This window comes from Halichoerus grypus, chromosome 5, assembly GCF_964656455.1.
Source record: "Halichoerus grypus chromosome 5, mHalGry1.hap1.1, whole genome shotgun sequence".
NCBI lineage: Eukaryota > Metazoa > Chordata > Mammalia > Carnivora > Phocidae > Halichoerus > Halichoerus grypus.
In genome coordinates this window covers 89,729,153-89,966,513 of record NC_135716.1, presented here as the reverse complement: position 1 = coordinate 89,966,513, position 237,361 = coordinate 89,729,153, and the positions used below count along the sequence as shown (strand labels likewise).

General features: G+C 39.0%; 1 protein-coding gene, 1 long non-coding RNA gene, 2 other non-coding genes and 1 pseudogene across 4 annotated transcripts; 1 reads left to right on the top strand and 4 right to left on the bottom strand.

Moving 5' to 3' along the window:
- Positions 1–3,557: 3,557 nt before the first annotated feature.
- On the bottom strand, positions 3,558–4,656 carry LOC118522172 (V-type proton ATPase subunit D pseudogene; annotated as a pseudogene).
- Positions 4,657–12,957: 8,301 nt separating this feature from the next.
- Positions 12,958–232,431, bottom strand: SPAG17 (sperm associated antigen 17). The gene is made up of 48 exons (XM_078072554.1): positions 232,285–232,431; positions 191,559–191,699; positions 190,857–190,940; positions 160,735–160,866; positions 148,342–148,528; positions 146,617–146,811; positions 144,008–144,189; positions 140,456–140,617; positions 139,262–139,334; positions 138,944–139,056; positions 135,032–135,169; positions 134,830–134,943; positions 134,093–134,243; positions 130,602–130,829; positions 130,288–130,506; positions 124,257–124,318; positions 123,565–123,678; positions 115,859–116,013; positions 111,514–111,692; positions 109,620–109,714; positions 97,354–97,593; positions 96,246–96,357; positions 94,234–94,392; positions 92,914–93,027; positions 79,672–79,847; positions 77,190–77,313; positions 74,176–74,354; positions 72,137–72,296; positions 64,145–64,362; positions 58,495–58,639; positions 56,736–56,890; positions 46,423–46,611; positions 44,570–44,715; positions 44,133–44,263; positions 41,721–41,848; positions 39,107–39,289; positions 38,030–38,143; positions 37,450–37,495; positions 35,465–35,564; positions 35,198–35,245; positions 32,497–32,596; positions 31,650–31,752; positions 29,277–29,405; positions 22,011–22,147; positions 20,601–20,785; positions 18,548–18,608; positions 15,696–15,840; positions 12,958–13,097 (listed from the first exon to the last, which is right to left on the bottom strand). Exons 1-48 carry the CDS (start codon positions 232,369–232,371, stop codon positions 12,958–12,960), a joined length of 6,678 nt encoding a protein of 2,225 aa, XP_077928680.1. The 5' UTR covers positions 232,372–232,431.
- On the bottom strand, positions 52,369–52,438 carry LOC118522184 (small nucleolar RNA U2-30). The gene has a single exon (XR_004910518.1). It is a non-coding gene; the product is annotated as a small nucleolar RNA U2-30 (small nucleolar RNA).
- On the bottom strand, positions 52,607–52,686 carry LOC118522185 (small nucleolar RNA U2-19). The gene has a single exon (XR_004910519.1). It is a non-coding gene; the product is annotated as a small nucleolar RNA U2-19 (small nucleolar RNA).
- LOC118522174 (uncharacterized) lies at positions 150,938–157,571 on the top strand. The gene is made up of 3 exons (XR_004910512.2): positions 150,938–151,046; positions 155,545–155,606; positions 157,182–157,571. It is a non-coding gene; the product is annotated as an uncharacterized LOC118522174 (long non-coding RNA).
- Positions 232,432–237,361: the final 4,930 nt, after the last annotated feature.

Genomic DNA, 237,361 nt, shown 5'->3' with positions numbered 1-237,361 from the left:
GTTTCTTGGTTTGTCTCTTTTTTTTCCCCCTTTTGCTCTTTTGTTTTGTTTCTTAAATTTCACATATGAATAAAATCATATGGTATTTGTCTTTCCCTAACTGACTTTTGCTTAACATAATACTGTCTAAATCCATCCATGTTGTTGCAAATGGCACGATTTCATTCTTTTTTATGGCTGAGTAATATTCCATTGTGTGTGTATATACCATGTCTTTATTCATTCATCAGTCAATGGACACTTGGTCTGTTTCCAGATTTGGCATGTATCCCTTTGAATTAGTATTTTTGTATCCTTTGGGTAAATACCCAGTAGTGCAATTGCTGGATCATAGGGTAGTTCTATTTTTAATTTTTTGAGGAAGCTCCATACTGTTTTGCAGAGTGGCTGCAGCAGTTTGCATTCCCACCAACAGTGCAAGAGGGTTCTTCTTTCTCCTCATTCCTGTCAACACTTCTTGTTTCTTGTGTTGTTATTTTAGCCATTCTGACAGGTGTGAGGTAATATCTCATTGTGGTTTTGATTCACATTTCTCTGATAGTAAGTGATGTTGAGCATCTTTTCATGTGTCGGCCATTTGTATGTCTTTGGAAAACTATTCATGTCTTCTGCACATTTTTAAATTGGATTATTTGTTTTGGGGTGTTGAATTTGATAAGTTCTTTATATATTTTGGATACTAACCCTTTATCTGATAAGGCATTTGCAAATATCTTCTCCCATTCTGTTGGTTGCCCTTTAGTTTTGTCAGCTTTTTCCTTCACTGTGCAGAAGCTTTTTATTTTGAAGTAGTCCCAGTAGTTTATTTTTGCTTTTATTTCCCTTGCCTCAGGAGACATATCTAGAAAGAAGTTGCTGTGGCCGATGTCAAAGAGGTTACTGCCTGTGTTTTCCTCCAGGATTTTGATGGTTTCCTTTCTCACATTTAGGTCTTTAATCCATTTTGAATTGATTTTTATGTTTGGTGTTAGAAAGTGGTCCAGTTTCTTTCTTTTGCGTGTTTCTGTCTGGTTTTCCCAACACCACTCGTTAAAGAGACCATCTTTTGCCATCGGATGTTCTTACCTGCTTTGTCAAAGATTAATTGACCATATAGTTGTGGGTTCATTTCTGGGTTTTCTCTTCTGTTCTATTGCTCTATGTGTCTATTTTTGTGCCAGTACCATACCTAGGTATCTTGTTTTTGGTGCAGTTGTAAATGGGATTGATTCCTTGATTTCTCTTTCTGCTGCATCATTATTGGTGTATAGAAATGCAACAGGTTTCTGACATTGATTTTGTATCCTGCAACTCTACTGAATTTGTTTATCAGTCCTAGCAGTTTTTTATTGGAGTCTTTCAGGTTTTCTGATAGAGTATCATGTCATCTGCAAATAGTGAAAGTTTTACTTCTTCCTTGTTAATTTGGATGACTTTTATTTCTTTCTGTTGTCTGATTGCTGTGGCTAGAACTTCAGTACTATGTTGAATAAAAGTGGTGAGAGTAGACATCCCTGTCATGTTCCTGACCATAGAGAAAAAGCTCTTAGTTTTTCCCATTGAGGATGATATTAACTGTGGGTTTTTCATATATGGTCTTTATTATGTTGAAATATATTCCCTCTAAACTTACTTTGTTGAGGGTTTTTATCATGAATTGATGTTGTACTTTGTCAAATGCTTTTTCTGCATCTCTTGAAAGGCTCATATGGTTCTTATCCTTTCTTTTATTAATGTGATGTATCACGTTGATTGATTTGTGAATATGTTGAACCACCCTTGCAGCCCAGGAATAAATCCTACTTGATCGTGGTGAATGATTCTTTTAATGTACTGTTGGATTCAGTTTGCTAGTATTTTTTTTTTTTTTTTTTGAGAATTTTTGCATCCATGTTCATCAGGGATATTGGCCTATAGTTCTCTTTTTTAGTGGAGTCTTTATCTGGTTTTGGTATCAGGGTAATGCTGGCCTCATAGAATGGATTTGGAAGTTTTCCTTCCTCTTCCATTTTTTGGAACAGCTTGAGAAGAATAGGTATTAATTCTTTAAATGTTTGGTAGAATTCCCCTGTGAAGCCATCTGGCCCTGGACTTTTATCAGTCTGTTCAAGTTTTCTATTCTTGTTTCAGTTTTGGTAGTTTATGTTTCTAGAAATTTATCCATTTCTTCCAGGTTGTCCAGTTTGTTGGCATATAATTTTTCATAATATTCTCTTATAATTGTTATTTCTCCTCTCTCATTTGTGATTTTGAGTCCTTTCTCTTTTTTTCTTGATGTGTCTGGCTAGAGGTTTATCAATTTTATTGATTTTTTTCAGAGAACCAGCTCCTACTTTTATCAATCTATTTTTTTTTTAGTTTCTTTTTTGTTATTGTTGTTAAGATTTTATTTATTTATTTGACAGAGAGAGACATGGTGAGAGAGGGGAACACAAGCAGGGGGAGTGGGAGAGGGAGAAGCAGGCTTCCCGCGGAGCAGGGAGCTCAGTGCAGGGCTCGATCCCAGGACCCTGGGATCATGACCTGAGCCGAAGACAGACGCTTAACTGAGCCACCCAGGCGCCCCTGTTTTTTTTTTTTTTTAGTTTATATATCACTTATTTCTGCTTTAATTTTATTATTTCCCTTATGCTGGTTAGGCTTCATTTGTTGTTCTTTTTCCAGCTCCTTTAGGTGTAAGGTTAGGTTGTTTATTTGAAATTTTTCTTGCTTCTTGAGGTAGGCCTGTATTGCTATGTGCTTCCCTCTTAGGACCACTTTTGCTGCATCCCAAAGGTTTCGGACTGTTACAGTTTTGTTTTCATTTGTTTCCATGTATTTTTGATTTCCTGGTTAACCCATTTATTGTTTAGTAGCATGTTTTTTAACCTCCATGTATTTGTGGTCTTTCCAGATTCTTTCCTGTGGTTGACTTCTAGTTTCATAGTATTGTGGTCAGAAAAGGTGGGTATGATCTCAATCTTTTTGTTTTTGTTGAAGCCTATTTTGTGACCTAATATGTGATCTGTTCTGGAGAAGGTTCCATGTGCACTTGAAACGAATGTGTATTCTGCTTTAGGATGGAATGTTCTGAATATATCTGTTAGGTCCATCTGGTGCAGTGCATCACTCAAAGCCATTGTTTCCTTGTTGGTTTTCTGTTTAGGTGATCTGTCCATTAATGTAAGTGGGGTATTAAAGTCGCCTACTATTATGTATTATTATCCATATAGTTCTTTTATGTTTGTTATTAATTGTTTTATATATTGGGCTTCTCCCAATTTGGGGGCATAAATATTTACAATTGTTATATCTTCTTTTTTTTTTCATTTTTAAATCATTTTACTCTTTATACCATAATCACATTAAAATTGGCAGAACTCCCATGACAGACAGGACAGAGACCTGTCAGGCAAGGCAAATAGTGAAGGTTTCATAAAGCTGGAGAGAAGTACCAGGGTTCCACAAGATGGCTGCAGCGATCTCAGACAACAGTGCCACGGTGTTGGTGTCTGAGCAGGTGGGAACACAGGCGGCCTCAGCCATAGCTGGCCTGAGGCCACTGCTGTTTCCTAAGGGGGATTTCCTAACATGCTTGGAAAGCAGATCACTTGAACAGAAGTGCATGGAGCAGGGTACTGCTTCTGCTGAATAAATTCTACAGGTTCCTGGGCAGGGTCTACAAATCTCATGTGATAAATGGTTGCTGAATTAGGATTTTGCAAAGGTAGTCCCATAACCAACATCCAGGGAAATTTTACCACCAGTGAAATTCTTAGGCCAAAAAATAAATAGCCACACATACCAAACCTACACACCGTGAATTAAAATGGTGCCATGTTAGGGCTTATGAAAGAACCAGAGCAGGAAAGATTATTCAAACAGAAGATCCTCATCCTTCTCTTCAGCCAAAAGATTAGCAGGCTCCATCACCTCACCAGCTGCCCTCCATTGCTCCAAGTCTTTCTCTGATTTTTCCTTGAGAATCTTTTTCTTCTCCTGTATTTTCTTTAATCTATAGAACTCTTCTCGCTCTCTCTCATCCAGCTCTGTGATGATGTAAGCAAGGGTATGTTCAATATGGGGAGTGATGACGCGTTCAATGGCATTGACACACTTTTCGCTTATCTTAATGCTTCATCCAAAGTAACGAAGTCTGAAGCGAAGCTAGTTCCGTCGGTAACTCCACTGCTTTGGCATAGTTCCTCTTTAATTTCGCCAGCTGCTCCCCACCTCTGGCTAAACCAGTCAGTTCATAACTGTCAGTTCCTTCATGGTAATGTTCAAACACTGGCAAAGTAACACCTGCTACGTTATCTTTCTTAGCTCGGATCTTCACTTGGGCTTTATTTACATTTTGGACAACTGTGGTGCTGAAATCCCCTGCTGTGAACTTGGCCTCAGCAAGTGAAAAGGCAGCCTCTCTCATCACTTCACCCATCAACATTTTAGTCTCTATCATCTTCTTTAGGATCTGTCGAAATCGAAGAGTTAAGGCATCAGATTTTTTCTTCAGGAGGTTTCGACTTGTCTGTGCTCCTTTTAATCGAGCCTTCATGATGGTCTGTGCCATGCGTGAGGGAAAGATTTCAATTCGGTCTTTGCCCGACATTCTGACAATGATAGTTTGGCTCGGATCCCTCGCCGGGCAATCGAGGCTGCAACAGTCCCAGCCACAGGGTCGTCCTCTCTTGTTATATCTTCTTATTGGGTTGTCCCCTTTGTCTGTTTTTATAGCCTTTGTGTTTTTATAGTCTTTGTAAGTCTGGTTTGTTCAATAGATGCATTGGTACTCTGGCTTTCTTTTGACATCCATTTGCGTGATAAATACTTCTCTGCCTCCTCACTTTCAATCTGCAGGTGTCTTTAGGTCTAAAATGAGTCTCTTGTAGGCAGCATATAAAGGAGTCTTTTTTTATCTGTTTTGACACCCTGTGTCTTTTGATTGGAGTGTTTAGTCCATTTACATTCAAAGTAATTATTGATAGACATGTATTTATTGCCATTTTATTACTTATTTTCTCGTTTCTGGAGATTTTCTCTGATCCTTTCTCGCCTTTGTCACTTTTGGTCTCTCCTTTGCACTCACAGACCCCTTTAATATTTCTTACAGAGCTGTTTTAGTGGCCACAGATTCCTTTCATTTTTGTTAGGGAAGCTTTTTCTCTCCTTCTATTCTGAACGATAGCTTTGCTGGATGGAGTATTTTTGGCTGCAGATTTTCCCCATTCAGCACTTTTGAATATATCATGCCACTCTCTTCTGGCTTGCCATATTTCTGTTGAGAAATCACCAGCTAGCCTTATGGGTTTTCCCTTGTAAGTTAGGGACTTTTGTCTTGTTGCTTTTAAGATTTTTTTTCTTTATTACTATATTTTGCAAATTTAGTTACAACATGTCTTAGTGTTGACCTGCTTTTATTGATTTGTTGGGAGTTCTCTGTGCCTCCTGAATCTGGATATCTGTTTCCTTCCCCAGATTAGGGAAGTTTTCTTCTATTATTTCTTGAAATAAATTTTCTGCTCCCTTTTCTCCCTCTTCTGGAACACCTATGGATACAAATATTATTATGTTTGATGGAGTCACTAAGTTCCCTAAGTCTACTCTCATGTTCCATAATTCTTTTTATCTTTTTTCAGCTTCTTTATTTTCCCTTATTTTGTCTTCTCGCTCAGTAATTCATTCCTCTGTTTCTTCCAGCCTGCTTGTCATCACATCAAGCCTGTTTCCAATCTCATTTATTGCATTTTTCATTTCTGATTCTTTTTCAGCTCCTTTATCTCTGTAGTAAGGGTCTCACTGATGTCTTCTATTCTTTTCTCAAGCCCAGTGAGTATTCTTATGATTGTTGTTTAAATTCTCCATCAGTTATGTTACTTATATCTCTTTCGCTTTGATCTCTGGCCGTGGCCTTATCTTGTTCTTTCATTTGGGATAAATTACCCCGTCTTGGCATTTTGTCTAGTCTCTGCCTTTTCCTGTGTGTTAGAAAAGCCAGTTAGGTTTCCTGCCCCTGGTAATGGCCTTTATGAAAAAGAGGTCATGTAGTACCCAGAGCCTGGTGCTTCAGGGAGTGTCTCCAGTGTGTGCTGCCTGCACTCTGCTGTTGTGTTTTGGCTGTTCTGTCTTTTAGGCCAATTGTCTGCAGAGGCTCTCCTTGCCTGCTGTGGACAGTGTTTGGTTCCTGGCCTGAATGTGGTGAGTTTTAACTAGGTGTGCTCTGGTCTGCTTATGAAATGAATCCTGACACCACTTCCACAGAGGCCCTGCAGAACTCTCTGGTGGGGAGATGTGGTGTGGGCAGGGGTTTGTGCTGGTCTTCTGGGGTAGTGGCCCACCATGCTTGGACTGAGGCAAGCTTGACTAAGAAGGCAGTCCTAAGAGCTCAGGAGTGTGGGGTTTCATGTAAGCAAGTTGGACAGCCAGTGTCAGTGCTGAGCTGCTTCCTTCTGGTGGCTCTGTGTTTATGCTGAGGGATGGTGGAGGGAAATGGCACCAGCCAGCTCCTTTGTTCCCAGAGAGGTGTCTCTGAATGTTGATAATCCCCCCCCCCCCCAACCTCCCATGTCCCAGGCATTTTTTCAGATGGCTCTTTCCATGCTGTCTGCCCCCAGGCTGTTTTCCTGCCTTCTCTTCTGGAGCAGCACAGTGCCCTCTGGGCTCTATCCCAGCCAAGCCTGCTGACCTTTAAAACTCCAGGCTTTAAGCTCCACTGGTTGCAAGAACTCACAAAATTAACCCCTTGTCATTTTCCAGGCCAATGGCTTCCAGGAAATACCCCTGGTGTGTTCCACTGGCTGCTCCTCTCTCTTGCCCTTCTCCATGACCACGGCTCCCTCCCTGCCAGAGCAACCATGATTCATTTCTCCCCTAAAACACAGCTCCACACTTCCTGCTTCTTTGATGTGGCCTCTTCTATCCCTTTGGTTGTGGAGCTTGTTCTGTCAGTCTTAAGGTCGATTTCTGGGGTATTTATGCTGATTTTATCATTATCTAGTTGTTTTTGTTGGACAAGATAAGCCTAGGGTCCTCCTACTCCACCGCCATCTTCTTTTCTCTCTCTGTGTCTTCTTGAGTCAGTTTCAGTGGTTGGTGTCCTGTGAATTTGTCCATTTCATTTAAGGCGCTGTGTTGTGGTGCCACCATTTTTTTTTTGCCAGTCTCAGAGCTGCAGTTCTTGTGGTGTGGTTATCCGAGGGTCCCTAGCCACAAGTCTAGTACTATTCCTGACCATAACAACACAGTCACTGAAGTAAGGTAAGGAACATGGTGGTATTATTCGTTGCGCAGAATATAAGTAAAGATTATTTTAGCATATAGTTCCTGAAGCTTAAGTAAGAAAAGGTAAGAGAAGAGATAGTATGGTGGATTCTAGGTGCTTCTAGTCTGAAGAAGCAGCCTTTTCTTTAAGCGTCTGTTCCTGCCACTAGGGAGAGGAGTTAGTTACCTATTGAAAGATATCCTAATTCCTGAATGAACAAAGGCTGAATCCATATCATGTCTGTGCTTCTTGGAAGTGTTCATCAGAAAATAGGAAACTGCAGCATTTCCCATTAATGTTTTTGATGTTTTCCAAACCAAAACAAGATCAGGAGGGTACTCTACTTGTATTTAAAAGTGTTGCTTTCCCATAGCTTTGCCATCAGTTAACATGGATTGTAGCAGGGAATTTAAAGGTGTTTCTGTCTGGTAGGTATTACACAAATCAAAGAGAAGGAGAGCTTATGACAGATGAAATGATGTATATAGGAAGTGACTGAGCTCTAACTTCTGGTTAAAATACTTGAAACTCCTTAACCCTAAAGGTTTAAGGTTAACCGGTCAGTTAAAAAGTTAATTTTAGGGGTACCTGGGTAGCTCAGTTGTGGGATCAAGCCCCTCGTCAGGCTCCATGCTCTGCAGAGTTTGCTTTAGATTCTTTCTCCCTCTCCCTCTGCCCCTCCCCGCTTGTGCTCTCTCTCTCTAAAAATAATACATAAAATCTTAAAAAAACCAGTAAACTTTAAAATTTTAAGCCAAGCCAGTTTCTGGTCATTAAGTCAGCATTTATTGGCTTAGCCAGCCATTGGCTAGATATAATCCTTAGTACAGGAACCATGTAAGGAGTAATACATCTTGCAAATCATGCAGTGTTACCTGTAGAAGCTGGTGATGCCGTAAAGAAAAGCCTCATGATGGTTTATTGGGAATATAACATCTAAGCTTTTAAATATTTATATATGTCTCTATGTAAAGAAGATATGCTTAACCATTTTGAGATTCCCTGGCTGGAAGTTAGGTGCTTGGTATACTTGGTTATTAAATTGTTTCTCAGTTCAAGTGTCCTAAGTCCTAGCTCCCCCAAAGAAATCTCTAAATCTGGGAGGTGACATAGGACAGTGACCAAGGAGGCAGTGGTGTCTGTCATTGGGCCCAAAACTGTTTCTAGGGTTCCCCTTCTTATCAGCACAATTGATGAGCCTGCTCAATGTAGCCTTTCCAGGCCAGCCATGAACTCAGGAAGAAGCTACCTGGCCTACATACACTCTCCACAATCTGCCCCCTTTCCTCACAATTTAAGATCCTAAGTTTTGAGATGAGACTGAGGTTCTTAGTAATATCACCTTATATTCTAAGTCCTGTCACTATTTCTGAAATGTTGTGGGCTCCAAGCAGCTCTCATGTGATTTTAGGATTGAGCACACATGGTCCAACAGTCACTGGCCCCAACCTTTGTTAGGTCAAGTTCAAGTTGCCCTTGTGTAATTCCTTCCCTGTGAGTGTGGGCAGGACCTAGTGACTGGCTTCTAAAGAACAGAATACAGCAAATGTAATGGGATGTCTGTTCCAAGAGTGGGCTGTAAAACACCGCATTCTGCCTTGCTCACACTCTCAGGCTCTTCTTGTTCTGATAAACCAAGCTGCCCTGCTCTGAGAATCCCTAAGGAGAGGCCCACGTGACAAGGAACTTCATCCTGCCAACGACTGCCTGAGTGGGCTGAAAGCACATTCATTCCTAGTTAAGCCAGAGTATCCAACTGCACTCTGTCTAGATTCTGGAACCGTGGAAGCTCTGAGATCTTAAGTGACTGCTGCTTTAAGCCACAAAGTTTTGGGTTAATTTGTATGTAGCAATTGATAACTAATAGAGCTTCTATAGAGCGAATTACCTAACATGGTGATGTTTCAGATTCCTCATCTATAAATTAGGTGAAATAGTGTCTACCTTCATAAAGTTATTGTGAAGTGCTTACTGCCTCAAACACGAGATATGGTACTGCTGTTACTGTGTGAGCTACACAAGATCTAAAACTACAGAACGATTCCAGTACGTACACACATAGAAGGGATGGGAAAGAAATATACTAAAATGTTATCTGTTAGCTCTGGGTGATATTATGGAGAATGTTTACACTAGATGTTTGTCTTTAAAATAAAAGAATAAGTACAGTAGGCATCTTTCAATCTCATTAACTCTGTGATAATATGAACAGAGGCATAAAGACAACATCACTTTAGACATTTCTTCTATTAGGTAGATGTACAAAGTTACTTATGATAGATTGGTGCCAACAGGAATTATGTATCTATTCGAAAGCTGTTTTAAGAGTTGTCTAGCTAGTGATGAAGATTTCACCACTTCTCAGTTTAGAGTAACTTCTGAAAGTCATAGAGTGGAACTGACATAAACCATCATTTCAGTGGTTCCCAAAGTATATTTTCAGACCCTTGGGGGTCTATAAGACCCTTTCAAGGAGTTTGCAAAGTCAAAAATATTCTCAAAAAATACTAAAATCTGTAGTAGTTTGAAGAGTGGTCTCCAAAAATTCACGTCTACTCAGAGCCTGTGAACATGACCTTATTTGGAAATAGGGTCTTTTTTTTTTTTTTTAAAGATTTTATTTATTTGACAGAGAGAGAGAGACAGCGAGAGAGGGAACACAAGCAGGGGGAGTGGGAGAGGGAGAAGCAGGCTTCCCACCGAGCAGGGAGCTGGATGTGGGGCTCGATCCCAGGACCCTGGGATCATGACCTGAGCTGAAGGCAGAAGCCCAACGACTGAGCCACCCAGGCGCCCCTGGAAATAGGGTCTTTATAAACGTAATTAGTTAAGATGAGGTCATGCTAGATTGGAGCAGACCCTAAATCCAGTGACTGTGGCCATATAAGAATGTAACGTGAGGAGACACAGAGAAGGAGGCCACGTGACCACAGAGGCAGAGACTGGAATTGGTGTGATGTAGCTATTAGTTAAGGCACACCAAGGACTCTGGCTACTGCAAGAAGCTAGGAGAGAGGCAGGAACAAAATCTCCTTCAGCCTCTAGAAGGAACCAGCCCTCGAACACCTTGGTTTCAGACCTTTGGCTTCCTGAACTGCAAGAAAATAACTAACTTGTCTTAAACCACCCAGTTTGTGGTAATTTGTTATGGAGGCCTCAGGAAACTAATAGTGATACCAGGAAGTGGGGTGCTACTGGAACAAATGCCTAAAAATGTGGAAGTGGCTTTGGAATCAGGTAATGGGTAAAGGCTGGGAGAATTTTGAGCAGTGCAATAAAAAGTCTAGGTTATCTTGAAATGACCTTTGGTAGAAATAAGGACTTAAAAACAATTTTGGTGAGGGCTCAGAAGGAAGCGATGGGGAAAGTAGAGAAAGCTTCTGTCATCTCGGAGAATTTCTACATCATCATGAACAAAATGTTGATAGAAGTATGAACATTAAAGGTGCTTCTGGTGCGACCTCAGACAGAAATGAGCATGTTGTTGGACACTGGAGGAGAAGTTAGAAGGTGGCAGAGACCTTGGCTGAATTGTGTTCTGCTTTTGGGTTTAAAGTAGAACTTGTGAACAATGACATTGATTTAGCTGAGGTTTCCAAACAAAATATGGAAGATGTGGCCTGGGTTCTTACTGCTTATCATAAAATGCAAGAGAAAAGAAATAATTTGAGGAAGGAAGTGGTTAGCAAAAAGGAACCAAAACATGATGAGTTTGAAAATTCACATTCTATCCATACTGCAAAACAATGCTAAGGCATACTCTGGAGCGGTCACCACGGGTGTGTGGTGTAGAGATTAGCTTTATGACCAAGGAAACAATCAGGCATCTCAGCAGAAGGCAAGAATAGAGGTCCGGTTATCCAGGAAGGATCTCTGGAGAAGCCTCATGTCTAATGATGTGGATCTCCTTGACATCCATGAAGACTGACAGATTTTTGAGAATGTTAAATCAGCAGAAATGCTGCTGGTTTGGCCTGACAGGGACAGAGATGGGACAAGATGAAGGAAGACTGCCAGACTTCTGGGATTCTAAAAGCAGGCAATGGGCTTTTTTTTAAGATTGTGTCCCAGGCTGAGGACAAAGGAGGGTGGGGACAACGGGGCCTCTGAAGGTCTAGAGGTTGGGGCTGGTGAAGCCTCTGTGGGCCCAGAGGGCAGATCAAGCCACAAATGATTATTCTAAGGCCTTGAAACTTAATGAAATTTGCCTTGCTGTGTCGCACACTTGCTTTAGCCTAGTGACTCTATTCCTTCCACTTTCTTCCTTTTGGGTATATCTATCCTATGCTTTTTCCACCATTGTGTTCACACATCCACCAATGGAAGGGAGACCAAGGCAGGTCATACCAGCATCTTACCCATACTTGATTTCAACGGATGAGATGTGAGTTGATGCTTATTTTGATGAGAATTTAGGTTTGGAGTTAATGCTGGAACGGGTGAAGAATTTGGGGAATGTTGGGATGGGATGATATATCTTGCACATGGGATGGATGTGAATATTGGGGGACCAGAAGCAGATTACACTGGGTTTGTCTCCACAAAATTCATGTCTACCAGAAACTGTGAAGATGACCTTAAGATGACATTCAGGATTAGGGTAGCCCCTAAATCTAATGAGTGGCATTCTTATAAGGAGAGAGACAGAAATATATACCCAGGGAAGAATGCCATTTGAGACAGAGGCAGAGATTAAAGTGATGCAATAATAAGCCAAGGAACACCCAAGAATTGCTGGCAACCACCAGACGTTAGGTGAGAGGCGTAGAACAAATTCTCCCTCAGTCTCCAGAAGGAGCCCCGACCCCACCCCCGACACCTTGATTTTGGACCTCGGGCCTCCTGAACTACAAGAGAATATCTGTTGTTTTAAGCCACCTGGTTTGTGCTACTTTGTCATGGCCAGCCCTAAGAAACTAATAAAGATTTGTTAGAGTAGCATCCAAGATACTATTTTGCTTTTTCTCTCATGAGCATACAGTAGAGTTTTCCAGAGGCTGTGTGATGTCTGATATCGTGACAGACTGAATATAGAGCAGGCGGGATAATCCAACTGTGCTCTATTAAGCCAGACATTGAAGAAATTTGTAAAAATGTAAACAATGTCCCATGAATAATAAATATTTGTTTTGGAAAATAGTTATTTTTCATTAAAAAATATCTATGTTAATATATTGGCTTTATTATGGTTTTTACATTGTAAATTTTTCCCAGTTTTCATTCCAATTTGGTAAATGTGATAGATATGACCCACATGAATGAAAGCTCTTTGGGATCCTTAATAATTTTTAAGAATATATAAAGAATCTCATGTCCAAAATGTTTGACAACCACGGGCTTAATTGTAAATTTTCAAGTCCAGAAAGACATCCTGGTGTTGGTGCTCCTGCTTTTTGGAAGGTCAGCTTAACATTGAAAACAGTGCTTAAAAGAACAGACTTCAGAATCACATTGAAGTAGGTTAGATTTTTACATCATCTACTTAAGATTCTCTGAACTTCACTTTCCTTATTTATAAAGTGGGAAAGATAATATCTATCTTATCGGTAGTATGAGGATTAGATATGATCATGTATAGAGGGGAGTAGCCATTATAGTTATTTAAAACAAGTATTTCCATCCCACCAGCTTAAGTGGCTTATTGGTTTCTGGCTGTAAGGAGAGGGGAGCAAACATGAGGTCTAAGGCCTCACATTTGAATGGTTAATGATCAAGTTCCCATTTGTTACTTACTGGACCTAATGTTGAGAAATTTTACGGGACATGAAGATTCCAAGTGTAGAGGAAGAAATCGTAGAAGTCCTGTGGACCGTGGGATTTTCTTTTCCCTGAGGAAAATCTTTTGGTCTGTTATCATAATTGCTACTTGTTAAAACTGGTAAAATACTTGTTAAGGCATATGACTTTCATGATCAAATGATTTGTATATACAAACTCCTAACATTTTAGAATCAGAACCTCTTCTCTAGCATCATCAGCTCCATTTTGGGTACTTTTCTATGCAATGTGAATTCTACAGACTCAGGCTTATGGAATGAAGGATGGATATTGACTTCCTGGATTTCTCCTGTTCACTCGGTGTATGCTTCTCTGCTGACTGTGGCTAGTCTTCCTATAGGAGCCATCCATTACCATAACCAGGTCCCAAATCACATCAACATCCAGATGTCATGCTTTTTTTATGGGGAAGGGATAGATCTCGGGAAATGGGCTATGAATTCTCACTATTGATTTTAGAAGTAGATAAAAGATCTAAAAAAACTCTCTTCCCCCTCTATCTGTGCCTAACTGATAGGTGGCTTTTAATCTATGAGCACGGAAATAGACACTTTATTAAGCATAAATGCAAAATGACTTAATTGCTGCGACCGGCAGCAGGGATCAGGTACTCTGGATCAGTATCCAATAACCTGTGTGAAGAGGATATGAAGACTTGACTTAATTCCTAGAGGAAAAAAACTGGTTCTTTGGTTAGGTTCCTTCTATCACTACAGAAGAACCCTGCCATCACATCCCCAGTGAGGTCTTTCTGAGCACCCCACTTCAAGTTGGAATCCTCCTTAACACTCCCTGTACCCCGTTTCCTACTTTTCATTTTTCTCCATTGTACTATTAGCACCATTATAGTCCATATTTTACTTATTTTTTGTACAGGCTCCTCCCACTGGAATGTAAGCTACATGAAGGCAGGGATTTTTGTCTTTTGTTCACTTTGCCTAGAACAGTTCCTAGCACATTAGAGACACTTATCTTTGAAATAAGTGGACAAATGAATTGAGCAGCTCCATTTCTACTGAAATCAAGGTCATTTGACAAAGTTCCCCTAAATTTCCCCTTCACCTCAGAATGTCTGGATCCTTAGCCATCTTTGCCCACTCCCTCGCCAAGACCAACCCTTCGGCTCTGTTCTTGATTATTCTCTTGCTCTCCTTTGGATATTGCTGCTTCAATTACTTCCTCTCATTCATATTTTTTAATATTTCTCTTCTGATCCATTCCCTTCAGCCAAATCTAGCAATCTACTTAAATCTGAATTTTCCTTGACATCGCTATAGTATCTGTCAACTATGTCCATGTTTTCCTTGAAACTCTTTCTGTGGCTTCTGAGATATTTCCTGGCTTTCTAATTGCTTGCCCTGTCTCCACCGGTTCCTCTTCTTCCTCCTACTCCCTGAACAGACCCCAGATGTCTGCTCCTTTCCCATACCTTCAATCGTCACCTCTGTGTAGATGATGCTTAAAATGATTACATCTCCAGCTCTAACTCCTCGATTGAGATCCAGTCCCACACATCCATGATTCATTACTTGAGCCCGAAACCTTGGAGTTGAACTCTTATGTCCCCTACTTCCTTCTATCAATGGGTTCCACCTCAGATTTTACAGCACACCCCCATCCCCTGCCAAATGTCTTTCCATCCATGTCTCTCTCCCACTTTTGCCACATGATAGTTCCTGTCCTTACACTTGGCTTACTGAAGTGGCCTTCCAGTGCCTCTTTGCTTCTATTTGCGTCCAGTTGCTCTTCTTCAACATATCCAGCACAGTAACACTGGATTCACTTTTATGAAAATATGCTGATTATATCATCCACTGGATCAGAAATCTTCAGTGATTCACTCTTGCTTTATAATGAAGTTTAAGCAAGGATTCAAAGTCTTCCACAACTTGATTCCAACCAACTTCCCACTGTGTTTCCTAATACTCCCTAAGTTCTCAACAAATTGAACTCCCTACCCTTCCCGACACCTGGAGCTCTCTTATTGCTGTGGATTTGTTCATTCTTTCTACTTTAAGTCTCCTTTCATCAAAAGTTTTTGCATTTATAAGACCCAGCTCAAATACCAAATAGATGAATAACTACAACACGAAGTACTATATGCTTCATGTCACTGGAGTACAAAATAATATAGGAATCAGGTGGGAAGAGTTTATTTCTACTTCTAGATTATATAAGTCTTTTAAGAAAGTGTCCAATTGTCATTTTTATGTATGAAAACATAATACTTTGCATATAATAGTTTACTTGATCTCTGTATGGTATCCACATGCAAGAGACACCAATATGAAGGTGTGTGTGGGTAATCCTGTGAGTATCCATTTATCCTTTATCATAAGAAGGTATCTCCTACTCCCTAACAAGATTACAAGTTTGTTTTGATGACAAAGACTTGCTTTTCAAAACCATTCTGATTGTCTGACACCCCGTAGACAGCCATTAACATTGGCATTTGTTCAACTCACAGTTACTACTGTGCACGTACTCTGTAACAGGCATCTTGCTAGATGCTTCCAAAGATGAATGAAGACTCAGCTTCCTCCTAAGAAATTAAATTCTATGGTCTTAAAAAATTAATGAAGCTATGGAGTATGCGTGTGAGGGGGTTAGGGAATAGCATTTTGACTTCTGTTTTCCCCTTGTTCAAATGTAATTTTTGCTCCACTTATGACCACTTAAATTGAGCTTTAAAGGATATTTGCTTCCACAGGTAAGAACAGGACGTCATGCTCAGTCATAATCTCAATATTGTGCGAGATGTGTGTTGATCCCTTGGCACCATCCCCTCCAATGGCCATGGCAAATAACTCCACCTTCAGTTCAGTCTGCAAACCAGCTGCCACCTATAGGACACAATGTAGCTTTAGAATCAGACATATTTGAGTTCAGATCTTGGTTTTAACCTGAATTTGAGCTAGTTACACTCTCTAATCTTATTTTCTCATCTATATGTTTGGCACTCATGAATGAGTGCCGTTATGGCATCTAGAAGGGTTACTGTGTAGATTAGTTATAGGTAGAGTTCCGTTGAGCAAATTGGGCCCAGGACAAACTGTTGAAGGAGAAAACCAGATGCTATTTAGGAAGAAAATGTCAGTGTACTGGTGGTGAAATGCAGGCAAACTTTTACAATGCCCATAGTTGTGCTATTTCTTGAATGTCAGCAGTGAGTTTCTATGGGCATCCTTGCAGATAAAGGTAAATTTAAACCAAGAGAGTACCTGAGCCCCCAACTTCCCTGCCCTGCCCCTTGGTTTATAGTGTTCCTAATGGAGGACCTCTGATGTGACAAAGCCAGCAGAGGGAGACAGAATGAGTTTAAGTGCCAAACTGCTTAGGTCTGAAAGCTATGTGGAAGAGGTCTGGACAGACAAAGAAGAAACCCAATATCTAATGAAGAAACACAGCAAGGAATGGGCTTCTTGCCTTGTTCCTTGAAGAGACCACTGGCCAGGAAAGAAAGAGCTGTTTGTGTTCCTAAGCTGCCTCTCCAGGAGGTAGGTTAAAAAGCAGACTTGAGAACAATTATCTGGAAAAAATACATCAGAAACCACCACATGGAAAGCAATTAAGATACAAATATGTTTTTTTTCTTCAGTATATTCTATAAAAATAATAGTACTGAAAAATGTTTCAACTTCTTCAACAATGTGCTTGTGAAGGTCTGCTTACTGGAGGGTATCCAATGCTCTGCGTCTGAGGACCAGGCCCTTTGCCCTGGAGCCCAACAATGAGGGCAGGGCTGGGATGACGTCACTCTGCCCGAGGCAGCTGGCATCCTGCCAACGACTCAGGTCTACCTGGACTCTGGGCATATTCATTCAGTGTTGGCAACTAAGCAAGCTGAATAGTGGTTAGACTTACATATGGAGAAGTCTGTAGATTATATTTTTGCAGAGCCAAAACTGACTGGCAAAAAGGAAAAAAGTAATAAAAAAAAAACCTAACAGTAGACAGTGAGCTTCAAAGAATACACGCTGGGTTTTTAATACCTACAAAGGTTGATCCAACAGTCATTTTTGGCTTTTGGCATCGCCCCCACTTTAAATGAAAAAAATTTGCTAACTTCTCAGAACAGTGGAAGAAGAGCTCGCTTTGATTTTTGCTTTTGCTTTATGTTGCGAAGTTTCTGGAATCTTGACACAGTACAATGATGAAATGTGACAGAGAGGTACTCATGAATTGGTGGATCTAACCCCAACGTATATTTCTGTTTGGAACTGCAGCCCGCAAACTACTGTTCTATAGACCATAAGATATAAGGGCTGGAAATGGACTAAGAAATTATCGGGTCCAAGCAACTTCTTGTGCAGATGAGGAAAGCAAGGTGCAGAGGGTTAATTAACCAACATCACCGAGCTACTGGTGGCACAGTCGTAACAAGAGGCCAACTGATTCTGCACCCTATCAAACGGACCCTTCTGGGTCAACATACAATTGTGAATGTTTTAAGGTCTTGGGACTTTGTTTTAAGGTCTTGGGACTCAGTGAACACCACGTGCTGGTTCTGGAAGTGGACGCCCTTGCTTGGTATTCCCATGAGACTGTGTGTTCCTGTCTGTGATGAACAAGCATGTGTCTACCAGATGTCCTCACTTCATTCTGTCACTTAGTCATACATCGCAAGTCCCCACTATGTGTGCAGCTCTGGGAGCAACTTATATATGTCTACCCATTTTTAACACCCCCTGTCCCCTGTCCCTATCAGTGGTATTCAAAGTTTGTTGAATAAAATGGAAGGAATGTTAAGATGATGCACTGACCAAGAAATAAATGTTGAGATTTACAAGTGTGATTTTATTATGTTTTATATGTTATTTTATATATTATATTTTGTCTATTTATATATTTGTAAACTTTTGTTTACTTGATACTACATTTCTGAAATTGTAATTTAAAGCAAGTGGCAATATACAGCTTTTTTTATTAAACACCCCATTTTGGGGAATGTAGCAAATAAAATTAGAATAGGTTGACATTTTAAAATTGGTATTTTCAGAGCTCTTTGGAGAAATGAGGCAGCTGATGACTTTAATATACTACTATTTCTTAGAATGTCATTAAATAATATTCTCTGGCAAATAGCAAAAGAACAAACCAAATTTATATAAAATACAAAAAATAGAATATTTATTTTTCCAAGAGATTTTTTTCATTTTGCAGAAGAATTTATTACAGGATACCTTTAGGTAATCAGCTTTCCAAGTGCATGTCAAATCATATTTAATTTTTAAAAAGGTATTTTTCATGCAACTGTGCATAACTGTAGTATTGGGACAAATGAGTGAACTTCAGAAAAGTTTCCATAGCTGGAAGTTTAACTATTTATGCAAAGGATCTGTCTCACAGCTATAACATGCAATACGCAATGTCAAGCCACACGGCGTACCCAAAAGGCACCTTTTGCTTATGATACTAGAAAAGTTAGACTTACACATGATTTAAACTGAATGTGTAGAATGACTTAAAAAGCCCACTTCCCTGGAAACACACACACATTCACATGCGCACACACACGGACACACACAACAGGTAGCGCATAGGACTTACGGGCCCGGGCTTGTAAGTCACTTTCAGTCCTGTGCTGGGTGGGGGCTGCTTCACCCTAAACCTACCAGGCAAAAAGATGGGAATAAATGTATGCCATAAGGAACAAGCAATGAATAAACCGGGATGTTATAAAATCAGGAAGGTGTTAATATTTGCTACAAAGGAGCAGGGGGTCCATACCATTAGGAGAGATACTCTGGTTTCTCTTCAGATCACATAAATCTTTCGCCTTTTACCATACCATTAGGAGAACAACCTAATCATCACTTGGGAGAAGAATCTGGGGCCCATTTCACAACTGCCTTTCCAACAACAGTTTTCATCAGCGTCAAACAGACTCCAACCCCAGTTTCAACCCTCGGTTATTGGATGCTGCCGAGCCGCTCGGGCTCGGGCAGACTGTCATGAATGTTTGGCTTCTGTGTGTGTTGCAGCGTGGCCACCAGCATGAACACCGAGGCTGACTGCCAGCTCATTAAGCTGAAGAATAAAGGCTCTTTTGGAAAGCTCTGGAGCATGGGAGCCAGGCTTGCTCTGTCGTGGTATGGCGCTTGCATGTTTGGGCAGAAGAGAAACAGAAAAGGCTCAGAGAATGTTGGAGAACTTGAAAAGCCCTGTGCTCACACGTGGGGCTTTATTGATCTCTTTCCCTTCCTGTGGTTTGTGGGTTCTGCCTGAAGGTTAAAGACCTGGAGTAAATTAAAATGCCAGGGAAAGCCTACCTCCACGTTGACCTCAATCCCGCTCCTTCTACCAGTAACTTTGCTGTGTGTGCTGTAGCAGCTGAATTTAACAAGCCGAGGAGTGAAATCTCGAAAGCTAAAATTCTATACTGAGTAGACAGGATCTGCACGGATGAGTTTTATTAGTTTGAAGTTGATTCTCTATTTTTCCCCACCCACTCTGTTGGCAGCAATCTAAAAAAACCAATAATGTCTGATCTGGTGGCCTGGTTGTGTCTGAGGAACAAACATAATTCCTGAAGCTGGGTATTTGCCTCAACTAAAATGGGATGTGGATCTTTTCAACTGGATGCCTCTGCAGCTTTGTTCCATCTGATTTCCAATCTTGAGCCCAGAATCATAAACTGGAAGCACTTGCCACTTACACTGAGCATAACTCTGCAATTGAAATAAACATTTATTCCACTTTTTAGGGGGGGGACCCACATTACACCCAAGTTTAATGCAAAATAGAATGGGGAGCTTTTGTAATTGGGAGTTGTCCTGTATAACATAGAATATATTGACCCAATGGGAAGGACTGAACTCCCTCAGGAAGCAGTGACCACAGCTTTGCTGATAAAGCTCCGTGCCACAAACAGGTCCATAGAAGACTTGAGATCCAGCCTTGCTCTAGCCTACAAGACCTTAAAACATATTACTCTGACCCTTTATAATAGTCTCTAAGGTCTGTCTCTATAAGTTCCACAATTCTATTGATCTGGAAACAAAGGACCCTTTTTCTTGTCACTGAATGCCAGATACAGAGTATTTTCAACTGGGAGGACAGGTTGTGAGTTACGGTCAAGTCAGATCTTCAGAGGCAAAAGGGCCCTAATGACTCAGGTGATTTTTTTTCCCTTTTTGCCCCAATTATGCAGAAATAAGGTAATGAAAATCACTTTTGGATCAGACCTGAATGCCTTCATGGGGAGAGGGCAAACAGATGTCAGCCGGTATTACAGTTGGTGGCGGATTTGAGAAAGAGACTTTCAGGTTTTGTGCATTAGTTCCCATAACACTTGCACAACTCCCCCTTCACTCTTTGCTACTGCAGATCAGTCCTGAGTTGCTTCTGCCAAAGTATGAATAATGATTAATGGGAGGGCCAAGAAGTGCCCACCACATAGTTGAGGCTTGATAAACACTGAGCTGATGAAGAATGAATGAATGAGTGAATGAGTAAATGATGAATGAATGATGTGAAGATTCAGGAGTCAAGGTATAATTAGAGTTCAGTTCAAATAAACATTCATTGATGGAGGCAGCTGAAGACAAGTCCCAGCACAGGAGAAGGGGACCTGAGCAGACCTTTGGTGCCTTGTCCTCACCTGCAGAAGTCCACTCCCATGTTCTTGAGCTTTACGGTGGTGGCATAGGTGTGTCCCTCTTCAAGCACTCCAAACTTCACTGATGGTGGGAGAAGGTGAAATCCAAAAGGGGATGAATTCACATTGTTAATGGCAGCGGATGCAACAGAGGATGTTTTCACTCTTCCTCCAACCGAATCTCGCACCTTTGCATTAAAGGAACAGTAATCAAATAAAAGAAAATCGATTTCTACGTTGTGTTCCCAAGATAAGAAAAGGGCTCAACTGCCAGAGGAAAATAACCGCTTGGCCGTGGGAGGAAATGAGCTTAACAGTCTTATGTAATCCTTACAAGAGCGCTGTAAGGAGGTATTTTAGGTTTTGCTGTAAGGATAAAGAAGCTCAGGTTCAGAGAATTTGAAAGACATCATTTGCTCAAGTGGTAAGTGGCGGAGTAAAGTTTCAAACTCGAGTTTGCCCGATTCTAAACTTTACGCTCTTGGTGCCAGTGATTATCAAACTTCAGCTTCCATCAGAATCACCCGGGAGGCTGGTTAAGACCCAAATTGCTGACTCCACCCCGAGAGTTTTTCAATCAGTAAATCTGGGATGGGGCCCATGAATTTGCATTTGTAATAAGTTTCCAGGCACTTCCAATGCTGCTGGTCGGGAAATCACACTTTGAGAACCACTGCCCTATGCCCTTGTTATTCCCCAGATCAGCAGCACAGAGCCCACCTGGGAGCTTGTTGGAACTGCAGGCTCTCAGGCCCCAGTCACTCAGAATCTGCATGCTAACAAGATCCCCAGGTACTCCTATCACATTATCAGTTACAGACATTGCAGTAAGTTCTGTGGTGACCATGAACACGGAGTGCCATGCAAGCATCGAAGGCTGACTCTCAAAACTGGATTGGTTGGCTCAAGGCAGGGTTCCCAGCAGAGAGGCGAGGGAATCTTAATCTTAGAGGCCCTGAGGAAGGAAGGAGCTTGGTGCTTTTGGAGAACTAAGAGAAACCCACAATGGCTGAAGTGAGTATGGGGTATAATGAGGGTAGAGAAGCAAACAGGGCTTGTCACGATGCTGTCATTTGGATTTTACCCTACGAGTCATGAGAAGGGTGGCCAGTGATCCCCTTAGCCAGTAGTGTGCTGGTAACCTGGCTCTTTGCAAAGAACAGTTGATCGGTAACATTTGCTGATTTCCATGGTGCAAGAATCCCTAGCAGGCTGATTTCAAGCTACCAATGGCTTAAGAGCTGGCTCAGCCTTAGCTCATCTCTGTGTGACCTGAATGCCTTCATGGGGAGGTGATCTCGCACATACAGTGAATAGCAGTTACCCAACCGCTGGAAATCAGCAACTTCAATGAGTCAGGATTACATAAAATGCCGGCTGGCTCTGGGAACTTGGTTCCCATGTCAGGTTTACCTTGGTGAGAGGTTGAGACTTGGGCTTGGAACTCAGCAAGTAGTGCGGCAACCTCACTTTCTCTTTCCTTGCTTGTCCTGCGACATCCTGCAGCAGTGACTGGGTTGGAATTTTCACGGGCGCACAGGATTCTGGGTCTGTTAGAAAGTTTAAATTACGCCACATGGACATTTTATTCAAAGACATCTGAGGTCCTACCAGAGTTTATGAGAACATAAACCAACTTGGGAAACGTTTCTCCTTTCCTTTTTAGGTGAATTCACATTGTTAATAAGTTAAAGAACTTATTCAAAGGAATAAAGGTGTTTTTTTTTTTTTTTTTATCAATTCTAGTGTTGCATCTTTACATTTTACAAGGAGATTTTACCTAACGTCAATTCTCACAACACCCCTGTGAGATGGGCAGGGCAGACGCTTATTAGCATCATCTTTTTAAATAGAGAAAAGTCAAATTCTGAGAAGCTGAGTGACCAGATCTCCTCAGGGTTCATTCCATTAAATCAACAAGGTACAACACAATAAACACTGACTCTAAAGATCTCTTAAAACCAATGGGAGAGAAATCATAAGTTTTTTTGGTTCGACTCCTACATTTATACTTCTAAAAAGTGGCTTAGTAATTACAGATAAATTAAGCCAGGGAGTTAAATCCTCAGATCACTGAACCTGGCAAAGGAGTGAGCAAAAGTAGGTAATTTACATAGCTGCAGCTGTATGCATTTCTCCAAATATCCAGGAGGTTGAAACAAAAACAGTATTTTAAATCATCATATTTAAATATCTTTTCACACATTCAAATCATCAAGAGAGGGAAGGCAAGGAAACAAATATTCTAGTGTCCACCATCTGCAGGCACCACAGGTATGTTTTTACATACAGCATCTTACTTAATCCTCATAAAATCCTACGAGCTGAGGGCGATGGTAATTATGATTATTGTACGTTCAGCACTCTCGCCATTGCCCACCTGTACCCCCAACTCCTACCACACATACTTCCGGTGCCACCACATCTCTGGCCCCAGCCTTCAAGATGGCACATAACTCATGTACAGCCAAAGCCGGCCCTTCACCAGGATATTCCCACAGAAGGCGATGGGGATAATCCCAACTTGCCTACTGAGTTATGGATCTGGAAGAATCAAAATCTTGGACCTCTATTGTCATGGTCCTTGCCACATGGACATAGTCTGTTCTTTGCAGGAGAGGATAAACCGAACAGGGACAAGTAGGGACGGGGCAAGATGGAGGCAGGGGGATACCCAGAGAGAGGGGCAATCAGACAAAAAGACACCCCGGAAAAGCTAGAGCACCTGGATCCAGTCATCCCTGGGCTGGCACCATGTCCACTACTCTGTGGTTTGCTTTTGAGCACCAAGAAATGTCCCCCACTTTTCTGTTCAGTGAGTTTGAGTTTGAATTCAGTTACAAATCAAAGCGTCCTAACAAATAATAGTATCTCTCTCTCTCTCTTTTTAACAAATGAGGAAACTGAAGTTAAATAACTTGTCCAAGAAACTAAAAGAAGTGGCAGGGCTGGAATGTGTGCCTAAGAGAGTCAGCCTCCACCAGGAATGTGCTCCTACTAGTGTGAGATAACAGAAAACCTATATATTGGTTTCCACCCCTGGTTCCTGGCACAGAACTCCTAAAACCCTGGGAATTTCCTAGATGATAAGAGTGCTAGGAACATCTTTTGTTCTAAGATTTGGTCTTTGACCCAGGTTCCTGACACGGAACTCTTAAATGTGTTGGACTTTCCTGGGTGATTGCAGTGTCTTTTGATCTGATGAGGCTACTCTTGGTGGGCTCCTGGATGGTTTCAAGATGGGGGCCGTTCCCCAGAAAGACCAAACCATGATTAGAAGCTTGGAACTTCCAGCCCCACCTCCATCCTCTGGGAAGGGGAGAGGAGATGGAGATTGAGTTAGTGATTGATCATGCCTGTGTGGTGAATCCTCCATAAAAATCCCCACAGTGCGGGGTTCAGAGAGCTTCTGGGTTGGTGAACACATCCATGTGCCTTGAGGGTTTGCACCCCAACTCTACAGGGAGAGAAGCTCCTGTGCTGGACCCTTCCAGACCTTACCCTATGTACCTCTTCATCTGGCTGTTCATCTGTGCCCTTTATCACATCCCTTATATAATAATATATGAGTTCTACCAAATTGTAAAACCCTAGAAGGGGGTCCTGGGAACTCCAATTTATAGCTGGCTGGTCAGAAGCACAGGTGATAGCCTGGACTTGTGACTGGCATCTGAAGTTGGGGGACAGGCTTATGGGACTGAGCCCTTAACCTGTAAGGTCTGCACTAACTGTGGTTAGTGTCAAAATTGAAGTAAATTGTAGGACACCCAGTTGGTGTCGTGGAATTCCTTGGTGTGGGAAACCCCTCCCTCCCACATCTGGTCACAGAAGCGTTCTGTATGAATAGTGAGTTTTTCCTAGACAACTACCCCAGTGTATCCCAAACTCATCCGTGCATCATAAAGCTCCTGGGCTAATTCTAGAAAAATAGAGATTCCCAGGACACTTGCCAGACAAGCCCTATTATAGACCAAAATAGAATCAAAATCTCTGGTGAGGGAACTCAGTGAGCAGTTTTTTAACGTATTTTATTCTCTTTGGTCACCATTTCCGACATATGCAACCATGCTAATGGCTTGACGTGGCTTTTTGTTTGTATTCCTACCATATGCATATTACTGTTTTATGTGAATGCATTTTACCAGTCTAATGGGTTCTAATTAATCGCTCATACTGTTGTTATTAATAGTAAATACTGATACCGCGTTTATCACATGCCAGGCACTACTCTAAAAAAGCATCTTACAGATACTCATTTAATCCTGACAATGCCGTGATGTATATACCATCATTTCCCCCTTTACAGAAGAGGAAACGGGAAGAGACAGAGGGGTTAGACAGTGTGCCCAAGGTTACACATCTCTTCTCGAAGGAGCCAGGTAGAGCCTGGATTCTTAGCTCTGCTCCATACCATGCTGCCTCCCATAATACAGATGCATGATCACCCCACTGAGCTGCCCCTGGGCTTCAGCAGGGATTGAAAGAGGGGAGAGGAGTACTAGAGGGTCTTAAAGCAGCTGATACAGAGGTACTTTAATATTTGAATTGGGATGGTCCTCTAGTGGTATAATCTGAATATGACGTCAGGGCCTGACCCCCCTGAAGAAGCTGTCATGGCTCCCCATTTCTACACTGATTCAGACTATAGTATCTATTCACAATAATTTTTTTCCCCTTCCTCTCGGGGCATGGCTTTATTTGCTTCCTCTCTGAGCATGTCTTCCCTGCAGGTGGAGCCTATTTCTCTGCCCCACTGACATTGAGCTCCGCTACAGGACTTGAGCTGAGCAGTGAGAGTATGGGTAAGGGGCAGGGGGCCAGCTCCAAGCAGAGGCTGTGAGGGGCAGTGCGCATTTCCACTCACCTCTCTTGAGCTTCGCCCCTCTGCCCTGGGAGCAGCTAGTCCCAGGGGGTGGCAGCTCCTTTCATTTGGGAGCTCGGACACCCCCACATTTCACCTGCAGCCCTTGGAGTGCTGGTAAAAGTTTAACAACTGCCTCTCTGGAGAAAAACTGCCCTGGTTTGGACACTTTGCACATTTGCAGTATTTGCTGATTACTCGCCTGGCCAACTCAAGCTCTCGGTGTGGTGTCACCGAGTGTGGATTTGGGAAGGGAGGTGCACACTCAGATCTCAGGGGCCTCGTGGGGCCCCTAGTGTGTCCACTTGAAGCCTGGAACAGAGGCTCCCACAGCCCACCCCCAAACCCCAAACCCTTAAAATGCTTGTTTTAAACCGCTATCGGGTTTATACAATTTTATTGCAGCAAATGCCAAGTACATTTTTATTTTACAAAATCCAGTCCTCCTCTACCTGACTCTATTGATGACCAAATAAGAACCACTGAACTATTTATGCTAGTTTCCAGTTCATTTCTGCCTTCAGGGTTTGGAACACATTACCCGCCCCCCCTTTTTTTTTGGTATAAATATTCTTTCCTTCTTCCTACATCCGGAGGGCAGCATAATAAAATATGGAAAATGAGGAGTCCAAAACCTCATTTTCTTGCCCTCCCAGATTCGCTGTATGATTTTAGATGTTGCTTGACTTCCTCTAGGCTTCAGTTTCCTCAAGCAAAATGAGGGTTTTTCTCAGTGATCCAATTTTAAATCTTAAAACCTCTGAAATCCAATCTCTTCTAGGCTAGCTCTCCCAGAGAGCTTTCCCCCACTCTCTTCCTATTCTGAACTTCCTTAAACTGTATTGTTTAAATCAAAATGTAATCTACTACTTTCAGCAAGTCACATTATTTTCTCTCATTTCAGAATCTCCAAGCCTAGGGGTGTGATAGGTGTCCTTGTTTCAAAGACTTTTTTTCCTTCTTCAAAAACTCCTGTTTCTTAGAAGCTCGTGCTATCAGACTGTATTCCCTATGCCGTCCCCATGTACCTGTCTTCTACTGACCTCTCAATTGTTCCCTGGATTCCCTGGAGATCTTGACACCCTGGATGGACTTCCAGGTCACCTCTCGGTGACATCACCTGGACAACCCACCCAGCACCCTGCACTTCTCCCCCCAGAAACTCCCATGGTCGAATCTTGACCTCGCCAACACCAATAATGTTCCCATTTTCAGAATCTGTTCCTGCTTTCCTCTCTAGGTCACGACCTCTTAATCTTCTAGCTCATTACTCCATGGTATCTGGCACACAACATTTGACCTCACTGACACCTCTAATCAACTGACACTGTCACCTGAAACAATCGGTCACCCCCTTCCTGCTTTGCTTCCTTGTTTCTCTGGAATGGACTTTCTATTCTATCATTATACCCACTCCTCTGCCATCAGACTTGCTCATCTGCCTCATACCAAACATGCAAACCCACCTGCCAGTGTACCCATATTCCTTCTCCTCTCTCCTGTCACTATGGATGAGGTGGCCCTACTTACATCCAAGGTCATCCCACTCAGGGATTACCCCAAATGTCATGTCCTCTCACCTTCTATAGAACTTTGCTCTCCTACAAGTAGGCTTCCTCCTCCTGCATTGTAAGTTCTCTCTCGCTATTGGATTATTGCTTGCAAATCAACATCCTCCCGTACATCTAATTTTTTTACATCTCTCCCTTGGTCACGCATCTGCCCCCATCTGCAATGCCATTTCTCTCTTCAGCAAATCTCTTGTGGGAAGCTGTGCATTCCTGCTGCTGGTTCTTCTTCAGCTGTTCCATACATAGCCCACAGCCCACTTCAGTTGGCTTCAGGCTCCTCCATGTCCTGAGAGCGCTCTTGCCAAAATCACCAGCCATCTCCATTTTACCCAGTCCTGTGGGTATTCCACATCTCACTGGACCTCCTGGGGCCCTTTGAGCCACTGGAAACACTGATTTTCATGCTCCTGTTTTTCTCCTACCTCACTGGCTTCTTCTCAGTAGCCTTTTGTGGTCCCTCTTCTGCCTGATTTTTACATTCTACAGTTTGCCTTAGGGCCATGGTTCTCAAAGTGTGATCCTATACCAGCAACACTGATCACCTGAAACTTGTTACAACGACACATTCTCAGTCTGATGACTGGTCACGCGGTACATACCCTGGGAACCACCCTTGGTTTCTCTTATTCCTCAGCCACACATCCAGTGGACCAGCAAGTCCCGTTGGCTCTACCTCCAGAATATATGGTTCCAGTTAATTTGCTTCCCATCTTCTCTGCCTCCACTGCCCTTGTCAGGTCTCGGCCGGGGCTCACGTGTCCTGCCTTGGTGGCTTCCTCCCCCACCACCGTTTCTACTTGTCTGCTCCCCCTTTCCTCACCATGAGCTATTATCCACACAGCTACTGGGATGATCTTGTAAAAATAGAAATTAGTCATGTACCTTCCCTATTCAAAACCTTCCAGCAGTGCTTGACTACAAACTACACTTAGACTAAAACCCAAAGCTCCTTATGCAGCATCACACAGTCTTATCTCTACCCCTCCCTCTGACCTCACCTTCCTTTGCTTCTTCCTTTGTTCATTTTCTTCTAGCTCTATGCCCATTTTTCTGCTTCTTTTCCCCTAAGGGTCTTCATACTTGCTGTTCCCACTACTTGCACCATTCCCCTCCCCCACTGGTTGCATGGCTGGCTCCTTCTTGTCATTCTGTCTAAGCTCAGATGTCCTTTCCCAGAGGGGCCTTCTCACCCCCTAATGAAATGCCGTCCCTCTCTCCAAGACACTCTCTATACATTATATATGGTTTTACTCTGTGCTAAGCAATCTGAATTTATCTATTTCATTTGCCTACTTACTTATTGTCTAAGTCTGCCCATAGTAGGCACAGCTCTATAAGACTTTAGCCTCTTAACTGTTGCATTTCTGGTGCCTAGAACATGCCTGGTGCACAACAGGTATTGAGCAAATTATCCACTAAATGAATAAACGTTATACAAGAGATAACTTTAAAATTAGGAAGGCAAAAGGGAAATCCCTTAAGTTACCCAAAAATGTGGCAAGATGTTCCCTCTGTAAGAGGTAATTAAGACCTACTGGCAGACTCCCAGCTCACTTCCACTATGGACCATGTCCACAGGCATCAAGAAGTGCAAATTCACCTACACAATTTAAATTACTCTGTTTTTCTTTTTTCTTACCAACCATAAAGTTGAATTAACTTCAGTGAAATCAGTGTAATGTGATTCCCCGGTACTACAATTGCTTTGTATTATTCCATACTTTAATTTCTGCTACCTCGATGAGATGATGTGCTGCACAAACTAGTTTATGTTTCTCTTCTAGCACCTGCAGACCAAGAAAGCACTGAAATGGTAGGTAAATCTGAGTCCAACTACCAAATTACTGACTGCTTCATAAAAGCTACCAGGTTCCTGATCTTTAGTAAATAAGGCAAGCTCTCAGATCTGTGAGGGATAAAATCAAATAAGGCAATAAATTAATTAAAATAAAATAAATAAAATAATAATATAAAATAAAGAAATAGAATACAATAACAATCTAGAAAAACATATTTCCCATCTTTTCCTTTCAATCTTGGACTTGTAGTCATTCTCAAAATATTTTTTGAGATACTTCGATGTGCTAATAAACCTTACAAAGTTCTTTAGCTCCAGGATCTGTGACCCTTTAGAGTTTATTCTGTAACCACAAACCACACACTCAGCTACCAGTGCCATCTTCCCTAGTCCCAAAAGACAATGTTCAGTTTTGAGAAAGAATAGGATAAAACAAATGACTACCATACCTTCAGTAGGTTTTTCTAAATTTTCAGTTTGGTTCTGGCCAGCATTCTCCTTGATATTCACAAAATTCTTCAGTTTTGGAAGACCCAGTGGGGATTGTGGGGATTCCTCTTCTGAGTCTGGCTGGCCATCTAGAAAATCCCAAACAAATACTATAATAAGTGATACTCTGGACAATGATACAGGGACTACTGATGTTTTTATTCTTCTTTACAATAAACAAGGTGCTCCCTCATCCCCGCCTTTAGAAAGATGAAATGGAAGAAGGCCATTCAGAGGGAGAGATTCTTCATTATATGATGCAATGTCTGCCATTAAAGAACAGGACAGTATCTGCAAAGAACACAGTCCCCGGGAGTTAGCTGGTTCTATAAGATAATGCAGTAGTTATCTTGGTTGGACTATGAAGCAGAGACCAAGTAATTTAGCTTACTTTTACCTAGCAAGAGAAACTGAGATGTGATTTTTTAAAAAAGTTTCCAATCTTAAATCCATTCATTATTATGACGATGTAGCTCTTTATTAAACTATATCTAAGTACAACATGAAACAAATTTAAAATAAATCTATCAAGGGGTGCCTGGATGGCTCAGTTGGTTGAATGTCCCACTCTTTTTATTTTTTTTAAGATTTTATTTATTTATTTGACAGAGAGAGACACAGCGAGAGAGGGAACACAAGCAGTGGGAGTGGGAGAGGAAGAATCAGGCTTCCTGTGGAGCAGGGAGCCCAATGTGGGGCCGGAGGCAGACGCTTAACAACTGAGCCACCCAGGCGCCCTGAATGTCCCCCTCTTGATTTCGGCTCAGGTCATCATCTCAGGGTCCTGGGATCAAGCCCAGAGTCCGGGATCAGAGAGGAGTCTACATCAGGATTCTCTCTCTCCCTCTGCCCCTCCCCCTGCTCTCTCTCTCAAATAAATAAATTTTAAAAAACAAATCTATCAAGGACTGGGGATGCAAATACATTTCAACTTGTATGTGGGCCACCCTGGCTGAATGCTGGTGGCTGCCTGGAGGATTGTTGAGGAACGTGTGGCATTGCCCCCTTTCAAGGGGACAGTAGGCTTCATTGATTAGAGTTGTCTGCCTGGGAGCAGATGGGCACCAGCACCATCAGCCTTCATCTCTGATTTCTCCCATCTTGTGTCTAAGTCATTGTTCCAGCCTTACTCTTTGCAAACTCTGTGGTAATCAGATATTTTCTTTGGCTGTGCTCATTCCAGGCAGTTGAGCCTCTGTATTGTGCTGTGCACTAGAAAATTCCTCTATCTGAGTAGTTTAACTACCCAGTTTATTAAAGAGAAAGACTAAATTCCATTTCATCCCTAAATTCTCCAACATGCATCTCTTGAAATGGAGACATTGTTCTACATATCCATAACACCATCATCACACCCAAGAAAACTCAAAGATATTCCACAATGCCCTCAACTATATAGTCCTCTATTCAAACTTGTGTAGTTGCTCCAAAATATCTTTTATAGCTCTTTATTTTCTCAATACAGCATCCAAATTTATGTGTAGCATGTAGTTTATATGCCTCTTAAGTCTCTCTATCTCTTTTTTTAAGATTTATCTATCCATTTGAGAGAGAGAGAGTTGGGGGGCAGAGGGAGAGGGAGAGAAATCCTCAAGCAGACTCCCTGCTGAGTGGGGAGCCCAATGTGGTGATTGAACCTGGAGATCATGACCTGAGCCAAAATCAAGAGTCAGCCGCTTAACCAACTGAGCCACCGGGTGCCCCTAGTCTTTTTTAATATAGAAAAATTATCCTATTTTTTTCTTTTAATGCCATCAACTTTTTTAAAGAGCTCAGGACAGTTATTTCACAGAATATCTACATTCTGGATTTGTCTGATTGTTTTCTCTTGGTTAAATTCAGGTTAAGGATTTGGGGCAAGAATTCTACATAGGTCCTAGGCACTTCATATTGCATTACATGAGAAAACACCTAATGCTAGGCTGTCAAAATTGGTAGAAATTTGATCACTTGGTCAAGCTGGAAAATGCTACAGCTCTCCATTGTAAAGACACATTTTCCTCCTTATAATTAGGTATTATGTGAGGTGATAACTCGAGCCTGCATTTTTGCCTTGTTCTCCACCAACCTTTCATTACTCCCCTGGTTTGTACATTAGTCAGGTCTTCTAAATGTTTTTAGGTAAATTTTAAGCATACAGGATGAAAACTATTTATATCTTGGTTTCCTCAAATAACTCAGCCAAATTTGTAATCTACAAGTCACAATAGGTTATGCCATTAGCTAGTCCTGGCACAAAAGCTGGTAGGAACTGGTTATGTCTTAAGAGGCCATTGTTGGGCATTCTTCTTTTAAGCACATTAACAGGAATAACAGCGCCATGAACACATTACCTGGATGAAGATCGGATGTATTCTGAGGAGTTGCTTTGTTTGTATCTTCCTCTCTCTTTGTAAAAGGAGGCAAGTTTTTAGAAATGGTGTCCAGATAATTAAACTGAAAGGAAAAACCAAAAGACTTACTTTAGACTTATGCAAGCCTGGAAGGCAATCGCCGCAAGCACATTAAATTGACAAGCAACGATGAAAGCAATTTTTTTTTAAGGCTCTGAAAAGAAAGTTTGCAAACTAAAAGTTTTCCAAGAGACTGTTTAACTCAGTTCTAGATTTCGTCAATCTGTCATAACTTCCTATAACTTCTTCTCAGGCAGCTTTTGGTTAATAATAGAATCTGGAGAATCCATAGCAATATAGGGAGCTCAAAACACATGAAAATATTCACTTTGCTTGAGAGTGTCAAGGTTTCATAGAAGAGGAGTGCTCTGTCTCCATGGGCTTCCAAGAACTCGTAATAATTTAGTGCTATTTCAGCAGCAGACGGGTGCAGACATTTTAACGGAATAAAAACTTCAAAATGGAATCTATAAGAGGATAAAAATAGGGAGAATTTGACCCAAAAAAGGGCTTAAGAGGGAGGGGAGAGGGTAATTAATAGTGACAATGCAAGGCAGAGAGGTGGAGTGGTAGTAATACACTGGCAGCGAACTTCTCCTTAGGTGTAAGACCTGAAATTAGTTTTCCCTCTCATATCCTTGTGAGGACATGGATTTGATGAAAGGTAAAGTCAGTTGGGCTGATGCAGGAAAGAAACGTCAGGAAAGGTTGATTACATAATGACATATGCATTGCATCAACTTTTGTAAAGACTCTTATTCAATTGTTGTTAATTACATTCAATTACCTGAGACTGACAGAACTTGCTCAATTCAGACTTGAAGTAGGGTGATACTACTTTGTTTCTAATTTCCATTAGGTAGTTTTGTGTGTTTTCAATTTCCTTCCTGGTTGATATTTCCATAATGATAAAAAGAAGACACAGAATTTTAGCTTTAATTCCCACAGAAAATGGAATCACCAACGCTAAAACTGGTAAGAATTAACTCATCAGAAATTTTTTTTTGTCAGTTTGTTTTGGTTCATTTTCTGCTCCTTCTAGAATCAGTCACATTTCCTACTTCAGAAATCAGACTTTCCTTTAAGATAGGAAATAATGATGCCAGGTGGTAGTGTGTTTTTACAGTTGATCTCAAAAGACTAAAATCCACACGGTTGACCTTTTTTGCATGTCTTTCAATTCTCTGAGGTTTAAATGCCAGTTTAATTCTACTGTTTTCCATAATTTCAGTAGGAGGGGGTAACAAAAGCTAAAACCCAAACCTAAGGAATGGTTTATGACTAGTGTGATCAGTGATTAAGAAGTAAAATAAAAGCAATCATGATAACCCTGCTAGTTGTCTTTCCAATATCAGAACCCTATATTGGGGAGGTGATACACCAGCTAAAAACTTCACTTCCCAGCCTTTCCTATATACAGGGAAGGCCAATGAAAAGAAACTGAAGCCACTGGGTAAGACTCCAGATAGCCTTTAAAGAGGGCTGACACAGCAGAGAGGCTTTCCCTTTGTCCTTGTCTCATCTCTTTTCCTACTTCCTGAAATATGGATGAAATGGCCGCAGCTGCAGCAGTGATTTTGCAACCCTGAGGCAAACTTGAAGATGGAAATCATGTGCTAGGATTAATGAACAGATAAAAAGAAGAAATCTGAGTTCCTGACAATGTTGTGGTGCTGCTTACCATGGACTGCCCACTTCTGACTTCTTTTACATCAGGAAAGGTAAGCTTCTTTCTTGTAAAAGCACTGACTAGGGGGGTTGTCTGTTAAATGTAGCTGAACCTAATCTTATCTGAGATAGTTCTCATTTTTAGGTCCTTATTACATGCCAGAAATTTTACCAAGTGCTTTACACATCTAATCTTACACTAACTCTATGAGTTACTTTTATTATCCCCATTTTACTGGTCAAAACATCAAGGTGTAGAAAAGGTAAGTAACTTACCTTAAATCACATAACTAGTAAGAGGTGAAGTCTGAATTAAAACCCAGGTTGCCTGCCTCCAAGCCCATGATCTTGATAAGTGCATATGTTAGTCAGCTATTAACCACCTAATGTGTGAGCTGAAAGATACTTCAGGTATTAAATGGCCCAATCATCCTCATTTTACAGATAAACACACTGAATTCCTGAGGTAAATTTTACTGAACTTAAACAACCAAATTTTACTGAACTAAAACAACCAATCATTCAGCTGTAAGTAATCAAACTGGAACTGACTCTAGGTCCACTGGCTCTGAGACTAGCCCCTTTCTCTTATACTAGCTGGCCTGTCAGAAAATACTGACCAAATCAAAATATCATCTTACTTAAGCAACTTTAATTTCCTATTAAAATATCTTCTCTCTACTGCCTCACCTGATTCATTCCTCAGTCTATGGCAGTGTGGCCTATTGCCTACAGTCTCTTAGAGCTGGTCTCACAAAATAAATCTCCCAGGTGATAAACCCAAATTCCTCTTTCCATTCTCCTTTCTGATTCCTCCACAGAATCTGACACTTGTTGATCACCCTCCATTTCCCGGAAACTCTCTCATTTCTTAACCCTCCTCCCCAGATCCATTTCCATGCTGCCAACACTTCTCTTTCTATGACACATATCTAATTATGCGTTTTACTGTCTTCTTCAAAAACTTTCGTTGGCTTGCCATTATCTTCCTGTAGGTTAAAATCTGAAATTGTTAATGTTTCAAAAATTTTTTAAATGTGAACGGATAACACATGCACATAATTCAGAAAGTATTAAAGAGTATGTAATAAAAAGGAGGTCTGCATCCCACACTGTCCTCTAACCTCTCCATCTCCTTCCCCATAGGCAATCATTGTCACCAATCTCTTAGAACTCCTTTCAGGGATACTCTATGAGACAATACATACCTTCTAGTTTGACCTTGAATATAGGGGTGGCCCATAGACGGAGGGTCCTATCTCACCACTTCTCCCACACATTCTACAAGGTAACCCAGACATTTTTATGAAGAAGAATCTTCATCCTTCCTCCAGTCATTGTGGAGAGGAGCCATGCAAATGTGTGCGACAGTACCATATGAACCACTATATACTCAGTAAATATATCTGGCTTCCTTTCCTGATGGGTGGTATCCTCAGCTAGGAATAAAAGGAAACCAAAGCACATAATGCTTAGAGCACACTCCTCATCTGAATTATAAGAACCTTGAAGGCTTATGACTAGGCTCTGCATTAAGTTCTAGGATATTTATTAGTATATTAGAATTAACAGAGCACAGAGAGTACCTGAGAACTTTCTTGCTTATGAAAAGAAGTGGATCTACGTAACGGTCAAACGGGCTTCCTTTAGAAATGGTGACATCCTCACTCATAAGCTGAGTAACCACTTGGAAAAATGTAGAAGAGATTCAAATAACAGCAGAGAGCCTGGATGGTAGGACCTTTCAACCTATCTCATTTCCATGACCCCACGAAACTGGTCCTTTTCACATGCTTAGATATACTTCCAGATAGAATTACCTCTTTTGTGCCAACTTTTCTTTCCAGTGCTTTGCTTGTGTTGTGTACCTGGGGGAAAGGAAAGGAAAGTATGATGGAAAAGGGCAATGCTCTCAGCTTACAAAAATACAAGAAAAACCTCCACTGTATGATAAATTGTTGACAGTGTAGGAGATGAAAGTCTGAGAGTTCATGGATGTCATCCCCCAGAGTTAGGATACTGTCTCTCCATTTCCTCAGTCACTGTATGCTTCACACTAATTGGAACACATTATGGGATGAGCTTACCTCCATTTCTTTTCAAAGAAATCTGAATCCAGTGTTTCTGGCAGATGTTTTGGAGCAGTAGGCAAAGATTGCTTGAATAAATCGGTTAGGTGGGCTGCAACTTTAAAAAGAGACAAATTTAACTTTTATCCTCACTTCTTGATGGCACAATGCATGGTCAGTGCCCGATTACTCACTTGAGAGGATTTCTAAGAGCCTACATTTAATCTATCAAGTGTTTTCTAGAATTTCCATGACCGAGCTCTAATATAACAGTAAACCAGACCACTTTTAGGAAATAGCCTATGAGAGAACACACATCTTCTTGTCAAAATGTAAAATGTAGTGACCTCTCGTTTATCCCACAGCATTAGGGGAATCAGTGTTTTACTTAACTGAATTTCTTCATATCTAAAACACCAAAACTTAAAAAAAAATTAACCATTTTGTTGAAATTGTTTTTCTAAAAAAAATCTATGGATATGAACATAATACAATAGTTATTTGATAATTTGGGCAGTTATTCTGAGCCTATTCCTCAGAACATGGTCTCAGTGGGATGTTAACAAAGATTTAAAAAATTAAAAAGGTTCCATGTTTTATGGTTATATGAGCTTGGGAAACATTGATTTATACAAGGTTAAATATGTTTTGTTAATTTACACTGTGGCTCTCTAAAAAATAAGGCAATATACAGGATTATCCAAACTTATTTTATCATAAAATTCATTTTTGGTGCAGCCATTTCATAAATGAGTGTTTTGGGAAATACTTTGGGGAGAATTGACTGAAAATCACCACTCTTAATATTTCAAGGGCAGCTGTGAGCATGCAAGATCTTGTTTGACTCTTGTGTCTGTTTGTATGTTTGAAAAATATATTTAGTTCGTCCTACATTATTAGGCAACCTACCCATTTACCTTTATGGTGATTGTTCCCTCATGCCACAGGTTACAAATTCAAATGCTACAAGGTAGAGATCCCAGATAAAGTATAGGGCATCTAGTTTAATTTGAACTTCAGATGAGCAACAAATAATTTTTTAGTATAAGTATGTCCCGAATCTAACATGGAATAAACTTATACTGAAAGGTTACTTGTCGTTTATCTGAAATTCAAATTTAACTGGGCCTTCTGTATTTTTATTTGCTAAATTGACAATCCTAGTATAATGGGCTTCCCAGGTGAAAGAGTGACAAGAGTGGCAACTGAAGGTTGTGATCGATTCTTCTGTTCATGGTCATTCTAAAGGGGTAGCTGTTAATCTCTTCAGCCAAACATCACTATGTGGTAATGTCACATTTCAGGAGATGGAAAATTCAGATAAACAAAAATAAGTGTGCAAGCCAAACACTGTGGGGGACACATAATACACACCTGTGGGCTAAATGAAGCCCATGCCTGCCAGTTTCTGACCTTTGTCATATGGCCAGAATAGAAAAGGAAAAAAAAAATCCCAAACCACCAAATTGTTCCGGGCTTGTCTGTTGTGAACTATGAAGTCATATAACTAAGTTTGCTGGGGATGTATATTCCCCAAATGAATATGCTTTGAATGACGCTATTTTCTTAGACTGCTTGAGATACATAGTGCAAAGTTTTGGTGATACCTATAGTTGCTCAAAAGTTCTGTGTGTGTGTGTGTGTGTGTGTGTGTGTGCACGCACACGCCAGGAGGAGAGTGTTGGCTGGTTGACTGTGTCCCTCTTGTATCTTAGCTATGTTGGAAATACAAGCTGAGGTTAACATAAACGTCAAATGTCAACTGTTTCCTTTCAACAAATCAAAGTTAAAAATAAATTAGAGGCAGTCACGGTTTTCAAGGATCTCACAGTTCAGGCAGAAAAAAATATGTAAAAAATCATTACAATACAACATGGCCAATATGGCAACAGAAATATGTACGTGGTACTTTGCTGTCAGATGAAGGAATGACTGAGAAGTGTATTTAATATTTTTCTGCAAAACATTTAAAAATCTTAAAGTTAAAATATTAAAGTAGTTACCTTCAGTTACATGACTTTTTGTAGTTTTTTCCATTTTAGGGAATGACTGAAACGAAGATAGAATTCCTTAACGATGATGATTATATTACATACACATTCACTTTGCTTAAAAGCATTCTTCATGTGCTCAATAGATCTTTTATGGAAACTACTATAAAATGAATTAGTTTTTAATGGCAATACAAAATTTATTAGATCTTTTTAGCCATTCCTTTCACTTAACAAATTTTTTAAAATGCAAATCATTTTAAGTTGTAGAAATTCCTCTTTCTTCCTTCTTCCTATTTCATTCATTCATTAATTCATTCAACATTTTGATGAACATCAGTTTCTCGAAAGACAATATAAACTTTTATTTAAGAGCCTTCACAATTATTTATGATTTAAGGAAGAGCCTAAAAAGCATTTGGAAAATTCAGTACATGAGGAATCGGATTTCCCCAGAAATAAGAAATTACAAGGAGGGAGCAAAGGCTCCATAGAAGTGGCAGAAACAGCTTTAGTTGTAATATTTTGTCTTGAAGCACCTAATATTGAAACAACAGTAAAAATATTGGTACATAAAATATTTTGTTCTCACCATAACTAGCTTGAGGAGATCTGCAGCGTTGCCCCTCTCCTCCTCAGTTCTGGAATCTTTAACAGTCATTTCCTGTAGCTTGTCTTCTTTCTTTAGAATATGGTTTATATAATCCTAAATCAGCAGAATAAAATAAATCAATATAAAACAGAAATAAGGTAGAAAGAGATGCCAAAATAGTCAATATCAACTTGAAATACTACAAAATGAGTAAGAATATATAAGATCACAATGCTCAACAAACCAGTTACTAGTTGAGCAATCTGGAAAACCTTTTCCTTAATTGTATTAATTAGCAAAGACCTGAAAAGTCCAAAGGCAAAGCTTGGAGGGCCACAAGATATTAGAACTGTATGAAGACCCCAGAGAGGTCCAGCTTCTAACTCTATGCTCCAGTGTCCTCATCAATAAAATGTACAGACTTGGGTTAGATGGTTTCTAGAGTCCTCTCCAGGGATAGTCTTTATGATTCTTCTATGAATGTAAGTTTAGGCTTTGTCCATGCCTTTGCTTCCAAGAGAAATATACTTTACTTTTTCCCTAGGTACCTATTTTCATAAATAAATGGTCCCTTGCTCTATGCCAGGTGCTGGGTATATAACCATAAACGAAAAGCATCTGATCTTGTTCTGAGACAGTTAACAAAGTAGACAGTGAGATGGTACAGATATAGCTGAATCAATTGACTATATATTTACAAATTCTTAAACCATTTCCAAAAACCAACAATGCTTTTCTTCCCTGGACAAGTATCAGATGAATAAACAGATCTACCTTTTTCCAGAGGTCATTAAACCAGTTTCCCATAAAGTAAGAAAGAAGGGGGACTCTATATAGCAATCACATGTAAAAGTTATTTATCTTTTCAATGTCTCAGGGCCTCAATACTTCCTATACCTTATGGGAACCATTAAGTTTTTCTACCTCTCAACCTCCTACCCTCTGGAAAATTGACATTCATGTGTTGCATTAGATAACTAGTGGTAGAATTACATAATTTCAAGTTCCTCAGGAAACCAAGAGGAATAATTGCCCTGTTCCTGATTCTTCTGGATCAGGTTACCTGAATTCCATTACCTTAAGGGAAATCTGCAACTTCAATTTCACCTCATCCTTTATGACCTCGTGCTGGATGAACTGGCGCATCTGTAGCACTTTGGGGCTCTTGAGTATAGGGGCTGGGGCACTTACTAGCTGTTTGGACCCAATGTCAAGGCCCTTCCAAATCTGAGTGCCAAATGGAGGTCCGGGAGTTTTTTTCTGTTAACAAAGCAAAACCACCATCAAAAAAAAAAAAAAAAAAAAAGAATGTTTTAACATTAATTTTATTTATTTATTTATTTATTTAATTTATTATTATTATTATTTTTTTTTTTTTTACTGAGCCCTTATTTATATAGATACTATGCAAGTAACTACTTGTTAGGGAATGCAATAGTAAAAAAAAAAAAAAGAATCTCTGCTCCCTAAAAGTTTCTCAAATATAAGGAAAATTGGTAACAGAACTGGGCAAGCTTTCCTCTTTATATGTGTTACCAGGAATCTGGATATTTTAAAATCCTGCTGCGTTATGTCCCACTGAATAGCATTTAGGGGAGTAGTAAGCAATGTGGTATCATGGAAATGTAGCTTAGCTTATGCCAAATGCATGTGACTATTGCTTACTACCCACAAGTAGCCTAAGACATTTGGAATAAGCAGTCTTGAACTTTCTATTTTCATGTTCATTTTGACCTAGAGAGACTGAGAGAGAAATCATCCCATAGATTTGGGTGGTCTTTGAGCTCACTCTAGATCAAACATGCTTCCAGAGTCTTGGGCACAAATGTCTGCCTCAGAGCCGACTCACGTCTTTATGTTATCCTTGTAACTGATTTTCAGGAGTAGTGTGCTTTGATGCCCTATGTCCTATAGGGTGTGTGATGTGCTTCACTGTAAGCTGCTGTTCCGTGTCTGATACCTGGTCAGAGATAACCACGCAGAGGCTTGCCTGGGCAGAGCCACTACTACTGGACATAGGAGGTCATTGCTATAGGAGTCGCAGAGGAAGAGAATGAGCTTCCTTCATGCATCTTAGATATGGCATATTATTGGTCATCGAGCACTACTTTCAACTTGGATAGAGCCTGAGTGAGCCATTTGGTGTGGCCTTTTTATTTTTCAGATAAGGAAGTAGAGGTCTAATGTGACTCGTCCCAAATCCCACATTAATAATTGGTAGACTCAGGACTAGAATTCAGATCACCTTCATTCACCATGTTGGTTACAGTCACCAAATTAAAATATAGGACTAAGAGGTCTTTGTTATCTTTTTTAAAAAATATTTTATGGGCGCCTGGGTGGCTCAGTTGGTTAAGCAACTGCCTTCGGCTCAGGTCATGATCCTGGAGTCTCGGGATCGAGTCCCGCATCGGGCTCCCTGCTCGGCGAGGAGCCTGCTTCTCCCTCTGACCCTCCCCCCTCTCATGTACTCTCTCTCATTCTCACTCTCTCAAATAAATAAATAAATCTTTAAAAAAAAAAATTTATTTATTTATTTGAGAGAGGGCAAAGAGAGAGAGCACGAGGTGGGGGGGGAGAGGCAGAGGGAGAGGGAGAAGCAGGCTCCTCACTGAGCAGGACCCTGGGATCATGACCTGAGCTGAAGGTGACTCTTAACTGACTGAGCCACCCAGGCTACCCAAGGTCTTTGTTATGTTAAGTGTTCATTATCTGTGCCGTTGCTATTACCAGATTGTTTAGGGGAGCAAAATTCATTATACATCAAAAACATTATCCTCCCTACCTAACACTAGTATGTCTCTCTGATCATATTATCAATGTCTTCATTGATTTAATAATTTAACATCTGATAAATATGCTGGACATATTACACAAATTGCTTGCAAAATGAAATGTCAAATCTTGCACGATGCAGGACTTCATGATTCTTGCTCAAGATGTTTTCTTCCATTCTTTAAAAACACTGTAGGTGGGGCTTCTCTAATCTGACATAATTACAGTGTTTACTTTTTAACACTGTAGTTGCAAATCCTTTGTATAATCTTTCACATTCTTCTTTTTTTTTTTAAAGATTTTATTTATTTATTTGACAGATAGAGAGAGAGCACAAGTAAGCAGAGTGGCAGGCAGAGGGAGAGGGAGAAGCAGGCTCTCCGCCAAGCAGGGAGCCGGACGTGGGGCTCGATCCCAAGACCCCAGGACCATGACCCGAGCCGAAGGCAGCCGCTTAACCGACTGAGCCACCCAGGCGCCCCTCTTTCACATTATTCTTACATGCTTCAGTCTGTGCATTAGTAAATTAGGGAGAAAGGGAGTGTGAAAGACCTAAATTGTGTGTTAAAACTAACAGATAAGGAATGAGAAGGAAAGATTTCTGTATTGCATAATATCAGTAATTCCATGATAGGAGAGGTAGAACATGCATTACTCAGAGTGGATATTTTCATACTATAGGAAGATGTTTGAGCCTGCAATATAGGCTAAAAGAAATAAAACTGAGATTTAGCTAGTCAGGTATATTTCTCTAAAATCTACAAATGTTAAAGTCTTCAAATATAAATCTCCTGAGCCCATTAACAATTTATGTAAGAATGAAAATATGTGAATATATAGGAGAAGACCTGAGACTCCAATACATTGATGGATGGATATGCAAGTGTAGTGACTTCCCAGAAGAAAAAATTTATACCTCAATAGAGGGAAATGTCTCCCATGACCTTGACTGGAGATTAGGAGGAACAATTGTATCTAATTCTTTCTTCATTAGCCACGGTGATGCTTCATGAAAAGGGCGAAGGACAGTGATGCTCAGGGTGCCTGGTTCAAAGAGTTATCAGAGGATCATTTCTCTATCAAAAAGATTCTGAGAAATTCAATAGGTTTTCACTAAATTCAACAAACACTTTTTTTTTTTTTTAAAGATTTTATTTATTTATTTGACAGAGAGAGAGACAGTGAGAGCAGGAACACAAGCAGGGGGAATGGGAGAGGGAGAAGCAGGCTTCCCGCTGAGCAGGGAGCCCAATGTGGGACTCGATCCCAGGACCCTGGGATCATGACCTGAGCCGAAGGCAGACGCTTAACGACTGAGCCACCCAGGTGCCCCAACAAACACTTTTTTAAAAAGATTTATTTATTTATTTGAGAGAGTGTGTGCAAGTGGGGAGAGGGGCAGAGAGAATCTCAAGCAGACTCCCCACTGAGCATGGAGCCCCATACAAGGCTCTATCTCACAACCCATGAGATCATGACCTGAGAAGAAACCAAGAGTCTGACACTTAACCGACTGAGCCAAACCAGGCGCCCCTCAACAAACGCTGCAACACGCAGTGATTGTGATTAAGAACCTTATGATCTAAACAAGAAAAGTGAGGCTTTTAGCTACTGTAACACCTGGAGACTGGGTTTAGATCACATGGAATTATTAATTGATACCTTACCATTCTTCAAAAACCACATCCAGGTCTTGTTGGTTCACTTGAGCTCATCCACTGACCTACTTTGGATCATTTGTGTCTGAGAGATCCTGTTCTGGGCTACAACAACAACCAGCTTTTCTACCCAGATCTACTCTGCGACTGAATCCCACTAGCAGTCAGTGACTGATTACGTTAGGCCATGATTTAAACATTTCTTTGACCTCCCACTGCTTGCTGGATAAAACTGATACCTCAGTATTTTCTCATCCTGCCTCAACTCACACCATTCCTCCTTCTATGCAGCTACTTTGGCCTTTTTCTCCCTCTTCTCTATGGCTTTTTGCTTTCTGCTTTGTACTGTCTCTTCCAAGAAAGCTCTCCCTCCTATTTTAATCAACTGCTACTTTTCCACCAGTTCTTAGCTCCACTGTCTTCAGGGAAGACTTCTAGACTACATCAGATTCCTACTCTAATGGAAACATATTCCTTTCCTTCAAAGACCTTATTCTAATTGATAATCATATAATCACAGTTATTGTGTGCTATACAATTAATGCCTATCTCTCTCATTAAACTCTAAGCTCTATGAAGGCAGGATCCACGCTGTTTTAGCTCACTACTGTATTCCTAATACCCAGCCAGTGTGTTTGGCACATTGTAGGTTATCAAGTAGATGCTAGTTCAATAACTAACAAAGCCATTTGCAATGAATTCTCATATAGTTCTACACATGCACTGCACAACCAGTCAGAGCGCCCACTCTCCATATTCACAGGCAAAGAACAAGGTTTACTATATCATGCACATGTGCATTGATACACTAAAAGATGTAAGTGTGCAGGGATGCAGGCATATTCATAAATAAGTGTAAAGTATATCCCACCAACCAGAGAACAGATAAAAAAGGAACATACATAAACCTAGATACAAAAGATTGGTTCATACATAGATGACATCCAAGTTTATATCTATGTTTAAATACACATATGACATAAACTGATGTTTCTTTTTTTTTTTTTTAAAGATTTTTTTTTTAAGTAATCTCTACATCCAATGTGGGGCTCAAACTCACAATCCCAAGATCAAGAGTTGCATGCTCTACCAACTAAGCCAGCCAGGTGCCCCTCTGATGATTCTTTCTTAATGCATTATGTGTCTCTAATCTTTAGCCACACACTGATTTCTTTAAAATTGATGAGAATAATATAAATACACAATGAATATATATATATAAACTTATCCTATATTTCAGGTTGGCTTTCTAACTCACACATCAAACATATTTTCTTTTCTTATTATATTAAATTCATCAAGGCAACACCTTCAAAATGACAAAAAAAAAAATGAACTTACAAGCAATATCTCACTTTTCTTTTTTTTCCCTACCAAGATGAAAGGAACACATAAATAGAATCATAGCTACATACCTAACATATCTAAAGACAGATTCAAATCTGCTTACAGGTAGGAGAAGGACTCATACACAGTTTATAGGCTGATGCTCAGATAAAGCTTGGAATGAACATAAATAACTGTAGACACAGGTTGACATGGCCAGGTGGCAAGTAGAGTTGAAAAGTGAGCAAAGGAAGAAAGTAGAGTTGACACGGGGGTGGACTGGATAAAGAGGCTGGGAGCTGGTAAGGAGACACAATGACTTCCAGACATTCTGGATTCCCTACCTGGTTGTTCCTGTACTGGGTCCTGGAGAACAACAGTAGAGGATTCTCCATATGCCAAGGATAAGTATTCTTCTATGTCACTGTCACGAAGAAGTTCCACTCCTGATCCATCAGCATAAACGACAAAAAACCTATTTGAAGCAATAAAATCAAACCACTTGAAGTATTAGTTAAAGTGCTCCTTAAACTTGGAATTTAAAATAAAAGTCAGTGGTGCCTGGGTGGCTCAGTTGGTTAATTGTCTGCCTTCAGCTCAGGTCATGATCTCAGGGTCCTGGGATCGAGCCCCGAGTTGGGCTTCCTGCTGAGCAGGGAGAGTCTGCCTCTCCCTCTTCCTCCCCCCTGCTTCTGCTTGTGCTCTCTCTGTCTCTCTCTCTCAAATAAGTGAATAAAATCTTTAAAAAAAAAAAGTCATGGTATTATTTTTATCATATTACCTGGGCACGTGTTCACCATAGATTTGCAGATGATTCTTATAAAGGTGAGTAGATGATAAATTATCATAGCCTTCAGCTTTTTCACTTAGATCCTCTTCCAAATTGTTTTCAGGTACCATAGTTGATATGCTACCATCAGCCATAACCTAAGGGACAAAGTATGTAAGGAACTAAAAGAAAAGAAATGTCATGAAGCTTGTGTTTCCCATTTGAGAAAGCATGTGGTCTTTTGGTATATTCAGAAAATCAAAATTTATCTCCAAGGTAATATTAAGTACAGTTGGCATTAATAAAAGTGAACACCCAGTGGCACATCTCTACTTACAAACCACACCTAGACTGTGAATACAAACTGGAAGACAAACTGAAATATACTCAGAGGAAGGTGGCAAAGATAGCAGGGGACTCAAAACCTTATCTTTTGAGCATTAGTTAGGAACTGGGGATTTAAACATTGACGAGAGAGTACTTATGTGATAGATGTCTTGAAATACTAAAGAAGTGATAGTATGGAGAAGTTTATATTCTGTGATTGCAAGTGCAGAATCAGGATTCATGATACTAAATCTTTAGTATCAGCATGAGATTTAGTATCAGCATGAGATGTAGTATCAGCATGAGAAGAAATGTTCTAGCCATTACTACTATTTAGATATGGCATGGATCTCTCCACGAAGGAGTGTGGTTCAGGCTGAAAGACCATTGAAGGAGATGCCCAAGAAGAGCATTAATGCCTAGAAGAATGCTTGGCCTGAATGTCCCATGTGTTTAAACTTAGAGGGTTTAGGGCTTTAAGGTTCAATTTCAATTCACTATAAATTAAAATTTGTTAGCAGCCTGAACTCATGCTGGGAAGAGTCTCATTTTTTGAGGGCCAAAAAACCAAGCAGGATCAGGGCTACTCTGCATACCAAACCAAAGCTGGGGACTCTGTGCTATGGTTCCAAATCTGAAAAATAACTTCACCACCTACTAGCTGATACACAAACTTCTACTGTTGGGTGGAGGAGTGAAACAAGGAGAAATGCTTAGAGCAGGGGTTGGCAAACCATTTTTTTCAAGGGACAGGGAGTAAATATTTTAGGATTTGTAGGCCACACAGTTTCTGTTGCAACTACTCATCTCTACCATTGTATGCAAAAGCAGTCGGAGACGAATGAGCATGGCTGTATTCCAATAAAACTACATCATGACATTGAGATTTGAATTTCCTGTAATTTTTATGTGTCATGAAATATTCTTCTCCTTTTGAGTTTTCCCAACCATTTAAAAATATAAAAGCCATTTTTAGCTCATGGGCCTATATAAAGAGGTGGCCATGGTTTGCCAGCTTTAGGCCTGGATGTAAGAGGATAGTTGTGGTGTTGAAGGACAGAGAAACAGAAGATAGAGCTCTACCATCTACTAGCTAAGTGCTGCTCCCACCTCCCCATCTTCAATCCTACTAGAACCCTCACTAATTGATACTTCTCACCATGGATTCTCTGCCTAGTCAAGCAAACTCGTTCTCAATTATCCTGGATACAGACCATTCTTATATCATTTCTTTTTGTTGGCATTATTTTTAAATGTTTAGTAATGTTTCTTCCCTTCCATTCTAATTCTTTATTTGGCCTTAACATTTCTACCATCCCAACTGTTTGACTTTCTATCCCCTTAGAAGTACACTTGAGAAGCAAAGATATTGACATTCATTATTGCTTATGCAAAGTATCGGCAGTAAGTGGATAACTAATCCCAAGGCCGCCAAGGTATAAAGCTTCATGGAAGCGCTCTAGTGTGAAATATCTCAAAAAAAAAAAAAAAAAAAAAAAAAATCCAGCCCCTTTCTCCATTCTAATGATGCACTTTACCTGAAAGGTATTTCCCTCAGGATCCAGGACCTCACAGATAACCTCTGATGTGTGCTTCATGATGTACCTGCTAGCTCTTAGCTGCTCACGTTTTTGGAAAGGATGGTATATATCACTGCTTAATTCATGGCAATATATAGCTGAGCAATCCCTATCAATGTGGAGGCAGCCTGTGTTTGGAGGTAACACCTGGAAGGGTAACAGAAAGAGAGAAATTATTTAAAATGTCTTGTTCAACGTGAAGGATTTGGAAAATCATTTTTAGGAAAAAAAATTATACATAGATCTCAGCCATAAATTGTTTTTATCCAGGAAAAAAACAAACAAACAAACATTATCCAAGAGAGGACTTGAGCTTTGGGAAGGTCTCCCTGATAAAGAGGCAAATTGAATAATTAGGGTACAATTCCTTTTGTGTCCTCATAATTTATCTACTCACTTTAATATCTTTTCCAAGTAATTGCCTTGTGCCTTCTTATGTCAGATATTTAACATGAAATAATAAAAATATATTTTAACTGAAGTCAACACACTCGCCTCTATTAAAAATGTTTGGAATCCTTCATGTTCTTGGGCAAAATGTATCTCAAACAGTCAGAAGCTATAGGACAAATGCTTTTAAGAACTCTTATTTGTCTGCGTTCCTCTGGTGGCTGACACGGTCCATAAGTATTAGCTTTCATGTAATAACTTCTGGTTCAGATAGACTCATTTTTGAGGCATAATTCACATACCATAAAGTATACATTCAATGGATTTTACTATGTTCAAAAACATGTGCAAATGTTATCACTAATTTCAGAACATTTTCAGCATCCCAAAAAGAAACACTGATGTCATGAGCAGTCACTCTGCATCACCCCTGACCCTAGCTCCTGGCAACCAGTGATCAGCTATCTCTATGGATTTGAATATTCTAGACATTTCATACAGATGGAAGCATGCAATATGAGGCCTTTTGTGTCTGGCTTCTTTCACTTAGCATAATATTTTCAAGATTCATCCATGTTGTTGTGTGTATCAATACTTCATTCTTTTTCATGGATCAATAATATTCCATTGTATAGATATATAAAATTTTGTTTATTTGTGAGTTGATTGGACATATGTGTTATTTTCACAATCTTGCTATTAACAATGCTATCAACATCTGCATACAAATTTTTGAGTGGATGTATATATTAATTTCCTTTGGACACCTACCTAGGAGTGGAATTGCTGGGTTATATGATAACTCTATTTTTAACTTTTTGAGGGACTGCCAAACTGTTTTCCAAAGTGATTGCACCTTTATACATTCCTATCGGCAATGTATGAGGGTTTCAATTTCCCCACAATCTCACTAACACTTATTACTGTCTGTCTTTTTTATTCCAGTCATTTTTGTGGGTGGGAAGTACTATCTCATAGTTTAATTTGCAATTCCCTAATGACTAATGATGTTGAGCATCTTTTCATGTGCTTATTTGTCATTTATATCACTTCTTTGGAGAAATGTCTATTCAGATCCTTTCCCATTTAAAAAAATTGGGTTGTTAGTCTTCATTGCTGAGTTGTAGTAGTTCTTTATATATTCTGGATACTCGACTATTATCATTTGTATGATTTACAAATAATATCTTCCATTCTGTAGGTTGTCTTTTCACTTTCTGGGTGGTGTCCTTTAAAGCGCAAACTTTTCTCTTTTTGATGAAAGTTTGTGCTTTTGATGTCATCTAAGAAACTGTTGCCAGATTCAAAGACATGAAGATTTGCACTATGTTTTCTTCTAAGAGGTTTGTCATTTGAGCTTTTACAATTAAGTCCTTGTGCTTTTGAATTCATTTCTGTGTATAGTGTAAGATACAGGTCCAACTTTATTCACCATTTGTTGAAAGACTATTCTTTTCGCCACTGAATTAGCTTGGCATGCTTATAAAAAGTTTATTGACCACAAGTTGGTAATAAATGAATACCTAGTCCTATTCTATTGATCTATATGCCTATCTTTATTCTAGTACCACACTGTCTTGATTACTGTAGCTTTGTAGTAAGTTTTGAAATCAGGAAGTGTGAGTCATCTAACTTCGTTCTTTTTCAAGATTGTTTTGGCTGTTCTGAGTACTTCGAATTTACATAAGAATTTTGGTATCAGCTTATCAAGTTTTGCAAAAAAGGCAGCTGAGATGTTAATAAAGAATGTAGGGAGTACTGCCATCTTAACAATATTAAGTCTTCCATAATCTTAACATGTGATGTTTTCTATTTATTAGGTCTTCTTTAATTTCTTTCAGTGATATTTTGTAGTTTTCAGTGTATAAGTCTTATTAAATTTATTTCTAATTATTTTATTCCTTTTTTCAAATCCATATCACCTATTTCACCCATCCCACACTCACCTCTCCTCATTTGTTCTCTATGGTTAGGAGTCTCTTTCTTGGTTTATCACTCTCTTTTTTTCCCTTTCTGCATTTGTTTTTTTCTTAAATTTCACATATGAGTGAAATCATAAGCTATTTGTCTCTCTCTGACTGATTTATTTTACTTAGGGTTATAATTATACTCTGTAGCTCCATCCATGTTGCTGCAGATGGCAAGATTTCATTCCTTTTTTATGGCTGAGTAATATTTCATAGTGTATATATATATATATATATATATATATATATATATACACACACACACACACACACTACATCTTCTTTATCCATTCATCTATCAATGGACACTTGAGCTGTTTCCATAATTTGGCTATTGTAAATAATGCTCAATAGACATAGGGGTGCATATATCCTTCCAGATCAGGGGTTTTGTATTCTTTGGGTAAATACCCAGTAGTGCCATTACTGGATCATAGGATAGTCCTATTTTTAACTTTTTGAGGAAGCTCCATACTATTTTCCACAATGGTTGCACCAGTTCAAATTCCCACCAACAGTGCAAAGTGTTCCTTTTTCTCCACATCCCCATCAACACTTGTTGCTTCTTGTATTGTTGATTTTAGCCATTCTGACAAGTGTGAGGTGATCTGTCACTGTTGTTTTGATTTGTATTTCCCTGATGATGAGTGATGTTGAACATCTTTTCATGTCTGTATGTCTTCTTTGGAAAAATGTCTGTTCACGTCTTCTGTCCATTTTTTAATTGGATTATTTATTTTGTGTGTGTGTTGAGTTGTGTAAGTTCTTTATATTTTTTGGATACTAACCCTTTATCAGATACATCATTTGCAAATATCTTCTCCCATTCAGTAGGTTTTCCTTTAGTTTTTGTTGATTGATTTCTTCACTGTGCAGAAGGAATTTTAATGTTGTCCCAACAGTTTATTTTTGCTTTTGTTTCCCTTGCTCCAGAAAACATATCTAAAAAAAATATAGCTACAGCCAGTGTCAGAGAAATTACTACCTGTGCCCTCTTCTAGGACTTTTATGGCTTCAGGTCTCACATTTAGGTCTTTAATCCATTTTAAGTTTATTTTTGTGTATAGTATAAGAAAGTGGTTGAGTTTCATTCTTTTGCATGTAGCTGTCCAGATTTCCCAACACCATTTGTTGAAGAGAAGTATTTTATTTCTTTTGATGCTACTTTAAACAGAATTGTTTTCTTAATTTCAATTTTGGATTGCTCTTTGTTAATGTAGAAAAATACAATTGACTTTTGTATATTGATCTTATATCTTGCAAAATTGCTGAACTTTTTTATTAGTTCTAATTGTGTGTGTGTGTGTACATTGTGTTCTTGGTAGGTTGCCTTCCTTAGGATTTTCTAAATACACTTTTATATCATCTGTAAAAAGAGAGATGTTTTACTTTTTCCTTTCCAATCTGCTTGCACATTATTTATTCTTATTGTCTGATTGCCCTGGTTAGAGCCTTCAGTACAATGTTGAGTTGGAAGGATGAGAGCGAACATTCATGTCCTGTGCCTGATCTTAGGGGGAAAGCTTTTAGTCTTTTACCAATAAGAATGCTGTTTGTTAGCTGTGGGTTTTTTGTTTTGTTTTGTTTTGTAGATGCCCTTTATGAGGTTGAAGAAGTTTCCTTCTATTCCTAGTGCATTGAGTTTTGTTTTGTTTTTTTTTTTTAATCATGAAAGGGTATTGAATTCTGTCAAATGCTTTTTCTGAGTCTTATGTAGATAATCATGTGGTTTCTGTCCTTTATTTTTTAATATGGTATATTATATTGATTGATTTTTGCATCTTGAACCAACCTTAAATTTTTGGGATAAATCCCACTTGGTAACAATGTATACTCCTTTTTACATGTTGCTGGATTCAGTGGGCTAGCATTTTCTTGAAGATTTTTATCTATCTTCATAAGATATATTGGTCTGGAGTTTTCTTGTGATAACTTTGTCTGGTTTAGGTAACAGGGTAATACTGACCAGATAGAATTAGTTGGGAAGTGTTCCCTTCTCTTCTGTATATTGGAAGAGTTTGTGAAAATTCTTCAGTATTAATTCTTCTGTAAATGTTTGGTAGAATTTACCAGTAATTCTTCCATAAATGTTTGGTAGAATTTACCAGTGAGGCCATCTGGGCCTGGGCTTTTCTGTGTGCTAAGTTTTAAAATTACCAATTCAATCTCTTTACTTCTTATAGGTCTATTCTGATTTTTTACTTCTTTTTTTTTTTTTTTTTTTTTTTTTTTAATTTTTTTATTGTTATGTTAATCCCCATACATTACATCATTAGTTTTAGATATAGTGTTCCATGATTCATTGTTTGTGCATAACACCCAGTGCTCCATGCAGAACGTGCCCTCCTCAATACCCATCACCAGGCTAACCCATCCTCCCAACCCCCTCCCCTCTAGAACCCTCAGTTTGTTTTTCAGAGTCCATTGTCTCTCATGGTTCTTCTCCCCCTCCGATTTCCCCCCCTTCATTCTTCCCCTCCTGCTACATTCTTCTTCTTCTTTTTTTCTTTCTTAACATATATTGCATTATTTGTTTCAGAGGTACAGATCTGAGATTCAACAGTCTTGCACAATTCTGATTTTTTACTTCTTCTTAACTCAGATTTAGAAGTTTGTACCTTTCCAGAAATTTATCTATTTCATCTATGGTATCTAATCTATTGATATTCATAGTATTTCCTTATAATTCTTCTCATTTCTGGAAGGTTGGAAAAAATGTTTTCTCTTTCATTCTTAATTCTAGTAATTTGGGTCTCTCCCCGCCTTTTCTCCCTTTTTCTCTCTCTCTCCCTAAAGGTTTTTCAATTTTGTTGATCTTTTCAAAGAAACAACTTCTGGTTTTGTTGACTCTCTCTATTGTTTTCTATTCTGTCTTTTATTTATTTCTATTATAATCTATTATTTACTTCTATATGTTTGCTTTGATTTTAGTTTGCCTTCTTTTTTCTAGTTTCTTAGGTGGAAAGTTAGGTTATTGATTTGAGATCTTTTATAATATACATATTTAGGCAATATAAAACTAGAAATTTTCCTTTGTGCATTGCTTTTGCAGCATTCCATAGGTTTTGGTATATTAAGGTTTTATTTTCAGTCATCTCAAAGCAATTTTCTTGTGATTTCTTCTCCGTGTTAATTTTCACATATTTGTGGATTTCCCAAACTTCTTTCTGTTACTGACTTTTAATTTAATTCCATGGTGGTGGTAGAAAATATTTTGTATGATTTTGATCCTTTTAAATCTACTGAGACTTGTTTTGTGGTATAACACATAGTCTTTCCTAGAGAATGTTCCATGTGCACTTGAGAATAATGTGTTTTATTGTTGATGAGTGGAGTGTTCTATAGATGTCTAGTAGGTCTTGTTGGGTTATTCTGCTGTTTAAGTCTTTTATTTTTCTTTTATTATTCACTTTTATTGTTTATTATTTTATCCATTACTGAAAATGGGCTACTAAAGTCTCCCAAATATTATTGTTGAATTGTCTATTTCTCGTTTTAACTAAGCCAGTTTTTACTATTTAAAACTAGACTTCTTTTTCTTTAATTCTGAACTCAGATCAAGTGTAGAAGCCTTTATAGTTGTAAAGGTCAGTAGTAAAACCTTTTCATCATTGCTCAGAACTTATTAGTCTCACACACACACACACATCTCCCCTTCTCCTTCCCCCAATCTCATTCATCAAGTCCTCAGTTATACACAGTTACCTTTACACACACACATACACACACACACACACACACACAGCTCCAGACACAAGCCCTTATTATTTTAAATTACGTTTGCTTCTCAGAACTACAGAGATCATGCATCAGGTAGACTGGAAGGTCTTCTGATGCTCAGATTTGGCTAATTTCATCACTGATCCACTTCAGTAAGAGCAGATCTCAGAGAAAAAACTTGACATTTTAAATTGTATAATGTACAACTCTGGAAATACTTAGGTGTTTTGGACGTGTTGTTAGGTGCCTAATATGTTTATAGTTATGTTTTCTTGATGGAGTGATCCTTTTATCATTATAACATAACCTCTTTGTCTCTGATAATATTTTGTTGTAAGATCTATTTTGTCTGAATTAGTATAGCCACTCTAGTTCCCTTTCAATTACTTATTACAGGTCTATCTATTTTCATCCTTTTCCCTTCAAACTATTTGTGTCTTTGACCATATAAGTGTATCTCTTGTCAACAGCGTATATGTGGATCATGTTTTTTAATCCATTCTTCCAATATCTGCTTTTTTATTGGATTATTTAATCCATTTATACTTAATGTAATTACTGAAGTCAGATTTATATCTTCCAATTTTTTATTTGTTTTCTATATGTTTTATGCTTCTTTTCCCCCGTATTCATCCATTACTGCCTTTAAATAGACATTTTTAGTGTGCGTTTTAGTTCCCTTGTTTCTTTTACTATATATTTTTCCACTATTTTCTTAGAGTTTCTTGAAGATCACAAATAATGTGTTAATTTATAACCATCAAGATTAAAATAATACTAACTTAATTTCAATATTATACAAAATCTTTACTCCTATATAGCTCTATTCCTTCCCTCCTACTTTGTGTTAGTATTGTAAAAAAACTTACATTTTTATACATTATAAGCACATATTCCTTGGAATCTAGAAAGCCACATTCATGTGCAGGACTGAATGCATGCCTGGAAAAGAGCTCAGAAATCCCTAATCTTTCACTCTTGCTGATCAAGAGGATCTGCATAAGCAGGGAGTGAAGGCTAACTAGAGTTATGAACTTCCAGCTGGAGTACTGAAAAAAATACCCCAGTATGCAAACAGAGCCCTCAGAAGAGGATGATTCCAAGGAATGTGTCAGAGCTTTTCAAAGCCTTATATGGGCTTCTGTTCCCCAGCTGTTCCTTTTAATTTTTTTGTTCACCCTCTTGTTTGTTATTGCCACTTCAGGCAGCTGTAATGTTAAATAATTACCCCCATTTGGGGAAAAGTCTGTGGTGAGTGAGCTCAGAGTCAGATCAAATAAAGATAACCCTTGCAAATGGGGTTTCCAGGGAACAGCCAAACAGGTCAACAATGACAATATTTGTGATGAAACTTTTGGAGAGCTCTAAATCTATTCTTCCTCTTTCGGTGTTTGCTGGCATGCTGGTTTTCATTGCTATCATGAATGTGAGGGTGTTGATTTTCAAGGGTACCATGAAGCTGGGGGCGGGGAGGGGAATATGGCAAGTGAAATCACCATGAATCTTGCTGTACTTCCCAGGATCAAGTCTTTCTCTTTCTTTGCTTTTCTGATTGTTGTACTCCTTTGGTTAATTTCCAGAGTTCTGAAAAAGTTGATTTTGACAATATTTTCAGTTTTCTAGTTGTTTTTGTGTAGTAATGTATTTTCGGAGGTCCTTACTCTACTATTCTGGAAGTGTCTCATACTGACTACCCACCATTGCCCAGGCCCAGAGAACCCCATTGGACCTTGGCTAATTCTGAGACTTTTCTGTGGTTTCAGGCACATTTTAGAGTAGGCACTGGTGGCTGGTTAAATTTGCAACTTTCCTGGCCTCCAAAAGTCCTCATCAAAATGGACCCAAACTGTCAGATTTGACTCCATGATTTACTGAAAGCTGCTCTGGACAGAAAAGGGATGTCCTGTAACACCCACTGTTAAGACACATACCGTAGACCAGGTGAAGCAACAATATAGAAATGACAAAAGTAAACCTAATAAACAGGATGTGCATTTCTTTCTAGGAAGTTAACCTGGAGAAACATCTATGCTGAAGCCTACAGGCTCAACATGGCAAATATAGTGATGACCCACATTTTTTGCTAGAGATTGTTTTTGATTAACCCGATAGCCAGTTAGCAAATAGAATTCTCATGATTTTACATTCTCATATTTTACATATACTGCTCAAAGTTTACTATAAAATTTGCCTCTTCCAACTGATTTCACATACCGAGTAGAGGATATAACCACATTCCATTATTATAAGGTGTTTGTTTATGGTATTGCTAACAAAGACAAGGACTCTTGAAGTCCTTCTCCAAAGTATTCTTGTAAATGCTTATTACATTTCTGTATCTTCCCCAAAGGAACCACTTAGGCTGGATCATACTGGCATAGAAGAATAGTCTGACTACTCTCTTTCAGAAGCCTGTTCCAGCAGATACACACACACACATACACACACTTTCCCCAGAAAGACAATAGGCCTTCTGGTCTAGGGAAACTGGTTTCAGTTCCTAGAACGAGGGACAGAGGAAGGTTTCCCATGGGGGCTAATAGACCCAGATTTATCATCTTGTCTTCCTGAAACCCTCTAGCTGGGTGGATGGTCCCACCCCTACTTGTGACACATTATAGTCATAGAGGATAGCAACTGTTATACCTGCCTCCTATTTGATGTCTTGGTTAATCTTTTTAGTGCTGCTAAGGTACAATGGTGGATAATACCAAGCTCTACCTCCTTTTTTTTTAAATTACATTGCTTAAAATCCAGCCTCGCTCATCATACTGCCCATTGTTCTCATGCTGGTGAGTGATGAAGTGATGACCAACCAATAGGGGATGGGCAGAGGGTATTTTTGAATGCCATCTTTCAGTGCTATACAACTACAGAACTATAAGAGGTGTTGGTAAATTTATTTGGAGGGTTTTTTTTTGTTTTTTTGTTTTTTTTTTTTTCCAGTTGGGAACTAAGGTCTGTGTGTTTCTCAACCAAGAGTGGCCAACCTTCCAATCCATTCTTGCGCTGTGTTTTGGGAGATTGGGCAAACCTGGAAGGAACAAGTGGCTACACAATAGTGGCAGACATCGAATGTGTCTTAGTTGGATCTCTTTTCTGTTTATGTCTCTTTCTCCAGTGGCAACTGTCATTGGTTCTAAAATTCCTTTGCCCTCATAGTTGTAACCATTTGAGTTTGGGACTATGATAAAAACAAGACAAAAAGTGGCCTCATCACACAATCTTAGGGGATTCTCATGACATCTGGTAGCACACGTGGTACTGGAATATGGATGCTGCCAATCTGCTGGAAAAAATGGACATTCTGAGTATTGTAGAAGAAAAATTGCACCCCTTAGCCAACTGCCACACTTCACAATTGTGTCTCATTTTCAGCACCTGCCTTGCTCCATAACAGTCTACACTGGAAGAAGAGGGAGTAGGATAACATTATTTGGAGAGATGGAGGGATAAACTGGCTTTAGCAGCTTTCACAATAACAAATGTTTGTCACTGAGGTCTTTGTCAGTCATCTTCTGGTTTTGTGCTCTCAGTATCCTGTGACATTGTATGTGACATCTTGGCACTTGTGTCTCTTCTCCGGCAAGTGGAAAGATGAGGGCAAATCCTTCCAAGGCTAAAGGGACTAAAGGCTGACACGAGGTGGTTGTGATTAATAGGGAAATGTAGGAAGGGACAGGAGTTGCTAACAGTGCTCCCTCCTGAGCCTTCAAGAACAAAGCTTTGCAAGCTGCTCTCCTAGGACCACACAGATCATATGCTCCCTCCCATCCTGTGGGGACTCTTGGTGAAGTGGCAATGGACTAGAGATGGGAAGGACGGGAGAGTGTGAATAAGGACAGAGGTGGCAGGAGGTGAAGCTGGTCGGGTAGGCACAGGACAGATCACATGAGTGCTTCTAACAGTGCCTGCCACCTACCACATAAAAGATCCCCAACAAATACATTCTGGTTTAAAACCTTGATCCCAAAATACCAAAGCATTGTAAGACAAGCAGGACAGTGTTTTTCTGTAATGGACTGTAAAAAGAAGATGAGTAAGTAAAAAGAGAGTGAGAAGTGTGTTCTAAGAACACGAGACAAAAGGAACAACAGCTGTACATGGCAGGAATATTCACGACCCCAGAGGAGTGGGTTTTCTTAGTTGAATGGACACTTCTCTTTGGCACTCCTCATTTCCCCCTAGACCCACCTGGTATGTTCCTTGTGGCTTTGCAATAATAGATGTCCCATCCCCAAAGGTGGCACAGCAGCTACTGTCCTCGCAGTTGGTGATGATAGTGGCATAGTGTGAGTTTTCTATCCGCATGCACTTCACCTGCCTGGTGACAGTTTGAGGACTTTCAGCTGCAAGCAAATGCAAAGTAAGCAGATCTGACAGGACGCACACATTGGGAAACACGCCTGCCTGCTGAGTTTGCTCCTGTCTCCTGGCCACCTGGCCTAGAAGTTGAGACCAAGTGCTGAGAACTCACTCCACGGGGCTGGTGTGTGGCCTACTCACTGTCAATGCAGAGTAATTCTTTCAGAATAATTCTTCCTACTTAATTTAGTGTGCTGTTTTGTTCTCACTACTGTTTTTATTTTGAGAAATTGAAAACACCCAGAAGAGCATAACAAATAATTTAACTATTCATATACTCACCAATCAAAATTTACACTTGTTAATAGTTTGCATATCTGTTTCAACATTCTTAATATGTATATAAGAGAAAAATTACAGGTAAGTTGAAGTTCACTTTTCTCCTTATCTCCGGGTTTATTCCCTTCTCTTGAAGTCTACTTTTATCTTTTCTATAAATATATGAATCAAAATAATGTATCATCTTTTGTGGGCTTTAAATATGCATACATTACATATTGCTGTATGTATCATTCTACACCTACTTTTTTCTACTTGACATCGCTTTGAGACCTTTAGCCATCTTGATATATAGGTGTGTGGGTATTTGTGTGTATGTGTGTACTTCATTCCTTTTAACTACTGTATAGTATTCTTTTGTAAAAATATACTGCATTTTATGTTTCTATTCTGCTGTTGATGGACATCTATTTCCCAGCATTTTGATATCATGCTTGGTGTTGCAAGTAGCACCCTGAACCTGTTTCCTTGTACAAATGGGTAAGAGTGTTGTTAAGAGTGTCTTTCTACATATACCCAGAAGTGGAGTCAGTGCATCATAGGATATGCACATTTTAAGCTTATATTTTTAAATTGCCCTCTCCAGTGGCTCTTTTAATTCTCCCTCTAACCAGTGGGATATGAAGGTTGGTCTTTTCCCACTTGCTTGCCAGTTTTTTTGCACTTAATTTGGCAAGGAAGCATTTAATGCATTAAACAAATAAAATCTGGAATTAAAGAAAAGGGAGTCAGGGAATAATTTGCCTTTAAAAATCTTGTTTAAATTTAGGTTAGGAAGGGCGTTATGCTTTTAGAGTCTCTGCCCGGGTGTCTGTTAACTAGCATCTGCAGCTTGTTCTTCTCTCACACCGTCTCTCTGATAATGAGAGGAATGTTCCGAATTGAAGGAGGACCTTACTGAGGTCACCTATATGCAAATCAGGTTCCATAAGTATCAACAGAAACAGGTCTGAGAGCTAATGTCCCAGGCAATGAAGTCATGATCATTAACTTTTAGTTGCCACCAATCCAGACTATATTTTAGCAGTGAAAATGGAAAAAGGTACTATTACTACCCATCTATATAGTAATAGATAGCCAACTAGATAGCCAACTGGAGCTTTTATCACTCCCACATCTGTTGAGGATAAAAAAAAAGTAACAAAAGGGCCACAGAGGCCCTGCTCTAGACTGCACGTGTATTCTTTGGTTGAGAGCATTCTTCAAAAAATTATTTTTCTTATGTGTGGGTTAAAAAAAAGCAGTGACGTTTCTACTCATCTTATTCTAAAGACACAAATATTGTCACATGCTTGAAAAATAAACTTACTTATTTTGTGATCATCTGGAGGAGTAATATGATCTTCATAAACTTGATAAAAGGTTGTGATTCTGGTACCATCAGCATGATCCACTATCCGAGTACCATCTTTTCTTTCCACAATGACCACTCTGTCTTCTCGAGTTGTCATGACCTGAACATACAAAGGCAGAGCACGATCATTTGGTCAGGTGGTTCATCCCAAGTGCATTTATTTTTATACCTCATTGAATACCATCAAAATCTTGGTTATCCATTTATAAGCTAAAGTTTGATCTCCTCTACTTGGTCAAAGCTTTGCAACAATCCTGGAAGGCAGGCAGTGCTATCCCCATTTTGTAGATGAGGGAATGTAGGTTTAGAGAAGTTAAGAAATTTGCTCAAGTTCACTCAGCAAGCGCCAGGGCTGGTGTTCGACTAAGGCTGTTTGACTTGGAAATTGATGCTCCTCCCGTCATTGTGTATTTGTGAGAAACAAAGTTAACATCAGGACTGGCCTGGCCCCGGTCTGTCTGGGAAAATGATCCCAGGTCCTGCCTCCTTGAAAATTACAGGTGTAAGGTGAGCATGGCCGGCGGAGGCTGCATTGCCTGCCATGCCATCTCAGTCTAATGTCATCAGAACAGAACATGAAAATTGGTGGGGAACAGAGGCTGTGGCTTCTCTGTGTTTCAAGCCGATCCACACACTCACAGGCTCTTGTCTGTGGCTGCCGGTCGTGCCCCATGTGGGCTGGAGGGGTAAAGGAAGCTGTGCCTGTGGCTTGTTGCTGGGCCTCCCAGTTGGACGAGGGCGCCCCACTGATCACGCTGCATTTGCTGCCTTGTGTCCTTCCCTAAAGCGGAGCAAATGCAGGTGCAGATTAAAGCCTGGATGTTTGTTAGTTTGATTGTCAATTTTAACCTGTAATGTCTTCTATTCCGGTGGAGAGGGTTACTGTGGAAGATGGATGGAAGGTCTGAGAAGGAAAATAGCTGTTATCATCCAAGGCAGGAAGCCGAAGGGTGGTAACCTGGTCAGCCCCGTATGTCCCAGGTCTGTTCCGATGTGGAGTGCCGGCCATGTGCTGTGAACTGTGACAGGTGCTGGGGGTACGATATGGGACGAGACTAAAGTTTAAGTCCCTATCCTCCAGGAGTTACAGACCATAAGAAAGACGGTCATTAAGGAAGACCCCAAAGGAGCCCTTGGAGGGATCACCTGGTCAGTGTCTATAGTGAGACTTCTGATGTGGTTTGGCTTCCCCTCAGAGGAAGCAAGGCCAGAGCTTGGTTTGGGTGTGTTGGTGCAGGGGAGCAGCACGGGGGACTCAAAGGACCCCAGGAAGCAGTGAGGAGAAGGGTGGGAGATGAGGCCAGAAGGTGAAGGACCAAATGAGAGAGAGCTTTAAACTGTGATTAAGGACTTCAGCCTTTCTCCCAAGGAGAGCCAAAGCAGGACTAAAGAGTAGCAGTCACAGAAAAAAAATTCACTTAGTCCTGACAAGTGCTTCACTCTGAAAGAACGATCAGGCCCTTACATACAGTAGCTCAATGGTTGACCAGTGAAGCTCTACACCCCCAGTTGTGTGTGTGTGTGTGTGTGTGTGTGTGTGTGTGTGTGTTTGTATGTGTATGTGTAGATGTGGCAGATATGGAGATGCACGGCGTGTGTCTCTCTTCAAGAGAGGACTTGCTCCCCAACTGTGGGGTGGGGGGCTATCAGCAAACAGCTTCCGGCTCTCAGCTCTTTCCGTGTCTGCCCCAGGTGCAGAGAGATGCTCTGCCTGACTCACAGCTTCCCAGAGTAACTGTGTCCAGTGACTGAGTGAGGCAGGGACATACCAGTCTGCTTCCTGCTACCAGACTCGGGACGCTGAGGCAGAGCATACTGGCTCCTGAGCCCCTGCCAGTTGGCTGAAGCTTTGTCTGGTCTGTGCCTCAGCTCTGCTTCTCCCTCTGCCCATTTATGCTTCCTTCCCTCCTTCCTTGCACGGATGGTGTCCAACTGGCAATAACAGTATTGCAAATTATGTAATACATATTTCAATCATTGAGTATTTTCTAACTTGTACTGTCCTAAGTGTAAGGGACACAGTATTTCACTGAAGAGTCCAAATGGATGTGACAGCACGTTTGTTAGCTGTGTTTTGATTCAAATATCTGTGGCTATTGGAAGCAGGTGATAATTGCCTTCTTATCTCTTTATGGTAGGCAGAAATCACTATATATGAGAGAAATGCATGCTGTCATTATTTTAGGTTCTTATCATTGGAACTCTCAGCCAATGTGTTAAATGAGAAATACTGCTGAAGAACATAGTGGTTGAAGTCAGAATGGCTAAAATTAAAAAGTCAGGGAATGACAGATGTTGGCAAGGATGTGGAGAAAGGGGAACCCTCCTACACTGTTGGTGGGAATGCAAGGTGGTGCAGCCAATCTGGAAAACAGTATGGAGGTTCCTCAAAAAGTTGGAAATAGAGCTACCCTACGACCCAGCAATTGCACTACTGGGTATTTGCCCCGAAGATACAAATGTAGTGATCCGAGGGGGCACCTGCACCCCAATGTTTGTAGCACCAATGTCCACAATAGCCAAACTATGGAAAGAGCCAAGATGTCCATCGACAGATGAATGGATAAAGAAGATGTGGTGTATATATATACAATGGAATATTATGCAGCCATCAAAAAATGAAATCTTGCCATTTGCAACACCGTGGATGGAACCAGAAGGTATTATGCTAAGTGAAATAAGTCAATCAGAGAAAGACAAGTATCATATGATCTCACTGATATGAAGAATTTGAGAAACAAGACAGAGTATCATAAGGGAAGAGAGGAAGAATTAAACAAGACGAAACCAGAGAGGGAGACAAATCATAAGACTCTGAATCTCAGGAAACAAACTGAGGGTTGCTGGAGGGGAGGGGGTGGAAGGGATGGGGTGGCTGGGTGATGGACATTGGGGAGGGTATGTGCTATGGTGGGCACTGTGAATTGTGTAAGACTGATGAATCACAGACCTGTACCCCTGAAACAAGTAATACATTATATGTTAATAAAAAAATTAAAAAAAAAAAGAATATAGTGGTTGAGAGCACGAGCTCTGGAGTAAAGCTGCCTGAGTTCAAATCCTAACTTCACAGATGGCTGGGCAACTTAGGCAAGTGGCTTAACTTCTCTGTGCTCTAGTTTCCTCATCTGCAAAATGAAGGCAACACTAGTATCTTCTTCAGGGATGTAATGTGGATTAAGCGAGATAATGTTGGCAAAGTGATTAACATTCAGTCAGTCATCAAGTCAGCAAGGGTTAATACTAGCTCTTTAGCCAGTAGAGATATTTACTATTATTTAGAATTATTCGAACATTTCAAAACACCACATAACACTGACACTTTCTGGTCACCATATGGTGGGAAAATTATTATTCTCAGTGGTGGGAAGAATACAGTAGTAAGAATATTTACTGAACACCTGCTAGTGTTGGATCTGGCATCATCTTATCAATTGTCTCAGGTATGACTATTATCTCCATTTTGTAAATAAGAAAAACTGGATTAGAAGCTTGTCCAAAGTCACACAACCAGTAGGAGTGTGGCTGGGGTTCAAAACCAGGTCTGTGTCACCACGAGGGCAGTGCCCACACCTCTAATTTAGTGATACTTCATGTCAGGTGTCATGAAAAAACATCCATTTTCAATTTGGTTTCATACAACCGTGTGATTTCTTGGCCCTTATTTCCCTGGTGGCTAAGCACACGGGATCTGGAATGCAACCTTGGGGTTCACATTCTGACTCTACTACTTGCTGTGTGCTTTTGGGAAAATTATTTAACCTTTCTGTTTTTGCCTCATCTGTAAAATGGAAACAACACAAGTCTGTTGTGAGAATAAAAGGAGAAGAGGGCTTGGCAAACAGCAAGCGATCAGTCAATATTATTATTACTGTTGTTTTTATTTATCTGTTAGGTGTCTGATGTTCAACGAATGCTTGAATCCAGGCTCTTGGACATTGGTTCATGTTTCCATAATGGTGATAGGTAATAATTAGGGAAATAGAGAGTTACTAAGAAATATTAATCGCATTTGCATATTATGCTAAATAATCTACATCAGGGGCTGAATGAAAGGGAGTTATTTGAAGTGACCAGAAAACCTTCCTGAGATAATACGTACTTTGAGTCTCACAAAAAATACAACTAGCAGACAAGGTAAGAGATTACAAAATTATTTCAGAAGTAGACTGAAGAAGAAAGGAAAACACGTTTGTTTAGGTAATGTAATTCATCTCAATAGTGAGCAGTCATTTTGCTTTTGACCAGCAGCACATTGTTATAAACAAGGGTAGGAAGTCCCAAACCCAGATATAAGGCAACTATCCATCATGTCATGGGTACTGCAAAGGCTACTGCAAAGCTCCACATGAGATGTCAGAGGACTAGCTGAGGAATGGAAAGAGCTCAGTTTTCAGTCACCAACAACTGCTTCTAATTGGGATCCAGCACTTCCTGGATGTGTACTCTTGACTGCATTACTTAACTTGCTGAGGCCCAATTTCCTCACCAGAGTAGTATAATATTCATTGGTGTGGAGACTGAATGAGATAATGTACACAAAACCCCAACCCCCACGGGGCACCTGGGTGGCTCAGTTTTAGGCGTCTGTCTTCAGCTTAGGTCATATACCAGGGTCCTGGGGTTGGGCTCCCTGCTTGGTGGGAGGACTGCTTCTCCCTCTCCCCCTGCTTGTGTTCCTGCTCTTGCTATCTCTCTCTCTGTCAAATAAATAAGTAAAATCTTAAAAAAAAAAACAAAACAAAAAACCAACCCCCTAACAGAAGGCCTGCCACATAGAAGGTACTATTGTTCATCCCAGGAGTTTTGATTTCACATAATAAGCCAAACCATTCTTTTCTTTTCTTTCTTTTTTTTTTTTTTTGAAGATTTTATATTTATTTATTTATTTATTTAAGAGAGAGAGGGCACATGAGTAATGGGAGGGGCAGAGGGAGAGAGAGAATCTCAAGTAGACTCTGCATAAGTGCAGAGCTGGACATGGGGCTCAATCTCGCGACCCTGAGATTGTGACTTGAGCCAAAACCAAGAGTTAGACGTTTAACTGACAGCATCATCGAGGTGCCCCCAAACCATTATTTTCTATACCACTCATTTGTCACTTATTCTTAGGCTACAAATCTTTTGTCCAGTTGCTCTGTAATGTTGCCAAATTCTTGAATTATTTAATGTAAACATCTCCTTAAATATACTATACATTCTTTGAAGCCATGGATCATGAATAAATTTCTACCACTCATTTCAGTTGCACACAAAGAAATAGGAACAAAGTGTAGCCCCTCAGCTTCTAGAAGATAAGACATACACACAAATATATCCAAGATAAAGAAATATATGACACAATCTTATATGTATTAAATGTGATATAGATATTCATGATCTGTTTCTCATTTCAAAAATTAGTATTTCATGGTACATTTTTCTAGTCAAATAAACCACACAAAGGTTTTGTGTTTGCAAAGATGGATCCATCTGTTCATCCATCCACCCACTATTTACCAAGTAGTTACAAAAAATTAATTATTTGTCAGGTGCTCTTCTAATGTGTTGTTTCAGAACTCTAATGATTTATAAAAATTTTGCAATACACAATAGTTTGCCATACCGTTCCGTTGACAGGATCTGTGGCCTTAAAGGATAATAATGGGGTCATGTCTGTTATTCTTTCTAATCCTTTGGTGCCAATCCGATTTCCTTCAGGTGTGGTTGTAAACCAGGTGCCTACATGAACCTCCACAGGAGTTACTCTTTGAACTGTCTCTGGGTGAGGTTCATGGCTTTCATTCTTATGTGCAATTGATGACTGATTTTTGTGACTTTTTCCTGCAGAAGTTCAAGTAAAATCAAACACAGTATAATTATAATATCAATTATATAGATTATTCATTAAGTTTTAACACACTGTAAGCTACATCAGACACTGTGGCATAGAAATTCTAAGTTGTATTCATCAATTATATTATTTCTCAAGTGGGAAAAATACCTATTCTGGTCAATTTCTGTATAATTTGGGGTATTGCCTATAGCTCCCTGGATTCCAGATTTGGGGTTTTGTACCCTAGTTTTTAAAGCTTACCTTTGCTCCGTACCTCAGATTCCTTCTTTTGACTTACTGAACTCTAGCATTTTCCCAGATTTTTAACTCTTCATTCCCCTGATTTTGTCATTTTGTTAGTCTTAGATAGGAGACAGCTTTCTTTAGCTCTGGATCTGGAGAACTTTACCAACCAGGCATATATCTTTGGCCTCTCACTAGGGGAGAGGATTTGTACAATTCAACTACTACATGGATAATCATTTGACGCATCCCTCCTCCCAATCCCCCCAACACCACCTATTTGGAAAGGAATACAGAACTGAAAAAACCTTATCGAACTCTGTGAATAATACCTCAATCCCTCTATCATGGATAGATTTGCTCCATTTGTATAAATAATGATGAGTGATCTGTAGATGAGATTGGCCAGTGTTATCAAACCTCAATGATGAGGTAAACTCAGACCCAGAAGCAAATTACAAACAAAGGTAGTGAAGGATTGTTAGTTCTAGGAAGATTCCTCAGATTCAGAGTATGAAATGTGCACCAGAGCATGGATCTTGGCCTAAGATGCAGATTTAACTAATGGGACGAGTCCAATAAGACATATGCAGGAAGCTAAGCTTTACCTTTGCCCAAATTAAATTTGGACTTATTTCTATTTCCAGAGCATTAAAAGAGAACTGATAGACCTAAAGAAATTATTTAGAATGACTCTCAGAGAGTCAAAGTAATAGAAATAATAAAAGAGAGGTAAAAGTCTCTAATATATGCAAAAAAATGGAACAGAAACAACATTTAAAGAGGTAATTATTGAGAATTTTCCAGACTAAATGAAAGATACTAATCCATAGATTCAATAATCCCAATTTATTCTCACTTGGATAAATAAAAAGAAATCCACACCTAGCTAAATTGTATTGAAATTATAATAAGAAAAATAAAATATTTTCAAGGCAGTTAGATTATCTTCATGGCAACAACAATTAGACTGAGAGCCAACTTTTCGACAGCAACACTGGAAGCAAGAAGAATCTAAGGAATTTTTGTCAATATGCTGGAGAGGACACACCTATTAATCCAGAATTCTATACCCAGTGAAATTATCATCCAAGGGTGGGGACAACATAAAGACATTTTCAGAAAATATCTGTTATACAATAAATGGATTAGAAGCTCTGATTAAAAGACAAAAATTATCAAATTAAATTTTTAAAATATTCACCTATAAGTTGCTTACAAGAGATATATTTAAACATAAACCACTGAAAGTAAAATAAAGTATGAAAAAGTTATAATGCAAAGGGATTAAACAATAGCTGGTGTGGCTATGATAATATAAGCAAAATAGACATAAGGGCAAAAAAAAAAAATCCTAGAACAAAAAGCCACTGCCTACTGATAAGAAGTTAAATTTACCATGAAGATATCTAAATTTGTAAGTTAATAAAATCACATCCTCAAAGTATATAAAGAAAAACCTTACAGAACTATTAAAAAGATATAATAATTTCAGAAATAAAGATTAAATTATAAGGAGTATAGCACCTGGATAGACTATTTTATCCTTATTTAAACATACTTTTGCTACATCAAAAACTAATGATGTACTGTATGGTGACTAACATAACATAATAAAAAAATAAAAAAATAAAATACTATTTTCACTCTCAAAAAAATAAAAAACAAAAGTAAATATTAGTATTATTATTACTAAAAAAATAAACATACTTCTGTTGAATAAATTGATATAGTAGATTAAAAATATCCATGAAGTTATACAATAGGGATTGGCAAATTTTGACATGTAGAGCAAATATGGCTTGCTGTCTGTTGTTGTAGTCTGTGAAGTAATGCTTCTTTTGACATTTCTATATAATTAAAAAATCAAAAGAATAATATTTTGTGATACATGAAAATTATATGAAATTCAAATTTTAGTGTCCATGAATAAGTTTTATTTAAATCCAATACACCATGTTCATTTAATTATGTATGGTCTATGGCTATTTTCATGCTACAATGGCAGAGGTGAGTAGTTGTGACAGGGACAATATGGCTCATACAGTCTAAATAAACACTGGGTGTTATACACAACTAATGAATCATTGAACACTGCATCAAAAACTAATGATGTACTATATGTTGGCTAACTGAACATAATAAAAAAAATATTTACTATATTGCCCTTTGCAGAGAAGTTTGCTGAACTTGAAAATAGATTGGATAACACAGCTAACAGTTTTGATCTAACAGTTATAAAGAGAACACTATACTCAATAACTGCAGGATACATGCCCTTTTCAATCATACACAGACTTTTTTATTTTTTTTATTTTATTTTTTTTTAATTTTTTTATTTTTTTTTAAAGATTTTATTTATTTATTTGACAGAGAGAGACACAGCGAGAGAGGGAACACAAGCAGGGGGAGTGGGAGAGGGAGAAGCAGGCTTCCTGCTGAGCAGGTAGCCCGATGCGGGGCTCGATCCCAGGACCCTGGGATCATGACCTGAGCCAAAGGCAGACGCTTAACGACTGAGCCATCCAGGCGCCCCAGGATCAATACACAGACTTTTTTAAACACTTGCCCATATTTGAGGCTATACATCATGTTTCAACGAATTTCAAAAAATTAGTTAAAAATCGATTATTAAAAAATCCTAGAAACACTTCACAGTTTTGGAAATTTAGAAACATGTTTAAGTAACTTGTGGGTCAAAAAGGAAGTCATTATGGAAATTAGAAAATATTTAGAGCTAAAAAAATAATGAAAATACTAAATAGTATTTCTTGTGAGATGGGAGAAGCACTTCTGGAATGGCAAGAAAGGACCTTCAAAAAGCCATTCTTCCAACCAAACAGTGAGAACACTGGGAAAAAAAAAATCAAAATCAACTCTATGGGGCGCCTGGGTGGCTCAGTCGTCAACCGTCTGCCTTTGGCTCAGATCATGATCCCAGGGTCCTGGAATCGAGCCCCGCATCGTGCTCCCTGCTCAGTGGGAAGCCTGCTTCTCCCGCTCCCACTCCCCCTGCTTGTGTTTTCTCTCTTGCTGTGTCTCTCTGTCAAATAAATAAATAAATAAATAAATAAATAAATAAATAAAATCTTTAAAAAAAAACCCAACTCTTTCAGAATTCTGGAAATAAACCAAAGAATTGCAACAATCAGCTGAATCTCAGGAAGAACCAATGCTTTGTGGTGTTACAACTTGCCCGATTCTCATCCTCCATCTTCCCCATCTCCAACTGTGCAGGAGCCTTGAAAAACAGTAGCCTTGGAATCACAGTAGCTGTGAAAGCCAACAGTGTGGCAGCTGCTGGAGGGGGCCAATAGGCCTGGAATTCTCCCTAAAAGCCCCATTCCTAGAGACTCATCATTGTTTGCTCTGAAAATTCCCTGAAAATCCTCACTCTGACCTGAATCAGAATTCACTCACTGTAAACAGCCTTATGCTGGGGCCCTTGTTGAAACAATCGGTGGCCATTAATCATCATGTGGCTGTCTCAGGCAGCAATAATAGTTGGGGCAAACAAGAGGCTGACCTAAAAACTTGAAAAGCTGGAGAATGAGATGACTGTAGGGACTTTGAAAAACTCTGACATTTTCCTGTGGCCAGATGAATGTGTAGGATTGTACTCATGTCCAGGAAAGACCTGAGAAACACCGAATCTCTCACCTCTGGCTGACCTTGAGGCTAAGGCTAGGGTTTAAACTGTGAGAGTGATGAAGGAATGCCCCAATAAGCTCCCTTGGCAAAGGCTGGGAGACTTTTTGGCTTGAGGCATGTAAGTAAATCCCCACCTAATCACTAGCTGATCACTAAGCTAATACAGCAGAGACTTTAGTAGCCACACAGGACAAAGGAGAGAGACTTGCAAGAATAAGTTCAGGAAAGTCACTAAACAAACAGCAATGACAGCAACAACAACAACAAACACCGGGGGTTGGGATCTTATTTCCAAAGTTGCTGCAAAGCAAAAAATATTGGAGTAAAAAAGTTCAGCAACATTTCATGATACAAGGCCAAAATACAAAAATTCAATTGTATTGGTGTACACCATCAATGAACAACCCCAAAATAAAATAATTCCATTTATAATAGGATCAAGAAGAATAAAACACTTAGGAAAACTTAACAAAACAATTGTTAATAATTGTATACTGAAAACTATAAAAAAGTGCTGAATGAAATTAAAGAAGACCTAAATAAATAAAAAGATATCCCTAGTTCATGAATTAGAGACAATATTGTTAAGATGTCAATGCTCTCAAAATTTATCTACATGTTCAGTGGAATCTCTATAAAAATCCCAGCTGCCTCTTTTGCAGAAATTAATAATCTGATCCTAAAATTCATACAGAAATGCTAGAGAACCAGAATAGTCAAAACTACATTAAAAAAGTAAAACAAACATGGGTGACTCAAACTTATAAAGCTATAGCAGTCAGGACAATGAGATGTTGGCAAAAGGATAAACATATAGATCAGTGGAGCAGAAATAAGAATCCAAAAATAAACCTTAACATTTATGGTTAATTGATTTTTGACTGAGGTGCCAACCAATTCAATGGGAGAAATAATTGTCTTTTTAATAAACTTGAAAGAATGAATTTGGACCCCTATCTCATATCATATAAAAAAAATCATATAAAAATGGATGTACAAGCCCCTAATGCAAGAGCTAAAAATTTAAAACTCTTAGAAGAAAATACAGGAATAAGTCTTTGTGACTTTGGATTATGCAATGATTTCTTAGATACAGTACCAAAAGTACAAGCAACCAGAGGGAAAAAAAACCAGATAAATTGGACTTCAGCAAAATGGACACCATGAAAAGACACCAATAAGAATATGGAAAGATAGCCCAAAGACTGGGAGAAAATATTCACAAATCATGTATCTGATTTGTATCTGATCAGGAACTTGTATCCAAAATACACAAAGTATACTTACAACTCAAAAATAAGAAGACAAATAATCCATTACAAAATTGGGGCAAGGATTTGAATAGACATTTCTCCAAAGAAGATAGACAAATGTTCACTAAGCACATGAAAAGGTATTCAACATCACTAACCATTAAGAAGATGCAAATCAAAATCAAAATAGGATACCACTATTATGCCCACTAGAATGGCTCCAGACAGAAAATAACAGTGTCGGCAAGAATGTGAAGAAATAGGAACCCCCTCATCCATGCTGGTGAGAATAGAAAATAATGCAGCTGCTTTGGAAAACAGTTTGTCGGGTGCTCAAAATTAGAAACAGAGTCACTATTCTAGCAATTCCACTCCTGGGTATCTACTCAAGAGAAATGGAAACATACGTCCACACCAAAACTTGTACAGAAATATTCATATCAACTTTATTTGCAATTTCCCAAAAGTGGAAACAACCTGTATGTCCATCAAATTGATGAGTGGGTAAACAAAATGTGGTGTATCCATACAACAGAATATTACTCGACCATAAAAATGAAGTGCTGACACAAGTTACAACATAGATGACCCTTGAAAATATTATGCTAACTAAAAGAAGCTAGTCACAAAAGGCCTTATACTGTATGCTTCTCCTTATATGAAATGTCCAGAATATGTCAATCCATAGTAACAGAAAGTAGATTGGTGGTTCCAAGGTTCTGGGTAGAGGGAAAAAGAGAGTGTCGGCTCATGGGTACTGGTTTTGGGGAGAAGGTGAGGGGAGAGAGGAATAAATAGAGCACAGGTTTCCTCCGACTTCCCCGGGGGTAAAATTATTCTGTATGTTATTGTAGTGGTAGATTGACTACATTATGCATTTGTCAAAACTCTTAGAACTATACAACGCGAAGAACGAACCCTAATGCAAACTATGGACTTCAGTTAATAATAATGTCTTGATATTGGCTCATCAATTATAACAGATGTGTTTAAAATAAGGAAAACTGTGAGCCAGGTAGGGAGGAAGTGTAGGGGAATTCTGTACGTTCTGCTCATTTTTTTCGGTAAACCTAATATTGCTCTTAAAAAGATAGTCTATTAGGGTTTTTTTTTTTTTTTTTAAGTGTATTATCTTAGATGGATGGGCTTTAAAGAAATCTGAAGCACACCATGCTGGAGGCAGAAGCCCTTTGGAACCCAGCCAGTCTCTAAGAGAAGTGGTTACACTTACATCAAGTCTTCTTCCATCAAAAAAGGAGGGGAGGCTTTGAGCTGGAAATTTGAAAGCAATGAGGACGCTTTCATTCTCTTCAACCAAGAACCCTCAGCTACTACTAAGGAAAAGTCTATTTCATTAAATTTTGAGTGTAACCAAAAAGGGAATTCAGTTTGCCTCTAAGCAAGGTTACTGGTTACTATGGGGAGATGTGTGAAATTGACAAAGAAGATTAAATCTTGGTCTCAGATCACCTAAGTCCTATGAGAAATTGAGAAAAATTTGCAATGCAGATGCCCAGTCTTCAATCCCAGCTCTACCACTTAGTAGCTGAGAGACCTCGAGGAAGTTACTCCACCTCTCTGTGTCTCCATTTCCTCATCTGTAAAGTGGAATTATTAAAATATATATCACACAGAGTTGTTATGAGGATTAGCTGATTTAATATTTTAAAGTATTCAGAATTGTGCCTGGTACACAAACACACATCTCCTACATATAAAGATCTCTTAAAAATAAATATGAAAGTAATGAACATCCCAATAGTAAACTAAGAAAATACGTGAATAGAAAATTCACAAAAAGAAAAAAATTGATAAATGTTTAGCCTCACCAATAACAAAGAAATGCAAAGTAACATAATAAAAAGATTATTATCTATCAAATCAAATGGAATAAGATTAAAAGAATAAGGAAATCCAGCATTGGCAAGGGTATGAGGAAGCAGATATTTTCATACTGCATTGGAGGTAGGGATGTAAATCGAGAATATCTCTGAGGAGAACAAATTCATAAATTAGATTATGGCAGGCACGGTTGACTGCTTACTCAAGAGTTATCCAGCTTCATTTTTCCCTAATAGTAGTGCTCATCTCCTAAAAAAAATTCAAAAATGTCAGATGCTTGTTTTCCCAGCCTAGGTCCTTGGCCAGGTCTAGTCAATAGGATATAAGGGGAGGTCTGCTGGTGGGGGAAGGGGGTGGAATCTGGAAATGTTTTCCTCCCTGATAAAAAGAGACACTTGAAAGTTCTTGTATTCACTCTCTTTGCTTTTTGCTTTGAGAGGTATCATATGAGACCCTCACACCTGGAGCTGGTGTGGCCTTCTCCCAGCTCGCAGCTCGGAGGAAAAGGTCTAGAGAACCAAAGGGATGCCTAGTTAGAAGCTTGACATCATTGGTCTGCTCAACTAACCCTAAAACAGTAGCCCAGGCATTAGAGCTAAAGCTGTGTAAGAGTATATGTTCATTATTTATTACTAAGAGGAAAAAGCAGTTCATGAAACAGTGTGTAGTGCTGTGATTCAATTAAGATGTATATGTATGTATATATGTGAACTTACATGAGCATATTCATAGAAAAGATGAGAAGTATAAGATTTATTAAATACATTATAAATTGAGAGGCTTCAATTATTACCTTTCTTTGGAATGACAATCTCAGATGGTGCTGTTTCTGACTTTTGCTGAAAAACTGTGTCCATCAAGTCTCCACTGTGAGGGCTTGGTGGCATTTCAACAGGAGGAAAAACAGGGCCTGAATCAGGACTACTGCTCACAGCACCATCTGCAAAGAGAACCTGAAGGAAAAGCAGAAATTCTTACATTCTCAGAAGCAAGGAAGAGGCTGGTTAACATTTAACATGGTGTATCAAACTGGTAGAGGTTGAAATTAATCCAAAGGAAAAATGCTGTTTGCAGACCTCCAGACTCAGCACAAAGCATATTATAGGATGGTGGCTTTGGAGCTCAGAGACTATAGCTTAATAACGAGCATGATAATATATTCAATGTTTTCCATTTACCTTCTATTTTGTTTCTTTTCTTTTTATTTCTTGTCTTTTATTGGATTGACTTGAATTTTTATTTTTTTATATTTATTTGTTTTTTATTTTCTCCATTCTATGCAACTAGAAAATTACCCATTCTTTTTCAATTTATATAATGACTACATTTAAAATTTTATTACATATTTAAATGTTTCGTCTCTATCAACATCTCTAGAATGTGTCGTGTCTACAGGTATCATCAATACATCTATCTGGATCAGTATCTATAACCTACCAATGAACACGACAAGAACCCCCACCAGTGCTGCTAATGAGAAATCTAACGTCCATCCAGTTCTCATTCTATAGTAGGTAACTGGTTTCCTTTAGGAAGTTTTGGGATTGTCTATCTGTGCAGTTCCAAAATTGCACTATGACATATCTAGATGATCTTTTAAAGATAATTAGTATCAATCCTGCTTGGCACTTGGTTGTCCTGTTTAATCCGAAGTTGTTGTTTTTTTTTTGTTTGTTTGTTTTTTTAACTCTGGGAGAATTCCCTTGATTATTTCTTTCATTATTTTCCCCCTTCACTCCCACTATTTTCTTCTCCTGGAGATTATATTTTTCAGATCCCTTTTCCACATCTCTTAACTTTTCTCTCCCTCATAATCCACTTTCTCACCTTAATTTTTCACAATTGTTTTTCTTCTTTTTTTTCTCCTTTAAAGTTTTTAACTGAAGTATATTGACATACAATATTATATTAGTTTCAGGCATATTATATATATACATATATATAATATACCTGAGTGATATATATATATATATATATATATATATATATATACATATCACTGTAACACAGTGATTTGACACACAATAGTCATTTTTAATATCTAAGAACTCTTTATTTTTTTCCACAGCAACTTTTTTTATTGTTATTTTGTAGACTGTTAACTCTCAAGTCTCTGCCTATGTTACTTTTACTCTCAAGTTTTTTGTTTAACAATTTATTCTTATTTTTAGATGCTATTTCTTTAATTTTTTGATTATTCTGTAATTTACTTTCATGCAGTTGGTTTTTCTCTAAGCCTGATGATTCTTGGGTGCGTGGTCATTGTTCTCCTTGAGGATCCGTTTTCACTTCTTGGTGGTGTATCCTCTGATCACAGAAGCAATTTCCCTGTGATCACTGGGGAGGGATAGAACAGGGCATATGGCTTCTGGATATTATGACTTCTGGTTCCCAACCTCCAGGTTAGCAGGTTTTCTCTTGTACATGCTTTAAACTTTGCTCTTGTTTCTCCATCAGTCTGATCTCATCTGACTTGCATTTTCTAGAAATTCTCCTAATCTTCTGATCCATTGATGGCACATTTTGTTGTTTTCCAGTACTGTTATGAATTTATTATTTAAAAGTACTTTTTAAATTATTCTAAGGTGCCTTGAGATGGGGAGGAGATAAACACTGTGTTTAGTCTGCAGTCTTGAATCATATACAGAATAAATTTGTTTGTATCCTGTATTGCACAGAAGACTATACTATTCTCCGTTTGTCATTTTAAGTGTCTCTCCATTTTCAAATGAGTTATCCCTTTTGCCTACCGTAACACTGTTCTTTACCCACAGCTTGTTTGTATTTTACTTTGCAGCAGGAAGGAGTAGTATTTATCTAACATTCTGTTACCTGTGTGGATCCATCCAACATGTATTTCACAACAGTGCCTTGCCTGGTGACAACTCTTGATGCCTCCTGATCCACTGGTGGCATCACCGTTTTGTAGACTTCATAGTGCTTCACCTTCTGGAGGTAGCTCTGCCGAACCATAATGTCCCAAGTGGGTTCCTCATCCGTAACATTCTGATCTTAAAAAAGAAAAGAAAGACAGCCTTCCTGTGAACTGGGCAATGCTGTGTAGCTGGCGTTTTATCTTTTTGCTTAATTTTTTTCATTCTTCTGTCTACATCTGAATAATGGGGCAGTTTTCATATCATGACAGATGGCCCAGAGCACTGGTGTTTTGCTACCTTTGTTATAGTCAAGTGTAGTAAATACGGTCAGCTACAAGTACTTAATAGGTACCTTTCTCCATGTATAACCCATTCTTCTAATGAATTCCAGGACATCCTTGGCAAAATTAGGAAGGAAGCAGATTTTTGCTGTCTTAGATGTTCCTTTTTCTCCCTGTTGGTACTTTTCTCCTGCCTTTGAGTAAGCTCTTGCCCCTGCATGCACAATGCTCTCCTGGGATCTCCTGGTTGCCTGGAGCGCCAGGGGAAGTTACTCAGGCTTGTCCTTCCTAAATCATTCATCATCTTTCAAAGTAAACATAATCCCCTCATCTCTAACCAAATCCAGACTTTCTCAAGGTTCTATTCTTAGCTGGCAATCAAGGAGAAAAGCACCTAATAAGTTCCTTCAAAAGAAAATATTATTATTGAGAATTTCTGGCATATAGAAACTATTCAGTTTTTGCTAACTGAATACTTTCCTCTTCTCAACTTATAAAGGGGCTGATCAATATGTAATGATTTCAATGACTGTATCAGGCTGACCGAAAAATATTTTGGAATGAGGGCCCTTCATGATACCCTCTAAGTCACAGAAGTATTAGTAACAATAACATAATAAGCATTTACTGAGATGTTTATATATGTTACATGCTTTGTATATGTGTTTTATTCAGCCCACCTCAACAACCCTTTAAGAGAGACACTCTCACTTTCCAGAGTTTCAGATGAAGAAATGGAGGCTTGAAAGGGTTATAGCTTCTCCAAGGTCACGCAGTCAGTAAGTGGTAGGGCTTGGATTTGAACTAGTCTCTATGCTTAACTATTTTCTCATGTTGTAAAAACAACAGCTGCTACCCTGACCAAAAAACAAACAACCTCCTCCAAATCTAACACTAGAATAGTATGCTCCAGATTAGAAAGTATTTTCGCATTTAATACTTGTAACAACCCTGTTTAGTATATGACACAATTTTATAAATGAAGAAATTCAGGTGGAGAGGGGTTATGACCTGTCCAAGGTCACCCAAGAAAGCTCATTCTTTTTTTTTTTTTTTTAATTTTTTATTTATTCATTTGGCAGAGAGAGAGAGAGGGAGAGCACAAGCAGGCGGAGGAGCAGAGGGAGAAGCAGGCTTTCCACTGAGTAGGGAGCCTGATGTGGGGCTCGATCCCAGGACCATGAGATCACTACCTGAGCTGAAGCCAGATGCTTAACTGACTGAGCCACCCAGGCGCCCAGAAAAGCTCATTCTTCTTATACTGTGTGACCTTCCCTTCCTCTGTCCAAAGCTGACCCTGATGAAAACATTTCTACTTTGGTATTTATGTTGACTTGAACTGGGATATTCATAATATATGGAAGATTTTTAAAAGATTATGTGTTCCAAGCAAAGTTATTATTATCCACATTGTCTACACTGACATAATATCAGAGTAGGTAATGAAACTAATAATAATGAAAAAAACAGGTGAAATAGGTATTAAGCTGGGGTTTGATAATAGGATCAAGCAAACAAACCAACAAACAAATATCGTTCTTATCTAGAAATATCTCTGTTAGTACACTCATAACATCTTTGACTTTGACTTTGGAAGACCCTTACTGGCCATTACACAGTCAATCCCATCATGGAAAACCTGGACCACTAGGAATCCTTGGAAATAGAAACAAAGGTTCATGGTCTATTTTTCATATTGATAAAGCCTAATGAAAAACAAAATTGAGACCAGCCAGATCAACTGCAACCTTTAGTTTCTTTTCATTTGGGTGGCAAGTAAACATGACATTGAATTAGTTTTCAATCGGTATACTCTTTTTCTTTGATAGGTACTCTTTTCAAATATGGTATATGTAAAGGAATTATAATAAAGAGGATATTTGGTTGTGAATAAAGGTCAGGATCTACTGATACAACAAAACATTTATCAGATGAAGAAACATGGTCCAGAGATAGTAAGGTAACTGAAAGGGCCATATATAAAACTCAAGTCCCAGGCCAGTGCTTGCTTTGTTGCGTCTGCTAATTCTACTGCAATAGTGGGCCTCCATTTAAATGATATTCAAATTCAGTCACTAATGTAGATGCCACACCATGTTAATTAAAGAGGTCCTACTTATACTTATTTAGTCATCTTAATAAGTTAGAGGCCATGTACAGAAATAACAGACTTTATAAAATTACATCCTAATATCTGGAACAAACTGATTTCCTTCAACCACTTAACCTGCATTTGCCTCCACTTACTTTATGCTCACTGTCCTTTGATTTGATCAGACCAGCAAATTAATGTACCTTGGCCCTTTGTAGAGCCAGGAAGATAGGGTCCCACCCCGTAACAGTTGTTAAGAATACTGGCTTTGCCATCGCTGACCAAGAATGACCTTTAATCTCTGCCACTTACGAACTGAGGGACCTGGGAAAGTTAATGAACCTCCTTCCTGAAGCCTCAATTTATTCTGTAAAATGGAATTATTAGAACTTAGCTTATAATAGTTGTATATTTTCATGTATATTAAGTACTTAGTGCTGAGGGCTCAAAAAATGCCGGTCATTATTATTATTAGCCTATTGTTCGTTATCGACAACTATGCTTAACTGGTAGAAGAATACACACACTGTCAATGGTGATTTAACTGTTTCCTACATGACTTTTGCCGCACTCCCTCTCTGCTCCACGCTGGCTAACACTCACCTGTAGACTCTTGCCCAGTGAAGGTCACCAGGAGTCCATTGGGGCAAGACACATTTAAGTTTTGGAAGGTAGGAACATAAAGAGTCTCTTGTGAAACAAGTTCTGGTTCTACTTCTTCCTGTAAATAATTTAACACATGAATAATTGTTTGTCATTTTCTAAATGAGCTACTGATGTATTGTGACTAAGCAAGCACTTGCTGAGTGCTTAAGATATGATTTGCCCAGGACTAGTGGTCCCTGCAATGGAGCCTATAAAGATGCATGAGTCTCTACCTTTGTGCAATTTATATTCTGCTCATAGAATAGCACACAGCCTTTTGAAACAATTAAATTATAGTACCAAATGGTTAGCACATCTCTCCTCCCAAAATGAAGATATCAAAATTAATGAGAATAATTAGGAAAGGATCATGGAGCAGTTGGGACTCAAAATAGGCCTTGAAAGATGCCTCTGTATGCAAGTGTGGGTGCAAGGGCTGACCAACATGCCCACTACCTGCTTGGTATATCTTTTAAAGTTTGGGTGTTAAAGATGTTATACTACTAGGAAATGTGTCATTATTTTTCTCTAATAAGCATGCATTACTTTTGTAGTGAGTAAAAACAATTTAAAAAGATGTAAAAAGATTATTTATAAACTAATGAAGTTTGGGTGTGTCTACTCTAAAAATCCTAGTTAATTTTATGCTAACTATGCTGAATCCCTTGTTTGGTTACTTGTACTCCAGAATGAAAGTTATTTAATTACTTCCAACCAACCCCAAACTGAAATGATAATAATCATGTGTTTTTCCAGTTGGCTCTCTTCTGTTAGCCTCTAAAATCATTCCAGCGGATCCCCTCTTGCTGCACCTATTTTAACTAGTCTTCTACTGTTTATTTTATTTTATTTATTTTTTTAAAAGATTTTATTTATTTATTTGAGAGAGAAAATGAGACAGAAAGAGAGAGCATGAGAGGGGGAAGGGTCAGAGGGAGAAGCAGACTCCCTGCTGAGCAGGGAGCCTGATGCGGGACTCGATCCTGGGACTCCAGGATCATGACCTGAGCCGAAGGCAGTCGCTTAACCAACTGAGCCACCCAGGTGCCCTCTACTGTTTATTTTAACTAGTCTTCTACTGTTGATCATTTAGGTTGTTCTGCCTTTGTTACTAACAAATAATAAATCTGAATAGTTAGCCAAAAATCAATTGAAAACACAAAGCAAGGATGCCTGAGTGGCTCAGTTGGTTAAGCATCTGCTTTCAGCTCAGGTCACGATCCCAGGGTCCTGGGATGGAGCTCCGCGTCGGGCTCCCTGCTCAGTGGAAAGCCTGCTTCTCCCTCTGCCTGCTGCCTCCCCTGCTTGTGCTCTCTCTCTCTCTCTCTCACTCTATCTCAAATAAATAAATAAATAAAATCTTAAAAGAATAAAAACACAAAGCAAAATTAAGAGGAAAAAATTATGAAGTTCTGTAAAATGAACAATAATGTTCAAAGACATGAACCTGCCATGACAAATTTATCATTACACAAAAAACCAGTAATTATCTCCCACCCTTCTATTATTGTCACTTTTTAAAAATTGTGGGAGAACTGATGGGTTTGCTACCAAATTGCTTTCAGTCAAATTAATGAATTATCTGGGGTTATTCTGCTCAACACTATGAAATTTTTACTTAATAAGGGTCAAATGTCCTGGCTTGAGAAAAGTCATCTAGTACAGCTAAGTAAACATGATGCAGAGGTCAAGTGACATACAAACACCATAATGTTTAAAGGGCCAAGGTCTGAAATCAGTATCTCTGATCATTTTTTAACATGTTTTTTTTTCTTCTAATAAGTTGAGAATTTGTACATTGTACAAACTGTACAGCTGTCCTAGGAAATTTTCAAGATTTCATCAGTGGTTTCCTTCTTGTCTGTATTCTTGTGATCTGTATTCTTGTATTAGGAACACGCCTGGAGTCAAAGCCTCTGTATGTGTGTGTGTCTGCATTTGGTGGCATGGGAAGCAGAGGGTGAACTGCTCTTTGGCCAGAAGCGGGCTGGCCTTCAGTCCTTCCGCCCATCAATATCCAAGCCCAAGTCTACCAAATGGAAGTGTTGCCACTATTTAATTAGAGGTGTTCCTCTTTCAGTTGTTGTTTATCTAATGAAACTAAATAAAGTATTTAGAGATTGGTAGGAACTTAACCAACCAAAAGCAAAGAATACCCAAGACCCAGATTGGAAAAAAGGATGAACTCTTCATTCTGAGTTTAGAAGGAAAGACCTGAGTCCATTTGTATATGACAGTATGTCTCCTGGGGTAGGGATCCAACTCCTGTGTGCAAATCTCTTCTTGTTCATTCAAAATGGAAACTTCGAGGAATGTTAATGCATCTGCACATTAACATACATGTGCTGAAATAACACTGTTGGCGTAACTCGTGATTTTAAAAACGTTAAAATTGAGGGAGTAGGGTTTAGGAATCCATGGCAAGTCCTTGCACCTTTTTCTCTTCCTCTTTTGGGTGTTCCTCTTCTTTAAGAGATTCTTTGGGTTTTTCTTTGCCTTTTGTTTTTCCTTTCACTTTGCCTTGAGGAACAGTCACTATAAGAGGAACTACTGTTGTAGTAAGTGCTGATGGGATACTCAACATTGTTTCCAAATTAGGATCCTTATCCTCTATAACAAGAAAAAAGGAGAAAACAAGTAAATTGGACATTCATATTTTACATGTTTGTTAAATAAATAGATAAATGTTTGCATCGCAAACACGTTGCCATGCATTTATACCAGTTGGCAACAATTTTTACCCTTGCTGAACATGATTTTTCAGTTGGATAGATTTCAGGGGTAATGTGGTTGATTTAAAAATCAGAATTGTAGTTAAAAAATCTGAGGTACTTAATATTTTGATATATTTGATTGAGTCATTATTTCACTTGTTCTTGCCTTCCCATCTAGATTGTGAACTCCTAAAGATAACCATCTATTTGAGAAATATTTATTGAGAGGTTCTTACATGCAACATGTTTGGAGCAGTGGGCAATAATGACAAAATATATATAAAAAGACCTTATGAAGCCAAAATAGTCTAATGAGAGTTATACTCAAATAGCTTTAATACAAGGACATATTAAATAGGAGAATAATAAGGGATACAAACAAGGAAATTCAGAAAAGAGGTTTTTCTAGTTGAGATGATAAAAAGAAGTTTTAGAAGTTGTAAAAGATTGATTTTATTCTGGGTCTAAAAGGATTGTCAGAATTCTCAAAGGCAAGCTGATCTCTGAAGGAATTATGTCACAATCTTCTGAGCATCACTGGCATCTTAAAAGAATTCTATTCTCCTCTGGGTTCCAGGATAATACTCCACCTGGATTTCCTCTTCCTTCTCTGAACAATTTTTTTCTGTCTCCTTTACTGGTTCTTCCTTTTTTGTGAGTCCTTAAGTGTCATTAGATTCCAGGGGTTTTCCATTTATGCTTTTTAAAAAATTTTTATTTTATTATGTTAGTCACCATACAATACATCATTAGTTTTTGATGTAGTGATCCATGCTTCATTGTTTTCTTATAACAACCAGTGCTCCATGCAGTACGTGCTCTTTATGCTTACACAACAGATGTTCTCAACTCTGGCTGCTCATAATAATTACTCATTGAATTTTTATAAAAAGCTCAGGCCCCTATCATGACCCATTGAATCATACTCCCTAGGGATGAGGCACAGGCATTTATATTTGTGAAAAAACACATGTGATTGTGATACACAGCCAGGACTGAACACCTTTATTATATATAGTAGATCTGAGTATCTCACTCACTACTGGGGCTCTAACTGTCATCTACATGCTGCTGACCCCAAAATTTACATCATAAGGCATGACCTTTCTTCTCATCATCAGATTAATATTTCTGACTGCCTTTAGATATCTCCCTCTGGTTGTGGTACTGGAGACATTTCAAACTCAGTAAGTCTCTCTTCTCCTAGGAAAGGAAAGCCTCCTATATACTTAATCTCATTTAATGACCAATCAAGCATCTCATTTCCCAAGTTAGACAGTGAGGTATTTGTATCTTCTCTTTTTGACTGACCTCATACATCCAACTAGTCACCAAGCCATCAGAAATTTCTCTTGAATGATGCCTCTCCTATCTATTCCTAACTTACTTCATATTCTCATTGATCTCTTATTTGATTTTCTGCAGCAAGTTTCCAAACTGGTATGGGACCTCCAATACCACCACTTCAGTGTACTTTCCAAACTATCACTAAAATTATATTCCTAATATAAAATCCAATCATGTCACTTCCCATCCTTTACTTAAACACCTTTGATGCTCATTGATCTTATAGGGCATTCAGTGCAGACATCCCACCACTCCAGCTACACTCAACTTTTCACCTTTCTATAAAGATGCTATGCTTTTACACAATTTTATGTTTATACACAAATGGTTCTTACTGTCTAGAATTCCCTTTCCTTGTTGCTTTGTCTGGATAGTTCCCATTCATCTCTAAAATCCCACCTCAGATATTATACTTTCTCTCTGAAGTATTTCCTAGCTGTCCCCAGTACTATGTTTATATATAATTTCTAGCACTTTGGCAGTTATTTCTCTATTTATTCTTTTCCCATTAGACAATGAGTTTTTTTTAAAAAGATTTATTTATTTATTTGAGAGAGAGAGAGAAGAGAGGAGGAGAGAAGAGGCAGAGGGAGAGGGAGAGAAAGAATCCCAAGCAGACTCCCCACTGAGTGTGTGCCCAATGTGGAGCTTGATTTCAAAACCTGGAGATCATGACCTGAGCTGAAATCAAGGGTCAGATACTCAAATGACTGAGCCACCCAGGTGCCCCTAGACAATGAGTTTTTTGAGTAGATGTACCATGGTTTTAGTCATCTTTGTGGTTCAGTGCCAGCAAGATTCCTGACCCATAAGAAGTACAGTATATAAATAAGTGAATGGCATCCAGTTATAGGCAGCTGGAAACCTCCCTCTCATCCCCCTCCATCTACTCATTCAATAAATATTTATTGAGTACCTACTACTATGTACTATGAATTGGGTAACCAATGATGAAGGAGACTACAAGGAACTTGTAATGGGTAGATCAAATGAAAAAACCCTCAGGTACAATGTCATGTGTTAAGTCCCTGATAGAGGAAATATAGTGCTCCATGGGAACCCAGAATAAGGACATCTAACACAAAATGCCTCCATAAAACTTATACTTTGGCTATACTGCACAATTTGCCTTTCCATAAACAAGTCATGCTTTTATGTTATTGAGCTTTTGCACACACTATTCTTGGTATTTAGAATTCCCTTCCTTTGATTCTTTGCTTATGCAATTCCCACTCACTTCCAAAGACCCAGTTCACATGCTACTGCCACTTGATCTGTGAAGTCTTTCTCAGAGCAAGTAACCTATAAGCTGTGACCTTGAAAGATGGGAGGAAGTTTAACTGTTGCAAGTGGTGGTGCACCCAGCAGGAGGAAGTGTTCTGAGCAAATTACAAAGCATGAGAAAATGGCCAGAGATAAAAGAAAGCATTCGAGGAACTAAAAGGCACAAAAAGAATAGGGTAACCAAGATGTAGAAACAACCCAGATGTCCATCAACAGATGAATAGATAAATTAAAGTCGCTATATACATACAACGGGATACTATTTAGGCTTAAAAAAGAAAGAAGTTCTATAATACGCAACAACATCGATGGATCCTTAAGGAAATTATGCTCAGTGAAATAATCCAATTACAGAAAGACAAATACTGTATGATTCCATTTACATGAGGTATCAAAAGTAGCCAAATTCATAGAATTAAAGAGTAAAATGGAGGGGAGTCCAAGATGGTGGAAGAGTAGGAGACCTTAATTTCATCTGGTCCCAGGAATTCAGCTAGATAGCTATCAAATCATTCTGAACACCTGCGAACTCAACCAGAGATCTAAGAAAAGAATAGCTGCAACTCTACGGACTAGAAAAGCGGCTGCTTTCTGCAAGGTAAGAGGTGTGGAGAAGTGAATCCAAGGTGATATATGAGAAGATAGACCATGGGGGGAGGGAGCCTGCTTTCGCTGGCTACAGCAAGTGTATAGCAGTGGAGCACAAAATTGGAACTTTTACAAGTTGGCTCTGGTGAGGGATGTTGCTCAGGTGGCTAAGCAGGGGCTGAACCCTAGCTGGGACAGTGTGGTCTCAGGACCCTCAGGGTCACAGGAAGACTGGGGGTGCCTGAGTGCGGCAGAGCTCTCAGGCATTGGAGCGGGGAAGCCAGCTGCAAAGAGTGAGCCCAGGAGTGGGCTCTCAGCTCTGGTTTGCCATAAAGTGTGAACTGTGGCACGGTTGGGAGACTGCTCTATGAGCAGGGGCCCAACAAGAAGCAGCAGAACTGGCGAGAACCCCTTATCTCCCCCAGGAAGAGCAGCAAGAGAATGCACTGCAGGAGTCTGCAAAGTTTGAGACTTGAAATGGGGTTGTGTGCCTGAGATAGAAACACTAGGTCACAGACTGGGTGAGCACAGAGTGCAGCCAGAGACCAGGGAGAGAGGAGTGATTGAGTGCTTTTCTCTGAGGGCTCACTGAGGAGTGGGGTGCTGAACCTTTAGGTTCCAGGGCCAGAGACTGGGAGGCCACCATTATCATTCTCATCCTCTAAAGCTGTGCAGAAATCCTTCAGGGAACAAAAACCATATAGAACAAACCAGAGCAGATTACTTAGCTTGGCCCCCTGGCAAGGGCGGTACAATTCCACCCCACGGCAAATACACTTGAGAATCAATGCAACAGGCCCCTCCCCCAGAAAATGAGCAAGAACATTCAGCCAAGACCAAGTGTACCAATCAATGAGAACTGCAAAACTCCAGTGATAGGAGAATACAGCACATAGAATTCATGGCATTTCCCCATGATTCTTTAGTCTTTCAACTTTAATTAATTAATTTATTTTTATTTTTTTCCTTTCCTTTTTCAACCAATTTCTTATTTTATCAACTCCTTTTTAAAATCTTTTTTAATTTTCGTCTTTACAGTTACATTCTATCCTTTCAATGTATTTAATTTTATTTTTGTATATATAAGTTTTTCTTTCTTTACAATTTTGAGATGTAGTTTCTTCTAACAAACTGACCAAAATACACGCAGGAGATAGTGTATTGTTATGTTCTGTTCACCTCTCTGTTTATATCCCTTTTTTGTTGTTTTGGGTTTTTTTTTTTCTTTTGCTTTTTCATTTCCATTTTTGCAATTACATTCTATCTTTTCATTGTATTTAATTTTATTTTTGTACATGTGTAAGTTTTCCTTTCTTTACAATTTTGGGATCTAGTTCTCTAAAACACAGACCAAAATACACACAGAATCCAGTGTATTGCTCTATTCTGCTCGCCTGTCTGATTATATTCTCTCTTTTCTCTCTCTCTCTTTTTTCCCTCCCAGTTTCTGGTCTCTTCTGATTTGTTTAGTGTATATTTCTCTGGAATAGATGGATCATTGTTGCCATTTTAATATTTTGTTCTCTTGTTCACCTATTCTTTTCTGGACAGAATGACAAGACAGAAAAACTCACCTCAAAAAAGAGAACAAGAGGCAGTACTAATTGCCAGGGACCTAAACAGTATGAACATAAGTAAGATGTTGGAACTAGAGTTCAGGATAACGATTATAAAGATACTAGGTGGGCTTGAAAAAAGCATATAAGACACTAAAGAATCCCTTTCTGGAGAAATAAAAGAACTAAAATCTAACCAAGTTGAATTAAAAAGGCTATTAATGAGATGCAATAAAAAATGGAGGCTCTAACTGCTGGGATAAATGAGGCAGAAGAGAGAATTAGTGATAGAAGACCAAATGATGGAGAATAAAAAAAAACTGAGAAAAAGAGAGATAAACCACTACTGGATCACAAGGGGATAATTCAAGAGATAACATATCATAAAGCAGAACAATATTAGAATAACTGGGATCCCAGAAGAAGAGGAAAGAGAGAGGGGGGAAGAAGGTATATTAGAGCAAATTATAGTGGAAAACTTCCCTAAGCTGGGAAAAGAAACAGGCATCAAAATCCACATAGAGGCACAGAGAACCCCCCACAAAATCAATAAAAATAAATCAACACCCCAACAGATACCAATCTCAGAGACAAAGAAAATTCTGAAAGCAGCTCATGACAAGAGGTCTATAACCTACAAGGGTAGAAACATTAGATTGGCAGCAGACCTTTCCATGGAGACCTGACAGGCCAGAAAGAACTGGCATGATATATTCAGGGTAATAAATAAGAAAATATGCAGCCAAGAATACTTTATTCAGCTAGTATGTCATTCAAAATAGAAAGACTGAAAAATCTTCCAGGACAAACAGAAACTAAAAGAATTTGTGATCACCAAACTGCCCTACAAGAAATATTAAAGGGGATCCTCTAAACAAAGAAAGACCCCAAAAGTAACATAACCAGAAAGGAACAGAGACAATATACAGTAACAGTTCCTTTTCAAGTAATACAATGGCACTAAATTCATATCTTCCAATAGTTATTCTGAATGTAAATGGCCTAAATGCCCCAATCAAAAGACACAGGGTATCAGATTTGATAAAAGAGCAAGGCCCATCCATATGTTGCCTGCAAGAGACTCATTTTAGGCCCAAAGAAACCTCAGATTTAAAGTGTGGGGGTGGAAAAAACTTATCATGCTAATGGACATCAAAAGAAAGCTGGGTGGCAATCCTTATATTAGACAAATTAGATTTCAAACCAAAGACTGTAATAAGAGATGAGGAAGGACACTATATCATAATTTAAAAGTCTATACAACAAGATCTAACAATTATAAGTATTTATGCCCCTAACATGGGAGCAGCCAATTATATAAGCCAATTAATAACAAAATTAAAGAAACATATCGATAATAATACAATAATAGTAGAGGACTTTAACACCACACTCACTGCAATGGACAGATCATCTAAGCAGAAGATCAACAAGGAAAAAGGGCTTTGAATAACACACTGGACCAAAGGGACTTGACAGATACATTCAGAACATTCCATCCTAAAGCAACAGAATAAACATTCTTTTCGAGTGACCATAGAACATTCTCCAGAATAGGTCACACACTGGGTCACAAATCAGGTCTCAACTGGTACCAAAAGATTGGAATCATTCTCTGAATATTTTGGGACCACAGTGCTTTGAAACTGGAACTTAAGCACAAGAGGAAATTTGGAAGGAACTCAAATACTTGGAAGTTAAAGAGCATCCTACTTCATCCTAAATAATGAATGGGTTAACCAGGACATTAAAGAAGAATTTTAAAAATTCATGAAAACATCTTCTTCATCCATTCATCTGTTGAAGGGCATCTTGGGCTCTTTCCACAGTTTGGCTATTGTGGACATTGCTGCTATGAACATTGGGGTGCATATGGCCCTTCTTTTCACTACTTCTGTGTCTTTGGGGTAAATACCCAGGAGTGCAATTGCTGGGTCATAGGGTAGCTCTATTTTTAAATTTTTGAGGCACCTCCACACTGTTTTCCAAAGTGGCTGTACCAACTTGCATTCCCACCAACAGTGTAAGAGGGTTCCCCTTTCTCCATAACCTCTCCAACATTTGTTGTTTCTTGCCTTGTCAATTTTTGCCATTCTAACTGGTGTAAGGTGGCATCTCAGTGTGGTTTTGATTTGAATTTCCCTGATGGCTAATGATGATGAACATTTTTTCATGTGTCTGTTAGCCATTTGTATGTCTTCTTTTGAGAAGTGTCTGTTCATGTCTTCTGCCCATTTTTTGACTTATTTGTTTTTTGGGTGTTGAGTTTGAGTTCTTTATAGATCTTGGATACCAGCCCTTTATCTGTAATGTCATCTGCAAATATCTTCTCCCATTCTGTGGGTTGCCTCTTTGTTTTGTTGACTGTTTCCTTTGCTATGCAGAAGCTTTTTATCTTGATGAAGTCCCAAAAGTTCATTTTTGCTTTTGTTTCACTAGCCTTTGGAGATGTATCTTAAAAGAAGTTGCTGTGGCCAGTGTCGAAGAGGTTACTGCAGATGTTCTCCTCTAGGATTTTGATGGATTCCTGTCTCACATTGAGGTCTTTCATCCATTTTGAGTTTATCTTTGTGTATGGTGTTAGAGAATGGCCAAGTTTCATTCTTCTGCATGTGGCTGTCCAATTTTCCCAGCACCATTTATTGAAGAGACTTTTTTTCCATTGCATATTTTTTCCTGCTTTGTCAAAGATTATTTGACCATAGAGTTGAGGGTCCATATCTGGGTTCTCTATTCTGTTCCATTGGTCTATATGTCTGTTTTTGTGCCAGTACCATGCTGTCTTGGTGATCACAGCTTTGTAATATAGCTTGAAATCGGGCAACGTGATGCCCCCAGCTTTGTTTTTCTTTTTCAACATTTCCTTGGTGATTCGGGGTCTTTTTTGATTCCATACAAGTTTTAGGATTGTTTGGTCCATATATACAATGGAATATTACTCAGCCATCAGAAAGGATAAATACCCAACTTTTACAACAACATGGATGGGACTGGAGAAGATTATGCTAAGTGAAATAAGTCAAGCAGAGAAAGTCAATTATCATATGGTTTCACTTATTTGTGGAACATAAGGAATAGCATGGAGGACATCAGGAGAAAGAAGGGAAAAATGAAGGAGGGGAAATCGGAGGGAGAGATGAACCATGAGAGACTATGGACTCTGAGAAACAAACTGAGGGTTTTAGAGGAGAGGGGTATGGGGGGATGGGTTAGCCCGGTGATGTGTATTAAGGAGGACACATACTGCATGGAGCACTGGGTGTTATATGAAAACAATGGATCACTACATCAAAAATTAATGATGTATTGTATTGTGACTAACATAACATAATAAAATAAAATTTAAAAAATTCATGAAAACAAATGAAAATGAAAACACAACTGTTCAAAATCTTTGGGATGCAGCAGAGGTGGTCCTAAGAAGGAAATACATAGCAATACAAGACTTTTTCAAGAAACAAGAAAGGTCTCAAATACACAACCCCACCTTACATCTAAAGGACCTGGAGAAAGAAAAACAAATAAAGCCTAAACCCAGCAGGGTATGAGAAATAATAAAGATCAGAGCAGAAATCAATGAAATAGAATCCAAAAGAACAGTAGAACAGATCAATGAAACTAGGAAATGGTTCTTTGAAAGGATTGATAAGATAGATAAAACCCTGGCCAGACTTATCAAAAAGAAAAGAGAAAGGACCCAAATTAATAAAATCATGTATGAAAGAGGAGAGATCACAACGAACACCACAGAAATACAAACAATTATGACAACATATTATGAGTAAATATATGCCAACAAATTAGGCAATCTGGAAGAAATGGATGCATTCCTGGAGACATATAAACTACCAAAACTGAAACAGGAAGAAATAGAAAACCTGAACAGACCCACAACCAGCAAGGAAATTGAAGCTGTAATCAAAAATCTCCCAACAAACAAGAGTGCAGGGCTGGATGGCTTCCCAGGGGAATTCTACCAAACATTTCAAGAAGAATTAATACCTATTCTTCTGAAGCTCTTTCAAAAACTAGAAATGGGTGGAAAATTTCCAAACTCATTCTCTGAGGCCAGCATTACCTTGATCCCAAAACCAGACAAAGACCCCACAAAAAGGAGAATTACAGACCAATATCCCTGATGAGCATGGATGTCAAAATTCTCACCAAGATACTAGCTAATAGGATCCAACAGTACATGAAAAGGATTATTCACCACAACCAAGTAGGATTTATTCCTGGGCTGCAAAGGTGGTTCAACATCTGCAAATCAATCAATGTGATACACTACATAAATAAAGAAAGGACAAGAAGCATATGATCCTCTCAATAGATACAGAAAAAGCATTTGACAAAGTACAGCATTCTTTCTTCATTAAAACTCTTCATAATGTAGGGATAGAGGGTACATACCTCAATATCATAAAAGCCATCTATGAAAAGCCCACAGTGAATACCATTCTCAATGGGGAAAAACTGAGAGCTTTTCCCCTAAGCTCAGGAACCCGACAGGGATGCCCACTCTCACCATTGCTGTTCAACATAGCACTAGATGTCCTAGCCTCTGCAATCAGACAACAAAAAGCAATAAAAGGCATCCAAATCAGCAAAGAAGAAGTCAAACTCTCACTCTTTGCAGACGACATGATACTCTTTGTGGAAAACCCAAAAGACTCCACCCCAAAATTGCTAGAACTCATACAGGAATTCAGCAAAGTGGAAGGATATAAATTCAATGCACAGAAATCAGTTGAATTTCTATACACGAACAACGAGACCAAAAAAAAGAGAAATTAAGGAGTAGATCCCATTTACAATTGCACCCAAAACTATAAGATACCTAGGAATAAACCTCACCAAAAAGACAAATGTTCTGTACTGAGGAAACTCAAAATGGATGACAGACCTCAATGTGAGACAGGAATCCATCAAAATCCTAGAGGAGAACAGGCAGAACAATTTGGCCATTGTTGATAATGCTGCTATACACATTCCTAGGTATCTTATGGTTTTTGGTGCAATTGTACATGGGACCGATTCCTTGATTTCTCTTTCTGCTGATTCATCATTAGTGTATAGAAATGCAACAGATTTCTCCACATTGCTTTTGTATCCTGTGACATTACTGAATTCATTTATTAGTTCTAACCATTTTTTGGTGGTCTTTTGTGTTTTCTGTGTAGAGTATCATCTCATCTGCAAATAGTGAAAATTTTACTTATCTTTGCCAATGTGGATGCCTTTAATTTAATTTATTTATTTCACCAAGTATTTATTAATTTACTTATTTTTGTTTCAAGTTTTTATTTAAATTTCAGTTAGCTAACATATAATATAATATTAGTTTCAGGAGTAGAATTTAGTGATTCATCAGTTACCAGTAACACCCAGTGCTCATCACAAGTGCCCTCCTTAATACCTATCACCCATTTAGCCCACCCTCCTGCCCACCTCCCCTCTAGCAACCCTCAGTTTGCTCTCTATAGTTAAGAGTCTGTATTATGGTTTGCCTCTTTTTTATTTTCCCCTATGTTCATCTGTTTTGTTTCTTAAATTCCACATATGAGTGAAATCATGGTATTTTTCTCCAACTGAATTATTTTACTTAGCATTATACTCTCTAGCTCCATTCATGTTGCTGCAAATGGTGAGACTTCATTCTTTTTATTTTTATGTTATTATGCAATTATTCCATTTAAAACAAAAATAAATCAAATAAATATGTATCAAACAATATATATATATATATATATATATATATATATATCACATCTTGTTTATTCATTCTTCTATTGATGGACACTTGAGCTGCTTCCATAATTTGGCTATTGTAAATAATGCTGCAATAAGCATATGGTTGTTTATATCTTTCCAAATTAGTGGTTTAGTATTCTTTGGGTAAATACCTGAAAAATTGCTGGATCATAGGGTAATTCTATTTTTAACTTCTTGAGGAACCTCCATACTGTTTTCCAGAGTGGCTGCACCAGTTTGGATTCCCACCAACAGTGTAAGAGGGTTCCCCTATCTCTGCATCCTCACCAGCATCTGTTGTTTTCTCCGCTATTAATTTCAGCCATTCTGACAGGTGTGAGGTGACATCTCATTGTAGTTTTGACTTGTTTTTCCCTGATGATGAGTGACGTTGAGCATCTTTTCATGTATCTTTTAGCCATCTGAATGTCTTCTTTGGAAAAATGTCTATTCATGTCTCCTGCCCATTTCTTAACTGGATTATTTGTTTTTTGGGTGTTGAGTTTGATAAGTTCTTTATAGATTTTGGATACTAGCCCTTTATCAGATATGTCATTTGCAAATATCTTCTCCCATTCTGTCAGTTGCCTTGTAGTTTTGTTGATCATTTCCTCTGCTGTGCAAAAGCTTTTTATCTGGATGAAGTCCCAATAGTTCATTTTTACTTTTGTTTCCGTTGCCTCTGGAGACGTGTCTAGTAAGAAGTTGCTATGGCTGATGTTGAAGATGTTTCTGCCTGAGTTCTTCTCTAGGATTTTGATAGTTTTCTGTCTCACATTTAGGTATTCCACTGATTTTGAATTTATTTTTGTGTATGGTGTAAGAAAGGGGTTGATTTTCATTCTTTTGCATGTTGCTGTCCAGTTTCCCCAGCACCATTTGTTGAAGAGACTGTCTTTTTCCCATTAGATAGTCTTTCCTGCATTGTCTAAGAATAGTTGTGCATCCATATCTTAGTTTTCTATTCTGTTCCATTGATATATGTGTCTTTTTTTTTGTGCCAGTACCATACTGTCTTGATGGCTACAGCTTTGTAATATAACTTGAAGTCTGGAATTGTGATGCCTCCAGCTTTGCTGTTCTTTTCAAGATTGCTTTGGCTATTTGGGGTCTTTTGTGGTTCCATACAAATTTTAGGATTGTTTGTGCTAGCTGTGTGAAAATGCTTTAGGTATTTTGATAGGGATTGCCTTAAATGTGTAGATTGCTTTAGGTAGTATAAACATTTTAACAACAGTTGTTCTTCCAATCATGAGCATTGGAATGCCTTTCTATTTCTTTCACATTATAAATATTTTCAAATGCAGTACTTATAAATGTGAAATTAGGAACATTTGTATTAAATGGAATAATTGTGTAATAACTTAAGGATTAAATCAAGAATAAGGAAATCACTGAGGAAATAGCAGCAATATAGTTGATAGAGAGTAGAATGTAAATATCTTAATCTGAAATCATGATAAGCTATGTTCAGAAGGGATAGGATTTTTTTAGTGAATGTGTGTGATAATGGATTTAACACATAATTTGTTAGGCAGAGAATGACTTCAAGTGCTGGCTTAGAAAAAAACAAATATAAAATTAAAAGACAAAACCTCAAATAAAGCAAAAATACTAACAAATCCAATGGGCTCTCTAACTCACTAGAGTACTACAATGTTGTGCACAAAGTAAGAAAAAGATTATAATGACCCAATGGAATGATGTTTCTGCAGAAAAGGAGCTACATTGTAAGGCAGACAGTTGGAGCACCATGATCTACACATAGTTTGAAGGCTATATAGCATAGAGATTATATTTGATTTTGTAAAGCTTTTTTTTTAATGTGTGTGCTTATATCCCTGTAAAATGCATGGGAACCCACAAAATTTCCTAATTGGCTCTTGGTTAAATGACATATTATTTTATGGTTTGTAAGGAAATAGCTTCCAGTTGGAGAATTTGTTCATTAAAGGTGGGGTAAAGATATCCTTCAAGATGTCCAGTGAATGGCTCCTTTAAGACTGTTAAGTTCTGAAGCACACTGAGCAGTTCCACAATCATAGGATTCATAAAAATACCATTATGTGGAAATCCAAGAGGATTCCTTGAGAAATCATGCTTTTTTTCAGCGCCAGCTAACAGACTTATTTGCTAGTTAACAAGGATAACTGAAATATATATAATTTTATATGTATATGTGATTATATGTAAAATGATATATATGATAAATCCTGTTTCAAATGTCAAAGCACTGTTATTTTCTATGTGTAAGTGATTATATATGTACATATATGTAAACACACACATGTATGTACACACTCACACATATATTCCCACCTTCCAGGAAAAGAGGGGCATTAAATCAAAATGTGTTTATCAACACGTGAGCATATTGAGGATGGGCAGATGCCCTTGGTCATGGGACAGTTAGCCTTGCTGTTGTGCTTATTTTACCTGGGGCCATTCCACTTGGTCCATAGTAACTTATTGAGAGGCAGATCCCATTTTCTAAGGTGGCAGAAAAAGATCCAAACTTGCTGACCGCTTTATTATCTGCATCTGATTTTTCTAAAAGACAAATTCAAATTAAGGACATTTCCATTTTATTAAAAAGAAATGTAAGCAAAACAGTGAAAAGTGGAAATCACGTAGATAAAAACATGGATATGATTAATTAAATTATTGATATGTATGTATGTACTAATGAATTATTATGAAATCATTAGAAAACTTTGTTTTCAAAGAATATTTAATGAATAGGAAAATGTTCATGATGATAAAGTAAGAAATACACTGCAATAGAGGCTACTGCTGGGGTGGTAGAATTAGGGGCAACTGTCATCTTCTTTAAATATTCTTATATTTCCTAATTTTTTATAATAAACCACATATTCTTTTATTAAACAAAACAAAGAAAAGTAACTTAAAAATTTCTGTTTTAAGTTCTTGGGTACATTCAAGCTTGTCAAACACTGTGCTCTTGAGTTTGGAAAATACTGGGGCCATAACTGAATTTATTAGTAAGATTTAGTTATTTATCTTATTACTAATTCGAGTTTAAAACATCTTATTAATTAACTCTTCTCCTTTTTCAGGTATAACCCATGTCACATTGGGCAGAGAGCATTGTTTCTCCAGGTGGTATTTCCTGGAGATGTTAAATAGTGTTATCAGGAAGTTTCATGGTGTATAATCAATGGACATCCACCTGGAGTTCTCATCTACTAGCAGGTAGAGACTATCAAGACTAAATGTAGGATTTTTCTCTTGTCCTTGCAACCTAAGAAATTTGAAAGCATGGGGAGAACTAAGTGATAGAGCACAGAAGGAAACCCCAGCATTTGTAGTGAATATTGGAGAAAAGTTAAAACTTCAGTAGAAATCAATTAATGCAGACCTGAGTGCTAGAGACTGCACTTGATGCAAGTTGTATAAAACAAAATTCGGGCCAGAATGAACATTGCAAACACAATGTTGCTACGTAAATGTAGCCAGCTACAGACTCTGTATGACAACTGGAATCAAGAGCTGGGCATCCAGAGAGGGCAAAACCAAGTTAGCAGTCCACTATACATGTGCTCTGTATACAATGTAGGTACACATTACCTTAGGGAAAATGTATATAAGCAGAATGGCTAAACACTTTCTTTACCATCTGGAAAAATGACCCTAGTTGCTAAGTGGAAGTGATGCGTGTGTGTTGCTGTCAGATGGATGGGTTTGACACATTGCTGAAATATTAACCTCCACTGACACAGAGATGCAGCTGCTTACCTGTTTCAAGATTTTGCTCTTCCTCTCTTTTTTCTTTCTCATCTTCTGAAGAACAATCCTCTTCTTTTTTTTCCTTTTTCACAATTTTCTTAGGGTCTTTTAAATGAATTATAAAAGTGTGCTTGTCCTTTTTCACTGTCACCTTGATAAAAGTTGGCCCTGGGGAAAATCATGGGACAGAAGATGGGCTGCTGCTGATGCCCCATTAAGGTCCTTTACAAGACATCTAAATAATGCAGCATAGAATGTAAATAAGGGCATGGAAACATTTATGGACATCACTATTTTACAAAAAGATGCCTAAAGGAATAAAGTGATGGTGGAATCCCAGAAATAAATGGCAGGTAGATCAGGGAGATGTTTGCAGACTTTCTAATCAAATTACAGAAGAGAAAATACACTGGTTGAGGCTGATGTACACCTATACTCAACTTGATGATTAATAACACGAGTTAGTTGATGCAAAAGGGTTTTACAGCTTTTAAAGAATTACATCAATGTTAATTATAGTAGTTGTTATTGTTAGTAGCAGCAAATCAGAATTTTCCAAATGGCACATTCCCTCTTCTAGTGTTCTGACTCATTTTTTGTCTCCTTTCTCAGCTTTTCTCTTTTTTTATCCAGCTTATTCTTCTCAACTTTGATTGAGCTATCTTCTGTCAAAAATTGATAGGATTAGGATGAAAATACTGCACTTACTGTGACTCACCTGAAACAAATAAACATGTGCATATATAAATTTCGATAAGTGCAAGGAATAGTCATGGAAAATAGAACATAGCATTATAAAACTTGAGTCCAGTAGTTTTCTCAATTATGTGATTCTGAGCTCCATTTTTAATTACTATTAATTGTACCCTATACCCAAGGATGATATTAAAAATATCAAATATGAAAACATATAATATAAATAAATATGTATACCTATACATTAATAACAATCCCTGTCATGTTTTAAATAAACAAACCTTATATAATAAAATGGTCTGACATTTGATGTAAGTTGCACCACCAACCATTGTTTAAATAATTTGAATGACTTTCAGGCCTTTTTATTTAAAAAATTATTGATGTGACCTTTTGTTTGATGTGGCAGTTACTACCTAATGGTGCTTCCACTTGAGCCATGATTTCACATAGGGAACAGCATCTAACTTTTGCAATGACTTCCTTATTAAATTGATAGTTATTAGATGACAAGAAAGAAAGAAGAAAAGAGAGAGGGATTGAGAGAGAGAGGTAGGGTGTCAGGCAGAGTGTGGGGGTAGGAGGAGCCTGTGTTGCTTCTTGCTGGGGTACATAACCTTGTGGACATTAAATAGGGCCCTGCTCAAATTCCCTCCACACTGACCACCTCACAGCTCTCAGAGACAATAAGCTATCAAATAAAGCCCAGGTTCTCAAATCCACCTGAGAGATCTTTAAAGCACAGTGAAAAGATAGGCCCTGCTAAATCTGCTTCTTGGGAAGAGTTATACATTTCCTTTAGGGGTTTTCCAGACTAGGTCCTCCTCACTGCATCCCTAAGGCTCCTCTCCCACTCAAAGACTTCTGAATCCAAAAGCAACTTCTCTGTAGCAAAAATAACTGGACCTTGGCAGCAGAACCCCAAGCTCTATGCTCCAGAGCCCAAACTAGAAATTTGTTCTCAACTCACAGTATGCGCTTGGTTTCTGAGATAACACTATGTGCTGTAATTAATATTACTAATTAATTATTTGCTTATTGTGGTTACTATTATAATATCTCCAAATCGTATAGGAATATTTTAAGATTTTAACAACTAGAATGTTCATAAGAGTGTGTCCCAGGTAAACTCTCAGCTGGCTTGTGCCCTGCGGTCAATTATAACAGAAGCATGTGAGGTCTGGAAATGCTGACTGTGGTGTATAATAAACAAAAGTGGGCACATTACCACTCTCACCTATCATACCCAAGGGTACAAGGCCCCAAGTTGATCTGAAATGGGTTAGTATCTTTCAAGCTATTAACCAGCTGCATTCAAAATGTACCTTTTTCAAATGTTGTTTTCTCTACTTCAATCTGCCCTCCATCCGAAGGATACAGATAAGAATTTGTTCCTGAGATTTGGATGGGTATATCTCCCATATTATATCCACGAAACTAGAAGGGAAAACATCAGGCTTTGAGTGTGGAACTGCAATTGACAAAAATCAACTCATCAGTGTGAGCCAGTTAAAGTTGCTATCAGCTTAATTTCTGCAAAATGAATGTCTGTCACTTTGTAGACTCACAGGACAGTGTCCACATTACCTTTAGCACCTCCTGTGATATTATAAGGACAAGCAGGATTAAAGGAGGTCCATGATTTTAAAATCTGTTCACTGGAGCACCCTTACAGCTAGTGCAGATCAAATCACTGTACTATTGAAAAGCAGTGGGAGAAGAAATCAATTTCTCTTTCACTGGCTATTAATATTCTGTTTAAAGTGAACTGATATACTGTGGAATATTGACACTTTGTACTTTTTTCTTGACACTTTATCCTTCAGGAAGTCATATGGTAAAGACATTTTTTGCTAAGTGTTGCTGATAGAGCTCCAAGTAATTGTGATGCATGCTAAGGCTTGAGAAGTGGCTTAGAGTAGCAGCTAGAAAGGACAAGGGCTGTTAGATTTCTGTCCATCTCTTTCCCATTAGGTTTTCCTCATAAGACTGCCTAAGGGACAGACTGGCAAAGGGAAGATTTTACCAAAGCCTACAAGCAAAATACATGGGTGCCTACTCAGCAAGGCCTGTCATCTGAGACAAATACAGCCAAACTTTGTGTTCACTTTGATCTTTCACAGTTGCTTTATTTACATTAACCTAAATGAATGCTTTTGTGTCAAATCTCCATTTTCCTGCCCTTAATAACCTAGTTTCATGGCACTCAAGACAAGCTGACCTGAGGGTATTCCCATCTTGGTGACTGGCTACATAGAAAGTCCTAGGTATAAGAAGGTAGAGTACAGGTCTGAGATCATCTATGCTAGAAAAAACTCCAAGGCCTTCTGTGATGTCAGTGAAGACTGGGAACCTTGTGTTTCCACAGAAGCTGTGTTTCTCCCAAAACAATTAGTAAGAACCCAAAGAGGCTTTTTAGAACACTGATTTTACCGGATAAATGATCTCAGGTTCCGGTTGCTGGAGGGACTCCTCTGCTATTTCTGGAATCCTCATTTGTTCTTCTTTAGTTTTCTCCTTCAAAATAGATTTTTTCTTCAAAGGCTTACTCTCTTCTTTCTCTACCTTTTCCTTGCCTTTCTTTTTACCAGTTTCCTTACTCTTTTTTTCTGCTTTTTTTTCTTCCTTTAAGCGCTCTTCTTCTGCTAATCGATCTTGTTCTTCTTTCCATGCCTATAAACACATTTAAAAAAATTAACAGGATTTCGAAACAAATTAGATCCCATTCAGGTTCATTTTGGAGAAAACTTCACATGATTTTTTGTGAGTTGTATCTCTGACAAATTAAGATACTGAGCTAGAAACCTTGGAGTTACCCTTGATTCTCTTCTTTCACCCAACTTCTGTGTACCACACTCTGCCAAAGCTCTTCAGAGATTTTTCTTTACTCAGCTGCCTCTCTCATGTTCTGTTGCACTTTTCTTTAATTCAGGTCTTCTCATCTTTATCCTGAACTATTACATCAGCCTCTTAGCTGGTCTCCCTGCTTCCTATACTTTTCCACATGAACCAATCCCCAATTTAGGTCCTGGTTAATTCAGCAGTATGGTGGACCAGATGTTCAAAGAAACATTCCTGGCATAAAATATTTCAAAATTGATAGATAAAATGTAAAAATCATCATTGTAAAGCATAGCAGGGCTGGCAACAAAGTAAAAGGTATGAGAAAGCACTAGTCTAGTGAGGAACATGAGTACTCAGGACAGAAGTTTCCAAGGACTATATGCCCATCCCTGGCAGCCTATAACTGAAGTTTTAATAGGTTATAGGGACTAGAGCAATAACCTGGGAGATCAGATCAAAGATATCTGAATAGAGCAGGAATTTTAAAAAATGACACCTTCATTGGGTGAACTAAAAAAATATCTTTCCATATAGAGGAAGACCATTAATTCTAGCTTGCTTCTTTGGCCCTGTGTTAAAGGTGAGGAGGGGTGGGGGAGTCTCCCCTGAGAACTAATGACAAGGCTGTCCTCACATAGATTTGTGGCCAAAATATACATTACCTTAAAAATGTATTCTAAAAATGTTGTGGGTGGATATGAGCTCACAAATGAAAATCACAAAACATGCAGAAGTAAGCCAAAAGCAAGAATCTGAAGAAGAAACTTTCTGTGAAAACACATCTGCAAAGACTGAAGATATTGGAATTATCAAATAGAGGATATAAAATAAGTATTTTAATCTGCTTAATCTTTAATTTGCTTAAAGAGAAAGAAGGATCCAAAGTATAAATAGGAAATAAAAAGTATCAAAAATAAGAAGGTGAGTTTGAAAGCTCTGTTAGAAATGAAATAGAACTTTAGAAAAGGCAGCATTTTAATAGATTATGGCTGAGCCATTTCCAGAGTTGATGAAAGACATGGATCCTAACATTCAGGAAGGCCAATGAGTTAAAAGCAGGAAGTAACAGTGGTGTGCTGATTTTGAAATAAGTCAGTCAGAGAAAGACAAATATCATATGATTTCACTCATATGTGGAATTTAAGAAACAAAACAGATGAACATAGGGGAAGGGAAGGAAAAATAAAATAAGAGAAAGACCGAGAGGGAGGCAAACCATAAGAGACTTTTAACTATAGGGAACAAACTGACAGTTGCTGGAGGGTTGCTATGTAGGGGCATGGGGAATGGGCATTACCTGGGTGATGGGCATTAAGGAGGGCATTTGAAGTAATGAGCACTGAGTGTTGTATACAGCTAATGAATCACTGAATTCTACCTCTGAAACTAATAATAGAGTATATATTAATTAAATTGAATTTAAATAAAAAATTAAAAACAAAAAACAGTTGTGTGCTGGACCTAGATCATGTTGACTTGAAAGAGTTTATTGTTAAATTTTCCAGAATTTTATAATAATTTAAAAAAATTAGATTATATAAATGCACAATCAAATAACATTAAAAACAAAGACGTTAAATACTCAAAACTTACCACCTTCCTAATTATTTTGTTACATTCACTATTATCTATGTTCTTGAGGTTATTTATATGAATTGTAGCTGTATCATAGAAATACAATATAATGGTGTACTACTGCATATTGCTTCCAATTCTGCATTCAGTGATGTCATATTAATAGCCTGAATACAGCCATAATGGGCATTTTTACACTACACATATCAGCAAATGCTACAAATCAGGGACCAACTCACTGTTGGTTATCTAAACTTATGAAAGTGGTTACCGGATAAATGATCTCAGCATTAATCTGCATTATTAATACCGGATAAATGATCTCAGCATTTAATCTGCATTATTAACATTTTATGTTAATAATGCAGATTAAATTTAAAAGTGTCATGTTTGGAGTTGTTATTTTGTAACTAGTTAAAAATCTAGTTTATACTCCCTGTTTACAAGAGATGCTTAAAATATAAACACACAGGAAGGTGAAAATAAAGAGATGTAATTTGCCAGTCAAATGCTATCTGATAGAAAGCATTTATCCCTTTGTTTCTCTTTATTAATTTTAGAATCAGTTTTCCAAGGTTCATAAAAACTCTGCTGGGATTTTGATAAGAACAACATTGAGTTTATAGTATATTTTATTTCCTAAATTGAATGTTCTCACCCATGACCATTGTATATTTTCTCACTTATTTAAGTGTTAAATGGCCTCAATAATGTTTTAATTTTCTCCATAAAGATTTTGCTTATCTTTTATTATTTTTCTTCACACCTTATAGTTTGTGTTGTTCTTGCAAATAATACTTGTTTTCTATTACATTTTCTATTTTTTCTTTTTAGATTTTTTTACTTATTTATTTGAGAGAGCAAGCACAAGCAGGGAGAGGGGCACAAGCAGGGAGGAGGGGCAGAGGGAGAGGGAGAAGCAGACTCCCCACTGAGCAGGGAGCCTGAGGCAGGGCTCCATCCCAGGACCAAGGGTTCATGACCTGAGTCAAAGGCAGATGCTTAACCGACTGAGCCACCCAGGTGCCCCTCTATTACATTTTCTAATTGGTTATTGCTGGAGAATAGGACCTCCAATGATTTTTTTCCATGTTGATCTTGTATACAGCGACCTTGCCAACTTCCCTAATTTATTTTATTTTTTATTTTTTATTTAAATTCAATTAGTCAACATAACATCATTAGTTTCAGATGTAGAATTCAGTAATTCATCAGTTGCACATAACACCCAGTGCTCATCACATCATATGCCCTCCTTAATACCCATCACCCAGTTACTCCATCCTCCCACTCACCTCCCCTCCAGCAACCCTCAGTTTCTTTCCCATAGTTAAGAGTCTCTCATTGTTTGTCTCCCTCTCTGATTTCTTCCCATTTGTTTTTCCCTCCAATCCTCTATGATCCTCTGCACTGTTTCTTATATTCCTCATATAAGTGAAACCATATGATAATTGTCTTTCTCTGATTAATTCTCTCAACATAATACCCCCTAGTTCCATCCATATCAATGTAAATAGTAAGATTTCATCCTTTCTGATGGCTGAATAATATTCAATTGTATGTATATACCACATCTTCTTTATCCATTCATCTGTTGATGGACATCTGGGCTCTTTCCATAGTTTGGCTATAGTGGACATTGTTGCTATAAACATTGGGATGCAAGTGCCCCTTCGGATCACTACATTTGTATCTTTGGGGCAAAGAGCCAGTAGTGAGATTGCTGGGTCATAGGGTAACTCTATTTTCAACTTTTTGAGGAACCTCCATACTGTTTTCCAGAGTGGCTACACCAGCTTGCATTCCCACCAACAGTGTGAGAGGGTTCCCCTATCTCCCCATCCTCACCAACATCTGTCCTTTCCTGACTTGTTCATTTTAGCCATTCTGACTGGTGTGAGGTGGTATCTCATTATGGTTTTGATTTGTATTTCCCTGATGCCGAGTGACGCTGAGCATTTTTTCAAGTGTCTGTTGGCCATTTGGATGTCTTCTTTGGAGCAATGTCTGTTCATGTCTTCTGCCCATTTCTTGATTGGATCATTTGTTCTTTGGGTGTTGAGTTTGATAAGTTCTTTACAGATCTTGGATACTAGCCCTTTACCTGATATGTCATTTGCAAATATCTTCTCCCATTCTGTCAGTTGCCTTTTATTTTGTTGACTGTTTCCTTTGCTATGCAAAAGCTTCTTATCTTGATGAAGTCCCAATAGTTCATTTTTACTTTTGTTTCCCTTGCCTTTGTAGAAGTTTCTAGCAAGAAGTTGCTCCAGCCAAGGTCAAAGAGGTTGCTGCCTGTGTTCTTCTCTAGGATTTTAATGGATTCGTGTCTCACATTTAGGTCTTTCATTCATTTTGAGTCTATTTTTGTGTATGGCATAAGGAAATGTTCCAGTTTCATTCTTCTGCATGTGGCTATCCAATTTTCCCAACACGATTTGTTGAAGAGACTGTCTTTTTTCCATTGGATATTCTTTCCTGGTTTGTCAAATATTAGTTGACCATAGAGTTGAGGGTCCATTTCTGGGCTCTCTATTCTGTTCCATTGATCTATGTGTCTGTTTTTGTACCAGTGTCATACTATCTTGATTACAGCTTGGTAATAGAGCTTGAAGTCCGGGACTGTGATACCACAAGCTTTGGTTTTCTTTTTCAACATTCCTCTGGCTATTCAGGGTCTTTTTTGGTTCCATACAAATTTTAGGATTATTTGTTCCAGTTCTGTGAAAAATGGTGTTCTTTTGATAGGGATTGTATTGGATGTATAGATTGCTCTGGGTAGCACAGACATTTTAACAATATTTATTCTTCCATTCCATGAGCATGGAATGTTTTTCTATTTCTTTGCGTCTTCCTCAATTTTTTCGTAAGTGTTCTGTAGTTTTCAGAGTATAGATCCTTTACCTCTTTGGTTAGGTTTATTCCTAGGTATCATATGTTTTTTGGTGCAATTATAAATGGGATTGACTCCTTAATTTCTCTTTCTTCTGTCTCATTGTTTGCGTATAGAAATGCCCCTGATTTTTGTGTATTGATTTTATATCCTGCCACTTTGCTGAATTCCTATATGAGTTCTAGCAATTTTTGGGTGGAGTCTTTTGGGTTTTCCACATAAAGTATCATTCATCTTCAAAGAGTGAGAGTTTGACTTCTTCTTTGCCAATTTGAATACCTTTTCTTTTTGTTGTCTGATTGCCGATGCTAGGACTTCTAGTACTATGTTGAACAGCAATGGTGAGAGTGGGCATCCCTGACAGGTTGCTGAGCTTAGGGAAAAAGCTCTCAGTTTTTCCCCATTGAGAATGGTATTCACTGTGGGCTTTTCATAGATGGCTTTTATGATATTGAGGTATGTACCCTCTATCCCTACATTATGAAGAGTTTTAATGAAGAAAGAATGCTGTACTTTGTCAAATGCTTTTTCTGCATCTATTGAGACGATCATATGCTTCTTGTCCTTTCTTTATTTACGTAGTGTATCACATTGATTGATTTGCAGATGTTGAACTACCTTTGCAGCCTAGGAATAAATCCTACTTGGTTGTGGTGAATAATCCTTTTCATGTACTGTTGGATCCTATTAGCTAGTATCTTGGTGAGAATTTTGACATCCATGCTCATCAGGGATATTGGTCTGTAATTCTCCTTTTTGTGGGGTCTTTGTCTGGTTTTGGGATCAAGGTAATGCTGGCCTCAGAGAATGAGTTTGGAAATTTTCCACCCATTTCTAGTTTTTTGAAAGAGCTTCAGAAGAATAGGTATTAATTCTTCTTGAAATGTTTGGTAGAATTCCCCTGGGAAGCCATCCAGCCCTGCACTCTTGTTTGTTGGGAGATTTTTGATTACAGCTTCAATTTCCTTGCTGGTTGTGGGTCTGTTCAGGTTTTCTATTTCTTCCTGTTTCAGTTTTGGTAGTTTATATGTCTCCAGGAATGCATCCATTTCTTCCAGATTGCCTAATTTGTTGGCATATATTTACTCATAATATGTTGTCAAAATTGTTTGTATTTCTGTGGTGTTTGTTGTGATCTCTCCTCTTTCATACATGATTTTATTGATTTGGGTCCTTTCTCTTTTCTTTTTGATAAGTCTGGCCAGGGTTTTATCTATCTTATCAGTCCTTTCAAAGAACCATTTCCTAGTTTCATTGATCTGTTCTACTGTTCTTTTGGATTCTATTTCATTGATTTCTGCTCTGATCTTTATTATTTCTCATACCCTGCTGGGTTTAGGCTTTATTTGTTTTTCTTTCTCCAGGTCCTTTAGATGTAAGGTGGGGTTGTGTATTTGAGACCTTTCTTGTTTTTTGAGAAAGACTTGTATTGCTATGTATTTCCCTCTTAGGACCGCCTCTGCTGCATCCCAAAGATTTTGAACAGTTGTGTTTCCATTTTCATTTGTTTTTATGAATTTTTAAAATTCTTCTTTAATTTCCTGGTTGACCCATTCATTCTTTAGTAGGATGCTCTTTAGCCTCCATGGATTTGAGTTCTTTCCATATTTCCTGTTGTGATTGAGTTCCAGTTTCAAAGTATTGTAGTCTGAAAATATGCAGGGAATTATCCCAATCTTTTGGTACCAGTTGAGACCTGATTCGTCACCCAGTATGTGACCTTTTCTGGAGAATGTTCCATGGTCACTCAAAAAGAGTGTTTATTCTGTTGCTTTAGGATGGAATGTTCTGAATGTATCTCTGAAGTCCATCTGGTCCAGTGTGTTATTCAAAGCCCTTTTTCCTTGTTGATCTTCTGCTTAGATGATCTGTCCATTGCAGTGAGTGTGGTGTTAAAGTCCCCTACTATTATTGTATTATTATCAGGGTTTCTTTAATTTTGTTATTAATTGGCTTATATAACTGGCTTCTGCCAAGTTAGGAGCATAAATATTTATAATTGTTAAATCTTCTTGTTGAATAGACCCTTTAAGTATGATATAGTGTCCCTCTTCATCCCTTACTACAGTCTTTGGTTTGAAATCTAATTTGTCTGATATAAGGATTGCTAGCCCACCTTTCTTTTGATGTCCATTAGCATGATAAATGGTTCTCCACTCCTTCACTTTCACTTCACATTTGGGTCTAAAATGAATCTCTTATAGACACCCTATGGATGGGTCTTGCTTTTTTATCAAATCTGATACCCTGTGTCTTTTGATTGGGGCATTTAGCCCATTCACATTCAGAGTACTTATTGGAAGATATGAATTTAGTGCCATTGTATTACTTGAAAAGGAACTGTTACTGTATATTGTCTCTGTTCCTTTCTGGTCTATGTTACTTTTGGGTTCTCTCTTTGTTTAGAGGATCCCCTTTCATATTTCTTGTAGGGGGTTTGGTGATCACAAATTCTTTGTTTCTGTTTGTCCTGGAAGATTTTTATCAGTCTTTCTATTTTGAATGACATACTAGCTGGATAAACTATTCTTGGCTACATATTTTTCTCATTTAGTACCCTGAGTATATCATGCCAGTTCTTTTTGGCCTACCAGGTCTCTGTGGAGAGGTCTGCTGGCAGTCTAATGTTTCTACCCTTGTAGGTTAAGGACCTCTTGTTTGGAGCTGCTTTCAGGATTTTCTCTTTATCTCTGAAATTTACAAGCTTCACTATAATATGTTGGGGTGTTGATTTATTTTTATTGATTTTGAGGGGGGTTTTCTGTGCCTCTTGGACTTGAATGCTTGTTTTCTTTCTCAGATTAGGGAAGTTCTCAGCTATGGTTTGCTCAAATATACCTTCTGTCCCTCTCTCTCTCTCTCATTCCTCTTACTCTTGGACCCCAATAATTCTAGTATTTTTTGCTTTATGGTATCACTCATTTCTCAAATGCTCCCTTCATGATCTAGTAGTTGTTTTTCTCTTTTCCTCAGCTTCCTTACTTTCCATCATTTTGTCTTCTATGTCACTGAATCTCTTTTCTGCCACATCTACCCTAGCTGTTAAGAGTGTCCACTTTAGAGTGCATCTTAGTTAAAGCATTTTTAATTTTGGCCTGATTAGATTTTAGTTCTCTTATTTCTGTAGTAAGGGATTCTCTAGTTATGCTTTTTTCAAGTCCAGCTAGTATCTTTATAATCATTTTGAATTCTAGTTCTGACATCTTAATTATATCCATATCAATTAAATCTATGGCAGAGAGTATTACCTCTGGTTCTTTCTTTTTTTGTGAACTTTGCTTTCTAGTTATTTTGTCCAGAGAAGAATATATGAATGAGTGAACAAAATAAAAAATATTAGCCATGACCCCAGCGAAATATACACTAGACAAATCCAAAGAGATAGGAAACCAAAAAAAAAAAAAAAAAAAGGATATAAGAAAGAATATAATCTCACAGGTGGACAAAACAGGGTGATCCAGTTGGTCCTAGGTGTATTTTGGTCTATTAGAAGACACTAAATCCCAAAATTGTAAAGAAAGAAAAACTCATATATATATAATTCATATATATATATATATATCTCATATATATAAATAACTCATATATATAAATATATATATAAAAACTCATATATATAAATAAAATTGAATACAGTGAAAGGAAGCAAAAAATGAAGAATATATCTATAAATTATAAATGTAAAAATGAAAATTTAGAAAAGACTTAAAAAAGAGTTGATAAAATAAGAAACTAGTTGGAAAGGAAAAAAAAGAAAAAGAATTTTAAATTGAATGACTAAAGAATCATGAGATGAAACCTTGAATTCTATATACTATTTTCCCCTAGTACAGGAGATTTCCATTCTGTGTGATCCATAAACTTGGTATTAGCCTGATGTTCCTGCTGGTCTTCTGCAGGTGGGGTCTTTTGCCTTGATTCTCCAGTGTCTTTGCCTGAGTAGAGTTGCACTGCCCCTTGCCAGGGGGCCAGGCTCAGTGTAAGCTGCATCAGATTGCTCTATGTAGCTTTTGTTCCCTGAAGGCTTTCCCCTCAGCTTTAGAGGATGGAAAAAAAAATGGCAGCCACCCAATCTTCAGCCCCAGAGCTGAATTATCATGGCCCCCACACTTCAGTTCACCCTCAGGGAAAAGTACTCAATTACTTTTGTGTGTGCCAAACTCTGAAGACTCCTAAGGTGCAAACCTGCACCAATCCTCCCGGGTGGAGGAGGAGGGTCACTGTGGTTGCCTGATCCTGTGCACATCCATGCTGCTCCTCCAAGAGGAAGGAGGAGGTCCTCACAGCGGTTCTGCCACTTTCTGGGCCCCTCCTTGGAGAGCGGTTGCCCAATTGTGCTGGGGTTCACGGTTATGGCAACACTGAGCTGAGAGCCCACTCCCAGGCTCACTGAATGTAGTCTGCTTCCCTGCTCCAATGCTTGGGAACTTTGCCACAATCGGGCACCCCCATTCTTTCTGTGACCCTGGGGATCCTGAGACCACACTGTCCCACCGAGGATTCTGCTCTCCTTCACCACCTGAGCATCTTTCAGGCAGGGGCGTCCCTCACTGGAGCAGACTTTTAAGAGTTCCAGTTTTGTACTCCATTGCTATATCACTTTCCAGTAGCTGGCTTACAGAGGCTCCCTCTCCCTGCGGTTTGTCTTCCAGTATATCCCCTTAGATTCACTTCTCCACACCTCCTACCTTGCAGAAAGTGGTCAATTTTCTATTTGCTGAATTGCAGCAATTCTTTTCTTAGATCTCAGGTTGAATTCACAGGTGTTCAGAATAATTTGATAGATATCTAGCTGAATTCAAGGGACCAGATGAAACTATGGTCCCCTACTCTTTCTGCCATCTTCCCTCCTCCAAGTAAAAACCCTTCCTTAATTTATTTTCAAGCCAAGCTAACCTTAATACTGATTCTTGTTAATAACAACATGAAAGTCTATAGACTAATTTCATTTATCATGGACACAAAAAATCTAGATAAAATAGTATCAGACCAAACCCAGTTGTTTAGTAAAATAATAACATACCATGAAAAAAATGTGTTATAATTCTTAATCTATAATGTGCATAAAAGTGGTTCTAGGAGCTTATTAAAAATTAAAATTCCTAAATTCTACTCAAAAAGATGCAATTAAGATGGAGTAAAAGTATCTGTATTTTAAGTCTCTCTTCTCCCCAGAGACCCCTAGGCAATTATAAATATGTCATTATGTGGGATGAGGACAAAATTTTAGGAAATATTGAAGAGGAGTTTGCTTTAAAAATGCAAAGTTTATTCATATTGTTAAATAAATCTCCATAATTCAATATATCAATAAAATAAAGGAGGAAAACCAACATACATTTTTAAAATTTAATAAAATTAAGCAGCAACAAATAATAAACTTAAAGATTTGGCATGTAATTATTTTTACCATTAAGACCAAGAAGCCAGGGAGGCTCACCAATATAAACCTACATTGTTTTGAGGTTTACTGCATACTGATGGGAGTGTGGAAGTCAGCTCTTGCCTACCTGATATTTAAGCTTACAACAAAGCTATTGTAATTAAAATAGTATGGTGCTTGCAAAGGAACAATTAAGAAGGTGACTGAAACAGAATACAGCATTAAAAAATGGATCCAAAAAAATAAATGGGTGAAGGGGTTTAAGAGGTACAAATTTCGATGTATAAAATAAGTAAGTCACAAAAATAAAAATAAATAAATAAGTACCTATTATGTTATATAGTCAACATTCCAATTCAGTTGTGGTGTGTAGGGAGGTGATTAATGTTACATTTAATAAAGTGGTACTAGTAAAATGACAATCCATGTGGGCAAAGAAAAAACCCCTTTCATTATACTATAAAAAATGAATTTCAGGTAGATTTGATATCTAAATATAAAAAAAATATCATGAAAATATTCTAAGAGAATACAGGTAAATTGATGTAAAATCAAGGTGGAATCATTCTGTTATAAGCCCTGAAACCATAAAAAGAATGACAGATTTAAAAAAAAATTTTTTTTGGAGAAGCTATAACATGCATACAAGAACAGCATAAATCCTAACTGAATAGCTGAATGAATTATCACCAAGTAAATGCTCCTGTAACCACCACCAGGTCAAGAAACAGACTATTTCCAACTCCTCTGAAGCCCTCCTCAGGCTTATTTCCGATCACTTCCTATTTCTACTGTCCTAAAGGCAGCCATTATGCTAATTTGCAATACTTCAGCTTAGTTTTGTCTGTTTTTAAGCTTTATGTAAATGAAACCATACATAATGGATATATTCTTTTCATTCTCTTTTCTTGTGCTCAATATGATGTTTGTGAGATTCATCCGTATTTCTGGGTGTAGCTGTTGGTCATTCATTCCCAAAGCTTCACCAGTATTTCATTGTATGGCTGAACCATACTAGGCACTCCACTGATGAATATTTGAATGTTTCTAGTTTGGGAGAATTAAAAAATAATGCTGCAAGAACAACTTTGTCCATGTGTCTTGGTGCATACATGCATGCATTTTTATTAGGTATATACCCGGGAGTGGAATTGTTAGGTTAAAAAGAAATTGTATGCTTGATTTTAATAGGTACGTCCAGTTTTCCAAAGTAGAAGTGCCCACTTATATTTCAATCAGCAGTGTATGAGAATTCAATTTGCTTTGCATCCTTGCCAAAATGTGGTATTATGTCTTTCAAATTTTGGCCAAAAATGATTGATCTGACTACATAAAGTAAAATATTTCTGTATAAATAGAAACATAAATGACACTTATTAATAAGGAAATTGTTTAATACTTTACATATATCCAAATTATAGACTAATAATATTGCTATGAAAATAAGTTAGATCTCTAGATATTATCTGGAAGTGATAGTCATGATATGTTGCTAAGAAAAAAAGGTATGTGACAGAGTAGAAAAAAAAAATACCAATCTAAATCAAAACCAAACAAATGAAGACCTTCTTTATATTTGTGCATGCTTGCATGTATGAGTAAAGAGCATACCAAATCGTTATTATTTCTTATTTTCAGGGGCTTAGGAGAGCCAAAGTAATTTTGATTTATTATAAGCCATATATCAATTTTGTAATTAAAATTCCGATTAAAAATTAGAAACAAAAACCAAACACCTGCAACAGAAACAGACAGTATACTAAGTATGAACAAGGCACTGCCCTGGATTTTGGTTATATAAAAATGAATGACACAGAGTCCTTTAAAGGTTTATCACCTGGAGAAGGAGACAGATCGGTGGAGAGACTGCTTTTTCATTGCAGATTCAATTATTTCTGAGAGTTTAGTTAAAAAGATCACTTCTGTTACACCACACCAACTCTCTACCACACAATAAATTTGAATTTGTAATGATTCAGTGTCATTTGCCTTTCCTTGAATTACCTTGAGAGAGCCTTCTAAAATGAAAGGAATCTTGATTTCCTTCTCTTTTTCTTTTTCTTGATCCACTATCTCTGTTTTGCTCATTCCTTTGCTACCTATAACCAGAGAAAATTAAACTTCTTAGTAACTCTCTACAACCAAGTTTCATAGAAGTACCAAATTTCTGGATTATAGGGGATCTTAAGAATGGTGTTTTGTTTTGTTTTTTAAATGTTTTATTTATTTATTCATGAGAGTCAGAGAGACAGAGAGGCAGAGGCAGAGAGAGAAGCAGGCTCTCTGCCTAGCAGGGAGCCCGATGCGGGACTCGATCCCAGGACCCTGAGATCATGACCTGAGCCGAAGGCAGACGCTTAACCATCTGAGCCACCCAGGTGCCCTGGATTATAGGGGATCTTAAAGGCTATCAAGTCCAACTCTCCATTCATTCATCCCTCACTCTTTCTCGCTGTCTCCAGAGTGGATGTCTGAAGTGGAACTGAGCTCCTCCAGAGATGAGGAAGTCACCATTGTCCTCGTCCTTGTTGTTGGTGGAAGCAGTGCATTCCATCCTCACTGTGTTGCGACTTTGAAGCTTTTATTGAAGTGGTCTCTCTCTCCCTACAGCTTTAACCTAATTAATCCTAGTTTAACCCCTTAAAAGACCACACAGAACAAATCTAACTTATATTGAAGCCCTGCTCTTGCCATTATAGTCGTTCCATTTTGAAGATTTTCAATTTTCCTGACTTAAAAGGTCTCAAACTGAATGCAATACCTACCAAGTGTGTTCCCATCTCAAACTGACCATTATCTGGATTTCCCCCAGGCATCTAGATGGTAATTAAGCTTTTGATTCTGTTCAGAAGCAGAATAAAGAAAAGGCAGTCAACCCACAATTTTTCCTGCTCATAGACAAGTGTGGCCCTAGACTCTATTGTGAGAGGGTGGCCCTACCTCTCTTTTTTATATAGTCCCATCCGTCATTCCAGGCACCATCAGGAGGAAGCCCAGGCTGATGGATGGATTGATTATATAAGCATTTTGGTGGATGGTGACTGATTCATTACCAACTTGGCTTCCTAATTTTTATTTTAAAAATCAAGCCAGCACAAATTCCTTTGGTAATTTACAGAAGTTGCAAAATCTTTGGAAAATATATAGCTTTGCTTTTTTACGAGAAATCACTCTCAACTTCTGCTATCAGAAATAATGAATATTATTAACATGGAAAACATTACCTATGCATGAACCTAGTGAGATATCCCTGTTTTCCAGACAAGTTCCCTCATTGCTTTACTTCTTTATCAAGTATCCTTCCTCTTTTTTTTTTCACCCTCTTTCCCTTCCCCAACAACATCAAAGCCATGGAAACGAACAAAAATAAATGTATGTATTGATCCCAAATCCTGTCAAGTGCCTGTCAAAAGCCCCCAAGAATGCTTTTTCCCTTTATTTTTAGGTTCCTACCCCCAATTAGTCTTGGGACTCTTCTGCTTGCTCTTCTAAGAAAGGTCTTATTTTAATCTCACTTTTGGAATCTAGAAGTATTCTAATGGAGAGATACTGACTCTGAATTTGCCTCATATATTATCAATAAATCCTAGATAGCTGAACCTATCAACCCTGCCAAAATAAAGACATTTGGCATTTCCCTAACATTACATTTAATCTGCAGGACAGATCGAATCTTCTAGGTCTGGCAGGAAGTGGCATCAATATAAGACAAATATTCCATTATCCCATCATCAACCTCATCATATTTGGAATGCAGCTATTCTATTTTTTAGAGAAAGTAAAGAGTCACAGAAATTTATAGGCAACTCTTTTTAATATTTAAGTATCCAGTCTTGATTACATTAACAAATAGGAGGATGTCTTTGGACTTTACATGTAAGTTCAACCAGTTACTTACTTTTAGATTTTTTAACAGCATTAATTTTGCCAGGAGAAGTGATTTTGGCACCAGCAGATTTCAATTCCAGCTCAGCCTTCGTCCTAGCGATTTCCTCAGCCATTTTAGATTCCTGATATATGGCTTCTTCTTTTACGATCCAATCTTGAATGGATTTTGCCACAAGTTCCAAATAATTCCTTTAAAAAAAGCAAAAAAGAGCAAATGACAATTGAGTTACTATTAATTATAATCAATCAATACTAAAGATACCAACTGTGCAAATGAACTTTTCAAAAATGAACTGATCCTAAATTGCCCATGTAACAAATGCAATAGACTCAGATATATCCTAGATGTAATTTGTACAAAGTAGTCAAATACAAATATCCAGTGAGCATATGAAAAATGCCAACTTCATCCACAATTAAAGACATACAAATTTAAAAATGAGATGTTTCCAGCCCAGTAGAAGATTAAAAAATTTGATACTCTCAACACTGTTACCTGGAGAGTAATATGGTGCAATCTCTTTTTAAGGAAATTTTATAGCATAATAGAAACTCTTTTAATTGATGACAGCTAATGACTCACTGTATTAATTGAAATGCTCCAGTCTTTCTATAAAACTTACTGGCCTGCAAATTTCCACACCCTAAATACTGTGCCCTACACTGCTTGTGCACTTAGGCTCACACCAGCCAGTTGTTGTTCACCAGGAGGAGGTCATATCTGTTCCCAAACTCATTCATTCTATTTATGCTGATGATTGTACTTATTTTTAATGAAATGTTATGTATACTTATAACATATGAATGTCCTGAGAGAATTGTTTCTGAGGAAATAATTTGAAATATTTAGGTTTGACAATCAAGATTAGTTATTGTCAAATTGTGTGAAAGTAAGGCCTAAGGCTTGAAAAATAAAATTAGAGGGATTCTATACTCAGGTTATTTCACAATTTTCTTTCATTCTTGATCCCTTTTAAAGAAATAAACTGAAAACTGTAGACTATGGGTTATGGGTATGCAACATCTTCATTGGGAAGGGAAAAGACATCTCAAACTCAACCTGTTCCCAAACTGACTGATCTTCCTCTCCAAACTGCCCTGTCAAGGTCAAGGCTTTTGGCATCTTAGCTGATGGCAAGTCTATACTTCTAGTCGATCAACCCAAATGCCCTGAAGGCATCCTTGACCACTCTTATTTTCTCATACTCCTCTTCCAATCTGTTGGGAGACCCAAATGATTTTTTAAAACACATATTTAAAATATATTCAAAATCTAATCACTTCTCAGTTACTTCACTGTTATTTTCCTGGTTTAAGCCACCATCACCTCTTGCTAGGATGGCTGCAGTAGCCTCCCAACCAGTCTCCGTGTCCCTACTCTCGACGCCCTGTAGTCTATTCTCAACACAGTCACCAGAGAGATTCTTTTCATTCTTAAGTCAGATCATGTCTCTCTCCAGTTCAGAACCTTTCAATGACTCTGCTTTTCAAATAAAACCTAGAGTTCTTGCTTTTTTTCTATGATGAGGGAACACAGCCAAATCAGTGTTCAAATGAGATGACAAAATAGAGAATATTTCAGCATGCAATGATTCAGGAATTCACCAGCCACAGATACTTTCTGAAAGAATTACTCACAAATGTACTCCAGCTGCATTGAAAAAATAAATTCAAGAAAGAAGACAACATGGGATATAAATAAAAGGGCTGAGGAAAAAAACAGTACAATTTGTAATTAAATGTAAATAATTATTTGTGTTACTTGTCTGTGATTAAAAAATATTACTTAATAATTGGAAATAAAATTTGGAAATAAAATTTCAAAATGGAGGTAGGCTATTAGTTGGGAGTAAGTGGAAATATGTTAAAAATTTTAACATTTTCTGTGAAATGACATTAATACTCATTAACTCCAATTATGATATAAAATATTTAAATATCTGATTTAAAAGAATAACCTCTAGAAGGATACAAATAGAATGTATAACTTTAAAAACATCACACACTAAGAATGAACTAAAAATTCAATCTAACAAAAGGAAGGAAAGGGATTATTAATCCTAAAGTAGAAATATGCTTATTAAATGCTAAGAATGAGGCCAAAGACATTATTGATAAAAATAGAAGTGAATAGATTAATTCTTTAAAATACAAAGTTTTAGGGGCACCTGGGTGGCTCAGTCAGACAGACATCTGACTCTTGATTTTGGCTCAGGTTGTGATCTCAGGGACATGAGATAGAGCCCCCGTTGGGCTCTGAGCTGGGCATGGAGCCTGCTTAAGATTCTCTCTCCCTCTGCTCCTCCCCCACTACTTCTGTGTTATCTCTCTCTCTCTCAAAATAAAAAAATAAAATAAAATAGGGGCACCTGGGTGGCTCAGTTGGTTAAGCATCTGCTTTCAGTTCAGGTCATGATCCAGAGTCCTGAGATTGAGTCCCATATTGGTCTCCCTGCTCAGCAGGGAGTCTGCTTCTCCCTCTACCCTTCCCCCCTGTTCATGATCTCTCTCTCACTGTCTGTCTCTCTCAAATAAATAAAATCTTTAAAAAATATGGGTGCCTGGGTGGCTCAGTCAGTTAAGTGTCTGCCTTCGGCTCTGGTCATGATCCCAGGGCCCTAGGATCGAGTCCTGCATCGGGTTCCTTGCTCTGCAGGAAGCCCGCTTCTCCCTCTCCTCCCAGCTTGTACTCTCTCACTGTCTCTCCTACTTTTTCTCTCAAATAAATAAATAAAATCTTTTAAAAAAGTAAATAAAAAATAAAAAATAAAATAAAATATAAAGTTTTAAAATATTATTATTATTAAAATCTTTTAAAAGACAGAGGATTTCAGAGTAGCTGAAAAAATCCAAGCTGATATTTAAAAGATATGTAGCTACAAATCAAAATGATGCAGAAAAATAAAAGGGTGGCAGATGGCTGGCTAGGAAGCCAGAAAAGGTCCAGATCCTTGATGACTCTGGTGAGTAGCTGCACTATCCCCGAGACACTGCCCAAGTCCAGATTTCTCACTACAGAAGAAAAATAATCCCCTTATTAGTTTAACCACTGTAGTCAGTTTTCTATTAATATTGTGAAACATAATTCCTAGTTGACACATAAAATGATTGAGAAAGCTATATCAGTAATTTTTTATATAAAAGAGACTCCAATCAAACATGGTGAAATTCAAGGTCAAAAGCATTCAAGGGAACAAGAGGGACGTTTTAAAATGTTGCTAAAACTTACAATGCATTAAGAAGAATGCTTCTAAAAATACAGATTCAAAAATAAATTTAAACATACACACATATACACACAGTACACATGCAAAACTGACAGGAGAAACAGACAAAATTATAATCATAAAGACAGACACTAATATATCTGTCTCAGGAATGGACATTTGAACATGAGAAAAATGTTTGATTTTATTCTAACAGACATCCAAAATCCAAATGTCATGCATGAAGTTGTAGAACAATGTAAATTACCAAAAGTAATTGAAGAAGAAATAGAAATCCTGAATAGAAGATTAACTTTAGAAGAACTGCAAAGGTTGTAGATAATCTGTTCTTCATCTTTTCACACTATCATCTCTCCCATTGGGCCCTGCCATCCAGCCCCCAAGGAGCCACTATCTCTAAATGGTTTTCCATGTGAAGTGTTCCTACCCTTCCCAAAATAATGCACTATATTATGTAAGCTGTATATGTAAGCAAAGGATTAGCACAGGACCTGTTCCTCCAGTTATTCTGTAAGTCCATTCTCTATCTTTCTGTATCCTTTTAAGCTAAAACAATGCTGTACAAATAATAAATACTGGATATATATTAACCAGCAGTGAAAAAAATAATGAAATATTCTCATCATTACTGAGAAGGGAGAACAAAGCTTTAAGATCGTGAAGAAATAATTAAGGAGCTTGGAAGAAAAAAAAATCACTGATTCTTAGAGGTCTCAGTTTGCTGAGCGACTGGCTGTGTGTTGATAAGTCACTCAATTGCCCTACTTTTGAGTCTTCCCCAGATCAAGTGGAGTTACCCAAAATCAGCATGCAGAATGTCATGTTTTATAGTTTCTACTTGAAATCTTTCAGACGCAGTTTTATTAGAACCTAAATAAATCAAGTGTAAGGTAATAGTATCCTCACTAGACTTAACTGGTCCAGGAATGATGACTGTCTTCTTTAGTGGTATAGCTTGGTGCTTATCACAGTGGCTGGTACGCCTCAAACATTCAACTTGGTGAACTAAATTGAAGTTTTCTTTGACTTGAACGACCTTGCTTAGACTAAGGAACTAAAAACCAAGTAACTAAGTAACTAACAAGCTAACTAAACTAAGATAGCTATTAACTAAACTAAGTTGGTTACCTGAATCCAACATTGGAGTGAAGAGCAATATTCCAATGTTCACAATGCAGATGTTGTATATTCATTGGATTATGAAAGACTAAAAGTAGAGAGTTGTCCTGGGTATGGTAATAAGAATCAATCCACCTGTATTGCTGGTTGGCTTCTTGAAGAACCTGAAATCAAAATATTTGCATTGTTGTGTCTCCCCCCACCCCAGAGGAAGGGTCTCCTGCTAGGGCATATCTCAGCCCCCTTATCTTCCTCTTTTTATTTCTACACTGTTAGTCTCACTGTTCGTGAGAACATAAGTGGTAGACTTTTTTTTTGGAGCTGAATTCAGCAACTCTTATAGGAAAACAGTTACTAGGTTCCAGGCATAGAGGAATTTGCTCAAATGTTTTTTTATTAAGGCTAGGGGATAATAATTAAGTCAAGCAGTTATTTAACATTTCCCATGCCTTCAAACAGATCATTTCATTTTATCATCATTAAAAACCCCAGATCAATAGGTACAATTATTTTTCCCATTTCAAATTACTAAAATCCTCATTTTTCAGTGGAAATTGGGGCTGCAAGAGGATAAGAGATTCGTCCAACAACACAGAGCTCATAAGTTCTAGGGCCAGTGCTCACATCAGTCCAAGTGTCACCATTTTTGCATTCCAAAGAGTGCTCTCCACTATACCAAGCTGTAGTATAGAGAAACGAAGTGAGTAGTCTTTCTCACACATACTGTTCCAAATGACTTCTACCCTTGGCCTTTTCTAAAACATTCCACCCTCAGCATGCCCTGCAATTGCAGCTACCAATAGAGGGGTAGAGAGGGCAGGCACACTTGTGTCCTGCTTCCATTTCACTGCTAATCAACATAAGGAAACACGGTCACAGGAAAATAAATTAGATAGCTGTGGGTTGTTGTTTTGTTTTCGTTTTCAACATCAATCTCATGTAGGAACTTTCAGTTTTCTACTCTTTGGGTGATCTGAAGTCATAGAATTGCACATCATGTTAGGAAAGGGCTGTTTTACTTTTGCTTTCAATTTTACACTGGTAGCATTACCAAAATAATACATTGACTTCCCCAATCTAGTCCCCTGTATGAGAGTCTTTATGGAGTGGCATTTAAACTATTACATCTGTTCCCTGAGAAGTAATACCAGAAATACACATGTGGTGAATATTTTTGCGTGAATTGCTTTTGTTTGTTTTTGTTACAGAGGGTACTATCCATTACTTATTTTTTGGAAAAGCAAATTCCTTTTAGACTTTAAACCCCCAAACCAAATATGTTCATTTCCAATGAATATATATCCTTCTTTCCATTAGAGAGCTCTGCAAAATTTGTTTTCATATTTACTTCGGCTGCTAGAATTTACAGCACTAAGTTTCTCAGAGTTATAGTTGCTCTCAATCAGTACTTGACAAGTTTTCATATAATATCTTTCCTCTCCTTTTTTTTACTATTTGGCTTTTACCTATTAGTCTATATTAATATTGGTGGTGCCATAAACTAATAGTTTTTTTAAATTAAAAATAAACACATACTTATTGCAGCATTATTCACCATAGCCAAGATATGGAGGCAACCGGGCACCTGGGTGGCTCAGTTGGTTAAGCGTCTGCCTTCAGCTCAGGTCATGATCCTGGGGTCTTGGGATCGAGTCCTGCATAGGGCTCCCTGGGCAGCAGGGAGCTTGCTTCTCCCTCTCCCTCTGCCCCTCCCCTCTGCTCATGCTCGTTCTCTCTCTCAAAATAAATAAATAAAAATCTTAAAAAAAAAGATATGGAGGCAACCCATATCTTCAACCATAAGTGAATGGATAAAGAAGATGTGATATATATATATAGATAGATAGATATAGATATACATATATAGATATATATAAATAAATATATAATGTATACTATATATACAATACTATAGTATGTATACTATGTATACAATTAAATATATATTTATTGCATATATATATAATTAAATATTACTCAGACATACAAAAGATTGAACTCTTGCCATTTGCAGTAACATGGATGGATCTGGAGGGTATAATGCTAAATGAAATAAGTCAGTCAGAGAAAGACAAATACCATATGATTTCACTCATATGGAGAATTTACGAAGCAAAACAAATAAACAAAGAAAAAAGAGACAAACAAAAAAACAGATTCTTAAATACAGAGAGAAAACTGATGGTTACCCAGAGGGGGGGTTACCCAGTTGGGTGATTAAGAGCACACTTACTGTGATGAGCACGGAGAAATGTATAGAATAGTTGAATCATTATATTTTACAGCTGAAACTAATATAGCGCTGTATGTTAATTATACTTCAGTTAAAAAAATACCTACTATGTGGCAGGTACTGTGTAGGTTCTAGGAAAACAAAAGTGAACAAGGGAAGATTTTCCTTTAAGATCTGATTAAGATTTTTATAGATCATCCTGGATTCAAAGACATATCCTAAGAAGATTAAATTAATGGAGTATCTATCTGATACATAGAATGGATTGGGCAAGAGCAGAAGTGGGGGTTGATGATTAGGAGGATCCTACGGCAGAACAACAGGATGGTAGCTGGACTGACGTAGCAACAGTGGAGATGGTGAGGAGCTTTGATGGCATCCAAGTGTGATGATGGATCAGACATGCAGGACACAGGAAAAGCTGAGATAAAGGATGACTCTTAGCCTTTTGGCTTGAAGGTGATACTTTCTGAGATGGGTGAGGAGAGAAACATGCTTAGGTGGGAAAATTATGAGCTTCATCTGAGACACTGAAGCTGAGATGCCTGTCAGAAATTCAAGTGGAATTTGGAGTTAGGTATTCTAGTGTGGAACTCAAAAGAGAAATCATTTAGAAGATAAAATTTTAGGAGTCATTAGCATTAGGTCATATATATAGATGAAATCATCACAAGAATGTTTACAGTAGAGAGAAGATGGTTCAGGGCTGAGACTCCAGGCATTTCGATATTTAGACATTAGGTCCACAAAATTTCAAACAGAGCACTGAGGAGAAGTGTAGTATGGCATCTTGGAAACCGAGAGTGAGGAGTATTTCACAGTGAAGTGACCAGCTCTGTGATCTTGTTAAAAGGTCAAGGAAGATGAAGAAAGATAAATGTCCATTAGATCTGGCAGGACAGTGATCATGAAGCTTCATGGAATGGTGAGGACAGAGCCAAGTTGAAAAAAAAATAAAGTCTGAAATAAATGTCCAGTTAAAGATGAAAGATTAAACACATGTGCTTCTTGACACCTCACTAAAAGAACAGTAAAATTTTTGGGTTTTAATATCATGAAATTGAGGGTCACAGGAGAGGAGACAAAGACAACACTTTAGAAGCTGGAAAGCAGAAGGATAAGGGATAACTGACAGCAGACATAGAAAACCAAATTCTAAGGTTAATTTCCCAGAGGTCAGAAGTAAACTTACTTGTGTGCAGAAGTGCAGAAAGGCTCAAGAAATGGCAGTATTAGGTACCTCTGAGAGTGGGGAGAAAGTGGCACTGAAAATAGGAAGATTAAAATATTTTTAAGAAGCTATTATGACCCCCAGAAGCCCTTGACGATTCTGAGCAATGGGGTGGCTGCCCATCTCCCCCGTTAGCAGACAAAGGGAGGATTATTACCTACAGAATGATGCAGTGGATTCAAAGAAGGGGACCCTAGGCACTGCCAAGGGAGAGATGTACTACAGAAAAAAAAGGAATTTCATAAAAGTATAAATTGATGTCCAAGAAATATAAGGTGACCCATGTGTGTAATTCTAAATTTTATAGTAGTCACACTTCAAAAGTAAAAAGAAACAGGTAAAGTTAATTTTAAAAATATATTTTGTTTAACCCAATCTGTCAAAAATATTATCATTTCACTATGTAATCAATATAAAAATTGTTAATGATATATATCACCTTTTTTCATATTAAATCTTTGAAATTTGGTATATATACTTATACCAAGTATATAGGATATACATTGTAATAGATACGATAATATGTTATATATATTATATTATATAAGTTTTATATATATATATATATATATATATATATAGTATAGCAGACTTACAGAGCATCTCAATTTGGACCAACTACATTTCAAGTACTCAGAAGCTACATGTGACTAGTGGTTACACATTGAACTATGTAGATCTAGAGGCTGAATGGCAAGGAGCCTAACTGCCTTCCCTGCCCCCCAACAGCTCCCAAATCCCTGACAGATAAATTATGTCTTTTGGTTAGGATTTTAGGATTTTTTCCCCTGGAGAATCTAAATGGCTTAAGAGTACAGACTAATACACCAACACTGATGGGTCTCCCAAGGAAACCACCCGGCCAAATATCCCAAAATGAAATCCATTTATTGACAAATAAATGGCCCTGAGCTCATGCAGCACTTCCTATGATATTTTTAGTGTCTCATTATTAACATGAACAAAAGGGCAAATGTCATTAGGTATTATGCTCTAATATGAAAAATGAAGACCCCCGCAAAAAAACCCCAAAAAAACTTGAGAAAAAAACAAAACGAACTTGAGGAAAAAAAGACAATGCAGGGAGAAAACACTAAGACTTCAAAGGACTTTAACATTCTCACAGAGATGAGAAGATATGGTATCAGGGAATGTGAACAAGATGCTATAAAAAGGTAATTTGCGATTATAAATAGAACTTTAGGAAATTAACCATGATGATAACACAAATAGAAGGCTCAGTAGAAGAACTGGGTGAAAGTTGAGCCATATCTCCAGAACAAGAAGGCAGGTATTGGAAATTAGGAGAGGAAAAGTAAGGAAATTGGAAGTTCAGTCCAGGAAGTCCAGCACTAGAATAACAGGAGTTCCAGAAAGAAAGAAGAGAAAAAATGGAAAGGAGATGATGATCAGAGAAATGATTGTAGAACATTTCCCAGAATATAAAGACAGGAGTTTCTGGATTGTACCAGGCTTACCAGTATGATACTTGGAAATAGAACCAGCAACAGGAAACCAAGAACACTGGAACAAACAGAAGATCTTAAAATCTTCCAGAGAGCAGAAAAAAACCAGACTCAAACAACTGATCAGGAATCAGAATTTCATTTTTATTTTCTCAAGGACAATCCAAGAAGCTAGAACACTACTGAGGAATGGCTTCAAATTTTCAGGGAAAATGTCTTCTAACTTAGCATTTTATATAAATGTCACTCAGATGTAAGGGTAGTATTAAGATGTTCTCAAACATCTAATGCTCCCCAAATTTACCTGCCATCTATTTTATTTTTTATTTATTTTTTATTTTTATTTTTTATTTTTTTATTTTATTATGTTATGTTAATCACCATACATTACATCATTAGTTTTTGATGTAGTGTTCCATGATTCACTGTTTGCTTATAACACCCAGTGCTCCATTCAGTACATGCCCTCTTTAATACCAATCACCAGGCTAACCCATCACCCCACCCCCCTCCCCTCTAGAATCCTGTTTGTTTCTCAAGTCCATAGGCTCTCATGGTTCATCTCCCCCTCTGATATACCCCCCTTCATTTTTCCCTTCCTACTATCTTCTTTTTTTTTTTTTTTAACATATAATGTATTATTTGTTTCAGAAGTACAGGTCCATGATTCATCAGTCTTACACAATTCACAGCGCTCACCATAGCACATACCCTCCCCAGTGTCTATCACCCAGCCACTCCATCCCTCCCACCCCCCACCACTCCAGCAACCCTGTTTGTTTCCTGAGATTAAGAATTCCTCATATCAGTGAGATCATATGATACATGTCTTTCTCTGATTGACTTATTTTGCTCAGCATAATACCCTCCAGTTCCATCCATGTCGTTGCAAATGGCAAGATTTCATTCCTTTTGATGGCTGCATAATATTCCATTGTATATATATACCACATCTTCTTTATCCATTCATCTGTCAATGGACATCTTGGCTCTTTCCATAGTTTGGCTATTGTGGACATTGCTGCTATAAACATTGGGGTGCACGTACCCCTTTGGATCCCTACATTTGTATCTTTGGGGTAAATACCCAGTAGTGCAATTGCTGGGTCATACGGTAGCTCTATTTTCAACTTTTTGAGGAACCTCCATACTGTTTTCCAGAGTCCTGCCATCTATTTTAATTCAGGAAGCAACTAGAAGAGATAGTCCCCTACAAAAGGAGAGTAACCCGAGAAAGAAGATGACATGGGGTTCAGAAACCTGAGTATCTGGCTGGAAAGAGAGGCCAAAGCTGTGGCCAGGATGACAATAAAGGAAACTGCCAGGTCCACAGCCGCAAAGCAGGCCTGGAGGGCTAGTGGGAGTTCAGAACATATGGGAGAGAGGCGGCTTAGATAGTAAAACTGATAGAATGCCCGTTAGGTTTGAATGTATTGAGAGGAGATTTTACTCTTTGGTAGAGAGCATGGGGGTGAGTAATGACAAATGCGTAGTAAACTACACAAATGAAGAAAATGGGAAAACAAACTCTGGGGAAAACAAAAATTAGTATCAAAAAGGGAAATGTAATCATAGGGTATTTACATAGTTCAGCTATGAATAAATAACATTTATTCAAATGAAATATATATTGAATATTGGTCTAACCAAAAATGATGATATGGTTAACAGTGTTAGCAGATGGCAAGAAGTGCTCATGTGTGTGTAGGAGTGTATGAGTGAGTGTGTACTTGTTTGCGTGTGTATGTGTGTGTGTTGCATGGGGGTTGGCAGAGCTGTTTTCTCAAGAGGGAATCAATTGATGATGATGCCCAACCAAAACTAAAACTAAACTTACTGAGTTAAGTAACACCAGAAATAGGTAAATAGGTAAATAAGTAATTAGGTAAATAAATACCTTGAAGGTTTTTACCTCTGGAATTTAAGCATAAGGGTGGGAGAGAGCTGCTATTTTTCGTAAGACTCTATATAGAACTTTTTGGCTTTAACAATATGTGGATGTAAAACTGATATTGGTAAGATAAAAACTAAAAAAGATAAAACAAAAATTAGTATGGGTTTTTGCATAAAACATGTAAACAGAAAATGCACGATTCCTTGTTATTTTTCATAGTGGTTAAGAGCACAAGTTCTGGGGCCAGATTTCTTGGGTTCATATCCTGCTTCTCTCACTCACCAGCCATGTGACCTTGGGCAAAAGTTACTGCTGGTCAAGTTATCTCAGTTTCCTACGATTTACATAGTTTCTATTTTATAGGATTGTTGCAAGGATTAAATGAGCAGATAACACTTACAAGCCATTGCTAGCATAGTTAAGTGCTCAATAAATGCTAGCTATTGCAGGTTCCATTGACCTGTTAACTGTATCAGGTCAATACTTTGGCGCCTGGGTGCCTCAGTCAGTTGGGCATCCAACTCTTGGTTTTGGCTCAGGTCATGATCTCAGGGTCCTCAGGCTCCATGCTCAGTGGGGAGTCTGCTTGAGATTCTCTCTCTCCCTCTTCCTCTGCCCCTCCCCCTGTTCTCTTTCAAATAAATAAATCAATCTTAGAAAAAAAGAAAAATACTTCTAAATGCAGTGAAAACGTAATAGAAAGGATAGGCAATATGGGAAAAATAAGGTTGCTGTCAACTTGGGAATAAATTCCTTTTGTAGCTGAAGTAAATGGGAATATTGATCAGAACGAGATCTGAGAGAGTGACCTAGAAGTGAACTGTTCTAAATCACCCCATGACTCCCCAAACCTGTCCAACCATCTCCTAGAGACTCACGGTTCATTAATACCTGAAGCAGAACTTTCGGTTTAAAATGTTCAGTGAAACTCCAGTCCATTAGACTGCGTTGTTGCGTTTTCTTTATGTCCTCTAACTCGGCTTCCACAGTCATCTTCTTGGGTTTCTAAAAAAATCACAGGAGTGCAATTTCAGCTTTAATTTGTGCAAGTCCAAATGGAGCCCTCTTGGACTCCATCAACTAACCAGCATGCACTCCATCTAATTGGGGAAATCTGCATATGTATAAATCCATATGGCAACATTTTAGGAGAACTGCTGCCAGAAAGAGTATGCCTTTGAGTTTTTTTTTTTTTATGGGCAACATAATCTAAATATTTTTATTGTTAGGTTATATTCTTCTGAGTCCTGTTAGCAATTATAGGCAGGTTTTCTGAACTCACTTCAAGACAGCATTAGTTCTACATGGCTGTATGGTCAGCAGGTGTTTGTGAGGTTGCCAAGCCACACTGTCTAGAGAGGAGCATGGAGCTTGGAAGTTTTGCTTAAGCCGCTAGTGAAATTAACTCCTTTTTCTCCAGTTGGAGCTAGTCTGGGTATGTCTGAGCAATCCCCCTCCTTCTCCTGCTGAACATCTCCTTTGTGTGTGTGTGTGTGTGTGTGTGTGTGTGTTTCTCACTTTGGGTCACAGTTTTTTCAGATCATCTTACTTGTATTTACACTTTTAGCAAAACAATTCCTTACCTTTTCAAGAGGCTCAGCCTTTGTGACTCCTTCATCTTTGATCTCATTGTTCGTGGTCTGTTCTGTAAATCAAAGACACCAACATCCAGTTGTGTTTGGGCTTTGTTCTTGCCTTTGTCAGTGCTGTGCCTTTTTGCTGCCCATATGATCTATGTTTCTGTGCTGAAAAGGTAATTCCTGAAAGGCATGTTTCATGCCTCCAAAAAGGTGTTTGTGTCAATAATTCTAAATCAGTGTCTACCTAGAAAAGCTATACTAAACCCTTTGAAAAGAACCCAGCTTCCTATATGATGCATTCCTAAATCATATCAGATATTCTGCCCTGACTATCTCCCTCACTTCTAAAAATGTACCTTTATGAGTTGCAAATACTCATTGATTAAACTATAGCTCTTGTGATTCTGAATCTCTCATGTAGAAATGGATAAACTATATAGCATATTCCAAGTCTGACCAAAGAAACGGAGTGGGTGATGAATCTTGTGGTAACATATTTGTGATGTTACTGAATAGCTGAGCCAACTTGGCCTTTTATCACCCTTAGAACAACAGCAAATTGATCCCTACATAGTCATATATAAAATGGTTCCACCTTCACTCTCCAAACACATCCCTTTCACTCTCCTTTGCTCATTCCTCTCCAGACTCACCAGGTTGCTTGCTGTGTCTTAAAGTTTTTGCACTTGTTTTTCTTTCTTACATGCTTTGCTTTTAGATAATCACCTGGTTCAAACACTTCATCCACATCGTTGCTCAAATGTTACCTCCTCAAGAGCCTTTCTGCCTTTTACCCTGTTTTATTTTGAATCATAGCATTTACTAGTGCCTGATGATATTTATTTGTTTATGTCTACCTCTCCATCTCAATGTGAATTCCTGGAGAATAAGAACTTGATCCTGTTTTCCATAACTGTACCCTGAGCACCCAGCACGTGGGAGAGATTCAGTACATTTTGTTTTGCTTGAATGAGGAAAATCTACATCACATAATAAAACTGGAAATGTATGTAAAGCTATAGAGAGAGAGCAGAACTGTGGAAGAAACGCAAAACAAAAGCTTGTTTTAGGGTAAGCATTAGATTCAACTTCATTCTGTGGCAAAGAGAACCATAGCTGCACTTCTAGAGGGTGTAGTTAATTGCGTCTACCAAGGATAGGACAATGTTTCTCTTTCTTTTAGGAGCATAGCTAGTTATATTTTCGCTACTGGTTTCATCTTGCCTTGGGCTGGTGAAGGTGACAGCAAGAATGTTCCATTTTGATTTACAGGAAAACTATAAAATCAATTCAGTTCAGTATTTATATAAATATATCTACTCAGGAGAAAACTCAGGCCAACTATAACTCTAAATAGACCATGATGTCCCATGTGTCCTTGAAGCAACTGATATGAAATCTGTGGAATAAAAATTATTCTATTCTGTGGTCTGCCAGATTTCCGGGAGATTTGATATTCCCTCCTGTGTTTAAGGATCTAGCAGAAAAAGTCTCCAGTTTAGAAAATATGTTCTAAAAAATTGTGCATCAGTTATTTTGTCAAAGGAAAGAGCACTCTAAAACTAATCTGAACTCTTCATTTAAGAGTACAGTAAAAATCATTTTTTCTTTCTTTCTGATTCTGCCTTCAACCGCATAATCCTTTGACAGTGTGATTCAGTAGTTTTTGACACATCTGGAAATGGATGCTTTCTCATCCCTTTGAAAAACAGCTTTCCTAATCTGTTTTACTTTAGAGATAACAAGATCCCTCTGCAAAGCAGTTACTTTATTAAAAAAACACCCAACAAGCATAAAGGGCACATCTAAACCTATAGCCTCACGGTTATCAACTCTCAGGTTTTTCATAAATATCCAATAGGCCCTGTCAAGTTCAAAAACAGTCTCAGATGGAAATCCAGTGTTTGGTAAGAAAAGCACAAATACTCAGTCCTTCACATCCAGGAACAGGTTTTTATATGTATTTGATGCTAAGATGGTTGTGCAGGAAATACATGGACAATTTCTGCTTTGCTTAAAATGATTTCAAGTGGCTGCTTTAGAAATATGATTCAGAGTTAGGGGGAAAATGCAAGATCAACAACAACAAATTCCCTTAGACGTTAACAGCCACAGTGAAACACCAAGACTCAGCCACCCTTCCCTGTCCAACTGTAAGAGTTCCTTGATGTGGATCAACATACATCATATAGGATCCCTTATTGGTTGTGGGGGCTTAGTTCTCAAGATTGCTCAGCCTCTAGGATATACTATCCATTATAGCATTTTTAGCCCTGACAATTTAGAGTTGCTCTAATCATCTATTTTCCACCAGGATCTGGAATGCCAATTTACATGGTTTGACCACCAGGTGGCAAAAGTTGCCTGAGGAAAACTATACACCAGTTGCTCTAAAGAAAAAAGCAAAATACAAAGAAAAAAACCTCAGGCCTTCTATCTCTCCTGGCTTATTCTGGATCCACATGAATACAAAGTGACTTCTTTGTCATATATTTACATTCCCACAGGATGCATAATAGCATAACATCCCAGGTTGACTTATTTGGCTTAATTATTTTTATAAGCTTGGCTAATAGCTAAGGGACTTAGAGAAATAGGGAATCAACCCTTTCGTTAACAAAATCAGGTTAAGTATCAGCATGAAGAAGAGACTATGAGTATGACTAAACCACTAGACAAGGAGTTTCTGGGACTGAGGAAGCCACAAGACACAGTGGAGGAAGCATTGGTTTGGAGTTAGCTCTCTTTTGGAATCCTGACTTCCTACTCATATGTAGTTGAACAAGTCGCTTAACCCTTCTGAGTCTTCAACTCCTCATCTTTAGAATTAGGATAATAGCATCTTACTCACAGACTTGAGGTTTATATCAAATACTAGTTAATACATGTAAAATGTCTTAGCAGAGTGCTTGGAATATAGCAGGACAATACTAAAAAAAATGTTATCTCCTTCTCTCTGTCCCCCCTCACCCTCACTTATCTGCTCTACTAAGCAAGCAGATTTTCCCTAATTCTACTCCATCGATGACTTTCTCTTTTATCATCATCTAAATTAATGAAAATGGCAAGATGACCATTCAGTCAATACTGACTTAATAACTGTTCTCTTGTGCCACAGACCACTTACGCTTGTTTACTGCTTTTAAAAATTATAAATTATAACACATGTGGAGAAGTACATAGACTATAAATGTGTAGTTTAATGGATAATGGGAAAGAAAAGACCCAGCACTGCAGACATCTTATATGTGTCCTTTCATAACCATGACTTCCTTGTTAAGCTATCATATTAATCCTGATGTCTTTGTGTGGATTATTTTGGGATTTCTACATTTACAATATTTACAAATAGTAATAGTTTTATTTCTTCCTTTTCAAACCTTACACTTTTATCTCTTTTTCTTGCCTTACTGAGTTGGCTAGCATCTCCAATGTAATATCGAATACAAGTGTTTATAGTAGATAGCTTCCTGGAGCCGAGGGAAGTCTTTCAACTTTTCATCTTGATATATAATGTTTGTTGTAGTAATTTAAGAATAAACCTTATAAGGTAGAGAATTTTCCTTCTCTTGCTAGTTTGCTAAGATTTCTTTCGTAAATTGATATAGAGTTTTAAGCACTTTTTCTGCATCTATTGAGATGATGATATCATTTTTCTCAGTGTTAATTGATAAATTATATTGATTTTTACAATGTATGTTTTTCCTCTATTTCTGTTATAAAAACAACTTGTTTGTTATGTATTATTATCATTTTGTATATTGCTAGATCAGTTTACTTGTATTTTATTCAGGATTTTTGCATCTATGTTAATGGATGAGTTTGATTTATAATTTTCTTTTGTTGTACTATGCTTGACTGTGTTATTATAAGGTTTATGCTAGCTTTGTAAAATGAGTAGGGGAGGATATCCATTTTTTATTTCTGGGAATAATTTTTAAGATTAGAATTATTTCTTTTTTTTGAGTTTTGGTATCACTTGTAAATAAGATCATTTGGGTTTGGTATGTCTTATTCAGGAGGATCTTTAATTATTGATTTAATTTATTTAAATGATTACAACACTATTCATGTTTCTATTTCTTCTTGAGTCATTGTTGGTAAGATATACTTTTCTAGTGATTTGCTTATTTTATTTTAAGATTTAGTGGAATACAGTTGTTCATATCCTCCTACTATTTTTTACATTTCTGTAAAATCAGAGGAAAGTCTATTTCTTTATTCCTGATGATTTTTATTCCTGCTATGGCTTTATTACTAATATGGTTATTTATGCTTCCTTTTTTTGTGGTCTGCCTTTTATTTAAAAAAATTATCAAATTTTAAAAGTATTTTCAAAGAACCAGATTTTGTAGTATTTGTTCTTCCTTATTACATCTATATTTTCTTTTTTTTTTTTTAGATTTTATTTATTTAATTGAGAGAGCGCATGTGTGAGAGAGAGAGAAAGAGAGAGAGCAAGCCAGGGAGGGGCAGAGAAGCAGGCTCCCCACTGAGCAGGAAGCCCGATGTGGGACTCGATCCCAGGACCCTGGGATCATGACCTGAGTCGAAGGCAGATGCTTAACCAACTGAGCCACCCAGGTGCCCACACATCTATATTTTCTATGTCAATAATTTACTTATTTTTTTCTTCCTTTCACTTTATTTGGATTTATTTTGTTCATCTTTATCTAAGAACTTGAGGTTGATGTTTAGCTAATTAATTTTTCTTTCTTTTAAAAATGTATTCATTTAAAGCTGTGAGCTTCTCTCTGAGTATCCCTTGCTTTAGTTGCATTATAGAAATTTTGATATTCAGTATTTTCATTACCATTCAACTTGAAATCTTTCCTAATTTCTATTGTGACTTTTTCTCTTTGAAAACTTGGGTGTCTTCTCATTATTTTTCATAACAAATGGCCACCATAAGTTCACTGGGTTTTGAGAATATACTCTGTAGTTTTGATCCTGTGAAAATTTGCTGAGATGTGTTTTATGGTCCAGTATACCATTAATATTTTTAAGATAAGCATACCTGTGACCTCTAAGAAGCTATAGTACTATGGAAACTTAATATAGCCATATGAATAATTATAATAAGTAGTAGGAAATGATAACTAATGCCATAAAGGAAGCACAGATTAATTATGACCATGGGAATGCTAAGGGAGCCATTTCAAGAGGGACACATCTAACAAAGCTTTATGGAAGTGCCACTGAAATCTTAATCATAATCAAAAAGAGAACTCCGGGTGGAGGGTATTGTGGAGGAAAGACACAGAGATTGAAAACAGCAGGCTGTGTAGAGGAAATAGAGCTTAATTCTGTTTGCCTAGAGCATGGCATGAGTGAGCAAAAGGGAAAAAGCGGAAAGGTTTTGGAAAAGTAATTTGGTACGACCGCAGAAGCACGTATAGCAGGCCAAAGTGTTGGGTTCTGTTAGGAGGGAGCCATTGAGGGTTGTAAGCAGGAAACGAACAGCTGGATTTGGGGTAATTAATCTGATAGCTGTGCATAAGATAGCTCAATAAATTTAGCCTAACAGTCTCCTGTGCTTCTATACCTCCTAATATAACAATATTTATGATGGTATATTCTACAGTAAGAATCATTACCTGAGCTATAAAGAAGAGAGAAAGGGAATCCTTGTTCTTCATTGAGCATTGATTTTGTACCAAGCTCTGTAGTGGGCAGTTCACTATTTACTGCAGGTAATTTTTAATATTTTTTTCATATAATTACAATAACCCTATGAAATACTAATGAAAGTTTTAATTATGTTCACCTTACTGTATTTACTAAGGTAAAAGTGGACTAACAGGCCTTAGGATATTTTTAAAAACAAGGGTTGAAATAACAAGGACTGAATAATAACGCTCAGTAGCAAAGTTTAATTTTAACTTAGATATTAAACAGTCTTCCAGTTGAAATAGGGAGGCATTTAAATTTAGATAATGTTTCTTGAATCATTTTTGGGGTTAATACATCCTATAATAGTGTACACACACACACACACACACACACACACACACACACACACACGTTTGCTCACCTGAAGGCCCAGACTGGACCTGAGTCTTCACACTGGTCTCCTGCTCTGACAGCTGCATATTATCAGGGTCTAAGGGTTCCTTACTGTTCGGGTCAGAATGCTTCATATTATTAGAATCAGACTGATGAGCATCTGAAGGTTCTTTAGAGATCTCATCCTCTTGCACAGATGTTGACCAATTCTGATCCACAAATAAAATTCTGTCTTTGGTTTCAGTATCTAGTCAGTTTGAAGAGAATCCATTATACATAATGCTAGAAAAATTGACAATCATAAAATGTAAGAATTCCTTTGATTCCCTCCATGCAGTGTACCTGTTTGGGGTTTGGCCTCTTGGACATTCATTTTCATGATGTATTGCTGCCTTATCTGTTTAGCAAATCTGGCAGGGTTGTCCCATGGTATGTTGAACATCTCAGAATCTGTCCCATACATCATCTCAGAAGGCATTAGCTTTCCTTCTTCATTAACCTCAGAGAGTTTCAGGCTCTCAAAAGTAAACACTTTAAAGGCTCGTTCTACTTCATTCCAGCTCAAGACTTCTGTAAGAAAGCAGGAACTATGCTGCTAGGAATGCTCTTATTACCACATGGTACAGGGCTGACAGAGGGGCAGCCAGGGGGTCTGTCCACCACGATGACAAGGGAGTCACTTCACGCTGGGTGTTGACCTGACTTTAAACATGGGCTCCACAATTTTGCAACAAATATGGATAGTACCTAATAATAAGAAAGCTGCACAGTCAAGATATAATCTGTCAAGACAATGCTCACAAATTGCTTCATAGCTTAATCAGTATTAGGTGTATTAGTACTAATTCACATGGACTCTCCAGGGTACCATATTGGTTAAATATGTTTAAAACTTATCATTTTTAAGCAAAAGCACCTTTGCTACTGTTCTAATTTGAAGTAAAAAAAAATTACTCACTTGTGTCTAACATATACTTTATATTCAGTAGGTTTTATTGTTCCTTAGGGCTCAGAAAAGGCCTCTTTTCACCCACTTCAACTGGTGTAGCACTTCCCATAATTGCTCTTCAAAGATTATCAGCTTTCAATTGGCCCTATTCATTTGTGCATTTATTTTCTCACAGCATTTATTTATCCATTTACCCACTCCCTCCCTCCCTTGCTTGCTCACTCGTCTTTGTTTTCTATGTATTAGGCTTTGTCATAGGTCCCTGAAATTCAAAGAAAAGATTTGGTTCTTGCACTTTAGAAGTTCAGGGCAGAGGGGTGGGAGGTAGGTATTAGCAAATAATCATGGGATTCCATGAGGAAAAGTAAAATGATTGTGGCAGATCAATGATTCCGTGGTAACCTCCACTTTTTCTCCAATAGAAATGAGGACACAGGGAGGGCTCTTTTGGGAAAAACATGAGGCAATTCAGAAGAGAGACAGGGAAAAGGTAAAAGTTACAGAATTAAGGAAAGTTTACTCATTCATTCATTTTGCAAACATCTTTTGAGCACATATTAGTTGTCAAGGATTATAGTAAAAGCTGGGACCACAGCAGTAAAGTTAGCAGTGAACCCCGGATCTTCTAGAGTATCTATTCTGGTGGCTGGAAACAGGGCAAACAGATAAGTGTATGCCATATCAGAGATGATAAGAAGGATAAAGCCAGGAGAGGGGGTAAAAAGTGATAGCGGTTAGGGAGGGGCTTCTTTTTTTATATAAGGTAGTCAGAGAAAAACCCTCTAAGCAATTAAGCAAAAATATGAAGGAAGCAGGAGAGTAAGTCCTGTGAATATCTGGAAGAAAAGGGATGGAGGCAGGAGAAATAGTAAGTGCAAAGATCCTGAGGCAAGGGGTTGACCAACAGGTTCAAGGAATCACAGCAAGGCCAATGTAGAATGAGTGGAGTGGAATGATGAGACCTTGACAGGTGATGAGCTCAAAAAGTGGGTGGCAGAACAGTGTAGATTATTCTTTGAGTGACATGGGTGGCCACTAGAGAATTCTGAGTTAAGAAGGTACGTGGTGTGACTAACATTTTGGAAGGATGGTTCTGGTTATTGCATGAAAAAAAGGCTAGGTGAAAAAGTGAAAGCCTGTTGACCAACTGGAAAGCTATTGAAATAGTCCAAGTGAGAGGTGACAGTGGCCTGGGCTGCCATGGCAGTGAGGGATGTGGTGGTATTGGTTGTGGGGCATAAGAAACAAAGAGGAGGGGCGCCTGGGTGGCTCAGTTGGTTAAGCGACTGCCTTTGGCTCAGGTCATGATCCTGGAGTCCCGGGATCGAGTCCCGCATCGGGCTCCCTGCTTGGCAGGGAGTCTGCTTCTCCCTCTGACCTTCCTCCCTCTCATGCTCTCTGTCTCTCATTCTCTCTCTCTCAAATAAATAAATAAAATCTTTAAAATAAAAAAAAAAAAAAAAAAAAAAAAAAAAAAAAAAAGAAACAAAGAGGAATCAGGGATGACTCTAGGTTTGGGAAGAAAACAGTTGCCATTTACTGAAATAAGGAGGACTATGAAGGGACAAATTTCAGGGAGTCAAGAGTTTGGTTTTGGATCTGTTAAGTATGAAGTGCTGATAGAGAGAAGAGGAGAGAAGAAGAGGAGCAAGGGTTTTGGAGGGGACATGTAAGCAGGATATGTGTGACGTGGTAATGGTAGCAACAGAAACAAGAATCCTGTGCTGTGTGTAAGACAGGGTGGAGAGAGCATGGAGTCATACCACAGGCAGAAGGAGAGGTGGAGTGTGGCAGGATATAGGCGAAGGACACACATTCTCAGGAACATCAGTAACAGGGTGGTTATGTAAACCAAGTTCTCCACATACCCAGGTGGGTCGGCTCTCCCCCGCTTTCCATGAGGTGATGACATGACAGTATTCAAAAGATTTTGTTGTTTTCTTACCATTATGTCTACTTAAAAATCAAAGAACAAATCAAGAATAAAATATTTCATGATTTGCTTAGAGTGAGAAATGAAACGAGGTGCTTTTCTCTTTTCTAGGGTAAATGCTTTCTTGCCAAATAAAGATGTCTATAATTTCATGTTCCTTCTTGTAAGTAGGAATGTATCTGCTGATTGCTTCAAGTGGAAATTAGGTTGGTTTTTATTTTTTAAAGATTTTATTTATTGAGAAACAGAGAGAGAAAGAGAGAGCATGAACAGGGCGAGGGGTAGAGGCAGAGGGACAAGCAGACCCCCAGCTGAACAGGGAGCTAGATGTGGGGCTCCATCCCAGGACCCTGAGATCATGACCTGAGCCGAAGTCAGACACTTAACTGACTGAGCCACCCAGGCAGCCCTGGAAATACAGTTTTTGAAGGAAATGGCTGTATCTAAAATCCCAGTGAACTCTGCAATGAGAAGCTGATTTTAGATTCTCAAAATTACCTCTCTTTCCGCTGTCCTCAAAGATCATAAAATGACCCTTCCTTCTATGAGAGGAGGTGAACTTGAATCAACACACTCTAGGCACCACACCGCCAGGGGGCTCTCTACTCTGTGCTTTTACCTAGGATAGGGATCACCATGCTTTCTGCAATGATGTCAAGGAAGGGATGTGGGGGTGCGTTGTGGGGAAAAAGAAGGAAGAAGCAGATTATTCTTGTCATGGAAACGCAGTGGAAAGAAGACCCAGGGCATCAAATTGAAGAATGTTATGCATCATAGCTGTCATACTATTGCTAATGACATTATTCAAGGTTAGAGAACCAAAATACCCACCTCAGCCTCTGAAAGCTCTTTCAATAATCAAAATACTTTTTGCAAATAGGAGTGTAATCTTAAGAAGCACGTATGACCATAAATGAATGAATTTAAACTAAGGCAAAAAAATCTACTCACCATTTGTACAGAAGTGCATGAGCTCATGAATTGTAGCTAGACGTTTAGTGCTGTTCCATGGCGGGGGCAGAGGGAATTTAAGGAATTCCCACAGTGGCAACTTGGACTGCATCTCCTGCTCAATTTGAACTGGGTCAAAATTCTTTTGGTCCTGATGAAAAAGAGCAACATGACAGAAGACATTAGAGTAAGCTGTCAAGTGCCTTATGCATATGGAGAAGGCAAAACCTGATACCTTCGCTCTCATTATTTGGAAACAGGGGAAATCAATGGTAATTGGGGAAGACAAACTGTTGGTATTTTGCTGAAGGTCAAAAAAGCTCGTTCTCACTTTGCCAGAGGTTCCTTGTGCACAGAAATGATGGATTCTTCATTTGCTGTGACAAACTGCCAAAGTCTCATATATATTCATCTCTCCCTTCTGAGATCCTTCTCTGGCTTCCACTAGTTTTTCACATTGTTAAGATAGCTAAAGCAAATAACTATAAGGTTTTAATGCAAATTTGGTGTACTCACAATCAATTAAATGGTTAACTGGGCCTCTATAATTAGACAAGTTTTCTTTGCTCCCATATGCACCTCTATTTCCTGAGGTCTCACTTTGCAAGCAGGTATCCATTTTGAATATTACTTTTAATTCCATCGGTGAAACTATCTAACCCCAATTTCTTCAATGAATGATTACAAACAAGGCTTTCTTGCATCACTTCTCCTCAGGGAAACCCAATTATTATTACCTTTAGAGCATACTTCTTGTAAGCATGTGCATCATGATAGTCCAATAGGAGAGGGCCTTTGGGCACTGCTTTGCTTTCATTTTCTTCTTCAGATAAGAATATTTCATGGAGATTCTATTCAAATTGAAATATAGTGACTTAAAAAGAGAATCCATACTTTTTCAAAGCATGCAAGCTCTTTGGATATCTCATGCCATCTGACCTTTTTCTCCTTCTCTGTGAGACAGAGAGAGGGCAGGATGGACACAATGTGAGCTGCAATTCTGTGGTCCAGCCCATCTGCTCTAGGAGGCGGCTGCACCAGGCTGGGCGGGACAAGGTCTTCTTCAGTTGCCACAACCTGTTAAAGTAAACAGGTGGGAGGAGTCAGTTTGATGGTCAGCTCTTTACTGACACATATTTCCATTGCTCTTAGTAAAAACAAAGCGGTCTCTACCAATAACATACGGTGATGACACAAAGTGGCAGCGTATAGCAAAATAAAAAAGAAAATGTTTACAACGCATGCATTAAAGTAGATATAATTTTAACGTATGCATGAGAATAGATAACACAAAACACAAATGGTAAACAGGAAAATTTACTATGACAAAAATCAAAATAACAATATAATAAATTTTTTTCTTAATGATTTACTCTTTCTCTTGAAGCACTCGAAACCGCCCCCACCTTTGGGTTCAGTAAGTATTTATTGAGTGCCTACCATATGCCAAGCACTGTATGGGGCATCTTCTCTTACATTATCTCATTTAAGCGTCACAGAGACATTGTGGAGTATATATTATCTTAATTTTACAGAGGAAGAGCTAGGGTGACTGAAGTTAGTGACTGGTGCAAGCCGAAGGCTACTGAGTGGGAGGAACTGGGGTTCAGGTCAAGTCCTCATTCTTTCTTCAAAAGAGTGATAGATGGTGAGATCAGTAAAGGGTAATAGTCTCCTTTATAGGGGGAAACTGAGGTCTAGAAAGATTATGTGGCTTGTTCAATTTTACCTGGCAAACAAAAGAAGTTGAAATGTAATCAAGGTAGGCACCTTATTTATAGCTTTTCTCTTCACCTTATATCCTGCAATCATCCTCTGTGATTTCACATAGTTTTACAGGGTTTCTCAACCTTAGAACCGAATTAGACAGTTATTTGTTGTGGGTTTGGTTCTGTGCGATGGAGAATGTTTAGCAGGACCCTTGGCCTCGATCCATTTGATGCCAGTATCACCCCTCCAATTGTGACAACCAAAAATATCTTCAGACATTGCCAAATGTCCCCTGGGAGTAAAAATCAGCTGCTGTTGAAAACCACTGCTATAGATGGATAACAAAATAGCCTCCCATCCTTCACCTTTTGTCAACTCCTTACTTTCCAAAGAGCCACTCATATCTCCACTCTCTATCTCCGATCATCTCTTGGACCCACTCCAATCACAAAAGACCACTCAGAACTGTTCTACCTCTGAAATGTTAAACTCTAATATCTTGTCTTGGAAAATCCTATCCCATTCCTCTTATATTTCAATTTTTTTCATCCTATTATTAAGCTTTTTTTCAATCAACACTATCTATTATTCGTTGCCTTCTCTGGGTCAGGCACTGAGGTCATCAGCTGCTGCCTGTAATATACCAGGTGCTTAATAAATGTTTGTTGCTTTTAATTGAGTTGAATAAAATAATAAAGACTAAGATAAATAAAATGATGATACTGCAAGCTCTATAGGGCTTTTCAGCTTTTATAAATTTATTAATATAATAAAACTACTGGTCTCCCAGAAACCTTATGGGGTAATGAAAGGCAACTGTGAGTGTGCTTTTCTAATTGGTTAGAAAACTAAAGCAGACATAAAAATGTATACTGGAGGTAAAAAAGATGATAGAGTCTGAACAGGACTTTAAACATTTGAATATTCAGAGACATAAAGGAATGTGTTACATCCATGCAATAAGGACAATGACAGGCAGTTGTAAAAAGAAGTTGGAGAATTTATAAATTAAAGACATTTATTGTTGAGAAAAAACTTCAAGAGCAGACTGGACTCCACTGAAGAATGAATTAATTGGAAGTTAAGCTGGAATTCCCAAAAAGATAAAATTGATGGAAAATGTAAAAGACAAGGAGGAAAACCCAGAAGTTCCACGATCCAATAAAAGGATAAATCAATAAAAAAAAATATTCGAAGGTATATTTAATTCAGCAAATACAGATTCAGTGTCTGCTGTGGGTTAGGTGTGGTTATGGTTCACTGGGCATACAGCGGTGAACAAGATTAGATTAATTCCCTGCTTGCATGGAGCTTGTATTCTAGTGAAAGGGGGAAGGTAAGACACAAAGCAAATAAGTTATTTTAAGAAGAGTGGTTGTTGATAAGAAAATAAAACCAGGCGATGTGGTAAAAATCACTTTGTGTTGTCAGGGGCTTCCTTTGGGTCAGGTGGGAGAAAGGCTAAGGAATACAATTTCCACTGGGCACTGAATGAGAAGAAGTATCCTCCAGGCAGACATGTGGGTGCAGAACTTTCTAGGAAAAGAAGTGGGAGTAAAAACCTAAGGTGGAATTAAGTAGTGTAGTTGAGGAAAACCCAGAAGGCCTATGTAGATGATGAGTAGTAAGAGTGTGTGTGTGTGTGTGTGTGTGTGTGTGTGTGTGGTGAGGGGGGCAGGAGATGAGATGACAGATCAGTCCAGACCCATAGTTTTAGGGTCTTCCAATGTAAGGAATTTTGATTTTATTTAGAATGTAATCAGAAACCAGATTATAGTCCTTTAGATTGTTAATGACAATGATAAAACAAAACCCTACCTGAACATAGCCTTGTGTTATGAATTATAAAGAGAAAACTCTAATAGCTGCCAGAAAGAAAAAAAACAGATTATTTACAAAGAAAAAAGTATCAGATTGACATGAGATTTCTCAGCAACATTAGAAGAAAGAAGACAACAAAGCAATGCCATCAAAACACTTTTCCATTCAGATTGACTAGGCTCTAAGGCAGTTTCTGAGACTTACACTTGGGCAAGTTACTTAACCTTTTTATGCCTCAGTTTCCTTATTTGTACAATGGGGAACAAAAATAGTTTCTGCTTCATAGGGTTGTTCTAAGAATTAAATGAGTTTATTTATAATAACTCTTTTCAAACACATATAGAAAACTCATGAGAATTGACCACGTACCTCAGGTCACACAGGAAGCTCAGGAAATTTAAAAACATTTTTTAACATGCAGACCATGTTTACTGACCATAATGCAATAAAACTAGGAATTGACAATAAACAATGGAAATGAAAATAAAAGATTTAGAACTGAAGAGATTGAAAGCATCAAGATGGCAGCCCAAGAAATACTCAAAGGGAAATGTGTAGCCTTAAGTAAAGCAAAAAGCCTGAAAATAAAAGAAGTAAGCTTTTGATTAAAATGAAATGCAAAATAAACTCAAAGAAATCAGAAAGAAGGAAATAATAAAGAGAAATGAAGAAATTAATTAAACAGAAAGTAGAAAGGAGTTGATCAAGGAAGTAAAATGCTAGTTCTTTGAAAAGACCAATACAATAGATATACCATTGACAACCATGATCAAGGAGAGAGAGGGGACAAATAAATAACATCAGTCATAGAAAAGGAGAATAACCAGATGCCAAACAAATTTTAAAATGCATGTAAGTGAATAAAGAACGTTATACGATATTGAAAACACAAATAAAATTGGCATATTTATTAAAAAATACTAATGACTAAAATTGGCCTCAGGAAGAGAAAAATCTGATTAAATTTACAAGTATAAAAGAAATTTTAAAGATAAAGACCATTAACCACCCATCCACCTGGCTACGTCCTCTTTCTTGTCCGTTAAAATGACACCAGACACAGTTTGAAGGATACATCTCACGAAACTTCAGGGGATGTGAGATCAATTGTTCCAGAGCATAGCAAAAGAAAGGGGATTAAAGCAGATGATCAAAGTAAATTTAGTTTTATCTAAAGTGTTCCATAATCTTTGTAAAGGAGAATACACTCAGGGATTATGTGTGTAGTTTAAAATAGTCCAAACCAAAAGCAAAGAGAGATGAAGTGACGGACTCAAGGTTACCCAGCTGGGAAAGAATCTTCGGCATGTACCCACCTACCTGTTCCAGCATACAGTGTAGTATCAGGGGCACAGAGATGAATTCTTCTGGAATCGGATTCAGCAAGTCATTGTAATATCTCATGTCTACTTCAGTTGTGCAGACAAAAGCCACTGTAAAATATACAATATATCACTGCTCAAATAAGATGTGTTCTCCATTTCTTCCATCAAAATTTTATCCATAAATTCAAACTGTCACCGTGCACTAATGAAAGCGGGACATGTAGGTGGAGGGATGTCTGAAAGCAAGATGGAGGACAGCCAGTAGTCCTTAATGCACTAGCTCACTGTGTTGGTCTTCGGGTTTCATACATGCCTGATGGGGGCGCTTGTGGTTCCTCATTCTGTGCTTTCTTCTTGCCAGGGGTTGGAGCAACAGGTTGTGGCGCCTAAAAGTAGAAGAATTCAAAAGAGACGACTGAGATATCCAGCTGAGAGATGCTTTCGTCAAATGCGGGTATGATGGGGTCTGACAGGATTCTGAGATTGTATGATGTTCACACCACAGAATCATTGGCTAATATTAGGAGCAAACGAAAGGGTTTTGTCTGAGGAAGGGAAGAAGTTAACAGGTATGGACACTTTTCAGTTTTCCCTAACAGAGCCTATTGAGCAATTGCCAGGAGAGGGATGGGAAGATGGGGCACTGGTCCCTGGGTGACTCAGAATCACACCATTCTCCCTCTTCGAGTCCTTCAATGGTTCCCCATCACCTTCCAGGTACAACCCAAACTCTTTAACTCAGCACCAAAGGACATCTGCTTCCATTTTCCGGTGGGAGTTTGTGTTGTTGTTCTCCATTTTGCACTACTACCTGGGAGCACAGACTTATCCTGTAGTCCTGGCTTGTGCCCTAATACTTCTTTCCTTTGACCCCATGTCTGTGTACATGCACCTTTGCCCCTTTCTTGAGAATGCCTTTCTGTCCCTTCTTCCACTAGGTTTTCCTGTAGGCAAATCACACATAGCCTTCACCACATCACTTACCCGGCTGGGTGAGGCTCTCCTGACTCCTCCCTCTCCCCTGCTGCTCCTCTCCAGGTCAGGTTAGGTACCAAATTTTCAGTGTTTCTACTGCAGCCTGAGCTGACTGTTCTCACCATGCTATGTTGAAACCACCGTTGACATGACTGCCATTCTCTTTAAAAGTTAATCTCAACAAGGGGGACAGGGGAGGAGTCTTGTTCATTATTGCCAGCATCTTGTGCAAGGCTAGCACATGGTAGGTGCTAAATATATACCATGATTAATTTATCAATAGCCCTCTTCTTGTTCCAGGTGCTGAACGTGGCTTCTAGCATCAACTCTCCATGTGGCAGGTAGTTAGGGAGTTTTAGTGTTGTGCCTGGGAGCCTCTCCTTGTTCCCACCCTCATGACTTAAATCCCAGCAGGCAGAATTTCCTTCCTACAAGTATTTATGTAATTTTTCCTTCGTGTGTTTTACAAATGTGAAAATCAATTTGTTCAGTTGATCATTCAGCTCACTAAAGACATCCCAGAATGTGCTACCTCAGTAATTGACAGGGCTTCCAAGATAGGTTTCTCGTTAACCACTTGTGGGATATTGATAAGGTGCATGCTTTCCAAATAGTGTTGGTGCTGCCTCTTCCAATCCAGGGTGTCATACATCAAACAGGCAATATTTTCAAAAATATCGGTACCCAATTCCAGCTACAGGTGAGAAAATTAATGACAGTTAGTTATTAGTGTTTTGTTGTTGGAATCAGATGTATGGTTCATTTCCCTCTTAACAGATAAACCAAGCACTTCCCCAAATCACTGAATCCCAGCCATGGTGAGTGAGTCTTCATTTGTTGAACCCTTCTTGACCATCTTGTTCACCACAATGCAGACTGTTCCCTTTGGAGGGTCGTATGGCTGCATAATACTGTAAGAGTCTAATGAATGCTTCAACTAAGTGAAAAACAACCTGTCCATTAATTTCAGCAACGTGGCCTATATTCTGATGTCTCAATTTCTAAAACAACATATTAGATAGGTAATTTCAATATCTCTTCTGTGCTACCGTCAGAGGAAAAAACCCCTAAGATATAGATAGTCTACTGCTTTTGTATCTAATACCCACAAGTTTTATTATCTAGCAAGCAAATTGTGGATCAGATACCCCTATTACTTTTGCTTTTATTTCCAGAACTGGAAAAGTACTGTTATCACTAGGTCTGCCTGCTTGAAAGCAAAGAAGCGTTAAGTAGGCTTATCCTAGATCTGAGTTACAGAGGTAAGGTAGGATGAGATAGCTTCTTGGGGGGCCAGTGAATCACAGTCTGGCAGGAGTCCAGGGAAGTGCAAGCTCTGCCCACCTTCAAGGTGCAGCTGCCAGTCTGGGCTTCACGTGCCTACACTAGGACTGAGCATTCTTCAGTTAAGTTTCAACCTGCTAGTCGTCCACCCAAATTCTGGCACAGAAACACGTTTTTGTTTGTATCTATAAGAAATATGGTAGGACTTCTGCCCCTTCTGATCCCTTAGCTTAACTAGTTTATTCATTTTTCAAATCAAACAGCAGATCACTTGCTAAAAGCCAGAAAATTATTTCAGCAACCAAGGTCTTAACTTGAGATGTTGCAGATGTCTTACATGAGCAGTTAGCACTTCTTGATGGGCATTTATTTGATGTAAACCTTTCGTTACCTTTTGTTCAGCAAAAATATAGCCTGCTTGTTTGCAGACAAAGTACAAAGGTACTAATGCTCTCTGTCTTCCAGAGAGGAAGAGGACTCCTTGGCTGGCTTCTGCTTTGGATATGAGGCTATTACCAACTTACATATATAGCTGAGTGTGTGATATCATGTATCCACACCATGTAGTTAGTTTATTTCTATGAGAAGTAGATTTATTACTTCTATGTTTCTCAGGTGATCTAAATTTTAATATGAACTTTGTTCTTCAATATTAAACCCAATGGCCTTTCTTTTCAAATCCAGCTCCATGACTGAACTGTTTTCAAGGCTCTCTTTCCCCATCATCTTCAATGCTGGGTTGTTCACCCACAAATCATACCTTATATAGGCATGCTTGGGCTCTAAAAAAAAAATACTGCAATTGGACGCAGACCAGTTGGTCTGACATGAAGAAGATATTCAATAAAAACTTGCAAATTGATTGATAGGAGATCAGTGTGTCCAGCTGGGCAGCACAGCCGTAAATGGCTCCCCAAATGACTGAATGTTTTCATTCCTGATGATTACTTTCATGGCCCAACTAGATGCCCTCGATGGTAACTTTCTAGTTCGGAGGTCAGGAATATTGTACCATAACTAGTATTTCCACTGAGATGATAATATTTTTTCAACATAAAATTTTCTGAACTTTAATTGCCATTTAAATTCTTCTACTCTATATTTAAAAAAAATAGTCAATTCACTTTCTTTAAAAATGGAGTGATTAAAATCTTCTAATGAACACAAAATTGTGGACACTGGAGGAGGAGCAGGGTGCTGGGAATGGTGCTGGGTCTTTCAAAGCTGTGATTGTGTGCCTTGGTGTTATGATATCTGTGTACTGAAGGTGCAATGGGATGTACTCAGCTCTTGTCAGTGCATACCTGGGGGGTAAATAAAATACAAAGATGAGAGCCCTAACTAGAGCAAGAGCAAAAGATACTTGGCCTGAGGCTGCCTTCAAAGACTCTTTTTATTGTTTCCTCTGAATTATGGTTCAGGAATGATAGGGCTGTGATCTCCTATGCCCTCTTGAACCAAAAATGTATGCAAGTTCTTGAGATGGTATGACATGAAACAGTAAAGGACAGAAGGTAGTACCTTCTTTTCTGAACTCAGGTTTAGGAGGCAGAAGAGTGAAAGACAAAACAGGAAAGATGAAGGTATCTAGATGAAGGGGTGGACAGAGGCCAAGCCAAGAGAGCTTGGAGTAACCAGTTTTGCTTAAACCAAGCTCTGCCTTCAGCCACAGCTTCTTTATGCTTAGCTTCTTTTCCATGTATAGGACAAGGCTAATATTTATTCTTACTTTTGGCAAGGTATCAGGATTCAGTGTTCTGTTTCTACATAGTGACATCTAATGCTTTATGTTGACAGTCTTAATAACTCAAACTGATCTGTATATTGTTACTTATTCAAATCCTGTCCATCCTTCAAGGTTCAAATCTGGGTCTCCCTCTCCTCAGAGTTTTCCTTACTTCACCATGTGCACATCCACCTCAAGGTTATGCAATCAGAGACTCTGGTCGTGAGAAATGTTCACGCTCCAACCCCGGGGCCTCTGTTTGTTGGAACGGGGGGTCAACCAGAAAGAGACCTGAGAAGTTTTGTGTAACAGCAATGCCTGGATATCTTCCACAACATCCGTGAGAAGTAGTCACTCAGCCTTCTTTTTAAAAACACCCTAGTGTATCAAACATTTGCTATTACGTTGTGATGCATCCCATTTCTTCTTTTTCTGAATTAGTAGGAAATTTAGTGTGTGTTTCACATAACTGAGCACATAGGGGTATGGCACCTTGAACACCGCTTCTCTGTTTCATGGTTTTGGTCATGCCTTTCTGTAAGATCCTCAGTAGCAGGGACCAGTAAATGCTCTCAGAAAACACCTGTTAATTGTTGGGGTGGGGCCAAGTCATCCTATTAGATAGACCTTGCCCGCCAAATATATTAAAAATACAATTTTAGCAATAAAATTAAGGACCCAGAAAAACAATATTTTGAGCTGATATATTTAAAAAAAGAAAAACAATGTAATTTGAAAAACTGTAAAATTTACTATTATATGTTATATATTAAGACTACTGCCAAGAACATGGTTGATGTATGACTCAAAACCACCTGCCACCAAATAAAAGAATTACCATCCTTCATTTCCATCTCCATCTTATTCTTTGCCATTAATTCATACACTAAAAGCTAAAGAACCAGGCTGTAACCATCCCTGGGCTTTCAGTGTTGTCACTGTCTTGAAGAAAAGGAGTCGAGCACAAAGCTGTGTATACAGTCAGGGCTCAATAAATGTCTGTGGAATGAATGAATATGATAAATGAAACCACACTACCACATGTCCAAACCACTCACAAATCCATGTACTAACCATCATTTCGCCGTCTGCCCAGTCAGAAGGGAAGTTATTTGCCTTGACCATGTATTCAAGTCGAGCAACATCAAAGAGATTTGTTTCAGGTTTCTCATTATTCAGAATTGGTTCCAGGTACTTCCAGAAAATTTCAAGTTCTCTTATGGCATTCTCTTTCTTCGCTTTCTCCACCTCTATGTCTAATTATAGCAACATGTTAATACAACAAAATGAGAATGTTGAATTTCTTCCCACTTTAAGTGGACATGGTGAGTTATATGCATTGCAAGATGTCTGTGCAGTAGCAGGAGAGGCAAATAAAGAAATATAATTTTGAGAAGGTTTCAAACTTGGGCTATACAACTATGAAACCAGAGGATTTTACTTCCGCATTGATATTAAACATGAGCCTATCCCACCCCTTCATTTTACACTTGAAGCCCAGAAACATTATGATAAGGTCACACATTTGCAGAGCTAAATATGTTCAATATTTCCATCATCCTTAGGTTGCATCTATGTGGGAGCAGTTTTGCTGCCAAATCACTTTTTGACCATCTCAGTGTGTTTGTTTCATAATTGGTTAGAACTGCTGTTGATCCAATTCTCCATCCCACGTGGCTAAAAATAGACCGGATCAATGACTGATGCCTCGGTTAACCCTTGGTCACATTCAAATAGCTACAGGCTTCTCTGGACATCTGTGCTCTGACTAAAATCATGACAGATTCCCATAAAGTTACACATGAAATTTTGCCTAAAATATTAATGTTTATTAGACCTATAACTAAATAGGTTCTACTACTAAGACCTCAGGATTCTATCATAAAGTCTATTTTTCCGTGATTTTATTTCTATATATTAAATATTTTTTACAGAGAGGCTATGCACTTATGGAACATTTTCTCACTGGCTTCAATAAGTTATTTAATGTTACAACTATCTTTTGAGATAGTCAGGAGCAGCTGGGTCTGAATCTCAACTCCTTTACTTAATAGCTGCCTCTAGGCCGAGTGTCCTTTTGGTAAAATGGAAAAACAGATCTTCCTCAACTTACAGTGGGGATGGAGTTATATCCCAATAAATGCATTGTAAATTGAACATTTGAAAGTGATATAATACACCTAACCTACTGAGCATCATAGCTTAGCCTAGCCTACCTTAAGCATGCTCAGAACATTTACCTTAGCCTACAGTTGGACAAAATCATCTAACACAAAGCCTATTCTATAATACAGGGTTGCATATCTCATGTAATTTGTTGAACACTGTACTAAAAGTGAGAAACAGAATGGCTGTGTGGGTACAGAATGTTGTCAGTGTATTGGTAGTTTTCCCTCGTGATCACGTGTGTGACTGGGAGCTGCCACCATCCAGAATCACAAGAGAGGATCATACAGCATGTTGTTAGTCTAGGGAGATATCAAAATTCAAACTTCAAAGTATGGTTTCTACTGAACGCGTATCTCTTTCACACCATCATAAAGTTGAAAAATTAAGTCATCGTGAGTTGGGGACTGTCTGTAATAAAACACACTTTCAAGGATGGTAGTGGAAAGAACATAAATCAATGCAGTCAAAGCCCTTAGAACTAAGTCTAGTCCCAAGGCAACTGCCCAATAAATGGTAGCTTTTACTATCATCAGTGGTAGTAATTTCTAACTTGGAAGAGCAAATTTTTTTTTTAAGATTTTATTTATTTATTTGAGAGTGAGGGTAAGAGAGAGAGCATGAGCAGGGGGAGGGGCAGAGGGAGAAGCAGACTCCCCACTGAGCAGGGAGCCCGATGTGGGGCTCTATCCCAGGACCCTGGGATCATGACCTGAGCCGAAGGCAGATGCTTAACTGACTGAGCCACCCAGGAGCACCCTGGAACAGCAGATTTTTAAAATGCAGTGTTATAGAAATTGGGATGTGGTTGTGTAGATTACAAAACACTGTGCAAATGATATTATTAATAAATAACAATAAAAGCAACAGCGTATGGCAGAAAATCTTGGACTTCCAGGTCACACAGGCTTACACCGAATCCATTTCTATCACCTAAAGTATGTAGTAACTTTCAGTTGCCTTCCCACAGTGGTATTCTAGCACAACTCCCTTAGATGAAGACCCTGTGGCCCCAAATGGCTGAATGCTCATGTGGATGGGACCTCACCCCACAGCTTCCTAGTCTAAAGCTGGGAAGACAGAGTGCCCTCTCTGATTTATCACAATAAACCAGAAGCAAAGCAGAGCAAGAATCCAAGGCTATGACCTCCCTTGGGCCACGTGGTGACTGTGGCTTCTGGAAGAACACATTATCTACAGTTGATCTATCCAGCCCACACATTCAGTAAAAGTTATCGGTTAAATGTTCTTGAGAAATGTAGTTAGATAACCAAGTCTTCTGACCCATAGTCCATGTTTTCTGGGGCTGCACAGGGATATAAACAGAGTATGATTTTAATTTGCAAAATTTACAGCACCTGGCTAGTGCAAGCAGAATAAAGAGCAAATCAAAGTCTTAAAAGGATTTAATAATGAATGTATTGTATGACTCTTTTTTGGACAGAAAATTCTATTTGTACTTTACAGATCGTGGATAATATTGAGAGATTCGGTCAGTTGTGTAGCAGACTGCATACCTTCTGGCTGAAGAAGAACTTCCTGCTGCAGCCTAACTGCTGCCAGGTGTGTCTGCAGAGGTTCATAATTCTCTGAAGATATTTTAATCACGCTGCTTATGGGAATGCCAAGCTCAGTCATAACCGCTAATAGCTGAGGATTGTTGAAGCCCACAACTAAAATGTAATGCTGGGCACCATCATCTGGCTCATCGTCTGTTCAAAATAAGGAAGAACGGCCGTCATTTTAAAAGAGAACAGGTTGCACCCAGCCAGTTCGACGGCTACATACATTATGCATGCGTTTATAATACCTCTGGCTCGCCAAAAACAGTCCAGTTGGCTGGAATGCAGGCCTTTGACTGGTTTTCATTATTACCCTTCCAGTAAGAAGGCTGTGGCCATTTTACAAAATATTAAATCACTTTTGTAAATGAGATAGAGTCATAATAGAAGGACAAACATACATGGGGCTTGCGCTCGTGGAAAATGTGTGCTTGGGTTTTTGTAAACAGAAAAAGGCTTAGGCTGTGATTTTTTTTTATTTTTGTTCAATCTCTTTTGAGCAACATCTGGCTTTACTCCTGAATTACGAGTAGCTGCAGCTTTTTGTGGTATTTTATAAGTAGAGGTGTTTACAGGAGAGGGAAATATCGAATATGGACGTGCCCCCTACCAAAGTATTCTGTGTATTTACGTCAATAGGTGTGAATGCTGAGTGTGGGTTACAGAGCAATGATATATTTCTTGCATTAAATTTTTAAAATATATATTGTGCACTTTCCTAACATTTTTTCCCTCTACTTAGCCCTGGCTACACTGTTTTATTAATGTTAAAACACTGAGTTTCTCCTAGACTGTGAGATTCAGAGAGATAAAAATAATTGTTATACTTTCATAGTCATGCTAGATAGTACATGAAAACATTAAACCCCACAATAGCCCATTAAGATAAATTTACAAATAATGCAATATGCACAAACTTTTAATTTTTAAGTAATAATTTTTCTTCTATCCCTAAACAAATCTGTGTTGATATTGCCTATGGAAACCAAAATATCATGGCTTCTGAGTCTCAGGGATTTAGAGTGCAGCTATGTCCGGGGAGTCCAAGTGACAAGGGGTGTGAAAGGCCTGCCATCTCATTTAAATGGGATGCAAATAATAAGAGGAAGCTCCATTTGTGTCCAAGGGCAGATGGCAATGAATTACTCACAGGCTGCACAAGTTAAACCAGTTTTACATCAATAATCAAAAATGAAAGGAAATTCTAGTTGCTCTAAGAGAAGCTAATAGTGGGAGAATTTGAAGTCAGGTCAGGAAGCTGTGTGCTCTGTGTGAGTCCCAAATTAACTGGTCTGATTTTATCACCATCGTATTTCATGCATTACAATCATCACTTTCTAGTTTGCCTCATAATTATGTCTGACTTTTTAAAATGTTCCGAACAAGGTAGTAAGCTACTTGGTGGCACAATCAGCTCGTTAGTTCATCCTTCATTTGCGTTATGAAAACGGGCCCACAGCAAGACACAAGCCAAATAAATATTTGCTGAAAACATAAATGAATTGCAAAAAGCAATATTTTCCTATTAGGGTATCATGGGTGGTATGTGATTTCTGGTTTTATAAAGAGCGAAAAGCCTGGGAAAGATTAAGCGTCATTATTGGAATGATTTCTCAAGTTACTTTGTAGATTGGAAGGCAGGAAGTGAAAGGTAACCCACAGGAGGAGCATCTCACTGACCGATGTAATGTTTAGTGTCATCGTCTTCTCCCCTCCGTTTTAACAGCGTGGTTTTTTTCACTGTTGTGTTTGCCTCAGGCTGATCCTTTCCCTTTCCTTTGGCAACCTTGGCACTTGAGGTCTTCTTCTCCTTGGGAGATTTTGCTTTCCCTTTATCCTTTTCTACCTTGAATCTATCTTCTATTACCTGGAAAGAGAGAATACTTTTCTCCAAATCATACGGTGAGCAAACAACAGTTTTTCTACTGTTGGGCAAATTAATTCTTTATTTTGTTCAATTGCTTGTTTACTCATTTATTTTTCAGGTAGTCCTTCTTCATGCCAGGATAGTGGAGATCCCAGGTTGGGCCCACGTTGTGATAAGGCACATCTATGCATGAGGACTGAGGGGTGAGTACTAGGAGACCTTTTACACAAGTGGCTTTCTAGAAGAGAATTCATCCTCTAAGAGAGTCAAGCATGGGCCTATAAACTACCTCAGTTTTTGGGGGTAGGGCTAGTGGGGGATTCTGAGTACCTTGTGATGGCAGGAACTTAGGTTTATCTTGCAGCCTAACCCTGGGGAGTCTCGGTCTGAGTCTTAGAGAGAGGTTGGCTTCTTCATTAAAAACAAAAGTTTTTAAAAAAACACATGGTGCAGCCCCTCTGGAAAACAGTATGGAGGTTCTTCAAAAAGTTAAAAATAGAGCTACCCTACAACCCAGCAATTACACGACGAGGTATTTATCCAAAGGATATAAACATAGTGATTCAAAGGGGCACATGCACCCAATGTTTATAGCAGCAATCTCCACAATAACCAAACTATGGAAAGACAGAAAAAGCCCAGATGTCCACCAACAGATGAATGGATAAAGAAGACGTGATATATATATATATATATATATATATATATATATATATATATATATGTATACACACACATTTATATATCTATGGAGTATATATCTATGGAATATATATATATATATATATAGAGAGAGAGAGAGACCTATATATATATATGTGTGTGTGTGTATATATATATATATATATATATATATATATATAAAATGGAATATTACTCAGCCATCAAAAAGAATGCAATCTTGCCATTTGCAATGATGTGGATGGAACTAGAGGGTATTATGCTAAGTGAAATAAGTCAGTCAGAAAAGACAAATACCATATGATTTCACTCATATATGGAATTTAAGAAACAAATCAGATGAACATAGGGGAAGGGAAGGAAAAATAAAGTAAGATGAAAATTGAGAGAGAGGCAAACCATAAGAGATGCTAACTCTAGGAAACAAATTGAGGGTTGCTAGAAGGAAGGTGGCTGGGGGGGAGGGGGCAATTGGGTGATGGGCATTAAAGAGGGCACTTGATGTAATTAGCACTGGGTGTTATATGCCACTGATGAATCTCTAAATTCTACTTCTGGAACTAATAAAAAAAAAGTTAAAAAACCCCAGAAAGAATAGTTTTCTTTAAAATCTCCTTGATAAAGTTTTTCAAAGTTTAAGTAGTGTATTAACAAGTTTTAAAGTTTAAAAGATTCTTTGGGGAACCTAACACCAACAAATTATTTTTATTATAATGCTAATTAAAAATGTATAGACATAATCAATGGTTGCTATTTGATACATTCAAAGATGGGATCAACGCAAAACAGCAAACTCTTTACACATTGTTCTGGAGCATATTTAGACTGCCATATACCATGTAAAGACCCAATTTTCCCACCATTTTTTTCTTTTCACACAATTGCTGAAACCTTTGCACATTATTTCATAATGTAATACACTTTCAATGCATTTGTTTATAAATACAAGTAGGTTGTGTTCATTAAAATTATGTGTCAGTATTGGATCATAAGGCGGTCATACAGAAGATCCAGAATATGCTTATATTATTTGCTTTTTCCATACTCCACACAATTGGAACATCAAAATAAAAAAGAAATTATTGTAGCAACATCTGGGTTCTCTATTTTCCTGAGATCAAGAAATCAAATTTGAAAAATTCCACTGTAATACATTAGAGACAAGGAGAGTAGAAGATATGTGGCTTTGGCACCCAGCTAACAGAATGTACCACAGAAGGGGAGAGAAGCATTTCTTTAGTCCATGTATCTTCTGGATGTTGAGGGCTCCAAAGAACAGTTTAGCTTTGGCACCTAGAAGGGTCAGAGGTACAAATGGATTCTCCACGCGGGCCTAGCGCCTGTGGCTCTAGTGGTGGGGAAACTGTCTCCTCAGCAGCAGCAGAAAGCATCAGAGGAGGCTGCCGATGTCACTACTAGCTTTGGGTGGAGGCAGAAAGGAGTGCACAAGGTAAGGCACAGAGGTCTGAAAAGCCCCAGCATTTCTTTCTGCACCAGATATAAACTGGTGCATAAGCTACCGCTGGGCTTGTCCCCTTGAGCTCCTAGCCTACTGGGGAGGAAAGAGGCAAAAAAAGCACATATGCAAACTGGCAAAAATATAACTACGAAGTTTCATGACTTTTATGAAGGGTAAAACCCAATGATAGGCACACAATTGAGGAAACCTCTCTAATAGGTTGGTTGGTGATGGAGGGCCTCTCTGAGGAGGTGACATTTGAATGAAGACCTGAAAGATGAGGAGTCATCCGTGGGAGAAGCGAGGAAAAGACAAAGTGTGTGCATGAAGGCCCTGAGTCATAAAGGAGATAGGTATGTTCAAGGGACTGACAAAGAGGTGAGGATAGCAGGAGAATAGTGGGCAAGGGAGAGAGTGGCCCAAGCTGAGGTTGGGGAGGCAGGGCATGGGCCAGGTCTTTGGAGGTGGGGCTAACAAGTTTATATGTTATTAAAAATGCAATGGGAAGACCATAAAGAGTTTTAAGTGGAGAAGTAACTGTGATTTTGCAAGATAAGAAACAAGAAGACTAGGAAGGAAGCTCTCTAGTAATGGTCCAGAAAAGACCTAATAGTGACTCAGATTACAGAGATAGAAAAGTTGGAGTGAGAGATGGCTTTTACTTAAGGTGAGCCGACGGACTCTTCAGAGGACCATGTTAACTTTGAAATGCCACCAAATGTCAGGAGGCAGTCAAGTACACATGTTGTCTTCTGAGAAGAGAGATTGGCTGGAGTTATAAATTCGGATGTGTGTCACATAGAGATAGTGATTGATTGACTGGAAGAGAGGAGATGCCCTAGGTGAGAGCTCTCAAGATGTCAGTGGATGAGTGCATGGCAGGGGCGTATGAGGTCCAGTCAGGAGATGTGCTCACCATCTGATGGAATGGCCCAGCAGAGAGGGAGACACTGAAGATGGCGGGGGGTGGGGGGGTGGGGACGGGAGAGATAAGATCCTTGAGGAGGTAAGATGGGACCAGATCAAGAGAATGTGTCCATTTCCTTTGCTAGGAGGAAAGGCCATTTCTCAGTTTAATAAGAGGAGCAAGAAGGGAGGGTGGCTGGGTTCAAGAAAGAGAGAGGTCTTGATGGTGTTAAGGGAATGTTTCAATTTTGTCAAGTGAAGGATTGAGGCACAGTTATTGGCTGAGTACAGGCAAGTACGAGGTAAGAGGTTTTGAACAGAGACGGTAACGTGAGTCATGTCAGAAAGTGGGAGGGCAAGCTTAGTGAAGAAATATGGTAGAACTCTCTGCCAGTGTTGAGAGCTTGTTGGAAATTTTGAGATTGTTAATTTAAAATGAAACCAGAGCACAAATCAGTGCCCCTAAGTCCAATTAGCTTGGAGGCATTGGCAAGACTCATGCAGGCGCTCAAACAGCCACACTTGGATCATGGGAAATCCACTGAAGTGGAACACTCCCATGTAGGTCCTTGGTGGACAGCTAGCCTTGCCACAGAGAAGTCCTAACTCTGCCATCAAAAGCTTCCAGAAACTTCCACAGCTGTGATTTTATATAAAATCTCAGGGTGATCTTTAGAACTGAAAAGGAGAAACTGTTTCAGGTTAAATTATTCTCAAGTTCACCCAGAAGAATAAACATGGATATGGTCATACATCCATTCGCTTATTCTTTCTTTCCGAAAAATACTGCCGAGTACAGAGGACGTTTAAAACTAGTTTCTTTATCCTTTTCCTGATACGACTGGTCGTTCAAGGGCCCTTTAGCCCTGCTGGCTCTCCTAGGTGGGGTATGAACACCTGTGCGGCCACATAGCTCCCATCCTTTTGGAGCCTCTTTGGCAAGGTTGGGGTTCTATAAGGTAAGGAACTCCCTGAGTCTTTGATTCTGTAAGGTTTCTTGGGACCCCAGAGAGAGCAGGGCTGATCACAACCAAAATGTAAAAATAGCAATAAATTACAGAGACTCAGCTCTGTAGTACGACAGGTGCTTTCTAGACATCATCATCTTTCATTTGTTCTCCAAATGCAACCTGCGAGATGGGTAGTTTTGTTCACATTGTATAAATGATGACACACAGTTTGCCCTCAGATACCCCACCACGGTAGAGACACAGGCGGGTTTGACCTCAAAGCCTAAACTCATTTTATTTCTCTGCTTCTGTTAGTCTCAGTCTTTGATTTCGTCCCCTTCTTTCCCAGGCCTTCTGCCCTCTGTTTACTCTGTCTTTCCAGGGGCTAAATAACACTATTTGCTGGATGCTCTTTTGTTTCTCCATAGCTTTACCTCCCTCACCTCTTCTTTCTGTTGAGTGGCCTCTTCTTTTTCTCTATTTCTTTTTGCTTTTGCATACTCTTAACAAGGTGAAGCTTGGTTGCCTGGAGAAAAGCATCTTTTTAAACACATTTCCATTGACACTGAAATTATCAATATTTACCTCCTTCCTTTCATGAAAGTATCTTAAAAATACCTATAAATCCTGATTCATTTAAGTAGCTTTTTTTAAATTATAAAAATAATAATCACTATTGAAAAATCTGAAAGCATATAAAGCTGACACAAAACCACCAGAGAAGATGAGTGAAGAAGATATTTAGTGCGTTCTTTCAAATTACGTTTACGCACCATTTTAACATCATTGTTACTGTTCTCGCTACACAATTTAGTGTTCTGCATTTTCCATTTAACAATGATGTTATCTTCAATGGGTAGAATTTCAAGAAGATTACATAGTAATCTATGTAAAGAATTTCCTTAGGTAGAGCGACTCTGTATGTACTTTCCTGGTGCAGAGACATCATACTGTGGAGAAACAGAAGCAAATGGAAGTACCTAGGTTATTCTGGGCCCCAGATCCAGGCAGAGAAGTCCTTGGTGGATTTCTGAACATGTTGCCCCACCCAGTCCCTTTTGCTCTCCCATGTCTAACTCTAGTTGTGGTCCCCCACTTCTCCTATATTCCATCTATTCCTCATGCCTTCAAGCCTCCATACTTGAACTGAACCAGGACAGTCCCTTTGTCCCTGAGGTTCTTGACAATGATGACTGGACCCTATTTTGGTCAAAAAGTGACACATCGCTTTTCTACCAAGCCCCAATCATAGCAAAATCACCTCCTGTCTTCTTCCCTCCCCTCTATTCTCTCATATCCGGAATAAGCCCCTCCCCCTATGAGTTTGTATCTTGAGATTTGGAGATGGGGGTTGGTGGCAGGGAGTGAACCAGATTAGCTGAGCATTCACCAAATTCGACCCCTTCCTAAACCATAAACTAAAATTTGTTCACACCAACTTTTCTTCTGGCTGGGTAGCATGTTCTCATTCTACAGTCGTCTGCACAAAACTTAACTCAGGGGGATCTTGCCAATTCAAGACAAAAATTTAGGAGGGGTGTATCCTAAAGGCCCCTCTTTCCACCATGTTTGGGGAACACATGTTCCCCAGCATATGAAGGCAGAGTCAAGTTCCTTACAGAGTACATTTTCTTTCAAACACACTGCTACAAAAAGCATCTGGATGCCCCCTACTGTGAGAAGGCTGTGGCTAGGCACAGAGATTTCTTACCCAGTTAAGCTACATAGCAGATGTGGGGCTCTTATCTTAGCCACAACCAAAAGAAGTATTAGCATGTCACATACTTAGTTGAGTGTCAAGCAACACTTACCTAGAATCCTCAGTCTTGTTATTCTCACTTTTTTTTAAAAGGAAAAATACAAAGTTCTCCTTCTCTCTAACAGGGCAACCCAGTTATTTGACACTTCAAAAGATTTTAGATTGTATTTTATTTTCTAAATGGCTCTTGATGCCAACATTCAAATGCCTTCAAATACTTTCAAAAACTTTGACAGATATTTGTTATGTTATCACAATAAAAGGGAGGCAAATAGTAAAAGTCAGTGGAACTGCTAGTAAATAGCTCTACTTTGTCATTTTTTTATAGATAACAGCGCATCTACATATTTGTGTAGTACGTTATGATTTCACATATCTTCTGTCATAAGATTCCCACAATAATATTATTAAGGATATAGATAAGAAAACATGTTCATGGCGGTTAAGTAACTAAGTCAGTATTATTATGTGGCTTATGAGAAACTAGGTCTGTCTTCTGAATGTTACTTCAGATCTCTTTCAAGAGATTACTCTGCCTCACAAACGATCTATTCTTATGGTCACAGATGATAAGAAGAAAAAGATGGGCTGAAAGAAATATATGCGTCAAGTATGGTTGAGAGTAGATTAAGCAATATTAAATAGATTTATTTTCATGAAACTCCTCCATCTTTAATAAGCTAATGTGCTGTTAAATCTCCAAGAGTTGTGCATAATACATGGTGGTTTCCAAGTTCATTTGATGGGGGGGAGGGGCGGAGGGAAGGAGGCTTTTTTTTTTTTTTCTTTAATGAAGAACTGGGTCTAAACGCCTCTAAAACCTACTCTGGAAACACAGGTTATGGGAACATTCTGAGGCCCAATTAATCCATTTCTATAAACCAATGCTAGAGAAATTATCCAAAATATGAAGAATTCTATACTATAAAGATGTTGATAACAGCATTGCTTATTATAAAAAATATGGAAATAACTGAAACGTTTAATAATAGAGGAATGGTTAAGATAATTATGGTAGTCATAGAATATCCTACAACCAACAATAATGATAGATGTGGATGCTGAGGTAATGAGTAAAATTATGATATATTTTAATTTACAATGATTATGTAAAGAAACAAATTCACAGAAAGAAACATGATCAGAATGTTAACATTAACTGTAATGGCGTCATGGCATTATGAACACGTTGTTTTTCCTTTTCTATCTTTTCTATTTATTCGTTCCCCTCTGCTCTCCTCCCTGCTCCCCTGCCAAACAGAAAACATAATGCACTTGAGTTAGGAGCTTGCCCTTCCAGACAGCTGCTGTTGTGTAGAAAAGGTAAGTCTAGGCATGTTGTGGGCTCACTTGACCCAATGATGCAATCTTCAGAACCCTGCGGAACATCCTGGGGTGCCATACTGCCGTCTTCAGGTGCCATTCCTAATGCACTGAATCAAAATATGGCCATGACTGTGGTTGGTGATGGGGGGGGGGGGGCTGATGTCTGTCTGCTGTCTCTCTCCTGCAGGATTCTATGTGACTCAGAGGTTTTAACAGTGGATCAGCCAGTGTAGCCCTACCTCAACATGCAGAAGGGCAGAGAGAGGGGTGAGGCTGTTTGGAATAATCTCAGGAAGTCTAGTTCTAAGAGATAGCCCCAAAGACCAGGTGATTTTTGGACAGGGGGAATGGGACCAGAAATGAAGTCAGAATTCCCCTGGGAACCAGTGGTTGCTTAGCTCTATGGGTTTGGTCTTTGGAGAGCTTTGTTCCTTTCCTTGACTTGTCCCCACACTTCCCCTCAGGATGTTGTAGGCAGTGTAATTAGTGGGACCAGATGACTGATGATAGATCATTGAGCAAAGCCATGCCTCCTACAGGGAAACATCTCTGGGCAGGCACTCTACTGAGTGTGAGTCAAGAGTGCCATTGTGCATAATTATTGAGACACATTCTGAAGACGTCTGTACAGTGATTAGGAACATGATCTTTGGTGTCTGACAGTTTTGGATGTGATTCCCAGCTACACCTATGAGTAGCTATTTAACCTTGGGGAAGTTGCTTAACTTTTCACACCTTCAGTTTCCCCATCTGAAAGTCAAGAATAATACTCTGTACCTCATAAAGTCATTTGAAAGATTAAATGATATAACATGTGTAAAGAGCTTAGTATAATGCCAAAGAGTCAATAACGGTACCTAATATTATCCTTAGCTGTTGTAACTAGCTATTTGCATTTAAAAATACTACTCTATTTTAAATATGGGTGTTTCTTTATATTTTTTCCTGATGTCCATAAAAAAGTTTTCATTAATTAAAAGCATCCCAATTAGGAAAACACTTCTCTTCTACAGACCAGTTTGCCAGGGAGTCATTGATTATTTACCCTGAACTGCTGAATTGTGTAGCTCTTTAGATCCAATGGTTTTGTTGGTAGTATCCTCATTTTGATAATTCAGCTTCAAAGAATTCCATCTAGTTAGTGAGGCAAGTTATTCCTTTCCTGAAGCCACACGGGTCCCTCTAAACTGAGTTTCTGGTCTTCCTCTGTTTGATTTCTTAAAATAGTTTTTGAAGATTTTAACCACAACTGAATCAAAACTAACCAGCCTGTAATTTCCTGGTATGTCCCTATGGCCTTTCTTTTAAAACAAAACACACACACAAAATGGCATTACATTGGCTTGTTTCCAGTATTTTGGGGTTTCAACTGGAGTAAGCTCTAAAACGTCTGTGAAAGTTACCCTCATTTCTCTTCGTCTCTCCTTCGGAGCAGGCTTGGGTTGTTTGTGGTTTCAGCATGATGTCTTGCCACATTTACGTACTTTTAGTTTGGGGTTGTTTTAAGAAAAGTTTACCAATACCATCTCTGCATAGTTCTTGACTGCCGACCTTCCTTCTCTCCAATTCTAGTACTTTGGAAAATAAAGCAACGTGTACTAAGTATATGAGCCCGAAAGAGACAGCACTGTTCTGCTTTTACAAGAAGGATATGCTAAAAATATTCAAGAAACTATGGACTGGTTATTTGAATTCACAAATTAAAAGCACAGTTAGAATATATTTGGATCTTTTCCTAAAACCTATGCAAATTTTCTGAACTGGACGCAGAGGCATAGGAAGATTAGATTTAGTTTGGCTGATTATTTAAATGATTAATTTTTTTGTATTATAGCCATTTTGCATCTCTTTTTTTATGATTAAGTGTTTCCTTTTAGTTGAATTCTCAATATATTTTAAATATATTCACAATAAAGTGCTTTGGCTTTAAATAAATGTTTAAGTTAATATATATTGTGGAAGTTGGGGTGAAACAGAAGTGAGAATGTGAACTACGCTATAATATTTAGATAATGACTACATTAAAACATTCAGAATAGAAACCAAATAGTTTATTTTAAAATTATAATGAACGTTATGAAAATGTATGTGCCTAGTATGTCGTTTCTCTAAATACTTGTTTCAATAAATGTTTGTTAAGTTAATAATTAACGACAGATTGACAATGATAGAACTAAAAATGCACAATAAATTGTTGCGATAATGATATGCGCAAGGAAGGAAAAGTCATTTCTAAACAAAACACTCTCATTCAGATTTTAAGATATAACAAAATCTAATTTGGGATTAACGGTATGAAAGAGTCATTCAGAAATTCTGAAATTCTAAAATATATTTATAGCAATAGAATATGTTTTCTTCATGTATATTTGGGAGGAACCAATAAGGTGTTTCCAAATAGATCAGAGTTTTCAAATATTTTCAACTTAATTGCAATTAGAGGCAGGCATTTGCCTTTCAGAAATTCATGTGCTAAAGGCTTCAAAACTCTTCCTCTAAAAAATATCTTTGCTTGTATTATTTTTTATAATATGAATTAGCCAGCAAACTTTCCTCATGGACAAAGCAAATGTAATGGTAAGCAGAGCCCACACTAAAGCGCTACAGATTATTAAAATCAGTGGAATCTAAAAAAATGATATTTTTACTGTATTTGGCAATTGGAGCTATATTATTCACCACTTATTTTTCTTTTTCGCCACCTATTTTTAAGAAAAATTTTGGTTGATTAAAACAGAATCAAACATATAATGATCTATTTATTTCACTGGGGGTAAAGGAAAGGGACCTAATTGTATTAGCTATTTTTGTCCACATCTTCTCCCTAGTCTTTTCGGTAATTACCTGCTATGGATATTTTTTAAGCATTCACTTTTAAAAATATAATTCTGAAAATTCAGCAAAGGAGATACAAAACACGATTTGGATTGCACAGTTGTCAACAACATAATTAGCATTTGAAAGAAAACATCTACATACATTTCAGGTTGCTGTTAAAAGCTGAAGAGACAGTCAGTGCCCTTGTAGGAATCTCAGAATCCCATCCTGGGTTCAGGAAAAGGAAGAAACTGGGTCAAGTCCTCTTTTCTTTTTCACATTTTCTAATCCACAGCATGGGTCAATTTTCCATACTTTATACTTATTTTATTTTATGCCAAACTCACTGGCTGACAAGCATTAACGTCAATTGTTCTAACTGACTGGTTGGGTGGTGGTGTTGAAATGAACAGAGATTATATCATCCCTCCAACAACTCTCTTCATCTTGCCTTTACCATGAGTATTTTCTGGAGAGTACTCTGTTCCAATCAGTTTTCATCAATTTACTTAGCACTTACTCATATGGTTGCAACTGAGACATTTGGGGCTGGTGTTTTGGGAGCCCAATCTAAGGAAGACATCAAATTAGACTATGTAATTGTTGGCTCTTGATTGCTCAGAGTTCTCTTAGGCATCTATTACATATATATATATATATACATACACACACACATATATATATGCATAAATATAAATCTAAAATTCAAGCCCCAATTCCTTTGGATTTTTGAATTTTCAAAAAATAAACTAAGATTATTTCCATATCTTCAGAATCTCAGAACTGTATTACTATAGCTCACATTTCAAAGAAATGCTGAGCAAAATCACTGCAGAAATATTTTTATATTGTCGCTAGCTTTAAAGACTTTTCCTGAGCTGCCAGGATATTCCATGTACTGTTACTTAAAATTCGGGAATTGAAATCTAAAACTTATTCCTATTACAAACAATTGCTGACTTAAAATAGTTGGCAAACAAGTAAACTGATACTCTGTAGCATGTTAGGTATATTTCCCCTGCTGTGGGAAAGCACAGAGCAAACAGAAGGTGCAGGGATTTTCACAGGACTCACAGTCTACTTCTTATAATTCAGATTCCCATGTGACATGGGAATTTAAAAATGCAAGAAAAGATGTTTCTATACTAGTTTCAATTTTTCCGATTTTTCTTCTGCCGAGTCTTAATGTCCCCAAGTATTTCTTAAGGTACAAATCTCCCGAACATGATGAAAAGAGCTTCGATAGATGGAAAACTAGACCATCATTTGTGTTCGTATGAGTAGAATTTTCCCCAGGAACAATACGTGCCTCCCTAGTAAGATGCTATATGGGGAATCTTTTTGAAAAACATAAAGCTCTCTACTGCAAATCTAAGGTGGCATTATTATTTTGTCGTACAATTATCCTGTCAAGAGTCCAATTCAAATAGGAAACCTCAATTTGGGGGTCTCGAAAAGGTATTACTGGAACACGTTCCCTTTTCTCTTTCTTCTTCCAAGAACTGATTTTACCTCTTCCACCGAGAGGCATAAAGAAACAGCTTACGTGGAAATCCATCTCATATACACGTGTGCCCACACACACATTACACATGTACATACAAAAGCATTTGGCTTTCCAAAAACATTTCAGCATGACTGGGAAAATAAGAAAAACCTCTCTTATTTTGAGTAATGATAATAACAAATGGGTTTGAACCTGGCATCATTTTGCTAAAGGTATTTTAGGCTATTTTTTTTTCAGATGAAAACATGAATCTTTGGAAAACACACAGATTGATTTCCATCGGCAAATGAAAAACCTACATGTGAAGAAATAATCAGGTGTACGATATGGGAGTAGAAGTGATGGATTGCTGCTGAAATATTCAGATTATGATGAAGGGACAGATATAGTCTGCTAGTTTAATGGAAGTCCTACTGAATATCAGATAAAATATTTTAAATAGAGCCTGACTTTGCAGGTTTTTTCACATGACATTTACTTCTCCTGACTCCGTCTCTCCTTGAGTCCCTTCTTTGCTACTAGCATGGAAATAGACTACTAGGAAAACCACCTCAGGCACATGCTCTGACTGTTGTCCTATTTCTGCACAAGGGAATTTATTTTTAATACGTCTGCCTTTGAGAAAACAGAATTCCTCCGATGGATCTTTGCATGGCCTTTTCCCTGTTGTCGAGGTGACAGCTGACTGTGCCAGGTAACACTTAATGGAAGGCTTACGAAGAGAGGAAGTGACCTGGAGAAACCTGGCTCCGTTTTCTCCCCCCGTTTGCCCTCTTTAGAAGACCCACCATCATACAGTACCTTCTTTTCATTTTCCCGTCGCTGCTGGTCCTTCATTTTAATCTGGAGAAGCTGAAATTTCAAGAGTTTCCCTATCAGTGGTAGAGTTAATTTCTCTCCGCTGTCCATAATTGCCTTTGCTGCTATTAACACCTATGAAGAAACACAATTAATAGGAAAAGTGGCATTTTGTAACCTTTGGCTCAGTCTGTTGGTGATGAAAAGATGAAATGGTATTTCAGTTTTGTAATATTTGTCTTACTGCAAAGGTGCCTCACTGCTGGCCAAAAGAATTGGAGAAAAATGCCCCATTGCCATAGAGGGGGGTATTTATCTTCTACTTTACAGAAATTGGGTTGTCTGAAAATGAACTTATTTTTCCAATGAGGCAGAGAGTGCTTCCCACGATGGTGCTAGACTCAGACTCCAAAAAAGGGGTAGAGGAAAGATACGCCGGGGCTCCCTATAGGATGACTGATAGGTCAGTTTCGTGCTACAGAAAGTCTATTGTTTGGCATAGCCAATCTTCTAAGCTGTCGAACTTTGACTTATTACGACAGCATAAATTAAATAGGGTTTTATAATAATGGAAATAGCCATGTTAGCAATCTTTTACTTCTTGGTGACCAAATTCAAATGAAAGATAAAAACTGCTTGACACAGAGGCCCCATAGGAAAGTTTCTTCCCCGCCCCCTTGCAATTTAATGTTGATCCTGTTGGTATGCAGCCTAATTGGGGTGAAATGAGGTTATTGAGTTTTCTTTGGGTGACGACAGCCACTGGGAACATACAGCTGTATTGTCCAGATGTGTGGCACTGACAGCCTGTTTTATGACTGTGCTTTTTACAGCTTGTTTCCCCTAAATTTCACACAACTCTCTAACATCTGGGCCCTTTTCCTTGGAGCCCTATAACCACTTTATTTACTGCAAAAAAATAAAATCATGTAAAATATACCATAAAACGTTGTTATGCGTTTCTCTGTATTCATGTCCTCTCCCTAATAAAGTTCACCTCTGCCGGAAGCACTGTCACAAAAGTAATCTGGTCAAAGTATTTTTCGACTTTTGTTTTTAAGCAAGCATTACACTTTATTTACAACCTTGAGATGAATTAGGTGTTACTAAAATGTTCTGACATGTTGCTTTTCTCCCCCCCGGCCCCCCCACCCCCCCACCCCCCGCCCCTTTGAGCAATTACTCCTCGGGGCGCATATGGTGTCAATTTCAGACCCTCTGTCTCAGACAATGACTGTGCACACGCATCTCATCAGGCTGCGTCTTGTCTGAGGTTCATACCAGCTCTTGGTCAGGGCTTTCCTGACCGATCCGGTTCCTGATGACTTTCCACTTTGCCAAAGGAAATAGTGGAAAGAAGGGGAGATGGCTATTTTGCTTCTAACTGCGGAAGGCCCTGTGGATTATTCCAAGCCAAAATGTAACTGGACCTCTTAGAGACCGTGTTGCATCGCAGAAGGGGAAGGGACAGGGAAAAGGACTCCTCTAAAGCTGCTGTTTCTGAAAACCAAAGGAACAAACCGAGTGTCAGAAATCTTTGCGTGTGTCTAAGCAAACACTCTCCCTGGAACAGAGCGCTTGACTTTTTATAGCAGTTCTGCTCCTGCTTCCACGATTTAGGGAAAGGGACCTGACGGTTGTGATTTCTGGGAGCAGGAAAGCATGAGGGTACACCTGCAGGGCCTCACCATTTAATGATGACCAGATTCAAGAGGGGAGTCCTAAGGGAACAGATGGTCACACTTTAAATGAAAGCTGTCCAATTGGGTCCAACCCCAAGGGTAGATGTATTTGGTTTGAAATGACATTTTTCAATACCAGTTCAACAGTGTGCTGACAGTCAGGCTGTTTTGTGACATCTGGTTCAAAATACACAAATTTGGGTTTTAAGAAACTCACAGCAGTCTAGTACAGGGCGTTTCCCGGTAATACAAATATAATGACATCGTTGAAGGGAAGTCAACACTGGAATGGGTTACCCAAGAGTGGTGTGGAGTCTCTTTTCCTGATGACCTGTGAACACAGGATATTTACCTTTGTCTGGGATGGTCTGGGTGAAGCCTGCCTGGCGTCATGGTGATGGATGGGATGTCTCTGGAATTGCTTTCTAATCCCGTGTCTCTGTGAGTCTACGAATGTTACCTCACTGTGTTACAATGTATTCAAAGCACAGCAAAATGTCCCGAGAGAAAGGTATTTTGCAGGCCATAAAAGTTATTTCTGGTCCATCTGAAACTGTCTGTACAGAGCTTGTTTAAAACAAAAATCTGGCATGGCATCAAAATAATCGTGATATCCTACTGGGAAATGGGGAGATTAGTGATGGGAAGTGTCACTGGAATCGCTGGTACCTGTGTTCTTCTGATGCATGGACACACAGTGAGTCAGAGAAGTGGCAGGGCAAGGCAGCATTGAAGAGGGCCTGATGGACGCTCCCTCCTCCCTGAACAGCCCCGGGGCAGCCCATGCAGAGGCAGGCTCCATGGCAATAACGCACAGCAGTGCACATGGCACTGTGAGCAGGGGCAGAAACCAGGCACGTCTGTCTTTCTGCAGGGCTGCTCAGAGGATACTTGACTCCCACACGTGCCATTTTCCCTGTGTGCTTCCCCCAAAGGGAATGACGGTGTGAATCCTCGGGACAATTTTTTTTTTAAAGATTTTATTTATTTATTTGAGAGAGAGACAGAGGTAGTGAGAGCACAAGTGGGGAGGAGAGGGAGAAGGAGGCTTCCCGCCGAGCAGGGAGCCCAATGCGGGGCTCGATCCCGGGACCCTGGGGTCACAACCTGAACGGAAGGCAGATGCTTAACCGACTGAGCCACCCAGGCGCCCCAATCCTTGGGATAATTCATGAAAATGAAAGTCTCTACTGAACTCAGAATCTGAGACTGAAAATTTTTATGGTTTGTGGGTCACCCCCAGGAGAGGCAGAGAAAGAAAGTTATTTACAAATTCATTTCTGCTGAAAAGTCTTTCTTCTCACACTCCATGATTCACAATTCTACCCCATCAGGAGTCAGTGGTTTGGTCTCAGATGAAAAACAATTCCTTAGAGGGCCTTTATTCAAAAGATGAGTCTTTGAGGGAAGAAGAAAAAACTGCATTTAGAAGGAAGTGCAACTCTTCATGGAACATTCCAGAAAGACTTTCCTTCCTCACCTTACTTGAAGTAATTGACATAATAAACAAACCTTTAACCTTCCATCATTGTAAAGGCTACTCGTCCAGTATCTAGTCAATGTGTGTGCACGCACATGCACATGTGTGTGTGTGTGCTGGGGAGACACACTGACAAGGGTGGTAGGTATTGAGATGATAAAGGATACAAGAGAAAATGGGAACAATCAGCTGGTCAGGGTTGGGGAATAATCAGACAAAAACCGGAGCTTCCAGAGTGAGGCAGAAAAATAGTCCTAAGTGGGTTAAAACCTGGGTACTCATCAAGCCTAAATACCAAATAAATGAGCCTGGCATGAGCCAGAAACTTAAAAACAAGTCTTATGGGCAAACGAGACTCATTAAAATGGAGTAAAACTGTTGCCAGGTGAGGCCTGCATGTGTCTCCTGGACCTATTCAGGCCAGGCCCTGGGGCCTGCCAGCGCTGGGGGGGGACGTCCAGGCCAATCAACCAGAGGTGTTTTGTTCTGGGAAAGCCTGCTGTAAGAGGAAACTTAGCTTGGGAGTGCAGCTGAGGAAAGAAGACACATCTGCATTTTCACATCTGTGAAGATCTTATTTTGAGGGTAGATGCCCTTTGTCTGTTAGAAAATGCGTGATTCTGAGCATACTAAGAAATAAAAACATTTCGCTCTTTATCACTGACCTGGCTCAAAGACTTATGTCATATTTACTATCTAATGAGCTGGTCCACAAAAATACATCAAATGAGCCAAATTCTTTCCCTGCCTGGGGATCAGGCCCACCCACAGACACCTCCCTTTCCCTCCTCTCTGTGCTTCCTCCCACATTAGCAGTAAGCACAGCATCTGCCTGGACAACAGTTAGAACTGCTTCACAGATGCCCACGGAAACCTAATGTATGCTTGTGTGCAAGTGTGGGCACATGCAAACACATAGGCCTACGCGCATATGTATGTGTACGTGTAGATATGACAGATGGTACATAGGTAGATAGACGGATGGATGGATAGATGATAGCTAGGACTTCATGAGGTCTGCGGCCTGGTTTCCCCCGTGAGCTTACAAGGAGGCATACAGAGCAGCTTGAATCATTGCCAACTGGGTCATGCTCAATACAGGTGAATTCTGAGGCAGGATAAAGATTTTGGATCTGCATTTCTCCTGCTTGGAGCAGGCCACAGAAGAAGGTGGTGGAGGGGAGGGAAAAGTGTGGTTATGAGGGACGGAGGAGGGTGGGGTGATGGGAGAGCGATGAGCAGAAGGAAGATATCCCTCTAGGAACTCCAAGTAGCCACCAGTTCTAAAAAAAATCTTTTCATTTCAGGGCCCTCCTTGGGGGTCCATGAGGTTTGTTACAGCAGCAGAAATAATGCACGAGGGTATGATTTCACATTGTACCTATTATCCTTGAGTCATGACTTAGGGTTCGTTTGGATATGCAAAGACCCCTTGAACAGGAGCACAATCCAGTACCTTGACTCCATCCAACTAGCACAGGACTGAGCAAACAGGTTTTTGACGCACAGATCTAACTCTTCTAGGGATGTATGTATTCCTTCATTCATTTGTTATCACATAGCTTTGAGCAGTTCATTTCCTTAATATATGACTGATTAAGTGTGATAGTTCATCATCACTGTGAAAAGTCCAAACAGTACCAGAAGGATGTACAATGAAAAGAAAATGCTTCCTCAACCCACTCCACCATCCCCTCTTTCCAGAAGGAAATCCTTGCGTATCCTTATGTAATTTCCTGTACATAAATAAACATACATATGTATATCCTGTATGTTTTAATACAACTGGGATCATGCTTTCACATGGTCGAGTGGCTTGCATTTTTACATACAAAGTTATAGGACAGCTTTCTGTGCTGACATGTATTGTTTATGTTTATATTTTTAAATTATTTTCACAGTCTCCTATTGTATGGACATTTTGGGCATTTATTTTACCAGTATCCTAATGATGGACATGTTGGCAATTTCAGGTTTTTCCTTCTATTGAGTGCATGTGTATTTTAAATATTTATGGCTCCTTCCAAATTGACATTTGAAAAGTTCATAGCATTTTTGTTCCTACCACCACTCTGTGAAGGGATGTTTCCCCACTCCCCTCCTTAACGCTGAGTATTCTCCAGCTTTTAGATCTTGGTCTAGATCAATGCCGACAGATCTTTCTGTGATGCTGGAAATGTTCTGTGTGCTGTACAAAATAATAGCCACCAGCCACATGTGGTTATCAAGTACTTGAATATTGCTTGTCGAGTGAGGAACTGAGTTTTTCGTTTTATTTTTTAGTTGATTAAAATTAAAATTTAAATAGCCACATGTAGCTAGTGGCTACTGTTTTGGTCAGAGCAGGTCTGTGTGAGAGCAAAAGGCTGGAAAAAAATAGTATTTCATTTAAATTATGTTTAATTATCCCATCACTCTGTCCCTTTCCTCCAAAACGGAAAGGAAAGATATCCTATCTGGCACCATCTTTGCAAATTTTATTAACGTAGGCAATGCTTAAATACACTTATTAAATAATAATGGTATATTCAGATTTACACAGTGCTCAGGGTGAAAGGTAATGGAAATCTATGACTCCCCTGCTAAGGTATTTGTTTCTGGCCACCAGGGAAATTTGCCCCAGTAAGGTGAAGATGAACAGGGCTGGCATGGGGCAAAAATGGGAAAGATACAGTTTGCTTCTGGCTTTTTTGTATTATCCTTTTCTCCTCTGCTGCGTTCCTCCTCCTTCTAAGTACCCAATGCCTTTCTGCCTTCCAAGTCCCTCTTGCCACTGAAATAGAAAAGCTTTCACTTGGTAACTCACTTTGAATGAAGTTCATTCATACCAGCGAGTTAGCTGTATTTTAAGATTTTATCCCTTAGTTACAGGATGAAAGGGACTAGAAACTGTGAAATAATTTCAAATAATAAGTAATAGGTGCGGCTGTTTAGAATGTAGGGTGGGAGGTGGCCGTTCTCGCCAGCCTGAAAGCTTGCAGTGCTTACGGCTGGCTGGCTCGAAGGTAAATACGGGTGCTGTGTTCCTGGCGCTCTCTGCTGGGAGGCCCGGAGTGACCCCAGCATTAAGGCCTTGACAGGTTTCCCAGGCACCCGCCCTCGGGGCTCACTGCTTGGAGTTGCTGATGGATTCCAGGACTGGGTCATACAGAGGAAAGGATCTGAAGGAAGATGGAAATCTCCCTCGGGTCAGGATCCGGGGAGCATCAGAGAGGGTGAGTGAGTGGGTGGGTGGGGCAGAAAAAGAGTAAGGGGGCAGCTGGGTACCATGTTGAAGAATAAAGACAAAGGAAACAGCTCCGGGAATAAGACCGGGGACTTGTCTGTGTGTGCATGTGCACGTGTCTGTGCACAGGTGTGCACAAGACTGTGTGTTTGTGTGCACAGCTGCCTTGGGGATGACTACGATGATTAAGATACTCTGTATCTAAAAACAATGTCAAAACAGATTGTGGAGATTCAAGAATCAATAAAAAAGAAAAATACTAACACTATTGATTGGCACTTTAAAAAGAAATGCTGTTGACTAGTACTATTTCTATCTAATTATCCTGCAGAACACAGGGTATTATGTTTATCATTAAACACATGTCAGATTAAAGAAGTATAATTTATTCATCAAAGTGGACCACGTAACTGTTATGTGCCATCTTCAAAATTTGCTGCTTAGTAGCGTCATTATTTGCTTATGCATTCTGCTTTAATCTTATATGTTATATCCGCTTAAAACATTAAAAAGTCAGAGGAACCATTGCCCTAATTTGTGTTTTCTCGTGAGCGTGTGTTTGCATGTATGTGCATGTGCACACGTGTGTGTGTTTTACAAAACTTCCAATGTTTAGATGGGCCTGATTCTGCACATTTGATGAAAAGGAGCAAGGGGTTTGCAAATGACTGAAAGGTCCCACTTATTTGGAGATGCCCTCCCATGAAACAATCCTATTGGGAATTTTAGCTCCTGCGGTACAAGGGCTGAGAAACCAGCCGCTGGAAGTGATCATGACTTACGTGCAACATAATGAGAAAACACAGGCTGTGCTTGCATCCCGGTCTTCTCAGACACCACTGGGCGGCCCTGGGCAAGCGACTGAATCTCCCTTAAACCTCAGCTTTTTAATCTACAGCAGGGTTTCTCAACAGTGGCACCATGGACATTTGGCGCCAGGTAATTCTTTGTTGTTGAAGGTTTTCCTGCGCCTCGCAGGATGTTTTGGTGCAACCCTGGCTTCTACCCAGCTGCGACAACCAGAGGTCTCTCCAGACATGGCTAAATGTTCCCTCGGGAACATTCTCCCTTGAGAACCCTGATTTACAGAAATAGAACATAACTAGAATTGAATGAAATGACGCCTAAAAAGACATAGCACGGTGAGCGACACTCGCATGGTAAACCCTCGCTAAAATCAGCTCTTACTGTGATTGTGCTTATCGCCAGGAAAAAAAAAAATTGGAATTCTTGAAGGCCTTACAGCCCAGGTTGGAAAAAAAGGAGAAAAGGAATGGGGTGAAGCACGTTTAGGCTCCTGGATTGACAGTGACCTTAATTTATTATCAGCTGGTGATAACCTGGCTTCTCCTTTCATTTAACCCTTTCTCTGCTCCGATGAAAACAAATCAAGATCCATTCAAGATAAGGGGTGGCACAGTGTATAATGGCAAGGGAGGGGGGAAGGAAGAGGAAGGTTGTTGTTCTTAATTTCTTCTAAAATTCGAGCTGGAGGAATCCTACGAAGAGCGTGCTGCAGTCCCCTGGCGCGCGTTTCCTGCTCCCTTGGCTCCGCTCCCTCCTCCATTCCTCCTGCCTTTACTGAGTACCCAGCTATATTGCAGTCACTGCACTACTTGATCCTCTACACGTCTGGTCTACCCAATTCACATTCTTTAAGTAATGAATAATTTCCAATGAGACATAATTGGAAAAACAGCTGGAAGGGTAAGGGTTTCGGCAAGAGGAGGCGGTGGAGAGAGACAGAAAAAGAGGAAAGGGAAAGAATGGGTATGACTGAAACATATTTTCTCACTTTGAGCAGAGGAAAAGAAAATAATCAAGCAATATTAAGCTGTCCATACATAGGTTTAAAGGTGATGGAAGAGGTAGGCTCCGTACAGATCGCACTCCCTGTCTAATGCAAATGGAACGTCGTGAGGGTGCTCAGACCACAGCTTGGTGAGAAGTTCATAATGATGATAAATATCCATAGCAGGTGACTCCCAGATCATTTTCAGCTGTCCATAATTAAACTGGTATCCATCTCTCGACAATGTCAGGGCTGTAAAATAATTCCAGTCATTGGACCCCTTACATCTGTGCTGAAATGAAATAATATTTGGCAGTAACAAGAAGTCACTGAAACTAAATAAACAACCCCTTTCAAGACTCCATAAAAGTCGGTAACATAATAACATTTGACAGGGATTAAGACTTCTTTGGGGCTGTAAGGAAGTTTCAGAAGCAGCAATAACAAATACATGGAAGGTAGAACAGATCTATGGTTTCACAGGCATGTACAATTTGAAATGTGATGGGTTTCCCAAAGGAGATGTGCATTTCGAACATCTAATACGCACATGTCAAAAAGCGCAGGACTCTATTTCAGAAACGTTTGTTGGGATTACTCTTCCAAAGAAGGATAATGCAAAGCTTCCCTCTTTTTATTAAGGAGTGTTTTGGTTTTTGTATTTCTACAAGACATGTAAAGGCACATGAAGTTGCATGTGATAATGTATGGTAGAATGATAGAGAAAGTTCAGATGCGCATTAACTTTAGGTGTGTATTAGTAACACATGGTTCCAGAATCATGGTGATCATTTTTTTTTTTTTTTGTAGATCAAGATCTTTTCCTTAGTCCCCAAATGCTCCCACCCCTCTGACGTCATTCTTGGTTCTTTCAGCTTGTAATGAAAGCTACAACTGAACAATCCTACAATGTTTTTGAATCTTTCCTAGGGGGGTTAGCTCTCTTGTACTGGAATTACTGGCATCCAGGGTTTGTCTCCTCGAGGAGCTCAGAGGTCAGATCCTTATCCTTACCTAAGTCATCTTTCTAAATCCCCTCACAGAATAGGTAGGTTGTAGACATGTAGTACGTTCACTCTTTCAATTGGCGTGAGGATGCTGTCTTCTGAGTTATTATTTTCAAATGTTTTTAGCTACCATTACAAAGCTGTAGGAATAAATTGTAAGTAGGTTCTCAATCTAACACGCAGATGGTCATATAGCACACACTATATACAGGGCAAGGCTTGTTCTAACAACCGCACTAATTTTATTTTAATCTACGAGCTGCACTTCAGGTATTCTAACTCATTTAATTCTCGCCTTTCCTTTCAAGTGGATACTCTTATCACCCCATTTTATTGATAAAGAAAGTGAGGCCTGGTGATCACACAGTAGTAGAAATGGAATTAGAAGCCAGATGATCTTGTTCCAGTCCCTCTCCCCATCACCATATTCTGTGGCCTTACAGTTGGGCTTCTCACCCCTTAGCTGGAGCTGCTGGGCTCCCATCTAGTGCCTCAGCCCCTCCCCAGTCTCCACACCCAATCCTCATCTTAGCTGGAGGGATGAAGGGCTTCTTACTTTTTTAAAGATTTTATTTATTTGAGAGAGAGAGAGAGCAAGGGGAGAGGCAGAGGGAGAGAGAGGATCTCAAGCAGACTGTGCAACAAGTATGGAGCCCCATGGGGCTCGATCTCACGACCCTGAGATCATGACCTGAGCTGAAACCGGGAGTCGGATGCTTCACCAACTGAGCCACCCAGGTGCCCCTGAAGGGCTTCTTAGACCAAGATTTTATGTTTAAATACTCTTGACACTCTTACTAGTTTGGCTCTAACCTGGTTCCTGCACTCTGAATAACTGAGTTGCTTTTTTTTTTTTTTTCCTAACACCTAGAGGGGACCTGAGACTCAGAACTCTTGGTCGTAATGGCTCTGAAGGAGGGCAGAATACACCACCCCCAAATATGCCACTTTGGCATAAGGATTATTTTGAGCTAAAATACTTAAAAAACAGCAGGCACAAGAAGGGCCTTCTGATCTCCCCTTTTCTTAACGAAAACAGGAGATAAAAGCTTCCATGTGAAAGATGCCTTCCCCACACCAGAGGAAATTAAATATTATCATCATCAAGGATGAGCAGTTGAGACAGAGAATGCTATACAAACAGGCCTTGTTAACATAATTCTTACTTTCCTTTAGCCTCCCCATAGAGTTTACCTGCTTTTCCACATTGCCTCTCTGTTCAACTTAATATAAAGGCTTGTAGGTTTTGCCATTTTTCTTGAGGATCTTCATTTCCTTATGAGGGCTCCCTCGTCACATAAAACTTATGTCAGTGTGTATGTTTTTTCTCCCGTCAGGCCCAGCTAAAAGAGAACTCCAAGAGGGTAAAACGCAACAGTTACCTTCCTAAGGCTCCCTCTGTGCCTTGTCCCAGGGCCCGAGGACTAACTTAGAAATGCAGAAACTCAGGCTGTCAGCTGCCTCCATTTCCTAGCCTCCTCCTCCTCCTTAAATCCTAAGTCATTCTCCTAAAACCCTGCCTCAGTCTGAGTCCCGTACCTGAGACCCTGCTAGTCATCAACAGACCTAGCTATCTAAATGTGGCTGCTCCCTGCACTTCCGGCCCCTGGACACCAGAGCATTACATCCATCGTTTGCCGTTTGGCTTGGATACCACATTCCACCTCCCAGGCTGGAGGTGCTGGGTGCCCACCTGTCATCCTTGCTTTCTTCCTAGGAGAATCTGACTTTGTTGCCCACTTCAGAAGACAGCCTGCAGTGGGATTTCTGCTAATGTCCTGCTGGGTGAAGAATGTTTTCAATGTGTCAGCACTCTCTGCCTTTTCCCAGCGTACTTTGTTCCTCCGCCATTAAGGCAAAGTTGCAGTGTTTCTCTAGCTTGATTGCGGATGGTGTTCTTGAGGGCTGGTGTTGGCCTCTAGCTTTCCATCGATCCCAAACCTGTCCCACACAGAGGGCTGTTTTCCAGTTCCCCTGTCCCTTCCTCAGCTCCTTGGCTCATTAGTTAGAGAGGAGGCATATAAAATATGGGTATCTCCTGGCCGGTCACTGGCAGCGCCCTTTATGAGCAGATGGATGCCACACCGTTCCCCATAAGTGTTTCTCTGGTGTGCCCTGTGGACCACCCACCCCAGCATCCCTGGGACCCTCATTAAAGATACAGATGGCCAGGATCTACCCCCAAACTACCAAATCAACCTCTGGAGGTGAGGGCCTGAGAATATGAAATTATAACAAGCATTCTAGGAATTCTTAAATACCCTGGAGTTTAAGAACTAGGACAAAGGTCATTTATATTCTAACACTAGAATGGCCAACAGAGGAGTTCCCCAGGGTGCGGTACTTTCAGAGCTAAAACAAAAAGTCCCAGGCAGGCGGGATGGTTGGTCAGCCTGAGAAAGCAAGTTCAAGGTGAGACATCCTGAGATTGTCTGCTACAGAGTTAGAGGGTCATGAGTCTGACTTTCTCCTTTGATCTGCTTTCCCCGTCCGGGCTCATCAACCGATGGCCTTCTCAGAGCCTCATGTTCACCCCAAATCCTGAGTCAGTCTATCTGAGGCAGCAAGGGTATTGACTCTCCCCTCGGGCAGTATCATTTGACAAGGTTATTCATCTCAGAGTCAGGACCCAGTAACCTAGCAACAAATATTCATGGGGCACCAGGATGTAGTAACTTGCCCACGGGCACAGGGGTTAAATGGTGGTACTGATGGTGAAATATAGCACCTTCTAATCAGATATCTGCTTCTAACTTCTAGAATTGGCTAGTATTTTCTCCAGGGAACTCCAGAAGAGTCTGAAATGCAACACCAAGGAGTTTTGAGTCAGACCACCAGTTTAGACACTCCCTTAAGATTTCCATTCCTTAGGCTCAGACTCCGAACCTCACACTCCTACTGCTGGGTGAAGGTTTTGCTCTAAATCCTCTCAGTAGCTCCAGATTAGTTCCTCTATCTGAACCCACTTCGTGTTGCTTTCCTTTTCTAGCACTCCCTGCCAGCACACTGTCTTCTTGGTCGTCCACCAAATACACATCAGAGCCTTCTCGCACACAGCCTTCTCCTGCTTGGGAGGCTCTTCCTCAAATATCCACATAACTCTGTCACCTCCCTCAGGTTTTTATTTAGATGTTTCCTTCCCAATTTTACCCTCTCTGACCACCATATTTAAATGAGAAACCCGCCCCCTACTGCCCACACTCCCAATACTCTATGCTTCTTTTCCTCCATAGCATTTATTACCATTTAATATAATACATACTTTATCTTCTCTATTATTTCTCCTTCCTGTAAGGGCATCGGTTTTTATTTTTTTCTCACTGATTTGAATTCAAAGCCCAGAACATAATAAACGCTTAGTAAATAATTACTGGACCAATTAAATCAGATGGCCATTGTGAACTGTGTTTTAAAATGCTTAATCACAAATTTCACCACGATCTGGAGGCCCCACTGCCATGAGTCACCCCTGCTTGGATTTTCCTGTTGGCCTGGATCCTATCTGACTTAACTGGGGCCTTCTGGCGGGTGTACTGTCAATGCTGTTTACCCTTCCTCAGAGCCTTGTTCTAGAGACAGATTGTTCTTGTGGTACAATCCTGGTGATGTTTCTTTTTTCACCACCCAGCTGTTGAGGTGGAGCCATTCTTGGTTATGAATTAATTAGCTTGACTCACACTTGAAGGATCTATCTTGTCATTCATTCATCTGATATTTTACAGAGCACCCACTACATTCCCCATACTGGATATCTACGGACAAAAGCTGCAGCCTCTGCCCACAACAGGCTCTCAGTCGGGATGGGAGGCTGACCACAGTGTGCACAGCATGTTCTATGGTATCCTGTGCCCTGCCCGGGGACGGAGGTGAGAGGGCTCTGGTGGCCATGGGAGGGCACCTCCTCCAAACTGGGAGAGGCAGCAAAGGTTTCCTGCAGGTGTCAGTCCTGAGGGAGTCTCGAAGGATCAATGGGAGTGACTGTGATTGAGGCTAGATGGTGGGTGATGGGAGGAAGGGCGGGATCCCAGGCAAAAGGCCTGAGGCCAGAGAGAGAGTCATATTCAGGAAACCAGAAAGTGGCTGGGTGTGTGGTGCAGGTTACTGGAGGACAGAAGTGGCAGAGGGGCAGGGAATGGGGGGAGGACTGAGGGAAAGTTGATATTGGAGAGGCCACCAGGGTCTTGAATGACATATTAAAAGAATTTGGATTTTATCCTGAAAGTAATGAGACACAGAGTTTTATGCAGGTGAGAGACGTGATCAGGTGTATAGAGGTCTCCTTGTGAGTCTTGGCATTTTATCTCCATTGCCTACTCATATGGAGTCCAAAACCCCAGGCCTTATGGGAGGTCGTGGTAACCCATGGCAAACTTCAGAACGCTTGAGTGTGTATCTCAGAGTTTACATTCTAGTACCTTGCTCCTCCAGCTTTGACTGTCATCTGGTCCTAGTGCTAGAGGCATATATATTTACCAGAGATATTCTAATTTGCCCAGAAGCTATAGACAAAGCTGTGGGCAGGCGGCACCACCATGGACCTTGAAGAGCAATGAAATGAGTGAAGCCTGAATACTTTCTGGCCCTCCTCAGATCAGTTATTTCAGCAAAACCCAACAGGTTGGCCTTTGGGTATCTTGACCTTCGGATATTTACAAAAGCAAGGGCCTTTGATGGCCTGTTCCTCTGTTCTTCCAGCTCCCAGAACAGCACTGGCACAAGTACTCGAAATGAAAGAAAGAATGAGTGGGATGAAAGCAGCACTGAGCAGTGGAGAATGTAAGGAGGAGTGAGAGTAAGTGGAGTCGAAGTCCGGTTCCGGGTGGATGGCGAAGGGCATCCAGAGTAAGATGGAGAGCCCCTCGTGGAGGAGGATGGCCCCTTCCCTGGCCCTCTGAGCAGCATATGGAACAGGGAGGCTGCATTTCTCCAAGCACAGGCTCAGAAGTGCCTGGGTGCTAGCACAGAAGGTGTGTTCCTGGACTTGCCTGAAGACACCCTGGATCCCCATGACCACGGCCGGGATCTGGAATTGGCATTTTTAACGAACTCTCCAGGTGGTTTTGAGGCATGCCACTTTGAGCACCACTGACCCAAGGAGACAAGAAGAGGGTGGAAATCGGATTGTCTCACACCAAAGAGACTCCTCCGTCAACTCTTCCCAGACTTCTTATCTGAGATCACTTTCCCTGGGTCCCAGTGCCCCAGCCCTCAGTCTAATTTCTGTGGAGGCCCCTCCCGTGCCTTTATTAGCAGTCTTGTGTATGTCTCCTTCTCCTGCAGGGCACTGTTGAGTTTGTGCAGGGTTTGGGTGATGGCTTCTCCCTTTCATCCCTCACAGCACCTAAAATCTGTTTGGAAATCACTTAAAGCAAACATTCCCCATTCTGCATTTAGAAAATAGAGCGTCCCTCCCATTATCAGAAGAAATCTGAAAATGGAATTACATAATCATTTCACTTTAATGAATTCCATACTCACAAAATATAGCCAATAAAAATGCGACAAATGTTTGACCTTACAACTTTTGCTTATCGAATTGACTAAGATAAAAAAAAATACGGTGTTGAAGAAGGTGTGGTTAAATTGGAACTGTTAGAAGGAATGTAAATTGGCACAAATTGTCTCGAATGCATTTTGACAAGATGTGTCAAGAGCTTTAAAAAGACTTACATGTTTTGACTCAGTAATTCCACTTACTGAAATTTTTCATAAGAAAACAATCAGGTTCATAACTGTTGGTAAACAGTCTAAATTTAGCAAAAGGGGGAGTGGTTAAGTGAATTATTGAATAGAGATATGCTTTGTATTATATAGACACTGAATATGGATTTAGAAAGAGGTTAATGTCATAGTATGTGGCATATATATATATATATATATATATATAGCATATATAATATCATTCCCATTTTTAAAAAGAAGCACACATCTCTGAATGATGGAATATTCTACAGATACTTCTGACTTCCAGTCTGACTGATACTTCCAGTACTTCTTCCCTACTGCTATATGGACTATGCTTTTCTTACATTCTCCACATTTTCTACAATTAAAGTGTATTGCTTTTATAATAAAACAGCTAACAAATTATATACATGATGTAAATGCTATACACCACCCTCCCACAGAATGCTCCTTCCCGCACACTGATGCCAACGTCTCTACTTCTCATATTGCTTCTCAGCTCAGAATCCCTCAGCAGCCCCCACACCTCCGAGATAAACTGTACATTTCTCTGCAGGGCATGCCAAGCCCTTTATGGCCCGGCTTTGATGCACCTGTCCAGTCTCACTCCTGGCTGCTCCTTCCACGTCATTTATAGCTCCTTGGTCGTGCCACACCATCTTAGGTCTGCATGATTTTGAATGAGCTGATTCCGTTGCCTGGAATTCCCACTGTTTCGTTACTTTGTAAAGTCCCTATTCATCTCAAGGTTTTTTCCCTAAAGCCTTTCCCTCAAGACTTTAGGAAGATTTAGGCATCGTTCTGTGCACTCATTGCACCTTTAAAACTTCTTTGTTATTATATGGTAATAGAATTGCTCATTTTTGTGTCTGTTTTCCAGGTGGAAGGCTGGAATTAACTTTGTGACTGGCATGTGTTAAACAACCGATACAGTACCGGCTGAATGAAAGGATCAGCACGCAAATCCCGCAGACCTTCACATTGTGCAGGCCGTGCCTTGTCAAAGGGCACCCTGCGGTGGGTGAGTGTGCGCTAACCCCCAGCCAGACCTCCTTCCCCAAGCCAGTGCGCTCAAAGACTGGGAAAGCAAATGGTGCTAAGTTGCTAATTTATTTATTTATTTTTTTAAAGATTTATTTATTTATTTTAGAGAAAGAGAGAGAGAGAGAAAGAGAATGAGCACAAGTGGGAGTGGGGGAGCGGCGGAGGGAGAGGGAGAGAGAATCTCAAGCAAACTCCACACTCAGCGGATCCCACCTGGGGCTCGATCTCACCACCCTGAGGTCATGACCCGCACCTAAACGAAGAGTCAGATGCTTAACCGACTGTGCCACCCAGGCGCCCCTGTCATATGTTTGTCTTATACATTTTTGTCTCTCTCTCTCTGTGTACACACACACACACACACACACACACACACACACACACACACACACACAGTGTACATGGAATAAATGCTCAGTTTTTTTTAAACTGATGGGATATGTGATCACAATGGTTTAGGATTGCTAGCCTAGAGCACTGGGGTTTTAGTGATGAGTAACACAGGGCTTCTAATGCTTATGCCATTCACTACAGAGTAGGGGCAGTCCAGACAAACAAACCACCACAGTATAACAGAGCAAGATGAATTTTGCCTGGGAGAATCCAAGAAGATTTCATATAAGAGATGGCATCCAAACAGGGCTATTTAGCTGATAAATGGAAACATCTAAGTCTAAACTGTACATATTTCTCTTCAACTCAGTGGACCTTGCACTTACCAGCGAAGGAGTATGAAGTGAATTGAGTGTTGTAAATGATGGAAAGCGGATGAGCCTGAGTTTGTTCAAAACTATAAAGAAATGGAGCCACGTGTGTTCGTTATGGGGCCAGGTAGAAATCCTAGATTTCACAGTCACATCATAATACCTGATCAGATTCTACCCCACTTTCTATCTATTCTCAAAACACCCCTGAATCCCAAGGGTTTCTAGAGAAAATTCTAAGTTAATTTTCACCAATTCATGTTTTCATTTTCCCTATCTAATTTGGCTTATTGTTGCATTTTGCAACTTTGTACAAAGTGGTCAGTACTCTCAGGGCGGGGTGGGGGGGGGATGTTTGTTGCCTGGGGAATGATGTGAATGATAAAACCTAACTCCGATTTCTGAGGCCAAATGTATGCCTGCAGAAGCCTGCGTTTGGCCCAGTTCTTTTAGAAACTTTAAGACAAGGGGAAACGTTTCCTCAGTAATAGCACTAGAAAAACCTCCCGGAGCTTGCTCTTTTGTTTAGGTGAATCCCTAAGTGGGTTAAACGTAACCATTAGCTCCTTGACCGTAGGGACTGTATCTCTGGGACGTGACAGCGTGAACTTTGAGTCTGGAGTCAGAATGTCTGGGTTCCAACCTGGGGCTCTGCCACGATTAGCCGTGGGCGGTGGGGCAAACCACTTAACATCTTTGAGACGCTCCCCATTTGCCACCTGAGGATAGTAAGACGTACGAGGCTGTGGTTGGGATCGGATTCGACGTTGGGTGTGAAAGTATTTTGTACTCAAAAGACTCATTTTCCCAATGCGAGCTGTGGGTATTACTCTTGTTTTCCTTAAGGGTCCCAGCGAAGAGCATTGCCTGCAGGGGAAAATGTCATCTTCCGCACCACAGCGGTTCAAAAACGACCGACCCATGAATGTGGAAGAGGTCTAGTTCCAACAAGCTCACTCACGGTCAGGCAGGAATTGCTTCTGGTGACCGTGACTTGCGCCATTACCCGCAGTGTTGGACCTTGCTGACCCCTTCCCACCTCTCCCCGTACCAAGGACATTCCCCCGGTGTCCAGCTTTTAGCTCCGATAAATAAAGGCATGCCGATAGGGTAATGGATATAATGGGTTAACATTCTGAAAATGCAGTTTCATTTCATTTAAACCAGGGTTTTATGGACACTGTGCCTGAACTCCACAGGCGGCTGTGGGGGCTATTTTTGGACAAGCAGGACTTCCAGCACCTCTTAAATCACATAACACGGCAATTGCCTACTCCACCTACACACAGGGCGGGCCTGCATACATAAAATAGGACGCTGGCCGTGGGTGAGACCGAAAACTCTTTTCCCTCCTCATCTGGTGACTAATACTTGTCTCTGCTTTCAGAAAGGGGAAGCACCATACACAGAGCTTACGAATGCAATACATTTTCCTTTGCTTGCTCCAAAAAAGGGGGAAAAGAAGTGTGTTTGTGTCTTGTGTGTGTGTGTGTGTGTGTGTGTGTGTATTCCTCCAATGATTGAGGAATCCTGAAATGAACTTCTATAGGAAACCTCTGACAATGTTCTGCAGATGGTTTTGCACAGGGAATTGAAACAAGTTGGCAGGAAGAAGAATTCTTTCTGTATAATTCAAAGCAGACATATTACTGGGGGAAAAGCAAATCAGAAATTTGCTGTCAGTCTTTGAAATTTTATTTGTTACAAAAAGTAATATATTAGCTCTTTGCATTAAGTCCAGATAGGATCTGTCCTTTTTTTTTTTTTCTCAGTGATAGTCCTAAAATGAATCTTTGAGAATGCAATATAAGACTAGCTCCTCATAAAGGGTGTAGGACCCCTCAGTGGTCACATGCCACGTGTTGTTAGACTCTGCTCTGCTTCTCTGTAGCTCCAGGGATAAATAAAAGGATAATATCATAAGACTTCAAATAACTAAAATAATTAGCTATTCCTTCTGACTAATAGGATAATCTAATGAAAGATTTCTTGATGAATGAGTGAGGCCAGAGTGAATCTGTCTTTTCCACATAAATTCTTGATAAAGACTAATTAGGATAACGATAAACTTATTAGTTTGGGAGTGTCTGGGGTAGTACAGGACACTATGTTGGGCATTCCGTTGGCCTTGCTCCCCATCAGAGTTCTGTAGATTTCAAATGGTTATGCACATTACAATGCAAGTAAGTATGAAGTTGAAATATGAAATTTTAAAGGCAGGGGTTTGTTGAACAATTGCACTTTTTCTCGGTAAGAATTTTTGTAAGATTGGTTTCTTATGTTTCAACATACTAAATTTGTAATTACATGCATTTTATATATTTCTCGAAGCAATGTAGTAGTCATATTTTAGCTAGCTTACATTATCTTGCTCCTTAACAAGGTCTGAGGGTTGTTTTTGGTCAATCATGTTTGTGAAATAGAAGAATTGATGCATTTTTAGTATAAAAATATCTATCTGGAATTCATTCATTCAAATTAATATTCATTGAGTATTTAATATGCACAGTAGCTTTTCAATAAATATAAACGGATTTCTCATAGTGAATTCTTTCACCTCGAGTTTGGCATTTCTTCTTCCTTTCCTTGCAACCAAAGATTGAGGAAAGAGTTAGAATTTCAGAAATAAAAGTCGTATTAAAAACATGTAGAAGCATGAAAATTGTTACCATACTTCAATTCCAGCAATACTTTCTCTCCCTCTAAGGAAGCAGGCTTTCTGTATAGTTTGTTGCATCTTTGACTGTTTTGGTGTGTCCTGCCCTCCTGCTCTCCTCTTTCCAATATACCTTGTCTGGGGACCATTACGCTTTCTGCTGGAAGTTGTGAACGATAAGTGAGGTCAGCCGCAGGACTCAATGAAGAGCAGGCTCAGTTGTAACTGGGGATTAAATCTATAACTCTTCCATCAAACTTGCTGCAAGGTATTAAAATGAAATAGCAGGAAACAAATACATTGTTTACTAAATTATCCACTAAGAGCTCCTGGGGTTCAATTCGATCTTGTGCCCATTATCCAGCATACAACAGAAACTCAGTAAACGTCTGCTGAGTAAGGAGAGGGCTAGGATGAGGATCTGCTATATGCATTAGCATAGGGTTACGTGAGAGACTGAGAGAGGAAAATTCGAGAGGAAGAGGGATGGATTGAGAGGATTCTGGGCTGTGGTTTTGCAAACTTTTTTGGACCTGTATTTATAGCAAACAAATATTTGCATCACAAATCACACACATACAAACACAGCTGCAGCCAACTAAATGTCTTTGTGAACCACGGGGTTATCAGCCGCAGTTAGGAAATCGCTATGTAGGACATGGAGACCACCTAGGGAAGATGGAAGGGACCGAAACTGCTAGTATGTCAGAAGTGCCGCCGAGCCACTATTGCTGAAGGGGGCCGTGCTTTCCTCCCTGCTACCCCTACAGGGACTCTCACCAGCCTTGCATTAATAAGCGAGGTCTTTTAGACAACAAGCACCTCTTCCATGCTTACTTTGCACCAGCATTGAGCCAGGCATGCAAAGATACGAAAAGGGAAAAAGACTAAAATATATGATTTCCTCTTTGATATCTCCTCTTAGATGTCTCTCATACCTATCAGAGTTACCCTATCCCAAACTGTACTTTCAAACTTCCCCCAAATTTAAACTCCAATATTCTCTATATCAGAAGATGTTTTTGCTCAGTTTCTCACGCCACTTTGGGGTCTCTTCTGATGCCGACGTCTCCCCCACCCCTCACATCTCACATTGGCACCATTCTGCTGAGTCTTCCCTTTATATACACTGGAATCTGTCTGCACTCTCCGTCTCCCCCTGGATACTCCTAGGGCCTCCTAACCGGTCTGCTCACTCCCATGTGTCCCTCCTGCCCTATCCCGATTTGGTCTTCACTTAGCAGCAGGAGAACATTAAACAGAAGAACTCAGATTGTGTCATTTTCCCCCTTTGAAGGGTTTTATGGCTTCCTATTTCCTACGAAGTAAAAATGCAAACTCTTTCCTAACAAGGACCCTCTTGGTAGGTCTGGCCTCTGCCCCTCTCTACCTTGATTTCTGTGTCCCAGGCTCGGAGGCCTCTTGTTCCTCTAACAGACCCACATCTTTCCTTTCCTGACTCATGTTCTTTGGACCTGCTCTTCCCTCTGCCTGAATATTCTCCCCTTCCCTTTTCAGTTGGCTCCTTTTTGTCACCCAGCTCATCTCCACTCAGTCTAAAGCATTTATCCCAATTTATAATTATGCATACATTTGTTTGCTTGTTTGATCTTTGCATAACGCCTCCCTTCCCTATTCAGATGTAAACTCTGCAAGGGCAGGGAATTCTATCTGTTTTATTCACCAAAATAAACTCAGTCATAGATTTGGTACATAGTAGACACTCAAATATTTGTGGGATGCATGATAATGAAGCATTTCCTAAACCTTGGTCATTGAGCATTCCTTGATGATTCAGCCAAAGCTGTGTACCACCTGTACTATGCAGGTAATATTTTTCACTAAACTTACTGTAAAGCAAGTTAAAAAAATAATTTGGCTCGATCCTAAGCCATGAAGTTGGGGACATTGCACGTTAGTATTCCGTTTTTATTTTTAATGCACATTAAGATATATGTTTAACAAAATATAAATTTTGTATCTATAAAATGTCTAAAATTATCCTGTGGGAAATGCAAGAATAAACAAGAAATTTTTAATGAGTGAGGCTTGCTTTCTGTTAGGTGTAGAGTAGAACCCTGGACTATGAGTCAGGAGGACTGACATTCATTTTAACTCTGGCTGCTGACAGGGAACAAATCATTTGAGGTTCTTAGGTTCCATTTTCCCATTCACGCTACAGAGATACTACCAGCTTTTCAGCTCAGCTTACATGAAGGTGTGAAAATATAATGAGACAGTGGTTGCAAAATCCTTCTTTTTATCTAAATGTAAGATTTTATTATTATAATTATTACTTGAGAAATGGTACTACTGTTGTTTATTCCTTAGGGTGTTCAGTCATATTTATTCCTTATGTGACATAACAAAGAAGATAAATGTATATTAGTTTCCATCATGGCAATGAACACTAGTATAATAGAATAACCCAAATTCCCTTTGACCCTCAGTTTGCCTTTTTTTCCCCTTATTCACCTAGCAGTTAACTTATCTTTCATTGGTTGTATGCCACTTAGTGAAAAACCTGCTCATAATTTGCATACCAATGTTCATAACAGCGTAATTCACAATAGCCAAGAGATGGAAGCAACCCAAGGGTTCATCAATGGTTGAATAGATACATAAAATTTTACACATACATACCATGGAGTGTTATTCAGCTTGAAAAGGAAGGAAATTCTGACGTATCCTACAATATGGATGCACTTTGAAGACATCACGTTAAGTGAAATAAGCCAGTCACAAAAAGACAAATACTGTATGATTCCACTTCTATGAGGTATCTAGAGTTGTCCAATTCATAGGGAGAAAAAAGTAGAGTGATGGTCATCAGGGGCTAGGGGAAGGGGAAATGGGCAGTTGTTTACAGGATATAAAGTTTCAGTTCTGTGAGATGAAAAGTTGTGGACACTGGTTGTACAACAATGCAAATATATTTAGCACTACTAAACTGTACACTTGGAAATAATGAAAATGGCAAATGTGATGTTATGTGTTTTTTACTATCATAAAAAATTAAAAATAAAATACCCTGCTCATAGATGTTTCTAGTTCTTTCATGCATCCTAAAGTACAAAACCCCAACACTCACTATGACTGAGAATAGAAATTTAAAAAATAGGAATAAACTATAATAGCTAAACTTTAATGGACACTTACTGACTGTATGACAGGAACCATGCTAAGTGCTTTATATTTACTATCTCATTTAATCATCACTACAGCTTGATGAGGCAGATACCACCATCAATACTGACTTTACAAAAAGACAACAGGTACAACAGAGTTATGGAACTCGCCCGAAGTTACATGGCTACTAGGTAGTGGAATTAGAGTAGGAGCCCAGGCAGACTGGTTTGGATCAGTGCATCTAACCATTAAGGGTATGTCTCACCAAGCTAGCAGAAGGCACTCTGGAGATGAAATTCACTCTCACTAATTCGCTTAGGTCTCTTTCTTTCCACACCTGCATCTCTAATGCATATGTATTAACTTCCCTCTCATTTCCCATCCTTCCCTCTTCCCTCTCCCAAAGACTTAGTCACCTTAACCATATAAACCTAAACTGTTAGAATTAAAAGTTCCAGGTGATCCAAACATTTGGGCAGAAGCCCCTCATCAAGGTGGCTCAAAAATAGGACTAGAATTGTTTGGCACCTTCCTCATGTGCAGATACACCATTGCCTTCGCCAGAGCAGTAGGAAAAGCAATAAACATATCACAGAACTACTGTGAGGCTTAAGGCTTAATTCTCATTACTAGCAGTAGCTTGTATTCAAGAAATGTTAAACCACAACAACCACTTGCAGAACCCCGACTATCTACCCTCAATTTTTATGTGATGCCAGCGGAAGGAAGAGAGGCTTCTGAGTCGTTGAGTTACTTAGCCTGTCTGAGGCTTCACTTCCGTCGTTGTAGGTATCTCTCGGCAGGCTGTTGAGAGGATTAGGTTCGCTAATATGTATGAAGTACCATGCACACAAGACCTGCGATAAACTAAGTCATCAGTAAATCCTAACTAGTATTATTACCTTGTACAAAGGCAGATTATTCACAGTCTTAGACAGAGAAATAGAATGGTGGAGTCTTCCTGATTCCTTCCCTGACTTCCTTCCAGTCATAGTGGATGTGGAGTGTAGACTGTTGGAGAAGCTCCAGGATCCACCCTGGCCAAGACGGTGATGGCTGCTCTTCACGAGCTGAACCTTCTGGTGGTTACTCCTCCACTGATAGCCCTGTCCTGGGATTCTCGACTAGATTCTTGTCTTGTCCGGCAGTTCTCCTCTGGACTTAAGGTCCGACCTGCACCCCTGTCACCAGCACTTGGATGGTGTGGTTTCCTGGGACTGAGTCCCAGAGGCCTCAGCTTCTGATTCCACTCCTCGCCAGCGACTACTTGCCTACTCCTGAAACGCATGGGCTTGGCCAGCTGCCTGCACCCCAGGGTGGGAAAGAGCTGGGGGGGGCATGATTGGGATGCTCTTCAGTGCCTTTGCTTGAGTTATGCTTTTCTTTGAAAACAGAACTCCAGGTTTCTGATCTGGGAAGCAAACATATTTGCTCCCTAGGAACCCATTCCTAAAGCAACGGAGGCCTGACCTTCCACCCCGTCACTGACTCGCCTGGACTAAGCTTTCTCTGCTGGGCTGCTCTGGCCTTCTCCAGGACCGTAGAGGCTCAGGGTTGTTAACACGTCTGACTGCTCCTTTTCCCATATTGACAAAATTCATTCGGTTGCAACTCTTCATAACTCTTTACCCTACAACCATTCCCTTTTCTTGGAATGCCCGCTCCCACATTTGAATGTCAAGACTGCCAAGACCTACTCATCACTGTCATTTCTCCTCATTTTCCCTTCTTTGGGTGAGAAATGCCTCCAAAGCACAGATTTTGGCACAATAACTCCCAGATTGTTTTTATAGTCCCAGTGTAGTACTTCTTTGTTACAGCTCAATATTCCTAAATTTTGTTCCAAGTCTTTATTTTACATTTATAAATATCAGGTTGTATTAATTGGTTCCAGCTTTAAAAATGTTCCATCAGAGGTTATTTTCTGCTATTTTGATAGTGGTTTCGAAACCCGGAACACCAAGGCCCTGATGTGGGCCATGTTCTGCAAGCATCCCTCAAGGACTGGTGTGGAACGGAAAAGACACGCAGATCCCGGGCCTCGCCGTGTTCTTTGAAGACTGCACTGGCCGTAATAGCTTCAAAGAATTTCAACAAGTTCCTAAGACATGACCTTCCCTTTCCGAAAACCACGTTGGCCAGGCTTGCCTTAATCAAGCTGTGCTTTTCTAAGCATCCTTTTACTTGATCTCCTGCAGCAGTTTTTAATACTTTCCCTACAAGTGAAGTTAAACTAACTGGCCTGTAATTTCCTGGTGTGTCCCTAAGCTCTATGAAATAACAGCATTAGGTTGGCTTCTTTCCAATTCTTCCTGAATTTTTTTGTTTTGTTTTAAAACGCAGGATTGAAAAGGCCAGAGAATGCTTCCTGTCTCCCTTTTCCTTCGTTTCTTCCATGACATACTGCTTTCTGGTCCCAGTAGATCTGCCATTTTAATAACTTCAAACCTCTTAAATGTTTTCACATATTATTTGTTTCTATCTCTGAAGCATGAGTTTTCCATTTTTCATTTTGACAAGACTCCCCCCGCAACCTGCCCCAAATAAAGGCTTACAATTCCATTGAATAGACTGTTAATTTGAGGCACTGTTAAAAAAATGAGTTTCATATTAGAAATGTGGACAAGGGAGGCAACTAGATTATAATTAAGTCTGTGGTCTTACTTGTGAGTTATTATGAATACACAGTGGGGAAGGAGCCGAAAAATATATCTACATGCATAGGAATAAGAACCAACAAAATGAAATGATTACATCTGGGGATAAATTAATCCAATGTAGCAGCAAAGTATCTTAAGAACGTGATGAAACTAATTAGATCTTTATATATAAAATTTGCAATCTGTATCTTTTTAAACTGCATTTGATTCGTTACTTTCAAATCCAACATCAGAAGAATCTTTCCATATTTAATGATCTCCCAGAATGATCTCCTAATGAAAAAGAAATTAATTTATCTTAATTAAAATATACCAGTTAAAAAAATAACATTTTATTTTTTTACTGGTGGGAGTTAAGAGGAAAATTAATAATTATTTGTATTCATAGAACTACACTGTATCACATCATCTTTCAGATTGTCCAGGTTGTTTGTTGTATAGAATTGATTAATTTTTAAAATAAGTGAGTCACCAACTAGGGCATACAAACATTTATTCTTTATAGATGTTTTTTGTTTCAGCAAGCTTTTGTGTTTTTAAAAGTTTTTTTGTGGTGACCTAATTTGTCTTTTCTGACTAAATCACAGATAGGCAAACCCACGGCCCATGTCTGGATGGTTGCTTATTTCTGGGTTGGAAGTTACAATGATCACCATCATGAAGCAAAGCCAAACATAGAGTGGAGTCTAAAACTTTTAGGACAGTTGACCCTGACTTCAGAGAAGTTGAATTAACAAACCCCTGTCCAATGGGTAGTTTTTTCTTTCTAATTTATCAAAGTCACAAAGTCCAAAATTTGTACATCTCCTAATAAGGCATACATATTGCATATCAGATTTAATCACAGATGGGAGAACCTTTGCATGTATGGAACATGTAGACCTCTCTCATGGGGAACATTTCAGTCAGCTTTGAGTGATCCTTAATATTTTCCTTTTTGGTTTTGGACAGGACTGAATAAACCTACAAATGAACAAGTCAGATTCTCTCTGTGGGCCATCAGACACACGCAGCCAAATATTTGTGCATATTTAGCAAATAAATGTCAATCTTAAAGAATGGATTTTATTGAGTGCTTGAAATATTTTCTCATAGATATCTGTCTTCAGGATTTTAAAGTTGTAATTAAAGTACCTATAGAATTTACCTTTCCTATTGAGTATATCTTATACCATGCAATTATAAATTTAGTACATATTCACTCTTCTCCCACACCTATGCCTTTGCTTGAGCTGTTCCCTTTTCTTGGAATGCCCGCTCCCACATTTGAATGTCAAGACTGCCAAGACCTACTCATCCAAGGGTGGACAGCTTAGAGCCCAGTGGAAGAGTACTGTGTTTGTGGTAAAGAAGAACAACTTGAGTCTATGGATTTAACTATGGCTAAACCCAAGTTCTTCAGTGTTCTAATTAATAAACTTCCTACCTTCTCTATGCCTCCATCTCCCTATATGTAAAATGGCGATATTTATGTGTCCTTTTAGAATTGTGATATGGGTTAATTGGAATTATTTATTCATTTACTTACTAGAGAGAGAGAGAGAGTTGGGGAGGGGCAGAGAGAAAGGGAGGGAAAGAATCCTAAGCAGTCTCCATACTCAGCAGCACGGAGCCCGACGTGGGGCCAGATGCCACAACCCTGAGATCCTGACCTGAGCCAAAATCAAGAGTCAGACGTTCAACCGACTAAGCCAACCAGGCGTCCCTGGAATAATATATAAAAGGTCAAAATTAGCTACCCTTCCTTTCCCTCCCAATGCCACCTTCTCCACAAGGCTTCTTTAGATCCTACCCACAACCACACGCTAATGGTAATCTCATCTTCCTTTGAATGCCCATAACACTTCATCTGTCCCTCATGGACTTCAGTGTGTTATGTTGTTCACTTCTTTTATTTTTTTAAAACTTTATTTATTTGAGAGAGAGAGAGAGAACAAGCAGAGGGAGGGGCAGAGGGGGGCGAGGAGCAAACTCCCCACTGAGCAGGGAGCCTGATGTGGGGCTCTATTCCAGGACCCTGGGATCATGACCTGAGCTGAAGGCAGACACTTAACCAACTGAGCCACCCAGGAGCCCCTTCATTCCTTTACCAAACATTTTTTTGACCATTTACTCCTTGTTAGTATATACCTTTTCCTCCCCCCCAACTAATCCTTAAGCTTCTTGAGGTTAGAGTCTTTATAATATTCATATCTGCCCCATTGTCTATAAGGTGAACAAGAATGTACTTGTTAATTGTTTGGTATTTGGTAAAATACCACTATTTGGTAAAAACTGGTGACTATATAATGCAGACAATATCTGTGTATACATTTTCATGTAAGTCCACATCCTCAAATAGGATTACAAGCTGGAAATTATGTTCATATGTAAGGCCAGTGCATGGGATCATCATCATTTTCATCCTCGTTATTATATACTACAACTACTACTAATAATATAATAAAGTAATAGCTAACATCCCTGAGACCATGCACAAAGGAGAATATTCTCTTCCCATTCCCATATGAGTCCTTAGAGTAGTTCCTGCTGGAGCAGGACATGGGTTTCCAAAAAGAGTAGGTGAATGAACAAATGGGCTATAGCTGTGTCTCTGTGGAATTACATTAGCACAAATCCAAGCACATTTTCAAAGAACTGTGGTTTATAAATAAAGACTCTTTTTCGTATATACAATCCTATGGCTAGATGAACTCTAATGTTTCAGGGGAAATTACACAATTTCAAAATGAGGCTGTGTGTATACAACACCAAGCCATCCAAGTGAAAGCCTGAGCAAATCACTTAGGAATGTGGTCTTTGCTAGCCCAGACATTTCAAGTCATTATTGGAAATATGTAATGTGGTTCTGACGCTATTTTACTACTCATGGATGAACTGCACTATGGTGACATTTCCCTTTAATTTGCTGCTCCTAATTGACTGCAAGCAAGGAAACCAGAAAGCCAAACTGGTTAGAACTATGTTTAAAGTGAGAATGACTAGGCTCTGATTTAAGGCCAATGAGAGTAGCCTACAAATAGAAGTAAATGTAAGGGTATGGCCTTCACAGTTCTTGGTTCTTGAGTTCTCCCTCCAAAATGGAGAATACAGAACTATGAATTTCACATGCAACATAAACAACTTTCTTAGATTACCTTTTCTTCCCCAGTGCAGAGTTTCCTTTGAGAAAGAAAATACAAGACTTTGCACACAGGCTCCTGAGGAGTTTAACTGTGGCAAGGGTCCTAGACTGTGCAAGACTTCAAGCAGAAATAGACTCATGAGTCTTAAAAGTTCACGAGTCCCGAAAGCGTTGGGGTCTGGGCCTCTCTCGTGGTCACCTCTCACAATCACAACCACCTTGGGCTTCTCAGTAGGCACTGCCTGGAGCTTTTCAATTCACTTGGGATGATGAGGTACCAAGTGACAGAGTTCCCGAACAGGTCCTAAGTGTGAAGGGACTGAGATTGGAAATGTACCCTCTTCTCCAAATGTGCCTTCTGTCGTTGGCTGATGCTGATCAGGAGCCTGAATTTGTTTTATGTTCTATATCTGTTTTTACCGAAGCAAACTGATGTTGATGCATGTCTGGTATACCCAAGGTCCAATCTCTGTGGTGCTCATCCTGCCTTCCCTCTTTTTCTGGAACCATTCAGGAAAGGGTGTGTGAGTGGGTGTGGGAGGCTTATTGCCCAAATGCTCCCCTGGAAGAATGTGGTAGAGCCAGATGTGAAATGGACCTCCCCTGAGTGAAGGATTCACAACCCAAAGTCACAGCACATATTGGAAAGGAATGGCTTTCTAACTGAACTCTGGATTTGTAACATTGTGCTATCCCACATCCAAGTCAAAATGTCTGTCCAGATTAGACATCAAAACTGGCCTGTTATCATCTCTGATTTTTACTGAGCATCTTTGAAGAAGAAAGAGTTCTTTGGGGGGCTAATTGGTCCCAGGCCCGAGAATTGGACAGGGATTTCTATGGCTACTTTAGAAGAAAACTTCCAGTATTTTAAATCCAGGTATCACATAATGTTTCAACTGGAGCACGCACATTTAGCACATCACAACAAAAGCTAGAAGGTATGTTATTTGACTCCAAAAGCATAGATTCAGTTTTTCGTGATAGTGAGAGTAGTGTAGCAAGCGTTATGCTATAAAATCCACACTATTGTCAAGCGTAAATAAATCCAATGAAACTTGTTCAGATAGTACTCAGGCAATACTAAAGAGCCCATTAAGAAATCATCCAAGACCTGAGACACATAAAAACTTTATTAGATCACTGAAATAAAGTGCAAACAAGTTTGTCTTAGAAAGATCCAAAAATCTTTATGCTTTCAGTCTGAAGAGCTGTAAAACAGTGCCTGACAAATTTTAAGTGATATTCTAATTAATCAGTGGATTTTTATAGCTTCTTGTGAGCTGTAAGTTAGATATTAACAAGGCAGTGTGAGAGGCAATCCCCCTGTACTGAGCATGAGTTCTAAGTCTTTGCATAAACCCAATGGTCAGCCAGGCCAGACTCTTGTGTTAAGCATCTGCTAGAAACAGAATGGACGATTAATCTAAAAATTGTCCTTATTTTCATGTTGGTTAAAGTAGGAGAGAAAATGTGCCCAAATCTTGCTGACTGATGGAAAATTTTAACAGCTGTGTCTCTGTCTTGTACAGGAAACACTTTCTACGGCATTTTTACATTGTTCCTTTGGTGAAACTAACACTTCGTAATACACTAATCATACAGCTCCTTTTAATACCATCACTCACTCAATAATTACCATGAAAAAGTATGACCCAACTCTTTTGTATATAAAAATTTCTGATTTATAGTCTTTAATTGGATACAGTGATGGTGTAGACAATCTAGGACAATTTTATTCCTAGAGAGGGATTTTGTTAGAAGAGAGGCAGATTTTTTAAGTGCCTGCCATCAGGCAGCTCCAATGAGGAGCAAAGCAAGAATTTGCTTTCAAAGAATGAATTAAAAAAATTTTTTAACGTGAATATAAGATTATTACTTCAATTCTCATTTTCTAAAAATAACAAAAATCTCTTCAATAAAGATGTTCACCTACCTCATGGTATAAGGGAGCACTACTGCCTACAGGTTTCTTTGCCTTTTTAGATGGAGTTTCAAGAAATGCATTTGATTCATTGATCTGTAAGAAAATTAAATTAATCTATAATGAAAAAGAAAGGCATACTTAAGGAACACTTAGATATATGTAACTTTCAAATACCTAGGTGGCTTGAAAGGTTGAGAAACCTAGCAAGGAAGAGATATTCATCAACAAGGCAAAATATTTATAGTCACTTTGGTAAGCTGTTAGTAATCGTGTGAGTATGGGCCACCTGACAGGACTTTTCTATGTGGTCATTCCTCTCTGTCCTCTGACAGCTAGGTTTCTCTGTAGACTTAATTTTTCTTGCTATGGATTTCCCTGGAACAGTAAGTAGTTTAGTCTTTTATTATTATTAAATCTTTTATTGAATAAATAATTCCTCAGAGAGCCTAGCATGGAGCCTGGTGTGGCCACAGGAATTTTGTCAAATGAGTGAGTGCTGAAAGGGCCTAAAATGGGCCTAAATAATGGGCCAAAATAATTCTTCCAGATTGAACAATGCAAATTTATTCTAGCTAAGTTTTGTTTAAAATAATCCACCCCAATTTACCAAACAGCCCAAGAATATGATAGTTGTATTTATTTTATTATTTTATTCTATTATTTTAAGCACAAAAGTCTTCACGGGGCCTCGAGATGGGAAAGGACAGGTACCTGCTGGAGAATGTCTTGCCAGGACACGATACTGAAGAATTTCCGCTGAGGGACCTGGACAGCAAGGGTGAGGGCTCGGATGAGAAGATCATCTTCAATCCGGTTTCCAACTACAAAAGCGACGGAGCCCTTCCAATCATTCTGTTAAAAAAAAAGCAGAAGGAATTAAATTCTAAATATTCCTGGGTAGGTAATTTTGTGTCAAAGGCTTCCACTAAAACAAGATAATTTTCCCTTTAAACTTTACCTTAAAAGACAAGAGCTGACCACATAGTGTATGTAAATTCCTGATTCAAGTAGCCGCAAGGCGGCAGTGTTGTGCCAAATTTCATGCAACTAGACCAAAAAACCATTTGCTTGGGAAACTAGACCTTTCATTTTAAGGAAGACAGTGTTTAAAAAATGACATGTTTTCACTAGAATGCTGTCCAAGAATAATTTGGTACTGGGAAGAAATAGTTCATTCATATGTTACAAATATATATTAAGATATAATCTTGAAAGCAGAAATCTTTATTTTTGTTCCCTGATACAGTCTAAGACTCTAAATCGTGCCAGAGGCATGGGAGGAGCTTGATCAATACTTGCTGAATGTCGGGTAATATTGAATGAGTTGCCAAAGGGGCCTTATATGGGGTAAAAATGTAATCCCTGAAGTTTTTGTAAAGCACAGAACTAGGACATATCTTTTCCTCCTCGTGTAACACAAGAATCTCATTGCTAATTCACAAATGAGTCCTTTCCCTTCCCAGGACATAGGCTAAAAAATTACACTTGGACACGAAATGTTGCATCAAATAATTTAAAAGAAATGTTACCAAAGACAATATTCTTATTCAGTAATCCCTTTCTCTATTATAATGATAATTTCTCTTGGGAAGAAGCAGTTCCCCGGAGATTAAGAATGGAGTTTATTGAATTACCCGCTGTGTGGTGCTGAGAGTCAAACTCATGCATACCAGGGTCTATGACTTTCGCACACTAACAATAGTATGGGGAAATAGAATAAGCAAACATGATAAAGACATTCGGAAAGAGAAATAAATAATAAAGGAGGGCACTCTAGCCATGTGACCCCTCCAGCCCTTACCAACCCCATTTATAGCATAAAGGGGTTGGACAGGGCAAAATCTAATGTCCCTCTGAAGATCTGATTCAAATAGGGTAAAACTGCCTGTTGGTGGATTCCAAAACAATGTCTAAGATGATGTGAAGAGATTTTACACAAATGTAATGAAATGCATAATTTTCTGTGGTTCTGTTTTCTGTCCAGTCCATGGTCAGGGTGATGACAGAACTAGGGTATAGGTCGGAGAAAAGACCTTAGTGCAAATTCCTCCTTACCATCCAATAATCAGTATCCTTAAATGTCTCTTTACTTCTCTCCATGGAAACTTACTAACTACCTAACAAAACCTGCTCAATTTTCAATTCAAAACAAAAACCACCCATGAAAGCATAAAAATGTGTATTTTACCTACAAAGTGTGTGTGTGTGTGTATGTGTGTGTGCATGTCGGTGTGGCTCGATGTGTTTCCCTGTTACATTGAGTTTAAGACCTTTTTTGTTTGTTTGCTAATTCACCATAAGAAGACTGAGCATCTGTTTTTTTGTTTTTTTGTTTTTTAATATTCTGACTCTGAAAAGTAAGTATGACATTTATAATGTATTCTTTTGGGAAAAAAATGCCACTATCGCAAAATGACCTTTCCCACATTGGATGCCTTTCTTTTCTTTGGTCTGCTCCCACAGTCAAAACTGCAACTATAATCATCGGAAGAGGAAAATCTCTTAAATTCTCATAATAATGCGACATGGTTAATGTCGCACAATAATACACATGGTTCCTAACCAGGCACAACCCCAGACTTCCCATCAGTTACACTTTCCCACAGGGAAGATTTTTTTGACCACCTCTACCTCCCCCCCCCCCCCCCCCCCCCGCTGCAAATGTCCTTGCCTGGATTTGAAAGCTAATGGTGACAAGGAAGGGCTGCCTGTCCACTCTTTGGGGGGACACATCAGAAAGAGGACATTCTAGCCCACCACCTACCCATTAGTATCTGGTGTCAAAGGCAGGTGTTGACTATTTCAGACCAGAAGAAAATAAGGGAGGAGGAAGAAGGAACTGACAATTATTGAAATCTGCCATGTGCCAGGCATATGTTATCTCACTGAATCCCTGAGTAATCCCTTTAAATAGGTGCACTCATACTTTATAGATGGAAAAACAGAGGCCCAGCAAAGTCCAACAACTTGTTCAAGGTCATCTCGGCAGAACCTCATGGAGACCACATTCGTGGCTTACAATTTTGTGATCGTTTTAGAACAGTTTTGAGAGCAAGTCTTTGGGGTCAGAATGCCTTTCCATAATCCTTAAATTGCAGTTCATGGCTATCTCATTCACAGTAAACATAATAGATGAAGGTCTGTATCACATATTAAAGTGTATAAAACCCTCAAACATAGATCATGTAGTAAAGCCTTAAGACATCTTAAGGTTACCTTTTTTTTTTCTTAAATCAATGACAGTTTTATGAAGGCTCAAAGACGTTAAGGAAATTTCCTAAGTTTGTCTCTCTCCAAGCAGAGTGTTCTTGTTACTTTGGTCTGGATGCACCTTAACACAAGATCTGTTCCTCCAGTTCATGGTACTATACTGAAAATTCTGGGCCCAATTTCTCCACTGGAAGGGGTCTGGAGAGTAGAGTCCAGCTGAGACTCCGTTTCCCATCTGTACTCACTTGCCCCCAAAACTCCTGCTCCTGGAATAGGATCTACTTGGCAAAACGGGACCCATGAAGGACTTGGTTTGAGTCATGGATTAGTGTCAAATCACATTCCCAGAAGCCAGGTACGCATGAAATGGACTGATCAGACAGTAATAATGCAAATCAAGAATGTCTGCAGAGAATGATGCACTCACTAGCGTGCTGCACTAGGGGGCAGTGAGATGTCAGGAAATGCATAATATTCAACTAATGAAGAGTAAGCCATTGCCCTGGGGTCTAATTAGGAAGAATCGTTAAATGAACAATGCTCTGCAAATATAATTTCTGAATCTTTCTCTTACTACTTCAGGATAACTGTAGATTCCAAATTTCCACTAATTGGCAGCAGTTTTAGGAAATTGTTTTGGAAAAACTGGGACACAAATTAGATTTGGTAAAAAGCTATTAAGAACACCCCTCTGCCATGTATCCCGCCCCGACATGCACTTAAACACAGTCCTTAAATTTGGGTTCACAGGGCAGCCGGAGAAACTGAGTATAGAGAATACAAATGTGGACCATGGGTGAGAGATGAACGTACAATGTGTACATTTGAGTCATCACACTTGTGAGTCCTGAGGCGCCAGCTACCTGTGGGTGAGTGTCACACAGCTCAAGAAGTTTGGATTAACTCTTAGCATAAGCCTAGACAAAGAAAACATTAATCATTTTAGAAAAACTACATTGGATGCATCTGATGGTGAAGGATACAGGGTTTTAGTCTGGGCACACCACAAAAGCCTTAGGAAATGAGGTCGGCTCTCTGCTGGCTGGAGGTATATGCTGGACACAGTTATTGCTGAGTCTCGCTTTCTAGCAGTTATTGATAAAGTCATTCAAAGGATGGAATGAAGTCATGTATGGACACAATCCCTTACCTTTTATTTACTTTACCAGCCTCACCTAATTGAAGCTTGGCAGGAGGGCGTCTTAACCCAAACACAGACATACTAGTCTTCCAAAACAAGAAAGTATTCATGTAAATGCAAAGACCCCGGCTGTCTCACACACACCTACTGTCCCAGAGACACAGGGTAGATTTATGACTCTTTTCTTTCATATATTGCGAACTCTCCAGATTTTACTGAGGCACTTCTGTAATCTAAGATAATTATAACAACCCTTTAAGACAAGTGAGAAGTAGCTTTTGGACAATGGGAAGGTGATTGCTTCCTTCTATTAGCACAAGGCATCAGCTGGGAGGGGAATGGCAGGACACACATACTGTCTTCCCCTGCCTTTGCTGGCGTGTGGCAGGGGGCCTGCTGCCCTCAATGACCTGAAAGGAGATTCCCACAGTCCGCTCCCCAGGCTGATCGGATCCCGAGGAGCTTGATGAACCAACAGTGGTCCCAACTTTTATTTGGAGAAGATGTATACAAGCCCCAAGGCAAATCAGCGCAACATTAAAAAAGGCAAACTGTGTGCAGAGTTATTTAACAACTGTCCCGATATGCAAACGTATACTTTATGTCGCTCCTCTGCTGCAAGGATGACCTTCTTGTCGAGTAGGTGTACTGCCAAATGGAGAGGGATTAGCGACTGTCTCTCTCATACCAGGGCTTCCCTTCAAAAGGGGTCTTGGATCTCCATCAACCAAAGAGTGTTAGTGTGGGGGGTTGGCCGGCAGAATATTTTTATGACATAGAACTGGCTGCTATAATCGTATTTGTTAAAAAGGGGTTATAACTATAAAATAAGTTGGGAATAGCAATTACAAATGGGTGCACATTGTTATCTAATGAACAGGAACGATACAACCGCCTGGGATGTGCAGGCATCTAACTCCTTTGACTGCCTTTACTAAACAAATTCTTATTATAGATTCTTCTCTAATTATAGATACCTCACAATTTGTTATAAATACTATAGCTTGACACATTGTCATCATACTGTTAGAACTGCTCCTTATTTAGGAATTAGTTCATGTGGCTGTCACATTTTCTCAACTAGATTATAAGCTCTTTAGGTCAGAAATTCCGTTTTATCGCTTTTGTACCTCATGGTGCCCAGCAGAGAAATGGGAAATAAAGCAGGGCTCTCTCTATAAATAACTGTTGTTCAGTATTTTAAAGCAATAGAGGATGTGCTTGGACACTGAGGATTTTGACCCTGAGAATCATAAAGCCCTAGAAGGTAACGTATCAGGAAACCGTGCAGCGCGTATACAGAGTCCACAGCCCTGAAGTCTTTTGGGAGGAAAACGGGCTGCCTCTGATCCAACCTGATTTCTGCCAGGCGTCAGTGACAAGGGTTTGAGGAGTTAGGCCCTGTGGCCGTTCCTCTACCAAGACAGGTTTCCTGGGAGTGGCCCGACAAGCAGCCAGATGGTAGTGAAAGGAGGCAGCTCTGGCAGGTAAGAGGGGAAAAGCCCAAGACTCACATACAAACGCTCATTGCTATAAAGCCATCCCTCCTTCTCTTTCTTTCCTACTGTCTCCTGTCATCCAGCGAGAGGGACCTCAGTGGCCTGCTCCTTCTTCCCCTCCACCTAACCGCCGACAGGCTGCAAGTTCTGTGATTCCTTTCTCCTTCAAGGTGCCTCTGAAATTCTTATGAGTCAGACTTTATGGCGGTGTGGGGTAGGGAGAGAGGAAAGACAGAAGCTGCACATGGTATCAGGGCTCTACATCCAGACTCTGCCAGATGTGCAGAATTTGGACCTGACACAGCCTCCCGCCGCAATGTCACTGCCCCACCCATCCTAATCTTCCCCTCCATCAGGAGTGTGCTGGATCTGATTGCCCCCACGCTTCCTGACTCTGGCCAGTGGGGTTGCGTTGACACCGTGAAATTCACCATGGCGGAAGTGCGGAAACTATAACAATGCCAAGTGCCACAAATCAGAGCTTTGCCCTGGAGAACAGGTTGTTAAAACGTTTAGCAGCACATCACGGCTCCCTTCCCAGGAATGCCTGTGAGTCTAAGACTGACTTAGAAATGATTTTGATTGAAACGGTGAAGACTGTCTCTGGGAAAATATTGAGGGCAGAGCAGATTCTCTCCACCTATCACATTCCCCATCCCAATACACATTCTGCAGTGTGTGCTGTGTGGAGTGATACTGTCTGCTGATGGATGCTGCTTCAGGTGGGACCCAGCCTCACTATCCTTCAAAATGGACTCTATGAAATGCAAGTGACAAGGTAAGGACAGAGAGGCCACCATGGGAGGAGCAGGGCCAACTGACTCCAAGGCTCTCCTTTCCTCCTGAACATCTTGGGGCTACTGTCCCACTCAGGCATCCGAGTCACTGGGACCACTGCCCTGGGAGGGGGTCCCCGAGCACCCTCAGATAGTGAGACCCCCTCACACTTCCATGACCCCCTGGAGGAGGTCATTGTGGCATAGTGATTAAGAGCCTGGGCTAAGGAGGCAGACTTCCTGGATTCAAATTTCAATGCATCATCTGTGTGTCCTTGGGCAAGTTACTTAACTTCTCTGTGCCTCATGGATACATGAGGATAACGACAGTACCTGCCTCACGGGGTTGTTTTGAAGATAGAATGAGAAAACCTATAGAAACCTTCTGAGCACAGCACCTAGGAATGATCACAGCCATCGTGGATATTATTTTTTGGGGGGGGGGCTTCTGCTCTTGGTACTTATTAAAACAAAAATGGTTATTCCATACATGCTGTTCCAAATGTGGAGAACTTATGAGTGAGTCAAGGAAAAAAATCAAACAGAATATCAACCGTTGTATCATGAAAAAGAAAGTCTTTATTTGAATGATAGTCAATTTGCAGAATAACTTGCTCTTTGATAATGATAAACATATTAACTGATATATTTCTAAAATATTTAGGTGCTTGGAAGAAAGGGCAAAAGTCATGAACATACTATGTTTACAATTCTAAAGGTATATAATTTTCAGAGCTATGAGGAAAAAAACGTGAGTGTGGCAGAAGGGAGCTGTAAGTGATTTTGTGCTCAGTAGAATCCGGGCAGAGACACCGACCCACCTCCAACGGTGAAAGAGACATGGGTTGGAGTCAGGGGAAAGGTGTGGAGCTGACTAAGGAGACAGTGAGCTCCGAGGTGGCCACGCAAAGGGCTGGGGACAGACAGCTGCACTGCACTAACTCTTATTAGAGACAGAGACCGGCTCACTGGCTTAAAAAAATAAGAACACGGATCACATGCTTGGTATTTCACTTGCAAATATTAATCTGATTAATTTTATGGATGCAGGCCTAAAACACAGATATCAGGCAGGGCTAGTTCTTAAAAACAAAAGCAAAACGAGTAAAGTTTATTTTTGGTACAGAGTGTTTGGGCACCTCTTTCTCCAGATAAGACAGGCTCCCTGGCCTGTTGTTATATTCTGGCTCCCCCGGGCCCTTTATAGGGCTCTCCAGAATTCAGCATCCCCTTCTCCTGGACAGAATACAATTTATCCACATCACCTCCTAGTCAGCTCAGGGCCTTAATACTTGATTTGTTAACTAGATAAATAAGCATACCCCGCAGCATTAGTGACTGGGACTGTCTTAAAGTATTTTTCCCCCTCCGTGCTATCTGCATTTTCAAAACAGAATCTGAGCAACTCCTGGACTAACTCAAAGGGATGCCCTGCTAATGGGGGTATGTTAGCAGTGGTCTGGGCCAGTGGGAAAGGCTCCCCTAGAATCATACCACCTAGACAACTTCCTACTTTGCCCATGGGCCTGGCATATAGTAGCATTCAATAAATGTCTCTTGAACTTAGTAGTCAAAACCACACACTAAACAGAATTGTTACACACGTTTAGTATGGGAATGACAACTAAGTATGTGGCATTTTATCAGGTACACTCAGCACTTTGGAAGGAACCATGCCTCTGAATCACTGAGCATTTGAATTAAAGAAAGCATATTCCTTTGAGACATAGACAACACTCTAAGGTCTTCTATTCACTGATGAGAACTCAGCAGTCCAGAAACATCTTTACTGTGCAAGCACATGCTATCTGGCTGGTTTTCCTTGTCTTCATAAATATTAAATGTGATCACTAATTAAAATTATTGAAGTTCTGGAGCAAAAGACACAGAGCTCTGAAGAGGTTGTCAAATTCTGCCTCTGTGGTTTCTTAGACAAATGACCTTGGGCCTACTTTGTGACTCAGTTTCTCACTTGTAAAAATCGATCTAATAATATAACCTTCCAAAAGTTTTTGCAGGGTTCTAATAAACAAATACACCTAGGATCATTTTGCACATTGTAAAGTACTGTGCAAAGGTAAAATATTAATGTGTGCAAGGGAACTATTATTTCCCTTTGAAAGTTCTGCAAAAATGGGTTAAAACTGGTGATCACTTCTTCAATTTTGGATTTGGATATGTCCTGCAGATCTTCTTTGGATGGTTTAGCCTCAGAGCTTGGCTGTTTGATTGTTTTTCTTTCGTTTTTCAGAGTACTTGGCCTATCCCACCAATCTAGCACATGAGCCTAATTCGGTTTTGCTCCATACATCAGAGAGTTTTAAGACAGCTATTAAAACACCACATGGAAAAGCTTTGCAGGGAATTCTACTCCACAGAGAAACCACAGAAACCACTACACACCTTAACTCTCTCCCCACCCCCAACAGTTGGCTAAAATTACAGCTCCATTATGTTCGTACAATCCAACCAGTTTTATTGCTTGGAGCAAAATCTGAGGTCCAAAATGAACTTCAGAACATAAAGAGTAAGGCAAACCTCAAAAGGAAACAAGATTCTTTGGGTTTTCAAACAAATATTACATATCAGAGGCATTCTTCTAACGGAGGAGACCAAGAAAAGCTAAGAGGAGTCCTGCTAATTGCTCCACGAATGTAAAATTGGAATCAGGGACTCACCCCAAAGAGAAGAGATCTCTTTTCATCATCAGATATTAAAGGCTACAACCTTTCATCAAACAACTCCATCCTCAGACATGAGACCCTCTCATCCCTCCCTCAAGTCTCTTCAGTATTGAGTTACTATCACCCACATTAAAAATTAAGACATATTTTCAAGACTCAATATTAACTCATTATTACCCTATTGTAGCCCTTTTCTTTGGTTTTTGTTTTTTTCCCCCCACCTTCATTTCTCTATTTTAAATGTCATTTATCCACTGGACATTGTGGTATGTTCTATAAATTTGTATAGCCTTGGCACTGGGACTACTCAGAGGAAACAAACAACCAGCCAATACTCTTTCTAATGAATCATCTATGCCCTATAGCTGCTTTTTGGTTAATTATGTGTCACGGACAACTCATTTCCTTGCAGTTAATACAAGTGTCCTCATTTACCATTTGTTTGCTACACAACCGCTGATGGAGTTTTTTGTTTGTTTTGTTTTGGTTTGGTTTTTTTAGCCACTGCTGGAGTTTAATTTCTGCATCCATCTAGAGTGAGTACAGAATCCCCAAGACACTTCTGACTACTACAAGGATACAAGACTGTCTTGATTATAAACACTCTACCCTATTCTCCTCCCAATTCAATGAAATATCCAAGAAATGCCAATATCTTGGCCACCAAATGATGATGCAGGGAAGAAGGGGTATCTAAGGATGGTCCTGGGGCAATGCCAGATCTTCTAGATACCCAAGGTCGATCATGCTCCTAGAGAAGTATGGGTCAATCTGAAAATCCCAAGAAGGTGTCTCAGAAAAGCTATGAGGGTCTGCTTGGGAATCTGTGCTCTGCCTTAATTCAATAAGAAATGAGCAGCGGTTCCATTCAACACGCATTTATTAAATTAGTGTGATTAAATGATGTAAGAAACTATAGTGGTTACACAAAAATGACTAAGATAGGAGTTTGGAAAGTAAGCAAACAATGTTTATGTTTCACAATAAGTTTCTTAAGAGACCTTTTCTTTGTTTAGGCTACTTAACGACACCAGTTGCTCTGACGGGGCCCATCAAGGGAGTTAGGATTTGCAGCTTTCCAGAGCTGGCATTATGCAATGATCCTGACTTTTCCAGCCTCCCAGGAATCAGGAGTTTCTCAACGAAGGCAAGAGGTAGTGGAGATCTGTCTCTGGTGAGAAAACCGGGGTAAGACCACCAAACTGACAAAGGGTAAAAAAGATTCAGCAATATCAATCCGTCCTGACGGGAGGGGAGATTAGAGCATGGATGGCTGTCTGAGGCAGTTCTTGAGATTTTTTTCCTAGAATGCTCATGACTTTCTTCAGATCTTCACACCACTGCCACTGTTTTAGGGATGAGTTTCTTGGAGGCTGACAAGAAAGTGGGGTGGAGGAGAGTCAGGAAAGAAGGTGTCACTGAAGTCAGGGGAGGAGTGGTGTATGTCATCAAAGGCAATTAGAAGGTTACCAGTGACCTTAGCAAGAGCAGTTCTATTTGAATAAAACTGCTTCTTGCTCATTCCTTCATTCCTGCAATACCATACGCCCTCATAATTCACATATCTCCTTTACCATATGAACCTCGTGTAAGGACTGTGTGACTAAATATTCCAAGTTAATTATTATGATAAATTTCAAGCCCTCGATCTGGATATGGTTATTAATTTTCTCCAATTACACAGGTACATGAAGTCTATTTATTGGTTGCATCAGGGCAGTAATTCATTATAATTATTCCTCTCCTATTGATTCCCTAATATAGTCCTTACAATAGCTCTTTCAATGGTGTAATAAAAAGAGCACTGGTTTTAGTATCAGAAAACCTGGTTATTAGTCCTGATTCCAACCACATGGGCTTGGAAAAACATTCAGGTATTCAGAATCTGGACTGTAGTAATACAATGCTTATAGTAGAGAGTCATTCATTCATTCAACCAATATTTACTGAGGAGTTACTAAGTGCCAACACTGAAGTGGGCATTAGGAAGAGAATGCACAGGCATAGGGCATAATCACTATCCTTAAACCACATCAGCCTGGGAAAGGCAATACACAAATAAAAGTGAAAAGAGATTATTTATCAAAGTATTTCATAGCTATCAAACACTGTACTGTGTATTCATTTTAATTACTATATTGTTCATCCAATTAACATTTACTATGTGGGTACCTATGTTGTATGTGCTGCCCTGGAAATGGAGGATACAAATTTGAATAAGAGCAGTTAGAAGAAATGAACTAAATCTGTATATCTCAACATGGTAGACTTCAAAACACAATGTGGAATAAAAAAATTGTAGGATTGGTAAATAGAAAAGTGTTTTTTAAGTGTATACTGAAAAAAAAGAACTAGCAAACTAGCAATTGTCAATTTTTCATGATACAATTTTCCATGGTACAAATGTGCTTGTTATATTATCCTTTGAGCTTGTCTGATTTTTAAAGTCTGGAAAGAAGTCTGCTCTCAAAAGACCCACAGTCCAGCGGGGGAGACAGAGGTATGAAAGTCACAATGTAAGGTGATATGCATTTTACTAGACCACATCTCTCCCTGTATCTTAGAAAAAGTTTCATGGGCAGATGCCACTTGAAGAAATAGTGGAAGGAATTCTTTGACTAGGTCTCCTGCTTGTCCACTTTCTGTCTACACAGTAGCCTCACTTCCTCTGCCTCAGAGAAGCAAGACTTTCTTGCTTAGGTTTCCTCCCCTGTTCACATTTCATCTCAATACATCCTTTGTGAGTCTCAAGAACTTGCTCCTTTTGCTTGGGCAGAAGAAGATTTTGATCCCTTCTCTGCTGTTCTAGAGCCAATGACCCACTTGCCTTTGACCTTGGCTATAACTTTGTTCCTTCAATTCTCCCATCTCTCCCTCTCCAGTTTTCTGGTCCTTCCTCCCATTTCCTTTCTACAGTATTTCACACATAGATAAGTATCTTTACCTAATTCCAGTCTTCCTGCTAACTGATCTTCTTTTCTCTATAATTGAACTCCCCAGAACATGTGACCTATACTTGAGGCTCCCATATCCTGATAAACCTCATGTTCTTAAAATCCTGTAGTCTTGTTTCCAACTCCCTCCTTGACCACCATTACCACCACCACCCACCCTATTGAAATTGCATTTTTGAAGGTCACTAATAATGTCCTCATCACCAACTTTGGTTGTTTTGCCCTATTCTCCCTACATCTCCACAGGTGGGAGAATTTACCCTTCTCCCTGATCTACCTTCCAGGACTCCACCCTGTCCTAATTCTGTCTTTACTCCTTTAGATGTTCCAACTCCAACCATCAGGCTTTCTTTTCTTTCTGTTTCTTACATGAGGATCTTTTAGATATTCCACATAATTCTGTTCTTAACCTGTTCTTCTCCTGGCACATACTCTATATTGAATATTTTAGCTGCTGCCATGGCATCCACTACCACCTCTCTACTGACAACCCCTAAGTTTGTGTTTCCAACATGGACTGTAAGCCTATTTTTGACCTCCTGATGAACATTTTTACTTTGATGTTCTACCATCATCTCAAACTCAGCATGTCTAAAAGCTGAGCTCTTTGCCTCTTTATATCCTAAAACCAAACCAAACCAAACAACATCTCCCCTATCACAACCGGTAAAAATCATCCAAGTTCACTCTGCTAAATTTGACTGTTTCTGAGACTTTCCATTTCTCCTAGCCATCATAACTTCAAATCCTCTCCCATTCTCCTCTTGGATAGGCAACCACAGTTACTTTGTTCCCAGAGTTTCTTGAATCTGCCCCTTCCTTTTTATTCTCATAGCTATTCCCCCAGTTCAATCTGTAACTACCTTGAGTCTGGACTATTGAAAACACCTTCTACAGAGTCTATTCAAGCCTCCAGCATCTTCTATCTCCAACCTATTAATTTTCCTAAGACATCAAATTCATCATTTCACTTTTCCTTCAAGGAAAGTATTTTAATTGTCTAATTCTTGGACTCTAATGGGATATGATACAGTCCAGACTCCAAGGACTGGAACTCAAAGCTCTTTACATTCCCTTCCTCACGTATTTTTAATACCATACCAACCATTACTTTTCTAAATTCTCATAGTTCAGGCAAATTGGTTCTGTGTAAATTCTTGAGCTTCAACTTTCTCATGTAAATAGGAATAGTATTTTTAGGGTTTTTGTGAGGATTAACCATGATGGTGTGTGTAAAGAACCTAATACAGTGTCTCATTGGTGGTTAACTGTGTATCACAAATATGCTATTTGTTTTCTCAGTTCTCTGCTCACCTGGTCTTTTTATACAGAATGCCTTCCTTCCAGGGAATGCTTCATTTGTCCCAGCCCAACAGTGACCTTTATGTCCTCTCCCTGCCTATGAAAACTCCCTGTCAGTACTATTTAGTACTATGCTAGTAATATAGTTACATACATTGTGATCACTATATTAGTGTCTGTCTTAAACATTAGTATGCATCAGACTCCTGCTTGATAAAGCACAAATTACTGGGCTCCACCCCAAATCTCTGATTCAGTAAGTCTAGGGTGGGACCTGAGAATCTGTATTTCTTATAAGTTGCCTGCTATTGCTGTGGCTTCTGGTCCAGGGATCACATTTTTATTTATTTATCTTTTTAGATTTTTTTTCAAAGGGGGAAGGGGCAAAGGGAAAGGGAAAAGGGAGAGGGGGAATCTTAAACAAACTCCACAATCAGCACAGAGCCCATTGTGGGGCTCCATCTCACGACTCTGAGATCATGACCTGAGCTGAAAGTAAGAGTTGGTCGCTTAACCAACTGAGCCACCCAGGTGCCCCAATGGGATCACACTTTTAGAATGACTGGTGTATGTATATTTTCAGAGTGTAAGCTCCTATGTAACAGGAATGCTGTATTGTTCTTTTTTCCACTGACTCACCCTCCCCTTTCTATATTCTCCAGGTAGTACACAGGACAGTAGTTTAACATGGAAGAAAGAAATGTTTTTCAACTGCATTTAATTCAAATGCTATATTCACTAGCTGGTGTAATCAGTCTTAAACCATTTCCAATATTTAAAAATCTACTGAAAGGGAATGACTTAGTGAATGGCAGGTAAACATACTATTTATTAATAAAGAAAAACCCGTTAGATATAAATACAGGCAGACAAGCCTCAATTCTTCATGTTAGTGAAGAGATATAAGAACTCCAGGAATTTAAAAAAGGAAAATTAAGGGTGCCTGGGTGGCTTAGTCAGTTAAGCAACTGACTTTGATTTCGGCTCGGGTCATGATCTCAGGGTTGTGAGATCGAGCCCCAAGTCAGGCTCCATGTTGGGTGTGAAGCCTGCTTAAGATTCTCTCTCTCTTTCTCCCTCTGCCCTATCCCTCTCTCTTCCTTTCTCCTCTCTAAAAAAAAAAAAAGAGAGAGAGAGAGAGAAAGAGAGAGAGAAAAAGAAAGAAAAAGAAAATTATTTATATTTTCTTCTGGAATGCATTTTAAAAGTTATATTTTGGGATGGGCCTATCTTACATTTTGGAAATTCATAATGCTCTAAGTAATTCCCCCAGGAAGGGATGTTTCTGTGTCAAGGACCATGCCCTGCCTTCTCTGAAGCAGATGATGGATGGAGGAAGGAGGATTAAGAGGAAGATGTCAATAGCAAAATAGGATAAGGAATGAACATGGGGAAAACTTTCAGAAGATAATGAAAGGGTAATTCTGTCCCCAGACATGGGGAAGATAATGGCTGGCCACTTAATAATGGCCTACTCTCCCCGTAGCCTACCCACATCTCAGCTACTTCTGGACTGAAGGCATATTACGTAAAGAGGCTCCTGCTCCATAACTGACATTTTCAATGTTTAGAATTGACTTGTGGGCAAGGTCTATAAAGACTGACATAAGAAAGATCTGGAAAGGCATCCACCTTACCTAGCTTGGCTTTGTTTTAATCCTACCTTTTCCAATCCAAGCTAGGGTATACAGTATTTTCTGCTGAATTAATTTAAAACAATGTCAGTGGAATCATTTCTCTAATTTCTCTTTCTACAGTTGCATTGTTAGTATATAAGAAAGCAATGGATTTCTGTGCATTGATTTTTTATCCTGCCACATTACTGAATTGCTGTATGAGCTAGTAATTTGGGGGTGGAGTCTTTTGGATTTTCCACATAAAGTATCATGTCATCTGCGAAAAGAGAGAGTTTGACTTCCTCTTTGCCAATTTGAATACCTTTTATTTCTTTTTGTTGTCTGATTGCTGTTGCTAAGACTTCTAGTACTATGTTGAACAACAGTGGTGAGAGTGGGCATCCTTGACGTGTTCCTGATCTTAAGGGAAAGGCTCTCAGCTTTTCCCCATTGAGGATGATATTTGCTGTGGGTTTTTCATAGATGGATTTTATGAACTTGAGGAATGTTCCCTCTATCCCTATACTCTGAAGAGTTTTAATTAGGAAAGGATGCTGTATTTTGTCAAATGCTTTTTCTGCATCAGTTGAGAGGACCATATGGTTCTTCTCTCTCCTCTTATTAATGTGTTCTATCACATTGATTGATTTGCAAATGTTGAACCACGCTTGCATCCCGGGGATAAATCCAACTTGGTCATGGTGGATGATCCTTTTAATGTATTGTTGGATCCTATTAGCTAAGATTTTGTTGAGAATTTTGGAATCCATATTCATCAGGGATATCGGTCTGAAATTCTCCTTTTTAATGGGGTCTTTGCCTGGTTTGGGGATTAAGGTAATGCTGGCCTCATAGAATGAGTCTGGAAGCTTTCCTTCTGTTTCTATTTTTTTGAAAGAGCTTCAGGAGAATAGGTACTATTTCTTCTTTGAATGTTTGGTAGAATTCCCCAGGGAATCCATCAGGAATGATTCCATTTACAATAGCATCAAAACCCATAAGATACCTCAGAATAAACCTAACCAAAGAGGTAAGGGATCTATACTCTAGGAACTACAGAACACTCATGAAAGAAATTGAAGACACAAAAAGATGGAAAAACATTCCATGCTCATGGATCGGAAGAATAAACATTGTTAAAATGTCTATGCTACCCAGAACAATCTATACCTTCAACGCCATCCTGATCAAAGTTCCAATGACATTTTTCAAAGTGCTGGAACAAACAATCCTAAAATTTGTATGCAATCAGAAAAGACCCCGAATCGCCAAGGAAATGTTGGAAAAGAAAAGCAAAGCTGGGGGCATCACATTGCTGGATTTCAAGCTATATTATAAAGCAGTGATCACCAAGACAGCATAGTACTGGCACAAAAACAGACATATAGACCAACGGAACAGAATAGAGAGCCCAGATATGGACCGTCAACTCTATGGTCAAATAATCTTCGACAAACCAGGAAAAAATATTCAATGGAAAAAAGACAGTTTCTTCAATAAATGGTGCTGGGAAAATTGGACAGCTATATACAGAAGAATGAAACTCGACATTTCTCTAACACCATACACAAATACAAACTCAAAATGGATGAAAAACCTCAATGTAGGACAGGAATCCATCAAAATCCTAGAGGAGAACATAGGTAGTAACCTCTTTGACATCGGCCACAGCAACTTCTTTCAAGGTACATCTCCAAAGGCTAGTGAAACAAAAGCAAAAATGAACTTTTGGGACTTCATCAAGATAAAAAGCTTCTGCGTAGCAAAGGAAACCATCAACAAAACAAAGAGGCAACCCACAGAATGGGAGAAGATATTTGCAAATGACACTACAGACAAAGCACTGATTTACAAGATCTATAAAGAACTTCTCAAACTCAACACCCAAAAAACAAATAAGTCAAAAAATGGACAGAAGACATGAACAGACACTTCTCAAAAGAAGACATACAAATTGCTAACAGACACATGAAAAATGTTCATCATCATTAGCCATCAGGGAAATTCAAATCAAAACCACACTGAGACTCCACACCAGTTAGAATGGCAAAAATTGATAAGGCAAGAAACAACAAATGTTGGAGAGGTTGTGGAGAAAGGGAAACCCTCTTACACTGTTGGTGGGAATGCAAGTTGGTACAGCCACTTTGGAAAACAGTGTGGATGTGCCTCAAAAAATTAAAAATAGAGCTACCCTATGACCCAGCAATTGCACTACTGGGTATTTACCCCAAAGACACAGATGTAGTGAAATGAAGGGCCATATGCACCCCAATGTTATAGCAGCAATGTCCACAATAGCCAAACTGTGGAAAGAGCCGAGATGCCCTTCAACAGATGAATGGATAAAGAAGATGTGGTCCATATATACAATGGAATATTACTCAGCCATCAGAAAGGATGAATACCCAACTTTTACATCAACATGGATGGGATTGGAGGAGATTATGCTAGGTCAAGTAAGTCAAGCAGAGAAAGTCAATTATCATATGGTTTCACTTATTCGTGGAACATAAGGAATAGCATGAAGGATATTAGGAGAAAGAAGGGAAAAATGAAGGGGAGGAATTTGGAGGGGGAGAGGAACCATGAGAGACTATGGACTCTGAGAAACAAACTGAGGGTTTTAGAGGGGAGGGGAGTGGGGGGATTGGTTAGCCCGGTGATGGGTATTAAGGAGGGCACATACTGCATGGAGTACTGAGTGTTATACGAAAACAGTGAATCGTGGATCACTACATCAAAAGCTAATGATGTATTGTATGGTGACTAACATAACATAATAAAATAAAATTAAATTAAAAAAATAAAACAATACATCAGGCACAACTGTTTTGTTTTTACATGTTTATTTGTTTAACTGAAAACTTTCATTGACCAAATTAAATTGGATGATTTTAAAGACTTTTTAGTAGCTGAAATTCAAAGGAGAGAGGAAACTTTCAATCTTGCTTTTGCTGGAACACTGGCTTCTATAATATAAGAATAATTAGAGATGGTGATGAGGCCAAGAAACAGATAAAGCAAAAGGAAGAATCCTAAAGAAGCTGAAAGCAAACTTTTAGTGAAGCTGCAATTGGATAAGTGAAGTGACTCTTTGTGGTTTATGCCATGGAGGATGAGCTGGTTTTCCTCACTTGTTTTGGTGATGGTGCTAATGAGGCTATAACCAGAGGTCCAGTTCCCATATGGACTTCACATGACCAGAAATTCTGCTCCACATGACCAAAACCTTTGGTCTCTAGATAAGATTGATCATTATTGAACACAAGAGGGACTAAGCAAAAATCTTCTGAAGCAAAACAGGTTATCATTACTTTAAATATAATTTAAAGCATATATGCTTCTGACCTAAAGTGTCATCTTCATCACAAAAAGTAATACAGTGTAATACATCTATAGTTATTTCCATAGCAAAGGTTGAAAATATGGTCATAATAAACCATTTTCCCACAAACATTTTCCTAGTTTGGTGCTAAATGTATAAGATACGCAAGACAAGATAAACAACAGATATTCTTTAATGCTTTGCTTTATAATTACAATAACAAGTGTAAATAAAGAAACCATTTTTATTCTTGCTCTACCTTCTAGATATTTGATGTGAAGATAGAAGTGGTTGAACTCAATATTCCTAAACTTAAACTAATTTAATCAAAACTCAAATATTATATACATATATGGAGTCATGTACATTTTTAGAGATCATATTTTTCATTGGTGTTTATATAATTTGGGGGGTTCTTTCTCCATTTCTATTCAATCTATGCTGCCTGAGAAACTGTTATATTTGCCTGTGCCACCCAGGGCCACACACCATATTTAGCAGAAGATGCAATAAGAACAACACAAAGAATAATGATTGTGAGGGTGAGAACAAGGGGAGTCCAGGAAACAGAATTTATTTAATTTTAGAAAGCATTTCACAAGTTTTCATACCCCAAATATTGGTTTACCATGGAAGTAGAGGAAATGTTTTGTCATTGTTAGAGAACTGGCTTAAAAATAAAGGTAAGGTTAAGCAGGCACTTCTCTGGATGAAGTGGTATTAACAGTGGGGAGCCCTAGGGATCGTTCTTGGAAAGGTCTTATTTAACTGCTTTTATACCAGATATGAAAATAGATTACAATGAAATCTAAAATTGTGGAGTCTAATGCTGGGAGATATCCTTCATTGTCATTTAGTCTAATTCCTTTATTTTGCAGAGAGAAGGAAAAATTTATGACATCTTGGTCAAGGTGACACAGAAGCAAGAAACACGTTCTGATTTCCAGACAATGGGCCTTCCTCTGCCACCCTGTCTTGCCTTCATTATCAGATGTGACAATGACACGGTGCCGTTAAGCACTGCGAGGAGATTTCACAAAGCTCTCTGAGCTGAGCAAGCACATATGTCTGATGAGATCCAGTGTGGGAAGTCTAAGTGAATGCTTTGAGGAAAATAGAAATTAGTCACAAGTTTAGAGGCTTTGATGATCAATGATAGTAAATGTGTCGATATGTAATGCTTCCCATAACCATCATCTTAATGTGCTACAGGTCTATTGAAAGGCCTTTGCTCATCATATCTGGGAAAAATGGTAGGAATTAATTAGAAAACATTACCCTACCATTGCACAAAAGCAGAGTGTCTTTATTCTTGGCAAGCTGTGTTGAGTTTTAGGCATAAAACCTAAAAAAGGATTGAATAGCTGGAAAGATTCACCTAGAATGGCAAATAAACTAGTCATGGGGAAGAAGGGACTTCAGTGGGAGGACTGACTAAAACAAACTTAGGATAGAGAGGTGGAAAATATACAGTATGTCTTAGTCTTTTCAGGCTGTTAAAATGGAATACCACACTTGATGGCTTATAAATAACATTTATTCCTTACAGTTCCAGAGCCTGGGAAGTCCAAGATCAAGGAACCTGCAGATTCAGTCAGGTGAGAACTCACTTTCTGGTGTACAGATGCTTATCTTCTTACTAAAACCTCATATGGCAGAAGGGGTGAGGGATCTCTCTGGGGTTTCTTTAATTAGGGCACTAATCCCATTCATGAGGGCTCCACTCTCATGACCTAATCACCACCTACAGTCCTACCTCCAAATACCATCACATTAGGGATTAGGTTTAAACATATGAATTTGGGGGTGGGGAAAACAAGGCATGGTTAAAAAAAATAATGGAATTAAAAAGATCGATAAGCGGCTTGTACTCTCATATTACTGATGAGAGTGTAAATTGCTGTAAACCCTTGGAAAACTTTATGGTAGTAGCGACTAAATCTAAACCCATGCCTATCTTATGATCCAGCATTTCCATTCCTAAGTATATGCCCAAGAGAAATGAGTACATATGTCCAAAGAAAAATTCATACAAGACTTTCATAGCAGCATTGTTTGTACTATTTCAAATTAGGGGTGATCCAAATGTCAATCAGCAGAAGAATGCATAAATAAATCATGGTATATTGAGAGTCGGGAGCAAGATGGCGGAGGAGTAGGAGACCTGGATTTCGTCTCCTCTCAGGAATTCAGCTGGATAGGGATCAAACCATTCTGAACACCTACAAACGCAACAGGAGATCAAAGAAAAGAATAGCAACAACTCTCTGAACAGAAAAGCGACCACTTTCTGGAAGGTAGGACGTGCGGAGAAGTGAATCCCAGGCGATATTCGGGAGGATAGACGGCGGGGGAGGGGCCTCCGTCGGCCGCTTCTGGCAAGTGATAGAGCCACGGAGCACAAAATCGGAACTTTTAGAAGTCTGCTCCGCTGAGGGACGTCACTCTGGTGGCAAAGTGGGGGGTGGAACCCTCGCGGGACAGTGTGGTCTCAGGACCCTAGGGGTCACAGAAAGACCGGGGGTGCCTGAGTGCAGCAGAGCTCCCAGGTATCGGAGCAGGGAAGCCGGCTGCAGAGACGGAGCCCAGGCGCGGGCTCTCAGCTCGGGGTTGCCATAAACCGTGATCCGCGGCACAGTCGGGCCACTGCTCCTCCAGCAGGGACCCAACAAGCGGCAGATCCAGGGAGACTCACCTTCTTCCCCTGGGAGGAGAGGTGCAGGAGCGCACCGCGGGGATCTGCTGGGTTTGGAGACTCCACCCGGGGTCGGGTGCCAGAGATAGAAACGCGCGGTCACAGGCCGGGTGAGCACGGAGTGCGGCCGGAGACCGGGGACACGGGAGTGACTGACTGCTTTTCTCTGGGGGCTCACTGAGGAGCGGGACCCCGAGTTCACGGCTCCTCTGGGGCGGAGACTGGGAGGCCGCCATTTTCACTCTCCGCCTCCAAAGCTGTACGGAAAGCTTGCAGGGAACAAAAGCTCCCGAGAGCAAACCCAAGCAGATTACTTAGCCCGGACTGGGCAAGGGCGGGCTAATTCCGCCTCCGGCAAAGACATTTGGGAACCACGGCAACAGGCCCCTCCCCCAGAAGATCAGCGAGAACAGCCACCCAAGACCAAGTTTACTGATCAATGAGAACGGCAGAACTCCAGCGCTAGGGGAATACTGCACATAGAATTCATGGCTTTTTTACCATGATTCTTTAGTCTTTCAAAGTAAATTATTTTTTTTAACTGTCTTTTTTTCTTTTTTTTTGAATTTTTCTTTTTCCCTTTTTCAACCAACATCTTATCAATCCCTTTTTTAAAAAAACATTTTTATTTTTCATTTTTAGAGTCATATTCTATCCCTTCATAGTAGTTACCCATATTTTTGGCATATATATATAAGTTGTTCTCTCTTTAAAATTTTGAGATAGTTTCTTCTAACAGATCAAAATATACTCTAAATCTCTAGTGTATGGTTTTTTCTACTCCCCTGCCTGATCACATTCTCTCCCTTTTTTCTTTTTTTTTTTTTTAAATCCTCTTCTTTCTTTTTTCAAACAACTTATCAATTCCTTTTATAAAATTTTTTATAATTTCCATCTTTACAGTCATATTCCATCCCTTCATCATATCAACCCTTATTTTTGTACATATATAAGTTTTTCTTTCTTTAAAATTTTGGGAGGCACTTTCTTTTAACAGACCAAAATACACCCAAAATCTAGTGTGTGGCACTGATCTATAAACCAGCCTGATCATATTTGATCACATTCTGTTTTTGTTTTGTTTTGTTTTGTTCTGTTTTTGTTTGTTTTTATCTTTATCTTTATCTTTTTCTTTTTTCTTTTTTCTTTCTTTTTCTTTTTTCTCTCTTTCCCTTTCTTTTCCCACTGCTTCAGGTCTTTTCTGATTTGTTTAGAGTATATTTTCTGGGGACGTTGTTACCCTGCTAGCATTTTGTACTCTCATTAATCTATTCTCCTCTGCACAAAATGACAAGACGGAAAAAATCACCTCAACAAAAAGAACAAGAGGTAGTACCGACTGCCAGGGACCTACTCAATACAGACATTAGTACGATGTCAGATCTAGAGTTCAGAATCATCACTTTAAAGATACTAGCTGGGCTTGAAAAAAGCATGGAAGTTATTAGAGAAACCCTTTCTGGAGAAGTAAAAGAACTAAAATCTAACCAAGTAGAAATCAAAAAGGCTATTAATGAGGTGCAATCAAATATGGGGGCACTAACTGCTAGGATAAATGAGGCAGAAGAAAGAATCAGTGAGATAGAAGACCAAATGATGGAAAATAAAGAAGCTGAGAAAAAGAGAGATAAACAACTACTGGACCACGAGGGCAGAATTCGAGAGATAAACGATACCATAAGACGAAACAACATTAGAATAATTGGGATCCCAGAAGAAGAAGAAAGAGAGAGAGGGGCAGAAGGTATAATGGAGCAAATTATAGCAGAGAACTTCCCTAATTTGGGGAAGGAAACAGGCATCAAAATCCAGGAAGCACAGAGAACCCCTCTCAAAATCAATAAAAATAGGTCAACACCCCGACATCTAATAGTAAAACTTACGAGTCTCAGAGACAAAGAGAAAATCCTGAAAGCAGCTCGGGAGAAGAGATATGTAACCTACAATGGTAGAAACATTAGATTGGCAACAGACTTATCCACAGAGACCTGGCAGGCCAGAAAGGACTGGCAGGACATATTCAGAGCACTAAATGAGAAAAATATGCAGCCAAGAATACTCTATCCAGCTAGGCTGTCATTGAAAATTGAAGGAGAGATAAAAAGCTTCCAGGACAAACAAAAACTAAAGGAATTTGCAAACACGAAACCAGCCCTACAAGAAATCTTGAAAGGGGTCCTCTAAGCAAAGAGAGAGCCTAAAAGCAACATAGACCAGAAAGGAACACAAACAATATACAGTAACAGTCACTTTACAGGCAATACAATGGCACTAAATTCCTACCTTTCAATAGTTACCCTGAATGTAAATGGGCTAAATGCCCCAATCAAAAGACACAGGCTATCAGATTGGATTAAAAAACAAGAACCATCGATATGCTGTCTGCAAGAGACTCATTTTAGAACCAAAGACACCCCCAGATTTAAAGTGAGGGGGTGGAAAACCATTTACCATGCTAATGGACACCAAAAGAAAGCTGGGGTGGCAATCCTTATATCAGACAAATTAGATTTTAAACCAAAGACTGTAATAAGACATGAGGAAGGACACTATATCCTACTTAAAGGGTCTATCCAACAAGAAGATCTAACAATTGTAAATATCTATGCCCCTAACATGGGAGCAGCCAATTATATAAGGCAATTGATAACAAAAGCAAAGAAACACATCGACAACAATACAATAATAGTGGGGGACTTTAACACCCCCCTCACTGAAATGGACAGATCGTCTAAGCAAAAGATCAACAAGGAAATAAAGACTTTAAATGACACACTGGACCAAATGGACTTCACAGACATATTCAGAACATTCCATCCCAAAGCAACAGAATACACATTCTTCTCTAGTGCCCATGGAACATTCTCCAGAATAGATCACATCCTAGGTCATAAATCAGGTCTCAACCAGTAGCAAAAGATTGGGATCATTCCCTGCATATTTTCAGACCACAATGCTTTGAAACTAGAACTCAATCACAAGAGGAAAGTCGGAATGAACTCATATCCATGGAGGCTAAAGAGCATCCTACTGAAGAATGAATGGGTCAACCAGGAAATTAAAGAAGAATTAAAAAAATTCATGGAAACCAATGAAAATGAAAACACAACTATTCAAAATCTTTGGGATACAGCAAAGGCAGTCCTAAGAGGAAAGTATATAGCAATACAAGCCTTTCTCAAGAAACAAGAAAGGTCTCAAGTACACAACCTAACCCTACACCTAAAGGAGCTGGAGAAAGAACAGCAAATAAAGCCTAAACCCAGCAGGAGAAGAGAAATAATAAAGATCAGAGCAGAAATCAATGAAATAGAAACCAAAGGAACAGTAGAACAGATCAACGAAACTAGGAGCTGGTTCTTTGAAAGAATTAACAAGATTGATAAAGCCCTGGCCAGACTTATCAAAAAGAAAAGAGAAATGACCCAAATCAACAAAACCATGAGGAGAAATCACAACCAAAGAGGAGAAATCACAACCAACACCAAAGAAATACAAACAATTATAAGAACATATTATGAGCAACTCTATGCCAGCAAATTAGATAACCTGGAAGTAATGGATGCATTCCTAGAGATGTATCAACTACCAAAACTGAACCAGGAAGAAATAGAAAACCTGAACAGACCTATAACCACTAAGGAAATAGAAGCAGTCATCAAAAATCTCCCAAAACACAAAAGCCCAGGGCCAGATGGCTTCCCAGGGGAATTCTACCAAACATTTCAAGAAGAATTAATACCTATTCTTCTGAAACTGTTCCAAAAAATAGAAATGGAAGGAAAACTTCCAAACTCATTTTATGAGGCCAGCATTACCTTGATCCCAAAACCAGACAAAGACCGCATCAAAAAGGAGAATTACAGACCAATATCCCTGATGAACATGGATGCAAAAATTCTCACCAAAATACTAGCCAATAGGATCCAACAGTACATTAAAAGGATTATTCACCATGACCAAGTGGGATTTATCCCTGGGCTGCAAGGTTGGTTCAACATCCGCAAATCAATCAATGTGATACAATACATTAACAAAAGAAAGAACAAGAATCATATGATCCTCTCAATAGATGCAGAAAAAGCATTTGACAAAGTACAGCATCCTTTCTTGATCAAAACTCTTCAGAGTATAGGGATAGAGGGTACATACCTCAATATCATAAAAGCCATCTATGAAAAACCTACAGCGAATATCATTCTCAATGGGGAAAAACTGAGAGCTTTCCCCCTAAGGTCAGGAACGCGGCAGGGATGTCCACTATCACCACTGCTATTCAACATAGTATTGGAAGTCCTAGCCACAGCAATGAGACAACAAAAAGAAATCAAAGGCATCCAAATCGGCAAAGAAGAAGTCAAACTCTCACTCTTTGCAGATGATTTGATACTTTATGTGGAAAATCCCAAAGACTCTACCCCAAAACTGCTAGAACTCATACAGGAATTCAGTAAAGTGGCAGGATATAAAATCAATGCACAGAAGTCAGTGGCATTCCTCTACACCAACAACAAGTCAGAAGAAAGAGAAATTAAGGAGTCGATCCCATTTACAATTGCACCCAAAACCATAAGATACCTAGGCATAAATCTAACCAAAGAGTCAAAGGATCTGCACTCAGAAAACTATAAAATACTCATGAAAGAAATTGAGGAAGACACAAAGAAATGGAAAAACGTTCCATGCTCATTGATTGGAAGAACAAATATTGTGAAGATGTCAATCCTACCTAGAGCAATCTACACATTCAATGCAATCCCCATCAAAATACCATCCACTTTTTTCAAAGACATGGAACAAATAATCCTAAAATTTGTATGGAACCAGAAAAGACCCCGCATAGCCAGAGGAATGTTGAAAAAGAAAAGCAAAGCTGGCAGCATCACAATTCCGGACTTCCAGCTCTACTACAAAGCTGTCATCATCAAGACAGTATGGTACTGGCACAAAAACAGACACATAGATCAATGGAACAGAATAGAGAGCCCAGAAATGGACCCTCAACTCTATGGTCAACTAATCTTTGACAAAGCAGGAAAGAATGTCCAATGGAAAAAAGACAGTCTCTTCAACAAATGGTGTTGGGAAAATTGGACAGACACATGCAGAAGAATGAAACTTGACCATTTCCTTACACCACACACAAAAATAGACTCCAAATGGTTGAAAGACCTCAATGTGAGACAGGAGTCCATTGAAATCCTAAAGGAGAACACAGGCAGCAACCTCTTCGACCTCAGCCACAGCAACTTCTTCCTAGAAACATCACCAAAGGCAAGGGAAGCAAGGGCAAAAATGAACTATTGGGACTTCATCAAGATAAAAAGCTTTTGCAAAGCAAAGGAAACAGTCAACAAAACCAAAAGACAACCGACAGAATGGGAGAAGATATTTGCAAATGACATATCAGATAAAGGGCTATTATCCAAAATCTATAAAAAGAACTCATCAAACTCAACACCGAAAGAACAAAGAATCCAATCAAGAAATGGGCAGAAGACATGAACAGACATTTTTCCAAAGAAGACATCCAAATGGCCAACAGACACATGAAAAAGTGTTCAATATTGCTCGGCATCAGGGAAATCCAAATCAAAACCTCAATGAGATACCACCTCACACCAGTCAGAATGGCTAAAATTAATAAGTCAGGAAATGACAGATGTTGGCGGGGATGCGGAGAAAGGGGAACCCTCCTACACTGTTGGTGGGAATGCAAGCTGGTGCAGCCACTCTGGAAAACAGTATGGAGGTTCCTCAAAAAGTTGAAAATAGAGCTATCATATGATCCAGCAATTGCACTCCTGGGTATTTACCCCAAAGATACAAAAGTAGGGACCCGAAAGGCTACGTGCACCCCGATGTTTATAGCAGCAATGTCCACAATAGCCAAACTGTGGAAAGAGCCAAGATGTCCATCAACAGATGAATGGATAAAGAAGAAGTGGTATATATATACAATGGAATATTATGCAGCCATCAAAAAGAATGAGATCTTGCCATTTGCAACGACGTGGATGGAACTGGAGGGTATTATGCTGAGCGAAATAAGTCAAACAGAGAAAGACATGTATCATATGACCTCACTGATATGAGGAATTCTTAATCTCAGGAAACAAACTGAGGGTTGCTGGAGTGGGGGGTGGGGTGGGAGGGATGGGGTGACTGGGTGATGGACACTGGGGAGGGTATGTGCTCTGGTAAGCACTGTGAATTGTGCAAGACTGTTGAATCTCAGATCTGTACCTCTGAAACAAATAATGCAATATATGTTAAGAAAGAAAAAAAGAAGAAGAAGAATGTAGCAGGAGGGGAAGAATGAAGGGGGGGAAATCGGAGGGGTAGACGAACCATGAGAGACGATGGACTCTGAAAAACAAACTGAGGGTTCTAGAGGGGAGAGGGGTGGGAGGATGGGTTAGCCTGGTGATGGGTATTGAGGAGGGCACGTTCTGCATGGAGCACTGGGTGTTATGCACAAACAATGAATCATGGAACACTATATCTAAAACTAACGATGTAATGTATGGGGATTAACATAACAATAAAAAAATAAAAAAAAATCATGGTATATTTATACAATGGAATACTACAATGCCATAAAAAAGAATGCACCATTTATATTGCAACAGTATGTATGAATTTCACAGACATTATATTGAACAAAAAGGGTACATTGTGTATTAGTTCATTTCTATAAAATTTATGTGAAGTTCATTTATATAAAATTAGTTCATTTATACAAAATTATTTAAAGGCAAAACAACGGATGATGATAGAAGTCAGAGTAATGTAAACTCCCTGGGTTGTAAGTATTGACAAGGGAAGGCTTGCGGAAACCAACTGTAGGGCTGGGTGTGTTCTACATCTTCACCTCGATCGTGGATTACAGGGATGTATACATATGTCAATATATACTGGACTGCACACTTAATATCACTGTTTGCTTGGTTTCTGGCAATAAAAAAAGAAGAAAAATGATGGAGAGTGGGAAGAACATGATTTAAAGGAGGGTAGTTTTAGTACAAATAACAGGAAAAACTACTGCATTTGTTTTGTCATTTCTCCAATTCAGATTGACTGAGTATGTTCCAGGCTCTATGTTCAGAGAGGATACCCAAAGATAATATGACTCACTTCTTGTCCTTGAGAATTTCACAGTCATGTGAGAGAACAGACCCATGGCTAAAATGAACAACTCAGGAAACAACAGATGTTGGCGAGGATGTGGAGAAAGAACACTCTTACACTCTTGGTGGGAATGAAAACTGGTGCAGCCATTCTGGAAAACAGTATGGAGTTTCCTCAAAAAGTTAAAAATAAAGCTATCCTATGACCCAGCAATTGCACTACTAAGTATTTATCCAAATGATACAAACATAGTGATTCGAAGGGGAACCTGCACCCCAATGTTTATAGCAGCAATGTCCACAATAGCCAAAATATGGAAAAAGCCTAGATGTTCATTGACTGATGAATGGATAAAAAAGATGGAATATTGTATTACTCAGCCATCAAAAAAGAATGAAATTTTGCCATTTGCAATGACATGGATGGAACTAGAGGGTATTATGCTAAATGAAATAAGTCAGTCAGAGAAAGACAAATACCATATGATCTCACTCATATTTAAGTGGAATTTAAGAAACAAAGCAGATGAGGGGAAGGGAAGGAGAAATAAAATAAGATGGAAACAGAGGGGGAGATAAAATGCAAGAGACTCTTAACTCTAGGAAACAAAAAAAAAGGTTGCTGGAGGGGAGGTGGGTGGGGTGAATGGGGTAACTGGGTGACGGACATTAAGGAGGGCACCTGATGGAATGAACACTAGGTGTTATATGCAAATGATGAATCACTAAATTCAACCCCTGAAACTAATAATACTAATACATTAACTAACTTGAATTTAAATCTAAAAAAATAACTATGATAACATGGTAAGTACCATCATCATGGTATTAATAAGAACCATGGAAACATGGTGAGTTGAATGTGGGAATGGGAAGTCAGGGATAGTTGCATGGAGGAAGCACATTTGAATTGTGACTTTAAGAAAGAGAAGAAGCTCAACAAGTGGTGTAGGGGAAGGAAGGGTAATAAAAAAAAGTCCTGTATGTATGAAAGCACAAAATTACCCAGCAGGTGTGAGTTGTCTAGTTGTCAGGCATGACAGGGAGTCTGGATAGGGGAGGGTAGGTGAAGCTGGAAGAGAGCTAGGAAGATTGAGAAGGGCCAGTAAGTAATTGAGACTGAAGCAGGAAGTGACACGGTCATATTGGTATTACAAAAGGACAACGCAGGAGTCCGCAAAGGGTACATAGAGGGGAGAAGAGGAAGTGGTGCCAATAGTCATGGAACACACACAGATGTGCCGATCTGCTGGTTGAACTGAAATGCATGCTGGTTGGTAGATAGAATAAAAGTAACTGCGCGAAGTGGTAAAATTAAGAATGCAAAATCTAATAAACTGTTAGTACAAACTGCTCATTATAAGATGTTGCTATGATCATTGATAACTGGGCTTGCTGACATTGTGACATCAAGGGAACTTCTGCAGCAGGGTCTGTGGATCTGGGCTGTGTCACGGTAGACAGCAAGGCTACATTGCACAGCCTTTAGTAAGCATTCTGGGCTTCCAGAGGATCCCAGTTAATCATCACCCTCAAGCTCAAACTATTGCTTCTGACTTGTTTAGTTTTTACTTTTATTTTTATTTTTTAATTTTTAATTTTTTAAAATTTATTTTATTTTATTTTTTTTAAGAAGGGTCCATGCCCAATGTGGGGCTTGAACTCACAACCCTGAGATCAAGACCTGAGCTGAGATCAAGAGTCAGACACTCAACTGACTGAGCCACCCAGGTGCCCCCGTTTTTACTTTTATTTTGATTATAGTGCAATGCAATTCTGTGTGTGTAATTTTTGATATAACATATACATTTATGATAAATATTTTAAAGTGGAAATCCACAATGAAGAAACTTCAAAGCCTGGATATGTTTCCAAAATTTTAAGTATCATGAACAGGTAAATATTCTGGATTTTCATGAGATCAAAGAAGAAAACAGTAATCAACCACAACCTGAGGCATGTTCTGATACTGTGTAAAAATCATTACGACATTAAAAACGTTTGTATTTCTAAAATGAAAACAACTTGATTCTTTCAACATAAAAATCTGATTAACTTATTATTACAAGTGATATAAATGTTGGATGGAAATAGAGCTCAAAGGTTATGCTGTTAAAAGTTGAACAGGTGAAACACTTTTTAAAATCAGACTGCCTATCATGTTTTGTTAAAGGTCATGATTCCAATAAAGAAAATCTGCAATCATTAATGAAGGAAAATTTAAAGAACACAGGAAGTCAGTTTTGTGCACTAATGAGCTTAAAATAAAAACTTTTTTTTTTATCAAAGTGTGTCAATAGGTAATTACAAAACATTTTTAAACATATCATCAGAACTTTTAACAATCTATTATGTAATTAAACATAAGCGAATGTTTTGAGACATGAAATACTTAGGCGAAATTAGAAAAATAATTAGTATGGGTATATCAGCAATGTAGCCTGACTGTGGCAAAGCATTTATCTACTGAAATGATAAAGGAACCTTTTGGAAAACATAGAAATCAAACCAGTAAAATTTTAATCACTATTGATAGAGCTTTAAGAGTTTCATGTAAAAGGGTTCTGATAGTACCTAATATACAAAATTCAAGATGCTGAAGGTGGTGAGATATTTTTTGTCGATCTGCGGGAGCAAGATGAGAAAGCATCTGTGATACCTCAAACTATTTCAATGGGTACCAAGAAAAATGGTTTCACTGAGAAGTATTCACATAAAAACAGTGCCAGAGTGGTAACATAGAGAACGTCTGGAGTTTCAGTCCACAATTTAGAAGAAAGTTCCAGATGTTTTGTTTTCATCCCAGCTCAATACATTCAATATATTCAGCTGATGCAATAAAAGATGTACACCAAATAAATCAGTATTAGTATCTTCTTTGTGAATTTTCTATATATTACCATATATTAAACAAACACTAGAGATAATTAAATAATATATCTGAAGAGAGTTCAGGATTGGACGTTAGAGAAATAGTAGGACCCCAATGGGCAATCTATAGAGCTAGAGCTGCAACCACTGAGACGAAATCATGCCAAGCCTTTGTGTTTGTTTAATGTAAATCATGAAGTGGGAGTAGTTAAACATTTGAGAAGTGTAATTAACTTTTAGGGATTTGGTTTTAATGAAATATTCTACTAGAAATTTCAGTACGTTCTTTAGCTTTATAAGAGAGAAATGAAAATATGGTGCCCATATAAAATTAATAAAGCAAACAATAAAGAAGCAGAAGATACAGAGAAACAAATGAACAAAGGGTACCATCTGATACAAAATGAAATAATTATAAGAGAAAAACAATCATATTGTGTAATAAATTACACAGAAATGGGTTTATTATTTTATGACAAAAATGAAAAGTATGATGAATTAATAACCTTTTTCAATTTATTTAATCCTAAACTTTAGCCACATTATGTATAGGGTGATCAAAAACTTATAAAATTAAGCCAACTGATTAAATATGATAGTCCATGATGGTTTTGTGACTTAATTGATAATAAAGAAATTAAATATATAAAAACCCAGACAATATTATGAGGGCTAGAAAAAAATTTCAACATAACAATTAGAAGTTCAAAAGCTGGAATTATAAAAAGTGCAAAAGTATAATTGATTAATTTTAGTATGATGAAAGATATTATTGATATTAAGAGACATTCTCTACATACAGAGTACTACAAATTACATAATGACTACCAGTGTAAAAGGAAAGTTATAGGAAGAGCCTATGTACATTGTTCATGTCACCTCATGGCTCAGACAAAGGCAAATTTTAGGACGTGAACCCCATCAACCAGAGGCTGTACCAACACTTCTGAAAACCAACAAATGATTTTGAAATCATTAGAAAAATGTGATGACTGATAAGTACTAAAAATTATACCATCTGGCAAGAAGTTTCATAAGGTACACATAGTTTAGTTTTTATAGAGAATAAAAAGTGATTTTTAATTTTTAAAATTTATATATATATTATATATATTGATTTATATATAATTGTGACAGTTAACATATTTTTAAATTTTCACCCCTGAATGAAGGCAGGTGAGAAAGAAGTTTAGAAGGTTATTGTAATAGTGTTGGAAGTTATGAGGGGTGAAAAAGAAGGAACTGAAATAGAGAGGTAATAGTAATAGTACTTGCTGACCAATAGTACTTGCTGACCAAATTAGAAGAAGAGGTGCTAGGGTGTTTCTAACTTCAATGAACAGGATAGTACGTTTTGAACATACTGAATTTGAAGAACTTGTATAACATCCATATGAAAATATATAAAAGAGTAACAAAAACAATAATAATTATGTTATCATAAGATAATATTTATAAATATTTATATTGGGGTACATAATGTTCCATATTCTTTCAGATACTTTATTTGATTTTCATACCACTCCAGTAAATATAGTAATACGATTATTACTAGGAGCTCCTTCTTACTGAGCCCCTACTATTCCTCCATTCAGCAGTGTTATTTGAACCCCTCTGTATGTCAGCAGGATAAATCCCTGCCTTCGTGGAGCTGACGTTTTCATGGAGGAAAACAGACAATAATGAAATATATGCAAAGTAGAAGGTCAGGAACAGAGTTAGGGTTAAGTGGGTGGAATGTGATGGTGTAGTTTAAATAGGATGGTCAGGGAAGGAGATATTTGAACATAATCCTGAAGGAAGGGAAGGAGTGACTCACATGCTTCTCTTGGGAGGGGTCATTCTCAGCAAAGGGCACAGCAAGGGCAAAGATGGCAATGTGCTTTCTGAAGGATCTGAAGATCAGTAAAAAAGCCAGTGTGGTTACCATAGAACTGAGTGAAGGGGTGAGTCATAGAAGATTCGAGACCAAGTCAAAGTAGTTGGCAGAGGACACACACACACACACACACACACACACGCACACACACACACACAGAGTCTTTTAAGGACATGGTAGAACATTTGGATTTTTCTCTAAGTCTTACATATTAAAAGAACCACTCTAGGTCTGTATGGTGACAAGACTCTAGGTCAGCAAGAATGGGAGAAAGAGACCAAGTTCTGAAGCTCTTGAGCTACTTGTAGCTTAGGCAAGAGATGATGATGGCTTGGATTAGGTTGTACCAGTGAGGGTAGTACCAACAGGATAGATTTTAGATACATTTCCAAGGTAGAACCAATAGGATTTACTAAAAGTTAATTGTTAATTGTAGGTTGCATAAAAGGGGGAGAAAACTTATGAATGCAAGATTTTTGGCCCTAGTGACTCACTGGGTGAATGGTGAGACCACTCAATGAGAAGGTGAAGAGCAGGTTTGAAGGGGAAAATCTGGGGTTTGGGTTTGGACATGTGAAGTCTGAGATACTATGTGCTAGATGCCTTTAAATCCTTTCAACAATTGATCTAATATCTGCAAGGGACGTATGACCATTGTCCCTGTTTTATGGTTGCAAAAACTAAGGCCTTGATATTTTCTTCAATTTAAGTTCTTATAACCAATGGGTTGGGAGTAATCTTAGAGCTGTCAGGAGGCTGAGACAGTATAATATACTCAATGTATTTAATTCAAAAGTATTTCTTGAAGATCACTATGTACTTATTTATCACTCTTAGGTGCTGTGACCAGGAAGGAAGGAATTAAATATGTTAACCTTTTGCTACCTTCCAGGAATTTGCAGTGTTGAAAAGGAATGTAGATATAGTAGATGACGCTGAAATTGTTGGACCACAGCTCAAAGTAGGATAGCAGTAAAGATAACAATCCCTGGAGTAATTTAGTAGAAGGAGAAAAGTCAATGAGGGACAGAACTGTGTGACTTGAGGTCCTTTCTGGAAGATATGAAGGAGGATTTTAATGAGAAGGAGTTGGATGGTCTTCAGGCCAAGAACCTGCATGGGTATAGTCAGTATGCGCCTGAGGATACCACGGAGACTATTCAACTGGAGTAGAGAGAGAAAAAGATGGATGGGCAGAGAAAGGCCAAATTAGGCAGGGCTGTGAAAGCCAGGCAGAGCATCTTGGATTTTATCCCATAGGTAACTGGGAGCCCATGATAGTTTCTAAGGCTAGAGCTGCAACATGGTCAACATTCACCATTTCTTAACTAACATTTTCCTAGAGGGTTGCCAAACTCATATTGGCAACACTTATATTTTACTTACATTTAATATTTTTCATTTGCAATGAAAGTGATCACATATAACATCTAGGTAGATATTTTGACATGCTAATTCCTTTTGGTTCCAAACTCATACAAATAATACATTTTTGTCCAAAAAGGAGAAATTATAATGTGAGGTTATGAAAAGTCCATTTCCCTCTTAACATTCTTCCTAGCAACTCAGTTGTTTTCATTGGCTTTTATTAAAACAACCTTTGTGTGAACTGGCAATTTGTTTTGTAAATATCAATGAAAGCATATTTCAGAAAATATAGTAATAAAAACCAACCCAATTTCAGAAATATGCTTGCTGCCAGACATCAGTCTTCAGCTCATATTATGAGTATTTCCAGTAAGTCTTAAATACACATTAACATGAGAAATAGCTCACTGTTTAAGATCAAAAAAGTTGAAAAATCCTTCACTGCCTCTCAAATACTGTTTAAGGATTCTGCCCAATAAAATGTATTTCCCTTTTTGATAGAATATATTTGTAATGGTTCAAGCAGTACATTTAATTGAACATTTTCCCCCCAAAAGAACTGACTTAAACTCAGTTTATTATTATCTTAATGTCTACATGTTTTATAACTTTGTTTAACAGGTTTGGGATATTAACATTTCAGCAATACCTATCTTGAACCTTTATCCCCCTATTAAACCTTTATAAGAAATAAAAACTTTGTGCAAGACTCGAAGGAACTCTATTACTATTTTTCAAATGTGCACAACTCAGCTATTGTCACTGAGCTACATTTAATAAGAGAAAAATATTATTCCTCAACTGAAGTCCAGTAAGGAGAGACCACTAGCTAAATGTTCTGAAGAACTTTCACTTGAATGCCTCCTGGCTGGCAGATGAAACATCTGAGAAGTGAAATGGTATCATTGCATCGTTGTTTTCTAGGCACTGTTGTAGTCATGCTATGTATCTGCTGTGATGCTTTTTTATGTAAATGTTTTCTGTCCCTTCTTTTTCTCTTAGAACACATCTCCACAGTCTACTAACTATCCCGGTTTCTACAATATAGATTTCTTCATGTTTCAAAGTAAATCAGTGAATTAATTCCATTAATATGGTTTGAGTGTGATACCTTGTGCCCACAATTATGCTAGTCTTTGTGGAGTAGGTACAAGGGGTATAAAGATGTGATTTGCTATGAAGCAACTCACATTATACTTGTGTTCTATAAAACATGAATCATTAGCACATAATTCAAGGCATTCTGTAACTAAGTACTGAGTTATAAGATAAAGCCTAGAGCCAAAGTGAGGGAAGATAAAGCACTGCATGTCTAGGAGCCAGACCCTGAAGTGCTTAGATTGTCAGCAGTATGAAAGGGGCCGGTTAGCCCAGATACCCTGGGAGTCTCCACCTCTAAGTAAGCATAGTAAAGAAGGGCATTACCATGCAGGGCAGAAATTTGTGTCTTTGATGCAAATATGATTACTTACTTGAAAAGTATCATACATTTCATTGTATAAAAACATACATTGAAAATGAAAATATAGAAATTGGAAGCAAGACCTCCTGAGTCTCAGTAAGGACCTCAATATATTATGGTAGATGTTCCCAAATATTTTTAAGCATATAGATATTTATATTAAAGAAGAATTTAAGTCTTAATCAAGAAGTAAAATCTTAGTGATAAATGTAAAGCAAATGACAATAAGTGTCTAGTCCTTTACGTTGGGCATTAGGGACGTAAAATCATAATTACAAAATGAAATCAGTGAATTAGAATAGCGAAGCTGACTGGGTTAAGGGGTATGTGGATTGCATAAATTTTTTGCTGTTTATTTTTAAAATTTTTTTGTGCTGAGTCACAGTAAGCAAATGGAATAGTTGCTATGCCTAAAGATGGTCTCATGAGTTATGGCTGCCTTTTTGCTACAAATAAAAATGAGACCTAAAACCAGGAGCAAATGAAAAGAAATAACCATCCTCAGACAATCTGAAAATATGAAAGGATTTAACAAAATTAGCAAAATCCCCAAAACTCTGCCTGTGAGAAATCTAAATCAACCCAAACAAACTTTTGGGGAACCTGGAATTGTGAAGAACACATTTGAGAAAAAAGTCCATAATATCTTTTTTTACCTTCTTTTATTATTATTATTAATTTTTATTAACATATAATGTATCGTTTGTTTCAGGGGTACAGGTCTGTGATGCATCAGTCTTACACAATTCACAGCACTCACCATAGCACATACGCTCCCCAATGTCCATCACACAGCCACCCCATCCCTCCCACCCCCCACCACTCCAGCAACCCTCAGTTTGTTTCCTGAGATTAAGAGTCTCTTATGGTTTGTAAAAGTCCATAATATCTTAAAGAAAAAAAAAAAGAATTTGTATCTGACTTCTGAGTATTTTCTATAGTGTTATCATGCTGTCACTTACCATAGAAAACATTGTGAGTTCTTTTACCCTGTGTTGACACAAAAGCTCTGACCATAACACAAAATTCCGATTGAGACATATAGCTCAGTCATTTTGAAGCTATGTGATGTTACCCAGAGACAGGCCTTGTCAATCTGTAAGCTCCTAGAGAGAATGGCTACATTGTTTGGATAATTGTGGAAATTTTTCCTAAATTGTCATGAACAAAGCTTCTACTAATCTCCACTTTCTCAGCATCACCTATCATATAATAGGCTTGGAAGAAATGGAAAGATCAGAATTGATTACAAATTCTCTTAGACCACAGTGATATCAACAAAATGGCAGACTAGGCAGTTACGTGCCCTCTGTACCCTCTGGAAACATTAGAAGAACAACTAGAGACTGACTAAAATAACTTTATAGGAGCTCTGAAACCAGTCAAAAATCTAAAGCAGCCAAGCGAATGCCCAATCAAGAAAAAGCCACATTCGATATGGTAGGAAATTTTGTGACACTTGTACTCTCCCTTGTCCCACCCTTTCTCCATGAGAAGGGACAGCCTTTTCAACAAGTGGTGCTGGGAAAACTGGATATTCCATGCAAAAAAATTATTAAGTTGGACCCTTACCTCACACCAAATACAAAAATTAACTCAAAATGGACCACACATCTAAATTCAAGATTAAAACCATAACAATCTTAGAGGAAAAACTTCATGACACTGGATTTGGTAGTGATTTCTTGGATATGACACCAATTACCCAATCAACAAAAGAAAACTTAGATAAATTGAACATCGTCGAAATTAAAAACTTTGTGCATCAAAGGACACTGTCAACAGAGTGAAGAGGAAACCCGTGGAAAAGAAGAGAGTATTTGCAAATCATACATCTCATAAAGGTTTAATATCCAGAATATATAAATTAGTTCTACAATTTAACAGTAAAAAAATCAACAACTCCATTAAAGACATGGGCAAAAGGGGGCGCCTGGGTGGCACAGTCAGGTAAGTGTCTGACTTTGGTTTAGGTCATGATCTTGGGGTCCTGGGATGGAGCCCCATGTTGGGTTCCCTGATTATGGGGGAGTCTGCTTCTCCCTCTCCTTCTGCCCCTCTCCCGCACTTGTGCGTGCATGTGTGCATGCTCTCTCTCAAATAAATAAATAAATACATAAATAAAATCTTAAAAAAATATATGGGCAAAAGAATATATAAATTCGGGGTGCCTGGGTGGCTCAGTCAGTTAAGCGTCTGCCTTCGGATCAGGTCATGATCCCAGGGTCCTGGGATCGAGTCCCACATCGGGCTCCCTGCTCAGCGAAGAGCCTGCTTCTACCTCTCCCTCTGTCTACCACTCTGCCTCCTTGTGCTCTCTCTCTATCAAACAAATAAATAAAATCTTTATTTTATTTTATTTTTTGGGATTTTATTTATTATTTGAGAGAGAGTGAAAGAGAGCATAAGCAGGGCAGTGGGGAGCGGAGCCGGGAGCCCAATGTGGGGCTCGATCCTAGGACCCTAGGATCATGACCTGAGCTGAAGGCAGACACTGAACCGACTGAGCCACCCAGGCGCCCCAATAAATAAAATCTTTAAAAAAATAAATAAAATAAATAAAAATGGTTGAAATGGTAAATTTCATGTTATTATATTTTATCCCCCCAAAAAATAGAAATAAAAATATCTTAGACCAGGATGTCTCCAGACAGTGCCTTCTGTCACCGGGTGCTTAGGTTAACACCTCTTCCTCTCGCTGTGGCCGATAGAAGCTGCCTTGACAGGTGCATGAAAAGATTTTAATTTATCTTTGAAAGCATCTTTAACTCCCTAATGCTGCCGGAGATCATAAATATAATGTCTATGTCACGTACAAGCTCACACTAAGATGTATTTTTATTTTTTAATTTTAATTTAATTTAATTTAATTTTAATTTTTTACATTTCTTTGTCAGACAGAGAGAGAGGGAACACAAGCAGGGGGAGCAGCAGAGGGAGAGGGAGAAGCAGGCTCCCTGCTGAGCAGGGAGCCTGATGTGGGACTGATCCCAGGACCCTGGGATCATGACCTGAGCTGAAGGCAGACGCTTAACCAACTGAGCCACCCAGGCATCCCTAAGACGTATTTTTATATTCTTATTGCCATTGTGCCTAAATATTTTCTTTTTAACTAATTTGAGATGTGATATTTCATGTATATTAATAAGATAAATGTTTTGATACATAGATAGCAAAGTTAGTAAATGACTATTTGATTGATGGAATTAATTCAGGAGCAATGTACACCAGAAGTAATCTCATCTACATCTCTCTTGCTCAATTTAAATGCCCCAGAAAGAGCCAAGATGTCCAGCAACAGATGAATGGATAAAGAAGATGTGGTATATATATACAATGGAATATTATGCGGCCATCAAAAGGAATGAAATCTTGCCATTTGCAACGACGTGGATGGAACTGGAGGGTATTATGCTGAGCGAAATAAGTCAATCAGAGAAAGACATGTATCATATGACCTCACTGATATGAGGAATTCTTAATCTCAGGAAACAAACTGAGGGTTGCTGGAGTGGTGGAGGGTGGGAGGGATGGGGTGGCTGGGTGATAGACATTGGGGAGGGTATGTGCTATGGTGAGTACTGTGAATTGTGTAAGACTGTTGAATCACAGATCTGTACCTCTGAAACAAATAATACATTATATGTTAAAAAAAAAAAAAGAAGAAGAAGATAGCAGGAGGGGAAGAATGAAGGGGGGGAAATCGGAGGGGGAGACGAACCATGAGAGACTATGGACTCTGAGAAACAAACTCTGAGGGTTCTGGAGGGGCGGGGGGATGGGGGGATGGGTTAGCCTGGTGATGGATATTAAAGAGGGCATGTTCTGCATGGAGCACTGGGTGTTATATGCAAACAATGAATCATGGAACACTACATCAAAAACTAATGATGTAATGTATGGTGATTAACACAACATAATAATAAAAAAAGAAAAGAATAGAAAAAAAAATAAATGCCCCAGATTTATTTAAGGCATATATTGGCCTCCTTACCCAAAATAATCATCCTCCTTCCTTCTACCTGCTCGAATTCTACCTATTCTTTAGGGCCTAGCTAAAGGCAAGTTATTTTACAAAACATTTCCTGACAATCCCAGCCCACACTTGTCTTCCTAACTTCTAGTCACTATCTAGTCATTTAGTGCTTAGTAACAGACTGCCTTGTATTATTTGCTATCACTTTGTGTTTTAGAACCAACTAAACGTACTAAAAAATTAGCAATGGGGGGGTCTGGGTGGCTTAGTCCATTGAGTGTCCGATTCTTGGTTTCGGCCCAGGTCATGATCTCAGGGTTGTGAGATCGAGCCCCACCCCGGGCTCTGCACTCAGCATGGAGTCTGCTTGAGATTCTTTTCTCTCTCTCTCTCTCAATAAACAAGCAAACAAATAAATAAATAAAATCTTTTAAAAAATTAGCAATTAGTCCAACCTGAAAGGACAGCCCAAAATACAGGTAGATTCACTGAAACCAAATTGTAAACTTGTTGGTTCCCTTCCAAGTCTAGTGCAGCTCCATGTGAACACACGAGTTCAAAATTACTACTGATGTGGATTCTTTAATCAGTTAATTCTAAAAACTGGCTTATGGAAGACTGAAAGACTTCCCTTTCTCTCACCCCCAGTACACACACACACACACACACACACGCACACACACACACACAACTATACCTACTGGCACACTATATTTCCCTGAGTAGCAACTGTACAGAAAGCAACTTTGGGTGCCAAGGCAAAACTATTTTTTGAGTACCCACTATATGCAAAGCACTTTGCTAAACCCGGTGAATAAGGAATTCACTCCTATTCAGAGTCTGTTACATTGGTGGGTAAGGCATGCCTCTGGGCATTGGACTGTTGGGTTAATCCAGGAATTTTCTTCTGGGAGCAGACCAGAAATCAAACTGAGAAAAAAAAAAAAATATGAGAGGAGGTGGAGGGTCATTGTCTTCCCCTACTATTAAAAAACATGAACTCAACAAACTGAAGAAGTTCAGCCTTTGTAGTTAAGACTACATATTACTGTGAGTTCAAATTCTTTCTTTTAATATATAAGATTTATTGAAATGATACTGTTTGAGCAGAACTGAGAAAGCTGAGTATTATTTCAGGTTTTCAAGCCCTAAGGAAAAATAGTGCCTTTAGGTTTTCCATTCAGCTAGGAAAATTATAGCTTCATATTTGCAACACTAAAGCTAATGCAGTGTCAGCACCTCCATCAAATTCTGTTGTTCAGCAGTTTATAATTCAAGCAGAAAGTTTCACTCCAAGCCCAAACTTGGCCTACACAATCTCAAAGCAAATGGAGAAAAAGTTATTTTGGCTAGGGCTGATTTATAAAAGCAAAAGAGAGGGGTGGGAGGAACGACCGGGCTTGGGAGAACGGAATCAAGAACTGTTTTCGGAAGGGGCGACGGTGGGGTCTGGAAGAGAGGGCGAGCCTGGCGGAGGCGTCTCCAAGCTCTCACGGGGCGTTGGCACTGCCGGGGTCAGGGAGGACTTACGGGGCTCCGGGCTCACCTGATTGAAGTGTGCACCGATGAGCGAGGGTTCCCATATCTTCGAACTGTTGTTCGCAGTCCCGCCTTTCTCTTTCTTGGGTGCCATGCAAAGGACGGGAGGAGCATTGGCGTCTAAACTGGGCTCGGGCCCCGACTAAGCGTCCCCGCTGCCATAGTAACCGAAGCCACGCCCAGTTCCTGAACGACTTCGGTTCCCCTCCCCCAAACCTGTTCGGAAGCCACGGGCCAACCGCTTCCGTCACCATAGCAACCGAGCTTCCCAGCCCGCGGCAACCCCGACGCGGGACTCCCAGACCCCCTGATTAAATTTTAGGGTTTTCCAGCGGTACAACTGTGCAAATGGGAGAGGTCAGGCCGAGGCCGGCTTCGCTTCGCCCCTCTGCGGCTACTTGGAGCCTCTCCCGCCCCAGGCATTGTCTAGAAACTCAAAATCCCTGCAATCCCGTCCATGACTTCAACACCAACAGTTTTTCGACCCTGGGCAACCTCGAATGGAGAACCGATTCCCTCAGGAGACATCCCATGTCACTTTCTCACCCATTCTAATCTGCCCCAACTGCTTCCTTATGTGCAAATTTATCTCCCTGAACTCCTTCCTTGGCTTCGGTCTTGGGTCCTCCTCCCACGGACTTCCTAAACAAGTCGGATCACTTCTCCAGGAGATCCGTTGTATAACTGTGGTTGCGATTAAGATCTTTCCAGGTCTTTTTCTCTGTCTAATCAGCGCCAGTTCTCCCAAACCGTCCTCCACTGGTAAGTAGTCTTTCTTCCCCCCCACCCCCAACACTCACCACTACTACCTAAAAGATGGTGGTCACAGTCCCCCAAATAATAATGACAGTAATAATAGTAATGGTAATAACAACAGCTCCTGTTTCGTGATCACGGCTATATCCTGCACATAGTTCTATCATTTAATTCTTACAACCACCTTCTTGCAAATCCCACGGTGTGTGAGTGACGGCACTAGGGTTAGAATCCAGGATTGTCCGGGTTCCCAAATCCAGTGCGCTTAATTAACCCCTACAACTGTTTTAGGACTGCCAAAATGAGAGATGCCCCCCTTTGGGGGGCTAGACTTACTTTTATTTATTTTTTATAAATAAATAAGACTGATTTAAGGACAGACAGGGGCAGAACTCAACCAAAGGTGTTTTGCTTTTAGTACCTATAAAATGCAATGTTTAGCTATTCGCCTGAACCCTGCGCTTGCCGGGAGGTGAGATGCTTCAACAATCCCAATGGACCAGGGATGGCTAAGGAGACGCAAGTGACCTGCGGCTTAATTTCATTCAGCACAACCTGCCAGCTGACCTTCTACGGAGTAAGGTGTTGTAATGCTTTTTATTGCTTTCTTTGAGGAATAAATTTATGTGTGAGGGCCATGGTGATATCCAGCCACTACTATCTTACTTCATTGGGCGGGGGGGGGGGGGGGGGGGGGGGGGTTAAAGATGCCACTGCTTCTCAACTCCTATTCATAATTTGGACCAACAAAGGGAAATTTCTCCTCCCACCCCAGTTCTTTAATACAGATTATTAAAGAGAAAGCACAATTTCTAGAAACAGCCTTTTCATAGGAAATTTACAAAAAACATCGACTTTTCCTTTCTTGCTGCAATATGTGTATTTATCTTCTGGGATGGACTAGATCCATGTAGCCTAGTCACAAGTCCTATCTCGAAGCCCTCTCTTGTCATGAGAATAAAATGTCTGATGCCTAGTGAGCCCAGAGGAATCATGCCAGAAAGAGAGTTTCCTGAGGGTCTTCGCTGCAACCACGTAGGCTGCCACTGATCCATTATCATAGAAATTTCTCCAAAATTTTGTTCATCATTAAAATTTTTTTTTCTTTTTTTAATTTAATTTAATTTTGTTATGTTATGTTAGTCACCATAAAATACATCGTTAGTTTTTGATGTAGTGATCCATGATTCATTGCTTTCGTATTAGATGAAAACTGTCTTTGGGTTACAGTTTGAATATAAAGATGAATCCCTGACAGACAAAAAAAAAAAATGTAAGGAATCATTGATTACACATCATTCTTCATTTTGACCATAAGTCTTCCCATGGGTTTAAACCGTCTGGGAAAAAGGTCTTGCATTTTTATTAGAGAAGCAGTAAAAAGTTTGTTGGCCTTCCAGTTAGATTTTATAAAAAATTTAACTAGATGTTTATGTGTGTCATACTATGTTACTAATTTTCTTTCTTCTTGAATGTGAATGCATATTTCAATATAAAACATTATGGACAATCAGTTCAGCCAAATTGCTAGCAGATGATTAATAAAATAGGTTGCAGATAAGAAAGAGAAATGAAGGAGAAAAATGGAATGAGGAGAAAAAGTAAAATTAGGTGTTCTTTAAAATTGCAGAGAAAGTGTCACTAGCTTTGTCTTATAAGTAACAGCTGTCTAACCCCAATTTTTGCAGCAACAAAATTTTGGTGACATATATTGTGGTAAAAACTGATGAGCTCTTCATCAAACATTTCATTCTCTTTCCCCCTACTGTGAGAGTCAGACAACATTTTTCAGCCTTCCTTATTCTTCGATGGGAACATGTGACTGAGTTCTAGCCAGGGGACACAAGTAGAATGATATATGGGCATATCTAAGCCTGGCCTTTAAAAATATCTCCCGAGCATTATTCATGCTCTGGTATTGGGGTGACACTGAAAGTCTTGCGTTTCTGAATGATCGCTGTGGCACAGAGGTTCCAAAGTCTCCCTTACCCCTGAGCTCCACCCTGTCTTCTCCACCAAAGGCATTGCTTGGGACCACTAAGTGCATGAGAAATAGACTTTTATTTTCTTAAGCTGCTGAAATATTGGTGTTTGCTATAGCAGCTAGAGTTACCCTAACTACTCCAACGTTTTTGATAGTTTTCATCTGAGAGTCAGCTTTTAATAAATCTAACGGTAGCCAGCCTTCCCACAATGGCCTGAGAAAATGAGCTCGTGACTTTCAAGCAGGCGGGATGCAGTGTTGGCCACTGTGGGAGGCTAAAAAATCCAATCCTTGCCCTTCCGGCTACTGCAGCTAGTGGTACCCGCCCTCTTGCACCCTTTACCTTGCCCTCCACCTGCTTCTACAGTACATTCTTTCACTTCTTTATCAAGTTAATAAATTCCTTACTTTAAAGAAGGGGTTTGCATATTTGAGTAATACAATGAATCAGTCTGCTTATGTCACGTACACCAATGGAGATTTTTGCTCATTTTTCAGAAAACGAACCGAGACCCTTCACTAGAAAGACATCTGTGAACATAAATTATGATCTAGCAAATGATTTAGAGGAATTAAACATTTTAAATGTCAAAAATAAAGATTTCAGGATGGAAAAATGTACTTCCAATATAATCTTTTATAATTTCCTTTGTAAAAGTCCTAACAGAAGAATTTTTATGTAGATTTTTTTAAAAAAACCTATTTAGAGAATTTGAAATTAAAGTTTTATGCCTCTTTCCTACTTTTGGCCTATTTCATTATTCTAGGGAAAGTGGCACTGTGGATAATTTATGATACAAAAGGGGAAGACATTATACAGTAACCAAATTTATGGGAGGTTTCATCATAGAATTGGTCTGTTTAATTTCAGAAAATAGGTGTGAATGACAGTGTTCATAGTTTTAAGAAGTGAAAGCCATTCAGCTAAAAAGGGACACTGCCAAGAAGAGAAAAAAAAAAGAGCATTGCCATCTGTCACACATTTATGCTTTTTTGGTATAATAAATTGTTTCCCCAACTAAATATAAATTGAAACTTTATAAGCATATACTTTACTACATAAATTTTCCCATATGTCAGTGGCTAAAACAAAACTAGACTATTTGGAGGATTTTCTTCCACATTGGCAGGGTTACTTCTGGCTTGTTTCAAGTAATTTTTGCATTTAATATTGTTTTGTTCACCAAGGACTGTCTACTTTTAGGGATGCACTGTTTCTTAAGGATACTATGATTACGGAATAAGTTGTTTTTAAAAGTTTTATACTTCAATCTTATAGTGTTCAGTGAACTCTTATTTAGGCATGAAGTCTAAGCATTACTTCTCATACTGAAAGGATCGAGCCAGCTCTTGATGCACCCAGGGTCCTTACTAGGTAACATTAAGAGCTATGGACCAATTCACTTCTAGGCCAACATTTCAGGCATTCAAAGAATATTTAGCTAGAACAATCTGCTTGCCTTTGGCTAAGAAGGTCTCACAGATGTGCACTGATTTTTCAGACTGGCATCCTACATCTAAGAACACTTCTCACCGTATGTTTGTGTTATTTACCATCATAATCTTTGTGCTTCCAGTCTTCAAAATACAATGTCGTAACGCACTGTCCCTGAGTTTTTATTGTGTGTGATGCAGAGGGCTTGATCTCTTTCAGCTACAAGTTTCAAAACATATGGAGAATATTACACCTGCATTCTATGGTCAGCATTAGCTTCCTATTCAGTTGTGAGTGCAATTTAAAGTGTTGACTTTAATCTTTAAAGCCCCTCATTGTTTAGAAGTCAGTTACTCCAGATATCACATCTCTCTCTATGCATCATCATGGCAATTAAAATCAGCTGCAGTGTCTGCAGGTCAGAATCCCCAGTGAATTGTGGGGAGCTTGGGAGTAGATCATTTTCTAAAGAAGAACTTCCCTAAGAACCCTCTTGAATGATAAAAACAATATTCGAAGTTTACAGTTTTGGCCTTGAATGTCTTATCATATATCTATAGGTCTCTGGAACTGTAATTAAGTGATGCTGATTTAATTTTTATTTTATTTTATGTTATTTGTGGCCAAGAGTTTAGAATACCAAATCTATTTTTTAATGAATCAGAAAAATAACAGTTGTGTATATTAAAAATAGAAAAACTAAAATTCATCTGTTTCACATTTGTTAGTGTGGGAGTTTTCACTCCAGTATGCTCTCACTCAAGTTTTTCTTTGAATCTAATTTTAAATGTCTTCAGTGAAGGGATTTGCTGTAAATCCTTTGGGGACTGTTTCAAAATCCATAACTCATGGTAAGTCATTTCTCTAAATGCTTAGCTAAATGTTTGATTTCTTAATGTTTTATCAGAT

What these genes read in the sequence shown, in the direction of transcription:
- SPAG17 (XM_078072554.1), bottom strand. Translation starts at nt 232,371, where the DNA reads ATGGCACCCAAGAAAGAGAAAGGCGGGACTGCGAACAACAGTTCGAAG. An exon ending in TCACAGAGAAGGAGAAAAAG is followed by an intron (nt 134,944 to 135,031) that starts GTCAGATGGCAT and finishes CAATTTGAATAG; the next exon opens with AATCTCCATGAAATATTCTT. An exon ending in CACTCCAATGTTGGATTCAG is followed by an intron (nt 111,693 to 115,858) that starts GTAACCAACTTA and finishes CTTTTTTTAAAG; the next exon opens with GAATTATTTGGAACTTGTGG.